This window comes from Sesamum indicum, linkage group LG5 (genome assembly GCF_026168435.1).
Source record: "Sesamum indicum cultivar Baizhima isolate 11 linkage group LG5, ASM2616843v1, whole genome shotgun sequence".
Classification (NCBI taxonomy): Eukaryota; Viridiplantae; Streptophyta; class Magnoliopsida; order Lamiales; family Pedaliaceae; genus Sesamum; species Sesamum indicum.
The window spans coordinates 15,947,038-16,208,144 of NC_142661.1; the positions used below are offsets into that span (position 1 = coordinate 15,947,038).

Consider the following 261,107-nt stretch of genomic DNA (forward strand, 5'->3'; position numbering starts at 1 on the left):
GGCTGGCTTCATGGAACAAATAAGAGGAGGAAGAGCTAAGTTTAACCCTGACAGAATTGTTATCACTGCCGGCGCAACGGCAGCTAATGAACTACTAACCTTCATTTTGGCTGATCCTGGGGATGCCTTGCTCATCCCAACTCCTTACTATCCAGGGTATTAATTATGAACTACTTACATATATTATCACTCCAAGTATTTCCTAGTAATTAACTCAAAGGTGAGAATTAATCAATTATCGTTGATTCCACAGGTTTGACAGAGACTTGAGGTGGAGAACAGGAGTGAACATCGTGCCAGTCCATTGCGACAGTTCAAACGATTTCGATATCACGCCTGAGGCCCTGGAAGCAGCGTACCGTGAAGCTGAATCCAAGAACATCAAAGTTAGAGGAATGCTCATAACAAATCCATCAAACCCTTTAGGAATCACCATCAAACGATCAACTCTCGAAGACATTCTTGATTTCGTTACGCGTAAAAACATCCATCTCGTCTCTGACGAAATCTTTTCAGGCTCAGCCTTCTCCTCTGAGGACTTCGTCAGCGTTGCTGAGATCGTAGAGGCCCAGAACTACGAAGATTCTGAAAGAGTTCACATTGTCTATAGCCTGTCAAAGGACTTGGGCCTGCCAGGCTTTAGAGTTGGGGCTATTTACTCATACAATGACAAAGTCGTTACGACTGCCAGAAGAATGTCCAGCTTCACTTTGATATCTTCCCAAACGCAGCACCTCTTGGCTCTGATGCTCTCCGACAAAAGCTTCACTGAAAACTACATTAAAACTAACAGACGGAGGCTGAAGAAACGGTACCAAATGATCGTGGACGGCCTGAAAAAAGTCGGTATCAAGTGCTTGAAAGGGAACGCAGGGCTGTTTTGCTGGGTGAATATGAGCAGTTTCCTGGAGGAGCCCACGAAGGAACAAGAACTAGCTTTGTGGAAGTTAATAGTGCATGAAGTGAAGCTCAACATCTCTCCAGGGAGTTCTTGCCATTGCTCGGAGCCCGGCTGGTTTAGGGTTTGCTTCGCGAATATGAGCGAGGAGACGCTGGAAGTTGCGCTCAGAAGAATGCATGCCTTCATGAAGAGGAGATACTAAAATTGTGTGGGCTGTGGAGCTAGTATCACTCTTGGTGTTCTCTGTTCACGTTCATGTATTTTTTCCTTTTTCTCTTTTTCTGTCCCTTTTTTTTCTATATGTGTGTGTGTGTCATGGAATAATTGTCAAGTTCATTTGTTTGGACCAAAACAAATGCCACAAGTTCACTACCTTCCCTCCATTAATTATTCTGCTGCCATCCATGCATGACTTCTACGGTGTCTTTCTCGAACTCAACCTAAAAATAACCACGCCCTCTGCATGCATAAACTTTGCACGCAGAAACGCAAATAGCTGAACTACAAAAACTATGTCCCGATCTGGGGTTTCTTTGCAAGTAAATGGTCTGTTTCAGATATATCTATTAAGGTGATATTAAGAAGATATGCGTCCATATGCCTTGTGATTGCTACCTGTTGACGTTACAAAAGAAAAAATAATTTTTCGCAATATTATAAATTATTATTCATCATTATTAATCACGATTAAATAAAATTAATATAAAAATTTAAATTTTTATCACTATAGTTAATTAATATTTATCATGATTTTAATTTAGCTTTGACTTAAATATTTGCTTTAATATTAATTATGGCTAATGTTTTAACCTCACTTAGAAATAATGCCAATTGGCTGTTGCAGATTTATATTTCTTCTAGTATAATAATTACCTGTAGCGAAAAATAATATTTCTTCTAGTATAAACGATCGCATCATCTAAAAGCTAATGTCGCTAAAAATTAAAGGAAAATTGCATAATATTAATTAATATCCTGACACACACCCCTCACGTGTAAATCTTGCACGTGAAATTTTTTTTTTTATAAATAAATAAAAATGAAATTCGAACCCAGAGGATTCAAATACACACCTATCTTTATTCAGCAAGCGAGGCGGCTTGCATCTTCTACCACACATACAGTGTCACACATAATTGATATATTTTGTTTGGCAAAATATTTTTTTAATTCCATAAAATAAGGGTAGAATCTGTTTTGATACCACAATTTTAGCAGGTGGTATTTTTTAGTCTCATAAAACTTATAATCACATATTTTAGTTTCGAAAAGTCACGTGCGTTGTGGTTTTGGGACTAAAAAAATATTGTAATTTTAAGACTAAAAAGGCCGAAAATCACATTTTTTGAAACTAAAAAGACGTGATTTTGAATTTTATGGGACTAAAAAGACTAAAAATATTTTGCCCTATTTTATTTTTAAAAATTGAAAAACATAATTTAAAATAAAACCACATAAAATACACGTATGAACGTGGGGTGAATACTGTAACGTAGATGTATATTCTAGACCACTCCGAGGTCGGGCTCGACGAGGATCCACTCTAAGCTTGTGAAGTTTAATTTATGATTTTAATATTGTTGTTCATCAATCTTGGTATTAATGTCGTGGTACCAACTGACATGTGTCCTAGTTCATGTAATTGTCTGGAGTCCAAGTGAACACTGAAAAATGTATTAATTTATCCATCTAATTAATTAATAAAATCAAAATTCAAAGTACTCACAACAAGCATTAATTAATTATATGTGCACATATATGTATGTTGACATCCTTAATGAATCCAACTTTGCTAACTTAAGAATTAATCATTAATTTTTTTAATATTTCAACAAGAATATTTAGTGATTTTCTTCTTGGAAAGAATTAGATGTTTTGGGGTGGGGGGTTAAATGTGCCTATGACATGAAATTTTACTTCGAAACCTAACTCGATCGAATCTGAACCAATCATATGGAAAATGTAATACGCTTATCATGTAATTAGTGTACAGTTTAAGAAAAATGACCAATCACAAAATAAATATAATTAATTTGGTTCGGCCAAATCTGATCCAAACAAGAATTTTTCATAAAGATAGTAAACTTTTCAACAATTTCTTTAGCTACGAAATTATTTTTGTTGTGCATATATATATAGTACAGTTTGGCATATTTTTTATTGAATCATTTTACAAAGCAATAAATAGTGTTTTTCACTAAGTGCAGTTATTAAAATATAATTACTTTGGCAATAATTTTTAATAATTACAACGAATAAAATTCGTCCCCAAAAAATAATCATTTATTGAACGACAATGATTTGTAACAAAATATTTCATTTCCTATAAGCTAAGCAACAAAACATATTGTTTGTCAATGGTTCATTACATTGGCAAAAAGGTTTTTTTATAACCAATTTGCTACAAATTAAATACTTCCTCCCTCTTGTACCATCTTTAGTCAACAAATTTGGTCTCTCAAATTACCAAATTGGTACACATTTGATACTAAAATACATTCATCAACACCTCTGCAGATGAGACACTAATTCAACCTAGTATACGTCAAAAGGAGGATATAGATACGATGCTGGAATCTCACTGTTACTCATTTATTATGACGGAGAATTAATGAGAATGATTGCTGGACGTGTCGAAAAACAATAAAATAACATGCAAGTGATCACATATGATGTCTTAAAAGTTACTAGCTAATAATAATCACATTCAGTATGTTGATTCTTTCTTCCAGTGACTAAAGTTTAAAAAGAAAAAGATGAAATTCTCAGATACAATGTATGTGCATACTGATTTCCTTTTCCAAGCCATTATAAATTAGAGTATTAATTTTACTTATTGAAAATAATATGTCACCCTCACCCAAACAAGAAAGACCAAGTTAGCATCAACATTTCTCTTGACATGACCAGCAGTAAATTATGTCATTTTGGGGAGTACACTTGGTTTATATTAATGATTTTGGTCAAATGATTTCTTAAAAACCATACACTAAAAGAAATATTGTCTTTTTGCCATGGGATTTTGATGAAGAACCATATAGAATTCCTATGTCCGACTATATTTTTCGATGCTCATCATTGTGATGAGAAAAGACTTGTCGCGATAGGATCAGGTGAGAGAAAATATCCGCGACATGGGGGATCGATCATGGGTACTTTAGTGACGGTTGTAAAACAGTCCTCGCAAAATTTCATCACTTGAACATAATATATTTTAGGTAAATTTGGACGGGCTTTCCTACGATTTTGGGACGAGGAAAATGGATACTTTATGTAACAAGTTTGGGGTGGATTTTGCAATAGTAAACCGTGGCAACGACCTGCATTTATATATGTGATGTTTAGGGATAGACATTTGTGGCTGTCCTGTTCAGATGGAATATGTAACGGTCAGTTTGAACGCAATTTTGCGACGGACTTTGCTTCGGACACGTAGGACAGACGATTGAATTGTGAAATGGTTTGCAATTGTATGAGTAGTTTTCGACGAGCTTATGTTTTTCTTTTTTTTTTGAATTTGCCGCAATATTGTGAAAAAATCTGTCGCAATTTTCTTTTTACAATAAATTCAAATTTTCTTAATTTTTTGATTAAATTACATTCAAAAATTAAAATAGAATGCTGTTAAATTAAAAACACAATGAATAAATAAAAGTATATTAATAATAAAAAAAATCAAACAAAATTCAGTATATGCAATTTTGTTTTAGAATTAAAAAATAAATTTTTTTATCTTATATATATATAAAGTGAACTTTCGAAATTTTCTAATATTTAGAGGATCCAAAAAGTTTAAGCTTATTAGTTTTGTACATTTTTTGTAGCTCTTAATATTTACTTGTAATTGGAGCACGCTCGATGTGCACTTAATTTAAGTTTTTATCTATTTTTTAATTAATTTAAATAAAAAAGATATATATAATAAATAACTGAATATAATATTAATTTTAAATATATATAAATAGAATATATAAATTTAGGCCTGAAAACTTAATAAATACATAAATAAATATTTAAATCTCAACTGCGAACCACCTATAAATTAATCAAGATGGTTGGATGGGAAGTAAATAATAATTTGAGTTTATTACTCTTAAATCATGTTTAGTATAAGTGTATCAAAGAATCAAAGTGTAGAATTAAAAAAATAAAAGCATCATTTTGCCCTTAAAAAATTAAAATTCGATGATCTTTTGTCGAGGGCCTGGAATAACACAGAATATAAGTTTTAGAGATTGTAAGGTCAAGTAATAAAAATGAGGGCCTAAAATAGTCCTAACCGCATACTTAATTTATATATTTTTCTGATAAATTGACAATATATCAATTGTATCAGTACATTAATATGATTAACAAGACAAAAATAGTATATTTAGTCCCATAAAAATTAGGTTCATGTCACTTTTGGTCCCATTCATTACGAGATTAGTACTTTTAGTTCTATAACTTACAAAAATTAATATTTTTTATCCTCATACACTTTTTCATCTATAATTTAACGATATAGGTTAAGTGTCTAGCACGTTGCAATTAAGTATTTTTTATTGGAAGAAAATTTGGCATTTTTTTCATTAGTAGCATATGAGTGCTTCATATGACCTACTTCATTCACTTGCGGAAGACATGATTTTTTGTATTGCTTCTACTTGGCTTCAACTTATAGAAATATGAAAAGGATACGATTCGATTTTTGTGAAATAAGAGAGAAATCGCTATTTTTTGCCCTAGTTTTCTTCAAGATTTATTTTTTTCCTCAAACGTAGTTACATTTTTCGCCAGAAATGGTCCCAAGCAGGAAAACAAATCAATTTTCTCTCCAGCCAAAAATACTTAACGCTTAAATATTAGGCACGTACACTACACCGTTAAATCATAGACAAAAAAGTGAATGAGGACTAAAAGTACTAATTTTTGTAAGTTACGGAATTAAAAGTGTTAATCTCGTAATGAATGGGACGAAAAGTGAAACGGACATACTTATGGGATCAAAAATATTATTTTTCCTGATTAATAATAATACACAAATTACAATAAGTCATATAAAATGGGGTTAAATACAATTTACTCCCCTGTGTTAATGAAAAAGTACAAAAAAAGTCCCTATCAAAAAACAAAGTGCAATTCTCCCCATTGTGATTTAAAAAATGACGCAATTTACCTCCCTGATACAATTTACAGAGGGAGGTAAATTGCATCATCTTTTTAAATCACAATAAGGTGAATTGCACTTTATTTTTTCACAGTGGCCTTTTTGCACTTTTCGATTAATACAAGGGATAAAAATTCAGATAAAATGAGACAAATAGCCACATATTTAATAAAACTCGAACCCACAATTTCAAACTTATTATAAAACTTCAGCTTTAACTATTAAACAAAAACGTCATTGATTTGAACCCCAACTTAATGGATCACCAATTTACATCATTTACCAATATATTTGGACCAAATGAAAGGAAGTATAATATGCAAGTAAGCATGCATGAATGTAAAATACATTATACATAAATTCCTCATCTCTAATAATTAAAATAAATTTCAGATCACATTCATTATATATATATATATCTTGATTCTTTATTCCGGTCAGTAAAATTAAAATAACAATTCTAAGAAGAAAAAGAAAAAGAAAAATTATCAGATACAATGTATATGCACACTGATTACCTTTTCCCAACCCATTACAGAACTATTTAATTTCAATTGTAGAAAATATGTCACCCTGCACTCACGGAAACAAGAAAGACCAAGTAATATACGTCAACAACATTTTCTTTACATATATAATTTGCGATAACTTCGTTTAAAATAATGTTTTGGTCAAGATTTCTTTGAAACATATATATAGTAAAAAAATGTTAAGATTATTAATCAATATCATAGGGATAAATTCGATTTTGATTCTCTGAATTAGTCATTAAATCAATTTTGGTAACCCATTTTTCGATCTCACGAATTTTAGTCCTCAAATTTTCATAAAATGATTAAAGTCAGACATCTCTGTCATTGAACTAATGCAGAGACCATCTTGACGGGAAAAAGATGATGGGAATGGCAGAACTAACAGGGGATAATTTCAGTTTTAGTCCCCTAAGTTAATTAATAAATCAATTTTGGTATCTTTTGTTCCTTTTTTGTCTATAGCAGGTGTGGTATCTTTAGACTGTCAAGTAATAGAGATGACTGACTTAATTAAAATATTTTAAGAAAATTTAAGGACTAAAATTAATGAGATCGAAACAAAGTGTACTAAAACTAATTTAATGAATAATTTAGAAGTCCAAAGTTGAAATTATCTCTATTTTGTCAACTGACGCTCGATCTATTTTGATGTATAAGCTTGAATAAGAAAATTAGTACAGGTTAATATAAAGTTTACTTTGATGTATAAGGGCCTGGTATAAAACTAGGTCCTGTACTAATCACTGTTACACTTGAATAATTAATACTACCTGGAGAGGTGATATAAAATAGTCGCAAGGTTACCAAGATGTGAACGACCGTTGTACTCTCAAAATTTAACTAAATAATAATAATAAATTTATATACAATGGCTCAAAAGTAATTTTTCGACCAAAAGCATATTGATATATCAAAGTAAACATTTGACAGAATTTATCATGTTTTGATAATACATATAAATAAAAATCTAACTAATTATACAAGACTTTTTTTATCTTTTATTTAATAAATAATATTTTTGTCATCCATTTAATACGTACGATCCTTCAAGTAAATGGAGCCTAAAAGTTAAGGTTGAGTATGAAGTACTTTTCCATGTAATGGCATATCTTTCGCTGAGAACCTGTCTGAAAGATGCTAATGCGTGACATCATTAGTATTGCAGTGGGCTGCAGTCACGTGACTGTTGATAATTTAAAATCAACGTTCCAATTTAATAAGATTCAACAAGCACCTTGGTTACTTACTACTCATTGTTTATGACTTTACTAGAAATTTTAGAGAGGTAATTCTTCCCACTGTAACTATTTTGTGCATTTTAATATAAAAGGACTAGGGACTTTTTTAAAATAATCAAAGTTAGTTAGTTGACCCAAAAAGGCCCATTCGTTAGTTTGAATGGTTAAAATTAATGGTTAGGACTAACTTTTATTATCTATATATACCTTATTATAATTGAAGATCACCTCTTTGGTGTCTAAAATTCTTTTTGGTCTGTTATTTTTTTATTTTTTAAATTATTTCAGTAACTTTTTTTTTTTTGTCTTTTTCTCAACCTTAACTTTCATATTGATTTTTGTTCCGCCACTTTTCTCTCAATAACTAGTTACAACTTCTATTTTTTGTTTATTTAACTAAAATATATATTTTAAAATAACTAGTTACCTCCCTAAATTGTTTCATTTTAAAAAATACAAGGAGGGTAAATTACTATTATTTTTTCATAGGAGCATAGTTTATTCATTTACAATATCATAGAAGAGTAAATTGCATTAAAGCCGTTGATGGACGTACTTTTTTATATAATTTGGCTGTGTATATATGGGCATTTGAAAGCGTGGTTTCATATGAAAAGATTCTCACTTTATATTCTCCATTCAATTTTCACTAGAATTTAATGGCAAAAAGTAAGTACAAATCACAGGTCGTTAAGTATTAGAGAAAAAATCGCAGAAAAAATCGTACGTGAGTTACTAGTGCGAGTATTGAGGGATAATCTAAAAGGCAAATCAATTGACAAAAATCCCTAAATCGGGACTTTTTGAATTTTTTTGAAACCTGAAGACCAATCAAATCATAGTCAAACCCTCAAATCAAACAGAATCCCTAAACTCCAAAAAAAAAAAAAAAAAAACTAGAAAAAGCAACAAGAAATTTGAAGAAGGATGAGCAAGAAAATGGATTTTCCCAAGTAAAGAAGCCACACCCAGCATACATACATGAAATTTATACCCGGCAGGGCAATAATTTGTCTATGAAGTTGTGGGACAAGCCTTCTTCCAGTAAAAACATATGACACCTATATTTGCTCCACTTGATCTACTTATTTACGAAAACTTTAATTCCTCTAACCGGATGGAGATTAGAAAACGAAGGAAAGACAAAACTCAATTTCAGTACGAAAAAACCATGATCACCTTAGTATGTCCTAATTTCCTTTAATAAAATTGTTCATTCCAATGTCAATCATATTCTCTCCCGAAATTCTCACACGCGTGAATCATACATCAATATTATTTCCTTCCAAGTTGAAACTTTAACGACCATATAACTTACATCTGTTTTTTACCATTGACTTTCACAAAAAGTCGGAAAAAATGACATAAAATGAGGATGTTTCTAAAAAGATACATATTAATTTTGCGATTTTCATAAGCCATGAAACTAAAACCGTACAAATCCTAATTCTACTTGTTTTTTTCACTCGAGTACAACTAATATTTCAAACTTTATTACAACTAATAAAACACAAGTTGATGTCAGCTGTCAAGTGCAAAGAGGCTCGATCCTGTCAGAAACCTAGCTACCAGCCCAAGTGGTGACGGCTTTGCCGAATAAAAAATAACTACTAGTCACAGTCAGTATATCGGACTATCATGCATGTTCATAATTTATTTAATGTCGTGTATGGTTTTACAGATTTAAAATTAACTAATTCAAATTCAGCATAGTAGATTCATCTTACATATTTTAATAAATTTTATATTTCAAAATTTTAATTTTAATTTTAAGTTATATTCCATTATAATGAATTTCAAAATAATTTAACATAAATTCATTGCAATTCTTTTTTTCTTTTTTCGCTCAAATTCAAATCCGTCCCTTCAAATAGAAGGAATTTATATTATTTTCAATTCTATAAATACGTACCATTTATTTTAATTTTTAAAATTATGTTGCTGAATGGGCAAGAATATATGTCCTCTGGATCTATCAAATATAATTCCTGTCATTTTCTGACACATTTGGCCCTTTTAACATATTTATCCATATTACTCTACATAAACATTTTGTGTCTTTTTCTTACTTTAGTTAACTATTTTTTTTTTTTTTTTTGTATTTGCTATTACTTTTAGACATTGAATATTTGAATTAATTAATGATAGTGAGAATAGAGCAAATGAGCAACATACACGTGTTGGAGAGGTTGGTAGCAATATATATATGGTGCAAAAGTAATAATATACAGATAAAAAATATTTATTTTATATTTATTTACTCAATTAATATATATATATAAATATTCTTTCTCTAATTTTATTTTCCTTCTCCTCCTAATAATGTACACCCAACATTTTTCTTCTTGTTCCTGATGCAAATATTTATTAATAAAGTTTTAAATTTATAGCAACTTTAAATTATTTTAGTATAACATTTACTTGGTTATTTTTTTAGTATAAAATGAAAGAAAAATAGTTAATCAGTAAAATTATAAAATAAAAAATAATTTCAAGCTAATTAGCAAGTAAATTTCTTATTGCTAATCTACATTCACTACAAGAAAATAGTTCAATAGTAACGAAAAAAATTAGTGTCGAGCTAATAAACAGTTGCTAGTCTATATTACTTAATACAAGAAATCTATTTGCTAATACAAGGAATCGTTTAAAGTATATTAGGCCGACACTGATTTTAAGATCAAATTTTATCATAGCTATTGAATAATTCTCTTGGAATTATTATTTAGTACAACAAATTTACTCGCCAACAAATTTAACAACGAATTGTAAAATATATATTAAATAATGTAGATTAGCAACGAAAATTTTACTTATTAAGTAATTTGATACGGATTTTAATATTAATTTTTTAATAATTATTAAGTCATTTTCTTATCGTGAATGTCATATAACTTTTATTGTTAAAGAATAAAATACGTGTCAATTATTTAATTATTCGATAAATTCAACACCTGATGCAACATCAGCAAAATCCTAACTTTTTGGCCCAGTTACCTACAAAATGCCACAATATATAAAGCAAATACATTAGATAAATGGCCAACATCATTAACAATTGGTCTATTCAATTTGTACTGTACATGATGTTTCATACACAACAGATGTCACCAAAGAAATTCCACTCTCTAAACCAACTTAAAATATAATTGGTCATTCATCAATTTGGTTCTACATATACATATATTTATTTTATTGGGAATTTTGGACACTTTGAGACTTGGATTCAATTAAAATTATCTCAAAAAGAAGTACCTCAACATGGTTCTTTCCATCTTTTTTTAATATCTTGCCTTAGTTCTGATCTTTGAATAAAATTATTATTGTTAGGGGGTTAATTACATTTATTGTTGTTTGGAGTATAAAAATAATAATATATAAAAAATTATTATAAACAAAAATAGGACAACTCTAATGTTTGAACCTTTTAAATAGAGCTCATTATCTGTGACTCTCTCATGCCGAGGGTTATAGAACTTTTTTTTTAAAAAAAAGAAAAAGGATAAGAGGCCGTACTAAGTATTTGTTTTCTTAGAAAAAAATTTCACGTATATTTTTTTTTTGTCTAACAAATTAGACCATGATTTTTTTTTAGTATATATTTGGGAATAAATTACTTTCATTTACTATCTATATATGTCACTAAATTATTTTAATTATCAATTTTTGACATCCCAACTTTCGAAAAATGATCACTTTTGGTGTCATGTCACAAGTTGGTTGTTAAATGCCCTAATGCACGTGAAACTCATGTGATCAGCCTCAGAAGTGTTTTAGTAGGTTAGAATGATTTGTAGCACGTCCAAAGAACTCTAATTCCAATTCTTTCTTAAAAGAAAAAAAAAAAAAAAACTCTAAATTCCTAATTTCTCTCCACATAATTTCATAAAATTAACTCCAAATCCTCATTCCCCCCCCCCCCCCCCCGTTTAAACCCCCAAAATTTTAGACTGTAGCCCGTCAAAATTTGTCTAAGGCTTAATTCAGTTGGCGAAGTTAAGGCCCACTTTAGAGATCATGGGTTCAAACACCACCATATGTGTGGGATGTTGTTTTACCGTATAGCAGTTGTTGGCTACTGTAGTAGTAGGTGTTGTTTCAATTTAATTTATTTGATATTGTTAATCAGGTTTGTTAAATATTGATATTCGATAGGAATGATTGTAATCGATTATTTCAATAAATAATAATTCATCACTTTCAAATAAAAGAAAATTAGATATGCCGTTATCATCTATTGATGAATAGTATATGATTATTATTAGTGTTTGGTAGTTCTTAAATATGAATATTTGATATTGATGATTGTAATTAATTTATTAAAAGAAGAATTAATGGTGGAGACCAAAAGTGATTACTTTTCGAAAATTTGATTCTTTCATTTATTTACACTTCATATATATTACTGAAACATAATTGAATCAATTATAGTTAGAGTACATAATTAAATCTTGGTCTAGTTGATTGCCACCAAAAATCAAATATTTAAAACTTAAATAGTACTGCTTAAAAAAATAATTGAACAATTCTAATTTATGCTAATTATGTTAAGGGGCCCATGTTTGGGTCACATCACTGCTGACAAAAAACCCTAACGTGTACAAAGTAAATTTTTTTGTATTAATCCTTGTAAACAGCACCCCTATAAAATATTTTTAGCAAAATATCCTCAAGTCATGTTCATTTTATTTCAATTATAAAAAGAAATATTTTATTTCATGAAATTTTAAATTATTATTCAAAAAATTGATTTTTTTTATTGAGTAATTCTTTATCAATTATTTTACTACAATAATTTAAAATTTATAGGGTAAGTTTTCAGGGATAATTTCACTTTTAATCCTTTAAATTAGGCACTAAATTATTTTTGGTAATTCATATTTCGATCCCATCAATTTTGATCTTAAAGATTCTTTTCTTTTTTAAATAATCAAAGTTAGGGCAGTTAGTTGATCATCTCAAATAATGTTAGTTGGTTTGCTGCACTCTTTTTTCTCTTCAAAAGATCTTTCTATTAATTTAGATGATCAATTAACAGTCCGAACTAATTTTTATTATTTTAAAAAATATTCGACAACTAAAATTTGGGGTCGGGATATGGGGTACTAAAAAAATTTAGTAACTAATTTAGGAGATCAAAAGTAAAATTATCCTGTTCGTACTATATTAGCAACTTCAACTTTTTTAGATAATTGTCGAATCAGTATATCTATTATTATTAAATAAAATTAATATAAAAATATAATTTTTTACCACAGTTAATAATACTTACGGTAATTTTAGTTATGCCGAGAATATTTACCGTAATTTAGATATATTTGATTAGTTCAAAAATGATGGGAAAATGTATACCTAATATCCTGATGATGTAGCTACATTTCGAAATGAAAAAGATCTTGATGATGTAATATCAATTTTTTTAAATAAATTGACTCCAATCACATAATAATTTCAATTATTGATAATTACAACAATCAATAAATTAATAATTAATATTAAAATATATATAATTAATAAATAACTACTATTAGTTTTCTTAAAAAAATAATTACGTACTGTGAAAGTAGATAGATAATTGCGATTAATTAATGAAAAACAACAATTCACATGTTGATGAAATTGAAATCAAATCAACAATGTCTTTGTTTAATAGTTGAGGCTGAGGTCCTATGAACAAATTTGAGGTCATGAGTTTGAGTTCCACGAAATATATAGGTGATATTTATCGCTTTATATGAGTTTATTATAAGAAAAAATTGCACATTCAGTCCCAGTAGACATGGAATATTAATTGCACTTTTAATGCCTTACATTATGATATTAATATTTTTGGTCACACGGGATTAAAAAGTATTGTGGATGTGGTCTCATGTACTAATCGTATGGGACCAAATATGTTCGGCTTTGAGACCATATTTATAATATCTTTTAATCATGTGGATAAAAAATGTTCACCTTCCAGATGTTGGACCAAAAGTGCAACACTCTCTGTTTTATGGGATCAAAATTGTATTATAATTTGTTTCATTAAATTTTTATTATATTGGTATGTTGTTCGAACTGGTATATCATTCCATTTATTTACACATTAATACAATCATATAATTGTCACTTTTATTAAAAAACATAATAATCATAACTTTATAATCATATAATCTCAATTTCGTCAGTTCAACCATACCTTAGACATGTAATAATTGTAGATAACCTGAAACTCTTACATAGAACAATTCATTTATTTGACTTACACTCGTACAATGGTCCCAAGACCACATATATATATCTAATAATAAAAAAATTATACTTTAAACACAGAATTATCAAATCCACGTGTGCCATATGGGCCAATCATGGACTTCCACGTCCGCTCATTGATTAATACTCACACTTTTATCTGCCAACGACGTCACTTAAGAAACCCATGCAATCGTGTGATCTTCTCGACCAAATATCTAATGAAGAATGTTTTGTGACGATGAATTTCAAACGGTAACTATGTCGGGAGAGTTACACTTTTTGTCCTTAAACCAGCATTTATTTTTTTTTATGAATTTGATCATTTGAATTAATTAAATATTAAATCAAACAAAAATGATTCTCGAAGATGTTTCTTTCTTAGCTTCACGTGCCGTGCACATGATTCATTTTAAGATGTAACAGTTAATAGATGAAAAATAACCAAAATTTTGAGTGTAAGTAGTATTATTTAGAAATTGAAATCGAATAAGTGGTATTATTTAGGGACTAGAATTGTATTTCTCTCAAACTATATCGGTTCTAAAATATCTGATTATATTACTTGATCGACTATTCAAAATTAAAACTAAAAATGACATTAAAAACTTGTAGATAAGAACTAGATACAAATATTTATTAGGGTAAATTATATTTCAACACCCTTTTAGATTATGTTCAATTATACAAACCATTGTTATCGATCTTTTTGCGAAATTACAAGTACACCTCCTGATATTGTAATTATAATTTACATCGACTCATTTTCAAATACACAACTTACACAAACACTGCCGAGATAAATTATATCTATACCACCTTATAACGTACTAATAAATTTATAAAGAACGATGAGTATCTGTATAATTAAGTTTAACGCGTAATATATATATATATATATATATATACATATATATCAATATAATTTACCATATTTATTAATGGGATTGTAAGATCTGCTCCAGAATGCATTGTCATAATAGTTTTTGTAATGAAATCTTGATATTTTTTTGTGCAACTCTAACTATTTGATATCGTTTTCTCAGGTCGACCTTTTGGTCCCCCTCCAATCATGTCTAATTTGTGTATTCTTGTTTCACTTTTCATTTGATTGAATTAAATTCTTCATTTAATATTTTATCTCATCTTTTATTTTATTTAATATTATATTTATATTAATGGAATAAAAAAATTCAATTCATTTTTTAATTGAGTTCAACTTTAATCTCAATCACTGCAAGAGCGTGGGCGTGGTGATTAGTGGTGGAATTCTCTTTATATTTGAATATAGTCAGATACTAACTGTCATGGCATGATTGTCATCCCTATATGTATGTATTAAATAATTTTTTATATTTTAAAATAAGGATAGTTACACTCTCCTTTCCTAAGGTTTGGTGTAATTACACGTAAACCTCTTGTGGTTTGAGAAATTACATCTAGCACCCTTGAGTTTGCTGCCATCTAATAAATAAGTTTTTGCATTAGACAAAATTTACAAAATTCACTGATGCTAACAAAAAAAATTAAATAATATATATATATACCCCCGATTGACTTATTACTAACTTATTATAGGTCAAATAAATCTTTTTATAATCAAATTACCCTCAGACTTCTTTACGCGTTAATGCATATGAGAAGGTATATATCACCGTTATGAGAGTGGTTTAGTCCAAAGAAAAATTATTTGACCTACAATAAAATCAGTAATAAGCCAATAGAGGGTAAATCTCAATTTTCATTTACTTTTTTCGTTAATATCAGCAAATTTAGTGAATTTTGACTTACAGATTGACTTATTTGTTAGATGGAAACAAACCTTATGAGTGTTAAATATAATTTTCCAAACCACATAGAGTCTATATATAATGACACCAAATCTAAAAAGAAAAAAAAATATAATTATCACTTTAAAATATATATATATATATATATATAAGAATAAAATATATAATTCACGACGTCACCTTCCTCCCTCCCCTCAATAAAATGAAAGAAAAAGAAAAAGACCAAGAAAAGTAACTTATTGACGCAAAAAAAAAAAAAAAATTATATAGTGGTGGGATCATAAACAACATTTTATGAGTAAAAGTAATTTTTCTTGATATATATATATATATATATATATATTTATATAAACCCAAATGGGCCTCCAGATTGGGCTTGATAGGCCTCTAACCTCAACTGAGCTCTCAGATGGGGCTTCAAGTAGACCTTCAGTTGGGATGTATGGGCCTTTAGTCAAGTGGGCTTGGTCACGTTTATTCCTATGACTGCAATTTAGTAATATTTTAATTTGACTTTAATTATCTGAATTCGGTGGATATCATAATTAATCACTTAAAACTTCATATTCTACTCAGCTATTCATCAGTGTTGCATTGAAATGATTTGATATTTAATATTAATTATTAAATTTATTTAAATTAATTAATATTCAGATATTGAGATATATTATCTGCATTATTTTTAATTGACAATTGAAAGTGCTAACAAATTACTTTTCATATATGTGCATGACATAATTGTAAATATACCTTTAATTTCTGTAATATTTTTATATTCCATTTTTTTAAATAATGATACATGACAAATAGAATAAAATTGAATCAATTAGAAAATTTAAATACATTAATTTAGAAATAACAAATCTAATAAATACATGAATAAGAATACAAATTCAAAATCCTTAGTTAAAAATTTGCTAAATCCTTCAAAACAAAGCAAATGCGTCATATAAGTCGTTTATTTATAAAAAGTTAATTTTCAAACTGAAATAATGCCTACAACAACTAATTTAATAATCTTATTTAAGTTCAAACATACTCTCGTAAGTTTCAAGAACTCATAAATATCTACTTCAAACATGTTCTGCAAACTCTTTCTTCCCCCAAATTTGTAGCATCATCATTGATCTGATCATCTTCAGTTTTCTGAGTATATAAAAATATTAGTAAATATATAATTTTTTTAACATATGGTAGAATTTAATTGATATCATATTAATTTTTTTGTTTAAAGGAGGCCTACGTGAATTAACATAATTTACTATCGATCAGCTAAGGTCCCATTAATATGTAGGAATGAAATGAGCATTTTCAAGTCCAATTCTACGTCTTTGATTGGTATGCTAGAAGTTTAAGAATTCTTATTCCCATAGACAAGGAATTAGTCATTCCCTCCTCCCGACATGGTATTAGCTATTCCAAATACGTAGAGAATGAAATGTTCTTTTTTCTTTTTTTTTTGTATTAATTTAATATTTATTTTTAATTGTTATTAACTTTGTGTATTTTGTGTATCTAGTATTAAGAAATAATTATGTATGCATGATAAGAAAAAAGTGATATTACTTTGATGTTTAATTATTTTATTAATTTATAAAATTTCTTTTATTGAGTATTGAATAAATAAATAATATAGTTATTAATTATGTACATGGTTGAGTTGAAATAGAATTCTAATAAAATAAATAATGAAAAAGAGTTTTAGTCAATTAATAACTATTTAAATAAAAATATTTAAAAATTTTAATAGTAACAAGGTTAAACATAAAAGTTTTATAAATATAAGAAGATACGATGTAGAAACTTGAAAAAGCGTATCTTTTTTATGAGTGAAAGTAATCTGGCAAAGTCTCATTATTTTCATTGTTTGTTTATGTATTGTGATCACAAGGTAGAATAATATTTATTAAAAATGTACAACGCTTAATGAAAAATATTTGACAATAAATATTAAACTCTAATTAAAAACACCAAGTCAAAATAAATTTAAATAAATGTAATTATTTTATTTTAATGTGCTTTTATATTGTGAAGTATTTGATGCACATATTTTTAAATTTTTGTGTGCATTACTTCTCTAAATAAAAAAAAAAAAATTCAATCACTATATATTTTATTAATCTATCTTAGTCATTGTATATCCTACACATACATATATATACATGTGTGTGTGTGTGTGCGCGTCTTTTTGTGTGTTTGTTGTAGATAATATTATTATTTTGTTACAATCTCTTTCTATAATCATCTTAGTTTATTTCAAGTAATATTTATTTAATATTTATATATTATTTTAATTTACAATTTATTTCAAAATAAGGGTTTTTTTTTTCACAATCTTATTAAAAAAAGTGGTAAGTTTTTATATTTTTTTTATTCTTCTATAATAAATATATAACTATGTATATTTTTCATATTGACAATTTGACATTATTTTATATTTTGGCTAACTATCACTACAGGAAAATGTATTTATTATGATAAACAATTATACAACAGCATAAGTTGTCATAAATACTAATATAATTGTACAAGTGATTGACTCTATACTAAAACCACAAAAGTCTCTCCAACCCAACGAGACCACAAAGTGCGATTTTAATGATTTTCGGGTTGGGCTAAACTTTCCGAAACTGCAAACATTGAGTTGGGCCGAAAAATAACCTAAATGGGCTCAACCGCACCGCATACACTCCTATCTAAATCCATTTCATTCCTACATACCAATCATACCCTTAAACTTTTACCATAAAACATTCAACAATCTCGATTTCTAGCTATCTGTGTTTCTTTATGTTGATGAAACCATGCATGTTTTGTTCCCTTGAGTCTCGTGAATATGGAGTTGATAGTTAATTTTTTAATAATAATATTTTATTTATTTATTTACCTTAAATTTATTAATATATCTAAAAATATTATTGTATTGAATTTTAGTATTTAAATTTGATTGTAGGCAATGATTTGCTCGTATTTCTCTAACCCTCCTTTCATGCTTAAGTGGTGCTAATATTTGGATTTGGTAACATTCAGTCCGTTGAAAAATTAATTCATCCAATTTATTTTGGTCAGTAACAAACATAGTATGTGCTATATTAATATAGATAATAAATATACAATAAAATAAGGTAAATACAATACCTTATATACATATATATATATAGATATGATATTTATCAAAACGCCGTAAACTAAATGATAAATTACATTGAGCTTCCCTAATATTTGAAATAATTATCAATACTCTTATTATTTAAAAAATTATTGATACTTCTTTGAAATTAACGTCTGTCGGGCGCATTCCATTAGATTTACATTAAGGTTTTATATTGAACTATTATAATTTTACATATTTTTAAAAATATTTTACGAGCTAAAGATGCCCTTTATAAAATATACAGCACATAAACACAAAGGGTCAAACATGACATTGCACAATATTATTTTTTTAATAATTCTCTAAATAATTTAAAAGAAAAACGAAAAAATTTCCAACGGTAAAGTAGATATTTCCACATTACCGTTCAATAATTACATAATCATGTCAAATATTAAGAGGGTGTCGATAATTTTCGAACAATGATTAGATAACAAATTTAAGGACAACTCAATATATTTTTTTCTAAATTAAACTATTATACATGAATGAATTACTTTTTTAATCATTTTACACGAGTCAAAATATCTCAAATTTATTATAGTAAATTAAGATTCATTTCTTTTCCATAATAATATAATTTGTCAAAATTATTAATTCATATCAGCAATAATTTTACTGTAATAAATGCCTTCTCCGTTGTTCCAATTTTGAATTGTTTGTATCATCTATATATAGAGTTCAAATTGGCTCCACATCATTGCAACATTTTTATACCAACACCAAACCATTAGCTGGTTAGAATGGCTTCCCAAAAGTTGATTTTTTCAATCACTTTCCTACTTTTTGTCCTCGGTATTGTCTCTTTCTCTTCCTCTCTTTTCTTCTTATTTATATATATTTTACGTCTGCAATCAAAATACTGATCTATTTTGACGGAGTTACATTTTATATCGATTTCTTGAATCTTTTTTGTATATAAAGTTTTTTAAATACATAAGTCATATTCTCTTTAGAATCCGTTTGGAAACCTGTGATTAAATATATCAGTGTTCGGATATCGAACATAACTTGTTATGTCTTTTCGCCCAAATTATTACTTTTGGAATTAAATTTCGCAGAAACTGCTTGATAAAAGCCACAATTTGTATTTTTTATTCCGATCGCAATGATTTTCATCTAAATTCCTATTGAATATTTTTTTAATTTCTTCCTCAACATTAAAAATATCGTTATTTTTGAAATTTAAATACAATCTGCATTTATTTGATCAGTTATAATAAAATGAATCAAAACTGTATAATCACTTTTTCGGAAACCAATTGGTCCAAAATTTAAGGAGCATTTCTCTTTTGTGGTAATTGACAGTATGGGGAAGAACACCAGAGGCCCAAGGATGCAAGACCGCCAACGATTGCATAGATATAATCAAATGCTTTGATGCCGAAATACTCTGCCAGGAAGGTAAGTGCCGCTGTATTAAGACGAAAGCAGCCCGCGCTGTTGCTGTCGATGATGATGGGGTGAATGACGAGAAGAGGGGGCGCTAGAGTGTTGTTGAGACTGAAGTTGTCCACATCTGAGTGTCTGAGTTCAATTATTTCTTGTTGCTACAGTAAATAAATTACGTTGGCGTCTATTAAGATTAAGTTAATTACACAAACTCCTCTTGTTCTTTACAATATTACGGGCGCACGATGTGATGTTGTAGTTATAATTATAAGTATGTTCCGTAATTAGTGGCGAGTTTTTAAACAAGTGCTGTTGGAGTTATATTGCACCGACACTCCTGAACGGGGAGTGCGTGTGTTTTACGAACGGTGTATGAGGTATTTGTGTAATTAGGTTTACTTCTAGGGGTGTTTTGACGTAATTTATTATATATATATATTAATAAATTTAATATTTAATACAGGCAATCTATCTTCATTTTTAGTAATATATCTACTTAATTGACAAATAATTTAAAACTAAATCCCATATTGATGAGAATTTAGATTTTCATTTATGTATTTTTACTAATTAAATATATTAGTAATTCGACAAAAAAAGAAAAAGAAAAATATTTCAACGAAGTCAAATATATTCTATTTTAGTAATTTATTTAAGGGGAAAGTACTATAATACCCTAACAAAATTCTTGAATCAAGAACATCATGATTCAATCTAGAAACCTTAATGACCAACTTTTAATTTTAATTATACAATACAGTCAAGATTTATGATTGTCTTTGAGATTTTTCGATTACGCAACTAAAACTTTTCAAAATATATTTGAAATTTTAACATTTAATTGAATTTTCTGCAATTCTGAAATTTTAACATTTTAATGATACTTGTTTTCAAAATATATATATGTTCAATTATTTTAAGTCACTTCATCAAATATTGATTTTTTACTATAAACTATAAGTTATCAAATTATAATGTGAAGTATTAAGAAATGAATTTGAATTTAATTGACTGCTTAAAATCCCAATACATGTTTTTATTTTTTTTAAAAAAAGAAAAGACTTGTTAAAAAGATTTTTACTTTTGAAAACAAGTATCATTTTTTTTTATATTCTATTAGAATGTCAAGAAAAATAATATCTATTTTCAAAGTAATAAGTTGTTTTGATGTATATATAGAAAAATAATATTTTAATGTCAAAATAGTAGTTTATATTCTATGGTAAAAAATGTTTATATATGGGAATTTATATAGAGAAATAAACCAAAGAAAAAGAAATCAAAATAAAATGTTTAATAAATTTGTGATGCAGCTTGCAATTCGGTCGGTGCCCCATTGTGCAAAAATATTGTCCTCGCGGACTTTATAGAATCTTCACAATTTTATCTCAAAAAAAGAATTTCATTAGGGAGAGAATGCTTTAGGGTTTATAAATCACTTAAACTCTTCATCTCACTATAAGAACAAAAAATTAGTGATAAAAAAAAACAAAACAAAACAAGTGGTAATTTTAATATTGTCACTAATTATATATATTTAGTGATAAGACTATTTATTTTATCACAACAAGAAATTTTAAGATTTTAATAATTATTATTATTTTGTAAAAATTATTATTTATATGAGCTAATGACAAAAATATATGCACGAAGTTAATTGTCGCTAAATTCAATTAATGATTTAAGTACAGTGACGATCTAGTGACAATAGTTGTTACTAAGTTGTCATTATAAATGTATCATTAATTGTATTTAGTGATAACTATATACACATTTTTATTACTAATAATTATATAGTGACAAGATAAAAATTATTTTAACTTAATACATATTATTAATAATAATTTTAAAACTATCACTTGATAGTTTGTCTCGATGTCATATTTTCTTATAATTGCCGCCAATGTAAGATGCTTGTCTAAATCAGAGCTAATGCACTGAATTCCACTAGGACTAATGCACTAGATCCCAATCAAAACTAAGCTTCTCGTGCTTGGGTGCGATCACACTAAGCCTCTATTCCTCGATTATTAACTATGTATCCTAGAAATTTGCCACCTCCGACTCCGAACATGCATTTGCTTAGGTTGAATTTCATTCCATAAGTTCTCCTTATGGCAAAAGTTGTGACGTCCGTAGAATTTTTCACGTAATTGGGAGACTAATTGGTAATTATTAAAAATTTAAATTTAATTAGTAAATAAAATATAGATTGAATTTGGAATATAATAACACTTGAACGGATTAAATTGGAGTTCGTTATAATATTTGGGGCAAATTATAATAATTAAGAAAATTAAAAAGGATGTAATTGGTATTTTAAGAAAAATTTAATTAAATATATAAAATAATAATAATATTTCATATATATAAGTAATATATATATAATAATATTTCATATATATAAGTAATATATATATATATATACAAAATGAGGGAGATTTTTGATTGAGGCAGTGGGGCCTCTCTTTCCACTTTTCCTCATTTTAAAACATACACACTCTTACACAAACTCACACACACACCGTCATATTCCACACACACTGTCGCGCACACATATTGCCGAGGACAGAGGTACGGATTTTATTACTTTAATTTATATTAATTTATATAATTATATTATTTAATTAGTTCATTTATTAAATATTAATTATATTGATCGATGAACTATTTGATTGCAGTATTTTATGATTTTAGCTATTTAAATTAGTGTCAAATTAAATATCACAATTGCTATAAAAATAATATAGTTGGGCAATTAAATTATTTGATTTGTTAGATTTAATTATTATTATAGCTAATTTACACAATTCCATCGGAATGATTAACCAAATATGTAATTCTATGTATTATTGTTTAATTAAATTGTATAGCAACGATAAATTGACAGAAAATTTATAGAAATATTTTGGAAGTTATATTTTAGAAATATTATGTTATTAATGAGGGAAAATGAGGTTTCGGTGGTAATGTAATTTACAAATGTTATTAAAAACGATAGTTATAAATATATATGGGGTTTGATTAAATGAATTCTTATGAATTAGTTGATAAATTAAATATATGTTTGGGAAGCTTAGAAAATGTAGTTATTTATAAGAAAATGGAACAGGGGTTTGGACTTTAATATAAATAGAATATTAAAAGATTGGTGGAAAATATACGAACATTATATAATATTTATTTAGAGTTTATGATATTCTATAAATATATTGATTATACGTATAACATTCTATCATAGGACGTGACGACAAAGTAGAGGGTTGAGCAGTCGCTCGTAAACCGAAGCATTTTGGGATATAAGGTAAGTATAGCTAATTGGTTTTATATATATATATATATATATATGTGTAGTATTGTATATGTTATACATATTGGTTTCTTGGATGCGATCGTGGACGTGGCTTTATAATATTATACGTGGCTTCCGTAAATTGATTAGTTGTGATTTATTTGTTAGATTACCCTAATATTGGTGGAATTGTTATTATGTGTCATATATGTTTGTAATGGTTGGACGTGAGAGTGGTATGATTACGTGATCGTATAATTGATTGTCGTATAAATCAAATTGAAAGTAATTATTGAGGAAGTAATTGTTGTAAAGAATAGAATGATGATTGTGAATTGAAATAAAAGATGATGCTTACCTAGTGGAAGCACAGTCAATGGTTTATGAAAATGTGATTGATGATGATATGATTGATAATGTGATATGAGAAATATCTGAGTTAAGCTAGGTACCATGGCGCGTAGGGTACCGGGGTATTCCGGGGCAGCAGGGAATATCCTGTGCTGTTAGCTACACACTGGGGTGGTGTGGAGGTATCACACAACGGGTATCCTGTGTTGTATATGATATGATGATAGCCGGCGAAAACCATTGACTGATGTACTCCAACTAGAGTAAGTGGGGCCCTTAACTAATAAATGATAACGAATGAATATTATGTCGTAGATTGGTTTACAGTTATGAGTATGTATTACTGCTTATATCTGATGTTGCTGTATGACGAATGACTGTTGTCGGTGTGACTGCATGTAGGTGAATCTTTGTCTATGTATATATATAAATTGATCAGCTATACTTATTGAGTAGGCAGCTCATTCCTTGCCACGTACTTTTCAGGGAATAGGTCACACTGACTAGATACATTGGACTTTGAGTTGTGCTGTCGTTCTTATTAGGTGGGTCAGCCGTGACTTCTGAAGCCAAAGTTTTTGATTGTTGGGTTGTTAAACATTCGGGTCTTTTATCGGGATTTGTGTTTTAAGTTGTGGTATGATTTTTCTTGAGATTTTGTATAGGAGCACATCTAGTGAGAGTAAATATAAACTTTTGGTGATATCTAATACCTATTCTGATATATATATATATATATTATATTGATAAATTAGAATTTATTTTATGGGTTGAAAGAGAATTACTTATAGAATGAGTTTTAATTAAAGAAAGGATGAAATAGTAATAATTAAATGTAGCGAGTAGGGGGTGCTACAAAAGTTGTCTCCAGGTGTATTAGATGGTCCTCCAACTTTGGACTTTTAACAAGTATGTCATCTACGTAGACCTCCATTGTATTTCCAATATGTTCTGCAAACATCTTGTTTACCAGCCTCTAGCATGTTGCGTTGCAATCTTTAATCCAAAAGACATTACATTATTACAATAAATACCTCGATCAGTTATAAAGGACGTTTTATCATGATCCTTGACTGCCATTAAGATATGATGGTATCCTTGTTACACATCCATCATGGAAAAAGTTTCATACCCGGCAGTCGAGTCTACTAATAGATCGATCCTTGGTAGTGGATATGGGTCTTTGGGACAAGTCTTATTTAGATTGGTAAAATATGTGCATATCCTCTATTTGCCTGATGCCTTTGGTACCACCACCACGTTTGACAACCAGTCTGTATATTGGATTTCAGATACATACCCTGCTTTTAATAGCTTGCTGACTTCCTCCTCGATAATGCGATTTTTTTCAACTTCGAAAGTTCTTTTCTTTTATTGTATAGGTCGAATAGTGGGTTAAACATTTAGCCGATGCACAATCACCTTAGGGCTTATTCCTCTGAAATCCGAGGGGTTCCAAGCGAACATGTCTATGTTATTTCTTAAAAATGCGATCATCAGTGTTCCCAATCCTTCACCCATTTTCGACCTAAATTTGGTTGTTCTTGTAGGATCCCCTGCACCAGTTCCACTTCTTTGTGATCATCAATGGGCTATATCCTCTCGGCCTTCAAATGGTAGATGGAGACTATTGCCCTGAAAGATTTAAGTCCAAGCCTACCTAATATAATATTGTAAGCAAAAGGTGTATCTACAATAAGAAATTTACCATCAATATTTTTCATTTAGGTTCTTCTCCGATGGATACTGGTAGATCTATTGTTCCCAATGATTCGACCTCGTTTCTTCCAAATCTGACCAATGGGGTCCTTATCGGTTCTAACTTGACAATATCTAACCCCATTACCCTTCAAGAATTACATAATCATGTCAAATATTAAGAGATTTCGAACAATGAGTAGATAACAAATTTAAGAAAAGCTCAATATATTTTTTTTCTAAATTAAAAATATTATACATGAATGAATTACTTTTTTAATCATTTAACAGGAGCCAAATATCTCAAATTTATTATATTCATTTTTTTTCCATAATAATATAATTTGTCAAGTTATTAATTCATATCAGCAATATTTTTACTGTAATAAATGTCTTCTCCATTGTTCCAATTTTGAATTGTTTGTATCATCTATATATAGTGTTCAAAGTAGCTTCACATCATCGCAACATTTGTATACCAACACCAAACCATTAGCTCGTCAGAATGGCTTCTCAAAAGTTGATTTTTACATTCACTTTCTTACTTTTTGTCCTCGGTATTATCTCTTTCCCTTCCTCTCTTTTCTTCTTATATATATATATATATATATATTACGTCTGCACTCAAAACACTGATTTACTTTAACGGAGTTATATTTTGTATCAATTTCTTAAATCTTTTTTGCGTATAAAATTTTTTAAGTACAAAAGTCATATTCTCTTTCGACCCATTTTGGAATCCTGTCATTAAATAGATTAAATATATTAGTGTTTCGATATCAAGCATAATTTCTTAAGCCTTCTGATCCAAATTATTACTTTTGGAATTAAATTTCACATAAACTGTTTGATAAAAGCCACAATTTGTAGTTTTCAGTCTCATCGCAATGATTTTCATCTAAATTCCTATTGAATATTTTTTTTTAATTTCTTCCTCAACATTAAAAATATTGTTATTTTTGAAATTTAAATACAGTCTGCATTTATCTAATCAATTATAATAAAATGAATCCAAACGACCAATTAGTCCAAAATTTAAGGAGCATTTCTCTTTTGTGGTAATTAACAGTATGGGGAAGAACACTGGAGGCACAAGTATGCAAGACCGACAAGGATTGCTTCGATATAATTAGATGCATTGATGCCCAAATAGTCTGCTACGAAGGTAAGTGCCGTTGTATTAAGACGAAAGCAGCCCGCGCTGTTGCTGTCGATGATGATGGGGGGAATGACGAGAAGAGGGGGCGCTAGAGTGTTGTTGAGACTGAAGTTGTCCACATCAAGTGTCTGAGTTCAGTTATTTCTTGGTGCTACAGTAAATAAATTACGTTCGCGCCTCTTAAGATTAAGTTAATTACACAAACTCCTCTTGTTCTTTACAATATTGCGGGTGCACGATTTGATGTGATAGTTATAATTATGAGTATGTTCCGTAATTAGTGGCGAGTTTTTAAACAAGTGTTGTTGGAGTTATATTGCACCGACACTCTTGAACGGGAAGTACGTGTATTCTATGAAGGGTGTATGAGGTATTTGTGTAATTAGATTTACTTTTAGGGGTGTTTTGACGTAATTTATTTTATATACATTAATAAATTTAATATTTAATAAAGGCAATCTATCTTCATTTTTAGTAATATATCTACTTAACTGACAAATAATTTAAAACTAAATCCCATATTGATGAGAATTTAGATTTTCATTTATGTATTTTTACTAATTAAATATATTAGTAATTCGATAAAAAAAAAGAAAAATATTTCAATGAAGTCAAATATATTCTATTTTAGTAATTTATTTAAGGGGAAAGTACTATAATACCCTAACAAAATTCTTGAATCAAGAACATCATGATTCAATCTAGAATCCTTAATGACCAACTTTTCATTTTAATTAAACAATACAATCAAGATTTATGATTGTCTTTGAGATTTTTGAAATACGCAACTAAAAATTTTCAAAATATATTTGAAATTTTAACATTTATAGTTGTATATGATGTAGCTGAATTTTAACATTTAATTGAGTTTTCTTGCAATTTTTTTAGACAAATACGCAATATATATATATATATATATATATTCAATTTTTTTAACTAACTTAATCAAATATTGCTTTTTGAAAATAAACTATGAGTTATCAAATTATAATATGAAGTATTAAGAAATAAATTTGAATTTAATTGACAGCGTAAAATCACAATACATGTTTTTTTTTTTAAATAAAAAGAAAAGACTTGTTAAAAAGATTTTTTACTTTTGAAAACAAGCATCATTTTTTTTTATATTCTATTAGAATATCAAGAAAAATAATATCTATTTTCAAAGTAATAAGTTGTTTTGATGTATATATAGAAAAATATTATTTTAATGTCAAAATAGTAGTTCATATTCTATGGTAAAAAATGTTTATATATGGGAATTTATATAGAGAAATAAACCAAAGAAAAAGACAAAATAAAATGTTTAATAAATTTGTGATGCAGCTTGCAATTCGGTCGGTGCCCCATTATGCAAAATATTGTCCTCGCTGACTTTATAGAATCTTTACGATTTTATCTCAAAAAAGGCACCTCATTAGGGAGAGAATGCTTTAGGGTTTATAAACCACTTAAACTCTGCATCTCACTTTAAAAAAACAAAAACTTAGTGATAAAAAAAATACAAAACAAAGCAAGTGGCAATTTTAATATTGTCACTAATTATATATATATATATATAGTGACAAGACTATTATTTTATCACAACAAGAAATTTTAAGATTACTAAGTTGTCATTATAAATATATCATTAATTGTATTTAGTGATAACTATATACATATTTTTATTACTAATAATTATATAGTGACAAGATAAAAATTATTTTAACTTAATACATATTATTAATAATAATTTTAAAACTATCACTTGATAGTTTGTCTCAATGTCATATTTTCTTATAATGTCTGCCGCCAATGTAAGATGCTTATCTACATCAGAGCTAATGCACAGAATTCCACTAGGACTAATGCACTAGATCCCGATCAAAACTAAGCTTCTCGTGCTTGGGTGCGATCAGACTAAGCCTCTATTCCTCGATCATTAACCATGTATCCTAGAAATTTGCCACCTCCGATCCCGAACGTGCATTTGCTTCGGTTGAGTTTCGTTCCATAAGTTCTCCTTATGGCAAAAGCTGTCTCCAAGTGTATTAGACGGTCCTCCAACTTTGGGCTTTTAACAAGCATGTCATCTACGTACACCTCCATTGTTTTTTCAATAGGTTCTGCAAACATCTTGTTTACCAGTCTCTAGCATGTTGCGCTGCAATCTTTAATCCAAAAGGCATTACATTATTACAGTAAATACCTCGATCAGTTATAAAAGACGTTTTATCACGATCCTTGACTGCCATGAAGATATAATGGTATCCTTGGTACGGACCCATCATGGAAAAAGTTTCATACCCAGCATTTAAGTCTACTAATAGATCGATCCTTGGTAATTGATAAGGGTCTTTGGGACAAACCTTATTTAGATCGGTAAAATCTGTGCATATCCTCTATTTGCCTGATGCCTTTGGTACCACCACCACGTTTGACAACCAGTCTGTATATTGGATTTCAGAAACATACCCTGCTTTTAGTAGCTTGCTGACTTCCTCCTCGATAACGCGATTTTTTTCAACTTCGAAAGTTCTTTTCTTTTGTTGTATAGGTCGCATTGTGGGTTCAACATTTAGCCGATGCACAATCACCTTGGGGCTTATTCCTCTGAAATCCGAGGGGTTCCAAGCGAACATGTCTACGTTATTTCTTAAAAATGCGATCATCAGTGTATCCAATCCTTCACCCATTTTCAACCCAATTTTGGTTGTTCTTGTAGAATCCCCCTGCACCAGTTCCACTTCTTTGTGATCATCGATGGGCTCTATCCTCTCGGTCTTCATATGGTAGATGGAGACTATTGCCCTCAAAGAGTTAAGTCCACACCTACCTAATATAATATTGTAAGCAAAAGGTGTATCTACAACAAGAAATTTTACCATCAATATTTTTTATTTAGGTTCTTCTCCGATGGATACTGATAGATCTATTGTTCCCAATGATTCGACCTTGTTTCTTCCAAATCTGACCAATGGGGTGCTTATCCGTTCTAACTTGACAATATCTAACCCCATTACCCTTCAAGAGTTACATAATCATGTCAAATATTAAGAGATTTCGAACAATGAGTAGATAACAAATTTAAGAAAAGCTCAATATATTTTTTTCTAAATTAAAAATATTATACATGAATGAATTACTTTTTTAATCATTTAACAGGAGTCAAAATATCTCAAATTTATTATATTCATTTTCTTTCCATAATAATATAATTTGTCAAGTTATTAATTCATATCAGCAATATTTTTACTGTAATAAATGTCTTCTCCATTTTTCCAATTTTGAATTGTTTGTATCATCTATATATAGAGTTCAAAGTAGCTCCACATCATCCAACATTTTTATACCAACACCAAACCATTAGCTCGTCAGAATGGCTTCTCAAAAGTTGATTTTTACATTCACTTTCTTACTTTTTGTCCTCGGTATTATCTCTTTCCCTTCCTCTCTTTTCTTCTTTTATATATATATATATATATATATATATATATATTACGTCTGCACTCAAAACACTGATTTACTTTGACGGGGTTACATTTTATATCAATTTCTTAAATCTTTTTTGCGTATAAAATTTTTTATGTACAAAAGTCATATTCTCTTTCGAACCCATTTGGAATCCTATGATTAAATAGATTAAATATATAGTGTTTCGATATCAAGCGTAATTTCTTAAGCCTTCTGATCCAAATCATTACTTTTGGAATTAAATTTCACATAAACTGTTTGATAAAAGCCACAATTTGTAGTTTTCATTCTGATCGCAATGATTTTCATCTAAATTCCTATTGAATATTTTTTTTAGTTTCTTCCTCAACAATAAAAATATCGTTATTTTTGAAATTTAAATACTGTATGCATTTATCTAATCAATTATAATAAAATGAATCCAAATGACCCATTAGTCCAAAATTTTAAGGAGCATTTCTCTTTTGTGGTAATTAACAGTATGGGGAAGAACACTGGAGGCACAAGTATGCAAGACCGACAAGGATTGCTTCGATATAATCAGATGCATTGATGCCCAAATAGTCTGCTACGAAGGTAAGTGCCGCTGTATTAAGACGAAAGCAGCTCGCGTTGTTGCTGTCGATGATGATGGGCCGAATGACGAGAAGAGCTAGAGTGTTGTTGAGACTGAAGTTGTCCACATCAAGTGTCTGAGTTCAGTTATTTCTTGGTGCTACAGTAAATAAATTACGTTCGCGCCTCTTAAGATTAAGTTAATGACACAAACTCCTCTTGTTCTTTACAATATTGCGGGTGCACGATTTGATGTGATAGTTATAATTATAAGTATGTTCCGTAATTAGTGGTGAGTTTTTAAACAAGTGTTGTTGGAGTTATATTGCACCGACAGTCTTGAACGGGAAGTACCTGTATGCTACGAAGGGTGTATGAGGTATTTGTGTAATTAGGTTCACTTTCAGGGGTGTTTTGACGTAATTTATTTTATATATATATTAATAAATTTAATATTTAATAAAGGCAATCTATCTTCATTTTTAGTAATATATCTACTTAATTGACAAATAATTTAAAACTTAATCCCATATTGATGAGAATTTAGATTTTCATTTATGTATTTTTACTAATTAAATATATTAGTAATTCGATAAAAAAAAAAAGAAATAAAAATATTTCAACGAAGTCAAATATATTCTATTTTGGTAATTTATTTAAGGGGAAAGTACTATAATACCCTAACAAAATTCTTGAATCAAGAACATCATGATTCAACCTAGAAACCTTAATGACCAACTTTTCATTTTAATTAAACAATACAATCAAGATTTATGATTGTCTTTGAGATTTTTGAAATACGCAACTAAAACTTTTCAAAATATATTTGAAATTTTACATTTATTTGTATATGATGTAGCTGAATTTTAACATTTAATTGAGTTTTCTTGCAATTTTTTTAGACAAATACGCAATATATATATATATATACATATATATTCAATTTTTTTAACTCACTTAATCAAATATTGATTTTTGACTGTAAACTATAAGTTAAATTATAATATGAAGTATTAAGAAATAAATTTGAATTTAATTGACAGCTTAAAATCACAATAAATTCGGGGCTCGATCCTGATTGGCTAGAGAAGCTGATGTGGCGCATATGTGGCGCTTACGTGAAAATAAAAAAAATGACTGACGGGGATTTTTAATCCACGTCAGCTGATGACTTGGATTTAAAGGGAGAACAACACAAACAGACGGGCTTTCTCTCTTATATTGCAGCGTTTTCACCATTTTCACCCATTTCCCCCAAAATCAAGAAGAACCCTAGAACACCCAACAAAATTGAAGAGCAATGTCTACTGTAACAAGCACGACGGAATGCAACTGTGGAGTGGCAGCTGTGATGCGCACGTCATGGACGAATGGCAATCCGGGGAGGAGATTTCGTTCATGTCGAATTACAAGGTAAATTTCCTAATTTAATTTAAAGTTTTAGTTTTGACAATAATATTTTGGTTTTCCATTTTGGCAGAGAGGAGGGTGTAGTTTTTTTTATGGGAGGACCCCCAAATGTGTGAAAGAGCTAGGGTGATTATTCTCTGATTGTTAAGAAAAATCAACGCTTTGGAAGGAGATGTTGAAGCCTTGCGCACGAGCAACCGATTTATGAGAAAGTTGATTATGATGGGCTCTCTTTGTTGTTTTTTAATATTTTTTTTTTTTTTTGGTTTAGTTTGGTTGTAAAGCTTGTAATGAACTGTAAGCTTTTGTTTGGAATGAAATGAAAATGCTGAAAAAGGCCTGCCTGTTGAAAATGCAATTTCCCCAATTTTAATTTCCTAATTAAAATTGCGATTGCGAAAACATCAAAACATCAAAACATTGCGATAGCGAAATTGTACGAAATGGACATAATGAAAATACCGTCATTGTCATTGTCATTGTCATTGCGATAACTGCATTGTCTAAAACATCGTCATATACACCACTAGACAACAAAATACTGACACTGTCGCAAGCAAAAATCTGAAATTGTATATGACGTTGAACAAAATACTGTCATTGTCAAAAACATCTCATATACACCACTAGACAACAAAATACGGCCATATACATCACTTGTTTAACTTTTGCCCTCCTTCTTTCAATATTGCTTCACTTGCTTCAATTTGTGGCCTCGTAGAAAATGACGGCAATATTTGTCTTCCTCTAAAAGGTGGAGGTGCACGGATTGTGACTCTTGATTGCAAAGTTGCCTCTGGATTGTTCAGGTATAATTGCTCAAACATCGATGGTCCAGGCATGAACACTGGTGGAGGGGGTACAGGTGCAAGTGCAGGTTGCATCTGATCTTGAGTCAAGCATGCTTCAGGTTGCTCATCTTCATCTTGCACTTGCAATGGTGGGAGAATATTTGTATGCCGAGATCCCTATAATCATCATGTAAAAGTGCACTTAAATGTAAATTCATTCTGTTTAATTGTAATAATGTAACTTCAAGTAAAAGTGCACTTACACTTGATGTAGCCTGTCCCAGTCGTTCAGTTTCAGTTGTAGGTTTAGTTGCCTTTCTTTTTCCAGCCTAATACAAAGTACCAGCAGCATTATTATATGTAATATAAAGTTCACTTGATGATACAACATTAAATACAAATAATAGAAAGTACCTTTTTCGTCGATCTTTCGTGCTGTTCAGTTTGAGTATGTCCAACCTCAGCTTGATCCTGTCATGCAAAACTGAAAATTAGAATACATGTGTGTAAAATGAAATAGTTACAAATAAAAAAGCAAATAAAGTACCTGTTGACTTTCAGTTTGCATTCTTTGAGGACAGCTGGTACTCTTGTGTCCAGCCCCCCCGCATGTCCTACGATGCACCGTCTTCTGGTTTCTTCTTATCTTCTGCACCTGTGGTGTCTTCTTTTTCAACCAATTGCTCTTCATATTTTTCACATCAAAGATTTGTGGGCATGAGTGGTGAGATTGTAGTAGATTGATTTGAAAAGTCTCCTCATCCTTTACTTTAATTGAATGCAGCTTCCATTGACAATCAACATCCCCACATTCAGCATAGATCCTTCTTTATCATTTTTTGTAAATTTCAATGTTCTTTTTGACTTGATTGCATATGATTGCAAGGCCTTTTTGCATTCTTTTTTATTGCTAAACAACATGTCAATTTCAAATGTGGGGTTATATGTTTCATCTACATTGAAAAGTAGTTGTGAAGGTCCCTCACCATCCCCATCTGAATCCCTTTTCTCATCTAATTCCCTGTCATTATCCACCACATCAACTTCTTCACTAGACTCCTCATTCTCTTCATCACTATTATTTTCCCCTCCACCCTCCCACTTTCCCTTTGAACCCCCACATTTTCATCACCAACTTCTAATTCACCCTGAACTCCCTCATAATCGCTATCTACCAAGTCATCTCCCTCAACACCCTCACTCTCACCTTCAGCACCCGCACCCTCACCTTCATTCACTTCAGCCCCCAAAAAAGTAAAGGGCTCCTCACCCCCCTCCCCCATTTCAGTTTCAGCAACTCCTGTCCCCTCCTCAACCATCTGTGCAACCCCTTCACCCACCATAACTTCAACATAAATCAACATCTCTTTACCATTCTTCCTAATTCTCCTCCATGCCCTCTTCATATCATTATTATCAATTAACCACTTAAAGCCTTTATTCACAATTATACAAATGCCCTATCCTTCCCTAATCCAAGACTATTACAAAACAGGTTTTGAGTTTCAATATTGATCTCCTGGGGTGATACATAATCGTATTTAGACACCCTACCCCCCACATACACATCTTCAAGTATATGTCTAGCCACACCATTATAATATAGAGATAGTGTTATGGAATCAGTGTCAGGGTCTGTATTAAAACACAAAAAAACACAAAGAAACAAAAGCACGTGTTACTGTAGGGAACCACACCATTAAAAGCATAAAACAAAACAAAGAAAAGCACCATGCTCGATAGTCGGCCGACATTGACAAAACACCAATAATAAACAACCCGGCAAGGGTCCACATAAAAAATAATAAACAAAAATAACCCGATAAGGGTCCACATAAACAACAATTTACAAAACCCGACAAGGGTCATATTATCTCTATAGAAAACAAAAGAAAAGGTCGGAGAATACTTACGGTATTGAGGAGGAGGCATATCCATATGCTTATCTTGCTGAACGAACACCATCTTTCACTCCAGAGTGGCTTAATCTTGTTCGTCTTCACAAATGGTGGGGAGTAGATAGGTTTTCGCAGCTTGGGTTTGAAGGAGATTAGGAAAATTAGGGCTCGGGTTCGAAGGAATTAGGGGAATTAGGAAAAAGCTATGCCAGATTTTGTGTTTAAATCCAAGTCAGCAGCTGACGTGGATTTTTAATCCACGTCAGTCGTTTTTTCTTTTAATTTCCACGTATACGCCACATCAGCTTCTCCAGTCAATCAGGATCAAGCCCCCTATGCATGTGACTTTTTTCGGCGATCCACAAAATTTTCCGGCCAAATATGGACTGAAATTACGAATTTTTCAGTTTTAGGGGACCAAATTGAAATCCTAGAAACTTATGGGTCTAAAACTAAAATGATCTATAGTTGTGGGACAAAAATTGTCTTTAACCCTTTTTCCAATATGTTCTGCAAACATCTTGTTTACCAGCCTCTAGCATGTTGCGCTGCAATCTTTAATCCAAAAGGCATTACATTATTACAGTAAATACCTCGATCAGTTATAAAAGACGTTTTATCACGATCCTTGACTGCCATGAAGATATGATGGTATTCTTGGTACGCACCCATCATGGAAAAAGTTTCATACCCGGCAGTCGAGTCTACTAATAGATTGATCCTTGGTAATGGATATGGGTCTTTGGGACAAGCCTTATTTAGATCGGTAAAATCTGTGCATATCCTCTATTTGCCTGATACCTTTGGTACCACCACCAAGTTTGACAACCAGTCTGTATATTGGATTTCGGAGACATACCCTGCTTTTAATAGCTTGCTGACTTCCTCCTCGATAACGCGATTTTTTTTCAACTTTGAAAGTTCTTTTCTTTTGTTGTACAGGTCGCATTGTGGGTTCAACATTTAGCCGATGCACAATCAGCTTGGGGCTTATTCCACTGAAATCCGAGGGGTTCCAAGCAAACATGTCTACGTTATTTCTTAAAAATACGATCATCAGTGTTTCCAATCCTTCACCTATTTTCGACCCAATTTTGGTTGTTCTTTTAGAATCCCCCTGCACCAGTTACAATTCTTTGTGATCATCGATGGCCTCTATCCTCTCGGTCTTCATATGGTAGATGGAGACTATTGCCCTGAAAGAGTTAAGTCCAGACCTACCTAATATAATATTGTAAGCAAAAGGTGTATCTACAATAAGAAATTTTACCATCAATATTTTTCATTTAGGTTCTTCTCCGATAGATACTGGTAGATCTATTGTTCCCAATGATTCGACCTTGTTTCTTCCAAATCTGACCAATGGGGTCCTTATCGGTTCTAACTGACAATATCTAACCCCATTACCCTTCAAGAGTTACATAATCATGTCAAATATTAAGAAATTTCGAACAATGAGTAGATAACAAATTTAAGAAAAGCTCAATATATTTTTTTCTAAATTAAAAATATTATACATGAATGAATTACTTTTTTAATCATTTAACAGGAGTCAAAATATCTCAAATTTATTATATTCATTTTTTTTTCCATAATAATATAATTTGTCAAGTTATTAATTCATATCAGCAATATTTTTACTGTAATAAATGTCTTCTCCATTTTTCCAATTTTGAATTGTTTGTATCATCTATATATAGAGTTCAAAGTAGCTCCACATCATCCAACATTTTTATACCAACACCAAACCATTAGCTCGTCAGAATGGCTTCTCAAAAGTTGATTTTTACATTCACTTTCTTACTTTTTATCCTCGGTATTATCTCTTTCCCTTCTTTTCTTCTTATATATATATATATATATATATATATATATATTACGTCTGCACTCAAAACACTGATTTACTTTGACGGGGTTACATTTTATATCAATTTCTTAAATCCTTTTTGCGCATAAAATTTTTTATGTACAAAAGTCATATTCTCTTTTGAACCCATTTGGAATCCTGTGATTAAATAGATTAAATATATACTGTTTCGATATCAAGCGTAATTTCTTAAGCCTTCTGATCTAAATCATTACTTTTGGAATTAAATTTCACATAAACTGTTTGATAAAAGCCACAATTTGTAGTTTTCATTCTGATCGCAGTGATTTTCATCTAAATTCCTATTGAATATTTTTTTTAGTTTCTTCCTCAACATTAAAAATATCGTTATTTTTTAAATTTAAATACAGTATGCATTTATCTAATCAATTATAATAATATGAATCCAAACCACCCATTAGTCCAAAATTTTAAGGAGCATTTCTCTTTTGTGGTAATTAACAGTATGGGGAAGAACACTGGAGGCACAAGTATGCAAGACCGACAAGGATTGCTTCGATATAATCAGATGCATTGATGCCCAAATAGTCTGCTACGAAGGTAAGTGCCGCTGTATTAAAACGAAAGCTGCCCGCGTTGTTGCTGTCGATGATGATGGGGCGAATGACGAGAAGAGGGTGCGCTAGAGTGTTGTTGAGACTGAAGTTGTCCACATCAAGTGTTTGAGTTCAGTTATTTCTTGGTGCTACAGTAAATAAATTACGTTCGCGCCTCTTAAGATTAAGTTAATTACACAAACTCCTCTTGTTCTTTACAATATTGCGGGTGCACGATTTGATGTGATAGTTATAATTATAAGTATGTTTCGTAATTAGTGGCGAGTTTTTAAACAAGTGTTGTTGGAGTTATATTGCACCGACAGTCTTGAACGGGAAGTACCTGTATGCTACGAAGGGTGTATGAGGTATTTGTGTAATTAGGTTTACTTTCAGGGGTGTTTTGACGTAATTTATTTTATATATATATTAATAAATTTAATATTTAATAAACGCAATCTATCTTCATTTTTAGTAATATATCTACTTAATTGACAAATAATTTAAAACTTAATCCCATATTGATGAGAATTTAGATTTTCATTTATGTATTTTTACTAATTAAATATATTAGTAATTCGATAAAAAAAAAGAAAGAAAAATATTTCAACGAAGTCAAATATATTCTATTTTGGTAATTTATTTAAGGGGAAAGTACTATAATACCCTAACAAAATTCTTGAATCAAGAACATCATGATTCAACCTAGAAACCTTAATGACCAACTTTTCATTTTAATTAAACAATACAATCAAGATTTATGATTGTCTTTGAGATTTTTGAAATACGCAACTAAAACTTTTCAAAATATATTTGAAATTTTACATTTATTTGTATATGATGTAGCTGAATTTTAACATTTAATTGAGTTTTCTTGCAATTTTTTTAGACAAATACGCAATATATATATATATACATATATATTCAATTTTTTTAACTCACTTAATCAAATATTGATTTTTGACTGTAAACTATAAGTTAAATTATAATATGAAGTATTAAGAAATAAATTTGAATTTAATTGACAGCTTAAAATCACAATAAATTCGGGCTCGATCCTGATTGGCTAGAGAAGCTGATGTGGTGCATATGTGGCGCTTACGTGGAAATAAAAAAAATGACTGACGTGGATTTTTAATCCACGTCAGCTGATGACTAGGATTTAAAGGGAGAACAACACAAACAGACGGGCTTTCTCTCTTATATTGCAGCGTCTTCACCATTTTCACCCATTTCCCCCAAAATCAAGAAGAACCCTAGAACACCCAACAAAATTGAAGAGCAATGTCTACTGTAATAAGCACGACGGAATGCAACTGTGGAGTGGCAGCTGTGATGCGCACGTCATGGACGAACGGCAATCCGGGGAGGAGGTTTCGTTCATGTCGAATTACAAGGTAAATTTCCTAATTTAATTTAAAGTTTTAGTTTTGACAATAATATTTTGGTTTTCCATTTTGGCAGAGAGGAGGGTGTAGTTTTTTTTATGGGAGGACCCCCCAATGTGTGAAAGAGCTAGGGTGAATATTCTCTGATTGTTAAGAAAAATCAACGCTTTGGAAGGAGATGTTGAAGCCTTGCGCACGAGCAACCGATTTATGAGAAAGTTGATTATGATGGGCTCTCTTTGTTGTTTTTTAATATTTTTTTTTTTTTTGGTTTAGTTTGGTTGTAAAGTTTGTAATGAACTGTAAGCTTTTGTTTGGAATGAAATGAAAAGGCTGAAAAAGGCCTGTCTGTTGAAAATGCAATTTCCCCAATATTAATTTCCTAATTAAAATTGCGATTGCAAAAACATCAAAACATTGCGATAGCGAAATTGTACGAAATGGACAAAATGAAAATACCGTCATTGTCATTGTCATTGTCATTGCGATAACTGCATTGTCTAAAACATCGTCATATACACCACTAGACAACAAAATACTGACACTGTCGCAAGCAAACATCTGAAATTGTATATGACGTTGAACAAAATACTGTCATTGTCAAAAACATCTCATATACACCACTAGACAACAAAATACGGCCATATACATCACTTGTTTAACTTTTGCCCTCCTTCTTTCAATATTGCTTCACTTGCTTCAATTTGTGGCCTCGTAGAAAATGACGGCAATATTTGTCTTCCTCTAAAAGGTGGAGGTGCACGGATTGTGACTCTTGATTGCAAAGTTGCCTCTGGATTGTTCATGTATAATTGCTCAAACATCGATGGTCCAGGCATGAACACTGGTGGAGGGGGTACAGGTGCAAGTGCAGGTTGCATCTGATCTTGAGTCAAGCATGCTTCAGGTTGCTCATCTTCATCTTGCACTTGCAATGGTGGGAGAATATTTGTATGCCGAGATCCCTATAATCATCATGTAAAAGTGCACTTAAATGTAAATTCATTCTGTTTAATTGTAATAATGTAACTTCAAGTAAAAGTGCACTTACACTTGATGTAGCCTGTCCCAGTCGTTCAGTTTCAGTTGTAGGTTCAGTTGCCTTTCTTTTTCCAGCCTAATACAAAGTACCAGCAGCATTATTATATGTAATATAAAGTTCACTTGATGATACAACATTAAATACAAATAATAGAAAGTACCTTTTTCGTCGATCTTTCGTGCTGTTCAGTTTGAGTATGTCCAACCTCAGCTTGATCCTGTCATGCAAAACTGAAAATTAGAATACATGTGTGTAAAATGAAATAGTTACAAATAAAAAAGCAAATAAAGTACCTGTTGACTTTCAGTTTGCATTCTTTGAGGACAGCTGGTACTCTTGTGTCCAGCCCCCCCGCATGTCCTACAATGCACCGTCTTCTGGTTCCTTCTTATCTTCTGCACCTGTGGTGTCTTCTTTTTCAACCAATTGCTCTTCATATTTTTCACATCAAAGATTTGTGGGCATGAGTGGTGAGATTGTAGTAGATTGATTTGAAAAGTCTCCTCATCCTTTACTTTAATTGAATGCAGCTTCCATTGACAATCAACATCCCCACATTCAGCATAGATCCTTCTTTATCATTTTTTGTAAATTTCAATGTTCTTTTTGACTTGATTGCATATGATTGCAAGGCCTTTTTGCATTCTTTTTTATTGCTAAACAACATGTCAATTTCAAATGTGGGGTTATATGTTTCATCTACATTGAAAAGTAGTTGTGAAGGTCCCTCACCATCCCCATCTGAATCCCTTTTCTCATCTAATTCCCATTCATTATCCACCACATCAACTTCTTCACTAGACTCCTCATTCTCTTCATCACTATTATTTTCCCCTCCACCCTCCCACTTTCCCTTTGAACCCCCACATTTTCATCACCAACTTCTAATTCACCCTGAACTCCCTCATAATCGCTATCTACCAAGTCATCTCCTCAACACCCTCACTCTCACCTTCAGCACCCGCACCCTCACCTTCATTCACTTCAGCCCCCAAAAAAGTAAAGGGCTCCTCACCCCCCTCCCCCATTTCAGTTTCAGCAACCCCTGTCCCCTCCTCAACCATCTGTGCAACCCCTTCACCCACCATAACTTCAACATAAATCAACATCTCTTTACCATTCTTCCTAATTCTCCTCCATGCCCTCTTCATATCATTATTATCAATTAACCACTTAAAGCCTTTTTTCACAATTATACAAATGCCCTATCCTTCCCTAATCCAAGACTATTACAAAACAGGTTTTGAGTTTCAATATTGATCTCCTGGGGTGATACATAATTGTATTTAGACACCCTACCCCCCACATACACATCTTCAAGTATATGTCTAGCCACACCATTATAATGTAGAGATAGTGTTATGGAATCAGTGTCAGGGTCTGTATTAAAACACAAAAAAACACAAAGAAACAAAAGCACGTGTTACTGTAGGGAACCACACCATTAAAAGCATAAAACAAAACAAAGAAAAGCACCATGCTCGATAGTCGGCCGACATTGACAAAACACCAATAATAAACAACCCGGCAAGGGTCCACATAAAAAATAATAAACAAAAATAACCCGATAAGGGTCCACATAAACAACAATTTACAAAACCCGACAAGGGTCATATTATCTCTATAGAAAACAAAAGAAAAGGTCGGAGAATACTTACGGTATTGAGGAGGAGGCATATCCATATGCTTATCCTGCTGAACGAACACCATCTTTCACTCCAGAGTGGCTTAATCTTGTTCGTCTTCACAAATGGTGGGGAGTAGATAGGTTTTCGCAGCTTGGGTTTGAAGGAGATTAGGAAAATTAGGGCTCGGGTTCGAAGGAATTAGGTGAATTAGGGCTCGGGTTTGAAGGAATTAGGGGAATTAGGAAAAAGCTATGCCAGATTTTGTGTTTAAATCCAAGTCAGCAGCTGACGTGGATTTTTAATCCACATCAGTCGTTTTTTTTTTTAATTTCCACGTATACGCCACATCAGCTTCTCCAGTCAATCAGGATCAAGCCCTCGATGCATGTGACTTTTTTCGGCGATCCACAAAATTTTCCGGCCAAATTTGGACTGAAATTGCGAATTTTTCAGTTTTAGGGGACCAAATTGAAATCCTAGAAACTTATGGGTCTAAAACTAAAATGATCTATAGTTGTGGGACAAAAATTGTCTGTAACCCTTTTTCCAATATGTTCTGCAAACATCTTGTTTACCAGCCTCTAGCATGTTGCGCTACAATCTTTAATCCAAAAGGCATTACATTATTACAGTAAATACCTCGATCAGTTATAAAAGACGTTTTATCACGATCCTTGACTGCCATGAAGATATGATGGTATTCTTGGTACGCACCCATCATGGAAAAAGTTTCATACCCGGCAGTCGAGTCTACTAATAGATTGATCCTTGGTAATGGATATGGGTCTTTGGGACAAGCCTTATTTAGATCGGTAAAATCTGTGCATATCCTCTATTTTGCCTGATACCTTTGGTACCACCACCAAGTTTGACAACCAGTCTGTATATTGGATTTCGGAGACATACCCTGCTTTTAATAGCTTGCTGACTTCCTCCTCGATAACGCGATTTTTTTTTTCAACTTTGAAAATTCTTTTCTTTTGTTGTACAGGTCGCATTGTGGGTTCAACATTTAGCCGATGCACAATCAGCTTGGGGCTTATTCCTCTGAAATCTGAGGGGTTCCAAGCAAACATGTCTACGTTATTTCTTAAAAATGCGATCATCAGTGTTTCCAATCCTTCACCTATTTTCGACCCAATTTTGGTTGTTCTTGTAGAATCCCCCTGCACCAGTTACAATTCTTTGTGATCATCGATGTCCTCTATCCTATCGGTCTTCATATGGTAGATGGAGACTATTGCCCTGAAAGAGTTAAGTCCAGACCTACCTAATATAATATTGTAAGCAAAAGGTGTATTTACAATAAGAAATTTTACCATCAATATTTTTCATTTAGGTTCTTCTCCGATGGATACTGGTAGATCTATTGTTCCCAATGATTCGACCTTGTTTCTTCCAAATCTGACCAATGGGGTCCTTATCGGTTCTAACTGACAATATCTAACCCCATTACCCTTCAAGAGTTACATAATCATGTCAAATATTAAGAAATTTCGAACAATGAGTAGATAACAAATTTAAGAAAAGCTCAATACATTTTTTTCTAAATTAAAAATATTATACATGAATGAATTACTTTTTTAATCATTTAACAGGAGTCAAAATATCTCAAATTTATTATATTCATTTTTTTTCCATAATAATATAATTTGTCAAGTTATTAATTCATATCAGCAATATTTTTACTGTAATAAATGTCTTCTCCATTTTTCCAATTTTGAATTGTTTGTATCATCTATATATAGAGTTCAAAGTAGCTCCACATCATCCAACATTTTTATACCAACACCAAACCATTAGCTCGTCAGAATGGCTTCTCAAAAGTTGATTTTTACATTCACTTTCTTACTTTTTATCCTCGGTATTATCTCTTTCCCTTCCTCTCTTTTCTTCTTATATATATATATATATATATATATATATTACGTCTGCACTCAAAACACTGATTTACTTTGACGGGATTACATTTTATATCAATTTCTTAAATCCTTTTTGCGCATAAAATTTTTTATGTACAAAAGTCATATTCTCTTTCGAACCCATTTGGAATCCTGTGATTAAATAGATTAAATATGTACTGTTTCGATATCAAGCGTAATTTCTTAAGCCTTCTGATCTAAATCATTACTTTTGGAATTAAATTTCACATAAACTGTTTGATAAAAGCCACAATTTGTAGTTTTCATTCTGATCGCAGTGATTTTCATCTAAATTCCTATTGAATATTTTTTTTAGTTTCTTCCTCAACATTAAAAATATCGTTATTTTTTAAATTTAAATACAGTATGCATTTATCTAATCAATTATAATAATATGAATCCAAACGACCCATTAGTCCAAAATTTTATGGAGCATTTCTCTTTTGTGGTAATTAACAGTATGGGGAAGAACACTGGAGGCACAAGTATGCAAGACCGACAAGGATTGCTTCGATATAATCAGATGCATTGATGTCCAAATAGTCTGCTACGAAGGTAAGTGCCGCTGTATTAAAACGAAAGCTGCCCGCGTTGTTGTTGTCGATGATGATGGGGCGAATGACGAGAAGAGGGGGCGCTAGAGTGTTGTTGAGACTGAAGTTGTCCACATCAAGTGTTTGAGTTCAGTTATTTCTTGGTGCTACAGTAAATAAATTACGTTCGCGCCTCTTAAAATTAAGTTAATTACACAAACTCCTCTTGTTCTTTACAATATTGCGGGTGCACGATTTGATGTGATAGTTATAATTATAAGAATGTTTCGTAATTAGTGGCGAGTTTTTAAACAAGTGTTGTTGGAGTTATATTGCACCGACAGTCTTGAACGGGATGTACCTGTATGCTACGAAGGGTGTATGAGGTATTTGTGTAATTAGGTTTACTTTCAGGGGTGTTTTGACGTAATTTATTTTATATATATATTAATAAATTTAATATTTAATAAACGCAATCTATCTTCATTTTTAGTAATATATCTACTTAATTGACAAATAATTTAAAACTTAATCCCATATTGATGAGAATTTAGATTTTCATTTATGTATTTTTACTAATTAAATATATTAGTAATTCGATAAAAAAAAAAAAGAAAAATATTTCAACGAAGTCAAATATATTCTATTTTAGTAATTTATTTAAGGGGAAAGTACTATAATACCCTAACAAAATTCTTGAATCAAGAACATCATGATTCAACCTAGAAACCTTAATGACCAACTTTTCATTTTAATTAAACAATACAATCAAGATTTATGATTGTCTTTGAGATTTTTGAAATACGCAACTAAAACTTTTCAAAATATATTTGAAATTTTACATTTATTTGTATATGATGTAGCTGAATTTTAACATTTAATTGAGTTTTCTTGCAATTTTTTTAGACAAATACGCAATATATATATATATATATTCAATTTTTTTAACTCACTTAATCAAATATTGATTTTTGACTGTAAACTATAAGTTATCAAATTATAATATGAAGTATTAAGAAATAAATTTGAATTTAATTGACAGCTTAAAATCACAATAAATTCGGGGCTCGATCCTGATTGGCTAGAGAAGCTGATGTGGCGCATATGTGGCGCTTACGTGGAAATAAAAAAAAATGACTGACGTGGATTTTTAATCCACATCAGCTGATGACTTGGATTTAAAGGGAGAACAACACAAACAGACGGGCTTTCTCTCTTATATTGCAGCGTCTTCACCATTTTCACCCATTTCCCCCAAAATCAAGAAGAACCCTAGAACACCCAACAAAATTGAAGAGCAATGTCTACTGTAACAAGCACGACGGAATGCAACTGTGGAGTGGCAGCTGTGATGCGCACGTCATGGACGAACGGCAATCCGGGGAGGAGGTTTCTTTCATGTCGAATTACAAGGTAAATTTCCTAATTTAATTTAAAGTTTTAGTTTTGACAATAATATTTTGGTTTTCCATTTTGGCAGAGAGGAGGGTGTAGTTTTTTTTATGGGAGGACCCCCCAATGTGTGAAAGAGCTAGGGTGATTATTCTCTGATTGTTAAGAAAAATCAACGCTTTGGAAGGAGATGTTGAAGCCTTGCGCACGAGCAACCGATTTATGAGAAAGTTAATTATGATGGGCTCTCTTTGTTGTTTTTTAATATTTTTTTTTTTTTTTGGTTTAGTTTGGTTGTAAAGTTTGTAATGAACTGTAAGCTTTTGTTTGGAATGAAATGAAAAGGCTGAAAAAGGCCTGTCTGTTGAAAATGCAATTTCCCCAATTTTAATTTTCTAATTAAAATTGCGATTGCGAAAACATCAAAACATCAAAACATCAAAACATTGCGATAGCGAAATTGTACGAAATGGACATAATGAAAATACCGTCATTGTCATTGTCATTGTCATTGCGATAACTGCATTGTCTAAAACATCGTCATATACACCACTAGACAACAAAATACTGACATTGTCGCAAGCAAAAATCTAAAATTGTATATGACGTTGAACAAAATACTGTCATTGTCAAAAACATCTCATATACACCACTAGACAACAAAATACGGCCATATACATCACTTGTTTAACTTTTGTCCTCCTTCTTTCAATATTGCTTCACTTGCTTCAATTTGTGGCCTCGTAGAAAATGACGGCAATATTTGTCTTCCTCTAAAAGGTGGAGGTGCACGGATTGTGACTCTTGATTGCAAAGTTGCCTCTGGATTGTTCATGTATAATTGCTCAAACATCGATGGTCCAGGCATGAACACTGGTGGAGGGGGTACAGGTGCAAGTGCAGGTTGCATCTGATCTTGAGTCAAGCATGCTTCAGGTTGCTCATCTTCATCTTGCACTTGCAATGGTGGGAGAATATTTGTATGCCGAGATCCCTATAATCATCATGTAAAAGTGCACTTAAATGTAAATTCATTCTGTTTAATTGTAATAATGTAACTTCAAGTAAAAGTGCACTTACACTTGATGTAGCCTGTCCCAGTCGTTCAGTTTCAGTTGTAGGTTCAGTTGCCTTTCTTTTTCCAGCCTAATACAAAGTACCAGCAGCATTATTATATGTAATATAAAGTTCACTTGATGATACAACATTAAATACAAATAATAGAAAGTACCTTTTTCGTCGATCTTTCGTGCTGTTCAGTTTGAGTATGTCCAACCTCAGCTTGATCCTGTCATGCAAAACTGAAAATTAGAATACATGTGTGTAAAATGAAATAGTTACAAATAAAAAAGCAAATAAAGTACCTGTTGACTTTCAGTTTGCATTCTTTGAGGACAGCTGGTACTCTTGTGTCCAGCCCCCCCGCATGTCCTACAATGCACCGTCTTCTGGTTCCTTCTTATCTTCTGCACCTGTGGTGTCTTCTTTTTCAACCAATTGCTCTTCATATTTTTCACATCAAAGATTTGTGGGCATGAGTGGTGAGATTGTAGTAGATTGATTTGAAAAGTCTCCTCATCCTTTACTTTAATTGAATGCAGCTTCCATTGACAATCAACATCCCCACATTCAGCATAGATCCTTCTTTATCATTTTTTGTAAATTTCAATGTTCTTTTTGACTTGATTGCATATGATTGCAAGGCCTTTTTGCATTCTTTTTTATTGCTAAACAACATGTCAATTTCAAATGTGGGGTTATATGTTTCATCTACATTGAAAAGTAGTTGTGAAGGTCCCTCACCATCCCCATCTGAATCCCTTTTCTCATCTAATTCCCATTCATTATCCACCACATCAACTTCTTCACTAGACTCCTCATTCTCTTCATCACTATTATTTTCCCCTCCACCCTCCCACTTTCCCTTTGAACCCCCACATTTTCATCACCAACTTCTAATTCACCCTGACTCCCTCATAATCGCTATCTACCAAGTCATCTCCCTCAACACCCTCACTCTCACCTTCAGCACCCGCACCCTCACCTTCATTCACTTCAGCCCCCAAAAAAGTAAAGGGCTCCTCACCCCCCTCCCCCATTTCAGTTTCAGCAACCCCTGTCCCCTCCTCAACCATCTGTGCAACCCCTTCACCCACCATAACTTCAACATAAATCAACATCTCTTTACCATTCTTCCTAATTCTCCTCCATGCCCTCTTCATATCATTATTATCAATTAACCACTTAAAGCCTTTTTTCACAATTATACAAATGCCCTATCCTTCCCTAATCCAAGACTATTACAAAACAGGTTTTGAGTTTCAATATTGATCTCCTGGGGTGATACATAATTGTATTTAGACACCCTACCCCCCACATACACATCTTCAAGTATATGTCTAGCCACACCATTATAATGTAGAGATAGTGTTATGGAATCAGTGTCAGGGTCTGTATTAAAACACAAAAAAACACAAAGAAACAAAAGCACGTGTTACTGTAGGGAACCACACCATTAAAAGCATAAAACAAAACAAAGAAAAGCACCATGCTCGATAGTCGGCCGACATTGACAAAACACCAATAATAAACAACCCGGCAAGGGTCCACATAAAAAATAATAAACAAAAATAACCCGATAAGGGTCCACATAAACAACAATTTACAAAACCCGACAAGGGTCATATTATCTCTATAGAAAACAAAAGAAAAGGTCGGAGAATACTTACGGTATTGAGGAGGAGGCATATCCATATGCTTATCCTGCTGAACGAACACCATCTTTCACTCCAGAGTGGCTTAATCTTGTTCGTCTTCACAAATGGTGGGGAGTAGATAGGTTTTCGCAGCTTGGGTTTGAAGGAGATTAGGAAAATTAGGGCTCGGGTTCGAAGGAATTAGGTGAATTAGGGCTCGGGTTTGAAGGAATTAGGGGAATTAGGAAAAAGCTATGCCAGATTTTGTGTTTAAATCCAAGTCAGCAGCTGACGTGGATTTTTAATCCACATCAGTCGTTTTTTTTTTTAATTTCCACGTATACGCCACATCAGCTTCTCCAGTCAATCAGGATCAAGCCCTCGATGCATGTGACTTTTTTCGGCGATCCACAAAATTTTCCGGCCAAATTTGGACTGAAATTGCGAATTTTTCAGTTTTAGGGGACCAAATTGAAATCCTAGAAACTTATGGGTCTAAAACTAAAATGATCTATAGTTGTGGGACAAAAATTGTCTGTAACCCTTTTTCCAATATGTTCTGCAAACATCTTGTTTACCAGCCTCTAGCATGTTGCGCTGCAATCTTTAATCCAAAAGGCATTACATTATTACAGTAAATACCTCGATCAGTTATAAAAGACGTTTTATCACGATCCTTGACTGCCATGAAGATATGATGGTATTCTTGGTACGCACCCATCATGGAAAAAGTTTCATACCCGGCAGTCGAGTCTACTAATAGATTGATCCTTGGTAATGGATATGGGTCTTTGGGACAAGCCTTATTTAGATCGGTAAAATCTGTGCATATCCTCTATTTTGCCTGATACCTTTGGTACCACCACCAAGTTTGACAACCAGTCTGTATATTGGATTTCGGAGACATACCCTGCTTTTAATAGCTTGCTGACTTCCTCCTCGATAACGCGATTTTTTTTTTCAACTTTGAAAATTCTTTTCTTTTGTTGTACAGGTCGCATTGTGGGTTCAACATTTAGCCGATGCACAATCAGCTTGGGGCTTATTCCTCTGAAATCTGAGGGGTTCCAAGCAAACATGTCTACGTTATTTCTTAAAAATGCGATCATCAGTGTTTCCAATCCTTCACCTATTTTCGACCCAATTTTGGTTGTTCTTGTAGAATCCCCCTGCACCAGTTACAATTCTTTGTGATCATCGATGTCCTCTATCCTATCGGTCTTCATATGGTAGATGGAGACTATTGCCCTGAAAGAGTTAAGTCCAGACCTACCTAATATAATATTGTAAGCAAAAGGTGTATTTACAATAAGAAATTTTACCATCAATATTTTTCATTTAGGTTCTTCTCCGATGGATACTGGTAGATCTATTGTTCCCAATGATTCGACCTTGTTTCTTCCAAATCTGACCAATGGGGTCCTTATCGGTTCTAACTGACAATATCTAACCCCATTACCCTTCAAGAGTTACATAATCATGTCAAATATTAAGAAATTTCGAACAATGAGTAGATAACAAATTTAAGAAAAGCTCAATACATTTTTTTCTAAATTAAAAATATTATACATGAATGAATTACTTTTTTAATCATTTAACAGGAGTCAAAATATCTCAAATTTATTATATTCATTTTTTTTCCATAATAATATAATTTGTCAAGTTATTAATTCATATCAGCAATATTTTTACTGTAATAAATGTCTTCTCCATTTTTCCAATTTTGAATTGTTTGTATCATCTATATATAGAGTTCAAAGTAGCTCCACATCATCCAACATTTTTATACCAACACCAAACCATTAGCTCGTCAGAATGGCTTCTCAAAAGTTGATTTTTACATTCACTTTCTTACTTTTTATCCTCGGTATTATCTCTTTCCCTTCCTCTCTTTTCTTCTTATATATATATATATATATATATATATATTACGTCTGCACTCAAAACACTGATTTACTTTGACGGGGTTACATTTTATATCAATTTCTTAAATCCTTTTTGCGCATAAAATTTTTTATGTACAAAAGTCATATTCTCTTTCGAACCCATTTGGAATCCTGTGATTAAATAGATTAAATATGTACTGTTTCGATATCAAGCGTAATTTCTTAAGCCTTCTGATCTAAATCATTACTTTTGGAATTAAATTTCACATAAACTGTTTGATAAAAGCCACAATTTGTAGTTTTCATTCTGATCGCAGTGATTTTCATCTAAATTCCTATTGAATATTTTTTTTAGTTTCTTCCTCAACATTAAAAATGTCGTTATTTTTTAAATTTAAATACAGTATGCATTTATCTAATCAATTATAATAATATGAATCCAAACGACCCATTAGTCCAAAATTTTATGGAGCATTTCTCTTTTGTGGTAATTAACAGTATGGGGAAGAACACTGGAGGCACAAGTATGCAAGACCGACAAGGATTGCTTCGATATAATCAGATGCATTGATGCCCAAATAGTCTGCTACGAAGGTAAGTGCCGCTGTATTAAAACGAAAGCTGCCCGCGTTGTTGTTGTCGATGATGATGGGGCGAATGACGAGAAGAGGGGGCGCTAGAGTGTTGTTGAGACTGAAGTTGTCCACATCAAGTGTTTGAGTTCAGTTATTTCTTGGTGCTACAGTAAATAAATTACGTTCGCGCCTCTTAAAATTAAGTTAATTACACAAACTCCTCTTGTTCTTTACAATATTGCGGGTGCACGATTTGATGTGATAGTTATAATTATAAGAATGTTTCGTAATTAGTGGCGAGTTTTTAAACAAGTGTTGTTGGAGTTATATTGCACCGACAGTCTTGAACGGGATGTACCTGTATGCTACGAAGGGTGTATGAGGTATTTGTGTAATTAGGTTTACTTTCAGGGGTGTTTTGACGTAATTTATTTTATATATATATTAATAAATTTAATATTTAATAAACGCAATCTATCTTCATTTTTAGTAATATATCTACTTAATTGACAAATAATTTAAAACTTAATCCCATATTGATGAGAATTTAGATTTTCATTTATGTATTTTTACTAATTAAATATATTAGTAATTCGATAAAAAAAAAAAGAAAAATATTTCAACGAAGTCAAATATATTCTATTTTAGTAATTTATTTAAGGGGAAAGTACTATAATACCCTAACAAAATTCTTGAATCAAGAACATCATGATTCAACCTAGAAACCTTAATGACCAACTTTTCATTTTAATTAAACAATACAATCAAGATTTATGATTGTCTTTGAGATTTTTGAAATACGCAACTAAAACTTTTCAAAATATATTTGAAATTTTACATTTATTTGTATATGATGTAGCTGAATTTTAACATTTAATTGAGTTTTCTTGCAATTTTTTTAGACAAATACGCAATATATATATATATATATTCAATTTTTTTAACTCACTTAATCAAATATTGATTTTTGACTGTAAACTATAAGTTATCAAATTATAATATGAAGTATTAAGAAATAAATTTGAATTTAATTGACAGCTTAAAATCACAATAAATTCGGGGCTCGATCCTGATTGGCTAGAGAAGCTGATGTGGCGCATATGTGGCGCTTACGTGGAAATAAAAAAAAATGACTGACGTGGATTTTTAATCCACATCAGCTGATGACTTGGATTTAAAGGGAGAACAACACAAACAGACGGGCTTTCTCTCTTATATTGCAGCGTCTTCACCATTTTCACCCATTTCCCCCAAAATCAAGAAGAACCCTAGAACACCCAACAAAATTGAAGAGCAATGTCTACTGTAACAAGCACGACGGAATGCAACTGTGGAGTGGCAGCTGTGATGCGCACGTCATGGACGAACGGCAATCCGGGGAGGAGGTTTCTTTCATGTCGAATTACAAGGTAAATTTCCTAATTTAATTTAAAGTTTTAGTTTTGACAATAATATTTTGGTTTTCCATTTTGGCAGAGAGGAGGGTGTAGTTTTTTTTATGGGAGGACCCCCCAATGTGTGAAAGAGCTAGGGTGATTATTCTCTGATTGTTAAGAAAAATCAACGCTTTGGAAGGAGATGTTGAAGCCTTGCGCACGAGCAACCGATTTATGAGAAAGTTAATTATGATGGGCTCTCTTTGTTGTTTTTTAATATTTTTTTTTTTTTTTGGTTTAGTTTGGTTGTAAAGTTTGTAATGAACTGTAAGCTTTTGTTTGGAATGAAATGAAAAGGCTGAAAAAGGCCTGTCTGTTGAAAATGCAATTTCCCCAATTTTAATTTTCTAATTAAAATTGCGATTGCGAAAACATCAAAACATCAAAACATCAAAACATTGCGATAGCGAAATTGTACGAAATGGACATAATGAAAATACCGTCATTGTCATTGTCATTGTCATTGCGATAACTGCATTGTCTAAAACATCGTCATATACACCACTAGACAACAAAATACTGACATTGTCGCAAGCAAAAATCTAAAATTGTATATGACGTTGAACAAAATACTGTCATTGTCAAAAACATCTCATATACACCACTAGACAACAAAATACGGCCATATACATCACTTGTTTAACTTTTGTCCTCCTTCTTTCAATATTGCTTCACTTGCTTCAATTTGTGGCCTCGTAGAAAATGACGGCAATATTTGTCTTCCTCTAAAAGGTGGAGGTGCACGGATTGTGACTCTTGATTGCAAAGTTGCCTCTGGATTGTTCATGTATAATTGCTCAAACATCGATGGTCCAGGCATGAACACTGGTGGAGGGGGTACAGGTGCAAGTGCAGGTTGCATCTGATCTTGAGTCAAGCATGCTTCAGGTTGCTCATCTTCATCTTGCACTTGCAATGGTGGGAGAATATTTGTATGCCGAGATCCCTATAATCATCATGTAAAAGTGCACTTAAATGTAAATTCATTCTGTTTAATTGTAATAATGTAACTTCAAGTAAAAGTGCACTTACACTTGATGTAGCCTGTCCCAGTCGTTCAGTTTCAGTTGTAGGTTCAGTTGCCTTTCTTTTTCCAGCCTAATACAAAGTACCAGCAGCATTATTATATGTAATATAAAGTTCACTTGATGATACAACATTAAATACAAATAATAGAAAGTACCTTTTTCGTCGATCTTTCGTGCTGTTCAGTTTGAGTATGTCCAACCTCAGCTTGATCCTGTCATGCAAAACTGAAAATTAGAATACATGTGTGTAAAATGAAATAGTTACAAATAAAAAAGCAAATAAAGTACCTGTTGACTTTCAGTTTGCATTCTTTGAGGACAGCTGGTACTCATGTGTCCAGCCCCCCTGCATGTCCTACAATGCACCGTCTTCTGGTTCCTTCTTATCTTCTGCACCTGTGGTGTCTTCTTTTTCAACCAATTGATCTTCATATTTTTCACATCAAAGATTTGTGGGCATGAGTTGTGAGATTGTAGTAGATTGATTTGAAAAGTCTCCTCATCCTTTACTTTAATTGAATGCAGCTTCCATTGACAATCAACATCCCCACATTCAGCATAGATCCTTCTTTATCATTTTTTGTAAATTTCAATGTTCTTTTTGACTTGATTGCATATGATTGCAAGGCCCTTTTGCATTCTTTTTTATTGCTAAACAACATGTCAATTTCAAATGTGGGGTTATATGTTTCATCTACATTGAAAAGTAGTTGTGAAGGTCCCTCACCATCCCCATCTGAATCCCTTTTCTCATCTAATTCCCTGTCATTATCCACCACATCAACTTCTTCACTAGACTCCTCATTCTCTTCATCACTATTATTTTCCCCTCCACCCTCCCACTTTCCCTTTGAACCCCCACATTTTCATCACCAACTTCTAATTCACCCTAAACTCCCTCATAATCGCTATCTACCAAGTCATCTCCCTCAACACCCTCACTCTCACCTTCAGCACCCGCACCCTCACCTTCATTCACTTCAGCCCCCAAAAAAGTAAAGGGCTCCTCACCCCCCTCCCCCATTTCAGTTTCAGCAACCCCTGTCCCCTCCTCAACCATCTGTGCAACCCCTTCACCCACCATAACTTCAACATAAATCAACATCTCTTTACCATTCTTCCTAATTCTCCTCCATGCCCTCTTCATATCATTATTATCAATTAACCACTTAAAGCCTTTATTCACAATTATACAAATGCCCTATCCTTCCCTAATCCAAGACTATTACAAAACAGGTTTTGAGTTTCAATATTGATTTCCTGGGGTGATACATAATCGTATTTAGACACCCTACCCCCCACATACACATCTTCAAGTATATGTCTAGCCACACCATTATAATGTAGAGATAGTGTTATGGAATCAGTGTCAGGGTCTGTATTAAAACACAAAAAAACACAAAGAAACAAAAGCACGTGTTACTGTAGGGAACCACACCATTAAAAGCATAAAACAAAACAAAGAAAAGCACCATGCTCGATAGTCGGCCGACATTGACAAAACACCAATAATAAACAACCCGGCAAGGGTCCACATAAAAAATAATAAACAAAAATAACCCGATAAGGGTCCACATAAACAACAATTTACAAAACCCGACAAGGGTCATATTATCTCTATAGAAAACAAAAGAAAAGGTCGGAGAATACTTACGGTATTGAGGAGGAGGCATATCCATATGCTTATCCCGCTGAACGAACACCATCTTTCACTCCAGAGTGGCTTAATCTTGTTCGTCTTCACAAATGGTGGGGAGTAGATAGGTTTTCGCAGCTTGGGTTTGAAGGAGATTAGGAAAATTAGGGCTTGGGTTCGAAGGAATTAGGTGAATTAGGGCTCGGGTTTGAAGGAATTAGGGGAATTAGGAAAAAGCTATGCCAGATTTTGTGTTTAAATCCAAGTCAGCAGCTGACGTGGATTTTTAATCCACGTCAGTCGTTTTTTTTTTTAATTTCCACGTATACGCCACATCAGCTTCTCCAGTCAATCAGGATCAAGCCCCCGATGCATGTGACTTTTTTCGGCGATCCACAAAATTTTTCGGCCAAATTTGGACTGAAATTGCGAATTTTTCAATTTTAGGGGACCAAATTGAAATCCTAGAAACTTATGGGTCTAAAACTAAAATGATCTATAGTTGTGGGACAAAAATTATCTTTAACCCTTTTTCCAATATGTTCTGCAAACATCTTGTTTACCAGCCTCTAGCATGTTGCGCTGCAATCTTTAATCCAAAAGGCATTACATTATTACAGTAAATACCTCGATCAGTTATAAAAGACGTTTTATCACGATCCTTGACTGCCATGAAGATATGATGGTATTCTTGGTACGCACCCATCATGGAAAAAGTTTCATACCCGGCAGTCGAGTCTACTAATAGATCGATCCTTGGTAATGGATATGGGTCTTTGGGACAAGCCTTATTTAGATCGGTAAAATCTGTGCATATCCTCTATTTGCCTGATACCTTTGGTACCACCACCAAGTTTGACAACCAGTCTGTATATTGGATTTCGGAGACATACCCTGCTTTTAATAGCTTGCTGACTTCCTCCTCGATAACGCGATTTTTTTTTTCAACTTTGAAAGTTCTTTTCTTTTGTTGTACAGGTCGCATTATGGGTTCAACATTTAGCCGATGCACAATCAGCTTGGGGCTTATTCCTCTGAAATCCGAGGGGTTCCAAGCAAACATGTCTACGTTATTTCTTAAAAGTGCGATCATCAGTGTTTCCAATCCTTCACCTATTTTCGACCCAATTTTGGTTGTTCTTGTAGAATCCCCCTGCACCAGTTACAATTCTTTGTGATCATCGATGGCCTCTATCCTCTCGGTCTTCATATGGTAGATAGAGACTATTGCCCTCAAAGAGTTAAGTCCACACCTACCTAATATAATATTGTAAGCAAAAGGTGTATCTACAATAAGAAATTTTACCATCAATATTTTTCATTTAGGTTCTTCTCCGATGGATACTGGTAGATCTATTGTTTCCAATGATTCGACCTTGTTTCTTCCAAATCTGACCAATAGGGTCCTTATCGGTTCTAACTGACAATATCTAACCCCATTACCCTTCAAGAGTTACATAATCATGTCAAATATTAAGAGATTTCGAACAATGAGTAGATAACAAATTTAAGAAAAGCTCAATATATTTTTTTCTAAATTAAAAATATTATACATGAATGAATTACTTTTTTAATCATTTAACAGGAGTCAAAATATCTCAAATTTATTATATTCATTTTTTTTCCATAATAATATAATTTGTCAAGTTATTAATTCATATCAGCAATATTTTTACTGTAATAAATGTCTTCTCCATTTTTCCAATTTTGAATTGTTTGTATCATCTATATATAGAGTTCAAAGTAGCTCCACATCATCCAACATTTTTATACCAACACCAAACCATTAGCTCGTCAGAATGGCTTCTCAAAAGTTGATTTTTACATTCACTTTCTTACTTTTTGTCCTCGGTATTATCCCTTTCCCTTCCTCTCTTTTCTTCTTATATATATATATATATATATATATATATATATTACGTCTGCACTCAAAACACTGATTTACTTTGACGGGGTTACATTTTATATCAATTTCTTAAATCCTTTTTGCGCATAAAATTTTTTATGTACAAAAGTCATATTCTCTTTCGAACCCATTTGGAATCCTGTGATTAAATAGATTAAATATATACTGTTTCGATATCAAGCGTAATTTCTTAAGCCTTCTGATCTAAATCATTACTTTTGGAATTAAATTTCACATAAACTGTTTGATAAAAGCCACAATTTGTAGTTTTCATTCTGATCGCAGTGATTTTCATCTAAATTCCTATTGAATATTTTTTTTAGTTTCTTCCTCAACATTAAAAATATCATTATTTTTTAAATTTAAATACAGTATGCATTTATCTAATCAATTATAATAATATGAATCCAAACGACCCATTAGTCCAAAATTTTAAGGAGCATTTCTCTTTTGTGGTAATTAACAGTATGGGGAAGAACACTGGAGGCACAAGTATGCAAGACCGACAAGGATTGCTTCGATATAATCAGATGCATTGATGCCCAAATAGTCTGCTACGAAGGTAAGTGCCGCTGTATTAAAACGAAAGCTGCCCGCGTTGTTGCTGTCGATGATGATGGGGCGAATGACGAGAAGAGGGGGCGCTAGAGTGTTGTTGAGACTGAAGTTGTCCACATCAAGTGTTTGAGTTCAGTTATTTCTTGGTGCTACAGTAAATAAATTACGTTCGCGCCTCTTAAGATTAAGTTAATTACACAAACTCCTCTTGTTCTTTACAATATTGCGGGTGCACAATTTGATGTGATAGTTATAATTATAAGTATGTTTCGTAATTAGTGGCGAGTTTTTAAACAAGTGTTGTTGGAGTTATATTGCACCGACAGTCTTGAACGGGAAGTACCTGTATGCTACGAAGGGTGTATGAGGTATTTGTGTAATTAGGTTTACTTTCAGGGGTATTTTGACGTAATTTATTTTATATATATATTAATAAATTTAATATTTAATAAACGCAATCTATCTTCATTTTTAGTAATATATCTACTTAATTGACAAATAATTTAAAACTTAATCCCATATTGATGAGAATTTAGATTTTCATTTATGTATTTTTACTAATTAAATATATTAGTAATTCGATAAAAAAAAAAGAAAAATATTTCAACGAAGTCAAATATATTCTATTTTAGTAATTTACTTAAGGGGAAAGTACTATAATACCCTAACAAAATTCTTGAATCAAGAACATCATGATTCAATCTGCAAACCTTAATGACCAACTTTTCATTTTAATTAAACAAACAGTCAAGATTTATGATTGTCTTTGAGATTTTTCGATTACGCAACTAAAACTTTTCAAAATATATTTGAAATTTTAACACTTATAGAGTTGTATATGATGTAGCTGAATTTTAACATTTAATTGACTTTTCTGCAAATTTTTAGACAAATACGCAATATATATATACATATATATATAAATATATTCAATTATTTTAACTCACTTCATCAAATATTGATTTTTGATTATAAACTATAAGTTATGAAATTATAATATGAAGTATTAAGAAATGAATTTGAATTTAATTGACTGCTTAAAATCCCAATACATGTTTTTTTTTTAAAAAAAAAAAAAAGACTTGTTAAAAAGATTTTTAGTTTTGAAAACAAGTATCATTTTTTTAATATTATATTAGAATATCAAGAAAAAATAATTTCTATTTTCAAAGTAATAAATTGTTTTCATTTATATATAGAAAAATAATATTTTAATGTCAAAAAAGTAGTTTATATTCTATGGTAAAAAATGTCTATATATGGGAATTTATATAGAGAAATAAACCAAAGAAAAAGAAATCAAAATAAAATGTTTAATAAATTTGTGATGTGGCTTGCAATTCGGTGGGTGCCCCATTGCACAAAATATTGTCCTCGCATACTTAATAAAATTTTCACAATTTTATCTCAAAAAGGCACCTCATTAGAGAGAGAATGCTTTAGGTTTTATAAACCACTTAAACTCTTCATCTCACTACAAGAAAATAGAAAATTAGTGACTAAAAAAAAAACAAGTGGCAATTTTAATATTGTCACTAATTATATATATTTAGTGACAAGACTATTTATTTTGTCACAGTAAAATTTGTTATTTACATGAGCTAATGACAAAAAAATATGCACGAAGTTGTTACTAAATTCAATTAGTGACTCATGTACAGTGACGATCTAATAACAACAAATAATAGTTGTCACTTAGTTGTCATTATAAATGTATCATTAATTGTATTTAGTGATAACTTTATATAAATTTTTGTCATCAATAATTATATAGCGACAAGATAAAAATTATTGTAACTTAATACATATTATTAACGATAATTTTAAAACTATCACGTGATAGTTTGTCACGATGTCATATTTTCTTATAATGTCTGCCGCCAATGTAAGATGCCTGTCTACATTAGAGCTAATGCACCGAATTCCACTAGGACTAATGCACTAGAACCCAATCAAAACTAAGCTTGCGATTACACCAGCAATAATAAACGAAACTCATCAGAACTCTAAAGTTCATCGTACTTGGCTGAAAGTAATACTAGAATTAGTGACCCCATGATAAGTTCTCGTGTTACACCCATTTCTCACGTTTTCGAGAGAAAAATATTGTGATGACTAGGTAGGTTTGCAATATAAATGGTATTGTTTCTGCTTAGCATGGTATGAAATGAGAGAACCGTAAATGATTGTGATTCGATAATTAAGGTCGAATGTTATCACATTCATAATGTGGGTTTAGATTTTGGTCAACATATTTAATGGGACCAAACGTACATTTTAACTCGTGTATTAATTCCTATTTGATTAGACTTTGATTATTGACGATAATAAATCAATAATAGGAATCTTAGCTAGTACACATAACACAGACAAGATCCCTTATAGGTACTTGCTATATTGGAGATTAACACGCATTCTACTTCAGGTACTTGCTTAGCAATTAAGGTGTCTTAAATCGCTAGTATACGGAAATTGTCTTGAATTAAGGGTTAATTATATTTAGATCTCTCTAAAAATGTGAAATTATATTTTTATCTAAAAAAATTTTGAAATTATATTTACATACCCTCCAAAAATTCTCTATTTACACCTAACCCCTTTCGTTAGGGTTTGGACAAAAAATACTAACTTAAGCAAAACTAAATTACATGTATATTTTTATAATTAGGGATAAATATAATATGTATATATTATACGCAGTGAAGAAAAAAATTATATAAATTTTAAATTTTGCCCTCATATTAGCAATTATGTGGCTTTAGCAATTAGGTGTCTTCAGTCAATAGTACAAACAAATTGCCTTGAATTAAGACTTAATTATATTTAGAGCCCTGTAAAAATATAAAATTATATTTTTTTCTTAAAAAAGTATTGAAATTATATTTACATACTTTTCAAAAATTCTCTATTTACACCTGACGTTCTTCCGTTAGGGATCAACGAAAAATGCTGACATCAATAAAAAAATATTACAAAAATTTTCTATTTAACTTTTCATTTAACATTTCTCGTATATATATTTTTATACTTAAAAGGAGATAAATAATATATATATATATATATGTATGAAGTGAGAATTACATAAAATTTTAGGTGTGTTCAGTGGCTATTATGAAGAAATTGGGTTGAATTAATTAGGATAGCCGGATCCATTTAGATGGGGGCGTATAAGCCCAGCCCCAATCCAAGATACATTGGTGATCGGCCTCATATATTATGCAGTTATGAAAGAAACAAAGAGCGTAAAACCAAAAGTAGTGCTATAGAATCTGCTCTCATTTCCTGTCTCTCAAGGACAAAAGAGCTCAACGCCAAGAGAACTGAGATTGAACACCTCGCCTTTCATCTGAAGCTAAGCTATCTTCTTCAGTGTAGAAGCAGAGGTAAATTTTTTATTGGTTGAAAACTTAGTTTTACTCGATTCTGCAATGGTGTGTCAACGCCAATTTCGTTTTCAAGTTTTTTTTTTTTAATTTTCCTGGCGAACTGGACGGATTTACCATATTTGTTTTCGATTGGTCCTCTTTAGGGTTTTTGTATGTAGATTTCTGCTGCTGGCACTTAGTTGTGATCTGTGAGCTAGGTCCTTCATTTTTACTTTGAGCAGGAGAGGAATATTGTGAAAGGAATAGAAAATTAATTGTCTTTTCATCATTGATCCGATGAATGACCGTGTGTGGTAAATGCTTATTTTTCTGTAGCAAACCAGTCGAAATTTTGAAGGGGAAATTCCTTGGGAATGGTTTGTATAGAATAGCATTACATTCTTTTTCGTTTCTTTTCTTTCTCTTGTTTGTTTTTCTTTCTTTCTGTCAAAAGAATTTAATTTGATTTGTATTTTCATTATTTATTTTTGAACTTTAAGTGAAGCATATTTAATTTCAGGATGAACTTAGAGAGTAAAATATTGCCTGATTTTAGCAGTCATCTTATGATTTAGCATTAACATGACAGGAAAATAGTTTAATTGAAGGATGTACATTGACAATTGGATTGACTAAGTCCTTAGAGCTATAAAAGTGTGCTAGGAATATATTAGAAGAGTGCAGTTAAGTCTTGTACAGGAAAACATTCCAAAAGTATTGGAAAGAAACATAAAATTGATTATGTATTAGTTATTATAGACATCTAAAGTAACATTACTCATATAGGATAAATTTAGAAGTTAACCAACTGAAAAAAAAAATGCAAAAGTTAAAAACCGTAAACCAGTCATGGCTGTGATACTTGCTGATGAGTGGGGATCCATTTATACCAGCCAGCTCCACAAACTCCCCTTCACTAGAATATTGAATCTGAAAAGAAAGAAAGCAAATTTTGTAATCTAATAGCAAAACATGATATCGCGAGTATCGTTTTAAAAAATCTGCTCTAGGAAGAGCATAATGGTTGTTATCATTTATAACATTATAGTGTACTAGCGAGTATCAGTCTTGGCCGCTTAAAAATGTTTACTGCGATTAAACTTTTCTTATTACGCTTGGCCGGAAGTCATATTTTTGTTGCTACTTTAAGATTGTTTTGCATTTCTCTTACATGTAATACTTCTAATCAAAGTGCTAAAGCATTTTCTGCTTCAATATGTATGTGAAACTGCACAGGACAATTGTTAAAAATGGCATCTTTGTTGAGCTGATGTCGAAAGGTCACGAAATATTTTCATGAGTTTTGGTTTGGTTATTTTCTTAACTCATTTGGGTGTTGTGAATCTTAACTCACTAAATGAATGTAAGCTCAGTAATCTTGCATTCTTCTCGGCTGAAGAGATTGGGTGAACAATTTGTTCTCAGATGAAAATTAGTTGCTGTGGAGAAAGCTGCATAACAATTAAGATGTTGAATTAGTGAAGTAGGAACAAGAAGAGCAGAGAAGAAACTTTTGCTCGTTAACATGCTTTTCAGCTATTATGCTACCGCAGTGCAAGCAAAACCTTTTTAACTTTGTACAATTTTTAAGCATTATTATGCACAAGCATTTCGAATAATAACTATCAATCATCCATAATTGTTGACCATCTAGAGTTACTGCAGCTAGTTAGGTACCATGGGCCATATGCCAACCATAAAGGAGCAATTTCAGAAGACAAGATATCTTGATTTCACAAACATTATGTTGACTCATATTATGTGAGAAGCCCAAGAAAATGGAAAAAGCACCACTTTTTCACATTTTAGTTTGGACTTTCTCTCCTCCACATGATTGGGCAGGATTCTGAATTGTGGTTTATACTGAAATTATATATTTGTGGCATGGATGGTTTACTTTTCTTCTGATATTAACTTTTTGTTTGATGAGTAGAATTAGTCTTATTAGTTGATGGCGTCCAAGTTACAGCAATTGCAAGCCAAGGCTTGTCAAGCCACACAATTCGTAGCCAAGCATGGGAATGTTTACTACAAGCAATTGTTGGAGCAGAACAAACAGTACATTAAAGATCCACCAACTGTGGAGACATGTAACGAATTAGCCAAGCAGCTCTTTTACACACGTCTGGCCAGGTTACTTTATGGACATCTCTTGCTCTGAATTCTTTCTTTTGATTTTGATTCCTGGGATGTGAATCTTTTTTGTAGCTTTTTAAAATTTACAGATTATACTTCTTTTGATGATTAGGAAATTTTAATCATCCATAAGCAATATTAAGTGCTGTTTTTCAGTAATACAAAAAAATGTGTTGGTTCGGTGATCTTCAAATGGTGATAACAATAATTCTCTTTATAGTGTATGGTATCTATATTTTATTTTATACTTGAATGAGACAATGTTGTTGTTAATGCATATGTTGACTCCAGAGCATGAAGTAATTGGTGATGTTGTACAATTGTTCATATGAACAAACATCTATAAAACCTTGAGCAACTTGAGTTACTAGATTAAGTTTATAAGGATTCCTGTGGATTCCCAAATATCTCCATTGGTTTAGTTAAATGCGGAACCATCTAATTAGTTCGAAGCATTTCCTGACAAATGACCGGTGCTTAATTGGCTAGAAATCTATTTCCTCAACCCTTTGCACGTGGCATGGTTTTCATATTTAGTGTTGTATTTAAAGTCTTTCGACAAGGTTAGAACAATCCTCATCATCATGTGTGGCACTTGGTGTAGCTGTCCGTCAACATATGATCAACAGGATGAGGCAAAAATCAGTACTTGTTGTCTCAGAAGTACTTAATTGGACTAGTTAAGATGGAATGCACTGGCCTTGATTCTTTTGGATCATTTTAGATTAAATAGATTTTGGGCTTAGAAGGAGCAATTAATGCAAGTAAGCATGATATCTCAAGAACTATCTGTACTGCCTGTCTCATATAAGTCATTATCTCCATACATACAACACTCATCAGGGTGTATGAACTCTTGCATGGTTGTTGATAAGTAAGTATTTGCTTCCACGATAGTCTATAAGACAACCCTGAGTTGCTCGCAAACCATGACATTGACCTACTAACATATAGTGATTTCTTTTGTAGTATCACTAGAACTGTGTGTTGTTATATATTCAACCCAATCCATCAGGGTTACATGTTTCAACCAACGGCTTATTATGAGTTATGTGAATTACATCTATTTTACATGCAATGTTACTCCAATATGCAGCATCCCGGGTCGTACTGAGTCATTTTGGAAGGAGCTTGACTACGTCAAGAACATGTGGAAGCATAGACACGAGCTAAAGGTTGAGGATGCTGGCATTGCCACTTTGTTTGGACTTGAGTGCTTTGCATGGTTTTGCGCCGGTGAGATTGTTGGAAGGGGTTTTACATTTACTGGTTACTATCCCTGAAAACCACCTGGGTAAAATTCTGGGTGAATTGAATTGATTACTCATCTTGAGGAAGATTGCTGAAATGCCTCATATACTCGAGATTTTGTTTTCCTACAAAGTTCTTTGAAGGTCAGAAATCAGTTTCAAATTGATTGCATCAATAATTAGTAAATTCCATAGTTCAATTTCCTCTTTAATGAAGTGGTCTCGAACTTCGTCGTTCTCATTCCTTTTAGATAATATTATCTAGCTACTGGTGAATCGGTGATGGATGTCATGAACTGGTTGTTAATGTTGCTTTCGTTTCTCTTAGTTATATTGCCACATTTTTATGTGAAGAATAATGAAGCCATTTATCTAACTATATCACATAATAAGATGAGCCTAGCCTGTATAAGGAGGGATGGTATGTGTATAATGCAATTGAAACTGGACTAGTTCACAGCGTACTTACACTGATTCTCGTACTATTACCTCAAAGATTGAGGACTCATCCGACTGATAAGATTGAGATCTTGTAATCAAAAAGTTGTGAGTTTGTGGGGGTGTATGTCTATTTATGTAGTATTTTGTTGTTTCTTTGTCTTGTTTGAACACATTTGTTGAATTAAATTATTAATGAATTGAATCAGCTTTGCATCCGAATGTATGCATTGCGTGATGTAATGAAGTACATTACAAAAAAAAAAACATACAATTTGGACTTGGTTGATTTTAAAACAAAGAACTACACTTGCTGTGTGTTCTAAAACTTCTGATGAGAGACATTAATTTGTACGTTATAAACTTGGAAGGACGTGAGATGTAGGCATTGTATAATTGAATGGGGTTCATTATTTCAAGGGTTAATACACTTGTGTACATGCTGAAAATATGAAATTATACTTTCTTCCAGAAAAGACTGTTAAAATTATATTTGCACCTTCTCTGAGGGTTCTTCATTTACAACTATACACTTTTTTATTAGAATTTTGACAAAAAATACTCACATTAATAAAAAAAAAATTACATAAATTTTTAATTTTACACCTTAATCGGCAATGCTTAAATTATTAACAACATGGCTAATTTTTTCATTACATTAACCATTACTTTTTATTTAATGATAATAATTTGGGAATAATATTTTATTATAGTTGCACATTTTGACTTCATATATATTATATCTATCATCTTACAAGCATACAAATATTACTAGAGTATCTTTATTAATAAATTATATAAAATACTGAATAAGAGTAAATTAGGAAGTTTATAAAAAAATTTGTCAACATCAATATTTTTTGTCCAAATATTAACGGAAGAGGTACAGTTGTAAACAAATAAATTAGAGAGGATGCAAGCATACCTTAAAAAGTTTTTCTTTGAGCAAAAGTATAATGTTGCATTGTAGAAGGAGTCGAACGAAGGATTGATATAGTCAATGACTATATTAACTTAACAAGGATAAAATAATAATATCCACTTCACCATTTAGGCGTTACAAAATTATTTTTTATTCGAGGGGAGTATTTATAATTTTTCAAACAACGAAAAAATTTTCGTAACTGTGCCAAATTTTAGGGAAGATACCTATAATTGACTCTAAAATAAAATAAGAATATTCAAAATATTCAGGGGGCTATTTCAGTAATTCAAATGACCAACAGCTAACCAAACTACCAGTCAAAACAGGAGATCAAAGAGAGCACATACATATATACAACTTAGAAGGAATATAATCCAAATATCGAAGGCAGAAACATAGAATGCTGATGCGAAGGACCGACGCCGTTCAACTCCATGCCGCCGCATTCTTCTTCATCATCATGATCACCTTCTTCGTCATTGCGGACATCGCTGCGTCCTCCATTCATGAATCTCAGGCAATCTCAGCTTCTCATTCTCATAATTACACAATTTTTCAAATTAAAAATATGAATATTTTTTTTAAAATCAATAATCTGTTAGATTTGAATCACAGCACAGGCCGAGTGCAGCAGAAGCTGCGTGGTGGAGAACTGTAATAGTAAGTGTTTCATCTGTTCCATTAGTACTTTGACGAAATAATATCAAAATTGGAAAAATACAATTTACTCTCCTACAATATGAGAATCGAGCAAAAAAATTTGCGATAAAAAATAAAATAACAAATTATTCCTTGTGTTTGGAAAATAAATCATTTTTCACGACACAAGGGGATAATTTGCTAATTATTTTTTATAAGATTTTTTTTCCCATTTCACATATCACAGGGAGGTAAATTACATTTATCCAAAATAATAATAATAAATAAACAACACGGCCCCTTAAATTTTAAAGAAAAGAGCAATCTTAATGTCACTACCAAACGTTGGAAACTGTGAGTTTCTTTTTAAAACATTTTTTTTAAGGGGGATTTTTTGGCTATTAGCATTTTCATAGGGTAAAATGCATCCAATAGGATAATTTTGTTTCTTTTTTGTTTTTGTTTTTTGGATTGTTTCAACTAAAATTTGCGAATTAGCGATTGGGATAAGGTACGGGAAGTACTGCGGAGTAGGGTGGACGGGATGTGCGGGGGAGAAACCTTGTGATGATCTTGATGCTTGTTGCTTGATCCATGATCACTGCGTTGCCCTTAATGGTATTTTTCTTCTACCTGTTTTTACTTTTTTTGAACTGTTATTATCATAAAAATAATAATTATACCATTATATTAATACTGAAGAAAATTGATACATACATAAAATAAATTTGTTAATAAAATCCCAACTTTAATCAATAAGTCAAAACATCATCGGTATCGAACAACTATTATCAGAAGATAGAAAATTATTGTTGTATTGGTGAATTTTATAAATTACAATTACACCCTTGATGTTGTAGCTGTACTTACAAACAAACCCCTGTTTATTGGCGAAAGTTTACACAATTCTTAAGGTAAATTATAATAACACCTATTAAAAATAATGTATCTGTAATTTTACAAACATAGGGAACATTATAGATATTTAATGTCAATAATTAGTTTATAAATTATTAATTAATGAATTACATGACGTAATTTTGATCGAAGTCTGAAAAAGTTACCTGAATTGAGTTTTTGTCAGGCTTGACCAATATTAAATGCCATGAGGAGTGCAAGAGGTGCATAAAGGAAGTAGAGAAGTCTGGGCAGGTGGGTTTTTCCAGCAGCTGTACATATGAAACAGCAGTGTCTACATTGGTACAGTGCATGGATATGTCAATTTTGTTCAGCCAGTTTGATACCTCCAAGACTGAGCTCTAAATTTAAGAGTGATGTTGAGTGTGAAATTCTCGTCCCACATAAATGTAATCGAAAAAGACTAGGAATTTGAGCAACATTAACTCGAAAGATCGACAAACATAAAGTCATAAACCCTAACTGGAGAATTTGTTATGAATGTTGGATACAATGATATTGGCTCACATTCTTGTTCCTAAGGCTTGTAGTTGTTATGTGATGCACGTGTTTGTACTCTGATTTTTGACTGTTAAATGTAATTTATCCCCTATAAAATTGAAAATGGACAAAAATTTTCTACCCAAAAGACATCAATACAACTTAAAAAACTTTTTTTAAAAAAGTGCTCCTCCTTGCTTGTGTTTATCAAGATTAATATAAAATATCTAAAAAATTCTTACTCGTTCTATATTTATTAAAAATATTTTTTTTCCAAATTAATGGCCTGGATCTTCTTAATAACAGTAAATTACACTGACACCTCTTGAGATAAGTCTAAAATATGCATAACAGCCCTTGAGATTTTCGTAATTACAGGGACACCCCTTGTCCGTTACTGCCATCTAACAAAATCACCCTTACGGCGTTAACTTTTAAATGTGTTTGATGACATCACTGAAAAGGTGAGTTGGACTTTCAAAAGTACCCTTCCTTGAATATTATTGTTGGGCGTCAGCAATTTTTTTAGACTAAAATATCCATTTATATTGCATGGCATGCAGGAGGTTATTATTATTAGGTATAGAAACAAGGGTGTAATTGTAATATTTTATCACAAACTTGTTATTGTCATCTAAAAATAAATTCGCGTACAGATTATCTGTGTCTAACGAATCACGTAATTAATAAAAAATATAACACAACATATATATAGTTTGCCGTATTCAACCCACATATGCAAAAGTATGTCAAAAACGTCAGCAATCATTAGCAAATGTTTCCCCTTCTTCCCCTTCCTCTTGTTGATCTCCTTATCACTCTTTGTCCACTACTTGAGGATTAATGTTGGATCCTTCAGCCACGTACGCCATCCTACAAAACATACATTAGAGGATGCAATAACAGCCAAAGAAAACATGTTAATGTAACAACAACCTGTTGAGAACCTGGTCTTGTTTTTCTCTTGAAAAGCTAGGGTGCCTAAAACTCAAGGGTCACGAATCAATCGGTGCCCCCGTTGTGGAAGATATTGTCCATTTTGACTTCATATGAGCCTTACGGGTTTTATTCTAAAAAGACGTCTCGCTAGGGGGAAGAGAATTTAAAATTTACAAACAGCTCAAAACTTTATTTTCAATCAATATGAAACGTTTACATGCATCAAATATCGATCAATCTAACCATATACACCCTTATTTTTATATGGTTGATGTCGAAAGGTAGGATCTCTTCAGACATATTAACCCAACCATATTAAAGTATAAATTAATATATTTTTAAACTAGTTTTTAATTCGTTGTATTAAGGTTGTCATATTTTTAATAGTTAAGTACGATTTTGACACTGAAAGTCAGTAACCCAATAATTTTCTTTATATGGGTATTGTTCAAGTAATTTATGTAACATTAATAGGCCTAAGATGATGATATTTATTATGATCGATATGTCACAGTACATATCTTATTAATTGTTAAATTTGATGATATTAAATATGTCTTTTTATTCTTATTAATTTTTTAAAATTATTATTTTAGATATTTAAACTCATATTATCGTTACCATACATATATAACCTTAATTTCGACATTTTTAATCAATATTTTACCACTATTATATATATGTATATCTACACATATTTATGCAATCTTTTACTCGATTCGGAATAAAGTACAAAAATATTTAAGAATCGGGCAAAACTTTTTTTTAAAAAATTTAGGGGATCATTTGTCTCTATAATGTTCAGAAAAAAAAACAAGAACTTTTTTATTTATTAAATTTTAATAAGAAAATAAAGAAGTAAAATTTATATTAATACCTGAGTTTTGGCATTAATACTATTTTGATATCTAAGTATTTGCAAATGATTCAATTGGTACTCGAGTTTTATCATTTATATCATTTTAGTACCCACTTAATATTTTTATACATGTAAATAACCCGCAATAGGCCAAAAAAAAAAAATCACAAATATTTCAAGATGCTTCAAATATTGAATGCTATTGTCAGAAAGCTACTCATTATTATAATTAATAAAGTAATAATTCAAAATAATTTTATGTAGTTTATATAAATTATATCAGAATTAGTAAAATATATAATTTATTTATTTAAGAATATATTATTTTTTTAATAAATAAATGATTTATTTTTTTAATTCTAATATAATTTATATAAACTACATAAATTATTTTAAATTATTATCTATTAATTATAATAATGAGCAGTTTTGTGACAATAGCATTCAATAATTGAAGCATTTTGTGATATTTGTGATATCTTTAGGTCTATTGCTCTCAAGCTAAAGTGATGGAAAAAAGATGAAAATATTGGTAAATAGACTAGAAGTTCTTGTGGGTTATTTACATGTATAAATAGGCAAAAAGTGCTTGTTGGTGTCATTTTTTCTCTCCAAGAAGCTAAATAAACACTTGAAGGATTTCTTTTGGACCCTGACCATTGACTAACAATTCTATCAAAACTTAACGGAACAGGACTAACAATGTTAAAAATTTAAAGTTTTGGGATCAAAAGTGTTGAGCCCGTAAAATACGGGACCACAAGTGATAATTTTTTTATCTAGTGGGACCAAAAGTGAAATTTTGCCGAATAAATATTTAAGTGCTATATCTTTATTATATTAGAACGAATTTTTTCTTTAAATATATTGTTTGAGTGGACTTGACTATTAATATGATTAAATCATTCAGTAATGAGTTTTTTTTTTTATATAAATATTGAGAATAAAGATAGTAAAAAATATCAAAATAATAAAAATATAATAATCTTCGTAACTAAGTATGAAAAAAAATAAAATGGTTCAAATAAAGACAAAATATATTGATAAAAACATATGCAATATTTTTTTATATTTACAATTTATCATTTTAATATCTAAGAGTAAAATCACAATTACATAAAAGGATAATAGAAAAAATAAATAAATAATATCATTTGGATATCAAAATAATATTAATTGTAAGACTCTTGTACCAATTTAATCATTTGAAATTATTTAGGTACTTAAATAACATTATTCGGCTATTAAAATAGCCTTTTTAAAAAAATACAATACAGTTTATTTTTTAAGTGAAAGCAATGAATTGTGATCTTTTTTGAATAAGTCAATTATAATTATCAATATCAGATAATATCTAACAACTACCAATAATAATAATATACTATTCTTCAATATCAGAAAACTATATATAATCAACGCATATTATTAAAGTAGAAACATCACATACATCGGTGGATTCGAACCCACAATCTTACAGTCTCTCAACTTCATCAATTAAGTTAGGACCACCTCTCAAGGGGCGCCTTCAACAATGTCGGAGAAAGGGAAATCGTGTGGTTAGTAGTTCATAGTAAACGACTACTTCCGCCAAAAAATAATAAATTAAACATAATTTCAAAATGTAGATCTTCTTAACAATAAAAACTAATAAACATTCTCAAGAAATTGGGTTGCCGGGCAAAATAAAATACAATTAAGGCGTGTGAGGTGAGCACAACGAAAACTGGGAGCTGTTGGTAGGAAGGTTCGTAAACGACACCAATCTCTAGACAATTTACGACTTTCCATGGAATTTTTTCTTTCTTTTTTTATTTTTCTCATCATTAATTTTCAGAGTTTGCAACTTTTACAAAGTATTGACGCGGAATTAAATTGGATTGACATTGACATTTACACGTTGCGCGTTTATAGGTCAATTCCAGGCCACGCACTATTTGTATTAAATTACACAATTGCCCTCCTAATTCTTTTCTTTTTTCAAATTCTATTCTCATATAATTACTTTTAGGCCAAATTTGGTTTACGATTGTATAATTAATTATAAAAATATAATTTTGTAATAATTGACTTTAGAAAAAAATAATTGTGATATTTTCGGTCATAGTTTTATAATTTATTATGTAAATACAAATTATAGTTAAAATAATAGCAGGGTTAAATGAGGTTTTAATAGAACTTAAATTCATAAGGAAGTGAGTTTGTAAAAAAAGTATTTTAAAATGAATTGACAACGGAACATCAGTGATGCAGGTGAAATAACCGTATTAGCCTTGTAAATACTAAGAGCATAAAATAGGGCATAGGATCCGCACATTCTGAAGAGGGGTTGGCCGAACACGGTCTAATGACCCTAAATCTTGACCATGTCGGGAAGGTCACATGTCATCATCCTACATTGCTTAGTGGAATCTAAACATTATGCAATGACTATAAACTAGCGTGTGGCCTGAGTTATGCACTGATTTAATTATTATTGTGAGCATATATTCTTTCAGAATATTCGACCTTGCTTCATTCACTAACTCGACTGTTCGAGTGTTTTTGCCGCAACTGTAAATAGGATTCCAACAGAATCAACATTGTACTTGTATTAATTTTACTATCTCAGTCAAGTGTATATTTTGGTAAATAATTTAGTATTTATTTTTTATATCTGATCTGAAATATCGTATAATTTTGAGATGTTTGAATTAAAATAAGAGTATGAAGGTTATGGTATGTTAATAATGAAATTCATATGATCAAAATTCAAAGAACTTTCTTAAGTTTTTCAAAATAAATAAATAACTCTTTATTTTTTTTAAATGATTGAACAAAACACTTTGCGATATTTTGTAAAACATCTAAAAAATTATACGTTCACCCAAATAACCTCTTAATCTGAAATTTCGAATAAAATATTATCCACTTGACTGTATAATAAAGCCAAATATTTTCTAGTAGAGATAATATATTATTTTAATATATTAATTCTTTTTTGGCTTTTCATTATTTCAATTTTATTAATTAGTTTAATACATTAAGGGGCAATTTGGTCATAGAATATCAAAAGTCAACTTAGTTAATTTATTTCCCCCAAATTGGTACTATTTCTATTTTCCTCCCCTAAGAAAGTAGAAATTGAAAGCCAACCGAATTCATCTGCATTTCCCGCAAGTCTTTGCTGCGGTAAACGAATCCGAACATACAATTCGTTTCTTCTACCCAAAGAATAACTTTGATTTTATGTTTCTCTCTGAAGATTCTGGGCGATCAAACTCAATCCTAAGGGGGAAGTCGAAGCTGTTCGAATCGAGAAATTGAAGGAATTAGCTTTTGTGAATTGTTAGCATTTGTTTGTTGATTCTGATTTTTCGAAGAATTAGGGATTAGAGATGAAGAGATCGAAGTTTCTCAAGAGTTCAAAGGAGATGCTCTCCCGGAGCTTCAATCCTTCCAAATGGTAATCCTCCTGAGCTGTTCAGACATTCATATACTGTTATACTGCAAAATAATATGTTTTGATTTGCTCTTTTTGTTTCTTGTATATTTTGTATTCCAAATCCTGTGGATGGTGCAGTGTTAATTATTTTAGTTAATTTTATTCTATCTGCTATTAGTACCGTTTTTGGTTTGCTTTTGTGTTGAATTTTGTTTTCCCCCCTCCAATTGTAATGTTGGATATTAATTTGATGCAGCAAGATGTCGCTGAGGCTGGCGGGGTCACGGCTGAAGCTATTGAGGAATAAGAAAGAAGTGCAAGTGAAACAGATGAAGAGGGAAATAGCACAGTTGCTTGAGTCTGGCCAGGATCAGACAGCTCGAATTAGAGTAATAATCTATATCTCTTAGGAGTGGTCAAAATATAGTTCTGCCCGAATTTGATATATTTCTGTTCCTTTTGAACAGTTGCTTCTGTGATCCGTTCAAGAATAAGTTTTTCCAGTATAGATTGGTATTCTGATCTTGGTTCACATGCGAAACTATATTTTATGGATTATGATCAAGAGACTGTTGTATCATTGTATCAGTATCTATATTGGACCTTTTCTCTTTCTTTCTTTCTTTTTTTTTTTTGTGTGTGTGTGGCTTTTAGCTTGTGGAAACAGCATAGTGATTTTCAAAAAATGCTTGCACATCTCATTAAACAGAAAACATTTTGGTATAAGCATGACTGGGAATCACATCTATAAGTTCCTGCTGGTTTGTATTTGGGAAACATTGATTTCTGCTTGGCATGTTTGTGGAAATAAAGTCACTGGTTTATGACTTGTCGTGCTTCATGAAACAACTTTTTCCTCAATCTAAAACTACAGTAGTGAAATTACTTTTATGACGGAAGTGTTTAGGATTTAGTTATTGATTTATTAGTTGAACTTGGCAAAAGCTAAAAGTGGAGTCTGACTGAACCCAATTTCTTGTGTGCTTGATTACTTTATCTTACTTCAATTTGAAGTTGTCGATTCCATATTCTGCTTTATTCTTGCGTACGTGCCAACACTGCTCTTTGAAGAGATCTTTTCATGCCTATCTTATGTATTTTCAGGTTGAACATGTGATTAGGGAAGAGAAGATGATGGCTGCATATGATCTTATCGAGATATACTGTGAACTTATTGTTGCGCGTCTGCCAATAATTGAGTCTCAAAAGTATGTAAGTCATTCAGAATGATCATGTGTCTGTTTTATTAATATAAGACAAATTTGCTTCTACCATAGTCACCCTATTTCTTAATGACTTAACTCTTCTGGTCAGCACATGCATGATAAATTTGATGAAGTACATAGTAGACAAAATGGTAAATTTTTCTTTGGACTATTAGTAGGTCTAATATAACAAAAAATCAAAAGTTTTTACTATCGTATTTAATTGTTTTTGTTGTAAGTATTTGTCATTCATGCATTACAGAGTTTTTGGGAATTTTCCCATGTTCATTGTTGCAGTCATCACACACTTATAGCTAACTTGAATTTTCTGCCTCTTGTTGTTTCAGTTTGTGTATGGTATGGACATATTATCCCAAACTCTTTCCAAGGCTTTGCACTGATCTGTTCTCCAATCTCTGTAGGACTTGCCCCATTGATCTGAAGGAAGCAATTGCAAGTATTGTATTTGCATCACCAAGATGTGGAGATGTACCTGAACTTCTGGATGTGAGGAAGCATTTTACGGAGAAATATGGAAAAGATTTCACAACTGCCGCTATAGAACTTCGTCCAGAGTGCGGTGTAAGCCGAATGGTATGTTCATGAAGCTGATTTATTTTATTTACAACTTGAATTAACATCTGAGAAAAGTGACCATGTGTTGGGTGCTATTCAGCAGCTTTGACTCTCTAATCGTCAATCATTATGCAATCTAATTGCAGTTGGTGGAGAAGTTGTCTGCAAAGGCACCGGATGGACAGACCAAGATTAAGATTTTGAGTGCAATAGCAGAGGAGCATAATGTCAAATGGGATCCTAGATCATTTGAAGAGAAAGATCCAATACCACCCAGTGACTTGCTGGTATGTCCTAGTTGCTTTAAACATTTCGCATATAATTTTGTGGTGCACTATTATAGGATAGAGGTGGAACAATATTGTAAAGCTTTTAGTCATTTATGAGTTTATATTTTCAATTTTATCAGACTGGACCCAGTACTTTCGGGAAGGAGAGTAAACCCCATGTCGAACCTCTTCGTTTTGAAGGCTCAGATGCTCAAGCTCCCCAAAGTAACAATAAGATTGATGGTTCACCATCGAACTTCTCCCAGCTGGATCATAGAACCTCACAGGGAGCAGCAAATGCTTCTGTCCAAACTCCTGGTCCCTATACAATGTTCCAACAAGAAGGAAGGCCTCCAGGTATGGTATCAATCGATTCGAAACTGCTGATTCTAATATGGAATGTTTATTGCTTCTCTACAAGTTTATTACTTAAAAAGTTTCTTTTCTCCAGCACCAGTTGATGAGAGAGCACAATTATATAAAGTAGACAGCAATGTTATCCCCCAGGATAGACAGAGGTGGAATATGGAATTCAAAGATGCTACCTCTGCTGCACAGGCAGCTGCTGAATCTGCAGAACGAGCAAGTATGGCTGCTAGAGCTGCAGCTGAACTTTCAAGCCGTGGCAGGATTATGAGGCAGTATTCCACTGAATCACATAAGTCTGATGGTCCTGTTTTAAAAGATGGAGGACTTGAAACGTATGTGAAACCGAGTTTTTCTGAAGAGTCGATGAACACATCATTTTCTGAACATACTAGGTTGCAGAATGAACATATGGATGGGCAGAAACCTCACAATCAGAAGACAGATGGAAGATTCAGGATGGATGACCATAGTGGTAGAAAGGAATATAGTCAATCAGCTTCTTTAAGGTCTGAAGCTTCATGCAATGATACCTTATTGGACCATGATGTCCCAGTTGTAGAGGGATATTCTAAGAATAACTCCTTAAAGGAAGTCTCAGGAGATGAAATGACTAGGCAGAGTGAGTCTTCCAAGTATAAAGCTGAAGATGCAAATGGCTGGCCAGGGAAATTTGAGAATGATAGAGAAGCAAGGATGAGGAAACAACCCAGTGACGAATTTTATCATCCTCCTTCGAGCATTCCTGATGACATGAACATATTTTCAAATTCTGATAACCAAAAGTTTGATTATGATCCTGGTGAGGACCCTTTCCAGGGTTACAGGAAAGAAGGTACTTCTGGAGAAGCCTCCCAGACAAGCTCCCATGAATCTGCTGCTGTAGTTTTTGACAAATCTGATTCAGACAGCGAAATTTATGAGTTTAATTTGGGCCCGACATATGATGAACACGGGCCAAGATCTTATTTGCCATCTTCAGGCCAGAAGTCGGGTGAGCACCTCTCTGTAAATACTGATTCTGGGAGTCCTATGTCTAGCTCAAGCAACGTAGCAAAAACTATTTCTTCATCACCATTTTTCACTAGAAAGAACTCATCTTCTGATTTGTCTGAAAGCCTAGATGGTCCGAAGCTGGATGATTCAGCGCCGGTGACATTTGATGAATCAGATGGACCAGCTTCTGAAAGTGATGAGGACCTGAATGTGTTCAGGCGCACTCGGATGGAAGATTCTATAGATTTTCCAAGTAAACAAAACCCAACTGTTAGTTCATATATTAAGGATAAAAGCAGGCAATCAGTTGGATCATCGTTCAAGGAAAAAGCTTCTTCAGGATTTGACAGAAAACAATGGTCACTTTCCTCTGATGATGAATTGAAGTCTGATGAATTCGACACCGAAAGAAACCAAGAAAAACTATTCGATGCTGATCCGCCAGCAAAGTTCAGTTTTATGAAGCCCTCTGCTGATCAGCCAGCTCAGGAACCCAAAAAGTTGCAAATGGAACTGAATTACATTGATAATTCCAGTCCTGAGAGTGGGGAGGGGCTAAATTTTGGAAAACTCACTGGTGGTTTACGCCATAAGGGTTATAATCGTGCCCCTTACTTGAAGAAACAATCAGATATATCTTCGTCCTTCAATACGGAAAGTAAGGATACAATTACCTCAGTGACAAAATCTCCCGCTGCTGTTGGGAGTCCCAGGATACGCACAAGGTCCGAAAATAAGAAAAATGCAAGAACGTCAAATATCCACTCTGAATCGGATAGCGATAGTTCTGAGGAAGAAGAATCATTACAAAAGAGTTCAGGTCACAAACATGGAAAACTGTATAATCTTAGATCTGGAAAGGAAGTCAAAACAAAGCCCAGTCGTGTTGCTTCAACTTCAGTATTCGGTTCTGATAGCAGTGATACGGATGAAGATCCTCCAAAGGAGTCCCTTACTAGGACAAGTTATCTTCGAAGTGGAATTTCACAGAGAACAAAAGCATCCCCTAGTTCTAGTAATAATTCTTATTCTAAGGCGCAGCTTAGTTCAGATGCACCTGATTCTGATGGTGGTGTGGGGAGAAAACCTATAAACGCCTCTTCACCTGAAACTCGAGATCAATTTCAGTTCTTGAAGAAGAGCTCTATTCAATTGGGAAGTTCTGAGCAGCCTACCTCAGCAAACGTGGCTTCTAAGCCTAACAATTCAAGTTTGCAGGGATCTCCAGTTAAATACAACTCCAAAAAAGCAAATTCTGCAACAATGCAAGAGTCTAAGATCACTCGCAAGTCGTCTGCTACCGAGGAGTCGTCGAGACCACAGCCAAAAGCAGAAACATCTGTTAGCAATGAAAATCTAAAGGCAGCAGCAACACTCAATAAGAGTTCTTCCAACAAGGACGATAGTAATCAAAAAGCTAGTCATGTTCATCCAAAGCTTCCTGATTACGATGCCTTAGTACAATCCCTTCGGAAGAATCGGTCTTGAGATAATAGGTACTGCATCATTTCATTGCACATGATTGTTTTATACTCACTGCTTAGAGCTTCTCTTCGTTAGATGTTTAAATTCAACAGTATAAATAGAGTGCACACTGGTGTCATGTGAGATTGCATTCATGCACATATTCTTGTCGCTATACATGTTTGCTACACTGGCTTTGGATGTTATATAAAAAGAGCCAGAATGATTTTCTTCAGACCTTTCTCTAGACCATTAATTCAACACCTCCTTGTGTTCTGGGTAGCATTAGCTTGAAGTTCTTGTTTTCAAGAACGAGTTAGCATTTTGAATTTATATTTGTGTTCATCCATTATCTGTTTCTTTTCATTTGTTTGGTTCTTACACTGTCTCACACTCACTATCTGTTTAGATTTATGCATCTGAACAGTAACTGTGTTTGGGGCAGACAGACATTGAATTTAATACAGTGTAAAACAATCATTACTTGTTCCTTGAATTGATTGTTTATGATTGAATATCTTACAGTGACTTCATGATGATGACAATTATCCTCTAAAATATTGAAATTTAAATTAGAATGTTGGGTGTCATTCTTCTTCCATAGAACCCTTTTGAGGTCTCATTTACTTCAATGGTTGTGATAAACGGTAGTTGCTAAATGTGTAACTAAATATGGGATTGAACTGTTTAGGCTTAGCATATGTAATATTATATTTAATTGGATAATATTACATTGAGTGGTAGGTAATAATTCATTTATCTTTATGGATAAAAATTAGGACTCCCATATCAAGTGCATTTAAGCAAATCAGCCAAAAGTCATCCAAAAAGTAAACAAGATATTGAGCACGCAAGAAGATTGACATTCAGTCCAATCAATCAATGTAAACGGCTATCGATAAATCCTGTTTGATTTTTGTGCCCATGGGCCACCAATCACCAGTGGCTAAGAGCTCTATGGGAATTGAAAAAAATTATCTAACATAATTATGTTCGGTTTTATTTTTAAGACATTTTTAGGATGGGTCGAAACATGTTCAATGTTTGTCCATGTACGAAAATATTATATTTTGGTGTTTTTATCTTATTTATCATAAATATATATATAAATATACATACATATATAAATATATATAAAAGAGATAATTTGACAATGAATAAAATAATTCTTAGAATATAATATTAAACATACAATATTTATATATATATAAGAGACATGATTTGACAATGAACAATAATTTTTCTCTCTTAAAACGCAACATAAAAATACTTATTTTAAATTATATTCAAAAACAAATTCAAATATATACACTAGTCTATTTTCAATACATACTTATTTAACCTGTCAAAAAAAATATATATATTTAACTCTATTTTTCTTTCTCTATCTACACAAAACATAACAAAACACTTTAAAAATGAATCCAAACAAATGTTTTGGTGTGAACTCATAAATCCTTTTAACATGTAAATATTAAGAAGTTGTAAAATTTGCTGAAGCTCGTTTCTCTTCCCATGTATATTTATGAAATTATAAATACTTGGGATAATCCTGAATCACAATGAATATATTTATTTTTTTTCTTTTAAATGACGAGTTATGGGGGTTCCTTCCCATCTTCATAAAAAGCCAATAATCACAAAAATAAATTATAACCATCTCTCTAAAATTTATCGTAATTAAGACCCCCTCAATCAACACCAAAAACAGCTTCTGGCCGAAATCCAGTGGAAACCCAAAAGGAAGGACAAGAGAAATATCATAGAAACCTCAAAACAAAATACACCAATATTTGCCTATTATTTTTTTTATACGTTATTTGTGTATTTTTTTTATTTTTAAACTTTCTATGTATAATATATATACATATACTTATATATAAATATAATATAAAAAAGACATAATTTGATAATAAATAGTAATTTTGATTTTAAAAAAATACGACATTAAACATACAATATTTATATAGATACATGTTTATATATAAAAATATATGATTTGACAACAAAAACTGATGTTTGTCTCCCAAATCTCAAAATTAAACCTACACCGCTTATTTTAAAATATTTTAAATTATCTTTAAAAATAAATCCTAGTATACATATATATTTATTTTTTTCTCTCTATTTTCAAAACACTGAAAAACAAAACCGAACATATTTCAATTTAACCTTATATTCTATTTAACATATACACCTCATTGTAATATATTGATGTTCTCCTTGGTATTTTTAAGTGACTTATTAACTTGTGCAGATTGAGATATACGTTGTTCCGTATGAAATTTAATGTTTATTCCATACCATTTATACCAGGACTGATTACATTTTATTTTTTACTAATAGGTGAAATACCTGTCTAAATAATAATAAAAATGAGCTCCTAAACTTTTAAAAAGAGATTTTACTATTTCCTCTACCCCGTTTGTTTACACAAATCAGCCATATCCTGTTGTACAAATTAATTATTATGGTGTGTCGTTTCTACGTGCATATAATAAATAATCTTTCATACTTTAAAATATATTATAAATAAGAGTTGTTAAATGTATAAACCACTACATTAAATTAATAAAAGAAAGAATGAAAAAAATTATAATTTATCAAGTAATGTTTGTCATGAAGGGTATTTTTTACTTCACAAAAAATTGGTGGGATGAGTGTGGAGGAACTTTTCTTTTTATATTAATTTAGATACAGAAACCATTACTGACAGCTAAAAAACATGGCTAGTTTGTGTATTTTCAAGAAGTGTATGTGAAAGTTTTTCGAAAAGTAGGAGTAGTTTTATGTGAATGATATTCACGTTTCTGATCGGTGTACATATAATTATCTTGAAAATACGAATAATTTAGTAAATAAATCATAGATTAAATAGTGTAAAATGTAATTATTTTTTTATTTAATTCAGAAGATATTTTTTTTTGTCTCGCGGTACATTTTCATAAAGTATCTGTCGTATAACGACGGCATGAACCATGCGTGTGATTGTGTGTATTCGTAAATATAGTTTGATTCGAAAAAAATTATCAAACCTCTGAATTAAAAGAAACCCATACAAAATTGGATGTTAATCAGTTTGATCAGTCTCGACCCACAACTTGGTTGGTTAATTGCAAAATTATTTAAGTATGATTTTTAAACTGGAAGGGGTCTGTTTTCTGTCTATATTTACATCCAATTTTAACAAATCTTTTCTTTCTTTGTATTTGTTTTTTTTAAAGGTTATTTTCTCTACTATTTGAAAACCTTTTTATTGCAATTAGGCAGTGAGTTATTTTCACTCAGCGGACTGTATTTTTTATTTTAAATTTTATTATATTTTATATTTTTTTAATATATACACGTTATGTTTATAAAAATTTCATGTTATCTATTTTATTTAAAAAAAATTGTATGTGTAACGTGTATAATAATTCAACATTAGTCATTAAACATCTTAACGTGCTACAGTTCTAAAGTCACTCCCGAAATTCTAATTTTTAATTTCGATTAACTATACTTTTGAATTTCAGTAGAAGAGAATTATAACATTTAATTACGATTAATTATCATGATTAACAATAAATAGTTGTTGACCACAGTCATGCAATGGTTGTTGGCCGTGGTTTCTGTGAGAATGGTTAAAATATTTGTCATGGCTAAAAGCCATGGTAAATGTCTTGACCATGACTCTTAGTCGCGACAAATAATTTTTTAATGGTGGAAAAATTAATTTTTTGCATTGATTTTATTCAACAATAGTTAATAGTAGTCATTTATCATTTTTTTAGCCATAGCCACTAATATTGTAGGTAATAATAATATTTTTCTTTTTCTAGAGAACTGTATGCAAATAATTGAATATACAATAAAAATATTATTTAATATTGTATTTATTTAAAAAATTATTTTTTTTATCTGTATTATAAATGACAACGCTTAGAAATCAAGATAAAGCAATACCATTAACCACAGTTAATTCAGTGTGTGTGTGCGTGTTTTTTTTTTGGACATATATTATAAATATATATATATATATAAATAAATCAATAGATGATTTTGCTTAAAAAAATCAATTTAGGGATACTATCATTATAACAGAAAAATTGGTATTTTGGTATCATAAATCGTCATTTGCAAGTGAGAAATACCTTATTCTTTAATATTAGTATAGATGAAAATAATAATTATATAATAACATTAATAATAATAATAAAGAGAATAATGTAAGCAACCCTTTATAATATTGCAAATGATTAAACTACACTCTATGAAAAAAAAATAGCAATTTACCCTTCTATGTTTTTTAAAATGGAACAATTTACTCCCCCTGTGTTTTTTATAAATTGCTATTTTTTTTTCATAGGGGGTAATTTGCTCATTTGCAATATCACTTGGGGTAAATTGCATTAAACCCTATTAATAAACATAAATTCACGCTACAAAATTGAGATTACCATAAATTTGTATTAAGTGAGGTAAATATCCACACTTTAAGTGAAATTCAAACATATAATATCCATATTTCTTAATATTAAATTAAAATATATTATATTGAAGTCTCTTAATATCAAATTAAGTTCTATAAATATTATTTGTCATTTACAAAATTATAAGTTTTAATTGTGAAGTCCCACTTCAGCCTTTCCCATGCCTGATTCATTGCGTGACAATGGCCTTTCCAATAATATTTGATTCTTCAACTATCCAATATTTGCATATGTTAGACCTTATTCTATTATAACAATATACTCATAAAAAATAATTTAATAATTGGGACGATTACATGTTTTAATCTTCCAACCTCTTTCGCCACTACTTCGATCTTTTCTTTAAGTCAGCAACATCTTGATTTGTATATTTTATCGTCTGTATCTAAAAAAAAAGAATTCAAATTATGTAACGAATTATATTGTATTTTTTATTTCATTTAATATATACATGACACGTGTATTAAATTTTTTCTTAAATAAAATAAACTTTATATGCTAACGTATATATAATATTTAGAGTAGAAAATACAATAAAACTTGAAATAAAAATTCAATTTTCCTTAAACACAAAGCTAAGTTGAAACTTGAAAGGCTCTCGGCCTCATCACTGCTTCGATATTTGAGGTGACTTTTGACGACAAATTCATGAGACTTATAAAATTAGAATGGACAATATATCACATGACAAGTATGGGTATGGTACAAATATTTTAATTTGTACAATTTTTAAAGTGTAATTAAATTATTTAAAAATATAAATTATTTTTTTCTTTTATTAATTAAATATAGGTAATAAAAATTTAAATTATCTTACACATGGAGGGTGCTTACGCAATGAGTAATTAAGATTGTTTGCTTTAGAAGCGGATCACCAAACAAATGATAATTTAGCTTAGTGGTTAAATTAGAGGTCTCGCAAATAAGTTGGAGGTTATGGATTCAAGTCTCAGTATACTGTGGATATTAAATTTGTCTCACTTAATATAATTTTATTATAATATGTATGCATTTAATGTAATTTATCCCTCTATAAAAAAAATAGCAATTTAGTCCAAAGGAGATTGCTCGTATTTTTCTGTAATATGTATTTGCCTAATTTAATATAAATTTATTATAATATCAGTTTATTATATTGTGATGTGATTGTCTCACCAAAAATGAGAGCGGGAACGGCAAAACTCCACTATAAATGCAGCAGCAGTCCTGGCGTAGTCGTAAGCTGGGCAATATCTTCTATACTTGGAGTTCTTACCACCTGATTTCTTCACTCCCACACAGTAACTCTCTCTCTCTCTCTCTCTCTCTCTCTCTCTCACACACACACACACACACACACACACACTAATTGAACTTGCTGTTTCATTTCATGGATGGTCTTGAGGATCATCTTCATTATGTCCTAAGGATGGATTTACCTTCATTATGTTTTTGAGGGTTTTACATGTTGCAACAGTTGGTGTTTGCAATGAGTGCAATGAAAGACCTGACAGCGACTAACAAATCAATTGACAAAGGTTTGTTGCAAACAACAGAGTTGTACGAGGTAGGGGCACTCTTTTGTTGATGTTCTTGAAACCCTTCTTCTCTTTCTACAATAAAACTAATTATTAATCGATATATGTTTGTTCAACGAATTAGTACTTACTGGAGACGAGTGTGTATCCACGTGAAGCTGAATCTCTCAAGGAGCTTAGAGCTCTCACTTCCACTCATCCGCGGTAATTGCTTTCCCTTTAAATCTTGCTCCACAGTTTGAACTATAATATTTCTACTGATGGCTACACGATCTTCGTATATTTTCACACTTGCACGACGTTCTTGGATCTCGGTAGTGGAGAAGGGGCTAATATTGTGAAAACACCAATAGGCACGAGAGCTCCCTGAACAAAAAGACTCCCAATGTGATCTCTAAACTTTTAAAAAAGAAGTTCACTACTTTCAATTCGTTTAGGAGTTGCTTTGCCCTTTTATTAAAAGTTCAGGGGCTGGGATTGTCTTTTCTTTTTCCTTCTGCCTGTTATTATTTTCACGGAGGGGCCTCTAGCATACAGTTTGGTAGTCGAACTGAAAACGAAAGACATTCTAAGGATTGTGATATTTTAATGTTGTATGAATACTAGAATCGAAACCTGAACATTCAATTCGCTTCTGAAAAAATATGATGAAACATTATATTTCTCTAGCCACATGTACTCAACTATCTTGCGTAGTTTGATTGCGTAGGAATCAACATAGTTTATTGATGTAGCATTTTTATGTGGAAAAATTTTTGTTTGAATCAAGTGTGACCGAATTAAATTAATTACATAGCAAGTATATCATACTTGTCATAGGATTGATCAAGTTTAGCGGAACCCTCTATTTGCTATTATTGTATTGATTAAAACGCCATAAAGTAAATGTATCTTTTTCCTACACCAGGGCATTCATGGGTACTGCACCTGATGCTGGGCAGCTTATGGCCTTGATCTTAAAGCTAATTAATGCAAAAAAGACGATTGAGGTTGGAGTGTTTACTGGATATTCCCTGCTCCTAACTGCCCTTACAATTCCCGATGATGGAAAGGTTACTGCAGTTCGTCATGTTTCTTGCACGAAAATGTACCTTACAAGTTGTACTTCAAATTTAAAACGTTCAATTTTCACAGATTACTGCCATAGACGTCAACCAAACCACATATGAGATCGGGTTGCCTATAATTGAAAAGACTGGGGTCAAACACAAGATCAATTTTATCGAGTCGGAGGCTCTTCCTGTTCTTGATCAATTACTGAAAGATGTAAGAACCATCATACACATTATTTACACTAGAAATAACATAGTTAATCATCTGACGTCATTTGTTTTCGATCTACATTTCTGGAGCAGCCCGAGAACAAAGGGACCTTTGACTTTGCTTTCGTCGATGCTGACAAAGACAATTATAAGAACTACCATGAGAGAGTGTTGGAGCTTTTGAAACCTGGAGGAGTAGTTATTTACGATAATACGCTTTGGGAAGGGTCAGTTGTCACGCCTGAGGACTTGGTTCCTAAGAGCGGACTAGCAAGGAGGAACGCTGTGATTGAGTTTAACAAGTACTTGGCAGCTGATGCTCGTGTCCAAATTTCTCAAGTTCCTGTAGGTGATGGGATTACTATTTGTTCGCTTCTGTGAGCAAAGAGATGTGAGGGTTCATTTTCGATTGATGGTATATGCGTGTAATAAAACGAGTGGTCTTTTCTTATCCGTAAAAAGTATAATAAGCAAAAAGTTTCCCTAGATAATAATAATAATAAGAAAAACCAAACACGGACTCTTTGTATTTCTTTTGAAAATAATAATAATTATTATTGTTCATTTTAATGTTATCTACACTTTATTTGCCTCTAACTTCAGTTATTTCAGTCAGATTGTTATATCGTAAAAGATGAACAGCAAATTTGATATACTTTCATATTTTTATATTAGGAAAAGAGAAAATTTTCGTCATATAACTTTAGTTTGAATTCATTTTGATCCTTTATCTTTAACAATATTATATTAGTCATTTATCTATCAATTTTGCATAGATTTGATTCTTTAGTCTAATTTATGACTTTTTACCCTTTTAATGATAAAGGATAACAATCCATCATAATGCTCCAAATATAATATAAACAATTTTTTTTAATAAACTTAAACTCTTATACCATTCTAGTCAAGCATTAGTTATCAGATGCAAACGAATTGAATATATAGACTAAAATTACTCTTAAAAAGTTGTGTAGGAGTAAAAAAAATTATCAGATTGTTCTGAAACTAATCAACACTGAGCTATTATTTGCTCAAAGCGAACTCAATATCACAAAAATAATTTTCAAAAAATAGATCGCAGAGAGATATAATTTTCAAAAAGAATATCGCAGATTTTCAGAAATAAGCACTGAACATAAACAAATTGCACTAAGCTGTTTTTAAGAAACAGAGATAGCACACGACGAAATAGTCACAATACTCATAAATATCAAATTTTTGAAAAAGCCAACAGTAAGTTATTTTTCGCATTAAGCAATATTTAACACAAAGGGGTTCATATCAATTTTTCATCACTAAGCAGAAACAGAATGCACAAAGTGATATAAAAAATTATGCATACATTAGGTCGCACACAATGAGTATCACAAAGCCCAAAGATTAGGTTTTTAATTAACTTCAAAAGAGAATAAATCAAAAGTGTCAAAAAAATTAAAATTTGAGGACCAAAATTACAACCTTAAATTGTTTGAGAACCAAAATTATATTAGTGATTATATTTGAGGACAAAAAATGCATTTATATAGTATGTATTAATATGTTATATATATATATAAATATAAATGCATATATATAATATAGTTCGAATCTAGCGATTTTTTTAATCCAATCCAACCAGTAGAACCAATGACCCAATGATTCAGTAACTTTTGGTGGTAGGACTAAATAACAATAGTGGCCCAAAAATATAAGTTATCCTATAAAAATATTTATAAATTATCTACCAACATAAGTCTCGCACCATCTCAAAGAAGAAAAAATTATATTTTTGGTCCCACACGATAGAGAGTATTGTACTTTTGGTCCCGCAGTTTACAAGCTTAACACATTTCGTGTCATAGGCTAAAAAATTGTAGCATTTGGGACAAAAAAATATTATAATTTTTATCTTATAAGACTCGAATGTGCTACAATTTGTACCCTATGGGATCAAAATACTATAATTTTTTATCCTACTAAACCACATATGTAAGCTCATAAACTGTGGGATCATAATATCCTCAGACTAAATGTGCAATTTTCCCACTCAGCCAAAGAAACCAAACTCATTGAAGATGATTTGTCATTTGTTTGCCAATATCCGGACTACTCTTGTCGCTAAAAGAAGGCTAAAGATATTATTTGGTAAGAGGTGGCTTTCACTTTACCCTCTTACCTGCATGACTTTCATGTTTTTTGCAACTTAGCATACGATCATTCACACGAGATAGTAATTAAGGACGGGCAAAACATATTTTTAAATCCGGAATGGGCTCGTTCGTTCAATCAGGAAGGGAACCTAAGGTCGGTCCGAGTATGAGTGTAAAATCAGGCCGGTCAAACCCAACATAATCCGATAAAAAACCCAACAAAATTGGTGAAAACCGGCCAGACCTGGCCAAACAGATTTATATTTGAATAAAAAACTAGAAGGAAGATGACGTCTGACGGCGAGTCGAGCTGGTGGCCGATTGGGGAGTTATGGCATCGGATGGTGAGTGGAGAAGAAGGAAAGGGAGTTGGTAGGGGAAAGAAGAAAAGGGGTGGTGGAGGGTGGGGGTGAGTAAGGAAAGGGAGTGCGGGGGACTGAGGAAGGAAGGGTAAATTATATTTTTGGTCACATAAGTGGACTTGTTTTCAATTTTAATCTCACACTCAGGTCAATTCGCACATTTAGTCCCATATGTGGATTTTTTTTTCAATTTCAGGATCAAAAGGGGGATTCTGTTAAAAACTTAACGCCAGCCTCAATTTTTAACGGAATCCCCCATTTTAATTTTAATAAAGATAGAGGATAAATAATCTTTTAATTTTAATAATTCAAAATAATTTATACAAGAGTGATAATTTTTTTATTTAAATTTATAATTTAGTAACAATTTTATTAATATATCGTAATATAATCTCTAACTTTTGGCAATTACATAAATACTATCGGAGGGTATTTTTGTATTTTTAAAAAATTATATTAAAATTTGACCAAGTTAAAACGGATATTTTCCAGTTTTTATTGCTTATTTTTGCCAAGAAAAGCAGCTATGTGTGGTTTCTATAACGTTCTAAATGATAACGGTAGTTTGTGTAAACGGAGTAAATGTAATTATCCCCAAATTTAGAATAGAAAATCCAATTAACACATGTCATATCACAAGTCAAAAAACTGTTCTTATTTCAATTGATCCAAAATGTCCTTTTACAATACATTTTGTGACGCTTTTTAAGGATAAATCTTCTGTATTCAAGAAAGAAAGTAAATAATATCTGTAGTAATCATACGTATCACGAGTTTGTCTTTATTAGGCGCCTACAATGTTTATTAAAGAGGAACAACAACACTGCTGCGTGTAATCTTCTAGACTTGGACCTCTCCACCTCACTTCTTCACGCCCAACACACCAAGTACTTCTCTCTCTCTCTCTCTCTCTCTCTCTCTCTCTCTCTCTCTCTCTCTGTGTGTGTGTGTGTGTGTGTATACAATTTCATCAAATTTCAATATGTTGTTCTTACATTTGTTGGAAAAGTAGTTGTTTGTGATGAATTCTTGCCAGCCTTATTTGAGTTACAGATGTTGTGCATATGCATGTGTTGTCTTGTTCTCAAAAGGGTTTTTATCGTTTTCCAATGATTTCTTGTTTATATCTCAAATTAGTAGACTTAGGGTTGCTTTTCTGTTTCAAGTTTCCATTTTTTTAACTTGAATTGATCGACTGATTTTGCGTCTGTTTTCTATAATTATAATATTTTCAATCTCTCAATAAATTGGAATATGCAAAGGATATTGGGATTACTTATGCTTGGTGTTATATACTTTTTTAAATTACAATCTCATGTGAACAACTGTATCAATCAACATATATATCACCATCTAATAATCTTCATAATTGACTGGCCGCTATTGTTAAAAATAGACTAATACTCGGATTTGAACCCATGCCCGCACAGTCATGACGCTTCTTTTTCACCAACTAAGCTAAGTCTCGTTGAACTTGGTATTTTACATTGAATTTTGGGCACTTTTGACTTGTTCATGTCTTCAGCTTTTCCAACTTTGCTCGCCTCAGTTGATGTACAGTCATTATCTGCAGGATTCATCTCAGTGTGTTTGAGGATTTTACTTGTTGCTGCAGTTGGTGTTTGTAAAGAGTGTGATGGAAAACAAAGCAAAGAGGATTACTACCTTTATGGACAAAGGTTTGCTTCGAACAACAGAGTTATACAAGGTAGCTACCCACTCTTTGGTCGATTGTCATGAAATCGTTCTATTATTTTTACAATTTTGAAGTAAAACTAATCACTCAATGTTTCTTTAACGAAGTATTTATTGGAGACGAGTGTGTATCCACGTGAAGCCGAATCTCTCAAGGAGCTAAGAGCTCTCACTTTCACTCATCCCTGGTAATTGCTTTCTCTCTCAATCTTGTTCAAACTTTTGAACTAATATTTCCTTTGATAATAATTTGAGAACTGGTAGGAACAAAAGCACAAAACCTCCTTGAATAAAAACAAAATAGTAACACGTCTCCTAAACTTTTAAAAAAGAAATTCGCTACTCGAGTTCATTAGGGAGTTGCTTCACCTTTTTATTAAAAGTTTAGGTTATCAGGAGTTGAGGGGGTTGGATTGCTTTTCTTCTTTTTATAGAGGATTTTTTGCTTTTTATTATATTCATAGGGGGTCCTCTTGCATTTAGCTGTAGTAGTGGGACTAGAAATGAAGACATTAATGAATATAATATTTTCGAGTGTATAACACTAAAATCGAAACTTGATCATTCATCACTTGTGAAACAATATGATGAAATGCAACCGCTTGTACTCAACTTCTTGCGGAGTCTGATTGCATAGCATCTCTATTTGGTTTTATCATAGTGGTTAAATCATAAAGTAAATATTTATCTTTTTCACCAGGGCCGTCATGGGTACTGCACCTGATGCTGGCCAGTTTATGGCCTTGATCTTAAAGCTAATTAATGCGAAAAAGACGATTGAAATTGGAGTCTTTACTGGATATTCCCTGCTCTTGACTGCCCTTACAATTCCTGACGACGGAAAGGTTACTGCATGCGGTTTCCATCATATTTCTTGCACGAAACATATCTTACAAGCCATATATCAAATTGAAAACGTTCAGCTTTGCAGATTACTGCCATAGACGTGGATCGGAGTGCTTACGAGATCGGATTACCTGTAATTGAGAAGGTTGGGGTCAAGTACAAGATCAATTTTATCGAGTCTGAGGCTCTTCCAATTCTTGATCAATTATTGAAAGATGTAAGAACCAAAAACACATCTATTCACATGATACCTAAAAGTAGCATTCTTAACTCATCTGACATCATTTGGTCTCGACCTGTGTTTCTGGTGCAGCCTCAGAATAGAGGAACGTTTGACTTTGCTTTCGTGGATGCTGATAAAGTCAATTACACAAACTACCATGAGAAATTGTTGGAGCTCTTGAAACCTGGAGGAGTAGTTATTTACGATAACACGCTTTGGGGAGGGTCAGTTGCGATGCCTGAGGACTTGGTTCCAAAGGGTAGACTGAGTATGAGGAGTGCTACGATTGAGTTCAATAATTACTTGGCAGCTGACGGTCGTGTGCAAATTTCTCAAGTTCCTTTGGGTGATGGTATTACCATGTGTCGTCGTCTGTGAACGACTAGATGTCGTGGGCTTTTTTTTAAATAAAAGGACAAATATGACACCTTGACACGAGACTTTGAGCTTCTCTTTTAAAGTTCAGGAATTGTGTTTACGTTACTCTTTATATACATATTGAAGGTATCAAGTAATGGCTTGTTTCACTTTAATTTATGATTCTTAATACAAAGAATTGATAGATTTGGATTTGGATTTGAATGACTCCATTTTAAAAGAATTTGAAATCCATCAATATTCAATAAAATATAGTTCAAAATTAGAGTACAAGTATTTAAAATTTTTTAAATTTACAATTATCCAAACAAATTTAAAAGAAGTTGTATTAAGAATTTAAAATTCATAATTTCAAATGTTTCAATCCAAATGCAACCTTAAAGTTGGGGTCAATTGTATGGGGACATATTGATTAAAACAGAGTTTATTTATGAGATTGAAATAAATTTTTTTAATAAATTAAAAGTGATCATCAAATTTAATTGAAAAAAAATCCGTATAATGAAGATTAGTTGGGGAAACTGGAAAGAGAAAAGGTTAAATTAACTTTGCCCCCTTAAATTATATTTAATTCGAATTTAGACCCCTAAATATTTAAACAAAATTATCCTTATACTCCTTACACACACATATATATATTTTTTGTTTAATATTTTACACCCCAAGTTCAACTTCCATTAATCTTTATTCGTTAAAAGTACATAAATCTTAGTTATAATATAGGAAAAGTACTTAGTAACTTTAAGTAATTTAAAATTTCAAGACAAAAACTAAGTAATAGATTAGTAGGGGGAAAATAGCACAAATTAAAAATATCAGAACTGGTTTTGTAAATATGATTTTATTTTATATATTTTATAAATATAAAAAAATTATTATGAGTTATTAATCGAAATCGATATAATTTTGAATTTTCTGAAATTAATGTAGTGAGTAATTTTGACGGATAAAGGAGAAAAAACGAAAACAAACAGGACCCAAAATCATGAACTTGGAAAAGTCAAGAGAAGAAGTGTGCCATAAGCTTCCACACCATTTGATGATCCTTCGATGATTCTCTCGAATTGCCATGGACGACCTTCCTCCGCCTCTCCTCCTCGAAATCCTCAGCCGCCTCTCCGACTCCGCCGACGTGGCCCGCTGCCGGGTCTCCTCCAAAACCCTTAACTCACTCGCGCGGGAGATCCGATGCGTCAACCTCCAGTGCTCCTACCTCCGCTACGCCAAGTCACGATCCCCCCTAACCAGGTCGGGGATCACGCCGTTCAAGGAAGTTTTCTATAAACTGATTTCCGAATTGCCGATTGTGGAGAGCGTTTCGATCGGCGTTGAGAAGCCGCTGCGCCTCGTGGCTTACGACGACGTTGAAGACGAGGAGGATGATTTGTTCCTCAGCGACTTCAATTTCGTGAAGGCGTGGTTGCCGAAGGTTTGTGGAAATTTGAGGTCGGTGTCGATTTCGGATTTTTGGGTGCAGTCTTGCTGGAGGCGATCGGATGTCCTGTCGCTCATTTCTTCTTATTGTGAGCTGCAATTCTCTTTTTGTCTATTAATTACTTTGTTTTGTTGCGTGTGTAATTTCTGTGGGTTTAATGACTGTTGCTAGTAATAGTTTTATAGGTTTTATGAGATTGAATAGTTGGTGTATGAAGTATAGTTACGGCTCTTGTCGGAAGGTATTAAGTCGAAACTGCTATTAAAATTGTTAGAACTTGGTGGCGTATGCATTAATTCCCGGGGTTTATCTTGGAGCCGACGATGATTGGGATAATTTACCTTTCAATCTAATCGTGGGATTGCAGTTGGAGTATGACTTGTAATTCTGAAGTAAGTTAAACTTTTACCTTATGTTTGGGAAAATTTTGGATGGAGATGAGGCACTTTGAAATTAGAAGTAAAAAGATCCTTTATTTTTTTTTTTTCATTAAAGTAAAAGAAGTATCATAAAAGAAGGAAAAAGATCCTTGATTTTCTGCAGGGTTGAGGTGCACGGTTTCTGTTTCAATGAGTAGTGTTATTTTGGTTAATACAGTTAAAAAGTTTAGTGATTGCTTTTTCAGCTAGTATTCGCAATTCTACATTTATTAGTGTGCTTCAATCCATTTCAAGGTTTTGGCCTTGACCCTAACTATATCATTTTAATTTTTTGTTCGATTGATTTGTGTTTACAAGGATTTGAAATGCTTATCACGTCTTCCACTAAATAAGTAAATGGTTGAAGATAAATTGAAACAAAATTTTTCTGTATCTGCAGGTGCTAATCTCCTTGAGCTAGAGATTAAGAATGCATGGATATCTGTTGATGGATTAACTCCTATGCCAAAACTCACAACCTTGACGCTTGAATTCATAAGATTGGATGATGAGAACTTGGAAAAGCTCAATGAATGTTTCCCGTGGCTCCAGGATCTCAATTTGATTGGGGTTGGAGGACTTAAAGAACCCAAGATCCATCTCATGCACCTGAGAAAGTGCCATTGGACATTGTCTAATGCTCCAATCTCTATATCTGTTATTGCGCCCAGTCTAGTCAAGCTCACACTTAAATGTGTGAAGCCAAATCTCCTTCTCATTGACACTCCTTTAGTGATCGACTTGAATCTTTCTCTCGAGAGTGCTTGCAACTTCATAGTGAAAGAATTCTCCCATTTGGAAAAGCTTCACCTTGACTCAACAGGACTCCGCAATCTACTTGCTAGATTTCCTTATGGGAGAACGGTTAAGAATCTAACTGCTGTCTCGACAAGGTGGGAAGTACCTGTTGGAGTTTCCAAGTCTATTCTTGAGTTATTGCTTTGTGCTTTTCCAAATGTTAGCTCTCTTACTTTGACTTCTGGTGTTTGGTCCGAGTTGGAAACATACCCTGCACTGGGAGTCTTAGACTCCTGGGCTCAGATGAAGGGACTGAAAGAGATTACAGCATATTTAACTGTCAATGATATTGAGGTTACCGTGTCTACCATTTTCGCTTTATTGGATAATTGTGGTGGCCTGTCTAGCATGGCAATGTTCATCCACCGTGATGTCGTTTCTAATATCACCAGCAACCTCATTTCAAAGTGTATGGCCCATTGCACTAGGGTGAGATGGAAATGGGGAGTGTGGAAAGAGGGAACAAAAGATGCTTGGATTTCCGATGGGATCTAGCAATCTAGCTTTCAAAGCACCTCTGAAGCTGATTTAAGGGATTTTTGAGATGAATGGACGTGCAAATGTTCTATTCTTTGGCCTACTGTCCCAAAATTCTCTTGAAGGGAAACAGGTTGGTCTACCTATGGAGCCAATTTAGTATTCAAGCTCTCAAGTTTAACTGACGAATATGGAGAAATACTAAACCAAAATCCCATCAGTAATACTTACACCTACCCATGAAAAGGTACTTTGTTTAGACTGCTCTGCTTGTTTGTATGTTTCGATTCAAGTGCTATATATGTGATCAATATGCTGGATCATTGAATGCAAGATTGCTTTTCACCAGCTGTTGGAGATAGTTTGGAAGCGACGCTGCCTGTAAATTTACATGCCACCTATGGGCGATGCTCCGATTAATAAATTTAGCATTATGAAACCTCAATTATGTAAGCTGTGTGTCATGTTAAGAGTTGATTTCCACTTTTCCAATTGGATAAATTGCTGGTTTCTGAAATGTACAGTTCGTTTTTTATTTCAGATGGAAATGTAAATTTTAAAAATTACAACACCTACATAATGAATAGAGAGCTGTAACAGCAGAAACAATTGAATTGTTCTCTAGTTTCAACTGTCAACTATCTCTTTATTATTACATATCTCATGCTCTTGTTCATGTCACTACACGCAGGGTACTCGGCCCATTGACTCTTGAATTACAAGGGTTGGTTGGTAGTTTTTACTATTTTGGACTTGAGATTTTCCCAACGGTCTGGATGAAGTGACACTGCACTAAGCATATCGCAGTAATTGAGTTTTATTTGATCGGATTTTCTACTTCATTTATTTATCTCTTATTAATGAAAAACATATGCAATACAAATAATTTGATTGAATTATAAATACTTTTTTAGGTATGTAGTTGGATGTGAAACAAAAACATAATTCATAAATAACTGTGCCAAACAGAAATGTCATTTTACCATAAATAAAGGAATATAAAGAAATACAAGCCCAGAAAATCCAAATCATATCTTTATCTATCTTCTAGGGATAATTTCACTTTTAGTTTTCTAATTATGTCACTAAATCAATTTTAAAGTTTATGTCCATCTTATCAATTTTGGTTTTAAAATCAATTTTGAAACTATCCCTTATCTCCTAATGGATACTTTAAGCCTCATTTATTTTATGTCATGGATAATTAGGTGATAGGACAGATCAAAATTAAATGTATGTTACAAAAATACGTAATTAATTATAATTTATTTAGACGAATTATAATTAATTATAATTGAATAATTTGAATTTAAAAAATGTATTTGAAATGACTTTGTGTTAAAATGGATTGAAAATCCACTATCATGTGACGACATATAATTCAAAATGTGAATTAAAAACCTTGAATTTATTTGCAGCATTGAATAAGCCAAACAAGTTTAGTGAATTTTTTACTATGCATTTAAAATCGATCAATTCAAATACAACATTATATAATTTTAAATACAAAAAATTTAATTTTAATTTTAAATTATATTTTATTGAATATTGATGAATTTTAAATTATCTTAATACATAATTATTTAAAATTAATTCATTAAATTCAAATCCATCAATCCAGACGTAACCTAAAAATCTAAGGCTTTGTTGTTTTTTTTTCCTAATTTGATTTTTTTTCTTACTTTTGAAAAAAAAAAAGAGAGAGAGATAGAAATGGAGATTAATGTTTTCTTTTTCCTTTTCAAAGTTTTAAATATATTTAGTTTTGTATACTAAGATAAATTAAAGTACATTAAATTTCATATCTTATAAAAATATGAAGAAATATTGAATATATTTTTGAGTATTTTAGGAGAAATAGAAAATGAAAACAAACAAAGCCTTACCAAAGAGTATGCTTATAAAAGCAGCTCTTCATTCCATAACAGAGGATTTCCCGCCTACTCGCATTTCCCGCTTCCACCAACGAAAACCCTAATCCCCAAATATGGGAACGAAGCATCACACCTCCTCCGATCCAATCTCCGACAAGAAGCGCCGCCGGGTCGGCTTCTCCAAAACCGGTGACTTCTTCTGCTCCGATTCGCTTTATTTCTGCCTCTTCTAGGAACTTTTTTGGTTTCTTTTGAATGTAGCTTCAGGGGTTTCTTATGAATTTACATTTTCTCACACAGATGCTGGAATTGAAGCTAATGAGTGTATCAAGATTTATCTCGGTATTGTTTTACTGTAGTTCTATGTTTTCAGTCTGATTTGTTACATTTGCTATGGTCTTCTTCCTTCCGCCCCCACCCTCTGGTATTGTCTATTTCTGTGGACCGGCCTTCGGGCATGTTTTATGCTTTTGCCTTCTGTTAGCAAAAAGTTCAATTATTAAATTTAGAAATTTAGCTTTTGTTTTTTTGTAGAAGAAAGTTAAACAAGATTGAGTTAATACGATTTTTTCTTCAGTAGCTAGAAAGCTTATCAATATCAACTTTCAGGTAGTCTATTTTGTCAGTTTGGTGGGTAATTTTTTAAATTTGACGGCTGTTGGTTGTGGAGGCAAGGATAAGTGTTGTATCAATGGAATCTTCTGAGGGACTCTTTCATTCTCAGAGTTTAGATTCTTAAAAAGTACTGATAAATATTACCAAATATGTCTTGGTTGATAATGTTCTGAGAAAAATAACTTTCTGTCATTAGAAGTAGCTTAAAGGTCTTACTTTATTTGAATATGAGTTTATTTGATTATAAATGATTGGTTTAAGGTGAAGATTAGGGCTTTCAGTTATTCCTTCTAATTATTTATTTCTTTCTTTTCTCTATTTGTCTTGTATGTAATAGTGTCTAGGAAAGATGAAGTGGATTCTCCAAACAGCTTCCAAATTGAACCAATTGATTTGAACCAATTTTTTGGAGATGATGGAAAGATATATGGTTACCAGGGCCTTAAGGTAGAGTATACAAATGAAATTTGATTATTCATTTTCTTTGTGATTCATTTACCTTAAACTCATTTGCAAATAAATTTTGATTTATTGTTAATGTAAGGCGGAAAATTTAGATTTGATTTTTTATTTGCAATCTTATTTTCATTTCCAGATAATTTCATTTCTGAAGTTGATATTTGGTGCCATTGGAATGTGTAAGAAAATGATATCTGCTTGCTTTAGTTGTTGTTGCGATGGCATGCGTTCGAATTGGTGTATTTGAAGCTAGATGACTTGATATGAAATATTGATGTGATGTTTGAACCAGAAAAAGCATGTTTGGTTTGCGCACTTCCGAATCCTTGGAAGTTACGCCTGCAAGTAGTTTAGCCTTTAAAAAGTTGCAAGCTGCTCTACCAGAAAATGTGAAGCTTGGACTTGGTTTATTTGGGCTCGACAATCATAGAGCTCACTTGAAAAAAGTTAATTTGATATTTAAATCAATATTTATAATTATTTGTTTCTAATGTTATTCGTTATTCTTATTATCACTATTATTAGTGGTTGTTTGAAATGACGGAGGAAAATGAAATGGCTATACTTCAATTGAGATGGTTCAGTGACCAGTTTTGGAGCAGAAGTTGGAGTGAGAATAAGTTCGAAATTTTAGAAACATGCATATATAAGGTTTCAATTTTAAGAGTTGAAAAATAGTTAGCCTGAATTAATAATATAGCTGATAAATAAGTTTATGTATATTGTTGTTGTACAAAAAATAATTTCTTTAGTTGATAATAGGTATGATGACAGTATGTAATAAGGGTGACATTATCAACTAGAGTTTAATTTAGAGAAATAATTCAAATGTTTTTGTAATTAATTTTTATGAATTTTGTATATATTGGTTATTTATAAGTCGTAAAGGGTTACAATTATGATATTTTATAGTAGGGAGAAGTCATAAACTGAAATAGGTCAGAAAAATTCATGACAAGTTTGCAAGAAATTTGAAAATTCAGTTTGAAGCTGTGCAACATGCAGCAAATGTGTGGAGTGTTGAGTTGAGGATTCAGTTACCTAGGTACATTAACAAGTAAGACATTATTCATTTCATAATATTAAGGGCATATATTGGTTAATCGATATGTATATAAATTGTCGTACATTCCTTTTTTTTTTTTTTCTTGTGAGAGCAAATGCTGTATGGTCCTTCCAACAACTACTTGTCCAGTCCAGGCCAAAAAAATTGCATATCGGGATTGTTTTTGGAAGAGGGAACTTTTACTGCACACCTCTGCCAAATTATTGTTATTTGACAACCTTTAATTGTGGCATTAGGTGGTGCTTGAATTTTAGGTATTTGTTATCGCGTTACTGTTATTTGACAACCTTTTTTCCCTGTATCCTATCATTCAGGTCACTGTTTGGCTAAGCAGCAGTTCCTTTCATGCATATGCTGATATTTCTTTTGAGAGCACATCAGATGTAAGTCTTTACCATTCACTTAGCACTTAATACAGTAGCAGATCCTCTATATGATAAAATTCTGAAACTAAGCAGTGATTACATATTTGTTAGTGGTTTGATGACTTACTTCCTAATGGTTTGAATATGCTAAATCCCCTTTCCAGTTTTCCATTGAATGTAGGGAACTTGTGTTTTCAATTCAAACTGTTTATAAAATAACTGAAATGGTATTCACTTGATTGTATTGTATCTGCGTTTCTCCTTTATTGTTCCCTCTTCCATCTTTTGTTCCGAAAGGAAAGTGAGGGACTGGTTATACAAATGGAGAGGATAGGAGCACTCGATCCAAATCCAACTAAGATATTTCCTTAATATTCTCTTTGCCTCCATTTTCAGTTAACATGTCCTAATATACTTGCCTAAGCTCATCTTTTAGCTATATCGGAACCTCCCCACTAGGTAGTATTTGATGAACTTCCCAGTTCAGTCACTGGACTATGTAGAGCTATTTTTACCCTGAAGAACTTTACCCTGGACTATGTAGAGCTATTTTTATGTATTCAAGCCACTAGGAGTACATGTGAATATCCTGGACCTTAGCCGTCAAATTGTCATTTTCTAACAAGGAATGCTAAAGCTTTTAGTTGCGTTCCTGGTTTCAAGTTTTATCATGGTTCTCTACTAACTGCTTCTTTTATAATATTTACAAGGGAGGCAAGGGAATAACAGATCTGAAGTCTTCTCTCCAGGTACCTTTGACCACCCATGCAACATTTCTCTTGATCTTCATAGAAACTCTAGTATATCAACACTAATGGGTGTCATGTTCCTGGCAGAATATTTTTGCTGAGAATCTTGTTGAGAAGAAAGATGACTTTCTTCGAACATTTTCATCTGAATGCCATTATGTAAAGTATGTCAAGTTAGTAACAAATATTCAGTTATTGAGTCTATGTGGCTGGTTGTCATTTCTACAGTTGATATTTTGTATTCTCGCCTGTGCTTGCATCTAGATCTATTGCCTCCAGTGCGGAAGCATTGCCCAGAACTCCTTCAAATGGTTGCAGTGGCAACTCGGATTGTCATAAAAAAGAACCTGTTGATGTGGAGGTGATTTTTTCTTGCTCTCCATTAAAGAAAGAATGTCAACACTATAATTCATGATACAAAGTAATGGTCTTGGCCAATACGACCTATCAATTTAAGAATTTTGCTCTTCACAATTCCTTAATATGTTGGCTTGCTTCCAAACATAGCTTGAATAATTCTGTATGTTACTCTAGGTTTTTAAACTGAAATTCTGACTTCATATTGCCACTTGCTGGTCCCAAATTATTATTTCCATAAACAATATCATTATGTATGTCTTCAAGTGTGTGGTTGTTGAGTAACTGATTGCAGATAGACATGTTGCCTCAGTGAATCAATAATGTTTTCCAAATTATAGCAAGTATGCCCTTGTATCAGTATACTCTCTGGTCTAGCTAGGTCAGAAATGGCAAGTGTCGTTGGCTACGGTCATGCGGACCAAAGCTGTTTCCTGTTCATCCTCTTTTGGTCCGAGCCTCCTGGATGGGACTCAGTGCAAACTCGACCAAGAATTACAACGGAAAATTGGGTTTGTGAAAGAAATATAAGCAAGAGACATTTTCCTGATACGAATGGTAGAAGCTTGTAAATGCTAGAGTTAGGTTTCCCCTTCATTTCATTCTACCAACTTTCATTTACCAGAAGGAACTTTGGCAATCATGGCTAAATATGTCATTACTAAGCAGCTTTTTTATACTAAGGAAGAGTTAATTCACCTGGGGTACATAAGCTTGATTTATGAACCTATACTCTTGAGAAGTTGTTATCTATTGCCCTCCTGTTTGTTTGTATGCAGAAAAACTCAGGTTGAGAATATTTTTTGACCTGGAAAGTACAATTCACTTTAGAAAGGGAAACACCATTTGTAAATGGGTGCAATGTGCATTATCAGTTGTCTCTGCAACTGAGCTTCAAAATTGATCTTTCTGTTTTCCTTGCACTGGTGCAGGTTCTCCGGGTTAGTGGTATTATGGTGGGGCATCTTTATAGCCGATTGGTGCCACTTGTTCTGCTTCTAGTAGATGGTATATCTCTAGCTTCTTTTGGTTTATGGAAACTCTCTGTACTAGTACAAATCTGTTGATACCAAGAAGTGTATTTCCTAGTTTAATTATTGTCTTGCTTGGGCGCAGGTAGCAATCCTATTGATGTTACTGATCCAAAGTGGGAAATGTATATATTAGTGCAGAAGGTTCAAGAAGACAGTTGCATGAAATTGCTTGGTTTTGCTGCTGTTTATCGTTTTCATCGCTACCCTGACAGCATGAGGCTGCGTCTTGGTCAGGTTTGCGCATATCTATAACTTTCAAAAACACTCTACCTGCATGTATGTGATGCAGATAAATTTTATTCTTAGGCCATGTTAAAATATGTTGTCTCCATGACAGATATTGATTCTACCTCCTTATCAGCGGAAGGGTTATGGTTGTATTCTTCTTGAAGTGCTCAACAATGTCGCAATATCAGAAAATGTTTATGACCTGACTGTTGAAGAACCGGAGGATTCCCTTCAACACGTGAGAACCTGCATTGACGTGAAGCGCCTAATTACATTTGACTTGATTCATGATGCACTTAATCCGGTCATTTCGCAGTTGAAGCGAGAAAACCTCTCAAAGAAAAGCCAGCCATGTCAATGTGGACCTCCTGGGAGTATCATTGAAGATGTGAGGAGAAGTTTGAAAATAAACAAGAAGCAGTTTCTGCAGTGCTGGGAGATCCTTGTCTACCTCAGATTAGATCCCGTTGAAAAATACATGGAGAACTACAAGACTATGATCTCAAATCGTGTAAAGGCTGATGTCATTGGAAAAGAATCTGATGGGGCTGCGAAGCGATTGATTGATATCCCAACCGAGTTTGATCCAGAAATGTCTTTTGCCATGTTCAAGTCCCAAGGCAATGATGCTAACGGCATTGAGAAGGATGATAACCAAACCAATCAAGAGGAGCAGCTCAGGCAATTAGTGGATGAAAGACTGAAACAGATTAAATCGGTTGCAGAGAAGGTGGCTGTACATCAAGTGTGAGGCTGCAAGTTCAGTGGATTTAATCTAATTGAAATTTCAAGATATAGCAGTTGAACTAACATTTTGAGGCTAGAGAATGATGAGCGTATGAAGTTACTGTTCTGTATCTGCTTGTTCCATCTTAATGAGAGTTGTAACTATATTCAACCTTAATCTTCTCCGACTAAAATATTGCACTTATCAGAAATTAAACACGCTATGCCTATATTACATTGTGTAACAACAATGAAAAGAAGCAAATATGGGCTGCAAAATTCCTAAATCTTGTGAATGCTGTATCCTGCGTCCTCCGATTTCAAGTTTTCCCTCCAATTCCCAAATTCCGAGCCACCAAACATCACTTGCTTAATTCCGACATAACTGAGCATTCAAGTCAAACAGGATAGAGATGAGAATTGGAAGCATCAGATTTAGCAGTAATGTTGATGAGACTTGCAGTACAAATAGGGAGCATATTTTGAAAGGGTAAAAACCAAAGTGAAGAAAAGAAGTAAAGATCTACAGGCAGGAAAAGGAGTAAAGAGAGATTGAAGTCTCTTCCTCTCAAAAAAGGGATTGAAGTCTCTTACTCGGAGCTTATTTGTGTCAATGCATTTATCAGAATGTCCAAGAGTAAAGGCTCACTAGTGCCAATATCCACCCTGTCAATATGCAAGCAAAAGTATGTCAAATCACAATATTAGAAACAATCTCATTATTTTCAGCCCCAGAATAAATCTTATACACTACCATATCCGAGCTAAATTATCTTGAAGCTCAAGGTCCCCGATGTTGTAAAATGTGGTTGGAGTAACATTTGCTCCTTGAATAGCGTCATAAGTTGGCCTTTTGTCCAAAAGAGATTGTGATAACTGTAAAAGATAAGCAAGAACTGACTTGATTACATCTGTGCCGGGCGATTTCTCCATTATTTTTTACATCTTCAAGTGTCTAAAGCAACATACATTTAAAGGCTACTTACTTGCATATTCATAGAATTGCATCCACCAAGTCGTCCAACAATATGCCATGACCGAATTGTCTGAATATGAGCTTCTTCAGTATTATATAAAAAAATTAGCAACTAAACCAAAGGAATTGGAGCTGAAGTTACTTACATCACAAATCAAAGAAACATCTTTCTCCAACGGGGCATTGTAGAACTCCAACCATATATATGAATTGGTGAAATCAAATCTGCCATCACAACCAAAAAAACTGCTAAGGTAATTTCCAAATTCTTATACATCAAGAACAAGACACAGTTCAACTAGACATGAATTTTACATGATTGAAAAGGAAATAAAATATTCAGATTCTAATCATATATATGAATGTGAGAAATCAAATCTTGCCACGCAACAAAAAAATTAGATTGTTTGATCAATGCACTTACTAAGATAATTTCAAATTCTTATACACCATGAACAAGACACAGTTCAACTAGACATGCATCTTTACATGATGGAAAAAGAAAGAAAATATTCAGAAAGCTATACAAAGTAAATCCTCGGATCTAAAGCAGAACAATATTCTCACCTTAAAATGCTCATTGAGTACTTTGTTCTATATATGATTAGTATCAATGTGGATTCTCATGGAGCAGCAAAATTGTAGGAAGCAAGAAGCTTATCGTGTTCTACATCAGTGGTTGAAAAGATACCACTATGAGGAATCCATCATTTTTTTCTTTCCAAATTTTTAGCAGATGTTAGCATAGCAATCAGTATATAACTAGGAAACATGCAGTGAAAGCTACAATCTATGCCATGTGTCCTATCATCCCAGTAATATTCATTGTACGCAGAGCGATAACTATGAATAATGTGCCAGCAGCAGGAGTTATCTAGCTATGGTTGAGTTCCTTAGCTCAAACATGCATGTTGCACGACTTCAATGACTAACCCCTTCTAGATGGTCATCTCTAACTTCACAAGGATGGGGAAAATGGTGAGTTTCACAACAATGTTGAACAGACTAGAGGCACAAATTTTATCGCAAAAAAGGTAATTGAAATTGCAAGCAAGCTTAATAATTGTAAATGCCCAATGAACAACACAATGAGTTGTACCACCGACAACCTCCAAACAAACTAAAGTATGATATACAAATACACAGCAATTGCCTGAAGTCATCAGCAAGGATATTCATGTTCTTGTACTCCTACATCTATGATGCACAGATGCACATAAGCTTACTTGTTAAACTTCACTTGCATTGGGTCCGGCGAACCAGTTTTCGTATGTAATATCTTGTTCCTCTTCTTTCTCAGTCTCTCCTCCATCTGCCAAAAATCATATGCATGAACACTCTTTTAATTACTTTGGAAAACAGAATAGCCAGCCAAAGCTGCTTAGAGTTAACAAATTGGTTCGTTTCTCTGTTCACTGAAACAATTCCAATACAGCCATGCTGAAACAGTAGGCAGAATAAAAACACAGAAAGTAAATTGGTGTGGGACAACTATCACAAATTACACAAAAACCACATTCAAGAGAAAAGAAAAGAACTTACTTTAGCCCTAGCTTTATCCGGGTCATCGAGGCAAGACCCCAGAATCTCGGCAAACTCAGGATCTCTATCATAATCCTTTTCTTCACCTTCTCGACCCCCGAAGCCGCCTCCACGCCACGAAACATCATCCTCATCCTCCATTTCACCACCACCAGTAGCATCAAAACCATTCATTTCCATCTGGGGCTGCTTATTCTTACTCCTTACTCGCGTGACATGTGAGTATAGCCTGGAAGAACAGCGGGCGCGACGTGGGGTTCCGGCATCCAAGAACAGTGTGTATTTATTCGATTGGCCTGAAATTGAAGTTGGCAGTGTATGGAAAACCGGCGCGCAGGGTTGAAGGACAAACATCTATTTTCTTGAACGGGGTTTAAGGGGTTTTGGTCCGACGGCGTCGGGTGGCTGGCCACAGGCAAGTGCAAGGGACACCGAGAGGTTTGCTATCTGTTGATCAAAGTTTCGAGGATTGGTTCGTCACTTGGTCTGAATGGATGGAGTGAGGCGATGCGAAGGATGTTATTGGCAGAAGTTTGAGCTACGAAATAAATAAACAAAGGGTAGCTCCACGTTTGGAATGATAATTTATGGGGTTTAATTCAAAAGATCAGAGAGGGAAAAACATAAAAAATGAAACTATTCACTTGTCATTTTTTTGGTCATATCTTTTTGCGTGCATATAACACATACACCATAGTGGTTAATTTATGCCCCTCTTTGACTTTGCCAAAATTATCTTCTTCTCACTCTACTACAAGAGACCACACTACTTTACGGTTGAATGAAAAACGTGAGCATTTGTAATGCTTTGTTCAACTTTGCATTTGCATCTCCAGAATGTTTCTATAAACACCCAGCTATGAGTTTGCTTAAAGTTTACGGTATTACAGAAGGCGTAAAAGAAGAGAGATGTGGAAACCTGTTGTGCACTCTTTTTGTAGCCAATCGTTGTGTATAAGTTCTACACCTGTTCCTTTGAGTTGTTACTGCTGTTGAGGAATATGGCAATTTAGACGTATGGAGTTTGCATTAATGACCCAAGAATTTGGAAGTTACAATCGGCTACAAGAAGAGTGCGCAACAGGTCTCCTGTAATTCCTCAAGCTTTAATCAACCTTGTAGCTAAATTCTCCAAAGAAATTTTGATTGAAAGTGACTGTGCTTACAAAAACATTCTACTCGTTAACTTCACACGTGACTGGAGAAGCAAATGAAAACTTGAATATTTGACAAACGTTAACTTTTGCACTGTGCTTGTTCTTTGCAAGTTCTTTGACAAGAATCTGACGGGTATTCTGGCAATTTGCTGCATTTATATTCGAGCCACTACTAACAAAGTCGGCCAAAATACACTTCCATGCACAAATGGCAAATGGTAACAAAAGCCCTCTCATAAACGTAATCACTGGCTGACCTACAACAGTTGGAGCATATCCTTCGAAGCACAATTCGACATGCATGCCTAAAACTGCGACTTCTTACTGGCTGCAATGAACAGTGGCAGCTGTTGTACATTTGACATCCGTTTAAGCGTTAAGTCAGTGAGGGCAGAAATTCTCAATAAGCTTTGTAAGCGTACATGTATCCACGAAGTTTCCTGACTTCTTCAGATGACTCATTGAGTAAATGATCCACATAAAGGGCGATTCCAGCTCCGCTGAAATTTTTGATAGCAGAGCTTCAGTTAGCAAAATTATCCATACTTGTACAAAGTAACTAACCATAGCTGAAACATATTTTAAACCAGGTTCTACCCCAGTGGCGCCAAAGGAAGCCATGTGATTTCCCACCGAAACTTCGCTAATCTGCAGCAGACATGTAAACTGTATAAGAGAACTTGGCATGGCTGACAGCAGTAAGCAACTTATATATGTTCTCAAATTCTAGTTTAGACTAATGGTAAATGTTAATTATTGAGGCTGATGAATCTTGGTCCAATGCATATTCATGAGAAAAAGACTGGATCAGATAGTAAAATTGGTGTGGGGGAGAAAATAGGTAACAGTAATGTTATAACTCTTGAATTTAAGATTGGCAATAATTATGATTCGTTTCAACTGATAAATACAATAGATACATTTTCACCAAGGAGTTCAATTCCAAAAATGGGTTGAACATTTTGCAAATAAAATCTAAATTAACAAACAAGACAGCTTACCTCAGTATGTGGTGCAACCAGAAGACTGCCAATAACGTACCAGGGACAAGTGAACACCAAAGCCAAATGCGATGGCGTCTTGAGTTATGTACCAAGCCAGTGATGATCATTAAGCATACCAAAACAGCTGCCCCTTCTGTTGCATATTTTTATAAATAATCAATGGTCATACAACATGAAACAAGGTGCATCCATAGTTTTCAGTAAATAGTCTTGTTTCTGATGGTGGTAACGAGGTCCAGTAAATAGTCTTGTTTCTGCTGATGGTAGTGACAAGGTCACTCCATTTTGGCATGAATCAGAGGTTTGAGCCATGGAAGCAACCTTTCATACTTAAAGCAATGAGATAATTTTTAGTCCTTAGACCTCCACAATTTCATGCAAATCACTGTATAGTTGGATAAGCAACAGCAAATGGTTTACCCAGTTGTAAACTTAAGGGGCGAATTCATCCCATGTTTTCACGTGCCTCATAAATTTAGCAAAAACAAAGAAGTTAACAACAGATAAAAAGCATAAAATGGAACAATATAGCTTAGGTACCGTTGCACATGAAAACATATACTAATGAACAAATCCAGAAAATAAAAAAGTCAAATGGGAAAATATTCTTATCTTACTCATTAGACAGAATAAAAACAACTCCCAGAAGAATGGAAACAAATAGAGGAGGTGAAGAAGCTAACCTGCAATTAGTATGCTCCGTGAATCAACCTCGTACATGAAGTAAGCATGATATCGCTGCGCATGAGATGAAAATGACAAGCGAAGACAATCATCGGACTATGGCATAAAAGCCCAGTCCATTTCCCATTAGTTTATTTCATTCTGTTCACAGATTTTTCAGTCATCTATCCAGAAGAAGTAAGTCATCACCATAATATTGTCCTAAAAATTCTTCTATTAATAAATGGATCTAACTCGATCTCTTGTTCTTGCTCAATTGTCTCTTCGATGGGATTACTAATAGGAAAAAGGGCAATATATCATTTACATGATCAAATCCTTCTTTCATTATCATCCAACAGATAACATCAATTCAAAGGAGCACAATATAAGGGAAATTTTACCAACATCCTGGAATAACAACAATATCTATCTCCGATAGATTGTTCGAAGTGACATAAGTTCAATCAGCGACTACCAACCCTCCGACAGTTAATTTATAGCAGTCAGCTATCTATTGATTATTTAACTTAACTTACCAACTAAATTTTGAACAATTATCATAATCAATGGCCAAACTCTTGCAAATCATAATCGTTTAGAAGAGCCAATTCACCTAAATTTAGAAAAGAAAACAATCATGTTTCATTCCGATTGTGAAGGACTTTAGATATGCTGCTAAATGTTAATTAAATCTTACATTTCTTTACAGTGAATCCTCATTGATACTATCAAAATAGGTAAGGCTGATCAAATACACAAGCATACAATACTTTCAAAACACCAAAAAAAACCACTCAAGCAGGCCTGAGAATGAATTATCAAAGAACATACCAATTCCCAAGGAGAATAAGCCTGCTGATGGATTGAGTACATGAGGAAAACCATATAACATAAAACCAGCCCAGCGAACACACTCTGCAATTGAATCAACATAATCAACAACCATAATTCGAAATAGAAAAACAGCAGCTACGTAAAGTCAATCCAACCTCATCGGATAAAGCTTACCACATCAATTAAATTGCAAAACAAAAGAAACTGAACAATAACTGTCATCATTCGAAACACATACCCTCCATAAAAGAGACTGCTGAGCTTGACTCTTCTCCAAGGACCTTACCAATTCCTCTTGCTCTGCACATACATAAACAAAACAAATTCACACACACCATACGTCTCTACATCAGCAAATCAAAATATTGTTTTTCATCAAACAGTTAAAATTTCAATGAACAACACAAAATCACCAAGACGCCGACCTCGGGTGTCAATCGGCCGGGAGTCGTCGCGAGTAGGAAGAGAGTAGCCGTCGACATCGCCATCCTCGCGCGATTTTCTCCATGTCCTCGCGAGTTTCTGCATCGTTTCCTCTCAATTTTCTCTCTTTTTCTTCGTATAATACTAACAAATAACTAATTAGTTTGTGTGTGAAATTACTGTTGAAATTTATCAGGTTAACTGCTGCATCTTTCTTTACCAACTCATACTTATTTAAAACAACCTATAACTCTTATATATTTTAATCTGTAAATTACATTTTGTGAATCCTTCTTTATTCATTTTTATACTTTGTCATCAAATTTTTTTTGCGTTAACTTAAAATTTCAATTTTGTAAAATTTGCATTTTGTCATATATGATCGTTTTTTTTTTTTTTTTGATTTTTCTGTCAAAAAAGCATCACATGTTATATATATGTGAAAATATCACATTACATAATCCATAAATATCACATATACACTGCATTTAGTGCTTTTTTGACAAAAAAAAACTTAGTTGAAAAATAGTTATCAATGAAAATATGTAAATTTCATAAAGTTGAAATACTAAATTGATACAAAAAAAGTTTAGATGTTAAAGTGTAAAAACGATTATAATTCAAATGACAAAATATAGTTAATCTATTTTAATAAATACTAGCAAACGGGAATGTATGGAATTTAAAAAAAAAAAAGGGAAAATCTATGTATTTATGGAAACAAGACAAATTTTTATTAATCGTCGAAGCATAGTTAATATGTATATAGGACTTAATGCAATTTACGCTCGATTGACTTATTACTGACTAATTGCTGATGAAATAATTTTTGTAGCTAAATTATACTTATAAATTATAATGATGAAAATATACTTACTCACATATGTTAACGTATGAAGATGTATAAGGATAATTTGATCATAAAATAATTTATTTAATTCACAACAAATCAGTAATAAGTCAATCGAAAAAAATACGAATTTTTAGTCATTTTTTGTTAATATAAGCAAATTCGGTGAATTTTGATCAGTTAATGGGTTGAGTTATTATATGGAAGCAAACTACCATATGTAATTTTTTAAATCATAGGGGGTGTATGTGTAATCACACCAAATCTTGGGGAGGAGAGTGTAATTGTCCCTATTGCAAATGATCAAATTAAAAATAAAAACATGTACACATATAAATCTAAAATCATTAGTTATCTATTAGAAATTTTATTTTCGCATATTTAGAAAAAAAAATTGTTGGTATTATTTTAAAAACTATATTTAAAATTTTATTTCTAACATTTTCAAAAGTAAATTACAACTACCTCTCCTTAATTTTGGTATAATTATAAATACATCCTCATTATTTGAAAAATTATAAATACCCTTGAATTTTAACGTAAGTCTAACCATGAGCTAATTTTGCGAGTCACCATTAGATTTTCATCTAATTTTTATGATAAATTAAATAAAATACTCTTTTGAATTAAAAGTTATAATTGTATATATTTTAAGAATTTTTTACAATATTTTTATAAATTAATATGTCCTATGAATTATTTATTTTACTAATCCTGAATTTTTTTATATTTTTTTTATTTGTTTAAGAAATTTAGTAAGTGTAAAGTAGTAATATCTATCTCATCGCTTAAGAATTACATAATTATTTCATTGGAGGGAATATTGTAATTTCACAAACAATTAAAAAGTATTCATAATTATACTATTTATCAAGAAATATAGAGGTAATTTATCCTATTTTAAAAGTAAAATGTGGTCTAGCAAGTCCAACTCGCAAAGTTTGAGTTTGTTGGGAAATGGTGAAGAAAAATTAAATAATAAATTTATTTGATCATATTAAATCGTAATAAATGATTGGTTACGACGTGCAACGCATAACAAGCTCATGACACATGAATGGAGATTGATGGCGCTCAATCATCATCCAACCGTATTTAATCAACCGAACGGTTGTGTCATTTAGTTAAAACGATATGTCTATTGGGTGAAACCCTTCAATGAAATGACGCGTCCATTAAAGTGAAATGATATGTACTTTGAATGAAATAATATGTCTATTCACATGAAATGTCATAACATCTCGAAGCCATTTTTTTTTATCGGACATACCCATTCAGTGATACCTTTCTAACTTCTATAAATAGGTCCTCACATTTCATTTCATTCATTCCATCAACTTGAATTGGACTTGAAAAGTATCGAAGAGCATTTCAAAATGTTAACAATAAAAGTATATTTCAAATGTCTTCGAGGAAGTAGTTATTATAGAAAATAACTATCCTCAACTCCCTCCAACTCTCCCGTATAGGACAAAATGTAATTTACCTTCTTGTAATATAGGGGGAAAAAAGGCCCGTATAGGACAAAATATAATTTACCTTCTTGTAATATAGGGGGAAAAAAGGCAAAAGACGCTATGTGAAGGTTTTTTTTAGCAAAATACCTCTTAGTTTTGAAAATTAAGTAAAAGACCTTCTGTCTGAATCATTGATAAGGGGTAATTTGCTTCATTTATCAAAATACGGAAATAAATTTGCTATTTTTTATAAGAAAATTGTTACCCATTTCTTATATCGATAAAAACTCTATTAAAAACTAGTTAGAAAAATGTAACTAAAGACCACATTTTTAAGCATCTGGATTACAGAAGTGAATCACTCATTTTGAAAGTTTATAAGTTAAAAAAAGTGTTGGGCAATTTTTTTTCAAAATAGTTTATAAGATCTCAAAATAAAATGTTTTTAATCTCAAAAATTTATTGCTATTCTTTTTTTTTTTCATTTAAGAAAGAAAATGCTTCATTGTTTGATAATAAATTATTATAGTTAACATAAAAATACTATTGAAATTATATTTATTATATAAATTCAAGATATTATAATTTTACTACTAGAAATAGTCATTGATAAAGAAAATATCAATTATCTATTAACTTCTTATTTGGAGTTAAACTATTTATCCGGGGGGGGGGGGGGGGTGTATCATTTATCCTAATTATTTCTTTATGCTTCTCTCTCATTTTTCTCACCTTATCAGACTTTGCTTAGCATTTTCTTCTCCAGATGGTCAACAGGCAGAAATCAATAAAAATACAAATGCAGAAGCAACTTCCATGGCGAAATCACTAACAACAATCCCCACACAACTCATACAATTAACTACTAGCCATTATTCATGTTCTTTCATTTACTAGAACAGTTTCAGCACTTACAGTTCATCGTGAGAGCTCCGTTTTTGCGTTGCGATTGGAGAATGATGTTCAAGGAGGTATGTTGCAGCAATCGATGCGTGCAAAGCAGCACCATAAGGAAGTGCATCTTCATTCACTTTGAAGTATGGGGAGTGTCCAGATGCAAGCTGTCCCTCAGTCTCATTGAACATACCAATATAGTAAAAGTATCCTGGAATTGCCTCTGCGAAGAATGAGAAATCTTCGGCTCCCATCAGCGGCTGCACCTCTTTCACGTTCTCGTCTCCCAGCATATGCCCGGCTATTTTCTGGAAATGTTTGTGCAAATCTTTGTCGTTTACGGTGACTGGGTAGAAAGGCTTCTCATCTGCGTAGAAGTTAACGCTGGCGTTGCACCTTTGCACGGAAGCTTGTAGAGTGATAACCTGTGAATTGCATTTCAGGAGAAACAGTTTCAGATATTATTTCGTGTAGCAATGGAAGGATAAAGGTTAAAAGTCTGGTTTACTACTGCGGATGTCCATATGAGAAGAGATAGACAACTCCAGAAAAGTTCAACAGAATTTGAAAGTTTACCTCTTCAATACGATGTTTGAGTTGCATGAAACTTTCTTGGGAAAATGCCCTGAAGGTTCCAGCTATTGTAACAGAATCGGGAATGACGTTAAATGCATGACCACCTTGGAATTTGGCGATGGTGACGACCTGCCAGAAAAAGAAGTACGTCAGCTTTTATTAAATAAAGAGCATTGCAAAGATTGTGCAAGTGACCTGTGGTATCTGATGTATAGCTAAGTAATCAGTTACCATCATGTCTAAAAACTTAAACCATTCTAGGAGGCATTTAAAACTTCAACGCTGCTAATAGGCGGTATTGATCTTTTGGGCCAAGCACAAGAACGTCTTTTCCAGAAACGGGTGTTATGAGTACGAGACTGGGGTTCTTTCTTTTGCCAAGCGTTGACGATCTATACGAATTACTATCTTATTTAAAATCTTAAACTATTAAAGGAACAAGGAACTTAATACCACCGACACTAAGAAGTGCAGAAAACCAAATAAGAAGAGACTCGAGAGAATGGTTGAAAAAGCCTAAACAACAGAATTAAATCTTTTTTTTCTGAAGCAAGAGATGTCTTGGAGGAATCAACATACAGCAGATACCAAACAACAATTTAACATGCTTATTTAATACCCTTCAACTTATAAGCTTAGTTTCTGAAAAGTGTCATTGTGTGAATTGCAACATAGTGCCGAGCATAAACAACTACCTGTGAATCCAAAGGATCAGCTTCGCGTGAAATAAGATGCTGTAAACTAACTATAATATTTGAACTGGCTAAAATCGGATCAATCGTGTGTTGTGGGATGGCAGCATGACCTCCTTTTCCACTAATTTTTGCCTCAAAAAACCCACTGGCAGCCATCAGCGGACCAGCTCTGGTGGCAACCGTGCCTAGAGGAAAACTAGAAGAGACGTGGAAGCCGAAGATTGCATCGACATTTTCTAATATCCCAGCATCCCTCATTTTCTTTGCTCCGCCACCACCCTCCTCTGCTGGTTGGAAAACCAAGATAACAGTACCCTGAAATGCAAGCTTTGATAGATCAAAAGAACCACATACTCAGAAGGGGAGTAAGGGAAAATAGTAAGCACTTGTATGATCACTCCGGTAAAGGATCAAGCACCAAACATAACAACATTCCTTGCCCCAGTCAATAATCAATGACTAGCAATCATGAAAGAAAGAAACTGTCTGTGTTTCTTTAATTTTCATCCGGGTTATCAATTGGAAAAGAATTACCAAACTGTTGTTTCCACTGGCTGTCCACTTCACATATTTCTGGTTGTCATAAGTTCTAAGTGTTTTTCCTAAGCAACTATTTTATAGGTTACTGCAGGGTGGATACACCTCTAGTTTCCATTTGTAAGGTTGAATGAGTCAGTCAGATACAGTTTTAAAAACATTGCCCTATACAGACAAGGATAAGTTAAGTTTAACAAGGGGAAGACCATAAAATACTAATGTCCAATGCTTAGTTCTTAAGCTCAGATTTCATTTGCTGCTAACTTTGTCAGAGTTTAAATATTTTGCAGGGTGGATACACCTCCAGTTTCCATTTGCTGTTTAAGATTTGGAGATTATTTGTGCCAGAGAAGTTCTCCATCCACCGCACAGTTTGGTTCCAAAGCACGTTTGGCCATTGGATACCACACTAGTGTAATAAGGACGTCCAAATTTGAAAGTAAAAAGGCATGATAAAAACAAATGATTGTGATCCTCACATTGCATATAGAAGACAAGCGATTTATGAGCTCAGCTTGATCTTAAACAATTATCTTGTGCACTCAACTTACGTAGAACAGCAAGCCACAAAGTAAAGGGGTGTCTTGGATTGCATTAGGGAACCAGACACTGGAATGCGAGTGAACAATAGGTTGATCAGTTCGCAAGAATCCCAAACCTTATTAACATTGAGAGGTTATCATCCCAAACTGACCAGAGAACTTTGTTTTGAGAATTTTGACAAGGTTGGTAAGAAGGAATGACTGAGATATATAATCGATGAGAGGATACAAATCGGAAGGCCATTTCCAACTATTCCCATTGATGAAGTCATCGACTTTGCTATTTCTAAGTATACCAAATTCATAAATGGGCCTGTTGGAGAAGGAGAAACAAAGAGGACCACTAGAAAGCCAATTATCCCACTAGAGGGCATTTGAGCTTACTAATAACTGCAGAGCTATTACAAACACATAACATTTCATCCATAAAATTCTTGGTGTTGCACCTAAATATCAATATTGAGTTCAGCTAAACAGTTTTCAGCATCGCACCTAAATATCAATTACACAATCTATGGCAGGAGCTACCTATAACAATAGAACGCACGTTAAGTCTGTCTTGGCTTCTCCACAAAAATCATCATTTTGTCCACCAATTGACCTCCTTAGAAGAAGACTTTGCTTATCCAGGGCGAACAAATATGAACATAGCCCATAAATTCCCCAAATACTGACAGAAACAATGGGCCGTATTAAAGAACCAACTTTCAACAATCAACTAGAAGTCTTAGTTTAAGAGTGAGATCATACATAACAATCCAAACTGCTCATAAATCACAATACAGCTGCACAAATGCTGTAGTGAGTCATAAAGAGCACAAAACTAAAAATGGCTCAAGGCGAAGAAACAAACCTCCAAATCACTGCGATGCTCCTGAAGCATCTTTGCAGCGCCAAGAAGCATAGCAACATGAGCATCATGTCCACAAGCATGCATCTTTCCAGGAACTTTGCTTTTATGCTCCCACTCCACAGCTTCCTAATCAAATTTAAACTCTTTTAGTTCAAAAAATCATTCAAAACCAACTCATACAAAAGCCCAGAACTAGATAACCAAATTCCAATGAACAAAGTCCACAAAAGTCAAACAAACCTTAGACAAGAACCCGAAAAACTTCATGCAGGAATAAAACCATAGAATTACTCAACACATCCATACACACACACACACACACACACACATATATATATATACATTTTTTTTCACAAACCTGCATAGCTAGGGCGTCCATATCTGCTCTGATAGCAACAAACGGTGGATTTCCAGTGCCAATATATCCAACAATACCAGTAACAGCAATTGGGTGCTTATAGGGAATGCCCATTCCATCAAGCTCATTTCTGATAAACCTGCTGGTTTCAAATTCCTCATACCCAAGTTCCGGGTTTTCATGTAAACTTCTCCTGATTTTCACCATATACTCAAAAATCTCAGGCCTTTTGGCCAAATTCAAGAACTTTGATGGGATTTCAGCCAACCCCTTTTCTCCCAGAAAAGGGTCTGACAAAGCAGGATACGACGACAGCAACATGCACAGATTGAAAAGCAAACAAACCCATGTAAAAGAACTCATTATCTGCCCTTGCAATGGGCGAATTCAGTTATGGCTGATCCTCTGTTGCTTGGTCTTGTAAAGAGAGTTCAACTGTGGGGGAATCTTTGTGGGAGCCTAGATTCTAATTTCTATAGCGTGAAAGAGCAAATGAAATTTGGCTTCTTCTTAGGGGTAACTAGTACTTTTAACCCTGTACTCTTATATCCAACAACACCAGCAATTGGGTGCTTATAGGGAGTGCCCATTCCAAATTTCCATCAACCTCATTTCTCATAACCCTCTCCTCCTTGTCATACATTTTCTGGTGAAAAATTCTATTCAACTCTTATTCAAACATCAAAACACTCCTAAAATTATTCTTTCAAATAATAATGTAGGAATTAAGAATTTCAAAATTCACATATTATTAATTTTAGTATTACAATAAAAGAATATATATCTATATATATATAATTAATTAAAATGAAATGGGAGGGTACTATATACATATTAAATAATTTGAATAAGATTAGATACATTTTACACCCCTAAAGTATGCTACCCTCATCAATTTCTCCATTAAATTAAATAAATTTTCACTTACCCCTTCTCTCAGTGATAATCCTTTAAGTTAAATAAAAAGGGATGAAAATACCCTTGACTATTTAAAATATTATATATTTACTTTAATATCCTCTATAATAAAATATATCAATTTAATATTTTATGAAACTATGATGTTTATAAATTAATATTATATTAGTATAATGCACTAACACAAGTTTATAAATTTATCTACTAGTCTAATAATAATTTATTAACATCGTAAATGAATAAAATTTGAAATCAAATTGATTGATATCAAATGCACATATTATATTATTAATAGTCAAGGGTCATTTTGTCCATTTTTATTTAATTTAAAAAGGGGGTTAGTGAAAATTTATTTAGTTTAGCGGGTTAATTGACGAGGATAGTATACTTTAAGGATGTGGAATGTATCTAACTCTAGAAAATATTACATTATGTTTGGTTTTATTTTTGGAGTTTTTTTATTTTGTGTTTTAGAGATAGAGAGAGAAAAATAGAGATAAATAAGTGTGTGTTGGAGATACAGAGTGTATGTTTGGATTTGTTTTTAGAGGTAATTTAAGATATTTTAAAATAAGTGGTGTATGTTTGTTGTTGGGATTTGAGAGACAAAAATCACTGTTTATCGTCAAATTATGTATCTTTTATATATTTTTTATGTATAAATATGTATATATATAACTATTATATGTTTAATGTTGTATTTTCTGAAGACAAAAATTATTGTTCATTGTCAAATCATATTTATATATATATGTGTGTATGTATCTATTAGATATAGAAAGTTCAAAAATAAAACACATAATCAAAGTGTGAAAACAAAGAGGCAAACATTGGTTGTGTTTTATTTATCTTAAAAATTATCCAAAAATGAAACCAAACATAGTATTAAAGTTTCAAACTCTTGATCCTAGCAAGCTTCTCAAAGAAGAGAAATTCCTAAAATTCGTACGCAATTCATCTTTTATTCAGCGGAACGTTTAAGAATATTTACCACTTATAAGAAAATATTATTCCCATAATTACGTGATAGATTATACGTCTGTCAAATATTTTTAAGTATGTTTCATTCTTTTTTTATTGATTGAATCGAATTTAAGTTGAACCTAAAAAACTAAGTTCAAATTTAGTTGTTTTTAATTAATGAATCGGGTTAAAACGAATTTTTTTTCGATCAATTTTGAATTGAATATCGAGTAGTTTAATTATTTTTTAACCCTATTTGCAATAATATTTTACATTTTTCTATGGCTAATTGCAATAAATTACTGTTCAAACCAAAAATCAATTACAATTTTGGCACTGAGCCGATTGTTGAAAGAATCCACTTTCTTGAGTGCTTGCCGTATAGACTCCGATTCCACCTCAGGACTCCACAAAAAGCAAAACTTTGCCAACGCGCTTAAGTAAACCAACAACCAAACACACCCGCCCCCTCTCTCCTCTTGACTTCTGCCCATCATTTCAATTGCTAACTTTGAAGGGCTGTCTTTCCATTTCTCAGGTACTGTTATGAGTTTTCAGTTCGAATCTGATTTTTTTCTTTTATTTGAAAATTGTTGGGTTGGTGGTTCGGTTTGGAGTTTGGAATTTGGAGGTAGCTTTTTTGTGAAGCTTTGTGATGTCTGATTGTTGTATTCTTTCTTGTGCTTTTAGGATCATTTTTTGAAGAGGAAAGTTGGTCCTGAAATTAGAATTTTGGTCCGATCGTATCAAAGATGTTTGCTCGGATTTTAGGCAAACCTAAGCAAGAGACTAATGCTCTCGCCACCCTTGATAAATTAAACGAGGTATGCTGTTTTGCTTGTTTCTTTCTTTCCCTCTAAGTATTCGAATTATTAGTTTTTGGTGTGATAGATGGAGGTGGGTCGTTATCGAAATTGAAGGTGAATTCGCTACCGTCTGGGATATTAGATAGGGAGGTCTTTTGGATCGGTTCTGCAATTATGAGTTGATGGATTTTCCAGGCCTGGTTTACTTATTCAGTCTTGAGTCAGTTCGATATGGTTCTGTGAGCTATCTTAACTGATAGTGTGGATTTTAATTGCTACAGCTTTGATCTTTTGAAAGAAACTGAAGGGGCTTGTAGATGACTTAGTTCATGTCATGTATATGATTTCTTTGAAACATGTGGGTAGATGCCCAGTGTATAATCCTTTCGAGTGTTTTAGAAGTTATATTTCTCAATTTTATACTTCGGCTGGATGGAGTATGTTAATCAGAATGGTGTGATACCAAACCGTCATTTTGTAGAGCCTTAGTGTTAGATACTTTGTTCTATGTTGGTATAACCTGTTGACCTGGTACTACCTTTTGGAGTTCACTCATGACATGCCGAAGGGGAGCATATTTTATTTTCTTCCTCAGTTCTCACCATAAAGAAGAAAAGACGGGGAAAAACCTTCAACTAGAAAGCAATATAAGGAGCACTGAGCTAGTGACAGGACATTATATAGAGCTGTTTTGTTTCCTTAGCTTTGTACTGCTGGAGCTTGAAGTGAAAGTTTGTTGAATGCTTCCTGTTCGCAGAGTTCCATTTTAGATCAGTGCTAAATGAACCATAATCATATATTGATAGGTATTGATAATGTTCCATTCCCAACTTCCTTTATGCCCTAACTTGTCTTCATTTGGGATGTTTGTTCTCCCCAGACGCTTGAGATGCTTGAGAAGAAGGAAAGTGTGCTTCAAAAGAAGGCATCTGGAGAGGTGGAGAAGGCCAAAGCGTATACAAAAGCAAAGAACAAGAGAGGTATCATAATGGTTGCCGTTAAGGATTCCTCCAGATTTGACCCCCGAAATTTTACTTTTGTTTCTTCCTTTCCTTTCCATTCTGAATAATGGTTTCCCGTTTTGGCTTCTCTTATAGTTGTTTGCTGATTTTAGTCATTTGCCCGTGATCTGAAGCTACTTATAGAAACAAGTTTGTGACAGAAGTGGCAAAAACATTTATAATAGACTTTCCCTTACAGTTTCCCCTAGGGAACAACTTTTTTGTAGGTTGCTTTATAATAAACTTTCCATGTTTGTGTTCGAGGGTCAGGTGAGGTTGGCTTCGCTGTCCACCTTCCCTCCTCCACTGCTTTTGCTTAAATCAAATATATTGGTCAGCAAGAACCAAGAAGTTTGCTTATTTGATTGATTTATTATATATGGCTCTATGTTTATTGGCAGTGTCTTGATTAGTTAGACACAAAAAGGTTGCACAATGCTTAGTTTCCTTAACAATAAATCAGGTTCCTATTGGTTAATTAACTAAGTATATTAAGGTTTCATGTGATATTATGGTACTGACTTGGGCTAGAAAACACAATCATGCAGCTGCTATACAGTGTTTGAAGAGGAAAAAACTCTATGAGGAACAGATTGGTCAGCTTGCAAATTTCCAACTGCGCATCCACGATCAGGTCCAACTAATTTTGTATTTTTGATTGCTCTGAATACAAAGCATGCATGCTTGAGCGCTCATGTAAATTCTCATCCTTGTAGATGATAATGTTAGAGGGTGCAAAGGCTACTACTGAAACTGTGGATGCCTTAAGAAGTGGAGCAGCTGCAATGAAAGCAATGCAGAAAGCCACGTAAGTAGATGGATTAAACAATTTAGAATATGGACCTTCAAAAAATTCTCTCTACTTATTTATATTTGGTCCCTTGCACTGGAGAGTGTATTGTTCGCGTCTTCTGCTATTATTTACATTGTTATTGTTAAAAACCTTAGATTTTGACTTATATTCTTCATCAACTTGTTTCACATGGCTTCTTCTGCACAGAAATATTGATGACGTGGACAAGACAATGGACGAGATTAATGAACAAACAGAGAACATGAAGCAGATACAGGAAGCGCTGGCAACACCTATTGGTGCAGCAGCTGACTTTGATGAGGTTCTTGGGGTGTCTTTATTTTTCCAAATGTATCTGGAATTTTATTTACATCTCTTACATTGATCTAATCTGAATGATTATATCTGCTGCAGGATGAACTGGAGGCTGAGCTTGAAGAATTGGAAGGCGCAGAGTTGGAAGAACAGCTACTTCAGCCGGCAACCACTGCCCCTGCTGCCCCTGTGAAGGTTCCAGCCGGCAGAGTTCCTACTCGGCCTGCTCCCCAGAAGCGGACAGAGGAGGAAGAGGAACTTGCTGCTTTGCAAGCAGAAATGGCACTTTAAGCATGTCGTCCTTTGTTAAACTGGTAACCTAGTCTATTGTATCTTCTCTGGCATTTAAATATCTGGGATATACTAGTGCAGCAGTAGAGTTACCACTCTACTGAGATGAAATGTAACCATTAGGATCTTGGAATTTGCTGAAACTTCTCAATGCCATGTAGTCAAGGCGCTGCAACTGAAATTACCAATTGCAACTTGTGCATAGATCTTAAATGGTTGTGATACCACATTTTTCTGCAGGTAATTATACGAGGAGATTATCCAGAGGACGATTATACAAAATGGAGAATCCAGCAGCAGGCTTCCCCGGCATCCGAGAGTTTCGTGTATCTGCCAGTTCCATACATAAGCACACCGCAGACATAGCATAGTTTTGCTGGGCACTGTGATCTACAGCCATGTGTATAAATGTGATCATTTGTTAGATATTCTGTACAACCATCAAGAACAAAAGCTACAAAAATAAATTTTCTAAATTGTGCAACGCCTATATTGGTAATTTACGGATTTAAATTGATATATCAATAGTGAAAGTTGGAAGTGTTTGAAAATAAGTGAAAAGTAGAAAAGCATTGAAGACGGATTGTCGGTTAAAAATAATATAATACCTACAATTTTTATAGTAAATTGGAATTGATTATAACTTCTAATTTAAATCTACTCAATTTTAAACAGCTCAAAAGTAGAAATTAAAATTAAATAACACTCTTTGGATTTATTTTCATTAATCATATGAAAAAGCGCTTATTTCTCCCTCCTTTTTCAATAAGGTAATCTTTCATAAATTTCTTTTATTTTTCAATACTTTATTTGTTCAATTTAAGTATATCTTTTGAAATAATAATTTTTATTTTTAAATATAATATGCACACATTTGAGTGTGCTATATATATTTATATTAATATAAAAAAAATCACTTTCCGCTCATAATTTATAATGCTGTAATACCAATTTTTGTATGTTCCAAATGGTCTACGTCATGTCATGTGTTCGTCTTTTAACGGTTCATTTACTATTATATATATTCTAAGAGTTTGTCACTTATTCCACTTTTAAATTTTATTTTTTACCGACTTTCTATCGTCAATGTGATTGTATGCATTGACTGTGTGGTACTTAAGTGTTGTGTTAGAAATATAGCAAAGGAAAAAGGAATAATGAAGAAAAGGAAGAGGATAAAGATGTCATTTACATTTGAAATCCCTATTTCCCCGCCAAATTGATATCTCCACGTTAGCTGAGCCTCTAGTATAAAAGGCGCCACATGACTCCTCGGGCTTCTTCAGTACACTACACATTTGAAACTCCGCTGATTTCCTCCTACCTCTACTCCGATTCCATCGTTTTGATTTCACGATGGTACGTTGTATTGATCCAAAGCCCTATTTTATGGGAATGTATATTGTCTGGTTTTTTTCCCAGTTATTTCGTCTGAATAAAATTCATCTGCTTGTTGCTAGTTTTCGTCTTGATTTAGCTGCTGGAAAATTTGATGTATTTGAGCGTAAAAATTTGAGAATTCTCGGTTACTTTTGTGTACATGTAAATTTTGATATATTTATCATTCATTTCTGGCGGTGAAGAAGTATTTGTTCTGTTTTGTTGTATGTTACAGAGTAGTCATGTGTTGATTTATTTTAGTTGTAGAAATCCATGTATAGAATGCGAATTGGAGATTTTGGTACTGATATGGAATTTCTGATTAGAAATTGGAATGGACTCGTGAAGGTAAGAATTCATTGGAAAATGATGTTAATAGTTAGACAGACTTGAATTGTCATTTTCATTTGGTAATAAGTACTTTAGATAATGTTCCTAAATTAGTGAAAATTCACTTTTCACATTTTGGTTAACACACAAACTTCCTACGATTTAATAATCTATTCTGTTATTTGATGCATTTATTGATTTTTCTTTAATCCATTATGTAAATAACCTTGAGTGGTGACAATTTAATTTAGTACATGTGCTCTAACATACCAATACAAGGCATTCTACATCTTCAAGATTCTGATAATCTTTATCTCCCTTTACCTTGCATTTGGACTTCTGTTCTGATTATCTCAGTTCTATCACTTCTTACTGTCATGAATATCTTGTGCTAGAATACATTATCACTTTGCGAATTCTAACTACAATTTTAATTGTGGCCAGTCTAAGAAAAGAGGACTCTCTTTGGACGAAAAACGTGAAAAGATGCTACAAATTTTCTATGAATCCCAGGACTTCTTCCTTGTAAGTATATTGACTTGTTTATATCCAATCATTATGATGTCTTCTTGTGGTCTTTCTCATTGCACTTTATGTTTGTCTATATTGCTAATTTCATTAGTGAATCACCCAATGTGTTTCCCATGGTTGGTCTGTCAGTGTATTCAGTGACAGACTGCTACCTCTTTCTTTCTAGCTTCATATATTCTTTGCAACCTGGCAGTCAATGTTGGTTTGCATTTTTTTGACATAAAAAATGATGTATGAGCTTAACAAGTTTCTTTTCATACTAATCTTATAAATACATTTCATCTCTTCCATTACTTTTCACTCATTACAGTATTGTGGTTCCGCATCAACCATGATATGCTAAGTTCTAATGAGGCTTCACACTTTCTTTTCTTTTCTGTTTTTTTGTTTTTTGAAGCGGTGATTTATTATTTATGTACAGTTCCAATTCATACTATATCTATGAAATAAAGATTTTTTTGTGATTTAAAGAAATAGGCTTGTAAGTATTTCGTCTAGCCTGTTTGCCATTTTGGATATAGACAGCTTTGCTTTGCTTCTGCATCGTATGCCCAGAACTATGTTATAAGATACACATCAAATAGATGTTTCAAAAGTTATAGCCTACAGTTTTTGATGAGTTCAGTGAGGTTTCTCTCTTTAGTGTCCACTTAGATGATATTTCCTCTCAATATAGGAGGAAATGTTTATTAAAGTCCACGATTGCACTTACGAAGCCATGTAAGGTATAAATACTTACTAGTGGTTTAGCATTCAATTTTGGGATACTACCTTACTGGCCAAGCCATATACAAGGAACTTTTTATCTCACACGGTCACACACCCAGGATGTTCTTTAAGTAATAGCCCCCGATTATCTGTATATATTGAGATAATACTGGTATTCGTTTATCACATGCCATCTTAACCAGATCATTGGTTATTCCTGAATCATGTTTTAGCTCAAGGAACTTGAGAAGTTGGGCCCCAAAAAAGGCGTAATCACCCAATCAGTAAAAGATGTCGTCCAAAGTCTAGTGGATGATGACCTTGTCTTCAAAGACAAGATTGGAACTTCTGTAAGTAAGCTTACTAGATGGTCAATGGAACATGTTGTCTTTCACTTCAACTCAATGTCCATGCATAGCATGGTTTCATTTTGCACATGTTTTTTGTGGCATTTGTTAACTTGATAAATGTCCTTTTTGAGTTTCATGTGCTAAAACATCTTTCAGGTATATTTTTGGAGTCTTCCTAGCTGTGCTGGTAACCAGGTGATTTGATAATTATTCATATCCTGAAGTTAGAATGTAATTCACGTTTATGTTGATTGTGCCAATACGCGAGTTGTTTTACAGCTAAGAAATATACACAGAAAGCTTGACTCTGATCTTCAAAGTAGTAAAAAACGATACATAGAACTTACTGATCAATGCAATGCTTTGAAGAAGGGACGAGAGGAATCTGTAAGTATGTTTGCCCCTGGACTTTTTATATTTTGTCAGTTTACAAGCAACGTTCCATGCAGCTTTACAGTTTCTTAAGCTTTTGACTACATTAGGATGAACGGGAGGAGGCACTTGATGAGCTTAAATCGATTGAACAGAAATATAACGGGCTCAAGGTTGGTTTACATAACTTCATGGGAGAGTCATTCCTTTTCAGACCATCTTCCCCACTCTAATTTCTTTGGCATGAATGCTGAAGTTATAGCACCTTTTTCTCAGGATGAAATTGTTGAATACTCAGACAATGATCCGGCTACATTTGAAGCAATGAGTTAAGTATCGTCATCCTTTTATCAAATTATTTGTTTTCCCAACATGAAGTTGGCTGTGAATCCTTTGGCACTTTCGTGGTTCTCAAGTATTATGTGATTTGTGTGTTATTAAGTTTAATGTTTCTGTGCAGAGAAAGCCATCGAAGTAGCTCATGCGGCAGCTAATAGATGGACAGGTTTCCTTTTCTCCATAGTTAAAGCTATTTTTGAATTCAAACATCGGATGTATGTTATCTGTTTTTCTTGTTTCCTCTATCAATCATGTGTTATCTTTCACAGATAACATCTTTACACTGCAACAATGGTGCTCACACAACTTCCCTCAGGCAAAAGAGCAACTGGATCATCTTTACAATGAGGTATGTAGCTTAAATTGGGCTTGAGTTGCAGACTGAGACCATATCTATCATCTGATTTTGCGAAAGAACAAGATCTGAAGATGTTGATCTTATGATAGCACTCTCTCTTGCCAGCACTTGAGGTTTTTCTTACTATGCTGAACAGGTTGGAATAGCTGATGACTTTGACTATTTGGAGTTACCTGCAGCTGCTTCAGTCTGCTCTCCTGGAGATCAGATGCTGGAAGGCAAACCTTAAATTCTGTATCTTCAGTGAAAAAGGTTGTACTCAGATATGCCTCGGAATTTTCGCTAAGTGGTAATATAAGCATTTTTGTCGACTCTTTAAGAATTGAATTTACCCTTTAAAAATCAGTGCATTGATCGTCCACAGTAATTTTCCAACATTATAAGGATACATCACTTGGTTTTGAATGAAAAGGTCCTGAGGTGTGCTGTGAATCTGTGTTTGTATATTTGTGTATGGTTTTCGGGTTCCCATCGGTGCTTAATATTGCAATCCGGTGTTTCTACTTATTTCATTCTTGAACTGGAAGTTTAGACCGAGGGAAAGGACCGAGGATGTATCCCTCTAGTAAAATTTTCAGGATGACTTTCTTTGCCTTTTGAACCGTGAGATGGATTCTTCTCCGATATCATCTCATGAAGTGAAATGTAGTTTTACTGACTTCCCCGAGTTCCTATACTCAATATCAGAATTTAGAAAGCAGCCCAATTTGTTCAATCTATTCTTGTACTCATGTTTTTCATGAATTTGTAATAGTGTTCGTTTCCATTAATGGAATTGAACTGAAGCCAACGTTTTGTAATCGAAGATATCTCGCCCTACCGAATACTGCATTTCGATTTGGTTCAGTAAAAACCGAAACTTATTTCAATCCGGTTTAATTTTATACAGAGTTAATCAAAAATTAAAAAAAAAATATAATGCAATGTTAATTTGTTAGTTATAAATTAATGTTAAACAATAAGTATAATAAATTAAGAGAGTGAGGAGAGTGTGTGTGGGTGTGAGAGAGAGAGAGATAGAGTGTGTATGAGTGTATAAATGGGGATATTTTGCCTTATGATATATTAATTTTATATAGCTTATAAGATCTTATAAAAAAAATTTAGAACTGAATGAAAATTGATATTTATCATCGATTGATTAATATTGACTTAATGCAAGTTAAACAATATCTTTTTTTTTAACTGAACTACTCTTACAATAGTGAAAATATATCTTTTTAAATGCATTAACACGTGGAGATATATTAGGGTAATTGGATCACAAAAAGATTTATTTAATTTGCAATGAATCGGTAATAAGTCAATTAGGGATAATTTATTAATTTTTATCAGTTTTTGTTGTTAATAGCAGCAAATTCAGTAAATTTTAATTAACGATTTGGTTTATTTATTAGACGAAAGCAAACTTTAAAAATATTAAATATAATTTTTCAAATTAAAAAAAGGACTACGTATAATTATATCAAATCTTAAGAATAGAAAATGTAATTATCTCATACATATATTTATAATATAATTGATGAACTGTGGAGGATGACTCGATCATATTTCAGGTCATTGTGGTGTTGGTCCAATTGGACCAAACTTTGACCCGTATATAATCTATAATATGTCTTTTGTTTAAAAAACAAAATTATTGTTTAATCGAATGTTGTATTTTTGTGAGATTGAACTATATTTTGGGGAATTAATTATTTACATAATTTCTAACAGAGAAACTGTTATAAAATTTACTAACTCAAACACATTTCATGTTATTCCGTCTTTTCCTACAGATTCAAACTCAAATATATTTTCATTTTTACACAAAATACAATACAAAAACAAAAACCCACTTCAGAATACCGATAATTAAAAATCGAGAATGAAAACAAAATCAAACAAGACTATATATTTGAGTTGGAATCAATCATATGTATGGACTATATTCCAATCCACTCTTAATTTCCTTTGATGATTTGGAGCATACAATTGTATATTAATTATGAATATCTCGATTTTAAAGAAATATAAACAACTACTTTACCTTAAAAAAGAAACAAAAAGGGTGTGTGAGCATGTTCTTGGTTGGTGTAGGTTGTCTCCAACTCCTGTCCAACGGTCTGAGTCGGCTGCGTATCCTTTTTTGAAAATTCAAATATCAAATCGATTGAGGGGCAGAATATATTTGAATTTGACTCACAATTTCAATCATTCTCTGCATGTGGGTTTGGGGGCCAGACAACTTGAATTTGGACTCCACTGTGCACAGCTCAATCATACCTGGAAATAGAACGTGCATGTGTTATTGGCCGTCCACGTGTCCACCATCAACGGCTCCCAGCATCCCTCTGGGTCCTTATAATCTGGAAACAAAAATTTTGACAGGGAGGATCATTTGTTCTCTTCCCCCCCTTCCGTTCATATATAAGTTGCATTCATTTCTTGCTTAGGACCCAACAAACATAGGAACATCCCAAATCTCTCTAATTTTTCAAGAAAGGGAAAATTAAAGGATATGGAGATGATGAGATTGTGGGCTGTGATGACAATCTTTGCTCTTGTTTTGGCCTTGGTAGCTCCGACAAATGGCCAAGTCCCTGCGCCGGCACCCGCCCCTTCAAGCGATGGTAAGTTTCGTTTTTCTGGTCCAACTTTCAGTCCGTTTAGGATCATTGGATAGCGGGATTTGATGGGTTTTGCTCTCTCACTCGCTGTTCATCCAATAGTTTCAGATACACTTCAAGATATGATATTTTCTTTTTGTTGTTGTAGTCAATTATCGTAGTAAAAGACAAAAATCTGTGGTGAATACTAATTAACTATGATTTTGTAAGGATTGTTAGCTAATGTTTTTGAAGACTAGGCCAAAAAAAACTAACTGCCTTAGCTAAATCCCATGAGCAAATGTTTACATCATAGCTAAACACCATACAAATGTTGATTAATCGTGATCAAAATATCGGTTTCGGCATTGAATTTGTTTTAAGACATGGTGAGTTATAATGTAGGAAATAAATGATTGAAAAAAAATGATAAAAACTGGGTGTTTTTCCTTTTGTAATTAATGATGATGGTTGGTTGATTCTTGAAATTGTGATTTTGCAGGGGTAGCAATTGATCAAGGAATAGCATATGTGCTAATGCTGGTTGCTTTGGCCATCACCTACATCATTCATTGATCACAAACTATTTGTATAGCGCTAGACACATTGATTTCTGAGCTGGATTGCTTATTTCTTACATGTGATTCAAACCCTACATCAATTCTTTCTGAAATTGGATTTGTTTTCTTCTTCTGTTGTTTCTGCCCATTTCTCTATTCTTTTCTCATTCTTTCTTCCTATGTAGAAGAGAACCGGTTCAAATGTTTTGATGACTTCTTTTCTTTGCGCATGTCCATTTGTTTCTCTATTTATAAACTCACACCACACATACATCAAACACAGTAAAAATCAGTGTCAAGTTTTTACCATAATCAAATTTGACAAGACCTAAACAAATCAACGTTCAGTTTAAAAAAAATAACCAATCAGTGTATTATATTTGCTGTGTAAATATTATGATCCTGCGGGACTTGATTTGAATAAGACAAGAGTAAGAAGCAGCAATTTGTTGGCTAGATATGATGGTTCGTAAGGACGCTCACTCTCAGCCATATAATCACGGCTTGATTTCTTCTGCCAATATGATGGTTGCGGGATTTATATAATTTGAGAATATCTTTATAAGCTTGATTACACAAACATATTATGGTCCGACACCCTATTTAAGATAACGCCACGTGGTCCTGCGTACGAACATTTGAATTTATAAATACCACTGTTAGAAAGTATTTATTGTACGTCATTATTAATATGCTCTCGACCACATTAACTCTTCTAAATCGCTTTTGACCATCTTTTCACCTTCACTAACTTAGGCATTGGAGTGTCTTAGTTAAGGGGTCCTCTTAACTAACCTGACAATTTTCATTTGATATTAGAAACCATGTTTTTGGGTAGCTTAGGGCCGGCTCGACCTCATATAGGAAGGAAGTTCTAGAAGCCTCCGGATCACCTTCCATGTATGGAAAATATCAAATTCGAGAAGGTATATAGCCACATGAATTTAACCCATTTTAAAAACTTTTTTTTTTTAAATTTTTTTAGGAAAACTCTGTAACTATATCAATTTTTATATTAGGATAAATTGAATTTGATTAACCCCTAAATATATTAGGTGAAGACCCAGCCTATTAATTAGTGTGATCTAGTTAAGTCAAGAATAGCAACGCCATCAGTCATTACGTTGCAATTAGTTAACAATAATTACTAATAAGTACCAATTAGCCGACCTAGTTTGCTACTACAAATATATTTTATCTTATTACACTTTACATATATATATATATATATATATTAGCCGCTGTGACATGACATTTTTATGTGTATATAATAAATAATTTTAACATACGTTATAAATAACAATAAAACAGATAAATTAACACACTATATTTCAAACCAAAAAAGAAAAGATCAACTTAAAGGTATTATTGACACAAGAACGAAATTGATGTAGTTGTGTCATAACTCGTCGTTTGTGTGTAAAAGATATTTTGTGTATATATATTAGTATAGTTAGTATATATATATAGATAAACCAGCATATCACATTTAAAAAAAAAATAAAAAAATAAAAAGAAAGAAAGAAAGAAAGAAAAGAAAAAAAAAATTTAAGGTACTATTGACACAACAAACAAATTGGTATAGTGGTGTCACACTTTTCCGATTATAAGTAAAAAGTGCATTTTCTTTTTATATTAGTATAAGATATAGATAATTATTCGCCCATGAGTGCATAATGCAATTAAAAATTGATTTTTTATTGATATAGATGCTAAATTATCTTTTTCATTTACAATTCTTAGATAAATATACTGGCGCAATGTTTTAACAAACAAATTATGAGGCTAAAAACGGATAGAAAGACACTGAGCTAGCTTCTTATTTAGAAATTGAAGAAGTGGAGGTTGTCAGTACGTATTTTAGTATTTTCTTTGTTCATACGACATTAATCCAACAATTCAGTAGGAGATGAAACATAAGTTGGGAATAGAGAATCTCATCTGTCGTTTTATTGCACTCATACACCATCAACCAAATAAAACCCCATCACATCTAGTCGTTCACAAACGACCATATATGGTAATACCATCACCTAGAGGTACTTGAGAAATTTGTACACGAGCATCAGCTGCCAAGTACTTGTTAAACTCGATAGCATCGCTCCTCGTTCCCAACCTTCTCACCGGAGCCAAGTGCTCAGCCATTGCAACTGTCCCTCCCCAAAGCGTGTTATCGTAAATAACTATTCCTCCAGGTTTCAACAGCTCCAACACTCTCTCGTGGTAGTTTGTGTAATTAACTTTATCAGCATCGACGAAAGCAAAGTCAAAGGTTTCTCTATTCTCGAACTGCACAAAAAATGTAGGTCGAAACCAAATGATATATTGTTAGATGAGCTAAGAATATTACTTTTATGTATCATGTCATGAATAGATATGTGTTGTGGTTCTTACATCTTTCAGTAATTGATCAAGAATTGGAAGAGCCTCAGACTCGATAAAATTGATCTTGTGCTTGACCCCAACCTTCTCAATTACAGGCAATCCGATCTCATAAGCACTCCGGTCCACGTCTATGGCAGTAATCTGCAAAACTGAATGTTTTTAATTTGATATATTATGGCTTGTAAGATATGTTTCGTGCAAGAAATATTATGAAAACCGCATGCAGTAACCTTTCCGTCGTCAGGAATTGTAAGGGCAGTCAAGAGCAGGGAATATCCAGTAAAGACTCCAATTTCAATTGTCTTTTTCGCATTAATTAGCTTTAAGATCAAGGTCATAAACTGACCAGCATCAGGTGCAGTACCCATGACGGCCCTGGTGAAAAAGATAAATATTTACTTTATGATTTAACCACTATGATAAAACCAAACAGAGATGCTATGCAATCAGACTCCGCAAGAAGCTGAGTACAAGCGGCTGCATTTCATCATATTGTTTCACAAGTGATGAATGATCAAGTTTCGATTTTAGTGTTCATATCACTCGAAGACATCACAGTCATTAATATCTTCATTTCTAGTCCCAGTACTAAAGCTAAATGCAAGAGGGCCCCCTATGAATATAATAATAGGCAGAAAATCCCTTGTAGAAAGAAGAAAAAGCAATCCAACCCCCTCAACTCGCGATAACCTAAACTTTTAATAAAAAGGTGAAGCAACTCCCTAATGAACTCGATTAGCGAATTTCTTTTTTAAAAGTTTAAGAGACGTTGCTATTTTGTTTTTATTCAAGAAGGTTTTGTGCTTTTGCTCCTACCAGTGTTCTCAAATTATTATCAATGGAAATATTAGTTCAAAAGTTTGAGCAAGATTTAGAGAGAAAGCAATTACAAGGGATGAGTGGAAGTGAGAGCTCTTAGCTCCTTGAGAGATTCGGCTTCACGTGGATACACACTCGTCTCCAATAAATACTTCGTTAAAGAAACATTGAGTGATTAGTTTTACGTCAAAATCGTAAAAACAATAGAACGATTTCAAGAAAATCGACCAAAGAGTGGGTAGCTACCTTGTATAACTCTGTTGTTTGCAGCAAACCTTTGTCCATAAAGGTAGTGATCCTCTTTGCTTTGTTTTCCATCACACTCTTTACAAACACCAACTGCAGCAACAAGTAAAATCCTCAAACACACAATGGACATGAATCCTGAAGATAATGACTGTACATCAACTGAGGCGAGCAAAGTTGGAAAAGCTGAAGATGTGCACAAGTCAAAAGTGCCCGAAATTTAATGTAAAACACCAAGTTCAACTAGATTTAACTTAGTCCACGAAAAAGAAACGTCATGATCATGCGGACATGGGTTCAAATCCGGGTATTAGTCTATTTTTAATAATAGTGGCCAGTCAATTATGAAGATTATTAGATGGTGATATGTTGATTGGTGCAGTTGTTCACATAAGATTGTAATTTAAAAAAGTGTATAACACCAAGCATAGTAATCCCAATATCCCTTGCATATTCCAATTTATTCAGGATTGAAAAAATTATAATCACAGAAAATAGATGCAAAATCAGTTGATCAATTCAAGTTAAAAAAATTGAAACTTGAAACAGGAAAGCAACCCTAAGCCTATATATAAACAAGAAATCATTGGAAAACGATAAAACCCCTTTTGAGAACAAGACAACACATGCATATGCACAACATCTGGAACTCAAATAAGGCTGTCAAGAATTCATCACAAACAACTACTTTTCCAGCAAATTAAAGATGAACACAGATTGAAATTTGATGAAATTGTATACAGAGAGAGAGAGAGAGAGAGAGAGAGAGAGAGAGAGAAGTACTTGGTGTGTTGGGCGTGAAGAAGTGAGGTGGAGAGGTCCAAGTCTAGAAGATTACACGCAGCAGTGTTGTCGTTCCTCTTTAATAAACATTATAGGCGCCTGTTAAAGACAAACTTGTGATACGTATAATTACTATATATATTTACTTTCTTTGTTGAATACAGAAGATTTATCCTTAAAAAGTGTCACAAAATGTATTGTAAAAGGACATTTTGGATCAATTGAAATAAGAACAATTTTTGACTTGTGATATGACATGTGTTAATTGGATTTTTTATTCTAAATTTGGGGATAATTATATTTACTCCATTTACACAAACTACCGTTATCATTTAGAACGTTATAGAAACCACACATAGCTACTTTTCTTGGCAAAAATAATCAATAAAAACTGGGAAATATCCCTTTTAACTTGGTCAAATTTTAATATAATTATTCAAAAATACAAAAATACCCTCCGATAGTATTTCTGTAATTACCAAAAGTTAGAGATTATATTACGATATATTAATAAAATTATTACTAAATTATAAATTTAAATAAAAAAATTATCACACTTGTATAAATTATTTTGAATTATTAAAATTAAAAGATTATTTATCCTCTATCTTTATTAAAATTAAAATGGGGGATTCCGTTAAAAAATTGAGGCTGGCGTTAAGTTTTTAACGAAATTCCCCCTTTGATCCTGAAATTGAAAAAGAAATCCACTTATGGGACTAAATGTGCAAATTGACCTGAGTGTGGGATTAAAATTAAAAACATGTCCGCTTATGAGACCAAAAATATAATTTACCCTTCCTTCCTCAGTCCCCCACACTCCCTTTCCTTACTCACCCCCACCCTCCACCACCCCTTTCCTTCTCTCCCCTACCAACTCCCTTTCCTTCTTCTCCACTCACCATCCGATGCCATAACTCCCCAATCTGCCACCAGCTCGACTTGTCGTCAGACGCCATCTCCCTTCTTTTTTTTTATTCAAATATAAATCTGTTTGGCCAGGTCTGGCCGATTTTCACCGATTTTGTTGGGTTTTTTATCGGATTATGTTGGGTTTAACCTTCTCGATTTTTACACTCATACTCGGACCGACCTTAGGTTCGTTTCCTAATTGAACCAACGAGCCCACTCCGAATTTAAAAATATGTTTTGCTCGTCCTTAATTACTATCTCGTGTGAATGATCGTATGCTAAAATAATAGCAACAGAGAAAATTATAATGATGTATAATTAATATTACTAAAATAAGGTGAAGTTCTATAAAATAAAAAATACACATTACATATATTGCACGTGATACTTTCTAATATTAAAAAAGAAAAAAAAAATTTACCCCAAGACTAATAAAATGCAGCGCAGGAAATGATTATATCAAGATCTCTTCTACATTGAAAGCGTTATTAGCATTTTACTTAAAATGAACATTACACAATCCCTCAACTTTTAAGAAATTTACTACCTCTGATATCGTAACATGCATCGCGTCTTTTCAAAAGAAATACAAAAAGTGTCTGGGGGAACTTTTTGCTTATTAGACTTTTTACGAATAAGAAAAGACCACTCGTTTTATTACACGCATACACCATCAATCGAAAACGGACCCTCACATCTCTTTGCTCACAGACGCCAACAAATAGTAATCCCATCACCGACAGGAACTTGAGAAATTTGGACCCGAGCATCAGCTGCCAAGTACTTGTTAAACTCAATCACAGCGTTCCTCATTGCTAGTCTGCTCTTAGGAACCAAGTCCTCAGGCGTGACAACTGACCCTCCCCAAAGCGTATTATCGTAAATAACTACTCCTCCAGGTTTCAAAAACTCCAACAGTCTCTCATGGTAGTTCTTATAATTGTCTTTGTCAGCATCAACGAAAGCGAAGTCAAAGGTTCCTTTGTTCTCGGGCTGTTCCAGAAACGTAGATCGAAAACAAATGATGTCAGATGACTAACTATGTTATTTCTAGTGTAAATAATGTGTATGATGGTTCTTACATCTTCCAGTAATTGATCAAGAACAGGAAGAGCCTTCGACTCGATAAAATTGATCTTGTGTTTGACCCCAGTCTTTTCAATTATAGGCAACCCGATCTCATATGTGGTTTGGTTGACGTCTATGGCAGTAATCTGTGAAAATTGAACGTTTTTAATTTGAAGTACAACTTGTAAGGTATATTTTCGTGCAAGAAACATGATGAGTTGTAGTAACCTTTCCATCATCGGGAATTGTAATGGCAGTAAGGAGCAAGGAATATCCAGTAAACACTCCAACCTCAATCGTCTTTTTTGCATTAATTAGCTTTAAGATCAAGGCCATAAGTTGCCCAACATCAGGTGTAGTACCCATGAATGCCCTAGTGTAGGAAAAAAGATACATTTACTTTATGGCATTTTAATCAATACAATAATAGCAAATAGAGGGTTCCGCTAAACTTGATCAATTATATGACAAGTATGATACACTTGCTATGTAATTAATTTAGTTCGATCAAACTTGATCCAAGCAAGAATTTTTCTAAATAAAAATGCTACATCAATAAACTATGTTGGTTCCTACGCATTCAAACTACGCAAGATAGTTGAGTATATGTCGCTAGAGAAATATAATGTTTCATCATATTTTTTCACAAGCGAATTGAATGTTCATGTTTCGATTCTAGTATTCATACAACTTTAAAAATATCACAATCCTTAGAATGTCTTTCGTTTTCAGTCCTACTACCAAACTGTATGCTAGAGGCCCCTCCGTGAAAATAATAACAGGCAGAAGGATAAAGAAAAGACAATCCGAGCCCCTGAACTTTTAATAAAAGGGCAAAGCAACTCCTGAAGGAATTGAAAGTAGTGAACTTCTTTTTTAAAAGTTTAGAGATCACATTGCGAGTTCTTTTTGTTCAGGGAGCTCTCGTGCCTATTGGTGTTTTCACAATATTAGCCCCTTCTCCACTACCGAGATCCAAGAACGTCGTGCAAGTGTGAAAAAATACGAAGATCGTGTAGCAATATTATAGTTCAGACTGTGGAGCAAGATTTAAAGGGAAAGCAATTACCGCGGATGAGTGGAAGTGAGAGCTCTAAGCTCCTTGAGAGATTCAGCTTCACGTGGATACACACTCGTCTCCAGTAAGTACTAATTCGTTGAACAAACATATATCGATTAATAATTAGTTTTATTGTAGAAAGAGAAGAAGGGTTTCAAGAACATCGACAAAAGAGTGCCCCTACCTCGTACAACTCTGTTGTTTGCAACAAACCTTTGTCAATTAAGTTGTTAGTCGCTGTCAGGTCTTTCATTGCACTCATTACAAACACCAACTGTTGCAACAAGTAAAACCCTCAAAAACATATTGAAGGTAAATCCATCCTTGGGACATAATGAAGATGATCCTCAAGACCATCCATGAAATGAAACAGCAAGTCCAATTAGTGTGTGTGTGTGTGTGTGTGTGTGTGTGAGAGAGAGAGAGAGAGAGAGAGAGAGAGAGAGAGAGACTTACTGTGTGGGAGTGAAGAAATCAGGTGGTAAGAACTCCAAGTATAGAAGATATTGCCCAGCTTACGACTACGCCAGGACTGCTGCTGCATTTATAGTGGAGTTTTGCCGTTCCCGCTCTCATTTTTGGTGAGACAATCACATCACAATATAATAAACCGATATTATAATAAATTTATATTAAATTAGGCAAATATATATTACAGGAAAATACGAGCAATCTCTTGTGGGCTAAATTGTTATTTTTTTTATAGGGGAATAAATTACATTAAATGCATACATATTATAATAAAATTATATTAAGTGAGACAAATTTAATATCCACAGTATAGTGAGACTTGAATTCATAACCTCCAACTTATTTACAAGACCTCTAATTTAACCACTAAACTAAATTATCATTTATTTGTTGCGTAAGCACACTACATGCACAAGATAATTTAAATTTTCATTATCTATACTAAATTAATAAAAGAGAAAAATAATTGATATTTTTAAATAATTTATATTAACTTTTAATTTGCCGTTCCCGCTACGCCAGCCTACTAAAGGTAATTATTCTAATCCCCTTAATTACACTTTAAAAATTGTACAAATTAAAATATTTGTATCATACACATATTTGTCATGTGAAGTATTTTTCATTCTAATTTTATAAGTCTTATAAATTTATCGTCAAAAGTCACCTCAAATATCGAAGCAGTGATGAGGTCGAGAGCCTTTCAAATTTCAACTTAGCTTTGTGTTTAAGGAAAATTGAATTTTTATTTCAAGTTTTATTGTATTTTCTACTCTAAATATTATATATACGTTAGTGTATAAAGTTTATTTTATTTAAGAAAAAATTTAATAAACGTGTCATGTATATATTAAATAAAATAAAAAATACAATATAATTCGTTACATAATTTGAATTCTTTTTTCTAGATACAGACGATAAAATATACAAATCAAGATTTTGCTGACTTACAGAAAAGATCGAGGTAGTCAGGAAAGAGGTTGGAAGATTAAAATATGTACTCGTCCCAATTATTAAATTATTTTTTATGAGTATATTGTTATAATAGAATAAGGTGTACCATTTGCAAATATTGGATAGTTGAAGAATCAAATATTATTGGAAAGGCCATTGTCACGCAATGAATCCGGCATGGGAAAGGCTGAAGTGGGACTTCACAATTAAAACTTATAATTTTGTAAATGACAAATAATATTTATAGAACTTAATTTGATATTAAGAGACTTCAATATAATATATTTTAATTTAATATTAAGAAATATGGATATTATATGTTTGAATTTCACTTAAAGTGTGGATATTTACCTCACTTAATGCAAATTTATGGTAATCTCAATTTTGTAGCGTGAGCTTATTAATTGAATTATTGTATTTATGTTTATTAATAGGGTTTAATGCAATTTACCCCAAGTGATATTGCAAATGAGCAGATTAGCCCTTTATGAAAAAAAAATAGCAATTTACAAAAAACGCAGGGGGAGTAAATTGCTCCATTTTAAAAAATACAGGAGGGTAAATTGCTATTTTTTTTCATAAGGGGTAATTTAATCATTTGCAATATCATAAAGGGTTACTTACATTATTCTCTTTATTATTATTATTAATGTAATTATATAATTATAATTTCATCTATACTAATATTAAAGAATAAGGTATTTCTCACTTGCAAATGACGATTTATAATACCGAAATACCAATTTCTTTGTTATAACGATAATATCCCTAAATTGATTTTTTTTAACAAAATCATTTATTGATTTATTTATATATATATTTATAATATATGTCCAAAAAAAAACACGCAGACACACACTGAATCCGGCATGAAGGGAGGCGCATCGGACGGTTCCATTTGAAAAATGGAAACAACAAGAAGTCAGCTGCATTCTTTGACGAGATTGTGAATTTCAAAATTGCCCTTGTTGACAATATTAGTTCAGTTAATTAGTAGGGACATTTCGGACAATATAATTTTCAGTCCAAAACTTTGTCCATGTAAATAAATACTTGGTTCAAATTATCATTATTCATATCTCATTTTGCCGTACAAACACTACAAAAAAACAGTATTTTTTGCTATAATTAATTATTATGATTAAAAAAATATATATCGTGACGAATACAAATTGTTACTTACCATACTGCAACGTCCATTATTTGTTGTTTTTGCAAGTGAGGTCAAAACATTAGTTATAACTAAAAATCATGACAAATATTTTGACCATATCTAAAATTCATGGCAAATATCGATAAATCATGATAAAAAAATTAAATTTTTATGTTAGCTAAATTAACTATGGTTAATGGTATTGCTTTATCTTGATTTCTAAGCGTTGTCATTTATAATACAAATAAAAAAATAATTTTTTTAAATAAATACAGTATTAAATAATATTTTTATTGTGTATTAAATTGAAGAAGTGGAGGTTGCCCCCTCCCCCTTTTTTTATAAAAAAAAGACTTTGGACATGATTGGTATATAGGAACAGTACTAAATGAGAATGAAATGGAATTAGGAACGGAATAAAGAAGGGAAAACAATCGCATTTGAATATATTCCTATGATTTTAAGTTCTTTATAACAAATTCTTTGGATATGTTTCGATAATCCTAGAAGTAAAAGATTTCAAATCCTTCTATTTTAATTTTGAATGAAGTTTGAATATCAATGGATTTCAAATTCTTTTTAAATAAAGTTATTTGAATTTTTTTTTTTCAAAATCCTTCCTTCAAATCCAAACCCATCAGTCCAATTACATTCTTAAAAAAAATCTTTACAAGGAATCATAAACTCCAATGCAGCAAACCATTACTTCATAATTTCTTCTAATAAGAACAAAACTCTCTTAAAGAAAAAAGAAAAATAGCATCGTAACTCCTAAACTTTAAAAAAGAGAAGCTCAAAACCTCCGACATCATAGTCGCTTTGCCCTTTTATTTAAGATGATACTCAGCTTTTTTCTTTCTCTTGTCTATAAACTCTTATCAGTATGGATTTTTAGTTTTTTCTTTGTCCACAAGGCATTAAAATCCAACAATTCAGTAGGAGATGAAACATAAGTTGGGAATAGAGAATCTCATCTGTCGTTTTATTGCAATCATAGACCATCAACCAAATAAAACCCCATCACATCTAGTCGTTCACAAACGACGACATATGGTAATACCATCACCTAGAGGTACTTGAGAAATTTGTACACGAGTATCAGCTGCCAAGTACTTGTTAAACTCGATAGCATCGCTCCTCGTTCCCAACCTTCTCACCGGAGCCAAGTGCTCAGCCATTGCAACTGTCCCTCCCCAAAGCGTGTTATCATAAATAACTATTCCTCCAGGTTTCAACAGCTCCAACACTCTCTCGTGGTAGTTTGTGTAATTAACTTTATCAGCATCGACGAAAGCAAAGTCAAAGGTTTCTCTATTCTCGAACTGCACAAAAAATGTAGGTCGAAACCAAATGATATATTGTTAGATGAGCTAAGAATATTACTTTATGTATCATGTCATGAATAGATATATGTTGTGGTTCTTACATCTTTCAGTAATTGATCAAGAATTGGAAGAGCCTCAAACTCGATAAAATTGATCTTGTGCTTGACCCCAACCTTCTCAATTACAGGCAATTCGATCTCATAAGCACTTCGGTCCACGTCTATGGCAGTAATCTGCAAAACTGAATGTTTTTAATTTGATATATTATGGCTTGTAAGATATGTTTCGTGCAAGAAATATTATGAAAACCGCATGCAGTAACCTTTCCGTCGTCAGGAATTGTAAGGGCAGTCAAGAGCAGGGAATATCCAGTAAAGACTCCAATTTCAATCGTCTTTTTCGCATTAATTAGCTTTAAGATCAAGGTCATAAACTGGCCAGCATCAGGTGCAGTACCCATGACGGCCCTGGTGAAAAAGATAAATATTTACTTTATGATTTAACCACTATGATAAAACCAAATAGAGATGCTATGCAATCAGACTCCACAAGAAGCTGAGTATAAGCGGCTGCATTTCATCATATTGTTTCACAAGTGATGAATGATCAAGTTTCGATTTTAGTGTTCATACCGCTCAAAGATATCACAGTCATTAATATCTTCATTTCTAGTCCCAGTACTAGAGCTAAATGCAAGAGGCCCCCTATGAATATAATAATAGACAGAAAATCCCTTTTAGAAAGAAGAAAAAGCAATCCAACCCCCTCAACTCCTGATAACCTAAACTTTTAATAAAAAGGTGAAGCAACTCCCTAATGAACTCGAGTAGCAAATTTCTTTTTTAAAAATTTCGGAGACGTGTTGCTATTTTGTTTTTATTCAAGAAGGTTTTGTGCTTTTGTTCCTACCAGTGTTCTCAAATTATTATCAATGGAAATATTAGTTCAAAAGTTTGAGCAAGATTTAGAGAGAAAGCAATTACCAGGGATGAGTGGAAGTGAGAGCTCTTAGCTCCTTGAGAGATTCAGCTTCACGTGGATACACACTCGTCTCCAATAAATACTTCGTTAAAGAAACATTGAATGATTAGTTTTACGTCAAAATTGTAAAAACAATAGAACGATTTCAAGAAAATCGACCAAAGAGTGGGTAGCTACCTTGTATAACTCTGTTGTTCGCAGCAAACCTTTGTCCATAAAGGTAGTGATGCTCTTTGCTTTGTTTTCCATCACACTCTTTTTAGACACCAACTGCAGCAACAAGTAAAATCCTCAAACACACAATAGACATGAATCCTGAAGATAATGACTGTACATCAACTGAGGCAAGCAAAGTTGGAAAAGCTGAAGACGTGCACAAGTCAAAAGTGCCTGAAATTTAATGTAAAACACCAAGTTCAACTAGATTTAACTTAGTCCACGAAAAAGAGACGTCATGACCATGCGGACATGGGTTCAAATCCAGGTATTAGTTTATTTTAACAATAGTGGCAAGTCAATTATAAAGATTATTAGATGGTGATATATATGTTGATTGGTGCAATTGTTCACATAGATTGAAAAAATTATAATCACAGAAAACAGATGCAAAATCAGTTGATTAATTCCACTTAAAAAAATTGAAACTTGAAACAAAAAAGAAACCCTAAGTCTACTAATTTGATATATAAACAAGAAATCATTGGAAAACGATAAAAACCCTTTTGAGACAAGACAACACATGCATATGCACAACATCTGTAACTCAAATAAGGCTGGCAAGAATTCATCACAAACAACTACTTTTCCAGCAAATTAAAGATGAGCACAGATTGAAATTTGATGAAATTGTATACACACACACACACACACACACACAGAGAGAGAGAGAGAGAGAGAGAGAAGTACTCGGTGTGTTGGGCGTGAAGAAGTGAGGTGGAGAGCTCCAACTCCAGAAGATTGCATGCTGTAGTATTGTTGTTCCTCTTTAATAAACATTGTAGGCGCCTAATAAAGACAAACTCGTGATACATACGACTACGCTATATTTAGGGGAAAAATACAAACAACTCATTTGTGATACCGCAAATGAACAATTTACCACCTTATGAAAAAATAAATAGCGATTTGTCTTCCTATATTTCTTAAAACATAATAATTTAACTCTCTATATTTTTTAAAATTGCTTCAGTTTAAAAAATAAAAAAAATAAATTACTATATTTTTTTCATAATGAAATAATATATTCATTTTTAATATCACAAGGATAAATTACTATTCACCCTATTATTTAGTTTCTTTTTTTGAACACAACATATTTATCCTTAAAAGATGCCACAAATGTATTGTAAAAGCAACATTTGGGATCAATTGAGGTAAGAACAACTTCTGACTTAGTGATATAGCATGTGTTTGAGTGGATTTCAATTACTTCTTGGTGATGGGATTTTTTATTCTAAATTTTAGGGATAACTGGTCTTCCCCGATGGGCGACCGCCAAGAAATGGGCGAACTCGCCTCGCCCATCTTTGCCTAAGCAATTGTCGTCGCTCAGACATGGGCGACCACCGTCTCCCAAGCACCGACGACTTCCGTTGTTTTGCTGATGCGACCTCCAGCAGTGGTCACTAACGACAAGAGGAAAGAAAGATGGAAAAATATTCAAACATTAAGAAAAATAATTTAATTTTTTAAAATTTAAAATTAATATATATAATGATAATTTTAATTTAAATATTAGTTATAGTAGGTAATATGATTTAACTTTGTTTTATATATTTTGGTATTTTTATATTAAATTAATATAATCTATTAACACATATTTAAATTAAATAATAATTTTAATTAATTAATAATATTTAGTTATTATAATTTATTCGAAAAGTAAATTCCTAATTTAAATTTTTATATAATTTTTTTGTACTTTGATATTAAATATATATAATTCATTAAACATCTTTAAACTAAATAATAATTATTAATTAATTATATTATTTATTAAAAATATTTGAATCAAAAAATTATTTTCTTTTGTATGTCAAAAAAAAGGAGTAAAATGGACATTTGTAAATTTAAAATAAGTAAAAAAAATGAAGCATACTCGCATATAAGTGTGTTTAAACCACTCCCCATCAGTTTCTAACGGAGATGGGAGTTTTTTTGTAAATAACATGAGGGCTTTTTTGCCTATAAAATTAACACAGATTTTGTGCCAAGTTGTTTGGTTGGCTTTTGTTTTACTTTTGACATAAGAGTGATTGGAAAATTTTTAACCAAAGCTGGTTTGATTGAACCAAGTTAATTGAATGGTAAATGTAATACACTTGTTATGTAATTAGTTACTTTTTTTTGAATTGTACATCAATTACACAATAAATATAATATAATTATCATATAATTAATTTATATGTGTCCCAACCCAATCCATATTAAAATTTTCCTGGGTGAGTGAGGCTTTTCATTCAATTTTGGGCTTGTTCGGCTAAAAGTTAACCATGGTAAATAGTGCATGTGAAAGTAGAGTCCTGTCTACAAAAAAGAAAGAAAGTGGAGTCCTATCATGGACCGGACCTGAATTGGATGAGTTCGGGTTCAAATTGTCAAATTCGGGTTTTGGAAGGATTTTTATATTTTAGACCAGGTGGGCTTGGAACATGTTTTGGATCTTGTACAAGATATGCAATAGATTAGTCTAAACTCATCCTTGGATGTTGGCTATTTTAGAAAGCGTACGATTAACTTTGCAATATTTTTTAAGATGTGAGATTAATATTAATTTATTTCAAAAGATATAGGACTAATTTTATAATATTTTTTTAGAGTATGAAAATTTGAAGTCGAGTTATTTGATGATACCAGTTCATATAGTCAGGAACAGTATCACGACCGTCAACAATAATGGGTCCCACCACCAACAATAATTGCATATTGTTCCATTGTGCAATATAGTGCGCATGAAACACTGCCCAGTCAACCCCCTGACGTCTCTGCCTATCGATTGTATGCAAATGTAGGACACTGTGAGCCGTATGCCTCCGAGATATATGATACGACCACCTAATAGTAAAATCTTAAAAAATAAATAAAATCAAAATTATTTTTCATGATATATATTTATAATTATAAATAAATAAAAATGTTCATACCGTGTAGCATATTGAGGGGTAGATAGGATGTTTTGAGAGTCAATTACTATTGGCATTAGATCTGCCATATTATTCAAGGGAATCGGTGCAAGTGTTATGATACGGGACCATGCCCATATTTGTATTAACTGCACAATACCCCTGATATTAGTTTTTCCTCCCTATGATGCCGTACACAATTTTCGATACAGATACGCCAACACTGCTGAACCCCAATTTGAGGTACCTTCCTCATGAATGTCCTCCATATTCCGTATAATTTTTCTCCAATTTTTTTTTCATTTTCGCTGATAATATTATACGTAATCGTCGGAGAAAAATAACAAAATCATTTAAAAACTATTGCTTCAAAGTCAATGATAACTATTTTATTAATAAAATATCTGTATTCTTGTTTGATCAATATTTTCATTATTAAGATTTTTTAATTTTTTTATATACTAAAATTATATTAGTATAGTTTTAATTTATTTATTTTCTAATACAAAACAAAGAGAAATGCTATTCAGTAAAATTATAAAAAATAGTCTTTTCTTCTCAATCTGCTCTTCTCGTACCAAACAAGTAGAAATATTTAAGATATACTCCCCTTTCAATTATACCAAACAAATTAAAAAAAATTATTATTCTTTTCTGCGACTCTTGCTTATTAATTGATTATAAATTTATCACTCCTAATATTTTAGAAACGGCATTATATTGTAATATATCAAAATAGTTTTAAAATAAGATTTGACATATCATAAATGTAGAACATTTTTAACTAAATTTAGCCAAACACTCACAAATACATAAAAGCACTCAACAGCTCTATCTTATAGAAAGGCAAAATTTTCTTTAGCTCGTGGGATTTGAGAGAATATTATTACCTAATACTTATAATAAAATATCAAGAAGACATTTGAGGGACTACAACACTATAATAAGATAATACGAGGACTAAATATTAAATAACCAAAAATAGCCTGTAAAAGTCTCTGCACATTTTGCCACCTCTCTCTCAGTTTCAAATGTTGTGATGGCATTTCAACACAAAGGGCTACTATACTATATGTTTATAAGTAATTTTTAAAAATTATATAAATAAAATATTTATATAAAATTTAGTATTCATTTTTGTAAATAAGAAATACCTAAATGTATATATAAAGTAATAAATTAATATAAATATTTAATTTATGAAAATTTGTTGATAAAAGAAGATGATGGCGTATAATGTTGGAGAGAGAAAAAAACTGTATGAAAAAATAGTTATGCTCGTAGTATTAAAAGATTCCTCTTTAATTATGTATAGTATAGATAATCATTGAATGTGTCTATTATAGATAATATAACGAAAAACGTAATTTCACTTTTTCTCCTTCAATTATTCTCATGAACAAGGCGAAATGCTCACCGGCTTATGTATATTTACATTCCACAGCTTCAACAAATCGCTTGGCCCTGTTTATTTTTGGAATTTACAAATTTCTACTTTTGAGCCGTAAAATATTATTAATAATTTTATATTACTTCTACAATTTATTAACAAAATTATAAATATTAAATTATTTTCCTACACATCAATTTCAATTTCTTTCCACCTTTCACTTTTATTATCAACTTTTACTACTCTCATTTACAACATTCACTATAACTTGCAAACACCAAATCTTGGTATGTAGCAGCATCATACTTGTTTCAATCAAATATGATAGTTGATACAGGCATACAGCTAATAACCTTGATACAGGCATACAGCTAGTTGATATGAATCAAGAGCATGCCAATTCAGCACCGAGACAAGGTCAGCAGATTCTTGGAGCGAGCCCTTTGAATAAAATGTCCTTTTCTAAAGAGCCATTATCCCTCCATACAATTTCTATATATATACATGGGGAGAGAGAAAGCATGATAATATTATTTTGTGGAGAGAGAAAGCTTCTGTTGATACCGAATCTGTTTGTTGTTATGCGTCTTGTGGGCTCTATGGACGTACTGAAACTTCAAACTTTTGGGCTATGGCCCTCCAAGTTTGTTCTACTTTCCCTTTCTCGTTTCAATCCGAGCATTTCTTTTGTTGTTTTTTTCCTAATATCTTCAATGCCTTTCACTCTGATGTCCTCTGCGCAGTTTGATTTCTTGGTTGAAATCTTTTGCCACGTAAAAAGACAAGTCTGTAACAAACAAACTGCAGGCCTTTGGCGCAAATTTAGCATCTTTTTTGAGGTTGATAGCTAAAATCCATACAACTTTTTGGGTTACTGTTTTGGTGTCACATTTCCCACAGGAACTGTTCTATAAAAATCGCTTTCAGTTATTGACTTTCTTGATGATCTCTTTCTTATTAGTCTAACGGGTGAGTTGGTTTTCTCTTTTTTGCTGGTTCTTGGCCCTGTTTCTGCCTAACTTTGAAATTCTTGAGCTGATTCTAATAATTGAATAGTTAGGAGGCAGTTTATTAACTCTGTATGGTGGCTTTGTTCATTGTGGAGCATTGAAGTGCCAATTCACACACTTTGAGGGAGACCCTTTTGGGAAATCAAGATTCTTGATTCTTGGAAGTATGTTTTGAGCAAGAAACTGAAGTTGGATGAAAAGGGCTTGATGAATTTGATGATTTGAAGCTGTTGTTTGAGGAGGGGGTGGATTCTTGTTCTATTTGAGATGAGTATGATGCAAAAGAGTAGTGTTGTTGTTGCTGTTAAGGCTTCTAAGGAGATTTCAAGAACTGCTTTAACATGGGCTTTAACCAATGTGGTTCAGCCAGGGGACTCTGTTAGGCTGCTGGTGGTCATACCAAGTCATAATTCAGGTAACATATCTTTTTTCTGTTTTAGTTTCACCTTTACTCTGCAGATAATTGTTGGTTTTTGTTATGACAATGATTTCCCTTGAATGTTGACATGGAAATGTGTATCAAGTCCAGGCATGCTGCTTATGTTGCTTCAATTGTTTGCTTAAAGATATAAATATCTGCTCTATGACAAGGCTTGTGCTCTGTGATAGCTCAAAATTTCCTCAGAGGTGCGATGCATACGAGGCATAATCAATATACTAGAGGAAGTGCATAATTTATACGTACTGCTAATTTGATTTGCCATTGTTTCTTCTTGGCAACAATGGGAAACACATTTTGTGGTATTCATCTATTGGAATATCACGGCAGTTCTATGTTATCGTGACATGTGGGCATAAAGGAATCGGCTGCAACTGTATTGTACTCATAGTGAAACAAGTTAAACTGAGTGCCATGAGAAGTCCAGAAATAAGTTAATTGCTTTAGCAAATTAATTGAAATTGTGTAACTGTGGATCTACCAGCGAAGATTATTGGTTGTACGAATGTCACATACCTGTGCCTATCGAGTTCGGAAGTCCAGTATAGCATTTTCATTGTTCTTCGTTCATTTATGTAAACTACTCAACTGTTTTAATTAGGTAAACACCTGTGGGGTTTTCCGAACTTCCGTAGTGATTGCACAGCTGGATACTGGAGATTCATGCAGGGAACAATTTCAGAACAGAAGGACTACATTACAAATATATGCAACCGGATGATGCGCCATCTGCAAGATATTTATGATCCGGACAAGGTGCTATATTGATGTCTCATGCTCTAGTAGTTCTATTTCTTTGGTTGCTGACATCTAGACATTTATCATTTGTAACAGACTAGCAATGATATTGTTTGTAGGTAAGGGTGAAGATGAAAGTAGTTTATGGGTCTAAAGATGGAGTAGTGGCTTCTGAAGCCCGGAGAGCTCAAACACAGTGGGTCATACTGGACAAGTAATATACATAACATAGTTTTTGTTTTTTCTTATAATTGAATCTGTTCAAGATACAGCATTCTGTCTCTACAAACATTTACAGTGGTTTACTTATATGATAAACTTTTACTTTTTTTGGTTATTACTTGACAGACGAATGAAAAAGGAAGCAAACTTTTGCATGGAGCAGCTTGAATGCAATGTTATAGTAGTTAAAAATTCTGAGCCAAAGGTTCTTCGGTTAAACTTGACAGAACAAAGAAGGACGGAAACTGAGGTGCTTCCATTTTCAAAATCATCATCGACCAAACGTCTCAAGGATGACTTTGACCTGTTGCATGCTATTAAGGTTCCAAATGTGACTCCGACAAGCAGCCCGGACAGGATATCCTCCATATCAAGCTTAGACATGTTCACCTCTCCAAAATTCATGTCTGGAATTAATTGGGAACCGAAGGTGAAGCAGATTTTACCACTGTCATTGCTAGACTATGGCTTTGATGAATCTGACTCTGAGTCGGACAGTGATAATCTAAGCTCCCTTTCAACAAGTATGTCTTCCCAGCAATGGATGGAAGACAATCTGAGTTCTGCTGATGAAGGACCCAAACTTTTAAAAGAAGGTTTACTGAGATCTGTCAGTAAAACGGGGAATTCTATGTCCGAAACCTACCATTTTTCTGAACTTTGTAAAGCACTTGAAGGAGGTTCAAAAGATACAGGTCCAGATTCTTGCAAGAATGTGAGAGAGATGATATCTTTAAACAAGAAGGCGCCCTCGGACCCTCCTCCACTTTGTTCAGTATGTCAGCACAAAACACCGTGCTTTGGAAAGCCTCCAAAGCTGTTCTCATACACTGAGCTCGAACAAGCCACAAATGGATTTTCAGAGGCTAATTTTTTGGCTGAGGGTGGATATGGTTCTGTACACCGTGGAGTTTTACCCGATGGTCAGGTTATAGCTGTGAAGCAACATAAGTTGGCTAGTTCTCAGGGTGACCGAGAATTTTGCTCGGAAGTGCAGGCCCTGAGCTGTGCACAGCACCGTAATGTTGTAATGCTGATTGGATATTGTGTGGAGGATAGAAGAAGGTTGCTCGTTTATGAATACATCTGCAATGGTTCATTGGATTCCCATTTATATGGTATTTTTCAGATACTATATCATTCCTTTATATGCACTTTCAATCAAGAATAATTATCAGAAACAGGATACTAGAATAAGTCTCAGACACACACACACACACACGCACATATATTATATATATTTATAGTTCTCAATCAGTAACATAAACTGACGCCATTTCATGATTTAAAACTAGATAGTACATTTTCTTTGAATTGAATGGGTTCATTCAAATTGCAGGGCGAAATCTACATCCACTGGACTGGGCTGCACGCCAAAAGATTGCAGTTGGAGCTGCCCGAGGGTTGAGATATCTCCACGAGGAGTGTAGAGTTGGATGTGTAGTCCATCGTGACATGCGGCCAAACAACATTCTCCTTACTCATGATTTTGAGCCATTAGTACGTCATACATGTCCTTTTTACATTATTCCAATAGTCTTTGTTGGATTAAGTTTACATCTAATGAAACTTCCTTCTAATGTTTCCTTTGTCGAGAAAAGGTTGGAGACTTTGGACTAGCAAGGTTGCAGGCGGATGGAAATTCAAGTGTAGAGACTAGGATAATTGGGACATTTGGATACTTAGCTCCAGAATATGCGCAAACTGGCCAAATCAGTGAAAAAGCTGATGTATACTCTTTCGGCGTGGTATTGGTGGAGCTAGTAACCGGTAGGAAAGCCGTGGATATATACCGGCCCAAGGGCGAGCAATGCCTCACAGAATGGGTATGATTGAGAAAATCCCTTCATATGCTAGCACTTATATGCATATTTTAATTTTCTCTTTTTGTTTTGTCTTGTTGCAAGAGGATCATAAAGGTAATTAAGCCAACACGTTGTTTTTCTCTAGTTTTTCCTCATATCTGATTTATCATCATCGTTTTGCATTCTTGTGGAACTCAATATCTCTACCAGAAGCAAACTAGCATGTCGTATTCATGCCATTCAGAGAAAAGGGCAACACGACCCTTTGATGCAGGAGACTGTGAACTTCATTTTTAAAAGTATTGTCTTCTTTTTTTTCTTCAAGGGATTTTGGGCCTATTAGTGTTTCACGTGGAATAAAATGCAATTAACCCTTATTTGTACTGTATGGTTGTTCTATCCTTAATAAGAGGAAACTTGGTCGGTGGTGGTCGTAGGAGTAACGCACAAGTCTGTGTATTCTTATGTTTCGATTTTGTTTGTTACCTGTGTACACGTTTTACTTCTTTCCTGCAACACCTAATGGAACCGTTACTTCTATTTTCCTATGGAGCAGGCACGCCCATTGCTCAAAGAGAATGCCCTTTCCAAGCTCGTTGATCCATCCTTAATGAATTGCTACTCAGAGAAAGAGGTTGAGACGGTGCTACATTGTGCTTCATTATGCCTGCAACGAGACCCTGACTCAAGACCTCGAATGTCTCAGGTACAAAAAGTTAAATAAAAATTACCATTAATTCATCCAAACTGATTGAGATCAAGAACTATGTACAATATAAGAGAAATTTTTGAGGATGCCACTTATGATCTTTTTATTTGTTTACTAGGTACTTAGGATGTTGGAAGGTGACACTCTCATTATGAGATCAAAATCTTGAAATTTGGGTTATGGGGTTGGATGATAGCTCAAGGGGAGAAGAAATGGTGAGATGTTCTTGAATGGAATTTGGTGTATAGCCTACATTACAGATTATAGAAGTAGGAGATTGTTTTGATTCATGATGTTTTTCATTTATTGTCATGACAAAAGGAATTCTAGTAAAGAAAAAAGTACGTGTAGGGATCAAGTCCCATGAATGTAGATATTTTTCTATTTTTGTAGTAGTACCTTCTTTTTGTTTCATTTAAATAGTTTTTAATTTAAAATTACCGATGTATTAAATAATATAATATATTATATTCGAAAAAAAAAAAGTGCATGGGAGATCTTTTCGCTTTTTATTGGATTGTTTTAGTTTTTCTTATTTCTCAAATTGAATTGTTAATGAAAAAGGATATTTTGGATTAACAATTACTTAGGGTGATATTATAATTGGTCTCTTAAATTTGTGTTTAAAATCACTTTAGTTCCCTCTTAAGTTTCTTTCTTTATGTTAGCATCCATGAACTTTAATATTTCTCTCATATTAAATCTTTATCTTTTTAAGGGTAAAATAGTTAATTTAAATTTATTTTTATCATTTTAATCCTTTAAGTTTGCAATATTATCAAAGTACTCCATTTTTTAAGGGAAAAAATGTTGTAGCTTTTTGCCCAAATTGCTGCATGTTGGCCCTTATCTAAAAATGGCTCATTTGGTGGCAACAATACATTGAGATAAAGTTAAAAATTTATGGTGTGACTATGTAATGAAATGATAAAAATGCATATGTTGTACTATGTATGTGTGATATATGAACTAGCCGTCATAGTAAATGATATATGTGTGACATTATTAAATGAACCTATTTAAGCTAAACTACCCCCTCCCCTAGAAATGTCCGAATCCATCACTTAAATAGCTAACTTTGTAAAATTACGATACAAGAAAGATTCTAGTAACGTGACTCTAGGATGAAAATACGGTCTTAAAGGCGAGTATGATCTGAGTGTGTTCTTGTCTGTTCATACTATCAAGTTCCATATTAATAACACACGATGGTACTGTATAACATGACCTGGATGTGTAACTCTAATTTGGAGGTTGAGTGTAGTTTGTGAGAAACACGCCCGTTTCTCATAATACGGTCTCGCGATACTTATTTTTTTTTATATATTTTTTTAGAAGAAATAAAAAATGATGAAGTTGCACGACGACTAAGTCATGTGCCAGTCACATGACAATATTTTAATAATATTTTTGTCGAAAAATGGTTAGAGGGACCATACTAAGACAAAAATTAAAGTTTACAAATGTTAAAGAAATGAACTTAAGAACTAAAATTATTCTAAATGCAAATATTAAAAACCAACTATATTACTTATCCTATTATTTATTTTACATGCATGAACTTTTTTTTTCTTATTGTAATATTTTTATTTAATTACTAAAGTACAATAATAATAATTATAGTAGGCGATATTTACATATAAATTTGTGACTTTTTGTCATATTTACACAAGTTATTGGGGCCAAGGAAGTTTTATTAACGAAATAAGAAATTTAAATTCAAAACTGACTTACAAAGTGCAAAAAGCATGAAAAAGGAAATTATTCTTCAAGGAAAAATACAATTTAAATAAGTAAATTGTAATATGTAGAAGATTATCTTATTTAGTCCCTCAAATCCATTTTTCATTTTCGTCTGTCAGATGTGTTTTTTATCGGGTATTTTTCATTTTCATCCTCATGTTTATAATATTCTTGAACAAGTATTCTGAATTAAAAAGGTATTTTAAAGGTCGTCTTTTTATGTATAAATTTTATTTTCACATTTTATAGACAATTTTCACGACTAGTTTTTACTCGCCTTCCTTACCCCTTTTACTTCTCTAGCCAAATCCACAGTTCAAATGATAAGACAATAATAAATAAATCATCAAAATATTTTTATATTTTTTTAATAATTTAATTATCATAAGGTAAATGTATTATACATGCATCGACGCTTACAAAGATGAGTATGTGGTAGAGCAATATACATAAATATATCACAAATTTGATCGAAGAAAAATTTATGTCTCGATGTATTCCATACATTGTGTTAGTTTAATACTTTTGGTGTATATTATCACAAACTAAATGTCTTCATATTATTTACACATATTGTATATCACTGTACTCTTTTTTTTAATCTAAATAAAATTATATATTTTCAGTGAATGTATTTAAGCTCTACTATATTCTTCACCTCTTATATTTCTCGTATCCCTGTATTTATACTGGAACATGTTCGTGGTTGATGTATCATCGTGGCAGGGAGTGTTGACAAGATTTGACCTACAACGCTCTTAGAATTTTTAGGTAAATATTTTTTTGATAGTTTTGAAATGATAAACTAATGAAAAAGAGGGTAAAATAAAAGGTTCCGGATCAAAATACGACGTTCTTTAATAAACATGACGATGCAGATAAAACTATCATGTAAGACCTTACAGGATAGTACAATGTGGAGAAAGAATACAAATTAAAGAAAAATAGCGGAATTATAAAAAGGACAAGTAATTTAGGCAAGAAACGCATACAAATTCAATGAAATAATGAAAACAACTTGTGGGCTTGATAAAGCAAGAATACACCCACCCTATTTTTATTTTTCTCTCTTTATCTTCAAAATACTAAAATAAAACACTCAAAAACACAAATTCAAACAATATACCATTATCGCTTTCTAAGCGCTTAGAAATGAGGTGGGAGGAGGGGGACCATAAGACATCCGAAGCAAACCAACAAGAAGTACTAGAGGGTTTACTTCATCACATGTGATTCATATACATATTATTTTTTATTAAATACGTCTGGAAATTTAGACTATCATTGCTATTATATTAAAATCACGATATAAAGTTTTATATTTTCTTAAACATCTTAAAAAAATTCTGAGAATTAAAAGAAATATTTTACTATTATTATTATTATTATTATTATATTTACTTAATTGGAGGGGAAGAAATTGTATATTTTCTACGGCAAAAAGTGATGAGCCTCAAAGGAGGGGCAACACAATAAAACAGGATAAACTATAATAATTTTTTTTTGAAATTTATTGTAATTATAAATATTTTTTATTGTTGAAAAATTATAAATATTCTTTAAATTAATGATCGTCTAATAAATATTATTTATGTTAATTTAATATAAAAAAATATTTATTAGATAATTATAATTAAAAAAATATATTTATAATTTTTTAAATAATAAAAAAATATTTATAATTATAATAGATGTGGTATGGAATCGTAGTTTACGCAAAGAAAATAAATATGAGAGCCAATTGGGCGCAATTCCATCTCTACTCTCTTTGCTTTGCATCTCATTTTGAGGCAAAGGTCAATTGGAATTCATTGATAAAACCGAAGAGCCTAGTTCACAATTCCGGGCTTCAAGCCCAGCCCAGCCCAGCCCGATATTGGGAATTCAAGAGGAGAGAATTCACACACGTTTCTCTTCCTATGACCCGAAGCCCGATCCTCTCAAAACCTTTTGTAGCAAATCACCTCAAGGAAGAGTCCGGCATCGCCGCCGGCGGTAGCGGTGTTTCTGTGCTCCACCAACGGGTAATTTTTTTTCCTTTCGCCAATTCTTGTTTTCAGTTTTCATATTTTTAGTATTATATAAAATTTGATCTGAATAATGCTTATTAGCTTGACTTTGTTTCTGTATAAAGTTGAGATTTTGAATTTTCCTTTGCAAGCTTCAGATTGTGAAATTGGTGTTACGAAACCTAAATTTTAAAGTTTACTCACGTCTGATCTTTTTTCATGCTATAGAATTTACCTTGTTTTACCTTCTCAAGCTTATGATGAATAAAGGCTTTATCGCATGGTCAAACGCTCTAAATCCACCTCATCAAAACCAGGAATCAGAGTGATAATCATGATACCAGTTATAAAGCATGTCGTGAACTAGACTCAGTTACTATTGCCCCTCCAACTGCTTGATGAAGTTCGTGGCCTAAATTTCAGTTCCAGTTGCTGGGTTTTTCTTGGGTGGATGTTACTAAAAAGCTTTGAGAATCTTTAAAGGGTTTAGGTTTGTTTTCTCTGGTTTGGTTTGGTTGCTATAGGCTTATAGCTAGTGTGTTGTGTGGGTGCGGAGATGTGGTGAATGATATCCAAAGTGCATTGTTTTGGGTATCAAGATTGGTCTGGAAATGGTTGTTATGCAGCAATGGCAGATATGGCGCTGCATTTGAATTTTACTGGAATTGCGGAGAGTCATCCTTAAATGTTAACCAATTATTGAACGTCACCTGTGATAAAAGAGATATTTGGCGGGTGGGAGTAAGAACAATGCATGCCTAAGTTGGCATGCGCAAGGTCAGCGTAACTGCAAAAGCGGCCTTTTCCTTCACCTAACCTTGCATTCCTAGTGGAGACTGTCTTTTTTGCAGTTGTTGTCGAAGTGGCAAGGATTTTTACCTAAAATTTAGTTGTCCAGTGATTTGTCGTGTTGCGTTTATAGCTCTTAATCCTTTCATTAGATGGTTTTTTTGACTTAGTAATCTCAAGTTTCGTTTTGAAATCATTTAGAATTTAGATTTTTGTTTTAATTTGAAGGCATCTTTTTGCTTTATTCTGACACTTAATCACTTTGATAACTTATAAGCATCTACTGTGGCTAAGTGAGAACTGGAGTGCAATAAGTAACCTTCTTATACTGAAAGTGGGTTGGAGCAGGAGGGCAAAAGCATTAAGATTTTCAAAAGATGAAGAGCAAAAGTGGCTTAGTATACCAATATTAAATAATAACTAAAATGAGCTATATAATTTGTATTGAATAAGCTTGCTTTATAGGTCAAAGAAATGCAATCCTACAGAATTGAACATGACAATCCCAGTTCAAGATTATTTTTAAATTTAGGCATGAAGTAGTCCAGTTAAATAAAGAACGGCAAGCCCAATTTGTAAAACGCTAATAGAAGATACATGAGAATCCTAATCTAGGTGAGCTGACATTTTCCTATTGCCAAAAGGTTAAGTTTTTTGAGCAATCCAATAAATCCGATTTCTTGATTCTTAAAGCATGACACTAGAACTGTTAAAGCTTCATAACCAGACTCCCACTCCCAATTTGGTAGAGTGTGACTAGAGTGCTGGAGTGGCAATAGGTGGAGGCAATTTTTGTGGCCGATATAAGGACCCTTGGAAATCTATTGAAGATGTCTTAATTCAGAAGACTAGTGCTACATCTTGCAGTTCAACAGGGCTATCCTGTTTCTTTTTTGTTGCGCAGATAATCAGAATTATATTTGAATTTAGATGTGACATGATGTGATTTACTGGTCTTTAAGTTGAATGCAGTGGATGAACATAACTTAAGTTTTACGCTTGGTTGTTTGGTGTATTGGTTTATTTTACAATGTGTGAAACATCTTCCTGTTTCCACTGAATGAGAACCATCACTGCAATACATTGAACTTCAGTGAGCAAAAAAAATGTTACTTATATGAGAATTTTCCGTAATAAGCAATAAATCCTAATTAAAATTTATGCTGTTTACAACCATATCCTTTTCTTTTGTGATCAACTTCATGAATAATAATATTAGAAATAAAGACATGAGTGGGCTATCTTATAATTGGCTGGCTACTTATTAAGCGAAAGGGTTTAATCAAATACTGACTTCAAACAGTTGGACTTTCTTAAAATCACGCTTGTCCTATCGATGTGTCAGAAGAACTGTACACCTTGTTCCAGAAGTTTGTGGTTCATTGCCATTTACATGTCTCTTTATTTTTTGCAGTTCGGGTGAAAGCAAATAAAGGTACTTCCCAGGTAGATTTTGATTATTGCTTCACTAATATCCAGGTTCTTTTTTTTTTTTTTTTGTGGCCTTGAACTTAATTTTCCCAATGATCCGTGAGAGGAACAGACCATTGTTATCTAACAACCCTGTGTTAGTTGTTTCCTTTTGTGTATGCTAGTTTTGTGTGTGTGTATGCTGTTCCTCTCCTGTATGTGTTGTGTGTGTCTCGATTTAGCTATTCTTGTTATTTCTTTAGTCAAGCCAATTTATGCTTTTTGGAGTTATGGATCTCTTGGCTTTTCAGACAAATTTATAGGTTTGATCTTTGGTTTTTATTTTGCATAAATTTATGCTCCATGTCGTAGTGTGATCTTTTCCATGTAATGTTTGATGCTATCTTTACTGGTAAAGTTTGGGGAGACTGTGGGTGTGAATAGGGAGCGGAGGTGATATAGAAGAATGGGTGGGTGGTCATGTGATTGGTTTTCCTTTTCCTGCCTTCCTTTCAGGGTGGGGGACCAGGTGGAATTTCTAAGTATAGTAAACTTAGTAAAAGTTTTATATCTAACAGAACAGAGTACTTAGAATTCTTAACGTTTTCAAATTAGTTTTATTATGCAACCAGACATTAGAATGTGATTTATTGGAATTAAATTTTGAAGTCATTTTAAATTCTAAGCAACAAACACTCTGTCACAGACTTCATGAACCCACAAAATCTTTGAATTCTATTGAAGAAGAGGGATTGGCTGGTATCTCTCTGTAGATAAAAGGAATTATTAGAAATTAATGGAGTCAGCAGAGCTGGTGGATGCCCAGAAGGATAGGGTTCGGATAAAGAGGAAAACATTAGAGGCCATGCTCCAGCAATGTCAGTTGGCCCTCCAACAGCTTGCCTCTGGCTGCGATGTTGATGATGATGATGACGATGATGTTGATGGTGAATCCGATGTCCCCCAAGACTCTGGCGACACCTCCTCTCCCCCTGCCAGTTGTGAAACTGACACAACGGAGGTGAAGGTTTCTTCTCACTAACTTATGGATTTTATTATTTTTTTTTCCTTTTTTCTTTTTTGGTGTGTGTGTAGGATCTTTGCATTGTTTAATGATATGTCTAAATGCTTCCACACATATACTTCTTTTTTCTGTTTGCTAACATGTGAACCCATGGATTGGTTTACTGGGAATAGGGTTCAATAATTGGGCCAAATAGGCTCCTAATTGAAACATGCATCAATTTGAGCTCTAAATTCACAGTTAAATCTCTGGGACTGTTGACTGCTTTAGTGACAATTATTTGTCATTGCTTTTCCCATGAGTGAGGCAATGAAGATTTTAAGCAGATTGCACATTCTAAATCTCATTTGTTTTGTCTATTGCAGTTTTACGACCTTTTGAAATCTAGAGTTGAATGTGCTGATTTCCTCAAGAAACTAGAAAACGCCCGGGCAACTTTTCCAGAAAACATAGCTGGTATGACTTTAGATCACTGGTACCTTTAGAACCTAATAACATTTGTCTCTTCTTGAAAGTTAAGCCATGTGGAGGACAAAACTTTTTCTCTTAAGGCATTAAACACAAATTTAGTATTTGGGTTCCCAAAATTAATATATTATTGTTGTCCATTTCATTTTGCCTCCAATAGATTCAATAAGACCCTTTTACGATGAATTGATATTGTGATGTCCCGGGAAAAGATTGAAAACTTACTCGTCATTCTCTTAACAAATATAATTGTTACTGTCACCATTGTTTCTAACGTTCCAAGGATACAGAGGAAGGCAGTTCCTGGGACATGGTCAGCGAAAATGATCTTTGGGAAGGTGGAAATGTGGAGTTAGACCCAGAAGATTATGTGTTAGTTGGGCAAGAAGATATAATGGATGGTATAGCATCCTTCATGGCTGCGTATCTTTTGTCCCTTAAACAAACTAAGGTAAGGATGAATTTCCAGCTTGCTTGCCTTTGAATCGAAGCTTTAGGACATTGTAATTATTTTACCTGGTACATACTTGCTAAACTTGTTTCCATTAATATTTAGTTTCAGTTATCACTGCAGCCAAATAAAATTATGTCCTATGTATGCTGTCATTGTCTGATTCATGTAATATAATCCTTTTGTTATGACTATTGGTTTGAAAATTATCTGACTTCCAACTTCATGAATATGTTTGAGATTCTGTGGGCCTTATATTTTTGTCGCTCCACTATAAGATAGTCAGAAACCCAACCTGGAACTTGCACCCCTTCATAAAGGGATTTTAGTTTTATACTAGAGACTTGCTCTTGGTTATGATTTTAACTATTGAATTCAAAGCGCGGAATCTAGTGAAGCCAATTGACATCTTCTTTCTAACGGTTGTACTGGTTCACCTTTTTATATATATATATATTTTTTGTGACTGTCAAGCTTGTCATTCTTGCGGTTAATGCTTGCTTAAAGCCCCTTACTGACAGCTGACCACAAAAATGTGGACAAGGTCTAGTGTAGCTTAATTTGATTAAGGATTACTACACGTAACGGTTGGATTCACTACTCGTCTGTTTTGTGTGTTTAGGATATTTATCTGTACTATTAGCCTGCACGGGTCAGGCAAATTGGACATGCTTAATGAACTGATGTTACAGAATTTGGTTTAGGCACCACCAATGATGATATAATACATCTATTGTTTCATAAAAATATATCATAGAAAGATCCTTCATAGTTTACTACGATAAGCTTGTAATATCGAACTACTAATTGCTGATACCTAATTAGTTCTGGAAACTGTAAGAAGTCTGTCACAACTAGGTTTATTGTAGGTTTGGTATAGATTGCATTGCCAATGAGTGTTTATGGTATTCAAGGTTTGGAAGGACATTCCCTCAACCAAACTAAGAAGTAAGTCCATGTGTTATAAAGTTTGAAGACCAACCTTAATCCCACGAGCTTATTGGAATATCTGCAACTAGTCTAACAGCTTTCTGATACAAATTATAAGGACATGTGTGTAGTTCTCGAAATGCATAATGAGCCCCTAATCTAGCTAGTTGTATGTTCATAGTTTACTCCTTCCAAATTCTTTTCCTGTCCTAGACAAAGAATGACCTATTTGGATATATATCCTTCTATCTTCTTTCATTGAGGTTTCTGTTCATTTGTTTTTCAGGAGTTGACACCTAACCAACTTCAAGCAGGTGGGTCCAACTGTTTTTCTTCTTTTGCAGTTACCTCTTTACAACTTTTATCATATCCTGACAATTGAACAGAAGAAAAATCTCATTAGTTTGCTCATTTTACCATTTCTAACCTACCTGATGAGTTCCTGACTTATGACAATCACTGGGTGTAATAATCTCAGATAGAACATGGGGGGTCTAAATTATTCTGAACATTCTTTCAGCTCTGAGCAAGACATTCTCAGTGAAAAAGAAGAAGGGCAAGCTTCGGAAGGCATGGGATGGAAGCAAAGTAATTTACAATGTAGCATCCTGGGGAGCTACAGCCGTTGGGTGAGCTATCTTAAGCAAATTCACACTTTATAGCAAGTTTGTTTCTCTATAGTTGGCTAAAATATTACGTCGAATGCAATTACTGCCTTTCTTAATGTTAAAGTTTATTATGAAGCGATCAGACAGGGTTAAGCTACAGGTCGAAACATCAGAGTTTAAAAATTAGCCTTATTGAAAAATTGCATTGACAAACCAATAAGGGTTATCTTCTGATCGTGTGAATAACAAAGACCAAAACCTGTGTTTTATATGGACAAGATTGTTGTCGATTGTAAACTCTTGCCTCTAACTCCCATCCTGGATAAGGTGTTTGATATATTTCATTCATACTGACACAGCAAGCTATTTGTTTCCTTCCGTTTTCCCCCTTTTGTTAGCTCTCAAAGCATGTGGCAATTTATTTTTGTTTCTTGGCATGGCCTGATTTTGAGAAGTTCTTTTCCCTCATGGTTTCTCCTCTAATTAGCACGTATAATTGCTAAAGCCAAAACCAGATCTACGGGATTTCCTGCTCACTACTACCAATGGAATCAGACATTTTCCTGTTCCCAGAAAGGGTAGTAGGAGTAAGCGTGTTAAATGCTGCCTATTCACTTAAAGAATTCTTGAATTCCTATGAGACAACTACAACAAAATCAAATAAATAGAAAAAAAAATCTGAAATTTAGGACTTGTGAGTCCAACATTCTTCAATTTGTGATATTATGATATTGTCTAATGCATCTTTAACAATGTCCTTTATGTATTCTCTCAAGCCGTCTAGATACTTGTTCCATATTTGCTTAATTGAGCCCATCTTCGTAGTTACATTGGTTTTGTGCTGTGTGGAACAGAATTTATCAGAATCCTGCCCTTTTTAGGGCTGCATCTGCAGCATTCTGGACATCGTGTCATGTTATCTCAAAGCTTTTCTGAGCCACAGCAGTGACTTAGGAAGGACCTGGTGATTGGGTTTAGCTGTTCTTTAGGTGAGGCCAAACTATGTGAAGTTTACAAGGTTGTCTAATATATATTGCATCTGTTCGTATGACACATTTGAATTCGTTTCAAGTTTTTGGTTCTGTAAATATTTCTGGGTGGTCTGTATATATGGTTGTTTAGCTGTTTGTATTTTCAAGTGTATTGTTTAGTAATTGCCTCAACAGGCAAGTAAATCATCACACTCCCGACAAAAAGCAAACCTGAAAATATTATGTTGGCACGACAAAAGAATTGAGGATAATTTGGACATTTTTATTCGATGTCCATCCTCTTCTCAAACACGCGGAAGTTAAGAGACGGACGGGTAACCAACGTAGCGTGTCCCTTTTCAGACATCATGTGAACCCATAATATTTAATTTGAATCTCAACTACTATCCAAATGACAAGTTTGTAGTCACATTCTACCAGAGTTGATCGAATACTGGACGATTTTCTTTCTTCTTTATTTGATATGACATGTCTGTTCTAATCCAGGGAAGACGTTGAGACATTGACATAACATGGAAGTACAATGTTATGTACATACTGATAGACGTACATGTATACATATACTAAGTCAATTTTGTGCAAAGAATTGTCTTCTCACATAAGTACTTAGTTTGGCATGCATATGCACAATGTTCTATTAGTATGTACGTATATTTATGGTAAAACTGTATTTTTTGATCTGTAACTACGATGACGTGACACTTTTGGTCCACCTGAATTATAATCTTGCTATAGCAAACAATAATTTGAAAGAAATAGTTCTTCTATTCCAATTCTACTAGAAAAAATCACATGTTTTGCATGTGACGACAACTCTTTTCTCAGCGAAATCGATATTATTCAACACAAATTGAACCAAATCTGCTATTTTTTTAGATCAAAACTGCCAGTTCCCTAAATTATAGAACGAAATATATATTTATATATCTATCTTCTTGCACATATGTATATATCATCGTACATTATCTCAACTTGCAAAGCCTACCCTTTTCTGAATCACTAATGATTGTTTAATTAATCACGTATCTGACAGATGTATGCTATCCTTAAAGTAAAAGTTGCGCACTAAATGCAAAAGTCGTAAGAAGTTAGGAAAAGAACGTTTTTGTTTATATTAATCCACAACACAACATTCCAATTAATAATCCAAAATATGCAGTGACAGTGAGGAAATGGAGCTGCTTTTCCCATTCCACATATCAAACTGCTTATTTTAAGCTGTGTCTAACTTATCTGCACTTAATCTCATCATCTTAAAATAATTAAGCACTCATCACTAATTACGACAAAAAAGCCACTTGCTTAAGCTAATCTCCACATTAATTAATCACAATTAAACTTTATAAATATCTCATCAGTCTACGTACGTAGTTTAATTTTTAATTGTTTGCTTAATCAGGAGATGGGAATCTCTTTTCTTGGTAATAATTGATGTGCTGCTCCTACACAGTTCAATACTTGGGGGAAGCTTACATCCTCATTTTGACAGCTTATAACATTTTATAAAGTGTTTGATAATTTCTTAATAAAAAATATTACAAATTCTAAAAACAATATATTGGGAGTTTATAAACTTTTTTAAGAGAAGTAAGGAGCTCTTACGTTATTTAAAAATCTTTTCAAATTTATAATTACTAATATCTTACAAGTTCCATCGATCGTTTCATTTTATCCAAATACTTGGAGAACTCATTTTTAAAGTAAGATTTGACATGTTATAAGTTCTAAAAGTATCACATAAAAATGCATGAGTTTATAACGTTTTATTTTAATTTGAAACTAAATATTTCAAATCCATCAATTTGTTTGGGTAATTCAATGCTGCAAAGCTATTCAGATTTTCGAATTCCTATTTTGAATTATATTTTGTTATATATTGACGAATTTTAATTTCATTTAGATGAAATCATTTCAAATCCTTCCTACAAATCCATTCCTCAAGTCCAATTCTTCCTTCCAAACATAGACTAACATCCTTTAATAAGTTTAGGCCAACACCCCCTTAGCTTGGTTTTAGTGATATTTTGTGCATCTTACTATTTCTAGAGGAGTAAAATGCAATAAAACCCACTGATCAACGTCAGGTTTCTAATTCAATCTTGATCCTCTTCATAAGAGTAAATTGCACTTTTGGTCTCCATACTTTGCCGCTAAACCAATTTTGGTCTCTGTTTTTTTTTTTTTTTTCAAGTACGATTTTGATTTATAATCTTTACAAATTATTATGTTTTTTGTCCACTTGTTAAAATAGATTAAAATCAATAGAGTTGGAGAACACGACCGTGTTGCTCAACACGGCAAAGTATAGGGACCAAAAGTATAATTTATCCTTGATAACATATTCTTCTTGTGTGAGGTCGACGTCCACCATTTGTAGTGCAAATTGGATTTCTCATTTTTAAACTCAGTACAATTTCGATCCCATTACTTATATAATTCTCAAAAGTAGTCCCATAACTTGCAAAAAATCTTATTTTAAGTTCTTCTATCAATTTTCTTTAGAAATTTGGCGGAAAAACCCACATGTAAATACGTGGTCGTTATTTTTTCAGAATTAAGGAAAAAATCACATGACTATGCACATAGTTATTTCTGTCAATTTCCTAAACAAATGTTGGTAGGAATAAAAATAAGAATTTATTAAAATTATGAGATTAATTTCAAGATTCTCGTAAGCAAGGAGACTGAAATTTATAAAGACCCAAAAAATCTATCTTCCCACCATTGATATATCTTTGGTCTTGATTAATTTGACAGACATGATTTAATTGACTTTTGGCAAAGCTTCATTTGTTTATATATAGGTAACACATCTGATCATATAATCCATGTAGGTTTCCAAACTTTACAACTTATAATAATTAATTAATATTCATCATGCATACATATATATATATATATGCAACCTTCTCTAGACACTTACACTATACATTTTGGACAGTATTCTTTGTCCATGAATTTGTCAACATCTCTCTCTAGTAGTGTACTATAATCAAAGAACAAAACCTCATCATTTTTATCTACATGAAATGTCTGACCTTAAATTCTTCAAACTACATTATCATGGTAATGAATTAAGTTATATGGGGATAATGCAATATTGTTTGGCTTTTACAGTAAAGAAGGCAGGCTGTCAAGGGTCCATCTTTCACCCCCACTAAAATAAGTAATCCATACATATCTATAAATAGTTGTCTGAAAATCTTTCGTGTCGGATAATTTTTATTCAAATTAAATTTAATTGAATAAATATAATATACTTGTATATAATTGATCACTTGACTTGAATTGGACATCAATCATATAATATTATACTTGTCATATAATAGTTTAGATTTACCGATTCGTTTCCATCCCGTTTATATGTCGTAGTTTTTTCTTTTCTTTCTCTCTATATGTCTGTGTTATATATATATATATAGAGAGAGAGAGAGAGTTATTGCTATCTTGAGTATGATAACCAAGTTGGAAAAATATCCATCAAAAAACAATATCCATTTAATCATCATCTACACTTGGTGTGCAAACATTTTCACAAAATCCACTCACTCTATACATCACTCGTCTTACCAACTCTCTCTTTCTCCTCTCTCTCTCTCTCTCTTCAGACAAGCACTCACACACACACACAGAGTGAGAACAGAGTGCATGTAGTAACTTGTATGAGCGTCATCAGTGCTTGGTAAAGAAGCATACTTAGAGTGGTGTGGTGGAAGTGAAAATGGGCAGAAAGTGCTCGCATTGTGGGAACATAGGCCACAATTCAAGAACTTGCAACGCTTCCTGCAGGGCGCCTTCTAACACTGGCAGCGGAGTGAGACTGTTCGGCGTACAGCTTGATATTGTCTCCTCTTCCTCTTCACTCAACATTATTCCAATCAAGAAAAGCTTCAGCCTCGACTCCTTGTCCATCTCCACACCACCCTCGTCCTCCTCCACATCGTCTTCGTCCCGACTTTCCATCAACGACAACTCTAATTCCATAGGTTATCTCTCCGATGGCCCCTTACCCCCAGCCCTCGACAGAAAGAAAGGTATGTTGATTCCCTGATTGTTAAATCAAACACACAATATGACAAGAAAACTATATGTATATATATATATATATGTAGGCTTCTTTCTTTATAGAAATTAAACTAGAAAGACAGAGCTTTCAACAGACCTGAACTAATCGCATAACAACTGCAATTAATGTTACTGGTGGACAGTTCCGAAAGAGTGACAGTGATAGAATTTTCCGTATTTTTTGCTTCTTGTGGTAATTAATGTTTCTATGATATCTCTAGTTCTTACAAAGCCTTCATCTTTGAGAAACTAACACTTGTGTATGAATTGGTGGCAGTGGTTTTCACTGGCCTGTTCCACAACAATAATCACTGTATCTAATCTTATCAGAATTTGATTAATTTTCATGTGGATGGACATGATTAGGAGTTCCGTGGACGGAAGAGGAACATCGCGTATTCCTAATAGGACTAGAGAAGCTAGGGAAAGGAGACTGGAGGGGCATTTCAAGAAACTTTGTTACTTCAAGGACTCCAACACAAGTTGCTAGCCATGCACAGAAGTATTTTCTCCGACAGGCCACCCTCAACAAGAAGAGGCGGCGTTCTAGCCTCTTCGACATGGTAACATCATCATTAATTGATTAATATTCCTGTAAGTTCCGTCGTACCTTAATTAGACCACCTGGATAGGTTCTAATTACCTTTCTTGGCTGCCTGTCCGACAGGTCGGTGCTAACGCTGCTAGTTCGAAAGCAGAAACTGCCGGACAACAACCTCAAATAGACCTAAATACATTTGAAGAAGACAGGAAATCTCACGGTGAAAATTTTCAGATGGCTTCACAACAGAACTTCATCTGGGCTTATGAACCTCTCAACTCCCATGAGCTGCCTTCTACAACGACGACGAGTTTCGATTCTTCAAGTGATCATCAAGGCCCTGAGTTGGAGCTCACACTTTCAGCTCCAAGATCAATGCCCCAAAATGAATCCTCATCAACTTCCCTCCTAATCGGCCCTATAATTAGTGTTACCTGATCTTCTTTTTGCTGATCGAAACCAAGAACTACTTACTTGTATCATGTGATCAACAGTACCGCAATGTGGTTTCTGAATTCTTACACAACTTGTCTTAATTAATTTCTTCACTAAAATGTCGCCGGAAATTATTGTCTTATACAACTTTTGATCAGTTGTTAATTTGAGTTATAAGTACATTACGTACACCAGTGTTGATTTCACTATTTTGATGTATAAGTAGAGAGATTATTGGATATATACATCAGTAATTTTAGATTAAAGAACTCGTGCTAATAAAATAAAGAAACAACAAACTAGAACAACCGTTCCGGTGTGAGCCCTCAACCTTACCACTTGAACAAAACATTTTTGGTACTTTAAAAAGTTCTTTCCGCAGTACCCTATAAATTTTCAAGTAACGTGATTAAAAATAAACCTTAGTTTTTAAATAATTCTTATAAAAAGGACAGAGTATGTGTATATATATATATATATATACACACATATCAATCAGGGAAAAAGAAATTCTAAGGCTAGAAATTATTGAACTTGGATAAAGAAAACAGTAGAGATATGGAAATCAAAGGGTGGTATTACAAATTTGTCTTGAAGCAGAAATCTTGCATAATTTAGTTGATGCCCCGTTAACTGAATTCGGACAGTGGGATTCTAATGTTGTTTGTCACTGGGAAAGAAAACAAAAGAGTACATTCATCCATGAAAAGCACATAGGACCAAAGTCGATTAATTAATCGTATATATGTAGTGGACCTACCTAGTCATATGCTATATACACATATATATATCTGGCAGATGGCAGATAAATAGAGAAGGGTCGGCATGTATATATGGCTTTCTTGACACCATGCAACATGGCATGGGGTCCTGAATCAATCTTAGTTCCATGGCTGCTTCTCAATCCTTAACTGTATGATATATATGATGCATAAGCCAAGTTGGAAGAGAGGATTTTGTCTGCTGTGTTTGGCAACATTATACTTTTATAGTATCATAGAATAGGGAATTTCTATTTTATGGAATTTTCAAAACGGTTCCAAAATTGAAAAAATTTGACATATTTATGGGTTTTCAAAATGATCTCAAAATTGAAAACATTCGACACATTTAGTCTTATACTTTATGGGTTCTATTGGACTATATGTGTGGACTTTTTTCAATTTTGGAACTATTTAAAAATTTTATAAAATATAGGACTAAATATGTTGAGTTTTTTCAATTTTGAACCATTTTAAAAATCTCCTAAAATAGAAGACTAAAAGTGTTGAATCCCTGAAATTAAGAACGTAATTTCGCCGCATGTGTTACCTACTATTGCCAAGTTTGAGATTCGTTTTCTTAAATTTGTGGAGCACCGGCTAAGGTTATAATAAGAAAAATCGATCCCTCATTTCCTATATTTACTAGGAAAATGTATGAAAGTTGCGCATATTATAAATATTTTATTTTATTTTTTCGTATTTTTGTTGTCGTATTATAAATTTTGTGGCAAAAATAACACTTAACAATAATATTTATTAGTATTATATGCACCATATTAACAAACATTTTATTATGATGGATATTAATTTATAATCTCTCCGAGTTGTATGATTTTACTTGAACTACAAATTTAAATATAATCAAATAATCCTAACGAGTCCGTACATATTCGAATTGGAATCGAGAATGATTTATGTGAGACGTGTAAGAGGGACCATTTGGAATAGGACCACAGAGGATGCTAGAAGAGAGTTCTTTAATTTGGAACATGTGGAGGAATATTGGTGAAAATCTACCTAAAACCCTATTTCATTTAATTACTTTTATTGTCCATTCAATTTTACACCAACCTATTTTTTGGATTCAACTTTGGGTACCGACATGTTGTTGGTTCAGTGATAAGTAAATTGAACTAAAGACATTTTTGTTAATAGGTAAGGTCCGAGATTTTAGATCATACTTTTTGGAATGGGTTTAATTCAATTATTCCCACGCGAACGGAATTAGTTTTATCTCTAATGTGAGAGGAGGATACATATGGTGAAGACAAAATAGGGATAATTACACATCACTCTTCTGGGTCTAGTGTCATTATATATACACCTCCAATAATTTGAAAAATTACATCTAGTATCTCCGTTTGTTCCCTTCCAACAAATAAATCCCCGTCGTTAATTAAAATTTACGAAATTTTCTGATATTAGCAAAAAAAGTTGAATGAAAATCCCTATTTACCCCCTAGTTGATTTATTACGGACTTATTACAATTCAAACAAATCATTTTTTCTCAAACTACTCTTATACATCTTTTCACGTGCTAATGCATATACTGAAGTATATCTTCACCCTTGTAAAGATAGTTTGGACATGATAGATTTATTTAACCTATAATACGTCAGTAATAAGTCAATAGAGAGATAAATATAAATTGTCATTCAAAATTTTTTTTTTTGCTAATATTAGTAAATCTTGTGAATATTAAAAATACTAAGTACAATTTTCTAAAACCATAAAAAAATTGTATATAGTTGTACCAAATCCTAAGGTGAGAGGGTGATGTAATTATCCTAAAAGATTGAAACTTGGGTAAATCTAACTTTATCCACCTCTACTTGGGTAAATATTTCAGTTGCACCCTTATCTGAAAAAAATAATAATAATATTGTAAAGTGTAGCAATTTAGTTCAACGAATTTTATAAAATAAAATTATAAAGATTAAATTGTGATATTTTTTTCATACCCCTAATATCTCTATGTTAATAACTCAAAAGTTTTAGTTTAGAATATAACCATTTAAATAGTTAAGTAATTTTAGAACTCTAAACTTTTTAGATGAAATTAATAGTTGGACAGCTTACTTCTAAGAAATTCGTAAAAAAATTAACTTTTTATTCAATAAATATATACATGGATACTATTTCAGCAAGCTTTGCTAAAACAAATTAAATCTATAGTCTTGAATAATTTTTAGGGTTTATTATACTTAGACCCCATTTAAAAATATAAAATTACATTTTGTCCCAAAAAAGTTTTAAAATTTCACTTACATCTCCTCCGAAAATTCTTCCTCTGATTTGGACAAATACTATCGCTAATAAAAATAAATTATTACATGAGAATACTAAAAGAATGGTAAACTTGAAAATTGATATAATTTTATGCTAACTGTTAGTATATTTTGTCCAAACACTAAGAAAAGGGAGTCGGGTGTAAACCGTGAATATTGGAGGGGGTGTGAGTTAATTTTAAAACTATAATTTTACATTTTTAGAGGGGTTTAAGTGTAATTGACCCTAATTTTTATATTGATGGAGTAATATTATTATCCTAAAAATAATGTTATTCTTGAAATAATATAAAAACCTTATGCTACTTAAACGCAATCCACAGTGTATCAATTCTAAAAATAAATTTACATAATTTAAAAATATACTTTCATACTGCACCTAAATAGTTTTGAGTTCCGAATATTATTTTACTACTTAAATGATTACATTTCAGTGTGCATTCATTTGAGGAATGAAACAATATTATCATTTTGACCCCTTTAATTTTAAATATTTTACAATTTCTCCCCGTTAAGTTTAATCTTTTACAATTTTAATTATTTCTCGGCACGGCAACTGCATTAAGACAGAGAGCTGAGTAAGGACAACATCCACTGGAAAATTGAAAGGTTGTGTTACAGCAATCAAAAATCTCAATACGAGGAATTTTAAATAATAATAATAATAATAATAATAAATGCAAAGAACGCAAAATATAATTATTTTGTAGTTTTCTCCTATAAAATAGTGAATTTTTAGATGGCGATTCAAACACATTTAACACTTGAAGACTATGGGACATTGGAAGTGGTCCTAATTGTGGACAGGGATCCCAAGTATCCACCAATGGTCCTAATATTGCAAAATTATGTTCACTTTTCAGAAAATAGGACAAAGCTATATGAAATCTGCTGGAAAGGGTCCATATCTAAGGACAACTTTCGAAATATAGAGACACTCAACCAACCCCAACAGCCTCCCAAAAGAAATGTGGGCGCAAACCTCATTACTATTTCTTGGAAGGTTATATATAGGGATAACTACAATCGCAATTCTTGATCTACGATCTATTTATATAAATTATTTTTTTAAAAAAATTATATACATGTATTCATAAAAAATATCAATATCATTTATATAAACTACACCTATTTTTTTAAAAAAAATTACACATGCATTCCAAAAATATCAACATCATTACACAAACTACTTTTATTTTTTTGCTGGTAAGGGTAGTTTCTATAATTACGTAAAAAATATGAATGGTTTGTATAAGTAAACTACAAATAAAAAAACGTATAAGTAATTATCCCTATTTTTAGAAATTACTACGTAATAAATATATTTTTATTCGAATTTTGCTGCATTTTTTATTTTATTTAAGACATATGTATCACTCGTATAAAAGCTTTTTTTAAATAAATGTATGATGTAATTTTTATACGCATAATATATATACATATATATGTTTAAGAATAGAAAGTGCGATAAGATTAAAATAGAAAATTCAATCCAAATTGAATGGGACAAATGGTGGAAAAGTTTCATGTTATCAACTTGGGTGTATAAAGTGGTGAGTGTGTGTGACTGATACAGTTCAGCAGGTTTGTGGACTGAGGTGAATGTGATCTCCTACCACCCAAGAATAAAAGGCAAAGAGTAAGACAAAAAGTTTGTCCTTGGTACTTGGAAGAAACAAACTGCCTCCTTCTGGGCTATTCTATTTCAAGGTTATTGGCCTTATGCCATTGTATATAGGATCTGCTTGTAAAGCAGAAAATCATAGAATAGGACAATACCTTATACACAATAAATCATACCCTATCAGACCAAAAGAAAAAGTAATATAGAGAGATTGATATATTCAATTCAAAGCTTTGTCCACAAGACAGCCTGGTATGTATCAAAGGACTAATTGGTGAGAGCAAAAGACAAGTCAAAAACACAACAATCACTCTCAATCCACACTGTTCATTGTCAACCAAGTGACCAAATAGTGCATCAATGCTTTTGTTTTAATTTTCACTGTGTTAGGGACATAGTTGTACAAAATATACTTCTCAAGTATCTTTCTGCACAGAGGACTGAATTTTTTGAAACAATCTTCCAATATGGATGGAAAGAACTGTTTTTAGTTCTGCGTGACTGTCTGCCACATAGAATGTCACAGAATTATAATAGAAGAGATTGTAGTGTTACACTCTCCAGGCTAGAGCACAAATGAGTACCGTAAATCTACAAGAGACGCAGCAATGCTATTTCGCTACAAAAGAAGGGTTACTTTGTTGGAATCGAACAAAATTGGAAATTTATACAATGTGGGACTATTATACAGAAATGTACACCTATCCATTTGACAAGCTGATTGGTCATTTCAAAGTTGTAATGTAGTATGACTAAGGGAGGAAAAAGAAATGATTGCTGTGGGAGATTTACAGTATAAACTTCTTCCGTACTATTGCAATAAGTATTTATATCTGCAGTGCTATGTTCTGAAATCCTAGTCATTGCATCAAACTCTCTCAATTCATGTTGCTGGAGCATAGGGAGCTTTATAACATTTTACAACTTTCAGTATCAGTCGACCTCCTTTGAACTCTTAAACACCTGTCCCCCAGAGCATAAGAAGGCCATCAGGTCAAGTGCGATATTTGCAGTTCTGGTTCATATATTTTATTATTATCATGAATCATGAGAGCCTTGGACCATCAAAGAAATATGCTTAGCAGTGTCTGCACGCAGACTATCTCCTCTAAATCCGATCTGGGAAGAAAATAATATTCAAGAAACCTCAAAACTCTACCCAGACAGACTTGGGAAAAACCATCTACAGAATTTATCAAATCAAGTTTATACATCTATATAAGACAAAAGATTACCTCGTGTGTCGAATCAGGAGAAAACCACCGTAATAGCACTCCAAGACGTACTACTGCAGGTATTAGCTTGAACAATAATGGTGTGGTTACCTGCACAGAATCTTTATGAGCACACCTCAACAAGCAAAATATTAATCAAAAGTATGAGAAAATTTCATGTACAACATAGATCAAGAAAAGGCATAAAATGCAATTTAAAACAATGGTAAAACGAACATTTACCAACTTAATTAGGGTTTTTCCAGCACTGTAACCATTTAGGCGTAATTGTGATTTAATTACGAACAGAAATCAAATGTTCACTTTTTCTCTTATTTCTCCTTGTATGTAATAAATGAATTTTGATGTACAAAAGGATTTGAAATTGGATAAAAGTCAATTGGTATACTTGACTGAAAAAGAAGAAATTAAGAATCTTTTAGTGGCAAGCAAGTGCAATGTGTCATTCATACTCAATACTCTTAGTTGAGTAATAGGTGCCCCAAGGGATTTTATCCAAGATAAAGTTTCAGAAAATGTAAAAAATCTCTTTGATATTTCAGAAAGGTTTTGGCTTAATTGCCATTGGAAGAAGGCTCAGTCTTAACATATAGCAAGGAAGAGTATTTCAAATTTTGAGAGGTCGGACAGATGGATAGTTTTCAAGAGATTCAAACATTTATACATCAACCATATCTCTGCCTGCTCAAATTCTAATATGGAAGAGCCATCAGCAGCATATTCTGCTTTGTGGGAATTGTTACATATCTCAAGGGCAGATCTGGTTATCTGATAACTGGCAACATTCATCCCATATGATTCACATGGATTGCAAATTCTTAAGTTACTATTCCTCCCATTTTAGATAAATATAAATGCTACGCAACCACATAATGGCTAGATTTTCTGGATGTCATATACAATGTAGAACATATTCTTAGAATTATCTTAGCATGAAGTCATCACAAGATGCAGGCAACATAGTGAAGGACCAAACAAATACCATTTCTCCAGATTGAAATGATGTATGAGAGCCTACAGAGTACTGCACATACCAGACTGAGAGCTGTCGTTCCAAGAAGAAGCATGTACAATTTACCCTGCCAAAGATATCACCTTCGATTAGTGGTCCATCTCAGCAAATCACAGGAGCGCAACAGAACCAAAACCAATCAAGATAAAAATACTTAAATTGAATATTAAGAAATAAACAAGAGTGATCCTTAGTGTGAAAATGCAGATTTTGCTTCACTTTGCACTGAAGACAACTTCAGAAGCAAAGCAATACCTCAATCAGCTTCAGGTTTGACGCGCGGCTAAGAAGAACAAAAGCAAATTCTCCAATTTGTGCAAGAGACATTCCAACCTATATGTATCACATAACCAAGTTAGCTGTTCAAAGACAGCAAACTAAGATTTTATTCAAAAATACAGACAATACATACAAGAACTGAAGTCTTATTGTTGTAGCCAAATCCTTTCACGACCAACGTGACCACGATTGTTTTTACAACAATCACCAATAGAACAGCTGCCAGCAGAATATCAATGTGGTTCCAAAGAAAATGAACATGAATAAGCATTCCAATACTGGCTAGGAAAAGGGCAGCAAATAAGTTCCGGATTGGCTCCACCTATAAAACAATGAGTTCCAGATAAGAATTCCCTTTGTCCAGTAACAAACAAACACTGTCCAATTCCTAGTACCAAAGTACATGAAATGTTATATACTTAATAATAGGGAACAGTAAATTAACTCCATTAATACGACCCTCTGCTATGCTTCATACAGATCAAATTTCCTAACAGGGAACTTTTGTTCTTATCTTTCTTTCTCCTTTTTACAGGAGCCCAGTATCAACTAACATAGCAGCCAAACCTGCTTACTGCAGTTGGGACTTTTCACTCAGAAGAGCAATAACACATCAGCCATTGGCTTTCAAGCAAAAGCAGGTGTATAAGGCCTCCTATCAGTTCACAGAAAGAAGGGGGAAAAAAAGCTTAAGCATTCCCAGGCCAATTTTATTAACTCATAGTCATGAAAATGTAATGGAATCCAATTCCAACAATAATTATAGGGCCTTACATGCAGGCACACACACGTGTTAATGAAAGATGGAGAAGGGAGGAAATACGAGAACACAGAACAAGCATAGAAAAAGAATACCTGTTCAAGAGTATGATGAGCAAGATCAGTTGTTGATATCATCACTCCAGCAGCAAAGGAACCCAATTCAAGGCTCAGGCCCAACTTATCACTACACTGGAATGAGCAACAATGCATTACATGCATGTATTCACATATATTGTGGCGGACAGAAAGTTTCCAATAAAAAAAAATTGTTTGCATAGGTCCTACTGCCAGAAAAAGTAAACCAAGAGAATTGATTAGCAATGTGCAAAATGGAAATACAAGATCTCCTGGGCAGATTACACAAGTTACAAAAAAGTTGATAAACAACAATTTCAAATTTCATCGCAAAGCAGAGGATTAATAACAGAACTTGGGAAGTAATACGAACCCAAGCAACAAGCAAGCAGAAAGCGACAGATGCCAATTGATAGAGTTCATTAGTCTGCAAGGATTACAGAGGACAAAAGTGAGATACCAGAAACCTTGTGCGCATGTCGTATTTGCTCAAACACAAAATCACCTGTGAGGATAGGCTAATCATCAACTTAAGAAACCAAGGTATACAAGTGCGGCATAACATTGACAAAATGGCCAAAAATGTAACTAACACTATCAACCTGAAAAAGGAAAAGAATGACCTGATAAATAGCATAATAAATCATTAAAAAGAAAGTTTACTAGCATATGCAAAAAAAAAAAAAAAAAAAAACTATGCATCTTGAAACTATTTCCGCTTGATCAGGAATTAGTCAGAACATATCCTAGCCACAATGGAAAATAAGCTCAACTAGGAATAAGAGAAAGTACAGAAAACATAACTCATAACTAACGACATATACTGGTGAGAAGGACAGAACGTCTTCAAATAGTTTTATCATTTCACCTTACTGGTATTGTCGACCAGACTATCCAAAGCAGACAACGGTTGTAAAACTCATCATATATAAACCCAGGACAACATTAAACGTAAATCCCCCAAACAAGTACATTTGAGAATGAACCAGATCTATCACACACAACAATCATTAGCTGCATAATGTAATAAAGCATATAGCATCAATTAGAAGCTTGCATCCACACCAGACAACCATTCTAGAAGTTCATTTACTTACAATTTTGCCATGGAAACAATTCCTTGAAGAGCACCAGAGGAACCACCAAGGATTGGAAGGAGGGCAAATAGCAAACCCACCGCACAGTCCTGGCAAGCAGAGACGCGTTCTCAAACTTCAGAGGTGCAATTTCATGCTAAATATTACAAAACTTACAAGCAAGCTCATCCTAGTTAACGGCTAAAGCGTTTCAATTTTCACTTCTCGGATTTCAAACAAAGAGATAATTGTAAAGCTGATACACACCTGCAGAATCAGGGTTCCAACAGTGACCTGCCCATGCAGTGTATTGATGCTATTCCTTTCCATTAAAAATTTTAGAACCTGCATGCCAAAGATGATATCATTGCATCAGTTGGCTTTAATGCACAACCAGAAAAATGCTACAGGTGTTACATTATATCTACTTGTCATATATTATTGAATTATGTAAAATCGGTCAGAATTTTTTAAGGATAAAATGAACTATTCAACCACTTATTCATCTTTATTATTCTAGTGCTATTTTTTAATATCCAATCATAGAAAGTGAAAACGAGCAGCCCCTTCTGGACATGCCAATCGTGAGATTCCAATAACATCAGTTATTTTCTACTTCCTTTGCTGCTAGTGGTATGGCAGGCAGTCTTCACTGATGCAAAAAGTTAGATTTCCATCAAACAATATTGCGAACTTTAAAAGAAAGAATCAATATTCATATAAAACTTTAGCAGAAGCAAGCATGACAGTGAGTGTTCTTGGCGTGTTACTGGAAGATGCTTTTGTTCACCAAATTCAACTGAATCTGTATCAACAAAGCGCACCACATATCAAGAGGAGCCCTTATTGTCTCTAAGAAGCAAATGGAATGATTATTTTGGTGAAGTGGATTTGAACTGAGGACCATGAGCTCATATCATGTTCGTTTGTTGTAGTTTGGTGTAATCAATAATGATAATTAAAGTCCTTTAGATTAGGTTGGATTGAGCTTTATCATTAGGGGTCCAAGCAATAGAAAATAAGCCTCATAACCAAATTCAGAATAGCATAACCCTTCATGCCCCTCTAAGTTAAAGTTTAAGTCTTATACCATGGATAGACAAAAAAAAAGGACATAAGAACTAAGTGCTCAGCAGATGAATTATCTTTACTCTCGCACGACGAAACAGTAACTTAAGAAAAAAAAATCAGCTTAGATACCACTGCTGTTGAAGACATTGAGAGGAAGACACCAACAAAGACACCTTCAGATGATTCTCCACCGCACAACTGCAAAGATATCACTTAACGACATTAGACCTAAAACAGAATGAAAGAAGTTGACAAGAAAACATGCAATATTTGAAGGATAGCAGCCCCAAGTATTGAAGAATAATCGAGTATTAAGATACAGAAAAACTCAAAGTCTCATGTTAATCAAACATCAAGCTTTATCAACACTTTATATAACAATATTGTGATACAAAGTTATGCAATTTCAAAGAAAGTAACAACAGAGAGCATACCGAGGCTATTATCCCACACAAGCACATAAACAGAAATATCTGAAGCAACCCGCCTAAGACAGCAACTGCCCTCACAACACGAATCTGCATTATCAATTATATTTGTTCTAATTTCTCTCAAGATTTTGTCATATATCATACAACAAAATGACAAAGTTTAGATAAACAACAAAATTAACCTTCACTGCCGAGAACTCCAAGCCCAGTGCAAAAAGAAGAAAAATAACTCCAAACTGTGCGACTGTCTCAACCTGCATGCATACGCTTTTGAAGTTAGATGGCAAATTTTGACTTCGAAACATAGTGTACCCTCCAAAAGAGAGAGGTTGTAAGAGTAAGATATTCACAAAGAAGAAACTACGACAACTTCAAATGAAAAGGAAAGATAACAGGCCACATACTTGTACCATTTCACTAACAAAACTAAAACCACCCGGTCCAATAACAGATCCTGCTAGCAAATATCCAGTTATAACCTGCATGGTTAACCACAAACTCCTGTAAGTCTCTTGGATATCAGCATCTATGTCAACATTCAGAAAACACCATCTATATTCCAGGAGCATCACAAAAACAAGGAGAATAAATGAAAACCAGAGTCACATAAATCAGAGAAAAAGCACAAAGCTAAGCAGTAATCTGACCGGCTGTCCAGCACAAGCAAAGGCAATTCCACCACAGGTCGCGGAGACAATTACAACAACTAGATCAGATATGAATCTGTCAAACAGTAACCAAAAATGTTGGACAGTTTATAAAATACTGAATGAAGTAAACTACGCATTGCTTTGTCGGCTGGGGAGGGTTCGGAATTGAGAGTACTAACCTCAAGTCCAACTGTAATACAGGAAACTTGGACTTGGCATTCGACATAATGAAAACATTGTCCTGAGGAAAATTGTTAACAACTGGAATCAATTTCTTCAAAAAATATCTATGAATGTGCACTTGCATTCATTTTCAATAATTGTGTGGCTTTTTTCTCATATAACAAGTACCTTCTTATCTATCAAGGTTGGCGTGTCTTCAGGTCGATTCTCATTATCGAGATTAAAAACATCATGAAACTGAAATGACCTAATATAAAAGTCAGAAAGATATCAAGAGAAATCATACTAGGATTTCTTATGATGACAAATAGATATCAAACCATAGTACTTGAAACAGCAGATTATTCATTATCCAGGATACAGTTTGGGAAGCATACTTTTCATCTTTGGTCTCATTTTTCTTGGGCTTAACTCTAGCAACAGTTTCCAGGACTGCCTGCGAATTAGAAAAGTTTCAGTAGATACAGCACAGACATAGCAACAAAATGAAGCAAACTTAAACGACAAAGAGAGACAGAGAGAAACAGAAGAGAATTTGACATCAATGTTCCAAACTTTAAATCAAGTTTTGTGAGTGTAATGCAACAATAAGATGATCACAATTATATACAAATGACATTTTGCAGTATTTGGTTTATTTTTTAACAACACAAGCCAAGAAAGTAGATACTCAAATTCCAAATGCAAATCTTTTGTGGTCTAAACCTATTGGGCCTCACTGACATCGCCAAATCTCTCAAGCAAGATGATATTCAATAACTACCACTTTCAACTGAAATCGCATGCCCTATAGTCTCTTAACTGCAGAAACTTATTCAACTACTTACAATTATGATAATCGATGCCATGTCTCACACTACCAACCAAAAGAAGAAGACTGCCAATTACTCGAGATAAAGTAGGTTTTAGAATAACAACCGCACACATGATATGTGTATAGCACGCCTTACACGACATCAGTAACTTGACAAACATGTGTGGGAACCATAAGCCATCATCAACTGAACTTTCAACTTAAATGGGACCATTCATCTTTGTCACTCCTTTTGGAGTCTTCTAAAAGTGCGTATTCGTGCTGGGAATTTTTTCTTACATCTGTTCAAATAAATTATTTGGTTTCTTTTCCTGATGCCTAAATGTATTATGGCATCTAAAAGTAAAAGAGACTCAAATTGCATAGAGTACCAATGAACAGAATACCAGCTGCCAGCAGCAACAATATCAGATCTATCCAAACAAAACATAACCATTTGCTGAACAGCAACTACATCCCTCTGGAAGTTAGCCACACAAAATAGTAACCTCCACGACCTAAGGGCTAATCAATTAGTATGCCACAACCATATTTCTGATCTGCAACTAGTTTTAAGAGTGCCCTTCACAATCTAGCATCCACCATTTTCAAAAGAGCTAATCAAAAATCTGACGAGTCCAAATATAAGCATGTTCAAAATGTGCAAGAACTTGTAAACGAACAGACCTGCTGTTCGGCCACACTGTTGTTGAAGCTCCCAGGATCACTGACTGCAAAATGGATAAAAAGAGAGAAGAATAAAACGAAATGCAAGGTTTCTTTCCAAGTGGAAACTCCTAATCCTACCTTATTAAGTTTAATCAGCTTCATTAATTTAGACATCCAGTCCACTTCTTTATTGTTTTCATTCTGAAAAAGCCAACTTGAAATTTAGATTACGTACATGCATGAATGACCACATCAGTTATAATGGATTTTACCAAGTCTTTCGAGATAACTTTACAACTGGTAATGTTTTCAATAAACTACAAAATATATGCATCATGATTACTTGCATTAATTTCATTCAAGAGCTCCAAACATGGAAATTGGAACTCCTTGGGGGGCAAAAAAAAGGTAAAAGAAAATCAACGATAGCTATTCGCATTTGTATATTCAGAAAATAAGACATTTATCTGCCCCATTATCTTAGGCTCACATTCAACTTGCCAAATAATTCTAAATAAAGTTGCACCATGGACAATTTGTTGTATGCTTACAGAGCTGTTTACCCAAATATAATCAGTGAATTCTGCGAAGACGAATATAAAAAAATCCACGAGTTGACAATAAAAGAAATCTTAAATGCATAAAAACAAACAATCAGAAACAAAAGATTCGTCACTAATTCCATGCAATACAATAAACAAAACCAAATTTCCAATACAAACAAGTAGAACATAAAAATTTAGGAGGAATAAAACAAAAACAGCATAAAAAATTGGACACTAAAAATATACAATATAAAGCGCAGAGTACAGTTAGCGGAGATCTACACTAACCGTCGGAGAGTTCATCAGTCTCATTGAACTCTTTCGCCAATGCGTGATCGATCATATCAGCAAAACTCCCTTCCTTACCCTGAGACGTACCGTTTAAAACGGTAGCATTAAATACTCCGTCATCAGGCACGGAATCGCCGGCGTTGAGAATGAACAACAGAATCAGGAGAGCAAAAAGCGACCGCATCTTCTCGCTTTGATATTCTTCAGAGGGGTTTTGTGATGGAATAGAGGAAAAATGTAGTGGGGGTGCGTAGAGTGGCACCCGGTGGAAGTTAGCAGAGCCAGATGGGCGGGGAGGGGTGACGGAGGTGGAGTGAAATTACGTAAAAGAACCTCCTTCACTTTACTTATCCCAGATACTCGGTGCTTGAGATCTGCGAGCAAGATTTTGGAGTAGGTGACGCGCAAGGTGCACGCGTATGGCGGAGGTTGCAAGGGACGCGCCGTCACATTCGGTGCCTGTTTCAACTTTCAGGTGGGTTGATGCCTCGTAAACTACTTTATCGGTCTACTAGACCGCGTTTGGTTAATAGTTTTTATAGTTTTTTCTAGAATAATTGTTTGAAAGTTTATAAGATATTATAAAATATTTAATAATTCTCTTTGATAAGAAAAATACAGACCGTAAAAATAAGACGCCAATAATTTATAAATTTTTTTAGAAAAAAAAAAGTATGTAGTTCCTACTTTATGTTTTTAATAAAGTTTTTTAAATTAATTATATATTTATTATCAATAACATTTTATAAGTTCTGCAATTTTATTTTATTTAAATACGTGAAGAAGGGTAATTACACTATTTTTTCTTGAAATGTAATTTAATTATACGTAAATTTTATGTGATTTGGACATCTAGTACCTTTGAGATTTTGTGTAATTACACTTAAACTCCATATAATTTTAAAAATTTCACACAAAATACAAAATGACCATAATTTGCTAAAATGACGAGAAAAGTGCACCAAATAAAACTAGCCACATGCACTTTTTGGGTATTTATAGAAAATTTCATCCATTTTTGTCCTTATTATTAAATTTTTTTAAATAACAAAAATAAAATTATCAAAATAAATTCAGACACAACTAAAATTACCACTTTTATACTTACAAGATTAAAATTACAATTTTTTGAAAAATATTATTGCAACCTAATGTTTAGTAATAAGTGTGAGGAGTCATTTATTATTTTTTCCTAACTTTCGCCAACTTCAATTAAATACTTTATATATGCATTTATTACTCTAGAGAATCATAATAAGGACAGTGAGCAATAATTATAAGTTTATAACTAAAGAGTTGTACTATAGTAGATCTTGAATCTGAAATGGTCCTTAAGTTATATAGTCCCAACTTTGAATGATTTTAGTCATCCTAGCTTTTGATTTTTCTAGTTTTTTTTCTTTTTTATTTTCTAATATTCTCAAGTTTTTTTCTTTATTTTATTTAGTTTCAAAAGTTATTTTTTATTACATAATGCCATTGTCAAGTATTTATAAATTATTAAAATATAGGTAATTACATAAATAAAAAAAAAAACCCTCAATTGTGCAAAATTATCTTAGAACTTCCTTGTATTAACAGAATAGGCAAAAAAAAAATTATTATTCGAAATAAGCAGAGTCTCCCCCTTCATTTGTTATCCTTAATGAGTTGACGATGTTAAAAATTTTAGTCATATACTTATTGTACCATTATTTTAACAATCATTAATCTTCAATCAATACCAATGAATGATCCAGATTATAAGTAAATTTAAAAAATATAAATTTCTTTTATATATGTACAAATAATTATATATATACCCACACATAATTACATATAATATATATATATATATATATATATATACACGACAACAGCAACTGTGAATAGCGTCTCAATACCAATAGGGATCATTCCCGCCCAACCTTTGGGCAATGGTGAGGTTGTGCAGAACAACCTGAGCGACAATGCAAAAGGGGGCGACTTTGGGCAATAGGTCATAAAAATATTTTAAAAAATTTTAAAATATATATATAATTATAATTTATAATTTAAAAAAATATTTTTAGTTTATTTACCATAAAAATTAGATAAAAAAAAACCTAACTGAATGGGCTCGTTATTAAACAAATGTTAAAATTAAGGAGGTATTTATAAATTTTTAAATAACGAGAAAGTATTTGTAATTATACCAAATCTAAGGAGAGGTGGTTGTAATTTACCCTTTATTTTTTCCCAAAACTTTGGGTTGGATCTCCTATTTCAAATTTCGTTGCATGTTTTATTCCATTCAACATATATCAACGCGCATAATGGGCCGAACCAGCCCAAGACGGGCACAGACCAACCTAGAAAAGTCCAACTCAGGATTATTTATGATCGGTCTGAAAGTAGTCTTTAAAGGACCCAATGAGTTCATTTGTAAACCCAGGAACTATCTATTGTTCGACTTAAGGTCCAATCCAGCCTCGATTTGGCCTATTTTATTTTTATTTTTTATGAAAATGAAGTATCTTTTAAGTAATTACTTAAATTTATGATTATTTTATGACGCAAATAAATAATAAATTAAGTCATATAAAGATATATAATAAAAATTTATAACTAGAAAAAGAGAGTAGTTAATAATAAACTTGGATGATAAGAAGCCAAAAAAGAGTTTAAATAAACTTTGAAAAAAAATAATAAACAAAGAATATTAATGCACTAAAAATTTTAAAAACCTAAAAAGATAGTCAACTTAAAATAATAAAATAAAAATCATGTTTAAAAAAAAAAAATCATCTAGTTGGACCAATCCACCTAGCGCCAAACAAGCCCGGTCTAGGACCGCTAGGTTGGAAGAGTCCTAAATATTGATATTTGAGACTCGTCCAAGACTAATCTGATCCCAATTGGATTTGAGTTGGACCATCCCAATTTTTTGTTGCGTCAATCCAATCCTAAGTTGGGCCCACCGAACCCTGTCTACTACGCATGTTAAAACATATTCATGCTCCGTATATAAAAGTTTTTTTTAATAAATAATGTAATCTTTATATGTGTAATGCGTATATATTAATTGAAACAGAAGATAGAATGAAATTTAGAATAGAAAATTCAACTCGCGGAGACTCTTTGCATTATGAGAGGAAAAGAATGTTACTCCATAAAGGGAGTTGGAGAATCACTTTCATCATTCTTATTTAAAAAAAAAAAATACAAAAAACAGTCAACAAAAACAGGGACTATATAATCCATGTGCCAAATCCTACTTTTATGAGAGTGAAATTTCGGCAAGAAAGTCGGAAAAGAATCAATTCCTGGACTCCTAACCACAAACTACAACTGTATCTTCACTAAAATTGCCTTTTTCTTTCTTACTCATCCACATTCTGCATCAAATGTACTGAATAACTGAATATATATCTTATTATCAAATATGAAAATTTTGTAAGGAAGCCCTACACTTTCTAAACGGAGAATGATCACTTCCCTCCATATATCACTTATAAAATAATCACGATTATCCATGTATGAGTGCGGCATGTGAATTTTATTAAAATGAAGAAATGTAATCTCTCAAATTTTGGAATTCAACCATTTACTTCTAAAAATGGTCCCATACAATGTATGTCGAGTATTTTTAAAATACAAATACAAAAAAGATACGTATCTAATATAATTTTAGAATATCCAAAAACTAAAATTTCAGTTGAAATGATGAATTCAAAGTCATGGATTGTAAAATTCCTAATAACGTATCTTTTAAAATTGTTTGGATAAATTTAAATTTAAATAATTTCAAAGTTTTTAACTCTAAACTGAAATTATATTTTGTTGCACATTGATGGATTTTATCGTTTGAAATTTTTTTTCTAAATTCTTCACTTAAATTTAAATTTATTAATCTAAATGTAACCCAAAAGCAAAAAAATTGAAACTGTATCAGATAAGACTGGGAAAGTATCCAACACATCCTAAATATCTGATAGAAAGGACTGCTAATTTCAAAATCATAACTAATCATATACAACAATGAGAGGTCAATTCCAAACCGCCCACTGGAAGAGCAGCTGCTTGGTTCATTTCTCCTACTCTGCTAAACAAAGACACCTCCATTCAGTGGATCATTGCACCTGGTTTTTCAAAACTATGAATCATAATCAAAGGCACCACAACTTGGAGTAAAGTGGCCTCAAGCAAAACTACATGATCAACGGAAAATTCTAGTCTGAAATGAATTTAATTATATCTAAATTGATCATAGTACGATTACATAATTGATGTAAAGTTTCATAAAAGAGATTAATCATATGACAAGTATAATAATATTTCTCTACTGAACAAATTTGACTGAACCCGGTAGGGATAGGACGCTTATTAATACATAAAGCCCAGTTGACATGCAAAAGAGTTGACATATTGGGATGGGTGAAAAAGAAGCATCCTATGCAAGATTCTTGCATGAGAATGAATGAATGAGAGATTTATATTGGTAAGCAGACGATAGATCTGTAGTCAGAGTATTAGATACAATGAGTTGATGGGTGGTTACCTGAACTTGGACTTGTCAACCTACCTTGCTCTTCCCAATGCACCCAAATAATTCTTCTTTGATTAAGGGTTTGTGCTTCACTTGTAACTACCATTTATAACTGTTTTAACTTTTGTAGTAATTAAAAAACACCCCTCGTCCTTGTTTGCCTATAAATATACCACAAAGTTGTGTATCTCCCTCACAATAACAGGAAAACAAGAGAGAGAAAGAGAGAGGAGGGAAGAGAGAGAGAGATGGAGATCCCTGTGTTGGACTTCAGTAAGCTTGAGGGTGAGGAAAGAAGTGAGACAATGGCAAGTCTCCACGATGCATGTGCAAAATGGGGTTTCTTTATGGTAATGAAACTATAGTATAAGACTATAAGTTGTTATATCTAGGTAGCATTTACTGCAATGATCTTAAAATAACAGTGTTTGATACCTGCAGATTGAGAACCATGGAATTGATGTGGAGCTTATGAAGAAGGTGAAGCTTTTGGTGAATCGGCATTATGAAGAGAACCTGAAAGCCAGCTTTTATGACTCTGAGATGGCCAAGAACTTGGAGAATGGTGGATATATCAGTGACAAAGATTGGGAAAGCACCTACTTCATTTGGCATCGACCGTGTTCTAACATTAATGAGCTTACCAGCCTCTCAGGCGACCTCCAGTAAGTTATTGTGAGAATGTTATTCTCCTGCATCCAAAGGACAGATCACTACTGATACAATCCAAACATTTACTAAAATAAGAATCAAGATAGTCGAATAGATGGCTCTATTCCAACATAAACGCATAACAATGTACGTAACTGCCATATATTCATTTGGCTAATAAGTGAAATGTACATGCAGCAATGCTATGGACGATTACATTGATCAACTGATTAAGGTAGCAGAAAAAATTTCAGAGCTCATATGTGAGAACCTGGGAATAGAGAAGAATCACATAATGGAAGCATTTTCAGGAAGCAGGGGTCCTTCTGTAGGAACAAAAGTAGCAATATACCCGCAGTGTCCGCACCCTGAACATATAAGAGGACTTCGGGAGCACACGGATGCTGGAGGTATCATCCTCTTGCTCCAAGATGACCAAGTCCCTGGTCTTGAATTTTTCAAGGACGGAAAATGGGTGAAAATTCCACCTTCCAAGAACAATAGACTGTTTGTGAACACCGGCGATCAGGTGGAAATATTGAGTAATGGAGCATACAAGAGTGCTTTGCACCGTGTTATGGCAATGAAGGATGGAAACAGACTGTCCATTGCAACATTCTACAACCCTGCAGGAGACGCGATAATTTCTCCAGCTCCCAAGCTCTTACTTCCTAGTCATTACTGCTTCCGTGATTACCTGAACCTTTATACTAAGACCAAGTTTGGAGACAAGGACCTCAGATTTCAGTCCCTGAAGAACATGGCCAATGGACACCCAAGCATCCTCACCGGAGAAAACTGATATTTGCCCTGCTATATCCAATAATAACTTTCTCCTATGTTCTAGTTCTCTTCATCTCTGTGTTTCTATTTTTACCTTGTCAAAGTCAAGAGAAGCTGCTGTCCACTGCTTCCTTAACTTTTTTCTTAATGTTCATAAACTGAATTTTTCAGTAATGGGCTGGTTATGTTTAGATGCATTCACGTTTGTAATCCCACAAAGAAAAGTATTTAAGAGTTTGTGAGATGTGAACTCTTAATGGTTTATCCTTCAGGTATCCTATGAAAATTCACCTTTTCCATCTTTTGAATATTGGAAAGCTAGTGAACACAAGAATTCCTATATTGGAACAAGGTAATAGCTAATGTACCATAATTGGCATTTTATCTGTACATAAACTGCACATACTTATTTGATCTGTAAATAAAACTGTACATACTTATTTATCCATTCTCATTCTACACAAAACAAATCCATGACCTTGAATAAAAGATGATACAGGTCTTACATATCCCAAACATATGATTTGATTTCCAGCTGCCTTTTCTTATTTGTGCTTATCCAATGTTCAACTCCATGCTTTAATTAATATCCAACGTTTTATTTGGTCGAGGGACAGCCCAGAAGGAGAAACATTGTCTCTAGAGCTGAATCATCGCAAGGCTGTTTTTCATACTGCAAGACATGATAAATTTTCCATCCATATTTGGATGAATACTGAAGTCTTGTGGATCCAAACTAAAAACAGAAAATTACCAGTGTTCCTATGAAATAAGCAGGTAAGAAAGCACAGGACTCCACTTAAAGCTTTTGATCAGAACTTGATTTTTGAGCAAGATCTCTGACCTCTTGAAAAATTTCACACTCCACATGAGTAAAAGCCAAAGCACCTAGCACTTAAGTTTACCAGAATAGAGTAAGTTACAAACCAGACAATTTCGATAATATCGATTTGGTAACCAGGGTATTAGTGTTCTCAACGGCAGCAGTTAATAAAAGCTTGTGTGGCTTCAAAAAGGGAGCACATTTGTTGACTAGGCACAATAGAAAATTGCAAAACTTCAAAGATTTTGAAAACCTATCAGTGGATTCGCGGACGTGGTAAACAAGTTGATCAACTGAATCTTGCGTCAAATGAACATTGTGGTTCAAGATGTTTTGCCATAAACTAAACAAAGAATCCGTCCACACCAATTCCTCACTGATCAAACATCGCTGGCGGGGAAGGCAGACAAATCCCCGCGCATCTTTATCTTCGCAAAGCAGTTTTTGGCAGAATGAAGAAACATGACCAGGGTGCAGGGATTCTTTAATTATTCTAGAAATCACATCGCATATGGGGTTGTTTATACCCTCATTTCGTAGAATTAACGGAAACAAAAGGGCATACTCAGCAGCCGTTTGATGAGCCTTGCAATACTCTATTGTTCTCATCACTAGTACACGAGAAGCTGGTTCACTGAGGACTAGAAACTTAGGTAGGACTATCGAGCATAAGATATGAGCTGGCCAACCAAGTTCATAAGTTTCACTTCCATCAGACAATTCAGAAATTAAAACTGCTGCAGTCTCATCATCTGCACTCCATGGTTCAATCAAATCCAAAACTACCAAAGAATTTTGTTTGCTTTCGAAACAAAGTTTGTGAACTTCCTTCCCCAATTCCACAGCTTCTGAAGTAGACTCTACATTTAGAAGCCGAGATTTCAAAGATTTTGCCATTTGCTCGACGTCAATGGCTATATAGTCATCAAGCTTCAATTCGTCCACATCAACCTCTAGCATCACTTCATCAAATTCTTCTTGTTTGCTCTCCTCCACATCAATGGAAATATCATCTTCATTACCTCCGCTAGCAGTCAGCGGCATCGTCTCACTTAGTTCATCAGATGACATAGGAAGCCAAGTAAATACTGAATCACTATCTTTAGCAGTATCCCTGAGCCAATCTGGCAGCGAATAGAACTCGTCCTCCACATTTTCTTCTTCAGTGTCCAAATTGAAATGAGAAATCCATTGATAATTAGTAACGGATACCATGTCAAGCAGCCGTTGAGCAGCTTTCTTCACCCAAAAATCAAGACCTTTGCCCTCACTCAGCACAAGTCTGGCAAGTTTACACAAGTCCCGTTTGCAAAATCTCTGATGATCATATGCAAGAAATGACAAAATTCGGGCCTGAACTACAGCCGGTAGTGTTTCTATCCACATAACCCTGCTCATTAAACGATGAACACTTAACTCTAAACACAAAACAAACCAGCTTCTCAACTAGACGCACAAAAAGAACACAAATTTATGTGGGCTTACCTCTTTTCATGTGGAGAAGAAGGGTCAATAGAAGTGGTCTCTGAAGGAGCCGCGAGCAGTGAAAGGAAAGACGCAGTGGAAATGGGACTGGCGTTCGACGAAGGGTTGAAAGCTTTCTGTAACCACAGTGATGCCTCACTCTCAGGGCATGGGGAATTCACGAAAATTTCAAACAGTGGAATCCAACCCTCCATTCTCTTTGTTTTCCCTTCTGCGGAATGCACGAATAGAAAGAGATGGAGCTGGAGATCAAATTAGGGTTTTGATTTCGGAAGTCTTACATAGAGATGGCGGGAAAATCGCGCATTAAACACCCATGTGATATGATTGAGGTTTTGAGCTAAGAAATAGAACGCAATTTACCCGAGAAATTAGCGGAAACCGTCTATAAGAAAAAAAATAAATAAATTATACTCTATATTTTAAAAAACAAAGCAAATTATCCCAATCTAAATTATTGAGAATTTATTTCTTCATTCTTCTAGTTTAAGAATTTCTTCTGGAGAGATACTCAATCCAACAATGACCAAGTAAATCTATTGCAAGAAGTCTTTTCGATTTTGTGGGCGTGTAATTCCCACAGGTAAAGCAATGTTGTTCACAATTACTAAATCTCTTGAGAAGAATAAAATCGTTTTAAAAGTTTTTGTTTGATGTTCAATTCTTTTTTTATGTATTTCTGGTTCGATCCACTGTAAAGACGGGAAATTTGAGTTCGGATTCGATTCGATCGAATTTGAATAAATCATATGGCAAGTGTAATACACTAGTCGTGTAATTGGTATATAGTTCAAGGGAAGTGATCAATTATAACAAGTGTGGTACACTTACTCTGTACTTAATTAGGTTTGACAAGACCTCATTCGGACAAAGTTTTTCTTATAAAGACGTACACCCATTTAATACCTGCAGTTACACCTATAATAATAATTGTTTCCAAATATAAATTAATGATGAAAAATTGAAATTAAGTATTAGAAGCTTATATCCGACTTACACAAATTTCAAGGGAAAATTATTTTTAAAATAAAAAAAAAATTATGAAAAAGGTGTGTTTTAAAAACTTTTGAAACTTTAGGCGGAACCTGGATTTGAAATCCCGTACATTTTTTATAAAAAAATGCATTTGATACAGATTTGGGATTTTATTTTTAAGAAAAAAATCATGTCAGATTTGAATTTGAAATCTTAGATTCAGTAGAAAATATTTATTTTTTTAAATAATCATATATTGGCTTTGAATATCCCTTTTTGCATCTAATTGCACCCAATGGCCTCATAATACTTGCGCACAACTTTCCACAGTTTTGATTTGCTCTCAACCACACAATATTCTCACATTGCAAACTGCACCGAGAAATTTTTTACACTCGCTTTCAAGTGGACTTTACTCTTAAAAATCTTGCCACATTCAAGATTTTCAAAGTTTGAGTTGTAAAGATGGCCCCAACTAACAGATGGGATATCGTATGAGTCGATAGGAACCTCGAGATGTGTTGTACTGAAAAATAAAATTACCGGATAGAGAGAAGGTGGGCCCGGTTAAGCTGGTATGTTCAAATCGAACATGGCTTGACGACTCATTACCATTACTTCCAATCACATCCAACATAACTGGAATATTGAGGTCATCATCATTTTCAGGGTTATTATCATTTTGACCCTTTGGTTCATTTTCAACCTCGATTGGTTCTGAGTCCACTGGATCATTTTTTAAGAAATTATTTACTTCTAGCTCATAATACTCTAAAAAAATAATTTGACAAGTGTAATGTACTAATGGTATAGGGTTCAAGAAAAATAAAACAAGTGTCAATGTTTAAGTGGAGGCGGCTAGTTCCCACTCAGACAGCATCGAATAAACCGTTTTTACTGACAGTCTAAATATTCTGGTTGGATCACCCTGGCCCCTGGGGCTTGTGAAAGTTCGTAGCCCCACCACCGCCCTCCCCCCATTTCCCAAAGCAAACTTGCCTCCCACTTTCACACTTAAAACCCAACCCATCCCCATACTCTCCACACATTGATCATGGCAGTCAGCAACAACATCACAGCCATCCTCAACTTCGTTGCTCTTATGTGCTCCATCCCCATAATCTCCGCCGGCATATGGCTGGCCTCCAAGCCCGACAACGAGTGCATCCACTGGCTCCGTTGGCCCCTCGTCTTCCTCGGTATAGCTTTCCTCGTTGTCGCCCTCACCGGATTCGTTGGCGCCTACTGGAAAAAGGAAGGCCTTTTGGGGGTCTACTTGGTTTGCATGTTTATCCTCATAGTTCTGTTGCTGGTGCTCCTCGTGCTCGCTTTCGTCGTGACGCGCCCCGACGGCTCGTACCCCGTGCCCGGAATGGGGTTCCGGGAGTACAGGCTGGAGGGGTTCTCGTCTTGGCTTAGGGATCATATTACCGGCAATGATAATTGGGGGAAGATAAGGGCTTGTTTGGCGGATTCCCAGATTTGTCCGAAGCTTAATCAGAAGTTTATTTCCGCTGCCGATTTCTTTGCTGCGCATCTTTCTCCTATTGAGGTGAGCAAGTTGATTTGCTAATTTGCTGCTGCTTGCTGGTTGAGTTACGCAAGGATTGTTTGGTTTCTTTCTTATTTATGAGGGAATGCGTTGGTTTCTTTTGTGATGACTCCAAACGCGGTGTTGGTTTTGCCAAGAGCCAATTATTGGAGTGGTGACTGTGAGAATATTAGAGGGGTAAATATGAGAATTGAAGAACTAGAAGGACCTAATGGCAAAATAGAAAAGTTAGTCTAGAATGGGAATGTTTTAGAAAGTTTTAATTCACTAGTCATGTAGGTTGCATAATTGGTACGATATAGGAATTCGCCATTTTTAGTTAATATTTATATCATATGACAAATATACAATGTATTCAGTGGGATGAATAGGTTCTGAGTTGTATTCTGGAGGGAACGAAGGAAAATGAAGGGGTACTTTCTCTTTTTCAAGATCCTAACTTTAAGATTTTTTCGAATATATTGAAAGGAGGGGGACAAATTTGAATTTTGAAACTTATGTTTTTTTTATTTGGAGATAGTGTATATACCGTACAAAGTTGTTTGAACTTTTATCGAGCATCAAAAGTTGTGTTTAGCGGTTCTAATCTTAGTTTGGATTGTGACAAGAATGGAATGTGAACAAGCTTCAGCCGAGCCAAACACGAGTAAAACTGGACTAATTATACTAATTATTGTATTTTTTCTAATAGAGTTGCTCCGGAGTTGAGATTCAAATCTTTGAACGAAAAACGTTTTCAAATTTGGTTTGTTGTGTACATATGAAGAATCAATCTTAATTAAACGAGCTTTTAGCATTGACCTTGAATCTGTTCGTGGAGTACCTTGTTTGTTTTTCAGTGTAGTTGGAGGGAGCAAACTGTACATGTCCATAGTTTACGGGAAAAAGTGAAACTCACCTGTAGACGACAAAAAGAAGAACTATGCTTTTACTCCTTTCGTTATTGTCGTTTGTAGGACTTTGTGGTTAATGGTTTGGTTGAATTATGGACGTTAGATAATCGTAGTGCTCTCATTTTTTTCTTTTCTTGGATTGCATTATTGACTGAGTGAAGAACAGAACACGCTGGAACTTGACTATCTGTCTATACCAACCTCTTTAATTTGATTGGAACACTGCAGATGCAGATTGATTAATCCAGCCTGTTATCTTTTCTGTTTTCTAACTAATGGTGGACCCTTTGCATTTCGAGTCTTATATTGTCATAATTTCATCACTAAGACATTCCCAATATTCACTTCTCACCATTGATCTCAACTAAAATAACACCCAACTCTGTCAGCATAGCGTGCCTGTTTTCGTATTATGTTGATCAATATGACACACTTAATGTTCAAATTTAATGTGTGAATTTCTGCGGTTTCTTTAGTAGCATAACTATTATTCGGTCTTTCTGTTCTGTTCTCTCCACAGTAACATTTATAATTTTACAAAAAAAATTGAGTTACAGTCCGGGTGCTGCAAGCCTCCGACGATGTGTGGGTTCCAATATTCAAGCCCTACTACTTGGGTCGGCCCGTCTAACATTGCAGCAGAGGCCGATTGCACGATCTGGAACAACGATCCGAGCCAGTTGTGCTATAACTGCGACTCTTGCAAGGCCGGTCTGCTAGGAAACCTTAGGCATGAATGGAGAAAAGCCAACATAATACTGATCATAACTGTGGTGGTCTTGATTTGGGTTTATCTCATTGCTTGCAGCGCATACAGGAACGCTCAAACCGAAGAACTTTTCCGCAGGTACAAACAAGGTTGGGCTTAACTTAAACAGTAGCCTGACCAACACTTAGTCTCGTGTTCCACATCGTAACACTTTCTACTAATTGTTACACGCATGCGTTACCGATGAGCTGAAGTTGTGTCTTTACGACTTTTGATGTGTCGTTGTTTGTGAGTTTGTGTATATTCTTTGTAGCTTGTACTATTCTATCAAAGGTTTATGGACTTGAAAGCAAGAGAAAGGGTTTGGAGGTGGAGTGTGGAGCATCCACCACATGTTCATATTCTTGCTTATCATGTTAGAATGAGAATCTATCCCTACTCTTTACCCTTTTCCCTTTTATCTTGGAATCTCACGTTACAGTCCTTCTTTTGAACATCTTAGTCAACTCCTATGCGAATATGTGCAGTTTCTCCAATATTTATGGAGGATAGCGATGTTCTTGGTTTCTGAAAACGTACATCTCGTGTTTTGCAATTTGTGACGCCAAAAGGCAAATTCATTTCGAAATTAAATTTAGTCGATGAATTGATTATAATTGTTTTAACTATATATGAATCAAATGATAAATATATGATATTTGTCGTATAATCGGGTCAGATATTTCCACACAAAAATTGACCATATGTACTATTGAGTTTTTTTAAAGAATATAGTTTCTCATCTCTTCTCTTTTTTTGGAAAAAAAAAGTGTAAACGGTTGTGTTACTAAAAATACTGATAATATTTAACGTGGCACAATACAGACCGAGCAAAAATCAATAAAACTAGTGAGTATGGTATATGGGTAAAATATAATTTACCTCTTTATGATATTACAAATGAACAAATTATCCTTCTATTAAAAAAAAATAATAATTTACTCTAGAGTTTAGGGTGGTAAATTTTTTCATTTTAAAAAATATAGTGGATAAATTATTTTATTTTAAAAAACATAAGGGGTTTACTTTTTTCTTTTCATAGGGGGTAATTTACTTGCAATATCACAGAGAGAGGAAGGGGGGAGGGGGATAAATTGCTTTTTTTTTCCCTCTTATCTTATGGATGTGTATAATTCTTAAAAATAAATTAAACTAAAATATTATATAAATTGAATTATTAATATTTGTAGAGGATAAAAGTACTCAAAATATAATATTAAGATAGTGAGTTAATGAAAAGATTTTGATTTATAAAAAATATTGAAAATAAAGATATTGCTAATGTTAGAGGAAAAAAATGCACGAGTACAAAAAAAAAACTATCAAAAAGTAGTTATGAAAAATCATAATAAGTAAAGAAATTTAAAAAATTAATTAATCTAAAAATAAATTAAGTGGGACGCCAAAAAGATACTCTCAATAATAAAGTATAGATATTCTGGTATTATCAAATAGGATTAAATTCTTTTTACCCCTTGTATTCTGAAGGTAGTATTAAAAAACAAAAAGACCCTTCAACATTTGAAACCTTCTAACACCCTCCTCATTATAAAACATTAATCAAAATGGAGAAAAATAACTTTATGCTTATATAATAAAAAAGTAAATGTAGTTTATTATATTGGCTCATTTAAAGTCAAAATATCAATAAATATGTTACCAGATTATTTTCAGTCCCCCATAATACATTTATATTATGGTTAGCAGTCCAACATATATAAGCTTTTCGCAATGGATAAACCATCGAAACAACACATGCGCATTGTGCAACAAAGGGGAGGAGGAATGGCACGGCTATTGTGATGAGGGTAACTACCAAAAGATCAAATTGCCCTTATTTTTTAAAGAGATTTGCAGTAAAGGATAAGATCCGCGCATGAAGGCGCGGGTCAGGTCGCCCGACCCGACTTGCCTGACTCGGACCGGCTGACCTGCCTGTTTGACAGCCATTGGATCACCTGACACCAGGACAACCAGATGATGCCACATGGCACATTATCATGCGGTACCGTACGCAATAAATACCTGTATTTATGAATAATTATGGCAAGTGTATTTATCACGTTTTCTGATCTCACTAGCTCTCCACTGATCGCTTTTCTAACTTAAGTATCGAAGGGCCTTAGCTAGGGGCTACCCAACAAGCCTAACGTGTATTTTGTTCTCATGATCCACTTGTAGAAAGTTCGAAGAGGAATTCAACGACCCAACCCGAATTGTGCTACCTGCATCACATCGTTTTTTCAAATGCCCATATTCGACACGATGCATTGTAGTACACATATATAGAAGACAAGTTCAGTTTGCATGGCCATTTCGAGAATGGGATGGAGGCTATATGTCGATCGAGGGGCAGACATTCAGTTAACACAGTTCAGTTTGCATGGCCATTGTCTGTAAATATGATATTTGGGAAGTTAAATTGTGTTGAATCACTGTCTCATTTAAAAAATTAAATTGTGAGAATGCTAATACATATGAAATCGTGCATGTTCATCCTTTTAAGGGTAGTTGGTTGTAATAGATTTATTTGACATACAATAAGTCTTTATGTTTATTGTGGAAAATATGAATTTTCATTCAAGTTTTTGCTAATGTCAGCAAATTCATGAATTATACTAACAAATAGTAGGAGAATCAAATGTAAATTTTCAAAACACAAAAAATTTATGTGTAATTACACAAAAACTAAAAAAAAAAAAACGGTGTAATTATCTCTTTCTTTATTTATTTTTCTTTTTTTTGGAGGTTCAAACCTTGCACGTGAAACTCTTCTTTTAATAAATACATATCAGCAAATTTGACCCAAAAATTTTTATTTGATTTGAGTCTAATACATTTTGAATAAGCATTATTTTTAAAAGTTCAAATTGTTCTGAAATAGAATCATCTAATATTTATTATTTTTACCTAGTTGGATACATGAAATCCCTGGAAAACTTGTCCACGGGATACATGTGTTTTTAATTAAAAATTGTATTCTTTCAGACAAAAGTTGAGATTCTGTGTCCCCATACGTAATCCCCACTAAATTTTTTCATTCTACATCATGTTGCATCTTATATTTTATTTAATATAGATATATTATATATATAAATCTTTATATATGTTGCATCTTATATTTTATTTAATATAGATATATTATATATATAAATCTTTATATATGTAAAGCATATATATTACTATAGAATTAAAATAGAAAATATAATATATACATAATCACACACTTATAACAACAAATTAAAACTAGCTATTAGAATGAATTAAAATTAGAGCATCAACGTGCAAAACATAAATTCTTACTCAAATGTAATTATGAAACAAGTATAATATACTTATCATGTGATTGATAATTTTTACAAATTATATATTAATTACCATACAAGTATATTATATTTAACATCTAATTAATTCAAATTCACGTCAACTCAGTATGAGTTAGAATTTTCCCATGCAAAAGTTGAAGACAATCGCAATCCATTACACACTTTAATTTCCTATGAGTTAGACGAAGAATAAGAAGCAGAAGCAGTCTCCTTCAAATCCACCACCCTGTCACCGCCGTGCCCGCCGCCGTCCTCCTCGTCGAGAACCAGATCATTCGTCCTCCTAAACGCCCCGTGCGCCACCACCACCACCACCCCAACCACCAGCCCCGCTACGAACACCGACGCGCGCGTCATCATCAGCGTAACCACCGTCAGGATCGACAGAACCACCAGGACGACCTGTTCCTCCATGGCGTACCCGAACAGGACGACGGGCTCGTCACGGAGGATGTAGAGGAAGAGCCACGCGGCCGTCATGGCGACGAACACAATCAGGGCGACGGGGTGCCATAACAGGTTGATGAAAAGCGCGAACAGAATGATCATGGCGTAGTTCACGTGGAAATAGGAGGTGTTGGTTTGGATCCGTTGGAGGGCGGCGTTGAAGCTCTCCGGCAGGGAAAAGGAGACCATTTCCTTCCATGGGCGGCGGGTCCCCATATCGGATCGGACCCGTTGACGGGCATGGACGAGAAATGGCGGGTCGGAGGGCGGCGGGGTGGTTGGGATTGTGCCGTATGTGGTGCTCATTTTGATACGGTACTGGAGAGAAAGAAAGAGATGTAAATCTGCCGGATCTAAACGGGAGAATGAAGGAGCAATTTGTCGCACAGAGTTTCAGGGAAAAAACAAAGATTTTCTTTTTTTTTTTTATTTGATTTCGTTGTATCAAAGTGTGATAGAAAATCTTTGTCTCCTTATTAGCTATTTTTTTTTTAATTTTGTTACTAATTTTAGCAATCGAGAATTGAATTTTACTTGTACTGGAATATATGTTGAATAAGTTGTGAATTAAAATAGGATCCTAATTAATTATTTGATTTACGCGTTCATTAAAAAAATACGATTTTTTATTATATCTACTTATCGTGATTAAAATTAATAATATAGTAAATATTAATCAATTATGGTTGCAGTATTGCAATTAGTTGTCCATTCTGCTAACAAGGATAAGATATTAGTTATAGCAAAATTCACGAAATTTTTTGATGTTAACGAAAAAATTGAATGAAAATTTATATTTATCATCAATTAATTTATTATTAGTCAAATAATTTTTTTCTGACCAAATTACCCTTATCGAAATTCACACGCTAATGCATATGAAAAAAATATTTTCACCCTTTTAATAGTAGTTCGGTCAGAAAAATTTTGTTTGATTTGCAATAAATCAGCAACATGTCAAATAGGGTACATAAGGATTTTCATTCAACTTTTTAACTAATATTAACCAATTCGATAAATTTTAACTGATAGAGAAATCTATTAGCCCGACGAAAACAAACGTAAGAATTTCTAAATATAATTTTTCAAACTGCATTGAATTTACGTATACTTACCATAAACCTCAAGGGAGAGTGGTGTAATATCCGTAAAATAAAATACAAGATAAGATACTAATTTAAAATCAAAAAATTGGAATGGACGTTTAACACAGGCAACATTCAAGTTACTTGTTGAAATCAATACCATTCAACGAATAACATGTAAAAAGAATAGCTACAAGCCTATACAAAGGATGCAGCAGAGATGATCCCTTCTTCAACCAGAAAAAAACTGCTATTACACAAAGCTAACTGCACGTAGAATGCTACAAGCTACAGTGGATTCCTCAAGAGGAACGGATATGCAACTCTACGTACGACCAATTGCTTGTATATAATTAAGAACAACTATGTTGGAGATGATTCTGCTGCCTTCCTTGGAGGGGAGGGATTGTCGAGGTTTAGATCGCCGACGCCTTTAGGGGGACCAAGGCTGCAGCGATCCGAGTTGTGTAGTTCGATGGCGTCTTTAATTTTCTGAAACTGCCAGAAGTTTTTCGACAATAAGAAGTCAAGTCTTTGAAGAATAACACAAATGTGAAATGCCAAATGTAATCTCAACTTCAAATTCTTGAACCACAGGTGTAATATTGAAAACGTTCAACGGGTGGGAGCTGACTGCAGGAAAAAAGTGAAGGAGAAGGTAAGTTACTTACTTTGGCAAGGGAACAAGAAAAGGACTCCAGCAATCCGTCTGCTCCACGGTAGAAGTGGAAATATGGAAGAACCTTGACGTTCAAGTTCTTGCTCATGGGCTTGTTTTCGTCGAAATTGACTTTCAAGAACAAGATTTCAGGATGTTCCTCTGCTGTTCTGCAAAGCTGATAATGGAGCACACTGTCACTTACATTAATTTGAAACCAGTATCTGATTTTTAAGCATGGCAAAATCAATGTAACCTCTATGGAAAATTACCTTTCAAATGCGTATTCTAGCCCAAGGTAATGATATTACGTAGTAGAATAAACATCGGGGAAAGTAAAGACTACCTTGGGAAATAATGCTCGGCAAGAAGCACACCATGTTCCATAGAACTCGACAATAACTAGCCTATCTTTAGCCTCACTCAAGGCGTTCAAAAATTCTTGTGTGGAGTGAATATCAATCATGTTTGGGCCTGCATTTCTTTCCCACCACTTGGGCTGCTCACTTTCAGTGAAAGTTGCATGTACCTGATACGTATCACCACTAAAATAGACATCATTAACTCGAGGAAAGATGTAACCAGATCTAGCATTTGAGAATTCAGAAACTATAAACTCAATAGGACACTCAAACTCACCTATGTTTTTCAAGAACATGATTATTACCAGATTATAAAGACTTCATAAGACTGAATAGTTCCTCAAATCTCATGACAAGAACACTTACATAGATAGTACATGCCCACACGAATTACTCAAATGACCTTACACACGCTGTTGTAGCATAATCAAATATGATACAGCTGAAAACGACTTGGCATAAACATACCAATTAATAAGAATAATCCAAAGGGAAACTTAGTTCTCCGGTAGTCTAAGAGGATCCAGGAAGCAACACAAAACTGTTGATTCTTGTAATGGAATGCAAAACTTAATTCAGCCTAATAAAACCCACTTAAATGTATAAAGAACATGCTCGAAAACAACCCTCAGCACAACCATAGTCAATGGCTCATTGAGTTCTGAACGATCATGGTAGCAGAGAACTAGTCATACATGATACAACCCATACGAGTCATCTGGACTGAAAGAAAATGAAAGAAAAGGTCACCAGGGTGAATGATCTAAAACACTTCAAGAAAACAGGCAAAGCCAAGTTTAGTTAATTTGTGGCAATCTCGTATCAGAGACATCTTTCATGATTCAGCATCATAAGAAACCTAGATACGACTAGGACCACCCAAGTCCTACCAGAATCCAACTGTAAGTTCCACACCAGATCTAGAGCATTAAAGTGAATAATTAAAGCCATTTCCGCTTAAAAATGACAATTGCACAGACCCCCCTTCTTAATTTTACTGACATAACAATTACCCTCTTCTATTAGTGAAACAGAAAACTCCCCTTTCCAAATACTTGAAGGGAAGGCCTATTGAACCAGAATTATGTTGTGTATGCAAGCAAATACCCTTGCATAGCATTCTACTTTTCAAAGTTTTCATTCTAACCAAATTTTGATGATAATTTCAGCAAATAGAGTGCATTTTTTGTTAAATTACTAATAGAACTTTCTGCCCGATTGTTTAATAATGTAAATTGTGTTTCAGAATTAGATCAAGTAAAAAATGATTTACTACAATCATTTGAAACTTAATACACCTTGTGCACCAATAGTCCAACTTTTTCATACAAACTCAAATTCAAGTTCTGAAGTACATGACAGAAAAACGGCACAAGAATGAAAAGCTTTACAGGAAACACTGGTTATCAAATCAAATCCAGGCCCAGGTCGAATAATCTATTGAAATTCAGGAAAGTTGGAATCTTTACCTTGAAAGACGCCAATTGCTTGTGGCGTTTGAAGGCAATTGAAGAAACAGAATCAGAACCAAAAGAAGAAACAACATCTACCCTCCTAAGCAATTCTACTTGAGTTGGGGGAAAAGCCCGTTGACAAGAATTGACAGACGAAGTGAAAGATATTAACAATGAAGAAGAAAACCTCAGAGAATTACAAGATAATTTGATCACATCAGCCATTTTCACACACACACACAGGTCTTGTGAAGAATTCGTTTGATTTCTTCTTCAACCTCTTCTTGTGCCTGTGTGTTCTACAAATTGAGCTTCTTCAGAAAAGATATTTCCGTTTCATGGGATGGTAGACAGTTTACGTAAATGGAAAACAAACGCAAAAAACCAAAAGACGAGTAGGGAGAATGTCGTTGGTCTCTCAGACAGTCACACACTTAGTGTGTGTAGTGGTAGAGTCGGGATAGACACTGAGAGCAAGCAGAGGAGAGTTGGAATGAAAATGTGTGAACGAAAATCCCGGAAGCGTTGATTCGCTAAATCAAACCAACCAAACCCAATGGAAATTTCAATGAACCCAAAATTCATATGTCAAAATACCAAGAGCAAGAGGTTTGGTGAGTTAATAAACTTTGTAAAATATTACATAAGATGTTTGAGATTTTATAATTACTACGAAATATTTGGTAATTTTTTTGAAAAATGTATAATTATATATATATATTGAAATTTGACGTAAGTATATGTAAATTTTTTATTGTTTGAAAAAATTATATCTAGTATTTTTTAATTGTGGTATATCTTCTGTTAGTTAAAACTTACTAAATTTGTTAATATTAACAAAAAAATTGGTTAAAATTTTATATTTACCTTGATTGATTTATTACTGACTTATTGCAGGTCAAATTAAATTTTCTGACTAAACTACCCTTATAATGATGAAGATGTACCTCTTCACATATATTTACGTGTGAAGATATGTAAGGATAATTTGGTCCTAAAAAATTTATTTGACCTGCAAGAAATTAATAATAAATCACTTGTGGTGAATTGATCAAAATATCTTTTTTAAATTACCAATTATATTTTTATATATAATTAAGTATTTTTGTGAACTAACATGCCCTATGATTAATTTACTGCACACCCTCAAATTTTTTAATATTTCTGCATATGTTTATTGTTACTTTTTGAAAAGTTCAATTTCGATAAAGTATTTATGTTCATTTCTCTATCTAAAGCTGTATAATTATTTCTTGTTTGAAAGAGTTATTTGTAAATTTTGAAATAACTAAAAGTATTTGTAATAATGTCAAATTTAAAAAAGTGACTATAATTTCCTGTTATTTGTTTAATAATTTTTGCTTGTGTTGATAGAATAGAATTAGGATTCTTTTTTATCCAAATATAGTTCAACCGCACACGTACATATATGCCAATGGGATGCAATATTTCAAGACGAACTGGTAAAATCAACGATATGTTGATATAAGTATCGTGAAGTTCTTCTATGTACTATTAATAAAGCACCAAGGGTCAAGGAAATTTTTACGGTGATCGAGTTTGATTAAATTTGAATCAATTATATAATAAGTATAATATATTTGTAGTGTAATTATTGTGCCGTTTAAAAAAAATGACCAAAGAGATTATAATAACAGCCAGAACGAGTATAAAACTATCCCAGACTCGGTTAGTTTCGATCATGCAATGTGACATGAGGAGGGAAGCAAGTATGGTTCAAGTTTCCACCAACACTAGAAATAATCACTTGGGTAAGGAACGTAATCTAAATGGGTGTTTGAGGCTTCAGCTTTTATGATCAAAATAAATTATAAAAATAGTTATAAATTATGCAGGTATAAAAATTGAGAATATTTGAAAATAAAAGTTAAAAGTGAAAAAAAAAAAAGAATTGGAGATTTAAATAAACAATTTACTATTTACAATTCATCAAGAAGCTGCGGAAGTCGGTAGGAAGTATAGCTTTTGGCTTAAATCAACTTAAATTTAAGCAGCTTAACGACGAAAACATAAAATAAAAAAAATTCAGCAGTAAACTGATAAAATGACTAATTTTGGCTGCAACTAACCAATGCATTTCAATCACAAAAACAAGGTTCTCAGTCAGCAATGACTGGAACACATCAGTCACAATAAGGCCTTGGATCTCTTTTCAGTGCTACGCCTTAGTTCCGCAAGGACGAAACTGCCTGAGTATTATTAGATTACAACAAGTGCAGCTTGAATGCAGTCAGATTCAGGCATAAGCTACAATGCTGAGGGCCACAAATGAGATTAGCAACAGCCGAGCATGTAGAAGGAACAACAGAATAATGTTAGACGTGAGAACTGCTAGTGGGATGATGCTCAGTTATCGTTGGCCGTTGGCACTTCACCAGCTCCACTGAAAGGGTGGGTCACAAACTCTGTGATGGTAAGTTGATGTTATACAGGTAGCACATAGAACAGACAACATTTGACAGACGGCAAACTAGTGATAACAATATCCATCTGGTTTCATAAGCTTAACTTGTTAACTGTGTCAAGTCATATTATTAGTTGCATTTACCTCTCTGCAAAACCCCATCCTACCTATCCGAACCTATCAGGCATCAAGGAAATTCATCTTTGCACAATACCATCAGTCAACGCCTGGTTCAGTTCGGAATCTGAAATACCACTTCATTTAAAAGAAAATGAGTTTCAATGTTCGGGCAAAAGAATACTCTCTGGAAATGAATCCGTCCCATTATTTGGAGCTCCATGAATGTTCAAGATGGTTGTCACCAAGTTATATATCTGAACATTCTCAAATGATGGGATTTTCCGGCCCCTAGCAAATCGAGGTCCATGAGCAACAAAAATGGTCCTCATTGAGAAAAATGCATTGTCGTATCCGTGCGCTCCTCCACATTCTTGCCTTTTCGATCTAGTCTGCTCCACTTTAAATCCTTCGTCGACCAATCCTATAATAGGTGGAATTCGATCACTAGCAGAATAATGCAGTCTGCTAAGGAGCTCCTCCTTGAGATAAACACTCAAATACTCACCATTAACCACATTCCCCGACTTTAGCCCCAAATTCATCTTAGCCACAACTTTTTCTGCTGAATAACCAGGTGGTGGACGAATTGCAAGCAATGGGCTGTAGGAGTAAACCCATTCCTTTGGTATCTGAATCCAGTCTGCTAAGTCATCTAAGAATATCAACTTTCGGTCACACGTACTGACCATCCCATGATCACCCACCAAAATGATATTCACATCCTCAAAAATCCCTCTTTCTTCCAAACCACTAATCAACCTCCCGAGCATCTTATCCACTCCAGCAACAGCTTCGGTGATCTGAGGATCATCAGGCCCAACCTTGTGACCCTGATGATCAGGGTCCTCAAAATACAATGTCATAAAGGCAGGAATCTCACTACTAGGCAAATCAAAGTACTTCAAAATGGCATCAACTCTGTCTTCGAAAGGAACCGAACTATTATATAACATACAATATCCCTTAGGACAATTCCAAGAACCCTTTTTCACCTCCGAACCAGGCCAAAAGTACGTCGAAGCATTTAAGCCATTGTTCACCACAGTCTCCCACAGCGGCTCACCGAGCCACCACTTGGGCTGATGACTAGCCATAGTGAACAAATCACCAGTTTCAGGATCGATGAAATAATTATTTACTATTCCATGATAAGCAGGGTACAAACCAGTGACAATGGAATAATGATTCGGAAAAGTCAGCGTTGGAAACACTGGAATCAAGCCCAATTCAGCTTCAGTCCCATTCTTGATCAGTCTATTGATATTCGGGGTATCCGTCTTGAATTGATACCCAAACCTGAATCCATCCAACGAAATCAACAAGACGACAGGACTTTTGAGCTTCTTGAGCGGCCTAGACACCTCACTTGCCGAACTTGAAGCTTTGAAGAACAGAAAGCCGAAAGCAATGGCTGCAGAGAGAGCAACGCAAGTGGAGATAACGAGAGAAAGGAATATAACCGTGGTCGTAGCTGGTTTTGGATGGGAGTCCAAGGAAGAAGAATCTGTGCTTAAGGGCAGAAGAGCAGCATCGGGATGATCATCGTCTTCCTTTGTTGAGATCGGCATCGGCTTGTTATCGTCGTTTGGACTCAAAATGGATACGGAATCAGACACCATTCCAGGATTCAAGATTTAACGATCTGGGTTCGTCAAGAAACACAACAAAATAGAACCCCTTTGAGGATTCTTGCTTCTCGGGACAATTTCAGAAGGCTTTCAAGAAATGAAAATATCCCTGATTTCAGAAACCCAAGTTTTGAAGAATCGGTGAGGTGATGTGAAGTTGTTGCCCTCTCCCTCTCACTCTCATTTGAGAAATGGAATCTGAGGAGAAGGGTAGTTGATATATAGCTATTACAGAAGGTAAGTGATGAATTGGAGTTCAATGGAAGGAATGTTGTTTGTTTGTCGAGAGGAAGAGAGCAAACGTGCTGCTGACAGTTAGTTCAGTTGCTGGGTCTTCTACCTCATCTTTCTTTCCTTTCTCTTTTCCCTTTTCCCTTTGACAACTCATTTTGTATTGGACTTGGGCTTAATTCTTTACTGGGCCGGACTCCCGCGGATTGAAACCCGGACCCGAGCCTGGGGCGGACTTTGAAGCTATTACATAGTTTCGGATCGGGTTGGTGTTTTAAACCCGAATCCAGCCATTTCAATATTTTATATTTGATATATTTCACATATATTTATTAAAAAATATGCGTAGATTTTATTTATATATAAAATAGTTTGTTATTTTAATGAACATATAGGTAATATATATTTTTTAATATTTTTTATACTTGTAGAGCCTAAATATACACATATAAATTTGTATACGAAATATAATCTTTCAATTATATTATCGGTTCTTATTTATAAAGTTATAGTAATATTATTTTCAAAAAAATATTAGCTTTTTTAATATTTTAAATTAAATTTATGGGATTAAACCCATTTAGTCCGAGATCTAAAACAGATGAGACACTGAGTTCAAGAATTCTTGACGGGTTGGATCCTAAATTTCGACGAGCCCAAAGGCTTATAGCCTACTCATTTACATGTCGTCCTGTAAAAAATAAATTTACTTTCTTACTAATTAATCACAATGCGGTTTAGTTCGTATTTTTTTCCGAGTATAGGAATAATATCAATATTGTAGCAATTAAAACATTTAAAATATTAGAAACTGTAACTTTTATTAGTGTTAGATCATCAAATTAATTATCTGCAAGAATAAACTCTATATCATAAATCTAAAGAACAAATTGAAAAAAGATAAATTTGAATTAAAATTATTTCAAACAAACCTCTAATAAATGATGTGCCTTAAATAGCCCAAATGTAGGGTGCACAAAATAAATAAATATATATATAAGTATACTAATCTATATATATTTATATTATATATATATAAAAAAAAAACACTCCACACTCACAAATGATGGTTAATAATATTGTCGCACCAATTTTTTGTAAAGCCAAAAATGCCATTCAACTAATAATATAACTAACTTATTCACATTTTTAAATTCTATATTAAGTAATAAATTAATTTTCTTTTATTTTCTTTTTTTTAAATGTAATATATTTATATTTTACTCTTATATAATATATTTTAAAGAGCGAAATATTATTTATTATATGCATGCAGGAGGCGTGCCACAACAATTAGTCTAAAAAAGAAAGACCCTTTATATTCATAAACGGTTATTGATGATATCACTGCACCAATTTTTTCAGAAGCCTAAAATGCCCCTCAATTGATAAGATAAACAACTTATTGAACTTTTCAAATTTTACATTAACTGACAATTTAGTTTTCTTTTCTTTCTTTATTTCTTTTTTTTAATGTAATGTATTAATGTACATAATTTACTTTTATTTATAATATATTTTAAAGTGTAAAAAATTATTTATTATATGCATGCAAGAACGACTAGTATTTATAAATCACAAGTGCTAATATCCACCACGATAAAACAAAATTAATTCAAAAACTCACGTTTTGACCACAATTAGCCAATGTTTGTTATAATTTTAGCTATAACCAATATAACTGTCATGATTTTTAGCTGTGGCTAATATTTTAATTTTATACGCGGAAACATCAGCTAATAATTGTTGGACAATTTTGAAAAATATATATATTGACTGTAATTTTTTACTCAGACCGTCGTGGAGTGGATCAATCTTACTCTCTTGAACGCACGCCACATGTACTATAAAAGCGGAGAGGGAATAAACCATGCACGTTCAAGAAAGCAATTTAAGTATTTTTAAACTTATAACTTCAAATAAATTAAGTCTATTTTTGGATTCTAAAAAAGAAAAAGTAAAAATTAAAAGCAAGCGGCAGGAGGATCCTCGTAATTGTTTATCAGTAATGATCGAATTGTATGATTCATCATAAATTATTAATTTGTCTTTGACCGAGCGATTATGGAGATCGAGTGTACTCTTAGGTCAAGTTTTAGCCGACCTAAAGAGATAGTGCACGCGGATATTAGACTTTTTTATCTAATTTGTTATTTCTAAAAATATAAGTGTGATTCCTCATCAAATAGTCTTTCAACATACGGAAAATTTTAGTCCGGATTCGGTTCGATCGAAACTGAATCAATCATATGACAAGTGCAATACACTTACCGTATGGTTGGTATACATTTCATAGATAGTGATTAACCACAAAATAAATATACTTCACTTATTCTGTGATTGGTTTGATTCAATCCAACTTAATTTTAGTGAAAATTTTACTTCACGTACAATTTGAACGAGGGTTTATGAATAAGAATTAGTCAGGTGAATATTTAAGAAAAATAAAAAATAACCGCTCGGTAAATGACATACCTCATCGATTACTTAATATTGTATTAATATTATATAAAAAAAGAATCTCCACTGGGGGCTGTTTGGAAGTCAAAATGAAATTACGAATTAAATTGCCACGGGAAGATAATGGAGAAGTAACCATAATCATTATTAGGCTTCTTTGTCAGTTTCACGTGAATCCCTCCATTCATCAACGAACAGCACCTTATCACATGCTTTTCCTGAGCCGAAAAAAGTCTGAATATTTTATTTTTTTTAAAATAATAAATTACATTATAATATAAGACGACATTCAAATTCTATTAGCTACATTAATGATTTTAAAACAAACAAGAAAAATATTAAGGGATCATTATAAGATTCTCTCCTGAAATTTGATATAATTATTTGTACACTTTTTATAATTTAAAAAATTATATCTAATATTTCTAACATTTATTTTTGTCCAATAAATAAATCCACCAGTTAGTCAAAATTCGTGAAATTGCTAATATTAGCAAGTTGAATTGGAATCCACATTTACAACTAATTGACTTATTACTAACTTATTGCAGGTCAAATATTTTTTTTTTAAAATCAAACTACCCTTATAAATCATTACATACTAATGTATGTAAAGAGATACATCTTCACCCCTAATAAGGTTAGTTTGGTAAGAAAAGATTTTGTTTGACTTGCAATAAGTCAATAATAAGTCAATTAATAATATGAATTTTCTTTCAATACTTTTTTGCTAATATCAACAAATTTTATAAATTTTAACTAATGAATAAATCTATTTATGAGATGAAGACAAACGTGAGAAGTACCGAATGTAAGTCTCCAACTACATAGGATATATGTGTAAGAATACAAAATCTCAAGGGAGGACGGTGTTATTATCCTAGCATTAATAATAAACTGCAGACTATTGTATAAATAGATTGATACATATATGCATAAGACTGGAGTTGGATAGATCGGCAATTTCATAACGAACAAAGCAACAATGGTGAAATCTTGTCCCTATGAAAAATAGATTAGATTACGGGTTCGAGTATATTACAAATTACTATGTAAGCAAACCAACACATATACGTGGGACTCGAATTCAATACTTCTGTCTAGTGAAAAGTTTTGGACTACGAGTGGGCGTCGGGTTGGGTCGGGTTTTGGAAATTCTGGTAGTTCAGGTCGAGTCCGAACTTTTGAGTAGCTAAAAACCTGATTTTTGTCGGATATCTGACAGTCGGGTACCCAAAACTTTCTTTTTTCTTTTTTAAAAAAAAAGTATCATTGATTTTGAGTTAATGTTACAAATTAAAATAATATAAAAAAAGAGCAGTTGAAAAATTAACTTAAAACTGTACAAAATAGAAGCTGAAACAACTTCTACAAAAACAAATATTATCAAACAGCCTCTGTTTTGTTACTTTTTGATTTTTTTTTTCAATTTCTTTGAATACACAATTTTAATTTTCATCATTCAATTTTTTTAATATACTTATTTTTAGTGTACAATAAATAAGAAATTTCAATATACAATTAACTAAACAACAAAAGAAAAAAAAAATAATACTAACTTTTTTATTTGGTATTCTAATTCTATCATCTTCTTGTGACATTTTAAAATTTTAGGGTTTGAGAGAAAGAGGAGGTATTTTTGTTGGGTTGTATGTTTTGACTTAGTATTGTTGGCTTGGGAACTTGATGAGATTTTGGAGAAGAAAAACAAGAGAGAAGAGGGAGGAAGAGAGAAGAAGGAGGAGGAGACCAAAACCCTAGGGTTAAACCTAAATAGGTAGACAACAGAAAAAAATACATAATCCTTTTGGGTACCCCAATTTGATCTTTTTAATTCGAGTATTGAGTAACCTGATACCCAAATTTTTAAGAAAAAAATTCAAAAAAGAAACCCAAACTCGATTGGATTGGGTTGGGACCCGAACGCCCACCCCTATTTTGGAGCATCATCAAACCTTATAATTGAGACAAGTTAACTTAGTAAATTTAATTTCTTTAGTTAATGTAATAAATTTATTTACAGCTTAATAGAAAAAGTAATTAATGTATTCAACAACTCGTAAAATGAATTAAGATTAATTAGCTAAATATGGGTTCATGAATCAATTAAGGTGGATGTCCAAACATGACCTTTGCGAGCTCCATGGGCCAAACAATCTTTAGATACAGCGTGCCTGTGTGTGAACATTCTACAATCAGATTTCCCCCTTTTGTTTTTAGTCTGCCAACCTAGATTTTTGGGACAGCACGGACAAAATTGGATCATCATATATTACTTAATTCGAGCTTTTCTAGTTAACAAAAAACATTAAAATTTTTGAGTAATTATATATTTTCAACTTCAAGTCGTCTTATTTTTATTTTTTTTATATAAGAGCGATCAAATATTATTAATTGAAATAAATTAATTATAATTACAATCATTTCTATCGATATCAATATATAATAAAACTATTACAATAATCATATTCTGCTCAACAACGCATACTATTACAGTAGACACCCACTTCTACTATGCAGTAAACAATGTCCCACACACATGACGGGTGTAAAACCCATGACCTCTAAAATCATAAAATCTTAATTTCGCCAGCTGAGTTAGGCTTCATTCGCAACTTCAAGTAATCTTATTGGAAAGGGTTGTATGGGCTTGCAAATAATCACATTACTTGACAAAAGTGTTAATTACATCTTCAATTAAACAAATATTTTATGTCTTTTGTAAATTTTGAAGGGTGCTAGTGTAATATTCTTCATGCATTTGTATAAAATTTCGCCAATGAATAAAGGGTGTACTTGTAATTTTGTAAAGGGTAGAGAGTGTTCGTGGAATTACGTAATCTCGATGGCGGTGGCGGTGTAATTTACTCGATAAATTTCAAGTTCGATTTAATTTGGGGTTATATCACACTCACTGAGGTTGGGTCTAATTATACAAATACTATTGTCGTCTATAGAATCATAAAAACTCCCAATTTAACTCAGGGGTTGTATTTGTAAAATTTTGCCCTTAAATAGGGGGTGTGCATGTGATCACAGCTACAACCTGATGGGGGTGTCTTATAATTTTGCAAAAGGTAAAGGTATTTGGACCTAACTTCCAAGGCACCGATGTAATTTACCCATTCAATTTTGACATATTTAAAAATTACAAGATCTGTAACAAGGGATAAAATTATATTGACACCCTTTAAAAATAGGTCTAATTACATAAAACACCCCCTGCTTTTTATAAAATTATAAATACATTTTAAAGTTGTAATTAAAATTATAAGTACACCCCCCATTAAATGTCGAAACTTTATTCAATTACCTCACAAGTACATCGATACCCCGTTAAGGAGTGTACCTATAATTTATAATTTTTTTAATATATTTATATAATTAAACCTAATATTAAGAAATCTCGATGTAATTTATCCATTATTACTATTAATCAATCGAGTTTGTGTTAAATTTGTCAGCACTGTTGGTATGTATAGAATGGATTGTGAATTCATCCGTTTCAAACTTCTCTTATTTGATTGCGTAAATTATATTGATATCCTTTAATATTAGGCTAATTATATACACATTCATGTATTTTGTGAAATTATAAGTATTCCCCCTAATAGGTTGTTAGTGTAATATACCTTAAAGGATATTTTTGTAAAATTTTATCATCGGATAGATGATTTATTTGTAATTACAATTATAATTTTAATGTATTTATAATTTTTCAAAAGATAAGAAACTTTTGTGCAATTGAACCTAATCTCATGAGGTGTGAATATAATTTACCTTATTTGATAATTGTATTGGGTAAATTACAGCTATCTTTTATGAAATTTGGCATAATCAGAAATGCCCTTTATTTATCTCTTATTTTTTGAAAAATTATAAATATCGTTGTCACACGAAAAATTATTATATAGCCATTAAGACAGTGATACGAGAGTTATGATTTTACCCTTGTTGAATCTTTTTATAAGAAAGGGATACTTGAAATATGTAAAAGAAAAAAAAAAATATACGAGGGTGTGTGAATATAGGGTATATTAGTCCATAAAAATATTTTAAAATTATAATTTATAATCTATTCTTTAGGGTTTATTACAAGCACCTGCCCTAATGTTTAACATAATTATAAATACTTTCTTATTGTTTGAAAAATTACAAATACCTCATTACTTTTAACTTTCGCCTAACAACATGCCAATTCCAGTAGCCTTGATTAAGTTTTCATCCAATTTTTTTAGTAAAAACTTATTAAAATACTCTTTTAGGTTATGAATTATAATTTAATATATATTTAGGATTTTAAAAAATATTTTTATGAACTAATATGCCCTGTGATTATTTACTATACCTCTCTATTAATAAAAAATCAACAAGGCCAAAGTTGTAACTTTTACTTTACTATTTAAGGGCTACATAATTATTTTTCAGTTGGGAGGAGGGTTCTAATTTTTCAATAAAGAAAAAAATATATATAATTATGATAAAAATTTTAGAAAAAAACTATGTAATTATATCTTCCTTTAGTTTCACAAAATAGCTTTCATGTATTTTAAAAATAGACTAAAAATATCTATTGATTTGAAAAATCTTGCACGAAAACCTTAACAGATGGTAGACGTGTGCACACGCCCTTAGCGCGATGTTGCAGTATTTTTTGTATGCTAGGACCTTTTTGCCCCTTTTTTTTTTTTTTAAATTAAAATGCCCCAATGTTGTCTATCTAAGAGATAATGTCCAAAATTCACTTATTTTAATTTTTAAGCTTGTTTTTAGTTTCTTTTTTTTTTGCATTTTTTTCTCTAAAAAATAAATAATTTTATTCTTAAATATATTTACTTAGATATTAAAAAACGAGAAAAGTATGTAATTTTTAAAAATTTTAAAATTAAATTAAAATCACAATGCAAAAATTAATATACTAAAATTCACTTTCGAATTTAAGTATCTATATATAAATATTAATCAATTATATATTATTAATTAATTTAAATTTACTTTTTCAATTTAAATATATTTTAATAAATTATTATTTACTATGCGTAGTATTTTAATTTAAATTACTGTTATATGTATTTAAAATAGAAATTTATACTTTAATTATTTTAAAATTGAAAACAAATAAACTATTTTCTTAATATATTTTAAAAATTGGGCAACGACGGTCACGGTGACACTTCACTAAAGCGGTCGCCGCTGAAGTATCGACCATATCTACAGCAATCGCCCAGACTAGGGTGGTGATGGCGACGTCGCTGATGAAAATAACTTGTAAATAAAATATGGATATATTTTGTCTCCCACATTGTGAGAATAATAAATCCAAAATAATTTATAACGAATCATATCTCCTTAAGTATCAACATCTTCAATTTAATTACGATAACGAAAGTGTGTATCGTCAATGCCTCAAATCTAATTCATTTGACTTCTTTCTTATCTTTTTTATCCCTAACAGACGCCCCTAAATTTGTGGGCATTTCCCCCTTCTGTGTTGGGCAGCATAGAGGGAGGGGTGGGCAGTCGAGCGTCGGAGGGTTTTCGAGGGGTACGCAGGGGAGGGGGATTAATTTTATTTTTTGTATAATTTTTAAAAATATATAATAAAAAATATAAAATTTGTTAAATCTAGGTCTCTAATCATTTATATAACTAAGATATAACGAATGAGATAAATTGATTAAATCCTACAGCTTTTATACTTTCCAAATAATTTAACAGTGATTAAAATAAAAAATAATATATATGAAGTAAGAGCATAGCAGTTCTTTGACGGAAAATTTAAACGAAGAGGGAAAAATGAGGTACATTAACAAAACAAAATTTGAGAAGGACGTGATATGGTGATAGTTCTGTTCTTGTGATGAAGGTTGCTATGATGGAGAAATTAAATGATTTTGCAATGCTACAAACATAGACATGTTGAATTAATCCCTTGACATGAAATAAATCTATGGTATATTATAAATTATCTTCATCTCATTTTTCTTTAATTTAATTTTCTTCCCTCTTAAATAATTTGGCATATCTCCAATATTAAATGATCATGTACATTTTTTTATTAGCTTCAATTTGTTTTAGTTTTTCTCCTAAACAAGCTTAAAATCGTGAATTTTTAGTCTGATCAAACATATATGTATTTATCTAATTTTAATTTAATTTATTTTATAATTCTATGCTATGTCGATATATTATTCAAATTAATATATTGTTTAATTTATTAAAATATTAATATAATTATGTAATAACCTATTTTATAAGATGGAATTGATTTCTTCCAAGAAATTTAAATAATTGGGAAGATGAGTCAATGGGAATTGAAGATTGTTGTGGACAATAATGGAATTGTATAATATGATATTCCAAGTAAACGCCTTGAGGAGTACCCATTCTTGGCATATCATGATAAATAAATAAGCATAGAATGATAATTGATATATACACATATATATATATACACACTTAGCGATCGTGCCACTCCATATCAATGTGTATATAATAAATAATTTTTCATACTTTGAACATATTATAAATAAATATAAACTATATAAATCAGCACATTACATTTAAAAAAAATAAAAAAGCGATAGAACAAAAGAAAAAAAAAATCAACACAAGGGCATTAAAGACATAATAAAACAAAATTGGTACAATGGTGTCACAAACGATATGTTAAAGGATCGTCGTAGCGTCGTTCTTGCGTGTATATAATAAATAATTTTTTATTTTAAATATATTATAAATAAAAATAAAATATATCAACCAACACATGACATTTAAAAAATAAATATAAAAAAAAAACTCAACAACATTATCCATATAACAAAAACATTGATGTAAGATTACCGTTTATAAATATTTTTTTATATTAATATAGAATATAAATACTAACAGTGCAATAAGTATAGGGACATAAGCTTTGCCGACCTAATTCCCAAAATAGCAAACGTTGAACCTTTCACACAAATACTCATATTTTATTAACACTATATATAAATGGACACTTGTATTAATTATGTGTGCAGAGCATTATGTATTCTGGTATAAAATGTCTTGAAAAATATCAAAAAAATTAATTTTTTTTAAAAAACATATAAGATCAAAAAAATATATCTAATTTTAAGAACTTATAAGTTTTTCAAAAAATATCTATGATCAATATTTGTTGTGTATATATTATACTAATTTACTACTTTAATTTGATTTATATTGTTCAATTAATTATTAATTACTCTTTTTAATTAAGAATATTTTTGGTTCTAGCTGAAAAATTAACATATTGATGCTAATTCAATATGCCTAAAACTTACGATATATTAGGAACAAATAAATATATATCGGATGCATAGGGGTATTTTTATCTAATAATTAAATCAAGAGATAAGTGTTACGTTTACTAATTTAGGGATAAATACGAGAGTTTAGTATACTTAAGAGAAGTAAAATGCATTTAACTTTTATTTAATTGTAACGATGGTCCCTCGTATTTATGTTCAATCACTTTCTATTAGAAAAAATTTGAATGATAAACTAAAGAGTAAAATATAGTTAATAAATTTATTTGAATTAAATTAAATCCTAATAAATGATTGACTGTGACGTACAAATATGATATACCACATTATATTAAAATTTACCTACACTTTTAAATTTTTTTTAATTAATTATCCCTTATATTTATTTTTGTCCATTTTTAATAAATCATCATGTTGTATGATAGCCCCTAATGACATTGAAAGAAGACATGGATTTCAAAAAATTGCCCAGCTTCCAAGGTAAATAGAACCCGGAATCATAAGTTACTTGTTATAAGTTATTTTAGAAGGATATATTTTTCTAATTGTACCCTTTATTAGTGGAATATTTCATCCACTTTGATTTAAATTTTTTGAATCATTAATAGTTAGTAATGTGGCTGCGGTTCAATTGAATCCCGTTGAAAGATATTATCGTATTGGCTTTGTATAAGTCTCATGATAATTTATTTTGAAAAGACGCTTCATCAGAGAGAAGAGATGTTGAGGATTATAAGCTATTTAAACTCCTCTTCTACAATCGATATGGGACGCGTGCGTACATTAGTTAGGATAATAGCAAGATATATTTAAAAGATATCATATTATAAATGTTGAAATTGAGAGATGGGGACTAAAGTGAGAGAAAAATAAAATTGAAGGGCTAACTAAAAATTTCACCTATTTGTTTTGAAAAAATGGTAGAAAAGTATCCTAAAAAAAAAAAATAAAGGAGAAATTACAAGAAGCCAATTTTAATATCTAAAAAGACCTACCAAAACCTTTTTAATTTAAAAATTCATTTTATCAACTTTTTATTCCAAAAAAATATTAATTTTTCCAATTCGCATGATGAGTTTTCCTATTAATCAATATTTAAATTTAAAAAATATTGTGTTCTTCCAATTGTATTCATTTATTCATAGTAAAATTTTACAAATATTTAATTTTTGAACTTTTAGATTATTAATCTTTTTATTAATTAGTTCAGTTTAAAAAATTAAAATTATGTCTATTACTAATAATTTTTTTCCTAATATTTTTCTCTGAAATTTTAATTTTATTAATAAAAAATGATCATGAGAAAGATACCTAATTTAATTTAGATACCTAAAGGAAAATATTCTCTTAAAATCTTGAAAAATAAATTACATTAATGGAGGTAATTTTAATTTGTTTAATTAATTTCACCAAAGAAATAAGATTTAATAAAAATTTATAACTCTTCTTCCAAACAAACGAATACGACTGAAACTACGTATACAATTAAATATAGGTACCAAAATCATAATTTTCCAAATATAAGTACTAATGAATAAGAAAACTCTGAAAAGTAGAAGATAATTTTGCCCAAATAGAAAAGAAATAATGGGATTTTTTTTAGAATTAAATTAATAAATAGATTTATTTTAAGAAAAAATTATAGTAATTTTCCAAGAGAAAAACTTTCCATTTAATAGTTTTTGTATTTTTGGGTAATTGGGTGCCATTTAAATGGTATATATAGAATGGGAGGAGGTGTGAGCGGCGTCAAAGAAAGACTTTTGTAGGATGTGAAGTGTGTGGGGACACAGAAACCCAAACTTCATCACTAAAATATTTTCCTCCTATATATCTGTCCCTGCAAGAAGCCATTATTGCCTATATATATAGGGAGTAATACTCCTCCAAGATTGATTCATAGAGAAGAAAACAATGGGGGATGCGTATGGTAATGGCGGAGGGCGGCTGCTCAGGGTGTCGATGTGCGGCGCCGGCGCTGAAGCACGTGAGATTGAGCAGTTGTCTAGAGAAGGCAGCCATTACAGCTTTTCAACTGGGATTCTTCCTTCTCTTGGCGCGAGGAGTAACCGCAGAGTCAAGCTCCGTTCTTTCATCGTTTCACCTTATGATCGCCGTTACAGGTTTATATTTTTGTCGTTTTCAAGAACCCTTTTTTGTTTGTTTGCTTAGTTGTGTACTTGAAAGTGTGTGCTCTTTCTGCATGTTCATGTAAGCATAATTTTTTGTGGTAGTGTTGTGGGTTTTTCCTGATGAATTTCGGATTCTTGGTTTTTGATGGGAAATGTTTGATGATGCTACTCCTGCATGATGTGTTTTTCAGGTGATAAGAATTGTTGTGTGATCTCAGTGATCATTCTTTATTTTTTTGGCTTTTCTGTCCATTGCGTCCAGCTTTTTAGTTTCTTTCTTGATTCAATGTTATTGCTGACTATGCTTAAAGTTCAACTACTTTGGGCAGTGGTCGGCTCTTTTTACTCTTAAAGTCACTTTTTTTCAACCCAATTCATTGTGGGTGTAATGAATCTACCAGGAAAATAACACAGGAAATCTCCATAATTGGATGTTCAGACACTTTGCTGTCCACCTTTTATTTGTTGAAATGGTTTACTGTCGTGCAAATGTTTACTTTTTTGGTATAACTGTTTTTCTGTGGGCAAAGAAAACTTGATTACTACAAACATTTGTGGTCAAAAGGAGTGCATATCTATGTTGATTCAAGTACTCTGGTTCTCTATTGACTTTCAATTCCATTTTTGGGCTGCCCTTTTGGGAGTTGAACAACCTCGTTTTCAAATCTTTCTTGATAATCACAAAGAAAGGAATTAGGCCTGTGCCACTTTTCACATGGTTGGTAGGGAACATAGTTCCTTCTAATTTGGCACCATGTTTGAATCACTTTGTACTCTGGTTATGGATTCTTTTCATTCAAATATTGCTCTGATAAAGTGCTCATTTGAGGAAGACTTTTCTTGAAGAACCTTAAAAGGTGGGGGACTTCTATATTCTATTGCAGAAAGACATTAAAAATGAATTCTTTAAATTCACTGTGTATGAGTTGCCAGGTCTTCCTGTGGAAAAGTTAGGAGGGCCAAACTAATTTTGATCTAAAGGCGCTTGTAACTGTCAGCACAAAACTGGAGCTGATATTCAGGCTCATTTTGGACACTGGATCCAATAAGAGAAAATGCTACGGACTTGGATTTGGATTCAAAGAGAATCGAGGAAATGTTGCAATTGCACAAATCTAGATTATCTTTTATTTGTTTATATGCTAATGTATGTGTTTTTTATACTCAAATAAATTTATTAGATATTGAAATTCATATTTACTTTGTGAAAAAGAAAATACTATGTGAAGTTAAGTATCAATGGATTCTCATTTTTTGTTTGTCATTCACCAAATTCTAGATCCAAATGGAGGGTTAAGCTTCTTTTGAGACATTTGACTTGGCCTGATTGGAGAATGCATGTAGTCTGTCTTTGTTCTGAATTCATTTGTGTTATTATGCTACAAGAAATTAGTGTCTTTTGCCAAAATCACCTCAGGTTGAATTGAATATTGCAGAGTATGGCAGAACTATCTGGTTGTGCTAGTCATTTACACTGCTTGGGTGTCTCCATTTGAATTTGGCTTCCTTGATAAACCTGCTAGACCTCTCGCCATCACAGACAATGTTGTTAATGGATTTTTTGCCATCGACATCATCCTTACATTCTTTGTAGCTTACCTGGATAAGACGACGTATCTTCTTGTTGATGACCGGAAGCAGATTGCTTGGAAGTATGCGAGTTCTTGGTTGGCATTTGATGTCATATCGACAATCCCTTCTGAACTTGCTCGGAAGATCTCCCCCAAACCTTTACAGACTTATGGATTGTTCAATATGCTCCGTCTTTGGCGTCTTAGAAGAGTTAGTGCCTTATTTGCCCGGTAAAAAATATTTGAATTTTTTTTACGTGGAATATTTTATGATTACTCAAGCTTAGAGGGATAATGTGTTTTCTTCTGGTATACTCCGATATTTGTCTTTATTAAAAGCAGATTGGAGAAAGATAGGCATTTCAACTACTTTTGGGTTAGGTGTGTGAAGCTCATTTGCGTAAGTTAATTTCTCACCATTTGAAAACTTTTGCGCAAATATGGTTCAGCATTTTACTGAACCATCTTGTTTTCGTGATGTAGGTAACTCTTTTTGCTGTTCATTGTGCTGGTTGCTTCAATTATCTACTTGCTGCTCATTATCCAGATCCAGATAAGACATGGATTGGAGCAGCTATAACTAATTTCAAGGAGAAGAGCCTATGGATTCGATATGTTACTTCAATGTACTGGTCCATCACTACTCTCACAACCGTTGGCTATGGAGATTTACATGCTGAAAATACAAGGGAGATGATATTTGACATTTTCTACATGCTCTTTAACTTGGGGCTGACAGCATATCTGATAGGAAATATGACAAACTTGGTTGTCCACGGGACTAGTAAGACCCGGCAATTTGTGAGTAACTTTTACTACTATAATACATTGAGCTCAAGTGAGTTGAATGTTTTCTTGTTTGCTTCTATATGCCTCAATTAATTGATTTGGTCTATGTCCTCCCACATGGCATCCAACAATAGAGAGATACCATACAAGCTGCTTCAAGTTTTGCCCAGAGGAATCAATTGCCTGCTCGCCTTCAAGACCAGATGCTTTCACATTTGTGCTTGAAGTTTCGAACTAACTCAGAGGGGCTGCAACAGCAAGAGACTCTTGATTCACTTCCAAAAGCTATACGATCAAGTATTTCCCATTTCCTTTTCTACTCTCTAGTAGATAAGGTATACTTGTTTCGCGGAGTGTCAAATGATTTACTCTTCCAGCTGGTAACTTCCTTTAGCTATTTGATTTTTCTTCCATTTTCTCATTCAGAAGCTTATGTCATTGTCATATCTCATATTTCATTCTATTGTGAAGGTCTCTGAGATGAAGGCTGAGTACTTCCCTCCCAAAGAGGACGTTATCTTACAGAATGAAGCACCAACAGACTTTTATATTCTTGTTTCGGGAACAGTGGTAAAGTTGACCTAAAACCCTTAAATCAATTCTCTCACTTCTGGCCCTACTATTATTTGAATTGTATGGTTATGCTACACTTTTGAATAGCTTCTTAAGCCTACTTTACGTATGCCGATCTCATGATGTATAAATTGCTTTGCAGGATTTGTTGGTACTGAAAAATGGAGTTGAACAGGCAAGTTTTATTCAAATTGGTGACAATGATGTTTTCTATCAAAAGCCTGAGTAGAACTACAACGATTAATTGCAGGTTGTTGGAGAAGCCAAAACGGGTGAGCTTTGTGGCGAGATTGGTGTACTTTGTTATAGACCTCAACTCTTCACAGTGCGAACGAAAAGATTAAGCCAACTATTACGACTGAATCGTACCACATTTTTTAACATTGTTCAGGCCAATGTTGGAGATGGAACAATAATCATGAATAATCTTCTGCAGGTCTGCATACCTACAAAATTGTCCTGTATTTTCAATTGTCCCTCAGCTTAATACACGTATCTGTGGTTATTTGAGTTTGCTAATACATTAATTTTCATTATCACAGCATTTGAAAGAATTAAAGGACCCAATAATGGAGGGAGTTCTGTTGGAGACGGAGAACATGCTTGCTCGGGGAAGAATGGACCTACCTCTATCTCTATGCTTTGCAGCACTTAGAGGAGACGACTTGCTATTGCATCATTTGTTGAAGAGGGGTTTGGACCCAAATGAATCTGATAATAACGGAAGAACAGCTCTGGTTCGTATATCTCAGTTTATATTAAGCAACATTAGTAGTAAACACGCGAACCTTTAGAACAAATTCCGAATTCTTTTCTTGGTCTATTTTTTTCAGCATATAGCAGCATCAAAAGGAAGCGCTAATTGCGTGCTCCTATTGCTGGATTTTGGGGCCGATGCCAACAGCAGAGGTAAATTCTAGTTTATGCCAATATTTCTTCCAATGCTACATGGTGTTATCCTTTTTCACACATACTTTTGCTTATTCTCTAAATTCGTGAGAGCAAATTCTGACCTCTACATGGTCACCACCACCTGTTGCAAGAGCTAGATGTACATTAAATAAGCTCTAATCATGTTGCCACTTGACTAAACATGCAACTTGACTTCACATTGCATGTTTCTATTTCTTTATGCTTTATTCGATAACCGACTTTCAGTGATCACGCAAAATTATTATCATCTTGACATACATGATAGCTGAGAAAGCAGTGAGTCATACAAGTTGACAGGGCATTACTATTGCTAGTTTCGACTAAGAAACAGCTGACTTCCTCTTGCATCCATCATATAATTGACCTTTTTCAGGAACTTCATCAGAGTGCTTTTTTATCACTTTACCTCTGTTTGTTTAATCCATCTTCATTTGTTTATTTCCTTGACAATTTCTTGACAGTGTCATCTTGCCAAACAACTGCCCTCTTGCTCTTTCTTGAACTAATTTATCCATCCATCCTTTCTCCCTTTCTGGTTATATTTTACTATAATTGGCAAGGATTATTTAATAAATAAGTGGTGGGAATGTCCATAGAATTCCCCGTTGACCTTTCACTTCTTATCTGCTTATCGTGATCAGATAATTGCCAGTGATTGAAGATTGCATGTCCATGGGATCTGGATCTGGTCTTGGTGGCCCCGTACTTTTTAATGCACATTTATACTCTTCAGATAAATAATTCTTGAATTTCCAGTTTCTTTATTATGTGATTAGTCCACTACCTGACTTGTGGACAGAGTAATCAGTCGAGAAGTTTTTTTTGTTTCCCATTTAATTTTTTTCGTTAGTTGACTTTATGAAGTCAACTTGTGATTAAAAATATTCATCTGCCATCAGTCATCTTGCCAGATTATATAGTGCATTAACATTACTATCAGCTTGTGGCCAATGTACAAAAATATAATATACTAGCTGGAAATTGTATTACTTGACCCTACAAACTCCATGAGGACAAATTTCAGATATCCTCTTTGTCAGTTTATTTTATTTTGTTTTATTTTTTTATTCTTTTTTTGGGGGCCTTTGCTTCTGGTGGAGTGATTGCTTTGCTGAATCCACGTAATATTTTTACATGCAGATTCCGAAGGAAGTGTACCACTTTGGGAGGCCATGTTGGGCAGGCATGAAGCAGTTGTTAAGCTATTGTCTGACAATGGTGCTAAATTAACTACCGGTGATGTTGGTCTATTTTCTTGCACAGCTGCCGAACAAAATAATTTGGAATTGCTCAAGGAAATCGTTAGTTTTGGGGGGGACGTCACCAAACCAAAAAACAATTGTTGCACTGCTCTCCATGTTGCTGTTTGTGAAGGCAACATCGAAATAGTCAAATTTCTCTTGGACCAAGGTGCTAATATCGAGTTAGGAGATGAAAATGGTTGGACGGCAAGGGACCTAGCCGAGCAGCAAGGGCACGAGGACATCAAGGAACTTTTTGATTCTTACAGAGTGAGTGAGGCTGAATCTGCTGTCATGATCCCTGAGGAGCGCCATGGTGTTCGTTTCTTGGGAAGATTTAAAAGCGAGCCAAATATCTTGCCTGTTAACCAGGACGTCTCATTTTCAGCACCCGATGGCTTGTGGGAAAGATCTCGTCCCAGACGTAGGACTAATAATTTCTATAATTCTCTATTTGGGATTATGTCAGCAGCACAAACTGGAGAGGGCAGCTCACTTTTGTCAGTAGATAATGCTACCAGTGCAGCAGCCGCTAGTAGAATTTATGCTGCTAGAGTTACTGTGAGCTGCCCTCAGAAAGGAGATCATGCAGGAAAGCTTGTACTACTTCCACATACCTTCCAAGAATTACTTGAAATTGGAGCGAACAAGTACGGGATCTTCCCTGCTAAAGTTTTGAGCAAAGACGGTGCTGATATTGACGATATACAACTGATCAGAGATGGTGATCGTTTAGTATTTGTGGGCGAGAATGAAAACTATGAAACTAACTGATGGTTGTTTAAAGTGACTGCAAAGTTGTCACTTGTTCCCTTCCACAAACATTTCTTTTGGCCGGCAATGTATATGGAATTCCAAGTTTTTTTAGCATATGATGTTTCATTATTCTCTGTACCTGAAGGCAACCATTTTATCAGGAAAAAAAAAAGATTTAACTTTATACAGAAAAAGAATATGATATAGACATGGAAGGGGAAAAGTATCAAGTTAATGAATCTGGGAGATTGCCACAGATTTAAGTTAATGTTTTCTGTTGTACATGAAACTATGCGACCAAAGATAAAGTCTCACCAAGCGGTAGATGGCTATAATTGAGCCCTCAACTTGGCGGGAAAAGCTAGAGATGACTTTCATTGTTGATGCAGCCATGGCTTCAACTGAGCCCTCAACTTGGCGGGAAAAGCTAGAGATGACTTTCATTGTTGATGCAGCCATGGCTTGAACGATCTTTCATCGATGTAATCTGGTATAGACAAGAGATTATCGTTTCCTTCTCTGTTCTTCTTCCTGTAAAAAGATTTGCTGTTACTGAACAGGGAAAAATAGGAATATCTCTGACAGTGTCTAAGCGCAGGTTTGAACAGTCCAGTATTTCTAAAAGAGAACGAAAGCTTGCACTATCGGATGTTGGACTAAATCTTAAGCAGTTCTCGGTGGTGCTTTACTTGCATGGAATAAAAGGTAGGTGAATATTAAGAATGTCTGAAGTCAAGTATGTACACTCACCGTGGTTCCTTTTGTCTGGTAAGAAAAACTAGTGCTCCAAAAGCCAAAATAACAGCAACCTTTATTACCTGATAAGTAAAAGAAATAGAATAATTCAGCAGCTGGTATCGTCTCTCCTGAAACTGATGACAGTTCATCTACTGAAGTTTATTAGGAAAATGATGATAGGAGGAAATTTAGGCTCAACACAAGCCTCTTGATCTAAACATGATCAGAGGCATAGAATTTTACCTGTCCAACGAGTCCATTAGACGAATCATCTGGAGAGCTACCACGTCCTCTTGCTGGATGCTTGGCATATTTCTTCTGATTCTTTTCATTCTTACGTCCTTTTCCGTGTATTTGATTCTGCATATACATATCTTATGTTGATATATCAATCCAGTAAAGAAATTTATGTATTAAGTGCTGCTGCTAAATTTAATCAGCTTGAAATACGACTCAGTCTGTCAGCCTAATGTAATGTAAACTTGAACTTAAATTAATCAGCTTGAGAAGCTACACCTTATCTGGCATTTCTAAGGCTGAAGAACCTTTACTTGCTTCACGGGTTTTGGCTTCACTATGTTGATGTCCTACTATTTTTATAACCTGCTTACCTGCAGTTGTGATACACAAACGTCTTGCGTTATCTGGAAATATCCACATACCAGAGCTTTGTGTGGAATAACATTCGTCGTTATAATATTCTAGTGATTTCAGTTTCGGATTTGAAGCCACTTTAATGTCAATAATTTTTGAGCTCTTCAAGCCAGTTCCTCTTCCTCTTCCACTTCCTTCTGCAACTGAAGATTGAGAAGACTTCAGCAAGTTTGAGGACTGAGTTACTTGAGATTGTTCCTCAGGCATTCTTCCAGAACTAGTTGCTGCTTTTGAAGTGGATTGCCTCATTAAATCAACTACTGATATTTCCAGTTCTTTCACAGTTGGTTCTCTTGAAGCTGCTCCAGAGCCTGATGGGATAGGTGTCACAGTTGAAGTCAACTCCTTTGATTCCCGGTTGTCCACCTGGCCAGCTTTTCTGAATCTGTTCAGCTCAGATGGCAGCGACAGTGATTTCCTCATGGATTTTCGTTCCTGCTTGGAGCCCAAACAGACCATGTCTTTGAGTTGTACAACCAATGATCAGACTGTACATTCTTTCTGTAAGCATACAATTCCGAAACCACAACAGCACCAACAGAAACTCACACAAATAAGTACCTGAAGTTGGCCATTCTCAAAGGCACTTATCATTTTCCTCACGTTGCTAGGAGTTTTCACTGAAGGTTCTTGATTCCCAGTTTTTTGAACTGAATCATCCTTGAACTTGGAGGCAACTGAGATTTTCCGGACAATGCTAGGAGTTTTCTCCACTGGTTCTTGATTTCGAGATTCTTGAATAGGATCATCTTGCAACTTGGAAACAACTAAATTTCTCTTGCCTGAGATAGCTGATTCCAACAACTCAGATGAAGCCCATTGGTGAACGTCTGATCTTATATCAGCAAGTGGTCGCATTTTGCTTTTCTCATCTGGTACTTGTTCATGTAATTGGGGAGATGAGGGAGCACCTTGACTTTGATCTGTAGTATCCTACAACAGGAACTTTCAACTGTTAGGCGAAACCAAGATATGTGTTCAGTACACATTTTTTGTCTAGAAAAAAATCGATTATCGTCCAAGTGATAATTCCTTAACTGGGAATGCAGGTTTGATGATTCCTCCTCCTTCTTTGTAGGCTGAGATCGCAGAGGAAGTAGCAGAATTCAGAGACAAACCAGCTTGAGAGGCTTCAACTTTCGGGCTCACTACATCTATGTGAACAATCCCTTCTTGGGAATCTTAAAACATGCAGCGGTCGTACAATAATCAAAATTTTTTCTGAATAAAGAAACACTTGAATAATATCAAAAGCAGATGCCATCATCGTTAATGTAATTCCCTGTCCAAAGCATGCAAAAGTTCACTGTGAAATAGGTAGTTATGAGAACTAACCTGAGACCTTCTGTTCAATTTCTCTGGATGTTTCTACAGAACCATAAGTACAACTAGTGCTTTCTGTGAGTCTAAGATTGATGTTGGGATTGGATTCAAGTTTCTTCTTCACTGCAGATTCTCTCTGGGAATTACAAAAAAACCAATGCAATTACATATTAAACCTTTTCAAGATTGAGTTCTTGATATCTGTCTACCTTCTTCACACAAGCCAGAACTAGACTGAACTAACCATGCTTACAGTCTCCATAAGGATACAAGATTACACAAGTCTTAATGCTTTTTCTATAAGACGTTAGGACGATGTCGAACAGAAGAACTAGAGCTGAACCTCTTAGCTAAATCCTATACAACGATGCAGATGCAAATAAAGAGTGATGAAACAGTACCACACTGCGAATGCGTTTGCGCTCCTCCTCACTGAGAATGAACTGCAGCTTCATGTGCACATGACCACCTCCATTGATGGAGAAAACTTCGTCCCAAGATCCCTTCTCAATGATTTGCATTGTCCGAATATCTACCGAAAATTACCTCCTTTCAAAATACTAAGACAAAGAGCATACTTACTTAATAGGAGACCAAAGAGTCAAACTTTACTTACCTGCATGAGCTATCTCATTTCCCCCGGCATCCAGGATAGCAACAACTAAATTCTCACGCAGTTTTGTAATGGGGCTGCAGAAAAATCAGTACGTTCCTGTCTGTAAAACTTCTACACCAAGTTCACACAATAAAGAATCTTGAATCTAAGACAAAGGTCAGAATCATTACAAAGAGAACTCCCCCTTGTCCCAAGTCTGATAATGTCTTTTCCCCATGGAAACTGGAGTGGAAAACAAGAACTAGGTAAAAAGAATCCGCATCAAAGAAAGGAAACCAGGATCTCTGAGTCACTTGCCTTTCAGGGATTTCGCAGAAGGCTTTGATGAAGATGAAACACCCTTGAATTCCAGAACTACAAGAGTGAATTAACAGTGTAAAATTAGAGCCAGTAATGAAGGGATTCTAGTTTAAAGCACTGCTATTCTTGGAGGGAGCTGAACATACCTGTAACCTGTATGGTTCCTGGCATCGAAAACAAGAATTATTTACTACTAAGCTAAAGCAATCTCTGAAAGCCAAAATCAAGAAATACTACTCAGGGAGTGAGGAATTTGGGTGAGAGAAGTGAAAAAAGGATTGGGTGGGAGGATATGGTTGGATGGATTTGAACATGATGGGGTCCATCACTTTGCAAGGCATTCATTAACCACCTCAAAAGGGTTCAAAGCCAAATCTTCCCTTTTGTCTGACGCTGGACAATCCATCTCTTAAAGGGTGGAACTAAAAGATGGTAGGAAGAAAACCCAGTTCTTGAAATTTGAATGAATTGGATTAATTCCAAGTTTAACTGCAGAAGAAAGCGACCAACATTGATTTCTTTGCTAAGTTGTTGTCTCCTATCGAACATTAAGATTAAGCCATGAACTCGGTTTACGATTAATTGGCAAAATGGATTGAATTTGGAGAGTTGTGAAACTCGCCTATAGTTCTAGCAATCTCAACATCAATTAGCCTTTCTTTTCTCTTTCCAGCATTCCCTCTTGCCTGTGCAGACACGTGTGCTGTTAGATAGACGAGCAAGAACCAGCATTCTCAAGGGCTTCATGTGAAGAGGAGAAAGTTATTAAGAGATAAGTATGAGAGGAAATTCCATATTTTTGGTCCCATAGTTTACGATATCTTATAATTTTCTTATCGTGATGTTTGAAGTGACCAATTTTTATACTAAAAATAGGGTTCGATTGCAGCTTTCATATCGCCATTACACACTCATGTGGCCATTAAACTACGAAGGATGGATAGTAAAAGGAATAATTTTCTCTCTTTTTTGAGAAAAATGGGAGGGTCCAGGCTTATTTCTAAGAACTTTCCCATCAATTTTCACCATTTTCACTTATTGTTTTGGTAATTTTGGTTGAAAAAGTAAAAATCATGTCTTCATCAACCAATTCAAGGCTCACTTGCTTCTGTGGAAGGTTGCTCGGTGAAAAACGTGATGGATAACAAAAAATTTAGGTAGCCGGTTCATTATTGTGCAATTTCATGACTGGTGATGGATATGAGTTCTTAGATCAGGAAGACAGGCCAATATGTGCAAGATTAAGAGCTATGACTACAAAAAATACTATGTCATAGCAGTGGAATTTTCCCACGGATTTTATGTTAAATCCTTGGCAAAACGGTTTTACTACAAAAATTTGCAATGAAAAAATATCCGTTGCAATAGATTGTAATACTATAGTTGCATTTATTTTTTTGTCCGAGGCAAATTTTATCATACATGATTGTCCGTTATAATAGTCCGTTACAATGTCTCGGGAAGAAAGAATATTTTAGAAAAAAGAAAAAAAAATCCATTTTATTGAACCTAATCCGAACAAGAAATTAGATACAATTCTATGTGATAGCACAAGAAATACATACTCAAAGGCATAAATTACCCTCCCCACTTACATCCTATACTTTTTATTTCACTCTCTAAAATATGTTTTATTTAAAATCAGTACCAAAATGATTTTTAACGATTTAAAATTTTACTCAAATTTTATAAAAAAATAATATTTAGAATTTATATCTTTTTATGTATTTACAAGCTCCATACATGCAAATATGTTTCACAAAGTAAATTATTTATGTTAAAAAGATACATGTACGTGTAAATATATAATGCATAAAATTTTATAAAAAAATATGTTATAACTTTTAACTTTTTATTCAATGACATGTATGCATAATTAAAATTTTATCATATCAAATATTCAAAAAATTATAGAATATTATAGATTTGCATATTTAACAGTGTATATATAATTCAATGTAATATATTTAAATTGTATTGATAATTTTTTTTTTCAAAAAAGTTTAATATATATAACAACACAAGCAAAAATAGATCGATAGTATTTATTTTATTTAAAATTTTTATAAAAATTCAAATTATGTTTTAAAGGAATGATTGTAATAGACATATTTTAGGTGGTGTAAATAATAAGGGTATTTTCATCATTTAAAAGAATTGGTCAATTTCATGAGGGGCATTTTGTTATATTTTATAATTTACGGAGATAAATGCACTTCATGCATAATTCAGGGACGCAAAATATATTTAACCTAAAATATATGAATTTCATTTCGTACTTCCATTCAAGTTTGCGTGTGTTTTTCTTGATTTACTTCCTTTATTAATCAAGTTACTCTAAGGTAGGATTCACAAATACTCCAAAATCAATGGGTGGGTCGAATTAAACGGGTCAAAGCGGATCCAGCAACACCCTATGACCCAACTTGAATTGGGCTTCAAACCCTATTCCGGGTTGCTGAAAGAAGAGTCGGGTTGTTTACAGAAAACACAATCATGGACATTTGTAAATATAACATTTCATTACGTGGTCTGAAAAATAAGGTTTAATTTAGCCCGGAAGGAATTACTACCAATTTTTTTTTTAATTTTAAATTACTACTATTTAAAATCATAATAAATTAATATTATTATCATAATTAAATAAAATTAATATTAAATTTAAAATTTTATTACGATTAATAATTATTCACCATAATTTTTAATTATGGGCCAACATTGGTCCTGATTTTAATTATGATAATGTGTTATGCTTCACTCTCAGAAATAATAGCTAACGGCCGTGTGAAATTACGATTAATTTATATTTATCATAATTTTTTTTAATACAAAAAAAATCGTATTTTTTCTAGTATATTTAAGTCTTACCTGATATATCGAACAATTGGGTTTTTTCTGTCCTTCTGGTCTGTTCAGAACTTTTCAATTATTTGCTAACTTGAGGGTACGCCATAAAATTTTGTTACTATAATTTAGGTCATTAGAAGACTATATAGGTATGTCATTTCCAAGAAAATATTCATAATGTCTAAAGGATTTTTGATTTTATTTTATTTTTGCAATAAATGACGTGATTAACTTTTGTAGGAGTAAACGTCTTTCCGTACGATGTAACTATTTGACGCATGTTTCATGAATTAAATTTTTTTATGCTAAAGTCGTATTTTTAATCAGTCTATATCTCTATTATCACTCGACATACATATTAGTGCTCTCATCATATTAGAATGTTGTTCTGGTTTCACGAGTCTCATACTTTTATTATAAAAAGTAACTCGTTAAAAAAAAGATTTTTAATTTATAAGTCACTCAATTTTTCTGGTCATAACGGTTATGAGATGCGTGGTGGCATCACCAGCCCACCAAATGAGAGGTTTGGGATTGCAGATGGCATGGTCTTGAGACTAGGAAAAAAATGACTATTGATTACAATTTTAATAGCTATTGGACTAAAAATCATAGTAAATAATTTTTATTAGCCACGATTAAATAAAATCGATACAAAAACGTATATTTTCCACCAAGAAAAAATTATTTGTCATGGCTAAGAGCCATGGTAAAAATATTTGCTATGACAAATATTTTAGCAACTCGCGTAGATACTATGGCCAACAACCGTTGCATGATTGTGGTCAATAACTATTTGCTACAGCTATTTATTTTTAACCATGACAATTAGCAAATATTAAATGTTGCAGTTTTTATAGTGCGGGAGACTCAGGATGAGAGCATGACATCCTTCCAATTGACGATTGCAAATGATGCAGCTTCTGATGGGACCAGTGTCCTATTGCATTAGGAATTTTACTCTGACTTCATATGAGCTTTATAATTTATCTTGAAAAGGCGTCTTATTAGAGAAAGGAGGACTTAGAGCTTGTAAGCCACTCAAACTCCAACTTCTCATTTGGAATTGATGTGAGAAGTGTGATAAGATAGTCCTTGTGGTACGTCGTCTCTACGTGTATATAATAATATTTTTTCATACTTTAAAGTATGTTATAAATAAGAATAAAATATGTAAATCAATACATCAAGTTACACAAAAAAGGAAAAAAATAAAGAAAAAAATGTACTTAGGTGTATTATCACAGAATTGTATTGCAGTGTCATAAATTGATGTTTATGAGTGAAAAATGCATTATTCCGAGGGCTCTCCAATTATTGAAAGTTTTGGAAATGAAAAACGTGTTATTTGTTGTACTATATTTATTGCATAAGATTATATATATATGATTGATATTATTATTGGTACTTTTTAGATATTGATATTTAATATTAATGATTGTAATCGAGTTATTTAAAAACGAATAATAGTTAATTGCTTTCACTTCAAATAAAGAAGAAAAAAACATGCATGTGATCGGTTTAATTGAAAACGAATTTCCAATCACTTTTTTAGTTATTTTAGTAAATTTCCATCATTTAATGTATGAAACATTTTAAAATTATAGAACAAGATTGTAAAAATTAATTTGTAGAATAGTAAAATTGTGAGGCCCATTTCTATAGGAATAGGCAATGAGAGAGTACGTGCAATAGTAACTAACTTCTCAAAATGCCTAAAAGGCGTAATTTATTTGGTATGATGAGAATCATGGCTGGGGTTAGGAAAAGGCAGTCATGTCAGTGAGGCCCTCCATTTTCTAATTTTGTCCAAATTTAACTGAATATATCTGTCCACACACACATCATATGTAGTACAATATTATCCAGAAACATACATGTTAATTATGTAAGTTATGTATTTTTTTTGGTAAATATTAAGTAATTAAATTTGGAAATTAATCGCATGATAATTTACGAGGAACAAATTGGCGATGATATTTGTACCTTGTTGATGATGATTATTTGGTGAAAACCCCTAAAAAAACTTATTTGTCTCTAAAAAATATTAAAATCATCAAACAGGATAAAAATTTGTATTTTTTTTGTACAGGTCTGGTCTAACCCGCCAACTAGAAACATTAGCTTTTGATGCTTTCTCTGTATTAGGGCTTTAGAGCCGACACTTGGATCAATACTGTCCAAATTACTTGGCATCTATAAATATTTTTTTTTTGGTAAACGTAATTTTCATTAATAAAAAAGAATACATAATAGTACAACAAAATTCTTTAGTTGGTTTCTCCCTCGACAGATCAAGAGATACGCCATAATCTAAATAAGACACATGTACTAACAGATGTGGTTAGGTTAATACTAAGGATGCGCTGTTTGACATCTTCCACAATCAAGAAGGCCAACGTGGCGGGAGTCCTCTCTTCATGCTCAAATCTCCTCAAGTTCCTTGCTCTCCAGATGTGATAAACACATGAGGCTAGTAAAGCTCGGTAAGCAAGGTTAACAATGTGTTTTCACCTCCATTTTCGTGATGCCCATTCGATATCAGTCGTCCAATCTCTATTGGGCCATAAAAAACGCAGAAATCTTTCAACCTTAGAAAGACATCGTCTGCTAAATCGGCATTGAAAAAAAAGGTGACTATGGGTCTCCGTCGCACCCACATCACACAAAACACAATCGCCGAGGTGAGAAAACCATGCTTTATCTGTTGTTGGTAGTTTGCTCAAAATTGCCATCCATAAGATAAACGTGTGACGTGTGATCTTACAGGAGCCCGAAAGTAGTGAATCCCATCCTACTTTCGACCTCGATGGATCAAATAATCGGATAAGGGCCTGTATCAAAGGTTTTCCGCTTTAAAATCGTTAGATGATACGATCTTCGCCTCCATGGATGTGGGGCAATGTGTGTAAGATCTCTAGGCATTCAGAATAAGTGAAAGGAGGCCATTGCCAAACACCCTCATTTATGACGGTGCTGAGCTTGGTCGAAAAATCCACTCCCAATAATAACGGCGCGCGGGAATCTGTCAAGGAGTGGTCCGAGAGGATGCCATGGGTCCTGCCATAAATAAAATCCATGCCCGTCACCAATGTGGTAGTCAACCATCGGTCGAAGAAAAGGTCGGAGACGTAAGAGTTTCCTCCATTCCCACGACCCTCTATCATCACGAACTGTCCAGATGGAGGTGTTAAGTAAGCGGCCATAATAAAGCCAGTCCACCTATATCGATGTCCTCTCACACTTTATCACTTCGCATAGTTGGCATCTATAAATATTGGTTGTCCCTTATTTGTAAGTTAGATATTAATTATTATGAGGTCTAGCTCTATGATCCCAATTACTTAAAAACTTGATCATGTCTTAAACACACAGGTCTAAGTTGGGGGCCACCCCCAACAAACTTGATTAATAATCTGTGGTGCAGGCTCTTCTTATTCAAGAATCACGAAGTGGTCAAACCATCACGTAAAATTCAAGGCTCTAGATAGACTGCTTCGTCTAGATTGCCAGATCATCATGGACTTTGATGGGGGTTTACCAATTAAAAAGATAAAAAAGCCCTTCATTAAGGATAAAACTGACGTTAAAGCGGGATCCGCGCGTGAGGTCGCAGGTCGGGTCACCAGGACCCGCTTGTGTGTGGACCTGTAAATATCAAGGAGATGCGGCACGATTAAAGCTGGGAGAAGCGTTGATGAAGATACATGGAATGATCTACAGTGTCAAATTGGACCCTATAACTATTTCAGATTTGATTCACTTGAGGTAATCGATATTTGTTGCTCTAACTATTTAACTTCTGATTGTATATTTCTACCTCGATCCAAAAACAAACTTGAGCGTCGAAGGGCTTTCGTCGGGGACGATCCCGACGAGCCTGACGTACGTGTTTTATTCCTCAAACCCATCACAGATTTGAGGAGATTACGTGGAAAGATTCAAATTGTTGATCAAGGTCGCATATTTCGACCCAGATCAGACCTCAATCCGAATCACTTGCATTAGGACAAAATAAAATTTTAAGTCATGATTAATAATATATGTGCATGAATTCCGAGACGTTTAATTATTACTTCGTTCTTTTTTTTGTCTCTATATAAGAGAAAACGCTTGATTTATAAGAGTACGTACACATTTAAATTCTTGATCTTAAGAATGTATCTATATCAATAGTTTCATTCGAGATTGTACATGTTCTGATGATTTTAATTTAAAACGTATTTACATATTTATTCGATCTTATTAATTTCCTTTAATTATCTTCATAACTAATTATAATAATTTATGCGCATGATTAGAATTTTTTTACTGAAGATTATGTATTATTGATACCATTTCCCAAGACATTAATCTGGGGTCCAATTTCAGATTATGTAGCTTCATGTAAAAAGAGAAAAATAAGAAAAACAAAAAAATATATCATTCCTCATATCATAAATCATTACGATTTAAAAATCGTAGTAAATCAATATTATTTTATTATGATCAAACAAATTAATGTCAAATTTTATGTTATGACTTAATTAATATTCGCCTTAATTTATCTAGTGCCTGAAACATTTGCCACAATTTTCAACTATAGTTAATATTTTGACCTCACTTGTAGGAACAAAAATTAATAATTGTTGCACATCCATGGTTAATTAATATCTGCTAAGATTTTTTATTTTTAGTTATGGTAATTAACTATATAAAAAGTTATATCTTTTAGGGGTTTAATGCAATTTACCCCTATGATATTGCAAATGAAAATATTACTACCAATGAAAAAAAGAACAATTTATCCCCCTGTGTTAATTAAAATAAAATAATTTACCCCCTATCTAGGGAGAACATCGGAGGGTAAATTGTTGTATTGTAAAAGATATAGGGACGTAAATTGCTATTTTTTTTTTTATAAGAGATAATTTGCTCATTTACAATATCACAGGAGTTGCTTGTATTTTTTCCTTTCTTTCAGTGAAATGATTAAGAAAACAAAAAAAGCCAAAACAAAAACTAGAAGCAACTATTAAGCAGCTGGGAATTAAAGATAAGCCGTAAATTAATGAAAGCAATGATTGAAATTCATAATATAACTGGACAAATATAAGAACAAGAGATCCATATTAGGTTATCAACTTGTCCGAAAGGTTTTACAATACTGCCACACAAATTTATTACGCATAATTCCCTTATTAAAAAGAAAAGGAAAACTAAAAACACAATAAAATCTCACTCACTTGATCTCCTACATGGTGATCGATCCATCACAAAAATTTAAGACTCTCAGACATTTTGATTAAAATTAATGCTAACCTTATCTATCTAACTCAAGAATTAATGAAACAAAATAAAAATTGAGCCTGAATTTTGAATAATAGTTAATATCAGCCATGAAGAAGGCCAGAAGATAGAGCCATGAGCAGGATTGCTGCATCCTTCTCATCCTCAGGGAACACTCTGTGGAATGCTAAGTTCTTGCTCAAATTGATCAAGAAATCCTCGAATCCGAGCTTCTTCTGCCCGTTGGATGGCGATGACGATCCAGCCGTGCTAGTCGTAGCAACCGCTGTTTTGCAGCGTTTCTTGAGCTGTGTGGCATGCCCATTTTTCCCAGTCTTCTCCTTGTGTTGCACTTTGAACTTCATTGCTGGTGGCTGATCGGTAGGGGAGCCGTTGGCGGCAGCTGCAGCGGCCGCCATGGCTCGTCTAGCCTTCCGCTGCCTAATCCCGCACGCATTACAAAGAGACTGCCAACACCAAAGGGAAAAAAAGAAAAAGAACAAAATAAGTTCGTGATCAGGTTTTGATAAATACTTTTATATGTCAGCACGGGGCGATGCACCAGGAGAAAAGAACAAAGATCCTACATTCGGACGGAAGAATTTGAATTCAAGGAAAGAATTTAAAAAAATAATTTCAAATGGCTCCATATTAGATGAATTTCAGTGCCACAAAAAATAATTTAAAAATAACAAGTTAGAAATTTGAAATCCTTTTAATATAATTATCCAAACAAATTTAGACGATTTGTTATTATAAATTTGAAAGTCCTGTCTTCAAATATCGATCCAAATACAATACAAAAAGTATTAGTTACCTTAGGGCCTTTGGGACCACTTCTCCAAAGAGGGGTCTTGGTTGTGTTGCAATCAGCACAAACCCTAATTGGGCTGTTATTGTTGCTTGGGAAACTGTTGCTGCTCAAATCAGTTTCAAGGGAAGAGGAAGGCTGCAGCTTCTGATCCTCAAGCTTGGTTGGGGCAGTAGCGCTCGACGATATCTTAAGAGCAACACGATCGGTCGTGGTAGTCGTCGTCGGGTTCTTCATCTTATGCATCAACCTCATCTTGGAAGACATCCACTTCACAGGATTTGTAGTACTCTTATCTGCTACTATGCTTTCATTATACTCTTCATCTTCTTTCTTCCATAGAGTCAATTTAAGGCCACCCTCAACCTTATTCTTGATTTCGCATGTCGATCCACCGTGGTAATTAGCGCCATAATTGTCATCCTAAGATACATCAAACATAGAAAACATCCACACATGATCACTCATGTATATGTGTGCAAGAATCGACAATTCATGTTATCCAACAGACGTACGACAAACAAACAAAACAAAAAAGAGGAAATAATTTGAACAAATTGTACTTAGGGTATACGTGGACATACCAAGTGATGCTGAGGGTGGTAAAATTGGCGACGATCATAACTATATCCGGTGTGATCTTGAGTCGCGGAGTTGAAGAAAATATGACACGAGACGGAAGGGGAAGGATTCGGGGCGAAGGGCTGGTGAGGTTGTTGTTGATGATGATGATGATGATCATCACTAATTTGCTCTATGGGAGAGGAGTTTAGGTTCATTGGAGTAGAAATAAGAAAAAAGGGGCAGGTTTTGTAGATCAAATGAACAGCCAAAAACTGCAAGTTTGAGGGATAGTGGGGGGAGACACCAACGTTAATGTGTGTGTAAAAAGGGGCTAATGAGCAGAGTTCTAAAGCTGTCTTAAAGAGAAGGGAAAATGCAAAGGCAAATGCAAGCAGGAGAGCTTAGGCATTCACGTGACTTCATGACAACCAAACAAACAACACTTAGAAAAGACAAACCAAAAGGAAGGAGCAGAATGCAACCACACGACCCTTTGACAGAACCCTATCTTTTAAAACTTTCATTCTTTAATTCTTTCTATATATATATATATATATATATATATAGCTAGTACTGCACACATCAACTATATATATCTATTATTATTAGTGATGATAGAAATTCATGATGGTTAAATGGTAAATCTCATAGCCACTCATATATACATAAGGATTCGTTCGATCAAGTCTACTTCATCGAGCGTGACTAACACACATATTTGTACGAATGCTTGTTAATTAACGAGCATGACTAACTTCATTTCTTCCTTCATTGTCTCGTATAATTTTGTCCTAAATTTCTCGTGTTAGTATCTCAGAATTAAAATCATTAAATTCTTGAATGAAAGGTCAGACTAAATCTTATAAGCTCTTTAAAACATATTCATCAGGGCCCAAATGATATCGATCCTATATACACTCTTGTTGTGCAAAATTTACGTCTCGTTTATGAAGAAATATACTACATGTACCGCGTTCTTGATCTTCTGCTGCATAAATAGAGATAGGTTTGTGTATGGCATGTCATGATGAGAAATGGGGTTGTTGCAGCAACATTTTGGTCTGATTGATTACCTTAGTATTGCCAAAAGGGCATTGAATGCCCCTGTGCAGGCTAATTAGGACAGCGACGGCCGACGGCCTCTCCCCACACCCATACTGTTCTTCACTTCTTCATTCATATCCTCTTCCCACTTCACGACCTATATTTCAATTTAATTCCATCGTCTTTATCGAATGCGTTATGTAAAATGGTCCTCATCGATGAACACCAACCCCCCCCTCCCCCCCCAAATTGATTTATCTTTCATGAATATATCAGAAATTAGCAAAAGATTAAATGATGAATTTAAGAAAAAAAATATTAATGTTGTACGGATGAGGGGAAATATCATTTTTGGTTCTGTAAGTTGGGTTTTTTTTTCTTTTTTATTTTTGGTCCAATTGATTATAGGATTCTCATTTACGATCTCATAAGTTTAAAAAAACAGAACTTTTGGTCTCATAGCACTTTTCCGTCAGATATTTAATTGAAAATGCCACGTGGTCGTTAAGTGTATAACACCAAAAGTACTATTTCTTTAAAATTATGTGACAAAAAATGAAAAGTCATAATCAATGAGATCAAAAGTATAAAGACTCTAAGGACCATATGTTAAGCACGTGGTCTTTTTTGTTAAAATATCTACAGGAATGCGTGATGGAACCAAAATATTACTTTTTAATGTTGCAAAAATTAAAAATAATAATCTCGTAACTAATAGGACCAAAAATAAAATGACCCTAAATTACTAGAGGAAAAGTGCTATTTTCCTTACTTCCAATTTAATTTGTCAAGTGGAAAAGAACTTCATTCTATAAACAAAATCGTTATGATTGCTAGTCAAAAAGTAAGTGACACTAATACATTATACAAAAGTATGATAAAAATTATATACCAAAAAAAGAATAATGTCTGGATAGGATAATCAAAAACTTACCTTAAATGAATTAATGGGTGTCTTTAATTGGACCCATTAGGGGATATCATCGTATAGTGTGATTCATATTCATGGAGACTCAATTTGAACAGGTCCATGTCATTGTTCTTTACCTGGATCGTAATCATTAAGTTTTAACTTTAGTGTCACTATAAAAAAAAAATACAACTTCTAATCATGACTTATTATACGATTAAAAATAAAATAATTATAACAAATAGTCATTAACTACCGGTATGGAACGGTTGTTGGCTGTGGTATTTCGCGAGGGTGCTAAAACATTTGTCACGACCAAATATTTTTACTATGGCTCTTAGCCATGGCAAATAACTTATTTTTGATAAAAAATCTATATTTTTGTATTGATTTTATTTAATTGTAGTCAATAGCCAATAATTATTTTTTTCTAGTGTATTATCTTTTTCAACGAAGTTAATTTCGTTGATATAGTAAAAAAAAAATGTATATCTTTTTAAATGTCTTCAAACTTTACAAATGGAATAGATTTTATACATGATATATAGAACTAGGTAATATTGCAGTTTTAATCTTGCATGTTATGGGTGGCAACTATCATCATGTAAATAAGGCATTGGTAATTCTAGTCCTAAAATTTGTGATTTTGTAGTAATTTCAATACTTTTGGCAAAAGTTAATCGAAAATTCGTTGGAACAATTGGAGGTTTCTGGTAATTAGATTTTTTTTTTTTTAAATTAATGAAAAAACGAAGCAACTTATCTAGCAACCATCTCTATTTATTTTGAAGAAGATCGAAGACATTTTTGATTGCAAATCGAATGCTGAAATTGAAGTAGAAATACCAAATAAATTCTTCTAAGTGTCCTCCAATTAAAATGGCTAGAGATGATTGTCACATAAGTTGTCGTGTGCATTTCCCGCCTATTTTGAAAATATCCGTATATAATTCCCAATTACTTCCCTGCATTTTTAATTGATTTTCATCGAAAGAATTGAAACTGTTATAAAAAATTATAATTTTAGGACTAAAATTACCAATGCCTTAATCATAGGACGACGATTGCTACCCCTCCTAACACATTCACGACTAAAATTGCATTTTAATCTATGGAAACATGACATGAAATAATCCCCTGTTTGGGGACATAGAAACATTCAAATTAATTCAACAGGTGAGCACAAGGCATGTTTGTGTGTGAAAGAAATATATAGGTTGAATTTTGTGAAAGCAAGAAGGCTGACAGGAATCTAGTCTAGATATCCACAAAATTTGCCCTAAAAGTTTTGGCCACCGCAGAAAATCTGAAAGCGACTTATACTTCATTCATTTCTATTTTTACATTAAGGTTAAAATTCAAATTTTGAACTTTTATAATTATTAGATGGTAGCAAAATAAATAATATACATTCCAAACATGAAAAATCGGTTGCAAATTGAGTAATTAACGAACACAAAAAATATGATTTTCTGCTATAGTTAATTACTACGGTAAAAAACAACCATTAGCGTTGTTTTTGCAAGTGCAGCAAAAAATTAGCCATAGCTAAAATCACAGCAAATATTGATGAACCGTTGTGAAATTTAAATTTTCGTATTGATTTTATTTGACAGTGGTTAATAATATTGATTTACCATAATTTTTAAGTCATGGTCTTTTATAGTGCAAGGAAAAAATAATTTTTTTGTACTAATTTTTTATTTTATTTTTATTTTGAAAGTTTAGGAGGATTTTGTATTTATTACAATTTTCACATAGGACAACTTGTTAATAACATGTTTATTTTGAACAAAGTGGTTAATATGACAATATATTACATATAATCATCATGTGTGAGTTGTAACCAATTGTTCCTGGTGACAATTCTTACATTGTTAGCCCATACCTGTGACAATTTGTGCATAATTATTGTATTTTTATAAATTATATTAAACAAAACAAGAAGTGTTTTAGAGATGGAGAATGAAATCAAAACTATATCACGAGGAAACATTGATGTCCAATTGCCACCAACTCTCTCTCTCCCGCTTCCCACAAACATACAAATATGCCATATTTTTTTACCCACGATCAGTATAGTAATTTTTTTTAAATGTGATTATATTATCTTCTTGTGTTATAAAAAATGAGTAATTTATTCCCTTGTAAAAATAAAATAATAATTTATCCCTCTGTGTTATTAAAAATAGAGTAAATTACCCCTTGATGCGTTCGTATACCACACACGTCTTATTTTTTTTTAATTTTTTAATTTAAAATAATATTTATATTCTTATTTAATAATCATTGGATCTTGATCAATCTAAAATTTAAATTTAACTAATAAATTTGGTGCAGATTTTATTTATTTGAAACGAATGATTTACATTTAAATAAATAAAAACAAAATAATATATTATATATAATTAAATTTGAATATATATATATATACATATTTACACTTTTATAATAAACCTATATACATATATATATGTATCTATATATAGTTTATACATATATATAGAGAGAGAGAGAAAGAGAGAGACGGCGGCCGAGGGGGAGGGAGGAGGAGGAGACGGTTACGGCGACCAAAGGGAGGGCGGAGGCGGACTGCTTGTGGGCGGGGAGAGAAGAGGCAAAGGGGAGAGGAAGAAAAGGAGGCGGAGGGGGAGGGAAAAGGCGGATCTGGGCGGCGCTGGGGGGGGGGGGAGGGCGAATCTCGGAGAGGGAGGGGGAGGAGGCTGTGATCATGGGAGGGAAGAGGTGGCGATGGCGGCGGCAGCGCGAGGGGACGGGGCTGAGGTCGGGGCGGAGCGAGGGAGATGGTGGCAGCAGGGGGGCCGACGAGTTGAGAACGAAGAAGAAGGGAAATATTTATATATATAATTTTTTATACTAATATATAATATTAATATATATATATAATATTATTTATAAATATATATAAAATAATAATTTATTGGTTAAAAAATATATCCAAATGCACGCGGAGCGCGTGTAATGCACTGCTGGACCGAAGGGGATATTTTCCTCTATGTTTGATAATATAAAAGTTTAAAATGCTGTTTTATTTTTCATAGGGAGTAAATTGTTTATTTTTCATAATATAGGGTACATTGCCTTTTTTCCTATAAAAAAAATTCAATTAATTTAAGTCACAATAATTCAAAAACCTAAATACCAAACTCCCAGAGTGCGGATACTGGTGAACGACGGTCTTCTATCTCATTTTAATATTACCTAATGGTTACACACCAACCACTGTGGTATGGATTCCTTTTCAGATCCAATTCATCCATTCATTGCATACCTAATTATGAAATACCTTTGTTTAGGATTTAGATTCATAATTTAATAACTAATTAAATTATAGTTAAATTCCAAATCCAATCTCATGTCAACTGATTACCATGGAATTTAATGACAAAAATAATTATTCTGAGGTTAAAACTTACAAATTGTAAATTTAATTTAAAAATATTTTTGGTATAATTTAATATCCCAAAAGCAATTTTAGGAAAGCGGCTATATATAAGGACCAAAAAACACGTATCAATTATATATTAGCGTGACATTAAAATGTGATAAAAGATCCGACGTACAAAAATATCAAGCACATGGAGTGGGGTACCACCCAATTGTATGAATAGCAGGGTGGTGGTAATTAATAATGGTAAAGAAAAGAAGATTAAAATGGTGGGGGTGAAATAGGAGAGAATGTGGTAGTGATACAAAGCTGCGTCGTTTCAACATCAGTGGGAGGGGTCTGAGCAGGCCCACAGCCAAATGGCGCTCAACACATAGGGGAGGTCTGGTCGGGGAGAGAGATAGCTATGTTTCTTACACTGTTACTGCCCTCCATTTTTGGTAACTCACCAACCAGATATGCTTCCATCTCATCCACATCATTCTCCAATTCTTTTTTTATTTTTATTTTTTAAATTTTAATAATATACAATTATAAAGAATTTTAGGATGGGAGGCAGAGTGGTTCCGATGAAATCAATTGTCGAAATCCTGTTGAAAATGTCCGAACATTGGACACTGCGCAGGTTGAAGCATTTAATGTGGGAATTGTCAAATATAATTTTGACCTTAGAAGTCTTGAGATTGTACAATTAAATATTATGAAGTACTATGTTTAAATTCATTATTCATATATTTTTTTTTCAAAATTTTCCTTTAATTAACTAATGCCTACACATCCCTCTGCTTGAGGATGGTACTGCAAAAATACATTAATTTTGAGAAAATTAATTGAAAATTTTTAAAATTGATTTTTGATCTGAATTAACTCATTTAAATTAGAGTAAATTACGTCTTTTTTTCTGAAATTTGGCGTAATTATGAATATCCCTTATTCTTTAAAAAATTACAAATATCCCCCCTCAAATAAAAAATAATTATGTAACTCTTAAACGGTGGGCTGATATTATTACTTTACATTTGTTGAAATTGTTTATAATATAAAATAAATACTTAAACAAAATGTTAAAAAAAAATTGAAGGTGGGTGAAGTAATGATTCATAGAGCATGTTAGTGTACCAAAATATTTTAAATTTTTTAAAAAATATGTAAAATTATAATTCATAATTTGGAAGGATATTTTGGTCAGTTCATTACAAAGATTGGATGAAAACCTAACGGATTAATGGAATTGGTTCATTATTAGACTGATGCTAAAATTAAGAGGTATTTGTAATTTTTTAAATAATAATTTCTCAAATAATATACTAAATTTCAGCGGAGGTAGCTGTAATTTGCCCTTAAATTATTTAATTTCAATCTATTAACAGTTGTTACTATCTTTATTAAAGTTAATATTTTAGTGATGAATGAGGATTATGCTATCCGAATGTGCAAGATATGCCAAAAAAGGTCGTCGGAACAACAATGGGAAAGCCCTCATAGTAGACTTTTGATGTCTAAGTTAGATAGATCGTACAAATAAAGTATTTAAAGTCATAAAAAATGTCAGAGCAATAAAAGTTGTTTATAAGGGGTGGCGGGCGATTATTTATAGACTTTTCCTAATTATGTGAGTTAACAATTTTTTAACAGAAATATTTTTTTGTTGTTGTTCAAATTAATCTTATGACTGATGATTTTATTTTTAATAAATTATATTTTCAAAAATATATTTTTCTAATTTGAATATATATATATATATACAAAGACAAATTCCATTTTAAAAAGGAAATGAACTAAACAATAAATTATATATATATATATATATATTTCAAATTTCACAAATTAAGTAGTGTAAAAATCTATTAGAATTAAAAAAAATTAATTGAATTTTAATAAATAAAAAAAATTCTTCATATTGACGAATCAAACATTGCTCACAGTACGGGAAAAAAAAATTTCCTACACTATAAATCATTACAATTTAAAAATTATGACGAAATAATACTATTTACCACGTCAAACAAAATTGATAAAAAAGCTCAAATTTTGACTATGATTATAAACTTCAGTATAATTTTACCTACAACAAAATATTAATCATAATTTTTAATTTTAGCCAATATTTTGGCATTACCTAAAAAATTAACTGCTAACAGCCGTGGCCATGTTTAGTCATCTCATCTTAAATTTGATCGGTCAGGGACAGTGAGAAGATAAAGACTGTTAATTTGTGGACCAACCTCCACATCTCCTTCTCCCATATATGCTTTTCCCAAATAAAATACTCACTCATTATTTAAATAATAATTACATATTTAGTCGGATGTAGGTCGGATGTAGGTGGTAGTTGACCAGAATGCCAAGTGTCAGTGACGTGCAATCATCCTAAAAAATTCCTTGATCTAGATTTGATAAAGATTAACCTATAACATAATTGATTTTACTCGGATGATCCGCATATAAACCTTTCGAAACCTAAATTAAACGGGGCTAAATAATTGAGATTGTAGATCTGATCTCAAAGTAATAATTACATACCTTATGAATGAGAACACCCGTTATTTATAGTGGACAATTGTACTGGCCTGTACAATTCACATGGAGTTGAGCACCTTGAGCCTTTGATAGTAATGGCATTAATGGATGTAGTGTTGTGTTCTCGGTTCGGCCGGTTGGGTCGGGTCGTGGCGTGACTCACCCTATCTTGTGATTTTTGCCTTATACAAAAGTATTAGTGTCAAAATCGAGGTTTTTATGAAATTACCCCTATCACATATATGTATCTTGATAGGGGGAATACAAAGAGTAAACCCCAAAAGATATATTTGCTCTCTAAAAATGCAGAAAACAACAATTCCAAGGGTCCACGTCCTTGAGAGCGGAATGGGTCGCATCCAACCCACATGACCCAGCAATCCGATTCATCATACATTGATTCGAAATCCATCCGAACAAGACTCTTTATTGGACATGCGATGTGTCTGATTCTTAACATAAATTTCTATAAATACATAGAGGGTCCATTTGATAGTTACATATTTATTACTATTAAACCACACTCTGAGGGTCCTATAACTTCGAGTCCAAAACTTACTTAAGTATACATTTTATGTGCATGCCAACTTAATTCATCCAAATTTGTATTCAATATCATCGACAGACCTTCATCAAATCATCCGCGCATCGCTAAAAATCCCATCCCAAATTATATATATAAAAGAATTAGATAAGATAGTTTTGACCGTACAACCTAATCCACAATGGTTGTTGATTGTCTTATGACGACAATGAGACTACTGTTCACCCTTTTTATTCTTTGATTGTGGAAAAGGGTTTTATTATTGTCCGTTTGTTTTCAAATTTGTGTTGCTTGACATCATTTTTCTTGTTTTGAACAAAAACGTTGCAAGTACCAATTTTTACAAGCAGTAGTCGATGTAGCTATCGACAGGCATCCATGTCTCAATTATTGCGGTTAAAATCGAAATTTCATAAATAAATTCGACATCACAAATTCAAATATTATTATATATATAAATATTTATTTTGTTTTATATTATTTATCATAATTTACTATAATATTCTTTATTATAATAATATATTTTTTAATATATTAAAATATTAATACAATCATATAAATATCGCACAAAATATTTATTGAAAAATATCAGACAGTAGCCATCGCAAGAGGCAAAAACGGAACTGTCGGAGGGTGCATTTTATGGCAGAGTACACGGCGCCGCCATATCTAACTTCCCATTGCAAAAATTGACTGCCACATTATCAATATCTTCCAACTGTGACATTTAAATTATTTTGTGCTACATTCGATGAAATTAAATATTTGAATTTTTTTCAAAAAATAGAAAAAAATCAAATTACTTTATATTAGATTAATTTAAAATTTATTATAATATTATAAAATATAAGGTAGATTACATTTTGTCATCTGAACTATAATAGTTTTACACTTTACCATCTAATTTTTCTTTTATTCAACCAAATGAACTATGCAAATTTTGTAGCATACCATCTATCTCTGTTTCTCGGTGGAATTTTATGCATAACTTATCATATTTTATTTATTTTATGCAACTTACCATCAATCTCGATTTTGATGGAATTAAGAATTTGCGAATAATTAATAGTAATATAAAATATCAAATAATGTAAAGAATTTATTATTATTAATTTGAAATCATTAGTTTCAAATTGTTCAATCCAAATATAACTTGAGGTATTAAATTTCAGGTGTTTTGATATGATCACGTTTTTGTGGAAATTAAATTATATGATAGATATGTAACATATTGTCAATTTTAGTAATATTAATTATGTTGGTTAATGGAGCTCTCCCATTGTAAAATCTCAATTGACAAGTACAGTTAAATTTATTTTATAATTTATATATATACCAATCAGTCAACTAGTAAATTATAAATAATAATAAATTTACATATAATTAAATAAATATTCATATATTAGTCGAATCAAGCCCATAATTTTTACAGGTTTGAATCCTGGGGGAAAATCCTGTAACTAACTTCGGACTTGTATTATTTTACTAAAAAAAATATGATTTCTCGTTACGATTAATTATTATAGTAAAAAATAAATTGTGGCAAATATAAATTAATCACGATTTTGCAATGGTTATTAGCCGTTGTTTCTGAAAGTGTGGCCAAAACATTAGTCATGGCTAAAACCACGACACATGTTTTGGTTATGGCTAAAAACCCGAATATTAATTAATTATGGTAAAAATTTAAATTTTTTACTTTGATTTTATTTAACTGTGGTTAATAATATTAATTTATCATAATTTTTAAATTGTTGTTATTTATAATATAGTAAAAAGTTAATTTTTTTTAATGTTTTAAATAATATGTGTTTTGTGAAACCATTCATATCTTTTTGAAAAGACACTTTTTCAAGAAAATTGTATTTTTGGTACCAGAGTAAAAGGGCATGGATTATATCTTTTCTTTTTCTCTTTTTTCTGTAATGAGGATTCCAAGGTTTCCCAACTTGGACCTCTTACAATTTAAGTCCATGATTTTTCTTTCACAGAAATAAGATGTCATCATTGAACCACGTCCCAAATCATATCTCATGAACATCAGATCGTCCCTTTGTAGTGTGACAAAAAGAAAAATGATATTATTATTATTATTATTATTATTATCACCATCATCATCATTATTATTATATATTATTATCATCGCCTGATTTATAGTCTGTTTATACAAATTATTCTTACTTTTTGCATAATCATAGAAATAATTCATGACAACTTAAAAGTCGAGGTAGTTTGTATAATGATGTCGACGTTTTTCTTTTGGGGAGGGTGTATATAATTTTTCAAAAAGTAAGGGTAATGTGGGTAAATGATGTAGATATTTTTAGTCGGTGTATATTGTATAATTATCTAAAATATAGGCATAATTTATATAAACAGATCGACTATAGGTAAAGGAGCATATATATATTATTAGTATTATTATATTATTTATTACAAAACGATAGTAATAATAAATGGTGTTAAATTAGTTGGATGTTTGGAGGTGTTGGAAAGCAGCTCCATTCCTTGCTAATCCTTTTCTTTCTTTTTCAACAAATTGATCTTTGTTCTTATCTACTCCACCAAAAATCAAATTTTCCGACTACATTCCCTTGTTATTTGCCACATATTCCCAATTGATAATGTTGTGATATGTTTCACATTTATTTTTTTTTTAATTTTCGGGTGTTATAATATTTGGAGTGTAACATAATAAATATGAAATAATTTTTCTTTTTAATAGTTTAAATTTTTATATGGAGTGATCATTTAATATGATATCAAAGTTAGACCAAACAAAAGGTCCTGAGTTTGAATCTTATTGCGACCCATATTATATATATAAAAAGTTTTACGTGTAGTCCTGTAGGGTTTACACGTAGATGGACGTGCCAAAATATTAATTATTAAATGATAGTTGTTAAGACTTTAAATATTAAATTATCCTATTCGCTTAGAATTTAATTTTTTTAGATGAGATAGTCATTTAACATTGAGCTACATTCAAATTCCAAAAAAAAACATTATGAGAGTATGATATGAGGGCGATAGTCAAATAATTAATGATTCTTTTGGCATCATCACGACAACGATCGCCTCTCTCTCTTTCTCTCTCTTTGGTACATTATCGACACTTTCAGGGTTAGAGACCTAATTTTATATATATATAGGTAAAATTATATTTTTGGTCCAGTAATTTTAAGTTATTAGTAATTTTAGTCCCGTAACTTATTTTATTTACACATTTAGTCATTTTTTGACGAATTTAGTCTTGTATTAACAATTTTAGTCCTAAAGACTCATAGTTACAAGACCAAAAAGGAAATGTATTATAGTGTGAAAGGGACCAAAATTGTCAATATAGGACTAAATTTGTTAAAAAAATGACCAAATGTGAGATGTAAGATTTGAAAACTAAATTCATCAAAAAAAGGACTAAATGTGTAATGAAGTAAGTTATCGGATCAAAAGTGCTAACGACCTAAAATTATAAGACAAAAAATATAGTTTTCCCTATATATATATATATATTTATAAAATTATAAATACACCCCCTGAGGGAATGTTATTAATTATGGGTTGTTCATGTAAAATTTCTCCACTAAATAAGAGACGTCCTTATATATAGTTACACTACAACCTCAAGATCATATTTATAATTTTGCCAAGGACAAAAAAACCTACTTTCAGGGAGTGTCAATGGAATGCCCCCCTTTGTTCTTCTTTGCTCTTCTTTGCTCTTTGGATATATATATTTTGGTGCATATTTTCATCACCATCACCTTATACTCGATTTTGAATCATATTATTTTTTTTTTTTTAATATGGGATTCATTATATCACTGAACACATTCAAATTGAAAGATTGGTTCAATACATATCATCGATACAAATTAATGAATATATTCACATGAGACAGAAGTATATATACACCAACATTCATAACGCTTGAACTCACAAGTTTTCTATTGTGAGATCTCAATCTTAAGTATCGAGCAAGACATCATTAACGTATTACATCATTTTTTGTTATGGTAATATTTGTTTATTATTTAAGGTTTGTGTCACTTGAATCAACGTTGTTTTTTGTTTAAACTTGATACGTACTTCAAATAAGCTTCTTGAATATACAGTAAAACCTCTATAAATTAATAACCTTGGGACCATGAAATTTTATTAATTTAAAGAGATATTAATTTATCGATAAATTAATATTTGATTAATTAAAAGAGAGACTTTTTAAATTCAACAAATTTAGTACATATATATTGAAAATAAATAAATTCATATATGTTTCATTGATTATATTCATGCAACAATTAACTATTATATTCATAGACACATGTATCAATTCATTGGAATTACTTAAATATACATGTTTACATTAATTCGTTGCACTTAAATAACTATTATAACCAATTAAATATATTCATGCATGATGAATGAAACATATACTACATAAATCTCAATATGATAATAAAATAATTCATAACACCCAACGATGTCTTCTCATCTAAAAGGCATCGCAAAATCATCCATGAATGATCAAATCCGTAAAGCATTACAGATTTCATATTTTAGTAAATTATCATAATATTTATAATTGTAATATTTATGAATTATTAATTTAGAGTTTTAATGGGACCTAATATTTATAAAGGAATTTTCCAAAAAACTATTATTTTATTATCTTATCGAATTTGATGATTTTTTACAAAGGCCTAAGTCGGGACCGGAGGATTTTATTATTTTAGAGAGTTTATTAATTTATAGAGTATTAATTTATAGAGGTTTTACTGTATATGTCAACATATGGTGGAGCAATTATTTTCTCAATCAATTTGGATTATATTTGGAAGGAATCGAGAAATTTTAAACATTCTTCCAAATATAATTTCTTATTTTTGTACCATCCTAATTTGAATTTGAACTTCGATTTCTTTATTTTCTTGAGTAGCCGCTTAAATATTTCAACCCGACCTGTTCATGCCAGTTTTTTTTCCCCAATGTAATGTTTCTTTTCTAACAAAAATGAAATAAAAATTATCAAAAAATACAATAAACTCTTGCAAGAATGTTGTATTTTATGATAAGAGAGTTACCCAAAAATTTGTGACATCTCATTTCTTTGTCATAAAATAGCACTGAATCGTATTTGAATTACTGAATTAAAAGTTAAAAATTTTAAATTTAAAAATAATAAATTCATAAAATTTGTCTTGACATTTCTATATTACAACATATATATCTCAAATCCCGAAATGCATTTTTTTAACTTGAATCACATTTACCATTGAGTATTTCATATTCATTCAACATGAAATTTTTTCTTAAAATTACGAACATCCTATATATATTCAAATGTAATATTATATTATGATATATACATACACATAAATATCCTCGTATATATTGATCAAGAAACATACTATATATATATATATGTATGTATACCATGTGTACGTAGGGTGTTGGAGATTTGCATATATATAGACAGAGAGGGGAACAATCAGGAAATTGTAATTTTGTCTGTATATAGAAGATAATAGATAAACGAAAAAAATAATAAAAAAAAGAAAAAAAGAATTTGAACGATGAGGAGATGGGCTACGTATGCAGGTTGAGAATCACTCCTGTGTGCATGTTATGGGTGGAGACAGGGATTGAGACATATATATATGGGGGAGGGAAATATTATCACCTTCGCTGTCAGAAATTTGAGGTATGTCCAAACGCAGGTTCTTTTCACAACTCTCATCAGGCCCCATTGCCCTTCTCCTACATCACAATATTGTGTGCAATCTCAACACTCAAAACCCCTCATATCTCTCTCTCTCTCTCTCTCTCTCTCTGCGATTAATATATCCATAGCTTTAGGGAAAAAAATACAATTTTAATTTCAGTCAAATTAGCTGGGAAATTATATATAACTTTCATATAACACAATTAAATTAATGGGAATTTCAGTAAAAAATGATTAAAATTGTTGGTTTTAAAGTTACAATACTAAAATGTATGATGTCCCAATTGGATTTTCTATTTTTAATCTTATTATATTTTTTTATTTTATTTTTATATATACGACATGCGTACAAAATATATTTTTTTTAGGGTAAATTACATTGACGTGTCTGATTACACAAACACTCTACGGCCTTTAGTGAAATTACAAATACACTTTTTGAGGCTGTATTAGTGAAATGTACCTCAAAGGGTGTTTGTATAAATTTTTGCCACTAAATAAGGATCGTATTTGTAATTACAGCTACAACTTTAAAAATATACTTGTAATTTAATTTATAAAAAAATTAAGAGAGTTTTTGAATTGAGTCAGGATGTCAATATAGTTTATTTTAATTTTTAGGGAAGGCCAAGATATTTAGTGCATCATATTATATATATATATATATATATATATTTGTGTGTGCATATGTTATATCTTATGACTTATGAGCAAACATATTGTCTTCACCAAAATTTAAACTTTTAATTCATGACGTCATTATTTATTTAAAATTAGGGTTGATCATACTTGGATTTTTTTTTTTTTTTTTACATCAAAGCGATGTTTCTTGTTTCTTGTTTTTTTTTTCTATATTTGGACCTTTTAAGAATGGCTTAATTACGTTTACTCTTTCGAACTTTATAAATTACACTTTCTCCCTCTCTTTGAAAATGCTCCTTTTGTATACCAAAACGGAATTGATAAAATTATTATTGTGCCCTTAATTTAAAAAAAAATAGAAAAACATTAGTTTATAATGTGTTTTACTATGTGAGGGATCGATACATAGAGGATCCCATACGATTGTGATTCTACGATACTCCACCTCATGCTGGAGCTAGATATTAATCATGCCCAACTTGTTAATTACAAAAATAATCAACACAATATTCATTTATAGCTATTTAAAATATATCTTCTGATTACTCTCCAATCTTCACATACCCGGTAGAGATCAGACCTTGTTGCATCTTCTCCAGAACAAAATGGCAGTCATGTCCGATATGTTTAGTGCGCACATGAGAAACAGGATTAACGACAATATGGATAGCAGCTTGGTTATCACGATAATTTTGCCGGGGCACAAGGTTTAAATCCAACTTCAGTTAAAAGCTGACTAAACCACATGATTTCACAAACAGATTGTTCCATAGCTCTATGTATTGAGAAATTCCGGATCCAGAAAGAATATGAGTCAGGAGGAAGGCCAGCTAAAAAAACTCATAACATCCATCTTTTCTCATTGTTCTTGCTGAACCCTGACATCTGGACTAAAAGGCAATCACCCTATTGAATTCTTTTATGGGAAAAAGAAAATTTTTGTCCTGTAACTTTGATCTCAATTTGTTTTGGTCATTTATATGTGGATATATTAGATTCGGTTTTTTATCTATCGATTTTGCTCAAATTTGATACTTTAGTCTAATTTACGACTCTTTTGTCCTTTTGATGATAAAAGTTAATAGTCTATTCTAATGCTCTAATTAGTGGAATATAAACAAATACTTTTTCAATAAACCTAAACTCTTATACCATTCTAGGCGAACATTAACTATAAGATGCAAAATGAATGGATATATATGGACTAAAATTGATCTTGAAGAGCTGTATAGGGATAAAATTCTCCAAAATTGGGTTAAAGGAATAAAATTAAACAATTTTAAAACCTAGTGGACTAAAACTAAAATAATAAATTTAAAGGACTAAACTTAATAGCAGGCAAGCTTAAAGGACTAAACAATAATTTTTCCTTCTTTTAATAATTTATTAATATATTTTTATTTGGGATGTATATAACTATTATACAAGATTATGTGTAAGTATTAAGAACTCATATATTTATTACATTATATTAAAATATTGTGGCATATGTTTTTAACACTTTTTATAATTAATATTTATATTATAATTAATGATAATATATCTTTACTAACCAAAAAACTTAAAAATAAAATACAGGTAATGAGCTCATCTCGCCAGCTTGGCCTCGAACTCGAGTTCGGTTCCTGCTCAAGCTTGGCTCATTTGCACCCCTACTCGGATTTTTTTGGCTAAATACAGCTTTGACCATAACAGCATTGGATGAAATATCATTTTTTATTGTGATTTATTATTATGGTTAAAAGTAAAAAATTACGATACATATTAATTAATAATGAGTAGTGTTCATTGTTTCTATATATAAGTGAGGTCAAAACATTGGTTATAATTAAAAATAATGATAATATTTTGACTATTAGATAAAACCACGATGAATATTGATTAATTTTAGTCAAAATTTTTAAATTTTTTAATCAATTTTGTTTGACCATAATAAATCATATTAATTTGTCTTTATTTCTAAATTATAATGATTAATAGTTTGTAGCGCAGAAAAAAAAATATTAATAATAAAATGTTGAAGAAAGACATATTTTTGTCACTACGAAAGAATGACTATTTAATAATTGCAGTGACCGGAGAGAGTCCTCCAAAATCACGAACTACATCATTTAATAATTTATATATTTACGTAGGCAATTATTTTTATATTGATAGCAGAAAATAAATTTTAACAGATTATAAGTTTCAAGACCCCCTCTCCTTAATTAAAAACAAAATTGGACAATATTATTTTACACAATAAGACATTGATCGAGTCGTAACTACATCTTTTGCTCGTCCGAAATCCCTCTTTGGCAATTTATGTCGTCTGGGGCTAATGACGTAGGCAAATAAACCACATTGGTTATAGATAATGAGCTTGAATAAGTTATAAACTCCAATTAGGCCTCCGGTCCTCTCACCAACAAAAAGCTTTTTCAGAAAAAAATCAAGAGGCTCGTACCAAAGTCAAAATGCGCAATAATTCGTTCCTACCTTCATAAAAAAAAAAAAGGGAGTCCCTAAATTATAAAATTGAAATCGGGAATTGAATTCATTATAGAATCTATTTACTTTTTTTAGGAGATGACATGCCGCCACTCGGACTCGAACCGAGATTGCTCTAGCACTGCTTTCTAAGAGCAGCGTGCCTACCAATTTCACCATAGCGGCTTGTCTTGAACTCATAATAGCCTATGAATAAGCAATCGTCTAGATTTAAGAATTCAATCGGTGCAATATTTTTTAGGAAAGATTAAAATTGATGAATAAAAATTCGTTCAAATGGGTATTTTGAATTGAATTTCAAGCTGCATTATATATCGATAAGATTCTTATTCTCTCTACAATTGTACCCAAATCCGAACAAATAACCTGATGATTTGGTAGGGATGATAATGGGTTTGATCTAATCTGGACCGGAACGGCCGCTTTGAAGCCATAATCGGTGTTTTGAACCCAGACCTCATCCGGACTGAACCAATTTTTACTAATGTTCTTTTTATATGAAGTATATATATTTACATATATGAAAAAATATGTGTACTTTATTTAAACTTACATATAATACATAAAATAATTATTTTATAAATTATGATAATGCAATAAAATCATTTTTAATTTTAATGTATATAAGTAAGATGTATTTCGAAAGTTCAATATTTTAAATCTGAAATATGCATATTTAAAAAAAAAAAAAAACTTTCAATAATACTACCATCTCATTTTTATAATATATATATCCGACCCGCTGACGCCACAATTATATAACCCATAATAGAATAAGCCCAATTGAATTGTAGCCCACGTACATGTTTGAAGCCCATATGCAGCTTCGTGGAATTGATGGTTTGGGCCCAAAATTTATTTCAAATAAAACTTCAAAGGCCCAACATGCTTTCGGAATACATACTTATCAACTTATAATCTTGTCATGCTCAAGTAATAAATTTATCACATTTAATTTATTATTTACTTGTATGAATACCTTCCAAATTGTTTCTCTAGGTATACTAGTAAATACCTCTAGGTATCCGTAAATCGTTCGTTCTCTTTACAGCATTACGCAAAATTTGACTATCAGTTGCACTACCTTCCCACCCACATAAAATATAAATGAAGTACATTTCCCGATCGCATACACCCAACATATTTATAGCAATTAAATTCTTTTCGTGTGTGGTATCTAATTTTATTCCGATCACACGTGTACATCAATGTAGGGTCATTTTGAAAATGATAAAATCCAATCTTGAACTTCGGTAGAAACCCAAACTTGTCCCTTGAGTTTAGACTGAACTGAAAAATCAAAAGAAAAACCATGTTAGCAATCCAAAAATTTAGAGGTCCGACATTGTAGCTGCTAAGGCATATTATCAAGATTTGGGAAGAAATTGCAACCTCCTCCGCTTTATCTTTTAATATTACTGTCGTTATAACTCTGATTGTTGTTATAGTTGTGCTTGATCGTATCTTTTTTGGCTCATCACTTTGAGATAAATCCCCAACAAATAATATTCAAGCTTGTCTTGCAAAGTAATCGCACCCATAGCCTAAATCAATTGCTTTTTTCCCTTATTCTAACACAAAGATGGAATTGGATGTATGGGTCATGACTACTTAGTACGCCTCAAAATTAATAAAATCCAATGTCTGTTCTGGATGAATCGAATATATATACATATGTCGTTTGTTCATACAAAGTGCCCTTATCCAATATGGACTTCAAAATGAGCTATTAAATTACATATCATCATAAAAGAGTAGGGTCCGCAGCAAAACATTATTACATGCATATGTACGTGGAAGAATAAAGCATATAATTAATTAATTAATTAATTAATTAAATAGAGCACTTCAACTTTGCAACGAAAAAGAAGTAATTATTACACTGTCCAATCAACTACTCATTCCGACCTAACCTTAACTAGATAACTACTAACTTCTTTTAGTCGCAGAACTTTTGTCTTTCATTCTGCAATATTCTATCGGAAAAAAAAATAGAATTTTAGTTCTTTGATTGGTAGCCGCAATATTTTTCATTTTGCACGAATTAATTTTAATAATTTAGTTTTATAATTTTAAGTTTTAATTTGCATATATAGCCTACTGAGATTATAATTTTAGTTCTGTAATTTAATGGTCGTTGACATTTTTAGTCCTATAACTTAAAAAAGTTGGCATTTTGATCCTGTATGAATTGATTTACAATATTAAATAGCAATTTAATTGAATTCTATGCAAGTCACATATAATTTTTCGACTAATCGGATTAAAATTACCAAAATTATACGACTAAATTGTTAAAAGTTAATTCGTACAGAATAAAAACTGTCACATTCCATAAATTATAAAAAACTAAAATTATAATATTCCCTCCCATATAAATTAAGTACTCAAAATGTATTTATTACATATTTTTTTTCTGTTATGTTGTTCATAATCGAATTTAAAGATGCATGGGGTGAGTTCAAAGACAATTTTGCATCTAACGAGTTCGCGGGCCGGAAGCGTGGCATGAAAAGAAACAATCAATTATATATGTATAGATACATGTGGTGTGTGGGTGTAGAGTGTGATGGGTGGTAGCAAGTTTAGGATAACCTTAAATCCTTGTGAACAAGGGTTTTCATGATTATAAATGGATCCAACTCACGTCGGGAGACAACACTTATCCTAAGTCTATGGTCAGAAAATGAAGTTTGTCATAACATATACAAAGTTGTTTAGCAGCTACGTTTGAAATTCCAAGAAGTGGGATGGATTTCAACTAACTACGACACTATATATTGTATTATTGGTTTTAGTTATTCTTATCCAAATATCCAAATATATTAGGTTCTTGGTGCAGGTGGCGTTTGTTAGAGAGTATAGTATAAATTTTATTGGAAATATTAGGGTAAATTACAATGAACTCTCCTAGTGTTTGGCAAAATTATGAATACCTTATCGTTATTTGGAGAATTACAAATATATTCATAAAGTTTGATGAAATTATGTAATCATTAGATTGAGATATGAATTTATCAATTTTGCATTGCCGTGTTTTTTTTTTTCTTAAGAAAAATTATAAAAACAATCGGACTAGATGGATGGAAAAATTAAAAATATATATACATAAAAATAATATTCACTCAGTTCATAATTTTTTTTAAAAAAATTAAAATTAAGTAAAATTATAATTTATAGTCTATAAGGGCATTCTGATCATATCACTACAAGAAATAGATGGAAACCTAATAGAGATTAATAGATTGGACTAGTTGTTTATGCAACAGGTAAAATCAAGGAGGTATTGGTTTTTTTCTAAAACAACATATGGGTATTTGTAATTATGTCAAATCTCATAAGAGTTTTTTAATAATTTACCTGAAAGATTAATCAATTATAAATGATTAAAAGTAAAATTTTATAATAATATATTTAAACCGTGATTGATGATATTTATTTTATAGTGCAATCATAGTTCATTTGTAGAATATAAATATGGTTGCAAACGTTACTAGTTACTTATTTAAAAAAAATATGGCCACGATTAATCAATATTTATCGTAGTTTTAGCTATGGCGAAATCAAACTGGCCTTGCCTACAGAAACAACAGTTATTAATAGCGTTGCACAATCACATTTAATTAATATTCTCCGTAATTTTCAGCATTGGCCATGATAATTAATGTAACATCCACAATTTTTTAATGCATAATTTTGGGATTAATTGGTAAATATTTATGAAATTTAGTTAATTAGTAAATTAATTATAGATTAAAATTTTGATTGTATTAAAATTTGAATGGAGTAAACTGAAATTTTATAAACATTTGGGAGGAAACTATATATAAAAAAAAAAGAAGGGATGTAATTGGTATTTTAAAAAATTATATAAAATAATTGAGAAAAAGAGTAAAAGGGCGAGGATACCCTCAATAAACACACACACATCGCTGTTCGTCGACAAATTAAGGTAAGATTTTGTTTTTTAATTAGTATTAGTTTAAATAATTATATTATTTGATTAGTACATTTATTAATTATGATTTATACTATCTAATTTAATGTTTAATTGGAAAGTAAGGTATAAATTAGTAATCGGTTAAATGTATCAATTGAATTAAATTATTTGATTTTATTCATTTACCATTATTATAGATAATTTACTTAATTTTATCGGACCTATTGACCAAATGCTTAATTATACGTACTGGTATTTAATTAAATTCTATAATAGTGAGAAATTGACAGCAAACTTATAGAAATATTCACAAATTATGTTTAAAAAGTATTAGAAAATTTTATTTGAGAAATATTAAATTTATTAAAAGGAAATATGAGATTCTTGTAATAATTCATTTTATGGATGTCATTAAGAATAGTAGTTATAAAAATACGAGGGGTTTGAGTAAGTGAATTCTTATGAATTGGTTGATAAATTAAATATATATTTGGAAAATTTAGAACGTTTAGTTAGTTAGAAAATTACGAAATGAAAATTTATACTTCGATAGAGATTAATGAGCCTTCATAGCGTGTTAAGGGAATTCACTTAAACATTGGAGAAAATACAATTTAGCCCCCTGTGATATTGCAAATGTACCAATTACCCCCTACAAAAAATTAGCAATTTATACCCTTATATTATTAAAATACAATAATTTATCTCTTATATTTTTTAAAATTAAGCAATTTAACTGTCTGGGCAGGAGTAATCATAATAGTGCTGAATGCTAATGGACAAGACAACCTAATTGACTAGAATTCTTGCAAACATCCCTTTCCTCTGGCCAAGGAACATAACCAAAGCTTGGTCTGATTGTTGGTTGTTAAAGAGTTTGGCCAACTTCTCTTGTACAAGAAATTTTAAGAGGCTGAGACAGCTTTTATGGTACACATCAAAGTGAGTTAGTTAGGGAACGAAATTAAGGGATAATCATATCTACTAACTGATTTAGAGTGTATTTATACAAATTATTAATGTTATTCACAAAAATCACCTTTAATTTTTGGAAATTCTACATACACCTCCCAAAAACGTCAATATATTACATAAACTATCCTATTTTTTTGTTCTCGGGGTGCATAATTTATGTAAATACGCAAAAAATATGGGTGGTGTATATAAATAATCTATAGATTAGGAGTGTGAATGTAATTATCCCTTATATATAGGGGTTAATTGCACTTACACCCCCTTTCAAAATGTAAAATTATAAAATTTTGAAATTACACTTACATCCCTCTAAAAATTTATTGTTTACCCCTGTTCCCATTTTATTAAGATTTGGACAAAAGATGCTTACGTGAGCAAGAACACTACATAAATTTTAAATTTTATCTCTCATTCAACATTATCATGTAATAATTTGTACTTATAAGTGGATAACTTTGCTAAATGAGGGGCAAATTAAAAATTTATGTAATATTTTTTTGCTAATTTCAGTATTTTTGGATCAAATTCCTAACAGAAAGGTGTCAAGTGTAAATAGAGATTTTTCAAAGAGGATGTAAGTATAATTTCAAAACTTCTTTAAAAAAAAAGTGTAATTTCATATTTTCATATTGGGTCTAATTGTAATTAACCCTATATCAATATAATGCATGTGAACTTGCAAATATATATGTTGCTTGAATGTGAATGTTTGAATTAGAACAGTACACATATCAAATTAAGTGGGTGGTGGTTGAAATTAAGTTTGAACAAAATTAAGGGTTTGCGTATGTATGTCAGAATATATAATTCATGCATGGTTTCATCATCAAGAAAACTGGACATATCATTATAACTAATTAGATGTTCTGATTTAGGTAGAACAAATATATATATATATATATATATATATATATGGGAGTTGATTTTAATGATTGTGGATAATAGTTTTCTTCATTAACAAGTCGTCCCTCCTACTTAATTCTGATGTTTACGTCTCATCGTCAGTGCTTTTTTGTTTTAGCCCGAAATTCACTTTATAAACAACGTAAATATTGCAGCAAAAATTATAATTTTAGTCCTATAATATTATATAGAAGGTGGGACTTTTGATCCTCTCTGATTTCAAATTTGCAACTGAAAATTATAATTTTTGCAATAATGTCACATCAATAAAACTGATCGAAAAATTAAAAATTTCCCAAATTAAGAGGTCACATGCTAAGCAATATTTTTCAGGGACATTTAGACTAAATATGTTTATTTTTTCTAATTATAGTCTCAATTGTAAATTCAAAATCGAGGAGGACTAAAATTTTCATTCTCTTATAGTTATATGACTAAAATTATATTTTTTTATCTTATATATTGAGTAAAATCATTTTACGTGTATCTATTTAAGTTTTGATATTTTATTCATGTACTAAACAAGAATTTTTTTTTTCTCTTTATAACCAAAACAAGAGACCTAATTTAGGTGGTAATTTTAATCTCACAACTGAATTTTAGCCATTATTAACTATTTATCGTGCCTTATATTTTAATATTTATTATTATTATTAAAATATAAACTATTAGAACCCAAAAAAAAAGATAGAGAAATGAATTGGTGAGGTGCAATCTTTGGAGGAGAGTAGGTCACATTATTGATTGTGGTGGGTGAGCCAAGCTAATTAATTTCCTTTTCCTCTTTGACAAATATATTAATTAAAATATTCGATCTATTTATTATTTTATTTTATTTTTCAAATATGACACTTTTTTGGATAAGAGAAGCTTCAATGTCTTGAAAACTTGTGCAAGTGTTTTACTCATTTTCAATTCAATGTCACGGCAATATTTGACTTTTTTTCTTGAATTATTGTACTACATCAATATTTAATAAATTGAAAAATACATAAACTAAATAATAAATTAAATTATAATAAACTCTTTACAAACTCATAACACGTATGACGAAATTTGAACATATATATTATCTCGAACTTGTTAATATAATTTAATTTTAATCACTAGATTAAAACATTATTAATACATCAACTTTTGACTTAGGAGAGTGAATAAACTGTGGTCCGAATCTTAGTATTATTAATTACTCACATTTTTATTTGTTTTTTTATGTAATATATAAAAGAAATATATATATTTGGTGTCATAATCATCATGACTGATGAGGAGAGAAACTCAACCATACATCTTCACATAAATCAATTATTAATTACGTAACATGTGTCCAAAAAAAAAATAATTTCTTTTTTTAATTATAATTCACCAATAATTACAATAAGACTGATAATCGTGGGCTGTTTTCTTGATTTTGCAGAAATAATATCAATTTAAGATTATTTTTTTTAATTTTTGATGGATTATCTTCATACATCATTGTGTTAGGAGTAATAATCGTGCAAAAATAATTAACAATCAATAATTTACGATCTATATAATTATTGAGATGTAGGTAAAATACGCGTACACGAATAAGGCTCCAACCTTAGATTTCTGAGCCATAGATGTCAAGAATCATTTTTGGTCAGATTACGACCTTATGTAGAAATCGCTATAAGAAATATGATTTTTTGTAATAATTAATTATCATAGTTAAAAATAAAAAAATTATTATAAAATATTAATTAATCATGATTCTGTAACGTTCATTAGTTCATTTTTCTGTAAGTGAAGTCAAAATATTAGTTATAGCTAAAAATCACGGCAAAAGTTTTGGCTAATAGGTAAAAATCATGGGAGAATTGATTAACCATGGCCGAAACTTAAATTTTTGCATCAATTTTATTTGTTCGGGTAGAGAATGTTGATTTGTTGTGGTTTTCAAGTTGTAGTGATTTATAGTGTTGGGAATAATTCATCTTTCTGTGGTGAAAAAATATAATTTTAACTCTATAACTTAGGGGTTTGTCAGTTTTGGTCTTACATAAATTGGTTTACAGGATTAAAATTGTATTATAATTGGGTCATGTACAAATCACATGTAATTTTTCGACCAAATTGACCGAAAAAAAGACTGAAATCACCAAAATTTTTATATCCAAAACTAAATTAAAAAAAAATTACAAGACCAATATTACCACTTTTTCTTTTTCTATAATGAAGTATGGAATGAAGCTAGTTTCAAAGTTTGGGGTATGGTAAATTCTCCCCATGTTCACGAGTGCTCAAAATTGGTTTATATTCGAACAATTTTCGTGTAAATTACAATAAAAAAAAAATCACCCATCAATTACTTATATTAGAAAGTCCCTAAAATATTATAAAATTATGATTTCACCCCTAAAACTATAGCTATTCTGAATTTGAATGTAATATTAATGGGCAGTATCAATACTCCAACAATAGAATCTTTCCCTCTTCAGACAACATGAAACTAATTAAAAGCATCAAATTCAATGTACTGAACATATGAACATGATACGTCAGCGTCATTCATTAGCACGACGAGAAGTAAAATATTGTGACGGATACTAATTAATCATGATTATACAATAATTATTAATCGTTGTTTTTACAAATAAAGACAAATACGTTACAACAAAAAATTATAGCAGATGATTTATCTATAGATAAATTCGATGGTAAGTATTAATTAACTGCAGTCAAAATGTAAATTTTCACATTAATTCTCTTTGACTATAGTAAATAGTATTAATTTGAGCAGGAGCTTTAAATAGTGGTGATTAAAGTGTAGGATAATTCATATTTTTTTTAATAGTGTCTGGTGGACCAAGAAAGGGGGCTAAACCAGAAGAGGGAATGTCCATTTTCCAATTATGTATGTGGCGTTCTCATCCATAAGAAAAGAGATTTTTGGTTGGGAAAAAACTCACACGCAACTCATCGATCATCAAACCTTTCTTATCGTTAGGACAATTATATATATATATATATATATATATATATATATCTGTGTGTGTGTGTTACGTTGCATGGAAGCAACTACGTGTTTCAGTGTGGGAAAAGCGAAGTTGGCAGATATAATTTGATTTAAATTTAATTCCATGTAATAATTAAGGTTGTACTCAAGTTTGTAAAAAGTCGATGATGTCTAATCTTAGATAGTTAAGGTTGAAATTATGAAATAAAGTTCGAAGTTATGATTTTATGTCTTACTGAACGTGTGGATATTTTGTCTTATATAACTCCACTATTTAAGCCATATACGGAGAAACCCGCACAGGCTTGGAGCCATCCCATTCCAATAGCGTATATTTGGAGCTCAATATGAAATTTTATTTTCTTGCAGGACTTGTTTGGGGTTTATTGTAATTTATTTCCTTATTTTTATTATATGGATGTATATTGATTGCCAAATCAATTAATATATATATATATATATATAATTTATTAAAATATGAATGCAATTATATAATTATTGGTTGTGTCAAAAAAAGAAAAAAAAAAGATTAAAGAGCTTAATTACTTTCTTGATCATTATGAGGTTTCGGGTTTGAATTATATTACAAGGGCAATTATTCATTTAATTAAGGCTGATTTAGACGTAAATATTATGTGATTATTAATAATAAAAAAGAAAACGAAAAAGTCGTTGTCTTCTATAATTCTATTGATTTATATTGGATAGAGTTGAAATTAATGACTTATCTTGATGTGATGTGACATTATTCTAAGCTTCAATTAATAAAAAGGTGATATATATAAGTTTGGATTATGATTATAAAAATAATAATATATAACCAGGCTAAAGCATTTTAAGTCTATTTTTAGACCCTAGATTCCAATTATCTGTAATAAATAAAAAATAAAAATACAAAACAATATCATTTCGAATGAGGAAAATATATATTTTGCGTAGCATTTTTCGACTAAATGTGATGCAAACATAATTTAATTTAGTTATCAGGACGCATGTCGAAAGAGGGATCGGTTTTTAATATATGCGCGTCACGTGTATTAACAAAATTTTTATACATACAATATAAACATATATATATTAAATAAAAATAGAAAATATAATATATTTTAAAGAATAAATTGCATAAAACTCCATGTGGGCATACAATATATGCCCACGATGGAGAAGAAGCTAAACAAATTGATATTAAATAATTTTATTTTTTTAATTTTTAAAACTTTAAAATTTCAAATATTAAATAATTTTAATATTTAATCTAAATAACTTATAATAAATAATATAATTTAAAATAATTGATATTATTAATTTTTATATTTAATTAGTTTATTTATAAATAAATAAAATATATTTAAATTAATAATAATTCAATTTAATTAATAATATATAATTATTATAAGTGACTTTTATATTGCATATAATTTTTTAATTTGAAAAGTGAATTTCAGTATATTAAATTTGTATTGTGTTTTTTAAATTCAAAATTTTAATTTTTAAAAAATTTATATACTTTTGGGGTATTTTTTATTAAATTAATATATTTCACAAATAAATATATAATTTCTTGTAATATATTTGGACTCAATAAATAATTTAAATTAATTAAATATATTAAAATAAAATAATAATATAAATAAATAAATTTAAAATATATCTAAATATGAAAAAAATTATCAAAATAGACATTATACACTTAAAATAATCCTAAAAAGACCAAAAAAATGAGGTCTTCTTGCACAATAGGCGAATGTCACATACTCTCCTTTAGTTTCTAATGGAGAGGGGAGGTTTTGCTGTATTTTATAAAATACAAGAGATTTTTTATCTATTTTTTTAACGCAGGGAATTTTTAATTAAAATGTGAAAACCCATAAAAGTGTTATGCAATTTATCCTAATTTAAAATAAAAAATTCAATCTGTAGCAGGGAGGATTGTTTAGTGGATAGCACTAGAGATGCCAAGAATTGATGCTTAAAAAATAAAAAAAAATCCCTTTTGAAAATTGAGAAGCAAAGTATCCCAACTTTGATGAGGTACTTTTCTTTGATTCCTTCACCTACTCTTTATTTATTTAAATTTGTGAAGATACTTTTCTTTATATATACCTTAAAAACTTACCAAACTCATGTAAGTGAGTGTTAAAACTTAAAACCATGCAATATTAATTTAGATTAGTTACTAATTTTCATCTAATCTTCAATGTTATCTTTTCAAAGAGGAAGAATTTGGCGAATAAAATTTAATTTAGTCGACGAAGCTGAGACTCCATACATAAGAGGTCATTAGTTGTCTATAGCAACAATTGTATACATAATTTTAGTTACTGAAAATAATATTATAATAAGATTAAAATTATTGTCTTTTATTTGCAATATTAATTCTAAGATTTTCATTTGGTATTATGTTTTTTTTATTATTATTTTGGTGGTGTGGGTTCGTAGCTGAAGGCTAAG

The 261,107-nt window shown here is 32.6% G+C and overlaps 28 protein-coding genes and 1 pseudogene across 50 annotated transcripts in view; 16 read left to right on the forward strand and 13 right to left on the reverse strand.

The window, feature by feature from the left end:
- LOC105162012 (1-aminocyclopropane-1-carboxylate synthase 7-like) overlaps positions 1 to 1,273 on the forward strand; it is a 2,016-nt gene extending 743 nt beyond the window's left edge. Inside the window, exons 3-4 of the mRNA XM_011079911.3 lie at positions 1 to 156; positions 254 to 1,273. The exon at positions 1 to 156 is cut by the window's left edge and continues 5 nt beyond it. Of these exons, the coding sequence (XP_011078213.1) occupies positions 1 to 156; positions 254 to 1,103 (1,006 nt within the window). The 3' untranslated portion in view covers positions 1,104 to 1,273. The remainder of the gene's footprint in view (positions 157 to 253) is intronic.
- Positions 1,274 to 60,271: 58,998 nt separating this feature from the next.
- On the forward strand, positions 60,272 to 64,011 carry LOC105161817 (uncharacterized). The gene is made up of 3 exons (XM_011079631.3): positions 60,272 to 60,431; positions 62,347 to 62,546; positions 63,646 to 64,011. The coding sequence occupies exons 2-3, from the start codon at positions 62,365 to 62,367 to the stop codon at positions 63,830 to 63,832; spliced, it is 369 nt and encodes a 122-aa protein (XP_011077933.1). The 5' UTR covers positions 60,272 to 60,431; positions 62,347 to 62,364; the 3' UTR covers positions 63,833 to 64,011.
- An 8,097-nt stretch (positions 64,012 to 72,108) lies between these two features.
- Positions 72,109 to 77,790, forward strand: LOC105161819 (Regulator of Vps4 activity in the MVB pathway protein). 2 transcript variants are annotated; one of them, XM_011079633.3, is made up of 7 exons: positions 72,109 to 72,439; positions 72,675 to 72,807; positions 73,523 to 73,626; positions 74,046 to 74,217; positions 74,346 to 74,486; positions 74,609 to 74,825; positions 74,920 to 77,790. In XM_011079633.3, the coding sequence occupies exons 1-7, from the start codon at positions 72,372 to 72,374 to the stop codon at positions 77,316 to 77,318; spliced, it is 3,234 nt and encodes a 1,077-aa protein (XP_011077935.1). In that variant the 5' UTR covers positions 72,109 to 72,371; the 3' UTR covers positions 77,319 to 77,790. The 2 variants fall into 2 exon arrangements, with proteins under 2 accessions (XP_011077935.1, XP_011077937.1); XM_011079635.3 differs by lacking the exon at positions 72,109 to 72,439 and having other exon boundaries at positions 72,790 to 72,807; positions 73,523 to 73,630.
- A 5,166-nt stretch (positions 77,791 to 82,956) lies between these two features.
- Positions 82,957 to 85,115, forward strand: LOC105161820 (cation-dependent phenylpropanoid and flavonoid 8-O-methyltransferase 1-like). 2 transcript variants are annotated; one of them, XM_011079636.2, is made up of 6 exons: positions 82,957 to 83,046; positions 83,223 to 83,312; positions 83,408 to 83,487; positions 84,191 to 84,335; positions 84,418 to 84,549; positions 84,639 to 85,115. In XM_011079636.2, exons 2-6 carry the CDS (start codon positions 83,235 to 83,237, stop codon positions 84,924 to 84,926), a joined length of 723 nt encoding a protein of 240 aa, XP_011077938.1. In that variant the 5' UTR covers positions 82,957 to 83,046; positions 83,223 to 83,234; the 3' UTR covers positions 84,927 to 85,115. The 2 variants fall into 2 exon arrangements, with proteins under 2 accessions (XP_011077938.1, XP_088736937.1); XM_088880811.1 differs by having other exon boundaries at positions 82,976 to 83,046; positions 83,203 to 83,312.
- A 2,715-nt stretch (positions 85,116 to 87,830) lies between these two features.
- Positions 87,831 to 90,333, forward strand: LOC105161821 (cation-dependent phenylpropanoid and flavonoid 8-O-methyltransferase 1). Of its 4 annotated transcripts, none has more exons than XM_011079639.3 (6): positions 87,831 to 87,923; positions 88,652 to 88,744; positions 88,840 to 88,919; positions 89,432 to 89,576; positions 89,663 to 89,794; positions 89,891 to 90,333. In XM_011079639.3, the coding sequence occupies exons 2-6, from the start codon at positions 88,673 to 88,675 to the stop codon at positions 90,176 to 90,178; spliced, it is 717 nt and encodes a 238-aa protein (XP_011077941.1). In that variant the 5' UTR covers positions 87,831 to 87,923; positions 88,652 to 88,672; the 3' UTR covers positions 90,179 to 90,333. The 4 variants fall into 4 exon arrangements, with proteins under 4 accessions (XP_011077941.1, XP_011077939.1, XP_088736955.1 ...); XM_011079637.3 differs by having other exon boundaries at positions 87,843 to 87,923; positions 88,610 to 88,744; XM_088880829.1 differs by lacking the exon at positions 87,831 to 87,923 and adding an exon at positions 87,958 to 88,513 and having other exon boundaries at positions 88,610 to 88,744.
- A 785-nt stretch (positions 90,334 to 91,118) lies between these two features.
- LOC105161823 (F-box/RNI-like superfamily protein) lies at positions 91,119 to 93,964 on the forward strand. Of its 3 annotated transcripts, none has more exons than XR_847801.3 (3): positions 91,119 to 91,701; positions 92,433 to 93,554; positions 93,642 to 93,964. XR_847801.3 is itself a non-coding variant. In XM_011079640.3 (2 exons), exons 1-2 carry the CDS (start codon positions 91,248 to 91,250, stop codon positions 93,323 to 93,325), a joined length of 1,347 nt encoding a protein of 448 aa, XP_011077942.1. In that variant the 5' UTR covers positions 91,119 to 91,247; the 3' UTR covers positions 93,326 to 93,964. The 3 variants fall into 3 exon arrangements, 1 of the variants encoding a protein (XP_011077942.1); XR_847802.3 differs by having other exon boundaries at positions 93,657 to 93,964; XM_011079640.3 differs by having other exon boundaries at positions 92,433 to 93,964.
- A 1,250-nt stretch (positions 93,965 to 95,214) lies between these two features.
- On the forward strand, positions 95,215 to 100,958 carry HAG2 (histone acetyltransferase of the GNAT family 2). 2 transcript variants are annotated; one of them, XM_011079643.3, is made up of 11 exons: positions 95,215 to 95,370; positions 95,482 to 95,523; positions 96,134 to 96,243; positions 97,636 to 97,704; positions 98,397 to 98,435; positions 98,523 to 98,599; positions 98,700 to 98,796; positions 99,725 to 99,800; positions 99,909 to 100,060; positions 100,164 to 100,292; positions 100,371 to 100,958. In XM_011079643.3, exons 1-11 carry the CDS (start codon positions 95,295 to 95,297, stop codon positions 100,803 to 100,805), a joined length of 1,302 nt encoding a protein of 433 aa, XP_011077945.1. In that variant the 5' UTR covers positions 95,215 to 95,294; the 3' UTR covers positions 100,806 to 100,958. The 2 variants fall into 2 exon arrangements, with proteins under 2 accessions (XP_011077945.1, XP_011077944.1); XM_011079642.3 differs by having other exon boundaries at positions 100,164 to 100,958.
- Positions 100,883 to 103,970, reverse strand: LOC105161825 (oxidoreductase/transition metal ion-binding protein (DUF3531)). The gene is made up of 7 exons (XM_011079644.3): positions 103,299 to 103,970; positions 102,983 to 103,068; positions 101,903 to 101,981; positions 101,767 to 101,826; positions 101,535 to 101,656; positions 101,375 to 101,446; positions 100,883 to 101,165 (listed from the first exon to the last, which is right to left on the reverse strand). Exons 1-7 carry the CDS (start codon positions 103,650 to 103,652, stop codon positions 101,063 to 101,065), a joined length of 876 nt encoding a protein of 291 aa, XP_011077946.1. The 5' UTR covers positions 103,653 to 103,970; the 3' UTR covers positions 100,883 to 101,062.
- Positions 103,971 to 104,497: 527 nt separating this feature from the next.
- Positions 104,498 to 107,583, reverse strand: LOC105161826 (histone-lysine N-methyltransferase). The gene is made up of 7 exons (XM_011079645.3): positions 107,385 to 107,583; positions 107,198 to 107,259; positions 106,957 to 107,040; positions 106,143 to 106,197; positions 105,457 to 105,592; positions 105,053 to 105,103; positions 104,498 to 104,955 (listed from the first exon to the last, which is right to left on the reverse strand). Exons 1-7 carry the CDS (start codon positions 107,485 to 107,487, stop codon positions 104,856 to 104,858), a joined length of 591 nt encoding a protein of 196 aa, XP_011077947.1. The 5' UTR covers positions 107,488 to 107,583; the 3' UTR covers positions 104,498 to 104,855.
- Positions 107,584 to 110,456: 2,873 nt separating this feature from the next.
- LOC105161827 (IAA-amino acid hydrolase ILR1-like 4) lies at positions 110,457 to 114,783 on the reverse strand. Of its 2 annotated transcripts, none has more exons than XM_011079646.3 (5): positions 114,145 to 114,783; positions 113,787 to 113,912; positions 111,855 to 112,181; positions 111,160 to 111,288; positions 110,457 to 111,008 (listed from the first exon to the last, which is right to left on the reverse strand). In XM_011079646.3, the coding sequence occupies exons 1-5, from the start codon at positions 114,505 to 114,507 to the stop codon at positions 110,601 to 110,603; spliced, it is 1,353 nt and encodes a 450-aa protein (XP_011077948.1). In that variant the 5' UTR covers positions 114,508 to 114,783; the 3' UTR covers positions 110,457 to 110,600. The 2 variants fall into 2 exon arrangements, with proteins under 2 accessions (XP_011077948.1, XP_011077949.1); XM_011079647.3 differs by having other exon boundaries at positions 111,855 to 112,169; positions 114,145 to 114,781.
- Positions 114,784 to 116,406: 1,623 nt separating this feature from the next.
- On the forward strand, positions 116,407 to 119,715 carry LOC105161828 (vacuolar protein sorting-associated protein 32 homolog 2). Its single transcript, XM_011079649.3, has 8 exons — positions 116,407 to 116,563; positions 116,716 to 116,849; positions 117,712 to 117,811; positions 118,381 to 118,466; positions 118,549 to 118,640; positions 118,833 to 118,947; positions 119,040 to 119,254; positions 119,472 to 119,715. The coding sequence occupies exons 2-7, from the start codon at positions 116,778 to 116,780 to the stop codon at positions 119,229 to 119,231; spliced, it is 657 nt and encodes a 218-aa protein (XP_011077951.1). The 5' UTR covers positions 116,407 to 116,563; positions 116,716 to 116,777; the 3' UTR covers positions 119,232 to 119,254; positions 119,472 to 119,715.
- A 386-nt stretch (positions 119,716 to 120,101) lies between these two features.
- ATMND1 (Mnd1 family protein) lies at positions 120,102 to 124,031 on the forward strand. 2 transcript variants are annotated; one of them, XM_011079650.3, is made up of 10 exons: positions 120,118 to 120,590; positions 121,386 to 121,466; positions 122,414 to 122,530; positions 122,687 to 122,725; positions 122,810 to 122,917; positions 123,013 to 123,075; positions 123,179 to 123,230; positions 123,363 to 123,407; positions 123,511 to 123,590; positions 123,736 to 124,031. In XM_011079650.3, exons 1-10 carry the CDS (start codon positions 120,588 to 120,590, stop codon positions 123,826 to 123,828), a joined length of 681 nt encoding a protein of 226 aa, XP_011077952.1. In that variant the 5' UTR covers positions 120,118 to 120,587; the 3' UTR covers positions 123,829 to 124,031. The 2 variants fall into 2 exon arrangements, with proteins under 2 accessions (XP_088736883.1, XP_011077952.1); XM_088880757.1 differs by lacking the exons at positions 123,363 to 123,407; positions 123,511 to 123,590; positions 123,736 to 124,031 and having other exon boundaries at positions 120,102 to 120,590; positions 123,179 to 123,235.
- Positions 124,032 to 125,991: 1,960 nt separating this feature from the next.
- LOC110011980 (arabinogalactan protein 41-like) lies at positions 125,992 to 126,880 on the forward strand. Its single transcript, XM_088880451.1, has 2 exons — positions 125,992 to 126,211; positions 126,690 to 126,880. Exons 1-2 carry the CDS (start codon positions 126,100 to 126,102, stop codon positions 126,761 to 126,763), a joined length of 186 nt encoding a protein of 61 aa, XP_088736577.1. The 5' UTR covers positions 125,992 to 126,099; the 3' UTR covers positions 126,764 to 126,880.
- A 1,788-nt stretch (positions 126,881 to 128,668) lies between these two features.
- LOC105161833 (cation-dependent phenylpropanoid and flavonoid 8-O-methyltransferase 1-like) lies at positions 128,669 to 131,074 on the reverse strand. Of its 2 annotated transcripts, none has more exons than XM_011079652.3 (6): positions 130,981 to 131,074; positions 130,198 to 130,290; positions 130,023 to 130,102; positions 129,363 to 129,507; positions 129,142 to 129,273; positions 128,669 to 129,036 (listed from the first exon to the last, which is right to left on the reverse strand). In XM_011079652.3, exons 2-6 carry the CDS (start codon positions 130,267 to 130,269, stop codon positions 128,749 to 128,751), a joined length of 717 nt encoding a protein of 238 aa, XP_011077954.1. In that variant the 5' UTR covers positions 130,270 to 130,290; positions 130,981 to 131,074; the 3' UTR covers positions 128,669 to 128,748. The 2 variants fall into 2 exon arrangements, with proteins under 2 accessions (XP_011077954.1, XP_011077955.1); XM_011079653.3 differs by having other exon boundaries at positions 130,198 to 130,335; positions 130,981 to 131,054.
- Positions 131,075 to 132,361: 1,287 nt separating this feature from the next.
- Positions 132,362 to 134,602, reverse strand: LOC105161996 (cation-dependent phenylpropanoid and flavonoid 8-O-methyltransferase 1). The gene is made up of 6 exons (XM_011079896.3): positions 134,477 to 134,602; positions 134,205 to 134,294; positions 134,030 to 134,109; positions 133,189 to 133,333; positions 132,975 to 133,106; positions 132,362 to 132,885 (listed from the first exon to the last, which is right to left on the reverse strand). Exons 2-6 carry the CDS (start codon positions 134,280 to 134,282, stop codon positions 132,598 to 132,600), a joined length of 723 nt encoding a protein of 240 aa, XP_011078198.2. The 5' UTR covers positions 134,283 to 134,294; positions 134,477 to 134,602; the 3' UTR covers positions 132,362 to 132,597.
- Positions 134,603 to 137,552: 2,950 nt separating this feature from the next.
- Positions 137,553 to 139,895, reverse strand: LOC105161831 (cation-dependent phenylpropanoid and flavonoid 8-O-methyltransferase 1-like). 2 transcript variants are annotated; one of them, XM_088880449.1, is made up of 6 exons: positions 139,811 to 139,895; positions 139,082 to 139,174; positions 138,907 to 138,986; positions 138,246 to 138,390; positions 138,025 to 138,156; positions 137,553 to 137,920 (listed from the first exon to the last, which is right to left on the reverse strand). In XM_088880449.1, exons 1-6 carry the CDS (start codon positions 139,865 to 139,867, stop codon positions 137,633 to 137,635), a joined length of 795 nt encoding a protein of 264 aa, XP_088736575.1. In that variant the 5' UTR covers positions 139,868 to 139,895; the 3' UTR covers positions 137,553 to 137,632. The 2 variants fall into 2 exon arrangements, with proteins under 2 accessions (XP_088736575.1, XP_088736576.1); XM_088880450.1 differs by lacking the exon at positions 139,811 to 139,895 and adding an exon at positions 139,623 to 139,770.
- A 4,036-nt stretch (positions 139,896 to 143,931) lies between these two features.
- Positions 143,932 to 148,849, forward strand: LOC105161834 (inactive protein kinase SELMODRAFT_444075). The gene is made up of 9 exons (XM_011079654.3): positions 143,932 to 144,385; positions 144,473 to 144,841; positions 145,467 to 145,621; positions 145,723 to 145,817; positions 145,952 to 146,943; positions 147,165 to 147,325; positions 147,427 to 147,651; positions 148,187 to 148,336; positions 148,458 to 148,849. Exons 2-9 carry the CDS (start codon positions 144,694 to 144,696, stop codon positions 148,506 to 148,508), a joined length of 1,977 nt encoding a protein of 658 aa, XP_011077956.1. The 5' UTR covers positions 143,932 to 144,385; positions 144,473 to 144,693; the 3' UTR covers positions 148,509 to 148,849.
- Positions 148,850 to 151,827: 2,978 nt separating this feature from the next.
- Positions 151,828 to 158,909, forward strand: LOC105161835 (uncharacterized). 3 transcript variants are annotated; one of them, XM_011079657.3, is made up of 8 exons: positions 151,828 to 152,106; positions 154,295 to 154,326; positions 154,997 to 155,311; positions 155,680 to 155,770; positions 156,073 to 156,233; positions 157,450 to 157,477; positions 157,684 to 157,792; positions 158,626 to 158,909. In XM_011079657.3, the coding sequence occupies exons 3-8, from the start codon at positions 155,087 to 155,089 to the stop codon at positions 158,705 to 158,707; spliced, it is 696 nt and encodes a 231-aa protein (XP_011077959.1). In that variant the 5' UTR covers positions 151,828 to 152,106; positions 154,295 to 154,326; positions 154,997 to 155,086; the 3' UTR covers positions 158,708 to 158,909. The 3 variants fall into 3 exon arrangements, with proteins under 3 accessions (XP_011077959.1, XP_011077960.1, XP_011077961.1); XM_011079658.3 differs by having other exon boundaries at positions 154,295 to 154,315; XM_011079659.3 differs by lacking the exon at positions 154,295 to 154,326.
- Positions 158,910 to 162,207: 3,298 nt separating this feature from the next.
- On the forward strand, positions 162,208 to 163,993 carry LOC105161836 (myb-like transcription factor family protein). Its single transcript, XM_011079660.3, has 3 exons — positions 162,208 to 162,797; positions 163,195 to 163,391; positions 163,496 to 163,993. The coding sequence occupies exons 1-3, from the start codon at positions 162,485 to 162,487 to the stop codon at positions 163,805 to 163,807; spliced, it is 822 nt and encodes a 273-aa protein (XP_011077962.2). The 5' UTR covers positions 162,208 to 162,484; the 3' UTR covers positions 163,808 to 163,993.
- Positions 163,994 to 169,095: 5,102 nt separating this feature from the next.
- LOC105161838 (K(+) efflux antiporter 4) lies at positions 169,096 to 178,130 on the reverse strand. Of its 2 annotated transcripts, none has more exons than XM_011079662.3 (20): positions 177,551 to 178,130; positions 176,736 to 176,779; positions 175,633 to 175,691; positions 175,424 to 175,502; positions 175,252 to 175,313; positions 175,070 to 175,145; positions 174,827 to 174,901; positions 174,605 to 174,676; positions 174,426 to 174,509; positions 174,121 to 174,189; positions 173,188 to 173,265; positions 172,942 to 173,030; positions 172,350 to 172,446; positions 172,218 to 172,271; positions 171,863 to 171,958; positions 171,141 to 171,329; positions 170,984 to 171,061; positions 170,751 to 170,795; positions 169,717 to 169,806; positions 169,096 to 169,444 (listed from the first exon to the last, which is right to left on the reverse strand). In XM_011079662.3, the coding sequence occupies exons 1-20, from the start codon at positions 177,735 to 177,737 to the stop codon at positions 169,415 to 169,417; spliced, it is 1,653 nt and encodes a 550-aa protein (XP_011077964.1). In that variant the 5' UTR covers positions 177,738 to 178,130; the 3' UTR covers positions 169,096 to 169,414. The 2 variants fall into 2 exon arrangements, with proteins under 2 accessions (XP_011077964.1, XP_011077963.1); XM_011079661.3 differs by having other exon boundaries at positions 169,096 to 169,600; positions 177,551 to 178,128.
- Positions 178,131 to 182,273: 4,143 nt separating this feature from the next.
- Positions 182,274 to 183,802, forward strand: LOC105161839 (1-aminocyclopropane-1-carboxylate oxidase 1-like). Its single transcript, XM_011079663.3, has 3 exons — positions 182,274 to 182,410; positions 182,502 to 182,725; positions 182,910 to 183,802. Exons 1-3 carry the CDS (start codon positions 182,309 to 182,311, stop codon positions 183,511 to 183,513), a joined length of 930 nt encoding a protein of 309 aa, XP_011077965.1. The 5' UTR covers positions 182,274 to 182,308; the 3' UTR covers positions 183,514 to 183,802.
- Positions 182,501 to 186,197, reverse strand: LOC105161840 (fanconi anemia group E protein FANCE protein). The gene is made up of 2 exons (XM_011079665.3): positions 185,803 to 186,197; positions 182,501 to 185,707 (listed from the first exon to the last, which is right to left on the reverse strand). Exons 1-2 carry the CDS (start codon positions 185,994 to 185,996, stop codon positions 184,414 to 184,416), a joined length of 1,488 nt encoding a protein of 495 aa, XP_011077967.1. The 5' UTR covers positions 185,997 to 186,197; the 3' UTR covers positions 182,501 to 184,413.
- Positions 186,198 to 187,670: 1,473 nt separating this feature from the next.
- Positions 187,671 to 190,391, forward strand: TET2 (tetraspanin2). Its single transcript, XM_011079666.3, has 2 exons — positions 187,671 to 188,329; positions 189,780 to 190,391. Exons 1-2 carry the CDS (start codon positions 187,832 to 187,834, stop codon positions 190,089 to 190,091), a joined length of 810 nt encoding a protein of 269 aa, XP_011077968.1. The 5' UTR covers positions 187,671 to 187,831; the 3' UTR covers positions 190,092 to 190,391.
- Positions 190,392 to 193,466: 3,075 nt separating this feature from the next.
- On the reverse strand, positions 193,467 to 194,275 carry LOC105161998 (PRA1 family protein F2 pseudogene; annotated as a pseudogene).
- Positions 194,276 to 194,946: 671 nt separating this feature from the next.
- Positions 194,947 to 197,851, reverse strand: LOC105161842 (thioredoxin-like 2, chloroplastic). 3 transcript variants are annotated; one of them, XM_011079667.3, is made up of 4 exons: positions 197,318 to 197,851; positions 195,833 to 196,015; positions 195,500 to 195,664; positions 194,947 to 195,326 (listed from the first exon to the last, which is right to left on the reverse strand). In XM_011079667.3, exons 1-4 carry the CDS (start codon positions 197,525 to 197,527, stop codon positions 195,192 to 195,194), a joined length of 693 nt encoding a protein of 230 aa, XP_011077969.1. In that variant the 5' UTR covers positions 197,528 to 197,851; the 3' UTR covers positions 194,947 to 195,191. The 3 variants fall into 3 exon arrangements, with proteins under 3 accessions (XP_011077969.1, XP_011077970.1, XP_020549383.1); XM_011079668.3 differs by having other exon boundaries at positions 195,833 to 196,031; XM_020693724.2 differs by having other exon boundaries at positions 195,833 to 196,571; positions 197,318 to 197,459.
- A 1,351-nt stretch (positions 197,852 to 199,202) lies between these two features.
- LOC105161844 (nucleotide pyrophosphatase/phosphodiesterase 1) lies at positions 199,203 to 201,825 on the reverse strand. The gene has a single exon (XM_011079670.3). The coding sequence runs from the start codon at positions 201,464 to 201,466 to the stop codon at positions 200,006 to 200,008; it is 1,461 nt and encodes a 486-aa protein (XP_011077972.1). The 5' UTR covers positions 201,467 to 201,825; the 3' UTR covers positions 199,203 to 200,005.
- An 11,398-nt stretch (positions 201,826 to 213,223) lies between these two features.
- On the forward strand, positions 213,224 to 219,591 carry LOC105161845 (potassium channel AKT1). Of its 3 annotated transcripts, none has more exons than XM_011079671.3 (11): positions 213,224 to 213,581; positions 215,027 to 215,392; positions 215,504 to 215,561; positions 215,645 to 215,962; positions 216,085 to 216,330; positions 216,422 to 216,520; positions 216,666 to 216,698; positions 216,774 to 216,959; positions 217,066 to 217,260; positions 217,357 to 217,432; positions 218,597 to 219,591. In XM_011079671.3, exons 1-11 carry the CDS (start codon positions 213,373 to 213,375, stop codon positions 219,469 to 219,471), a joined length of 2,661 nt encoding a protein of 886 aa, XP_011077973.1. In that variant the 5' UTR covers positions 213,224 to 213,372; the 3' UTR covers positions 219,472 to 219,591. The 3 variants fall into 3 exon arrangements, with proteins under 3 accessions (XP_011077973.1, XP_088736620.1, XP_088736619.1); XM_088880494.1 differs by having other exon boundaries at positions 213,440 to 213,581; positions 215,185 to 215,392; positions 215,504 to 215,542; positions 215,709 to 215,962; XM_088880493.1 differs by lacking the exon at positions 213,224 to 213,581 and having other exon boundaries at positions 215,080 to 215,392; positions 215,504 to 215,542; positions 215,709 to 215,962.
- Positions 219,592 to 219,633: 42 nt separating this feature from the next.
- LOC105161846 (uncharacterized) lies at positions 219,634 to 223,873 on the reverse strand. Of its 4 annotated transcripts, none has more exons than XM_011079672.3 (12): positions 223,231 to 223,873; positions 223,082 to 223,138; positions 222,955 to 223,006; positions 222,785 to 222,858; positions 222,570 to 222,700; positions 222,181 to 222,304; positions 221,884 to 222,026; positions 221,407 to 221,778; positions 220,708 to 221,283; positions 220,435 to 220,551; positions 220,204 to 220,271; positions 219,634 to 219,984 (listed from the first exon to the last, which is right to left on the reverse strand). In XM_011079672.3, exons 1-12 carry the CDS (start codon positions 223,253 to 223,255, stop codon positions 219,894 to 219,896), a joined length of 1,830 nt encoding a protein of 609 aa, XP_011077974.1. In that variant the 5' UTR covers positions 223,256 to 223,873; the 3' UTR covers positions 219,634 to 219,893. The 4 variants fall into 4 exon arrangements, with proteins under 4 accessions (XP_011077974.1, XP_011077975.1, XP_088736621.1 ...); XM_011079673.3 differs by having other exon boundaries at positions 220,708 to 221,280; positions 223,231 to 223,870; XM_088880495.1 differs by having other exon boundaries at positions 222,785 to 222,880; positions 222,955 to 223,138; positions 223,231 to 223,871.
- Positions 223,874 to 230,978: 7,105 nt separating this feature from the next.
- LOC105161999 (putative GATA transcription factor 22) lies at positions 230,979 to 233,073 on the reverse strand. Its single transcript, XM_011079898.3, has 3 exons — positions 232,595 to 233,073; positions 232,017 to 232,433; positions 230,979 to 231,666 (listed from the first exon to the last, which is right to left on the reverse strand). The coding sequence occupies exons 1-3, from the start codon at positions 232,787 to 232,789 to the stop codon at positions 231,304 to 231,306; spliced, it is 975 nt and encodes a 324-aa protein (XP_011078200.3). The 5' UTR covers positions 232,790 to 233,073; the 3' UTR covers positions 230,979 to 231,303.
- Between the last annotated feature and the right edge of the window lie 28,034 nt (positions 233,074 to 261,107).

Bases quoted from the DNA above. Each gene is read 5' to 3' on its own strand.
- LOC105161834 (XM_011079654.3), top strand. From the start codon at position 144,694: ATGAGTATGATGCAAAAGAGTAGTGTTGTTGTTGCTGTTAAGGCTTCT. The intron at 145,622-145,722 runs GTGCTATATTGA...TATTGTTTGTAG, and splicing joins ATATTTATGATCCGGACAAG to GTAAGGGTGAAGATGAAAGT. The intron at 147,652-148,186 runs GTATGATTGAGA...CCTATGGAGCAG, and splicing joins AGCAATGCCTCACAGAATGG to GCACGCCCATTGCTCAAAGA.
- LOC105161833 (XM_011079652.3), bottom strand. From the start codon at position 130,269: ATGGAAAACAAAGCAAAGAGGATCACTACCTTTATGGACAAAGGTTTG. The intron at 129,508-130,022 runs GTAATTGCTTTC...CTTTTTCACCAG, and splicing joins CTCACTTCCACTCATCCCTT to GGCCGTCATGGGTACTGCAC. The intron at 129,274-129,362 runs GTTACTGCATGC...TCAGTTTTGCAG, and splicing joins CAATTCCTGACGACGGAAAG to ATTACTGCCATAGACGTGGA.
- LOC105161845 (XM_011079671.3), top strand. From the start codon at position 213,373: ATGGGGGATGCGTATGGTAATGGCGGAGGGCGGCTGCTCAGGGTGTCG. The intron at 215,562-215,644 runs GTAAGTTAATTT...TTCGTGATGTAG, and splicing joins GGTGTGTGAAGCTCATTTGC to GTAACTCTTTTTGCTGTTCA. The intron at 217,261-217,356 runs GTTCGTATATCT...TATTTTTTTCAG, and splicing joins ATAACGGAAGAACAGCTCTG to CATATAGCAGCATCAAAAGG.
- LOC105161836 (XM_011079660.3), top strand. From the start codon at position 162,485: ATGGGCAGAAAGTGCTCGCATTGTGGGAACATAGGCCACAATTCAAGA. The intron at 162,798-163,194 runs GTATGTTGATTC...GGACATGATTAG, and splicing joins AGCCCTCGACAGAAAGAAAG to GAGTTCCGTGGACGGAAGAG. The intron at 163,392-163,495 runs GTAACATCATCA...CCTGTCCGACAG, and splicing joins GTTCTAGCCTCTTCGACATG to GTCGGTGCTAACGCTGCTAG.
- LOC105161821 (XM_011079639.3), top strand. From the start codon at position 88,673: ATGGAAAACAAAGCAAAGAGGATTACTACCTTTATGGACAAAGGTTTG. The intron at 88,920-89,431 runs GTAATTGCTTTC...CTTTTTCACCAG, and splicing joins CTCACTTTCACTCATCCCTG to GGCCGTCATGGGTACTGCAC. The intron at 89,577-89,662 runs GTTACTGCATGC...TCAGCTTTGCAG, and splicing joins CAATTCCTGACGACGGAAAG to ATTACTGCCATAGACGTGGA.
- LOC105161842 (XM_011079667.3), bottom strand. From the start codon at position 197,527: ATGGCTGATGTGATCAAATTATCTTGTAATTCTCTGAGGTTTTCTTCT. The intron at 195,665-195,832 runs GTAGTCTTTACT...CTCCATTATCAG, and splicing joins GCCGAGCATTATTTCCCAAG to CTTTGCAGAACAGCAGAGGA. The intron at 195,327-195,499 runs GTAAGTAACTTA...AACTTCTGGCAG, and splicing joins TTTCTTGTTCCCTTGCCAAA to TTTCAGAAAATTAAAGACGC.
- HAG2 (XM_011079642.3), top strand. From the start codon at position 95,295: ATGGGAACGAAGCATCACACCTCCTCCGATCCAATCTCCGACAAGAAG. The intron at 98,600-98,699 runs GTATGTCAAGTT...GCTTGCATCTAG, and splicing joins TCTGAATGCCATTATGTAAA to ATCTATTGCCTCCAGTGCGG. The intron at 99,801-99,908 runs GTATATCTCTAG...GCTTGGGCGCAG, and splicing joins TGTTCTGCTTCTAGTAGATG to GTAGCAATCCTATTGATGTT.
- LOC105161835 (XM_011079657.3), top strand. From the start codon at position 155,087: ATGGAGTCAGCAGAGCTGGTGGATGCCCAGAAGGATAGGGTTCGGATA. The intron at 156,234-157,449 runs GTAAGGATGAAT...TTTGTTTTTCAG, and splicing joins TGTCCCTTAAACAAACTAAG to GAGTTGACACCTAACCAACT. The intron at 157,793-158,625 runs GTGAGCTATCTT...TGTGTGGAACAG, and splicing joins TGGGGAGCTACAGCCGTTGG to AATTTATCAGAATCCTGCCC.
- LOC105161828 (XM_011079649.3), top strand. From the start codon at position 116,778: ATGTTTGCTCGGATTTTAGGCAAACCTAAGCAAGAGACTAATGCTCTC. The intron at 117,812-118,380 runs GTATCATAATGG...ACAATCATGCAG, and splicing joins AAAAGCAAAGAACAAGAGAG to CTGCTATACAGTGTTTGAAG. The intron at 118,641-118,832 runs GTAAGTAGATGG...TCTTCTGCACAG, and splicing joins AAAGCAATGCAGAAAGCCAC to AAATATTGATGACGTGGACA.
- LOC105161825 (XM_011079644.3), bottom strand. From the start codon at position 103,652: ATGTTTGTCCTTCAACCCTGCGCGCCGGTTTTCCATACACTGCCAACT. The intron at 103,069-103,298 runs GTAAGTTCTTTT...GATTTTTGGCAG, and splicing joins CGGATAAAGCTAGGGCTAAA to ATGGAGGAGAGACTGAGAAA. The intron at 101,982-102,982 runs GTAAGCTTATGT...TTGTGATGGCAG, and splicing joins ATGCAAGTGAAGTTTAACAA to ATTTGATTTCACCAATTCAT.
- LOC105161826 (XM_011079645.3), bottom strand. From the start codon at position 107,487: ATGCAGAAACTCGCGAGGACATGGAGAAAATCGCGCGAGGATGGCGAT. The intron at 107,041-107,197 runs GTATGTGTTTCG...ATTCAATTGCAG, and splicing joins AGCAGTCTCTTTTATGGAGG to AGTGTGTTCGCTGGGCTGGT. The intron at 105,104-105,456 runs GTAAGCTGTCTT...TGTCTGCTGCAG, and splicing joins TGGTTGCACCACATACTGAG to ATTAGCGAAGTTTCGGTGGG.
- LOC105161846 (XM_011079672.3), bottom strand. From the start codon at position 223,255: ATGCCAGGAACCATACAGGTTACAG. The intron at 222,859-222,954 runs GTAATGATTCTG...ATTTTTCTGCAG, and splicing joins GACAAGGGGGAGTTCTCTTT to CCCCATTACAAAACTGCGTG. The intron at 222,701-222,784 runs GTAAGTAAAGTT...AATTTTCGGTAG, and splicing joins AAATGAGATAGCTCATGCAG to ATATTCGGACAATGCAAATC.
- LOC105161827 (XM_011079646.3), bottom strand. From the start codon at position 114,507: ATGAGTTCTTTTACATGGGTTTGTTTGCTTTTCAATCTGTGCATGTTG. The intron at 113,913-114,144 runs GTTTGTGAAAAA...AAATTTGATTAG, and splicing joins TGGACGCCCTAGCTATGCAG to GAAGCTGTGGAGTGGGAGCA. The intron at 111,289-111,854 runs GTAGTTGTTTAT...TTTTTCTGGCAG, and splicing joins CTGATCCTTTGGATTCACAG to GTCGTCACCATCGCCAAATT.
- LOC105161817 (XM_011079631.3), top strand. From the start codon at position 62,365: ATGGCGTCCAAGTTACAGCAATTGCAAGCCAAGGCTTGTCAAGCCACA. The intron at 62,547-63,645 runs GTTACTTTATGG...TCCAATATGCAG, and splicing joins TTTTACACACGTCTGGCCAG to CATCCCGGGTCGTACTGAGT.
- LOC105161820 (XM_088880811.1), top strand. From the start codon at position 83,211: ATGTTGCAACAGTTGGTGTTTGCAATGAGTGCAATGAAAGACCTGACA. The intron at 83,488-84,190 runs GTAATTGCTTTC...TTCCTACACCAG, and splicing joins CTCACTTCCACTCATCCGCG to GGCATTCATGGGTACTGCAC. The intron at 84,336-84,417 runs GTTACTGCAGTT...CAATTTTCACAG, and splicing joins CAATTCCCGATGATGGAAAG to ATTACTGCCATAGACGTCAA.
- LOC105161999 (XM_011079898.3), bottom strand. From the start codon at position 232,789: ATGAACCTAAACTCCTCTCCCATAGAGCAAATTAGTGATGATCATCAT. The intron at 232,434-232,594 runs GTATGTCCACGT...GATGTATCTTAG, and splicing joins ACCACCCTCAGCATCACTTG to GATGACAATTATGGCGCTAA. The intron at 231,667-232,016 runs GTAACTAATACT...TGGTGTTGGCAG, and splicing joins GTGGTCCCAAAGGCCCTAAG to TCTCTTTGTAATGCGTGCGG.
- LOC105161831 (XM_088880449.1), bottom strand. From the start codon at position 139,867: ATGCAATCTTCTGGAGTTGGAGCTCTCCACCTCACTTCTTCACGCCCA. The intron at 138,987-139,081 runs GTAGCTACCCAC...TCTTTAACGAAG, and splicing joins GAACAACAGAGTTATACAAG to TATTTATTGGAGACGAGTGT. The intron at 137,921-138,024 runs GTAAGAACCACA...TTTTTTGTGCAG, and splicing joins TTGATCAATTACTGAAAGAT to TTCGAGAATAGAGAAACCTT.
- LOC105161839 (XM_011079663.3), top strand. From the start codon at position 182,309: ATGGAGATCCCTGTGTTGGACTTCAGTAAGCTTGAGGGTGAGGAAAGA. The intron at 182,411-182,501 runs GTAATGAAACTA...TGATACCTGCAG, and splicing joins CAAAATGGGGTTTCTTTATG to ATTGAGAACCATGGAATTGA. The intron at 182,726-182,909 runs GTAAGTTATTGT...ATGTACATGCAG, and splicing joins AGCCTCTCAGGCGACCTCCA to CAATGCTATGGACGATTACA.
- TET2 (XM_011079666.3), top strand. From the start codon at position 187,832: ATGGCAGTCAGCAACAACATCACAGCCATCCTCAACTTCGTTGCTCTT. The intron at 188,330-189,779 runs GTGAGCAAGTTG...ATTGAGTTACAG, and splicing joins CGCATCTTTCTCCTATTGAG to TCCGGGTGCTGCAAGCCTCC.
- LOC105161819 (XM_011079633.3), top strand. From the start codon at position 72,372: ATGAAGAGATCGAAGTTTCTCAAGAGTTCAAAGGAGATGCTCTCCCGG. The intron at 72,808-73,522 runs GTAATAATCTAT...ATGTATTTTCAG, and splicing joins ATCAGACAGCTCGAATTAGA to GTTGAACATGTGATTAGGGA. The intron at 73,627-74,045 runs GTATGTAAGTCA...CAATCTCTGTAG, and splicing joins CCAATAATTGAGTCTCAAAA to GACTTGCCCCATTGATCTGA.
- LOC105161996 (XM_011079896.3), bottom strand. From the start codon at position 134,282: ATGAGTGCAATGAAAGACCTGACAGCGACTAACAACTTAATTGACAAA. The intron at 133,334-134,029 runs GTAATTGCTTTC...TTCCTACACTAG, and splicing joins CTCACTTCCACTCATCCGCG to GGCATTCATGGGTACTACAC. The intron at 133,107-133,188 runs GTTACTACAACT...CAATTTTCACAG, and splicing joins CAATTCCCGATGATGGAAAG to ATTACTGCCATAGACGTCAA.
- LOC105161823 (XM_011079640.3), top strand. From the start codon at position 91,248: ATGGACGACCTTCCTCCGCCTCTCCTCCTCGAAATCCTCAGCCGCCTC. The intron at 91,702-92,432 runs GTGAGCTGCAAT...CTGTATCTGCAG, and splicing joins GTCGCTCATTTCTTCTTATT to GTGCTAATCTCCTTGAGCTA.
- LOC105161844 (XM_011079670.3), bottom strand. From the start codon at position 201,466: ATGGTGTCTGATTCCGTATCCATTTTGAGTCCAAACGACGATAACAAG.
- LOC105161838 (XM_011079661.3), bottom strand. From the start codon at position 177,737: ATGCGGTCGCTTTTTGCTCTCCTGATTCTGTTGTTCATTCTCAACGCC. The intron at 176,780-177,550 runs GTTAGTGTAGAT...TCCATTTTGCAG, and splicing joins GACTGATGAACTCTCCGACG to TCAGTGATCCTGGGAGCTTC. The intron at 169,807-170,750 runs GTATGTGCAGTA...GATTCTGTGCAG, and splicing joins GAACGACAGCTCTCAGTCTG to GTAACCACACCATTATTGTT.
- LOC110011980 (XM_088880451.1), top strand. From the start codon at position 126,100: ATGGAGATGATGAGATTGTGGGCTGTGATGACAATCTTTGCTCTTGTT. The intron at 126,212-126,689 runs GTAAGTTTCGTT...GTGATTTTGCAG, and splicing joins ACCCGCCCCTTCAAGCGATG to GGGTAGCAATTGATCAAGGA.
- LOC105161840 (XM_011079665.3), bottom strand. From the start codon at position 185,996: ATGGAGGGTTGGATTCCACTGTTTGAAATTTTCGTGAATTCCCCATGC. The intron at 185,708-185,802 runs GTAAGCCCACAT...TTTAATGAGCAG, and splicing joins TCTTCTCCACATGAAAAGAG to GGTTATGTGGATAGAAACAC.
- ATMND1 (XM_011079650.3), top strand. The intron at 123,231-123,362 runs GTTAAGTATCGT...GTTTCTGTGCAG, and splicing joins GGCTACATTTGAAGCAATGA to AGAAAGCCATCGAAGTAGCT. The intron at 123,408-123,510 runs GTTTCCTTTTCT...TATCTTTCACAG, and splicing joins GGCAGCTAATAGATGGACAG to ATAACATCTTTACACTGCAA.